This window comes from Melospiza melodia, chromosome 3 (genome assembly GCF_035770615.1).
Source record: "Melospiza melodia melodia isolate bMelMel2 chromosome 3, bMelMel2.pri, whole genome shotgun sequence".
NCBI classification, from domain to species: domain Eukaryota; kingdom Metazoa; phylum Chordata; class Aves; order Passeriformes; family Passerellidae; genus Melospiza; species Melospiza melodia.
In genome coordinates this window covers 47,882,314-48,170,671 of record NC_086196.1, presented here as the reverse complement: position 1 = coordinate 48,170,671, position 288,358 = coordinate 47,882,314, and the positions used below count along the sequence as shown (strand labels likewise).

General features: G+C 39.8%; 3 protein-coding genes and 1 long non-coding RNA gene across 4 annotated transcripts; 3 read left to right on the top strand and 1 right to left on the bottom strand.

The window, feature by feature from the left end:
* Window positions 1-21,004: 21,004 nt before the first annotated feature.
* LOC134416739 (uncharacterized) lies at window positions 21,005-30,555 on the top strand. Its single transcript, XR_010027359.1, has 4 exons — window positions 21,005-21,213; window positions 23,347-23,491; window positions 25,385-25,579; window positions 29,317-30,555. It is a non-coding gene; the product is annotated as an uncharacterized LOC134416739 (long non-coding RNA).
* Window positions 30,556-52,486: 21,931 nt separating this feature from the next.
* On the top strand, window positions 52,487-66,178 carry NTPCR (nucleoside-triphosphatase, cancer-related). The gene is made up of 5 exons (XM_063151628.1): window positions 52,487-52,565; window positions 55,020-55,182; window positions 56,255-56,357; window positions 59,049-59,258; window positions 63,601-66,178. Exons 1-5 carry the CDS (start codon window positions 52,532-52,534, stop codon window positions 63,667-63,669), a joined length of 579 nt encoding a protein of 192 aa, XP_063007698.1. The 5' UTR covers window positions 52,487-52,531; the 3' UTR covers window positions 63,670-66,178.
* A 3,525-nt stretch (window positions 66,179-69,703) lies between these two features.
* PCNX2 (pecanex 2) lies at window positions 69,704-221,505 on the bottom strand. Its single transcript, XM_063151627.1, has 34 exons — window positions 221,353-221,505; window positions 215,138-215,343; window positions 212,527-212,641; window positions 210,227-210,263; window positions 208,093-209,379; window positions 199,264-199,411; window positions 198,954-199,099; window positions 197,686-197,779; window positions 186,438-186,573; window positions 183,249-183,391; window positions 181,946-182,099; window positions 181,815-181,847; window positions 174,951-175,122; window positions 169,874-169,984; window positions 169,206-169,297; window positions 158,601-158,710; window positions 156,339-156,435; window positions 149,851-149,943; window positions 149,199-149,349; window positions 144,933-145,074; window positions 141,311-141,488; window positions 129,124-129,232; window positions 124,517-124,646; window positions 110,560-110,618; window positions 107,948-108,163; window positions 96,799-97,052; window positions 92,346-92,579; window positions 90,353-90,456; window positions 82,839-82,983; window positions 81,607-81,837; window positions 80,982-81,256; window positions 79,798-79,985; window positions 73,802-74,250; window positions 69,704-71,308 (listed from the first exon to the last, which is right to left on the bottom strand). Exons 1-34 carry the CDS (start codon window positions 221,503-221,505, stop codon window positions 71,135-71,137), a joined length of 6,366 nt encoding a protein of 2,121 aa, XP_063007697.1. The 3' UTR covers window positions 69,704-71,134.
* A 5,354-nt stretch (window positions 221,506-226,859) lies between these two features.
* MAP3K21 (mitogen-activated protein kinase kinase kinase 21) lies at window positions 226,860-267,030 on the top strand. The gene is made up of 11 exons (XM_063151626.1): window positions 226,860-227,595; window positions 244,194-244,374; window positions 249,297-249,445; window positions 250,244-250,419; window positions 254,454-254,694; window positions 256,486-256,608; window positions 259,043-259,159; window positions 259,704-259,854; window positions 260,877-260,971; window positions 262,406-263,191; window positions 263,806-267,030. Exons 1-11 carry the CDS (start codon window positions 226,860-226,862, stop codon window positions 264,228-264,230), a joined length of 3,180 nt encoding a protein of 1,059 aa, XP_063007696.1. The 3' UTR covers window positions 264,231-267,030.
* Window positions 267,031-288,358: the final 21,328 nt, after the last annotated feature.

The window sequence follows — 288,358 nt, the reverse complement described above, 5'->3', positions numbered from 1 at the left end:
TACAGTGCAATTCTTGCACAGCTGTCCCAGAAGTAACATAAATACTTAAGGATACATGATCTCATTGACTCATTACATCTAAAAATTTCCTTGCTGCACACTTTTAAACAGGAAACTATATTTACTTCAAGTCTTATATTGTTGTAAACTTTAAACTTTACTACAGCGAAATTAAAAGGTGAGAAGTAATTATCTAAACTTATAGATCCTCACTAAACAAAGCCACCTCACTTCTTACTTTAGACTTGTTACTTTAACAAGATTGCTTTAAATCTGTATGATATTTTAGAAATAGCTTAGATGGGTGTTCAAAAACATCGTTTCATTGCTTAAGTTTAGGGTGGTTAAATCTGCCCAAATAAAATCAAATTTCATGTTTTACAACAAGACCCAAAACAAGAAATAAACACTTAGATCTACACATTAATTCAGATTTTATGACTTTTGCTGTAACTGTTTTTTAACAGTTATTTCAGCATACTATTTACTAAATCAAATCTAGATAGCCACTACTATGTAACTGATAATGTGATGGGAAGAGCAGAATACTAAATACTGATAGTTTCTGGCACTCTTCCCTTTCTATTGTAATATTTTCCTGCTTCTAGTACTTCTTACAAATCTTATTACTTGATGGCCAAGAACAGTGCTAAGAAATCCCAGCCAGGTAGGTTTCCTCCACTCCATTTTTTTTTATTCCTCAGCACTCTGATTAGATGACACAGTTTCTTCTCTGTGATTTCTATGATGACACTTCCTACCACCTATTTTAGTACTTGTAATCCCTTCATCATTCTGGAAATCCTTTTCCTCAGTTCTCTGAAATTCCATCCAGCCTTGGTAACAGTGCAATTGAACTTGAACTTGACTTGTTCTTACTACTTTCATTTTTCTAAGCCCCAGTATTTGTGATGCCTGGTATTGTAATAATTTTGTTTCTTTCTGTGCAAGTGCTGCTCAGTCATTATTTAGATGTTAGTCATTGTTTAGAAATCTTTATAACTTTGCTTCCTTTTTCTTAGCATTTGTCATCAGCATTTACTACTTGCTTGTCTTTGATTGTCTAAAAAGAAGTCAAATAATTGAATCTTGTATTTAGACCTTTAAAAGGTTTCATTTAAAGACTTCTACATGCAAGACCTTCATCAGTGGCTGTGTAACATCACTCATTCAGAGCTGTAGAATGTCCATTTAGGACTGTGAACATTTGCTCATAGTTATCATTTCCCATGGCAGACAGCAAGCTTCTCTGTCTCTACCAAACTCTGCCTTTTAAGCCTTTTTAAAGTTTTGATTTCCAAATTACATTTCTTTTAAGATGACTGAGGCCATCTCTGTGAGAACAGATGTTTGCTTTAATTTAGCATGCATTTAGAGCTAATGGCAATCACATCTGCTATAGCTAATGTTTGCTACCAGATAGCTGCTTGCATTTTCCATCCTCTCTTTCAGTCAGTATACTGCTGAATTTTAATTTCAGTTTTGTTCACATTGAGGTTCTTCCCTCATGTTTAATCCCTTGTAGGCATGCAGGTATGTTGAAGTCACCCAGACAAGCTGCAGCTTCACTGTCTTTTCCTTGTTTGGCATTGACATTCACCTGCATTAAACTGTTTTTGCTTTAGCTTGGCTTTTATGATTTAACTTGTCTGAATTTTATATGGCAATCATAATGTAAACGTCCCCTGACTTTACAGAATTGCTTGCATATTCCCAGAAGTGCATTCTATGTTCTCTATTGTTTTCTAGAGGATTAATTTGAGTGTCTCATGCTGAGGAAAGCAGTATTAATCTTCAGTTCTGCAGAGACTTCTGCAAATGATTCATTTACCAATTGTTTAAAATAACATGGCTTGGTAGAGGAAGTGATTAAATAACATCTGAGATACATATTACTCCTAACTAAATGAACATTTAAAGATTGATTCAGGTACAGAGAATAAAAAACCCCAAAGCCAAAAAAACCCACCTTTCCTCCTGAAACAACAAAAAACCTCTATAAAATTAAAATGTTAACTAAAACAATTTCAGATGTCTATTATATATTTTATTACAATTATAGACATTTTACAAACATTTTGGTTATTAGCCTGAAAATTTCATACCTTTATGTTCTCTATGTAGCTATTAGCAGAAGGTAGCAGGTTTTTAAAAGGAAGTAAAGGTATTTAAATTGTCAAATCCCCTGAAATTCCATGAGAATTAGTCACCTCAAAAATGGTTGTGGAATGGAAACCCATGCAGAGGACTAACTTTATTATCACTTGGAATGCAAAAATGTTTTTGAAAGAAGATAAGTCATGCTTCAACAAATATTTGCAGAGGCATTTGGAAAGTTTAGCGGTATTGAAAGAAATTCCCTTGGCGTCAAAGATATTCCAGCCCTTTTTCTTTTGTCTTCAACTGTTGGCAGATTCAGTATTTTTCCTGTCCCTTATGTTTATGTAGAGAGTACTTAACCTTTGACTCCTCCCTAAATTTCCATGCCAACACAATATCCAGAACCTCATTTCAGAGATATCTTTTTCTGCTCTCCCATCATATCTTTCATCTTGATGCCTAGCTTGTTCCAGTTTCTCATCACATATTTCATGCCATCTTTAGAATTCATCTTGCCCTACTTATCATTAAGAAAAACTCCTAACACTTCTCAGACACTTTCACTGATTTGTTCTCATCCTTGATATCAAACTAAAGTTCTGACCATTGTCTGCTGGACTCTGCATGGTTTATCCCCTTCCTTCCTCTATGAACTTGTTTCCTTCTCTGTATCCATTTCCATGTAACTCTACCTTCATTCAATAAAATAAAAAAAAAATATGGAAATTGCTGTACATCTGTGTTTCCTTCCTTCCTTCCTTCTCATCACCCCTGATCATCCTCTCTGTGGGTACCTGCATTGCCTAGAGTTCTTGTCCACAGGAACATGCCAGACATAAAAGTTTAGACAGAAGCCATCAGATCATGTCTGATCTTCTCTACATTGCAGTTCTTAACATTTTGTCTGCTTACTCCTGACAGCTGATGTCAATACTAGGATAAGACTAATGTAATGATCAAAATTTAATGGCATATGTAGGGAAGGAAACTCTTCAGGATGTATTGTCAAACCTTGCTAACATCAAACACAGTATGAGGGAATCTCTGATGTACCATGGCATGCAGTTTTGATTTTCTTATCCATAACTCTAATGAGACTCAGCAATAGAATTACTGTATGTATGAAAATCTGTTTGTTAACAGCCTTTTGATTGTTGAGGGTCTCTCATCTCCTGCTGCCTCTACGGTGTTACTCTACAGCCCTCCAAACATTGTGTGGCTTTATTTGTAAAGTGGAATCCATATATAGGGTTTCTTCAAAACAACCTTCAAAACAGCCTTCACAGGGCTCAATGAAAAGACAAGAACACAAATTCAAGGTACTTCAGTACATTTCCTACCTACCCATTTTTAATAACAAAATATTGGAGCACATTCATCATTATCAAAAGCTTTTATCAACAGGGGATTTGGTTCATTTTCAATGAGAGCAGCAGATTTGGTAACCTGATGTTTCCCTGGTATTCATCACTGTTAAAACACCACTTTTTAATTGCATCATTTTTTCAAATTTTTAGCTGTTGATTAAATTCTGTTAAATTAAACACATGCCATGTGAATTTAGTATGGCTTGATACAGTCAAGGTCTTTATCAAGGAAAGCACTAATTGCAACAAGAGTCCTAACTGAAATTTGCTTTTTGTTTATCTGATACCTTATAGCAGCACAGTAGTCAGCCAAAGAAGCATCCCTTTCCAGCTGCTGATTGTATTTTCATGTCCAGAATATATGTCCAGAACAGTGAGTCATTTACATGGCCAGAATATATGTCCAGAACAGTGAGTCCTGGCCAAACTTAGAGAAGCGTGTCAATTTGGGGGGTAAGTTCCAGATGTTCTTCTGAATTTTTCTTTGCTTCTTTTGAAGTCTTAACATGGAACTGAAATTTTGTTTCACCAGCATCTATGGGATTTCTAACAAACAAAAGGGAAGACAAAACTATTTTTCTAGGAAGTGTCCCTCTCTTCTTAAACTTTCCTAGACACAGGAAAGTTATTCAAGGAATGTTTACAGAAACCATTCAAGAAATAGTTCCAAGCACTTTCCCATTCCACTTAACATCCCAAATAATTTGAGAACAGTGTCCTTCACTGTACTTATTACTTCTACTTCTGATCTCAACAGGAAGAACTGTATAGATACACATTTTGTTTTGGTTTGAGTTTAGCAATAGTGTAGATCCCAGCAGATCTGCTTTTACTGGAGCCATTTCACACAGGCCTGCCAACAGTTCTGCAGCTGGAGTAAATACCAAAGTTATGGATCAATGTACACCAGAAAGCAGGCTAAAGCTGTACTGATGCAATAGTAACAAGAGTTTGGTCCCTGCACTCCAGGTCAAAGAAAGTACGTGTTTCTGGAACAGCTCCATAGGCCATTTCGACCCATGTGTTATTAAAATGAAGACAGACAATGAAAGGAAGGAGGAAGTAAGTTTTATAGGGATGAGTGCCTCTTGGATGGAGCCAGTTGCTTCTCCCTTGGCTAACTTAAACATCTCAACTGGTGTCTCAATCAGCTTCCTGATTGTACAAGGAAGAATTTGTCATTTAAGACAATCTGAATAAAAATTGCTAATATATCAAAAATGCTATTTTGACTGTTCCTGCGCAACACACCACAACTTGCTGATCTTTTTTTTTTTTTCTTTTCAGTCTGGAAGTTGTTCTGCATAACAATAAGCAGTACACACAGAAACACACATATCACCACATACCCTCTGATACCCTAATTTAAGACAAAAGGGCAAAGCAAAAACAACCAAAGAAGCAAAAAGGAAATCCCTGCCATTCAAAGTCTAGAAATTACTAGAAAGTCACCAGTGGTGACAGGGATTCCTTGTTCTTTCTTTTTTCATCATTTTTCTGACAGCATTGGGGAATATCAGCAAGAGTTTCAGGCACATTTAGAGGTTAAGTGCAAAAAATATCTCTTGAAGCAAATGTATCAGCTAGGAAACCTCCTGTCCCCACTCAAGGAAGTGGTCAGGAAATCCATCAATCACCACATCATCTATTATTGCACTCTATTTTTCAAAATCTGTCTTTGTGATTGTCCTCAGTTCATATGTCTAAGAGGGCAGCTGGTTCTGTCTTTCAGTATCACGCTTGTTGCTTGTGAAGTGACCAAAATAATTTTGTCCATTTCTGCATGACAGCTCCCTCTTGCCATTTACTCAGAGCAGCCCAGATGTCTGCTCTTACAAGAATCTTCTGCAACTGCTTTATCTTCTCCTCTTCCATTATTCCACATATGGTCACAGAACCAGCTACAAGAAAAAAGGCCAACCTACCACTTCATGTGCACAACCAGAAGGGAAAAGAGCTCCAAGAACACAGGAAGGCAGGGAAGCAGGGTCCAATCCATGCCTGCAACTTTACCAGTGATCATCCTCTCTTTCTGCCAAGGATAGGCCTGGAGCTCATGACACACACTTCTAAGCCCAGCACAGTGAGTGTATTTCTGGGCCCAGAAGGTCCTAAGCAGGAGTTCCAGAAGTATGAAGTGTATTGATGCACATCCTCTCATTGTGTGTCCTTTCTTACCTTCCATAAAACTGCTATACTCAGCAATTTCCTTCATTTTTTTCTTTGTCCTGTTAACATCTACTCTAACTTCCCAGTTGGGGTATCCTATCCCCTATTGTGGAAAGCAATTGCCTCAGGATAATTGTTACTTATATTACACATACTGATATGACGAGACAGTGTGACTTGAATTACCACCCTGATTGGATTATAGCTTTTACAATCTCTGTAATTCTGATTTTTAATACGTTTACTGAAGTTAAAAAGCTGTTTGGGTCTCATGGAAATTTATTATTTTACATGGATTAATACTAAAGTGGTTCTTTTCACATTATTTAAACACTAAGATATTTGTATTAAACATTTGCAAAGTACATATAGCAATTGTCTCAGCAACATTAGCACAAACATCATCTGCTGCAATCCAGCACAAAATATGTGGACATAACTATTAGGAACCATCTGGTGACCTGGCACTTGCTGGTACAGGAATGAAATTTTAATTAAGTTTTATTATCAGAAAGTGTAAGTGACAGCTCCCACTTGAAACCTCAGAGCCAGTAAACTGTCCACATAAAGAGAAGGATGTCACCCATTTAATGGGTTGGATCACACTGCTTGATGACATACTCTGTAAGTAATGTGCTCCTTCCCTATGTTCTTGGGCATAAATTGCTTGTGCAGTCAGAATTTTAAGAGGAACTGACCATATGGCAGGTAAATTGGGAATCACACTGCAATTTACTGAGAACAAGGCAATACAATAGATGAGTCACTCATTCCCCGGGTTTGGCATGCCAGGATTGCATCTTGTGCAAGATAAAAGCCCAAAGGAAAGACTGTATTGTAACAATAAGACTATTCCAGCTACCACTGCAGCTGCTATACCTGGGACTGTGAAACAAAGCTCAGAAGTGCAAGAAAACTTCTCTCCTGTCCCAGCACTCACTGTCAGACAGTGATTCATTCAGGTGTTGGTCTTCAGGGTCCCAGAATAGCAGCCCATCAGCACCAGATGAAAAAGCCCTAAATTTCCTGTCTTCTCTCAGCCTTTGGTAACTATTACTGCTATCTTTAACATTTAGTATATAACACTAAGGGTCTATAAAAAAATGTCACCTCATCCAAAAATGGTTCATTTTTTCTATATTACAGTTGAGTTATAATTCTAGTTTCACTAAAGGCATTGGCTCTGCAGGTACTGACCCATGAAAGTTATTAAAGATCTCAATTTTGTAGTCAATACACCAATTTGCGATTCAATCACAAGCACCTGGAGAAGGTCTGATCTGCTTCTACCGTCTCCAGTTGTATAAACCATAATCAGAATTTGCAAATAAGAAAATTAAATCCACATTGTGACCCTTTGCACTTTGGGCTAATCCAAGAAAATTCCAGAGATCCAGACTGCTGAAGAGTTAAAGTTTCAATCTTTGGAAAATTTCTCCAGTGCACTTCAACAAATATGCAGATACACTTGACTTTGCAACTTTAACCTTGAAGAGTCCATCAGTTCAACAACTAGAGGATTTCTCTACATTCATTTTTAAAGCTTCAGCAATTCTCTTTTAGCAAAAGTGACTGCACAGACAGAAATCACTGCCATCCTCTGCCCAACCAAACAATCACAGCCTTTAGATTAGGCTTCATTGCACAAATATAATGTTGGTTAGTGTTTATATTTATGCTTTTGGGGAATTTTATGTTAAATAATCTATTTTTCACTCATAAAATTATTTTTTTAGGCCCTATGTTTAGTAAGGCAGCAAGCTTTGTACAAACAGAAACTACTGTCAATGTTGAAAAACCCTAACATAAATTGACTCTACTCCTAAATTCAAGCAAACATCAGTAGCATAATCCTTTTCTCAGAGTAAGCTCTGCTTGGAAACTAAATAGCCAAAGTGCTCCCAAGGGCAGCAATTAGTATTTTAGCCAGTGGATTCATTTGAGGAGACTTGTAAATTTAATGAATTCCCCAGTAGTCAATCCATCATAGTCACTAATATGCTGGCAATCTTGCTACTGATAATGTTGCCAATACATTATAAGCCCTCATTTATTGCCTTAAATTTTAATTCAATGAATTCTGCATGTGAACTCTTCTCAGACAGTGATACTTTGTGCTAATGCAATCATAGATGGGCCATTTGGGAGCATAACAACACTGAACTCAGTACACTTGGCAGGACATTGCTGGAAAGGCAAGGCATTTCTCACCCGAGATTCTTTATCTCTTACCTCCCTAATACTTGTGCCTCTAAACTAAAACATAATTAGATCTACCCCTTCTGGGCTTCATTTTATGGATTAGAGGAAAGCACAGGGGAGAGGTCTGAGCGAAAACTCAGGCTCCCTATATACTCAGCCAGCTTTCAGACATGAATATGGAAGTGCTGAATTCAGCAGTGACATAGAACTATAGGCAATAGTGCTTGAAGAAATCAAGAATTCATCTAACCAATCCCCTTGCCCTAAGGCAAAAATCAGCTTGTAACTATATCAGTCCTGACAGATTTTTCTCTAGCTCCTTTTTAGAAAAAAAAAAAAAAAAAAAAGAAAAATCAGTAAGGGAGATTATGCATCTTCCCCAGGCAGCATGTTCCTGTGCTTAATTATCTTGAATGTTAAAAGGTTTTCCCAGGGTCAAACCTCAGTGTCCTCTGATAAAATTTAAGTCCACAAATAAAATTATTTTCTCTCTTATATGCCACAGACAAAGAGAGCAATTTTTTCCCTTCCTCTTTAAGAGAGCTTTCTGCATACTTGGGACTTGTCTCTCCTTTTATTTTTTCTCTGGACCCAGCAACCACAGCTCTTTCAGCGTTCCCTCACAGGCCACTGGTCGTTCTTGTTGCTTTCCAATAAGCACCATACACACATTCCTTGGGATACAGTATCCCAAGCTATACACTGACTCTCCAGTGGAAGTTTCTCTAGGACCTCATAGGACCTCGCACACCTTTCAGTCTCCCTGTTTAGTATTACCTGCAAGTGTAATACCCATACTCCCTCTTTTATCAATTAATTTCTAATTAAAAGATCGAGTATGCCCAGAGTCATAGTAGACCCTTGCAATGCCTCAGTACTGCTTACCACCATTTGATCAGTGACCCATGGAGAACTGTGCACTAAGAACACAAAACCTGCCATGTGAGAAATTTCATATCCACAGCATGTTTCCCCAGCTTAGCTGCAGGAATGTGAGAGCATTCTAATGTTAGGGCTTGTGACATCTATTGATTCTCCCCAACAAAACAGCCTGTCAATATGGTCATAGAAAAAAATAGATATAAAAAAAATAGAAAAAAATCTGATATAATTTCTTCTTGACAAATCCATGCTGACTATTATTCCTTTCCTTGTCAACTTCCAAGCATTACTACGACGTTTATGGGATTATTTGTTAAGGCATTTTCCCTCGTAGATTTCGAAAGGGAAACAGGCAACATGCAGGTAATTGGTAGTAAGGACATACTGTCCAGAAAAACAAATGATCAGTAAGGGAACAAAACATACATCAGAGGCTTATGTCTATAAGAAGCCAAAACTCTACTAGAAGTAAGTGCAGTTGAATGGGAAAAAAAGCCCAAAACCTTTAAGTGAGACTAAAGAAATAATTTATGCTTTTTACTCATCTTTAGTCATTGTCAAAGTAGACCCACCAGAACACACAAAAACTTAATAATGATAACATTAAACCATAGCAGTATGATCAGACCCCTTCAAATCCCTGAACAACTTTGCCTTGACACGATAACTTAACTGCTATCAAACTACACACTAAAAAGACACACCGTTCAAGAGGCTCTAAAGAGAAGTAAATAAAGTTGCATTTCCAGTAAATAGAAAATGCATTTCTATGTAGGCTGGAAATGATTTGCAGTACAGATTTCTTACCATCAATGTTTGGAAAGAAATTTCCTTCCAGGTGTAATCAGGAAGAGCATCAAGCACCAGCTCTTGCTGGGAACAGAGGAACTCAAACTAGAAAGGAATTCAAATGCTTATGGTGACATAGCACCTGAGATATGTCAAAAATAAGAAACTAATCAGGCCCAGAGCATAGACCTGTGCAGCTGTGCTGTTTAACAGCTTGCAGCTCACCAGCTGGGCCTTAATTGCACCCAGCAGCTCTATCCCACATCTGCAGGCTTGGGCTGGGGGACAGCATGGGCTGGGGCCAACTCCCAGGAAACAGACCACATAAGACTGTCCCTGTCTAGAAGAAAAAGAATGTGAAGATATTGAAATTATTGTGACTCTTTCACTTGACGATGGGCTGGAAGGTAAACACAGCCTGCTGTATTTACTATTAGATATGTAGCCTTGGAGACCAGACTGGAAACAAAAGATTTCCCAAAGTGATGTAAAGCATCCTACTGAGAATTTGGGACAAGCTCAAAGCATGTATCTCCCCAGTCCCTCAGTGCAATCTCAATGCTGCATTTTTGGTTCAGGCTGGAAGTAGCTTGCTCTCTGCTCACCACACCAAAAGGCCAGGCTAGGCACCCAATGGCTCATATAGAAAGGGCAGGGAAAAGGACCCAAATCCCTACAGGCCTTGCCCCATTTTCCTATTATGGCAGGTTCCAAGCCACAACCTAGGAGAGACTGGTATAAGCCTGTTTTCCCTACGGAAGGGCATAATCTCAAATTTACTTTTCTCCTCAAATGGCTGGCCCCCTCCAAATCCCAACTTTCATGATAGAGAGTCTTGAATGTAGCTGGAAGGGCAGACATTGCAGCTCTTCACATGAGCTTCAAAAGTAAAGTAGAAATTTTCATGCTTATGGATCCCACTGTCTCCACTCTTTACCTCTTTTTGGATCTGAGACCTCCAGAATTCCTCTTCATTCAATCCAATAGAACCAATTCACTTAATCATTGATTGAACCTCCCTCAACTATTTATTTTCACTTGTGTGTTCCTTGATTATCTTTTACCCTCTTACCAACATTTAAGCATTCTCTTTTCAAAACTGTACAAGTTCTTTCACAGCTGGACTCAGATTATATTTTCCCCAAATAAAAAAGCTCCAACATCCTTCTTTAATTTTTAAAACTGTTTTGATTCGAGACACCACTGTGTCCCACACTTCATGCAAAAGACAGATAGCTTTGCAGAACTTTTGAGTTTTCTATTCATTCATTTTGACCATTCAGTTGGCACTTTCATGCCTAGAAAATAATTCTTAAGGAGGACATTTTCAATTTATTGTTACCTGAAAACCAACTGTGTATTAAGCACCAGTATGAATAAAGCTGAATGACAGCTTGATCAAAGTCAAAAGCTAGGTTTTATGTCTCTGCAAACACTGGTGTAATCTATAAAACTAAAATAAGATTCTTTATAGGGCAATAAAAGAGTATTTCAAGATTTTTTTTAAATAAATGAACATTTAAATAATAATAATATTGTTAAGAAAAGCATATGGCAAACAACAGATGGACTGACATCTGCATTTCAGTAAAGAAAGAGAGCTTTAAAAGTTAGGAACTTTAAAGCCAGCAGCAGAATTTGCAAAGCTAAAACAAAGCTACAGCATGCCTTCCTTCATTGCTTATGCATGACTCCAGCTTTAGTGGGCTTAATAAATCATTCTGAGCCTTGTATTCATAGTGAATTTTTAAAAATATCTGTCAAATAGATACTTCTGTGTTAAGAATTAATTTTGCTTTAAGCATCCAAAATATATTCTTTAAACACACACTTAAACATGTAATGATTGGAATAGGAACTGCAATTTTTAACTTTAAATTTGCCCCACAACAATTGCAGCCCATTCCTACTTCACAGGGGAAAAAGACAGCACCACCTGTAAATGTATTTTGCATTTTGTGATTCAGTTTGAGTTCACTATTCATGGATAATCCTTAGATGTGATACAAGAGCTTCTTATGTTTTTCTTAATACTTTCCCTATAGATAGCTATTCCATAGTGACTGGGTTAGCATAGAATACATTTGTGTAATATGCTCTTTTTTCTATGGCACATCATAAGAAATTAACTTTTGACTCTAAACTTTGTTTCTGTTCTCAAAAGAAGTACAATGAGCCAAATCTGAAGCAGATTTGCTCAGATGGTTTGGGATTTCAATAACTATTGCTTTAAGCATGGATATAGAGCTTATAATACAGCTCCTATTGCATTATTCAGGCTTGAATCTACTATAGAAAAAATGAATTTTTAACTTGTAAACAAAAGATAAAAAAATTCTTTACTAAGTCAGATTTCTCCAGCTCTTGGACTGGAGGCTTATTGGCAACAACAAGAGCTTTGCCTTCTGTGTTACTCTCCCTTAGGCAAAAAGAGAAGGGTTGCCTGCTTTTACAGAATGGAGATACATTCATTTGATGTCAGCTCTTAGCTGGAACCTATCAGATTAAACAACAGAAGCAACTTGGAATTCCAGGAGCAAGTCCTTATTTAGTAAAAGCAAGGAGGTGGGGAGATACAGATTGGCAACAGGATGGAGAATCCATCAACTCACTAATGCATTTAATAGGCATATTTTTTGAGTCAGTTATTCTTAGATTAATTTCCTTTGGGTTCACCACATTTAAAGGTGTTAGCCCTCAGAGCATACAAGTTCAAGAGTAAGAAGCTGTAAATTATGGAACAGATTTCCCTTCAACAGAGGACAAACTGGAGAAGTTATCACAGAGCCAGAGCACAATTAAGCCTGTCTTTCAAAGATAAGCTGAAAAGACCTTTCCACTGGGAACTAACTTGGATAAATAATGATAAGCCAAGTTTTAGAAGCTGTTTCAGCTAGGACTTTATAAAGTAGGCTGTACTGGGTATAACTAAAGGTCCAGTAAAAACTCTAAGAAAAGGTCACATGTCCAACAGCCCTTCCTCAGTGTACTTGCAGCCCTTGCTGCATGCATTGGCCCAGTGACACAACCTTGACAGCACGTGGATGATCCCTGCAGTGCTAAAGGAATCATTTCAGCCAGCTGCACCCCAGACACCCTTGCTCCATCCTTTTATCCTGTGGGAAAGCACTCATGGGATTCTCTCAGATCCTTCTGACTTACTTTAAGGGTCTGTGGTGGAAACACAGCCCTTCTTGCAAGAGAGATGGCAAAAGCAAAGGATAATTAACAACACACACTTTAATTTTACTTTCGGAAAATAAATTAGATCAGGCTAACTACATTTGAAGCACTGGAGATATTTTCAGGCTGACCTGATGGTTGAGATATCCCAGATCAACTATGAAGGATTTTAAGTTTAAATTAGATTCCTCTAAATTACAATTCCCAGCAATTGACACAAACCATTAGTCAGTCTTTATTTCCAGCACTACTGTGGTGAACTTTGGGTCTTGAGATAAATGCTGGATTAACACAAAGATAGGTTGGGAGCTTGTGAGTAGCATCCTTTTCTGCTTTCTGGGCTGATCAAGAATGGTGCTCTGTCCATCTCTTGGGTGCCAAAAGCATTGGGCACTCAGTTAATGTTATTCTTCTGAATGACTGATTCTTTTTCTAAGTTCCTACACTGGCAATGGCAATGATCTGTAAGCCAAAGGAAAAGTTGCTCCTCCACAAGCTCAGTTGAAAATGCTCTCTTTAAAGCAAGAGGGGCTCATTTATATGGATGAGCCGAGCAAATGAAGAGATGGGGTTAGTGAGTGCAGAGTGCTGGAAGAGCTCTGGTTTTGGAATAGCTGCTGGCAACATGAAGGCTCAGTGATCAGGCACCTCCATCCCGACCTTCCCACAATGCCCTAACCTACCATTAAGTTGTGAAAGGCTATGAAACACTGCAAAACTACCTGAAAGGAAAAAGAGATCACTAGCCCTTTAAAAGCTTCTGTAGGTTAGCACTGGTTCTACAAATAGGCAGAACATATAGTTTCTGCCAGTCTTTTTTAGTCCCCTGAGAGCCCCTTTCTATAAAAAGACGTTTATTTTCTCTTAGATATCTCTGAGTTCAGAAACAATACAAGTTTTTCATCATTGTCAAGTTTTGAACTTCTTCCTCTTACCAATAGATTTTTGAATAATAAATATTCATTTTTTGACCTAGAAAATCTGACTTTTTGCAGGCTTTTTTACTCATGGCAACACACTCAAATACTGCATTTTCATCTGCATATTCTCCACCCTCAAATACCCATCGTCCTCTAAAAATACTATAGGTAACAACAGTAATAACACAAAAGTAGTCTCAAAAATAATTCAAACCCTTGAGTAACCACAACAAATCAAGGCTGAAGGGGTTTTGTAAGAAAGGCATTAGACCATGAGGGACCAAAACCAGGGTGATAAGATAAACCTCTTGGTCAACCCACATGGTTACTGTGTCACAAGGGTTTAATTCTTAATTCTTAACTTATATCTGGGGTGAAAAAGTTACCTAGATATGGAGAGAGTCCCTGTTAAGATCTATGTATTGTAAGATCTATGTGGGTCCTAGTTACTCCAAACGAGCTACAGCTGCGAAGTCCTTAGTATCTTACAATACACAGATCTTAACAGGGACTCTCTCCATACCTAGAGAATTTAGTCTTCAGGTAAGCAGAGCAGCAAAAACCAGAAACTAATAACTTTTTTCCAAACCCAAACCAGCCAAGTAGCTGTGAGAAATCAGCTCCAGTCTAATTCCCTTAATTCTCCTGTAGTTCTCTCCTGTAGTTCTGTAGACCTACAGAAACATCCACTGAATCTCCACTCCATCATTCTAAGTTCACTGAAAGCAGTGACTCCTTCCCTGGACACTGTCACCAAGGGACAAGCTGGGTCATGGGCCTACCTCAGCAGGGTCATGGAGGCCAGCACTGCTGCAACATGACCAGAGCAGGGACTGACAACCCCAGGGATTGAAAAGGGGCTCTGCATCATGGGCAGGGTGGTCCCAGGTAAGAATTATCAGGGCCATGAAGACCTGTGGGTGCCTCCAGGGCTATGCCACTCATCTTCCACCTTCCTTTATCCAGTACAACATAGATCTTCCCACTGAAGCAATAGCTGGTATAAAATTCAGAGCTACACTTTGGTGTACATTTCCTACTGCCTTTCAAAATGAGATTGTTTAAGTCTCAGGTGTTTAGCCCAATCCACACAACTCTTCCCAGTAAGAGATGCCCTCAATCATGCAATGGGAGCAGCTGTAGATACTTCTTCCCCATCCAAACCTACCTGTGGCTGCACTGACTCCTGGTCTTCCCTTGCCAGGAGACAAATCCCCCTTAATTCCTCCCCCACTGCCCAGAATAGAGGATGATGTGGCACATCAGCTACAGGTAAATGTAAATGTACAACAGGTCTGACCCTTGTAATAACCTCTCTGCAGATTAACACTCTGCTTCATCCCCACAGCATTTGGCATACTTTATCAGCTCTTCTTTTTTCCCATAGCTTCTCACAAACCCAAGCAAGGGAACAATAGTGACAGTAGCCATTTGCCATCTCATGGCACAGGGGGGTTTCCTGCAAATACAGTTTACCTAAATGCCATCTGCTCTCCCACACAGTCAGGAATGTTTTTCTTGGGTAAGGAGTTATCCTGGATCTAGTTTATGTAACCCTCTGAAGCATGTTAAGCCCAATGCCTAACTGTTTTCAAGATGAAGATATATTGTTTAGACAATCAGGATCTAAAATGATGTGTCCTAAAGTCTAGTTGTGGTTAATTATAAAAAGGAGTAAGAAAACAAAAAATCTCTTGTTTTCTTCTTTGCCTTCTGACTGAACTCCCCCAATTTGTTTGTGCTAGCTGTCTTGCTTATAGCAGCATGGATCTCACACTGAGCTGTCCTGAGATGCATTAATGCTTTCAAAGCACTCTTCCTCTGTGCATTCCTCACCCTTGCTACAAGAGTATTATTAATCACCTACAAGTCCCATATGTCCAAACGGAAGAGCCCATCAGTCCCTCCAGAAGCATGTTCCTAAAGTCTCACAGCCTGCCCATCCTCCCTGTGCTTTCCTCTGCTGACCCTTGAGCATGTACAAATTGTGCTGAGTTTTCAAAAGAAATGACTGCAGGTGCCTCATTCTTTGTTTATTCTGGAAAGGCTGAAAATAGCAACTGCTAACAAATATTTTGCCCTTCTCAAGGCTTCTCACAGAGATGCAGCTGTTATCTCATCTACTAAAAGTGCCAACCCTAAGGGTAAAACAGGCACTTAATTAGGTTAGGATAAGCATCAAAAAGGTGACTATCTAAAATTATACCCATAATGCTGTGTGGGCTCAGATTCTTACACCAAATTCTCACTTGTGTGGTAGGGAAAAATTATTTTAATAATTTTGTTTCCCATACTTGTGTCTCATGGATTGATGGCTCTGTTTAATCATCAAAAGCAGCAAGTAAGGTGGCTTTTTCCAGAGGTGGACAGATACCTGGCACAAAACATTAAGCTTTCAGAGAATACATCACCAAATATTTCTGAATTTAAAATTCTGCCAAGGCAAGATGCATTCAGGAGGAGTCCACTGCAGATTTTACAGTGAGACCATTGTGTTATGCAGAGTTCTGGGACTTCTGTCTGCATCCTGTGAAAATCCACACAACAAATGGTGGGACCTGGGACACCTTTTCTCCAGTAAACATTAGCACCCTAAAACAAGGAACTTCCTGTAATTAGGGACACACTGCCAAATTTGCAAGGAACTGTTTCATCTCTGATTCAATTATTAATATACATTTCAAAATATATGGGCTTTGGACAAATAGTCCCCAAAGTGAGAAAAGCAGCTTTATTTTCTGAGCCTCTACCATCCATACTAAAAGGAAAAGTTGTTCAAGCACATTGCCATTTTTATGAAATAATAATTAAAATAATTCTAATAGAGAACACAATTTGTTTTGCAAATTGAGTCCTATATGAGAGCCTTGCCAAGGAACTTCTGTCTCAGAGTTCTTCTGTAACAGAGTCTTCAGGAAAAGTTCTAAGAGAGACTAAGCAAAAGGTCAAATCAGAACATTTATAATGGCTTCGTTTGAAGCATCACAAAGCTTTGGGTACAAACCTTAAATCCATTTTTGCAACATCCCATCGTCCTTTTTTATATATACTCAAGAAGAAAGTCATGTGCCTTCTGACTTCTTTTTTCCATTATGCCTGCTCTGAAGGTTTGAAAGCTTGCCTCAAAAGTTTAGGACAACCACAGCAGCCTGTCAAGATTGTTTCCCTACTCAGGTATATGAAACTGTTTTTTAAATGATGGGGTACTATGGTCTGGTTAAGAGGCAAAAGGGATTAAGCCTAATTTAAAACACTTGAGGTTAAACTGTGTTTAATATTTAAACAGAAAATGCCTTTCTGGGATTTCATACAGGCTATGTCAGTTACATCTGTAGTTTCATGCAAACACATGACACATACACAAAATAACTTACTGCAATTAAAAATAAATACACTGAATCCTTGCATCAGTCCTTAGAAAAGCAGATGTAAAGAGGACTTCAACCTGGAGTTCTGAGTTGCTAAGATTATTTTTTAATGGTTTTGACTATTATTGCATAGATAGAGAAAAGATTAGAAAACCAAGCACTTGTATCAAATCAGAAAAGACACCTCAATGCTCATCTCTGACTTTTGACTGTCATCCTGCTTTTCTTCAAGTTTGCAGACTTTTGTGCCCCTCTGTTGCTCAGGAAAATGCTTATTGTAATAAGGATGGAAACATTCCCCTGCAACTGCCCCATGCAGAGTAAGGAAATAAAAGAAATCGCCTTCTTTTCTCTGGATAGATTCCAGCCTCCATATGTTTTTATAGTTAAAACAACAAAAAATATTCAGGTCTCTCAATAAAATGAATCATTAAAATCCCACAGTTTCTTCTCTCTCACCAGGGGAAGAAAATCAGTCTGAAAATAGGCATTATTATGGAAGATCGCTGGGTAAGTATAGTAGCTTCTCACCCAGATCATTTTTTGTCAATGGCCAGGGCCATGGTTCTGCATTTTCCACAAAAAGCATGCAGTAGAAAATGTTTGGACAAGCAGCCAGGATCTAGGGCTGTGTATTACAGAAGAAAAATGTGCATCCCAACTATCCTTTTTGTATCAGTCATCATCAGGGAGGGCTGGAAGAAGCTGTGGCTCAGAGTTCCCTCAGACCAAAAGCAACACCCATGGGTTGCTCTGGACTTAGCCTATACTGGATGATAGCTCATGGACAGGAGCTGTCTAACCCAGTTTCCACGCTGTTACAGACAGCAACCCACACGCGTTCCAGTTGCTCCAGCTTATTCTCTCTACTTTGTTTCACAAATGTTTGTTTCACAAATCATGCTGTGATTCATGACTGGATGGTATCCAGAGTTCCCTCTTGTAAGGGAGCCCAAAATAATGAGCAAGAGCTGTTTCAGGGGTTCCTGACTGAATTGGCTGGGCTCACTCAAACAGTTCTGTTTCAGGGCTCCAAGCAGGTCTGTGAGCTGAGCACACAAGGAAAGATAACTCAATTGCTTCACGAAACTCCCACAGCTGCAAAGGCTTCTGCACCCCAGGACAGAAAAGACCTGATGTAACCTTTCAGAGTGCTGGCAGAACACATCTGTTTCACTTTACAAGGACATACCCTGAAGAAATCACTGTGTCATAGAATTTGAGAATTTCAATATCAAATAACTCAAAACCACCTATATTTACTTCTGTCAAAGTTTGGGGAGCTAGAAAATAAGTAAAGAGAGCCTTTAAATGTTATTCATTACAGTAATCACTGCTAAATCTTGTCTGTAAAATATACATTGCTGAGGTCAACTGACAGCTTTGGTCACAAACCTTACTGAGACTTTTCCCAAAATCATATAAAATTTCAGACTTCTCAGTGAGAATGAGTGAATTTTGCCTGATACTTAGCTTTTGGCACATCTATTTAAGACCTATTTAGAAGAGCTCTTTATTTAGATGCAAACAATCATTCTTTCAATACAAAAGGTAACAAGTATAATCATTCCTGTTGCTAAAGTACAGAAGGGGCTGGAGTTACACTGGGGAGCAGTCTGACCTGCCATCTTCCAGCTTTAAATTAATTACATGAGGAAATTTGCCATTTTCATATTTTATTTTTACAGGCCATTAAATACCAGTGTAATTGTTGCTCTGTTTCCTTTCTAGAACATGAATTCTAATTAATAGTATTGTAGTAAGTTAATGTAATATGGTAATGACTTGAGAATAGCTTAACTGCTGTCATTATAGAGTACCTGCAGATGTTCAGCCAATTGGCTCATTCATTATCTGGCCATTCTCATGCATCCATACATTGAGAAAACTTTGCCTGCAGGAAGGGTAATGAAGTTATTTCCAGCATTACTACTGGAAAAAGCTTGGATTTTTCTAAAGGTAGAATGTTTAAGGGAAAAGGAGGAGGTTGTGGCTACATAGTAGAATTTCTTTTTTTTTTTACATCACTGACATTTTAGGAAGTTGAGCTATGTCTCAATGTCTGTAACCAGAACATCCTGTCCTGTGGTACCTTTCACCTATGGCTATTGTAATTGTTTAAATTCAGCCTGACATTGCAAATGCCCACAAGCTCTGTATAAGTTAAGACTGGACCAATTCTACATCATTTCAAGCAATTTGCATGTGGACATGTTTGAGAAAAACCAGATGCACTATTTTTCCTCCACTTAATGGTGCTTATCGAGATCTAAACAGAATTGTTTCTGGAGACCTAAAAGGGGGAAAATTGACAAATATACTTTAAAATTTCAATCCTTATCATCAAGAAGCCTCTCTTTTTTTAAGATGTTACAGCAGTGGCAGGGTATTTGAATTATCAGCCTGCCATTTTTTTCAGTATTTGCCTTCCTAGAGATTAGCATTTTTTTCATGGTTTGTGTATCTTCAAGCATAGCCTAGAGCAAAAAAGTCAATATAAATGAAAGAAACAAGCTTCAGGTAAGTAAAATACTATTTCCAATATGGAGGTAAGGAAGCAGAGGGAAGTGTGAAGTGACTTTCCACAGTCACTTCAGTTAGAAATAACATAAATAGCAACCTAGAATCAAATAAAAAATTGAGGCATGGAGCTTGTCTCATGAAGCAGTCCCCTCCCTGCAGGGAGACCTTCAAAGGGATAGCATGTTGCTCAGATGCTTGTCCAGCCAAGCAAGGTTAACTAGTCTCCAAGGATGGAGACCCCTCACCTTCCCTAGACAATGCATCCCCATGCTGCATCCCCCCAGCTGTGATACTTTTGTCCCTGTATCAAGACAGCGTTTCTCTTTGGAGTGTGTGAGTGATGCCACTGCATGCCTGCCACTGTGCACCTCTGGGAAGAGCCTGGCTCCATCTCCTCACCCCTTCTAGCTGCAAGCAGATGTCCCTGAGTTTCCCCCAGGCTTAATGAAGTCCCTTCATCTCACCATGCGCTGAAAATGTTTCCATTCAGAAGCGAGTGTGCTTTTATTCTTGGCTAGAGATTTACAGATTTGCCTGTACTTGTTTCCACATCAGGGTTGGTAGCTTTTCAGGACTGGCATGCAAGACTGTACTCTGCTTTCCTAAATTAGAGACTCTGCGTGCTGGTTGGAAGCCAGCAGGAGATGCTTCCTTTTTGGCAGGTGACAGTGCCAATCAACCTACAAGGAGTACCAGGCATCTGTGTGAATGTGTGGCTCCTGGCAAGTGTAGGTCCTGGGGCTCCTTCATTCCCAAATGCTGTCTTTCCCAAAATGCTGCAGGCCCCAACTCTTTTCTCTGCTTGGAAACCTGCCTGTAGTTAGTGCTGCCTGAGCTGCCTCGGTCACAAGGACTGAAATAGATGTAACCTTGTTTCCAAAGCATGCTGCAGTTACGTAAAGCATAAAAGGACTGTTCATCTCTTTGTGAAAGGCAATGGGAGTTCTTTACAATTTATTCAGGTTCTCGCTCTGCAAGTTAAAACTTACAATGTTAATAGAGGCTCTACCCTGACAGCCTTTAAATGAGAAGGAGGACAGACGACCTTTGTGGCATCTGCTCTGGGTTTCTGTAGCACAAGAAACATTACAGTACCATTTTTGGGAGAGAAGAGACGAATTTCTGGCAAAGGAGCACAACTGAGTGAAACAAGCTGCTGGCTTGCAACATCCTCTCCTCAGTAGCAGAGATCTGATTTTGCTCTTAGATTTATTAAAACACAGTAAAGTTACAGCTGAATTTCACAAAGAATGGACCCTTAATTCACAGTAAGATAAATGTGCCCTTTATTCTGCTTCAATATAGATCATTCTTATCTATATATTTGACATCCAGGTTCACTAAGTCCAGGGACCATTGTGCAGCAGAACTATAAAAGAACATTCATTCTGATTTAGTTTTGTAATCAATCTGAGGCTGTTGGATCTAATTCAAGGCCATCTCAGTGTCTTAGTTTTTAGAAGAGTTGTTCTTATTTTATATCAGCATGTGTTAAAGAAAATATTGGCCTCTTTTCCTGGAGCTGGACTTGTGCAATGCTTACATGTAAAAATAATCCCACTGAGACCCCCCTAGCTGCTTTGATTGCAAAAAGCCAAATGTTCCTACCTACTCTACAGCAAGAAAAGGAGCAGAGGGCTCTACAAACTGGAAGAAAGAACAAGACAAAAGCACAGATGAGATAGGAAAGAGCTTTGCCCCATATTCCTGGTAAGTTTGCAGAATTTCTTCCATATTTATACTGCAATTTGAAATCTCTTCAGAGAAGCCAGCCAGCAGCCAGCCAGCCCTGGAAAAAGAATTACCTTTAACAACCAGCATGTTTTTTAGTCAAAGTTAAAACTTCTTGCAGCAATGCCAGCAGCATGTAGTTGTAGCTGCAATTGCCCACTGCAGCCCAGAGCAGTGGCAAAGCAGCTCTGGCAGGCAGGACTTTTAAGAGCTGGGCTACCACTCCGTGGAACAGCGAGCAAGAGCAAAGCAGTGCCCCTGCCATGATGGACTGTGACAGCCTGCTGGCTGGAACAGGGCCCTGGAGCCCTTGTGTGAGGCTCCAGGGCTGTGGGGAGGGGAAGGTGAAGTCAGCTGAGCAGCTGCAATACACTCTGCATGCCCTGGCCTTTCCTTTTTTGCTCCTGGGAAGTCTCAGGTTCGCAGCATGCACAGGCTCCATAACACTCATGCTATCACAAACCTCTTCTCACTCCAGGAAAGTGCTTTGGGTTTATGTCAGTATGCAGAGCTTTTGAGAACGCTTCTCCTTTCTACAAAAGTAGAAAGGTAGGAGGAATTTCACCAAGATGAGCAGGAACTAGCACAGAAGCAGAGAAATGACTCCTCACAGTTTCATGGGTGCTAAAGTCTGACTAGCTTTTGGCTGACAGCTAGAGAAAAAATGAGAGAGGTTTGCTTTCTTTGCCCCCTTTTGCTCTCAGGAAAGATCTTGAAAGAGATAGTTCCAGTAAGAGTAGAAAATGGAAGAAAAGAGACAAGGGAGGTAGAATAGAGATGACCCCAAACTGACTGTTCACTCTCTCCTCTGTGATTCACTCCAACTCACCCACTTGACCTGCAGACAACTCCTTCCAGCAAGGAGTGTGGGGGGGAAAATCTCCTTTAGGGATGTCAGCATGGTGCTAATAATGCCAAGATTGTGGGTGCAATTCCTGTATGGGCTGTCCACTTAAGAGGGGGACTCAAAGATCCTTGTGGGTCTCTCCCAGCTACAAATATCCTGTGCTACTGTGATTTTTCTCTGAATAGAGAATGCTCAGTCATCTACAGTTTCCTCCCTCACTGTGAGAGAGATTACAGTCCAGAATGGAAACAGGAGACCTGTCATAGCAGTGATGGTGAAATAGGGGAAGTTATTTCAGGCTACGGAAACAAATGTTGTAAAAAAAAAAAAAAAAAAAAAAACACAAAACCACACCAAAATATAAAAAAAAAAAAAAAGAACAACAAAAAAGAGAGAATCTGCCAGATCAGACAAACATGAGAGTCATTACTTCTCTGAGAAAAATTACCTGTGCTCTATCTGCTAGCTCAGTATCTCAGTGATGTGTGAACTTTCTCAAAAGCAAAGGAGTGATAGAATGCAAACAAGAAAAGAAGTAAGAACAAAACAATGAAATTTTGTGTGACAGAAATTGGGGACTTTTGTGCTAACACAAAGTACTGATAGTCCTTTGCAATTTCCCTGCTTGGCATCAGCCCCTTGGTGTGGTCTCTCCTGTGTCACCAGCTGGCCATGAAGGGTTTCAGGCTGACAGCCAGCCAGAAGACCTCCACTGTAGTGGCCTTTGCAGAACTGGCTGGAGCTGGAATGCATGAAAGTGGAACTACTTTTCCTTTTTCATTTAAAAAATAGCCCTTTCGCTTTTCTGAATCTGGGAAGAGACAAAGGTAAAATAAAATCTGGATCGTAAGGATTACAAATTGTCAGCTCCAGTGAATTATCAATATCATGAATGTCATTATTTTTACTTAATGATGCATCTTAAAGAAACTACTAAATGTGCCCATTACTTTCTGTTAGAGCACATTACTGCATGGTAGAAGGTAGGATAATCTAACCAGTCTTCCTTAAATTTAGAATTCTTATATTTGGAAAACATTGCAATACTCTGAACTTCTATATGCAAGTTGTAACATTTATTGTACCTTACTATATTTTGCTCCATCTTAATACAGTTCTGCAGCAGTCAGCAAAGAGTCTATTCTGAGTTCCTCCCAGTTACAAGTTTTCCAAAGGAAATTCATTTTCCAGGGTCATTTTAAAAATATATTCCAAGCTGTTAGCGGATACTTTTCTTTGAACTGGTTTCAATCTTTGTTCTACAGCAGCCAACCCACTTGCAAAGAGTATTTCCAAGGCTTGTTATTCACATGCAAGATCCCAGCAACAGTACAGAACTCACTGAAGATGTGTGATATGGAATCACTTCCCCAGCAGACTGATCCTGCCCCCAGAAACTTGCCATTAAAGGTAATTACCTACATCCCCCATCTAGAAGTCTGCACGTAGAGGGAACACTAACTTTGAAGGCTCTCCATTTTATTCTCTGGGAATATTTGAGCAATTCCTATTTGCAGCAGCACTAAAGTGCTGCTATAGAAAGATGCATACACAGTTTAAGTAATTGATCAAGAGCTAAGACTACTTTTTTTCATTCTCCAGTCAGTTCTCAGACATCTCTAGGTGATGAAAATACAGTTAACCCATGGGATTTACAATTGGACCACATGCCTCAGATTCAGTTAAAAATGTTTTAGCTACTGGACCACAATGTCATATTAAGCACATGCCAATTCCCTGAGCCACTGCCAACCCTCAGATAGGCCATTTCTCTTTCTAACCATGATAACTGACTGTGGATAGTGAGTGATTCAAGAGGGGAGCAGCAAGCACTGCATCCTGGCAGTGAGAAAAGCTAAACCTGTTCATTCCATGGCTAAATTTGTCCCTTTCTGCTATCAGCCAAGGGTGACAGATGAAACATTGTGTTAACCTGATGTAATTAAAAGATAGACCTAGCAGGAGACAGTACAAGTGACAGCTGTCAAAACATAGCTCAGGCACAACATTTAAGCGTCTCTTATCAGTGTTTATTCATTCATAGGTCGGACTAATAGAGAAGAGCTTGTGTTACAGCTGCAAGTGCATGTCTGTACTGGGGAAGACAAGTGGTCTTTGCAGGTTTCTCATGGAGCTGTGCAACACTGGTGCTGATTGTTAACACACCAGCTCAGTACTTTGTATCTAAGACTGGCTCTAGACAGTGTTTTATATTTAGAGTGTTATGCATGACAGAAGTGGATCCCTATGATTCTTTGCTCGGCAGTCCTGTTTCTCCATCTCAGTGATAACCAATGGACTTCACTCAGCACAAACTGACCCTTTGGATATCTTTGGCTTAGACCATTTCTAGCTGTATAGAGCTGCCTTTGTAGTTAAATACAAGTACTACAAATGAGGAGTGTTTGGCTAGATTTTACTCTTTGTAGCAGGGATGGTCAGGAAAACCACTCTCCTGTCTTACAGTAGTAGCTTGAGTGACTACTTGGCTGTCTTCAATTGGCAGCAGCATTCATCCCAGTTCTTCAAGCTCAGTTCCTTAAGGAGAACTGTAGGATTCATTCCAAATTGAAAATGAGTCTCCCACACTTCAGTCTGAGGAACAAATTCCAGTGTCTAAGCCATTTCTCTGGCTCCAGTCACAAGGAATGCTTCCAAGTACCCTACACAGCCCAATACATGCTCCCCTTGCAGACCACACGTGACTCAGCAACACAGGCTTGCCATTCCTGTTACAGTTCCACTCTGACACAAAGGCGGCAAAGGTTACCCTTAGATGGATGAAGCCAAATGTCATACTAAACTATAGAAATATATTCAATGAAATTTCTAAAACTTCTACTTCCTGAAATGCTATTAAGGCAAGGTCTGAATTTCTGCATCCATTTTTGGTAGCCCTCTTCAAGGAAGAGATCTAGAGAATAGCAGGTTATGATCAAAGGAATGGGGGAGATTTAATCTGGAAAAGAGAAGGCAGAGGGAAAACTATAAGCTTTATGCACATAAAATGCTACTGTAAAGCAGGGAACTCTTCCCAATGCCTGTTGCAATAGAACAGAATTAATGGCTTTGATTGCACAAGGGAGATGCAAATTTAACATAATGAAAGCTTTCTAGTGGGAAAGTTTAGCACTCAAAGACTGTATGTGGGAAATGTGGACCCTCCATTAGAGCAGGTTTTTAAGAAGAGATTAGACAATTATTTGGTCAGAACAGTTAAGGGAAGTGGATTCAAGAAGCTCTCACAGTATCTATTGATCCTATATTTACAGTCCTAGAAAAGATTTTTTTGTGTTGTTTCAGTGGCAACTGTCTGGTTCAGACTCCTGCTGACAGGGATGACATTCAAGAAAAGTGATGGGTAAAACACCTTAAAATGGATGTTTCTACATTTGCTTGCATACTACTGGGATGACGAACTCTGCAAACTTCAGCGTGTGAACCCACCAAAACAGGGCTTTTTTGTTTCAAAATGTGTGAGGCTGTAAGTGGAAGAAGGTATGGATGTTAGGCATCATGAAACCTCAATCCTGGAAGCTTCTGACTGGTTTCCCTTTTGATTTTATGATCACAATAAGGTTTAGATAAACACACACAAATATGAAATAGAAAGAAAAAATTATATGCTTTTAAAATACAAAAACTTAATTTGAGCACACAGGATGCACTTATAATGATCTCAGATATCCAAAAGCCTCACTCATGCAGGTAATCCCCTGAAACCTGAAGGTACAGAACCCACAAAGAAACAGCACAGCTCATCAACACGGGAGTCAGGACTGTGAGATTTGCAAGGCCAAGGCACCAGTGCATAACAGTAAGCTACTATTCTTGCATTACATCCTGGTAACTACTGGCTGCTGGAAAAAGGAAGATGCTATCTGGAATGAAAATCAGAGATTAGGCAAAATTTATTTTGCTGCTGCCAATGAAATCAGCAACACAGGAGGCCAGATGTTAAAAAAAGAACATATGGGGATATGCAGGTGTTATCTTTTAGCTCTGAGTGTTCCCCACTGCTCTATGTAATTTAAAGATCTGCTGCCATCAATAACTTATCCATCCAGTCTTGTGCTATTGTTACATATTACTGTTCTTATTTTCAAGGACAGTTTCACATTTTGAGATGTATTTTTGTAAGGGAAATCCCTGCCATACTTTTCCTTTAGTGCTTTATTTTCTTTATTTCTTTATTTCCTGTAGTGCTTTATTTTCCTCTGAACTTTTGACCTCACTATAAATGGATTTTTGGTTACAGTATTCAATGCATGTATCAAGACAAGGTCTCATCTGAAACTTCCTCATCATTCCTTTCCCACACCTCCTCCCCTAGGCTTCAAACTAGATTTCAGGATTTAATTTTTTTTTTACCTGACAGTACCAAGTGAGTCACTCTTTGGAAACTCTTCTTGCAGAGGAAAAGGAGTTTTAGTGGTAGTCTGACATGCCTTCACAAAGCACAGACCAAAAGCATCCCTGTTTTATGACTCCCATTTGCCCATGCAGCACACATCACATGCTCAGCAAGGGATCTTCTGGTGTCAAAGTATAATTCCCACTGTGGGCATTAAATGAGATTAGCAGGTGGCAAGAAGTTCAAAGCAAATGAGAGACTGTTGATTATACAATAGGTGGTTAAGCTGCAAAACATATCAGCAGAAATAAGTGTAAAAGTGTGTATATGGTCAAAATTGGAAAATTCACAATGAAAATCTATCGAGGATTCCTGAACACAAAGTTACCACCATTGCATTTAGGGAATACCTGAACCATAAATCCCTGGATTTTGGGGGAATATTCTGTGGAGGGATCACTACAGGCTTGCTGTGCTCTTATATTCCTCTCCAGGCTTCCCCAGCTGGCTATCACCAGTAACAGGATGGTGATTAGGTGAACCTTTCTTTTGTCTTTGGGTGGCTCTTTGCATTTCTTACACAGAACTCCTTACAGGTGACAGAAGGTGGACTCTGCCCCATTTGTTCCTGTTTCACGCAAGCAGATTAGTCTCAGCTACAAAGTGGACAATACAATGCAGGCCCCAGCCAATCTCAGGTATGGAGGACAGGGCCTGCTCCTTGCTGCGAGTGCAGCCTCTCCCGTGCTTGCAGCAGAGACACACCTGGCTCAGAGTGCCCCACGGCGCATCCAGCCAGCCTCGAGGGCAATGGCTGTGCTGAGTGCCTCCATCTGGCACAGAATCATAGAACCTTCGCTTTGGGGTTGGGTTGGAATGGACCTTAAAGTTTAGCTGGTTCCAACCCTCCTGTCCTCACTTTGGGGTTGGAATTGTGCAATACTGGGCATGGGGACACCCTGGAGCATTGCAGTGTGGGAAGTATCTTGGCACGGGACACTGCTCAGGAAAGGCATACAGCAGCCAAAGGCATGCTCCCAGCTGCAGCCTAGCACGTGTCCCCACCTCTTCAGATCAGCAGTGTGACTGTTCAGAAACCCCTTAGGTCCATAACCTGTGCCTCAGTTTCTCCTGAAAGTAATGTAGGCACAAATAATTCATGATATCACATCTTGAGCTTGACATACTTTCAAAACTACTCAAAACCAAATAAAAACCCCCTTGCCATAGCAACTACCCTATTGTTAAGCCAAAGCTGAGGCTTTTAAAATCTGTGGTCCTGGGTGTTTAGATGAACTGTCATTCCTACTGATACCAGCCACATCCCTTAATTCAAAGTCATGCACAGCCCATACATGGTGGGTAGGAAGAACCAAGAGAAGAAGGTCTCCACTAAGGAAACCACCAAACCATTCCTTCATGAGCTGCAATGGGCCTGCCTCACACAGCCTAACTGTAGACAGAGAGACAGCTCTCTCCAGACCTGTTTAAAACACAGTGCAGAGATTAAACAACTGCCTACCCTTTTTTTTTTTTTCTTTTTTTGGCTCTCCTGCCTTCTCTTCTCTCTTATACAATGAACACCATGGAACAAAGAGTGTAGCCAAAACAAACATCACTTAGACCAAGAACTTGATGTCAGAGAGTTGAAAGTGAAGCTCCCAAATTCAGAAGAAAACACCTACTAGAGTTCTCTTCAAGAGCACTATTGGGATGATGACTTTTGCTTCAGCCTACAACAAAGGAACAACCACACACCATCAGTTACAAACCCAGTCTTGAGATGAGGAACCTGGTCCCTGTCAGGAGGTCTATGCTGCATCACGTCCTCAGGAGATCAGCAGTGAGAGCAGCACCCACCCCACGAGCATCTGATGGCTCTTGTTAGAAAATACATGAGCCCCAAATTACTAACTTGAGAGATGGAAATCAGTGGAAACAGTTTATGCAAGCCTCTGTTATCTAAGTTGCCATTATTGCATTAGGAGAATTTATTAGCCATATCATTCTGGGGATGCTGTGCCAGGTTGTGTTCAGCCTCAGAGCTCTGAGCCCTCATCAAAATATGCTATTTGGAAAAGCCAATTTCAAACCATTTCCTAAAGAACAAACCCTTATTTGTGCATATTTACCCAAACAGACTTAAAATGAATTCCCAAGTCTTTGCAGACTTCACACAATTCATCAATTTCTCATGATCAGTCTGGGGAGGTGCAGAGGAGGCTCATGGTACTTTCATGTTTTCTCATTAAAAAACACCCATTGGTACATTAATAAGACAAGAGCATCTCAGCAGGACATGTAGCTATGTGACATTTCAAGCCTTTTGAAGAAAATGCACAGAAAGGAAATGAACCCCAGCAGTTACAGCCAGCAAGACAACAAGTAAATGAGCTTTTCGTGTGGAGAACAAAGAGAAAGGGTGTCAGGAATGGATGAAGTGAAGATATGACAGAAGAGGGGAGATCATTCTGCCAGAGAGCCTCATTAGTATCAACAGACTGGAAAGAATGAAAGACTTCAGAGGTCAAGCTGTCCTGATGTGTCCATCTCACTTAGGCTAGGATAAAAGCCACCAAAAAACCACTGTTTCATTCTTTCCTGTGTATCACACCCACTACTGAGCCCCATTCCGAAAGAGCTAAACAAACTGTTTACATTTTTTGAGTGTATGTATTACACTGTGTTTATTTTAAAAGTTTTAGTTTCAGAGTAGCCCTGCAGGGTAGGAAAAAGGTGGAGTAAACCCTGCCTCATGGAGTAAGGGTTTAAACAAGTATTCCTTAAATTTGTGGTGGAGTAAACCCTGCCTCATGGAGTAAACTCTAAAACAAGTATTCCTTAAATTTGTTACATATCTCAATTTTTTTTTTTTTTGCAGAGATGCCTCTTTATTTGGGTGTACCATCTACGTGTGATTATCTTTCCCTTCTTTCAAACAAACTTCATCTGAAATCACACAAGCTATGCCTACACAGCTACCAGCACTTAATACCCCCTTTGATGCCACTGCCATATTGACCAGCACTTCTCTACTGGGAGCAACTATTAAGCTCCACCAGACTGTGAGAGTGAAAAGCATCTGCAAATATTGGCTACAAGTCTAAATCCTGACCCACCTGCTCTAGAGCATGAGCAGCTGCTGGCAGTAAAAGCAAATAAATGCATGCTTTCCAGAAATATGTCGTAATAGTGAAAAATTGTCTTTAAAACATGGATTCAGCTCTTCAAGGCTGCCTTTCTATATAAGCCCCTGAGTTTGAGAAATACAGGTTTAGTGTGTACCTGGGTGAGTGCATTCCCCACCTTGCTGAACCTCCTTCACCTTTATTCAAAAGGGTTTCTCCCTCTGGCAAAAGGAGAGCAGAAGTCTTTCATGTATTCACTTCAATAGTTCCCATTTATTCCCGTGTGCTTGGCAGCCATCCTTCCAAGTAGCCTCCATAGTTTGTTAACATACTGCATTTATTCATCCCATTTTACAGTTTGTTGAACTTTCCCTTAAACTCTTCTCTTCAACCAAGAAATTCAACTTTTACAGTCAAAGGTAGAGAAACATCTTAATGCCATATATTTTCCACCACCTGCCCCCAGGCCTTTTAGATATATTTGCGTACTTTTTGCATAAAACTTTTTTGGGTAGTGCCCATAAAACACATCATATTCTTGTGGGTTTTTTTAAACTTTGGGTTCTTTCCATGTAGGAATAAAATACTCTCACAGAATGCCACATAGCATAACCAAACCTTCCAATTTATTGTGCTGTTTGGGAAATTTCTACTCAACAAACTGGGCAGTACCTTTTTTAGGAGTCATAGAAATGCTGAAGTACAACAGCACAACACACATTTCCAAAGTATTTTTATCACAATCTTAAAACATCCACATTTCATTTCTATCAAGAGAAAGGGTATTTTACTTGCATGACTTGTCAAATTGCCTTCAGATTTTTTTTTAAAAGTTTAAAAATGCTTCAGTTAATGTTAAAAAGGATCAGTACTATAATCTTTTAAAACATATCTCCAAAAACAAATTTCAATCTATATGGATACATGTTTTTTCAAACAAAGGAAACCAGAAACTGGAACTTGCCATAAAAACAAAATCAACCCTAAAACAAGCAAACAGAAACCAACCACCCAACAGAAACCAACAATAACAACAAAAAAAACAAACAAAAAAACAAAACAAAAAAAACCCAAACAAACAAAAAAAAAAAAACAACAAAAAAAAAAACCACCAAAAAAAAAACCCAAAAAACCCAAACCCCCAAAAAAAAAAAAAAAAAAAAAAAAAAACAAAAAACCCCCCAAAAAACCCCCCACAAAACCAACCTGCATTGTAAAAGGTAAAAATTCAGAAATTTTCATTAAAAGATCTGGTTTTCATCTCAAAAAAGTTTCCTACATAGTTTTGGGACTTGTGACTTTTTATGGTTGTTTGCTTTCCATAAAAATCAAGCATTTTCATGGGGAAAAAGCAGTTCCCTGACCAGTTCTTTGGAGTACCTTGTATTATCTGTCCATATTTGTCACACATAAGACAAGAATAAAGATATCCCATAGGTGGCTTCTTACATACTGACTATAATATTAGGAAGCAGGGGCAAATAACTAATTTATGAGCTGATATTTATTATCTTTTCAAAGTGATTAGGAATGTGTTTGTGAAGTAATGGAACTCACTAGCGTTAAGGAACCTTTTAGCACACCCAGCCCAAAGCACAGAATTCACATCCAGAAAACCCAAAGACAACTAACAGAAAAAAGTACGTGGATGGGAGACATTTGGAAACAGTATTCCTATATCAAAGCTAAGTTGGAAGAAAATAAATACTTGGCTTTTATTTTGGTCTGACATTAAGAAACAAATGGGATTTTTAACAAAGTACTTCAAGTTGACCCTTTGGTATTAAACTGCAAGTAAACTTTCAGTAAGAACTCCCACAGATCCAATATTATATCTGCACTAGTGCTGACAGTCACCAGAACAGCAGTTTATAGTACGTTGGGCTGGCATACAAGAGCTACAGATAATAAAGGAAATGTATTTCCAAAAACCTATAACCTGCAAAAAGAATTGTTTAAGTCATATCTAAGCTTATTTTCCTTAGATGCAGAATCAGAAAATACTATTTCCTGTGTCAACTCCTAGAGAAGAAGTATTCACATTTTTCTTCCTCAGTTATATTAATGAGGTAATAAGTATGTTAATAATAATGTTCTTCTTACAAAATTCTGATTTGCTGCATTGTCACCAAAAATTCTCTAGAGATACCAAATATGCTGTTGGTTTTGATGCGTAATCAAACTAAAAAGTCCACTGAATTATTTAACTTCCATTAAAAAATAAACTACTTTTGGGGTAGTTTAAGGAAGGTGACAGTTCATTACTACTCTAAGGTGCAATTTGAGCAGCCTCCACACCTCTGGTTAAGGGCAACAAGTGCTTCTACTCCTAAGCAGAGAGACTGAATGAAGAAATTGCCTACTAGGGTGCCAGGCTGTGGAGGAACTTCTGGTATATCTGACATTTAAACTAACACTTCCAAATTGTTTCCCATCTAGAACTGAATGGCACTATTTGGATACTAAATTGGAATCCAAACCACACCTATTGTTCTTCCAGTAGTCTGAACTGTTTATAATAACCCCCTTCAGATCCTGAAAGCAGACATCACTTCCTATGAAGGCACAAACACACATTTTTCAAATACCCGCGAATTATCCTTGTAGCAATTGGAAATGGCTGCAGGAACAAGTCCAGAGAAGAGATATAATGAAGCTGGTTAAAAACAAGGAAGACAAACACTGCACAGCAGCACACAACCTGCTCTAGAGAGCAGCACCTCTGGGAGGAGCTCTATCGTGCTGAACCTACAAGCTGAAATTGTAGTATGGTGCTGTCCCAGAGAGTTAACACATCAAACAGCAAGAAGAAAAACATGGCACCAAATTATACTGGTCTCATCTGCTGTATGCTGAGAGTACTACCTCCCTCTAAACCACACTCTTCTGAAGAAATGTTTTATGACTATTTTCCTACTTTTCACTCTTTATTCTTTAATTGTTGATATATGGGAAGTTTGAACTATCCACTGCCAGTTTCAAGAGGCATCTAGTTTACATTTGAGTCAGGCTATGTGTATCCTACATATGTCCTCTACATACCTTTACAAAATCTTGGACAATTTAAATAAATTTAAATTTTTAAATAATGATGCCAGATGCCACTGGGTAAGTGAAGAAGACCTTCAAGATATGGCATTATACAGTTTTTCTCCTAAGTGTACTCCTGTTGTCTAAAATGGCACAAGTCTGTCCCACAGTTTTATTTTTCTTGGGGAGACACTAATAAGGGGTGTCTCTCCATCCTCCTTGGCTTCTTCCTCAAGCCTGTATGATTATTATGCCCCTGAGATCAGTGCCCTCCTGCCAATCTGCCTAAAAGTATTGGTCCACTTCAAAAGTTGTTCACAGAGCAAGCAGACATGATCCCAAAAACCTGCTTGACTTAGGAAACAATGCTGTAAGAAGACAAGAGAGCTGTGTAGAGGTAAAAGATACTCTAGTATCCCTTCACACTGCACTGAGAGAGATGTTAAAAAAATCCAGTGCCAGAAACACTTTCAAAATCCAGTCTGAGAAAGCAGCATGACACAGCACTTTTGTCCCCAGATAAAGAACCTCCTGAAGATTTTTCTACAGCCACACCCTCCACAGGATTTGTGGCTGCTGTGATATCTGGCAAGGAGCCAGAACCAGCAAACCCCCTCACAGAGTCACCCCCAACCTAAACCAAATAGACTTTTACAGCAGGACTGAATAGTTATTTCTCAATTAGGAACAGGACTTACAATTTCTATAATTTGTCTGCCTATTCCTTGCTATGTACAGGCATTCATCTTTGCTTTTACTTAAATAGTATCTTCCCTGAATGAAGGGGCAGGAAATATTTCTTAACAATCTACATCACACTGTTCTTCAAAGCTTGCAATAAAATGGCAATAAAACTGGACCCTAAATGGTCAGTATTAAATGAATTCACAGGAGGTCTCTAAAGCCCAATACAATAAATCCGTATGTACTGTGTGACAGAGACCACACAATTGTGGAAAGCTCAGAAAGTATTGCTGGAACTTTCTGACAGCTGCTTGCATATGCAAGAACTTTTTGTCTACAGAGCCAGAAAAGCAAGATAAAATTTCACTTCCTTCACAGACTTAAGACAGTGAGAACTAAACGTAAATCCTCTGTACCAGAATAGAGAAGAAAAGTTGTTGGGTTTTTTTCATATCCTCACACCACAAGAAAAAGCATGGACTATTTTAACTAGATTTGTAGGCCTCTGTGGATAACACATACTGGTTTGAGGACAGTCAGTCCCTGTTAATGGGAGGGAACTCCCAGCCAAGCAGAGCTGGCTGTGTGTAGTGCTCTGTAGTGTTGGCCTTTGAGGAACACTGATGAAAGGCTGGGGACAAACAATTTAGCCATGGATGCTTAAAAGAACAGGGGACGGAGAGTTCTGAAGAGCTGCTGTTTTCCTTTACAAGCCCTGACAGGTCATAAGCAATACTGTTGCTTTAACTTGTGGTTTCTGTAACAAAATCAGACTGCTCAAGGTAGTCAGACCATTTGTCCACAACACACACTGGGAGCCAAGGACAAGCCCCACATGCAGTGCAAGTAAGGTCAGCACTGCAAGATACCTTTCTGTAACTTGGAGCCTTGTTGCAATACAAAGACTGTGCTGTTTCTCTCTTCTGGAACTGCAATTTGCACATTAAACACAAACCTAGAGCAGATAATACCAAGTCAGGTCATTTATAGCTTTGGCATCTCTATTGCAACTGTAGAGATGCATTCCCTGTGAACTGCTCAGCTCTCAGACTGAACAGTGGGGAGAGAAGAGCAGCACTATCAAGCACAGGAGACACCATCCTTCGACTGCAGCTAGGACCATGGGAAACACAAGTAACTTAGAAACTACAACATAAGCCACTACATCCATGAAGCTGAATGGATGATTTTCTCCTCTTCTGCATCACAGAATACTCTGAGTTGGAAGGGACCCAAAAGGAACATCAACCCCTGCAAACCTGGCATTATTAGCACCATGCTCTAATCATCTGAGCTGATCTCAGGGTCTGCATGATCACCTTAGCCTTGAAACATGACTAACATGTGAACTGAACACAACACTGAACAGGACTGTATTAAAAAGAAGGACAAGAGTCTCTTGGAGACTTTCTCAGAGCCCACTCATTCAAAATGTTCAAAGGGAAAATGGCTTTTACTGCACCACTCTTGTATGATTCTGGGCAGCCTGGGGAAGCTACTCACACAGCTTTGAGAATTAATACATTTTCCCACATTGAGGACTTTACTACAGAAACCATTTCATCCAAACCAAACTGATTGAAAAAACACTGGTTTTACAACCCAAACAAACAAAAACCTTGCTGTGATGAGCCATCAGCAAGTTAGTCCAGAAAAAATATTAAAAGATTTATGCTACGATAGTGACTCATAAAAGTAGGAGAGATTACTCTGACAGGGAATAAAGTGTTTAGCTAAAATTACAGATAATAAAATAATTCCCTTCAGAGTTATTTTTCTATGAGCTAGAACAGATGCAACTAAAGCTGCTACAATAATGGATGATTTGGTATCTTCAGATTATTGTTTCAGCTAGGTCAGGCTCAAGCTGCTTCTGGATCCTACCAGAACTTTTTCTGTGCCCAGTGCATTGATGAGAGGTTTTCTTGTGGATGGCATCTCTTCAGCACAGCAGGCAGAAATAAAGCAGAGAGTATAAGTCAGAACAAAGCAGTGGGGAGAGAAGGGAGAAGACAAGGAAGGAGAAGTGGGGAAGAAAGCAGTAGCCCCTATGAGACACATTCCATCTTGCAAAATTAAACATGATTTTTATTCTCCTGGAGCTCCCCCTTGCATTGTTGAGAACTCAGTATAACAGAATATTCTGAGTTAGAAGGGACCCACAAGAATCACTGAGTCCAACTCCTGGTCCTGCACAGGACAGCCCCAAGAGCAACACTATGTGACCATGTGTACTGTCCAAACACTTCCTGAACTTTGTCAGGCTTGGGGCTGTGACCCCTTCCTTGGGGAGCCTGTTACAGTGCCCAAGCACCCTCTCAGTAAAGAACCTTTTTCTAATATCCAAAACTTGGATGGCTTCAGGCCATTCCCTTGTGTCCTGTCACTGGTCACCACAGAGAAGAGATCAGTGCTTGCCTTTCCACTTTCCCTTACAAGGAAGTTGTAGACTGCAGTGAGGTCTCCCCTCCAGGCTGAACAGACCAAGTGACCTCAGCTGCCCCTCAAATGCCTTCCCCTCAAGGCCCTTCACCATCTTCATTGCCCTCCTTTGGGCACTCCCTAACAGTTCAATTTCTTTCTCATATTATGGCAGCCAGATCTGCCCCCAGCACTCGAGGTGAGGGTGCCCCAGTGCAGAGCAGAGCAGGACAATCCCTCTCATGCCTGGCTGGTGATGCTGAGCCTGATGCCCCCAGAACAGGGTTGGCCCTCCTGGCTGCCAGGGCACTGCTGGCTCTTGTTCAACTTGTCATCAACCAGGGTCCCCAGGGGCCTTTCTGTGGTGCTGCTTTCCAGCATCTCTCATTCCCCAGTCTGTTCATACTTCTGGGGCTGCCCTGTTCCAGGTGCAGAGTCCAGCACTGTCCCGGGTTGAACTTCATATGGCTGATGATTGCCTGGCCCTCTGCAGGGCCTCCCAGCCTTCAAGGGAGTCAGCAGCTCCTCCCAGCTTCGCATTGTTTGCGAACTTGCTCGGTATCCCTTCCAGTCCAGCATCCAGGTCATTTATGAAGATGTTGAAGAGCACACGGCTGAGGATGGAGCCCTGTGGACTCCCACCAGTGACAGGTCACCAGTCTGATGTCACCTCATTCACTGTAACCCTTTGTGCTTGACCCTTTGCACCAGCTCACCCATCTCATTATGTGTTTCTCCAGCTGTGTGCTGGACATTTTGTCCAGAAGGATCCTGTGAGAGAATCAAAATCTTTACTGAAATCAAAAAAGATTACATCTATTGGCTTCCCTTGATCAATTTGGTGGGTTACCCTGTCATACAAGGAAATTAGGTTTGACAAGCAGGACTTCCCTCTCTCAGGAAACCACAGTGGCTGTGAGACATGTCACTCTTATCAAATACAAGCCTATCTGTGGGAAGAACACCAGAGAATATATTGTCCCCTTACACCAGTAGAACCCCATGTAAGTAATAAAGTCATCATAGAGCAGAATGTGTCCCACAGACATCCATCTCTTTGGGGAGAAGAGGGGTTACTTCCCCTCATCACCGCAAGTTACATTGCTGAAGCAACTGCAGCCCTTGCTTTCAGTTTGTTATTGCCAGATTTGAAAGTAATATACTCTTACACTGAACAAAATCAGCTTGAAAACTACAGCTACAGAAGATCTGAAGAATGAGAAGAATCATAACAACCTCTGAGTAGTCCAGAAATGCTGAACAACCTTTCCCAAATTAGCAGTATCAAATTCTTTCACAGACTTTGTACACACAGTTTAAGAGGTTTGGATTTCATCTCCAATCTGTTACATTACAAGTAACATGTCAGCATTCACTGGAATTTGCAGGACTCTCCACAAGGGCTAAGAAACAGTCCAGGGAATCACTCAAGTGTTGCTGAAAAACAGTAGCAAGAACTTGGTGATCTGCCAGGTCTCACTGGAGATCCAGTGAGGACACAGGTGATCAGGATGAGCAGAGACCAATCTAAAAAAAGTAATACTGCTTTGAGAGATGAACCACAGTGAGGGAGAATGTTTCTATTCCTTCCAACACAGTGGAAGTATTCCAGGGATCTGCACTTTTAAAAGTAGTTTTTTACTTTCAGTAAAATTGAACCTTGGAATTTTCTGTAGATTAGGAATGCACATCAACTACAAGTAAGTTTAAAACAGAAAACACTCTTCTAGTCCGAGCAGACACTCTCACACAACAATTCCCAAGTCACTTTAATAAGCTGCAGTCAAAACTAATTGTATGGAGAAGTGCACAATCAGATTTAAGGTCTTGGAAGTGATGGAAAATCCATCATGACTGCTACGACCCAGGAGCTAATTACCATCCCATTAGAAAACCTAGCACTCTATTTCTAGTATGAGTTGGTCCAATTCCCCTATTACAGCTCATTAAAACTGCCATACTACAAATCTTCCTGTGTGTATTAAGATTGATATGTCACCTCAAGTCACCTCAATGGGTAAATTTGAGAGCTTACCTTTTATTTTGGGGGACGTAATGAGTTTTCTGTACCACTTTTCTCTCGTCTCTTCCTTCCTAAGCATATTAACACCAGCACAGACAACCCAGTAACAGGCAGAATAATAATGTGCTTTTCTATCCCTGCTCTGGATTCCTTATGCTACACAGCCTACAAGGACTGTGATAGCTACTCAGTCTCTAGGAGTATGTGTTCAACCAACTACCCCTCAACCCCTGGCCCTTCCCTGCTATTTCTGAAGCTTGCTTTCTCAAGATGCAGCCGCCCACTGGGCAAGTGGGATCCACATCTTTGTGCTTCTGAAACACACAGGCTTTTATTTTTCATGTGCAAATGCTCTTAGTTTATAATGCAATACCTTCTTCATTTGTTTTATCCTACCAATTTTATTGTCTCCAAACTTCCATGCAATGCCTTATATTTTCTTCATGCTACAGAGGGGAACTAATTCTATAGATGAGAGAATTACTTAATCTTCCTTAATCTTAAAAAACTGTAAGCAAGACTGGTAGATTTTCTGTACAAAAGATGGCCAGCAGCATAAAGGACACCAGTGCTATTGACGAACGTGCCTCAGTTCCACCAAGATATCAGACACAGGCAAAAGGCTATTCCTCCATTCCCTCCTCATAGCTCATTTTGATTTATTTTGTTTTAAAAAACAACTCAAGCCTCACAGTTCTTCTTTAACTGAAAATCTACTAATAGTGATATTTGGTGGCTACAATGTGCGATAAGCATATAAAATTCATAGCTAATGCTAATTATAAAGAGCTTAATTCGGGAGCTATGTATGCTCTGGACCATAGGATATCTAGGAAAGAAGTAAGGAGAAAAATTACTATCACCTTTATTATGAACTATGCCCCCAAACAGCTTTTTTTATACAGACTTTTCAAAACCACATGAGCTTTTACAAAAAGAGGAAAGTTACTATTTCTGATGAGCTTTTGTTGTGGTTGGGTTTTGCTTGTTTCCTTTAATGCCGTTTAGCAAATCCTTTTGACAGAAAGTTCCTCAGGAAAGTCAGAATTGGTCTTCTACCACATCTGTATTTTTATGATAGGAAAATACAAAGAAATGTATAAAATTTATTGTCTGTCTGCCACTATTTTAAGTGTATCTTGCCACCAGTTCTTTCTTTCAAATTATGTTCTGCAACACATGAAGAATACTGGAGGAGTAGAATGAAAGAAACGGATTACCCTGAACAAAAAGTTTCACTGATTTGCATTTCCCTCAATTTGAATGTTTCAAGCTGATTATTTTTCTAAAGTCTGCTTTTCTCCAGATAATTATTTTCCTCATATGCCTCTTAAATAATTCTTTTCCATACTCAAGGACAACACTCTTTAGACATTTTATTAGCAACTCATCCAGTCTGTCATCAGGATCCCCCAAAACTGGACCAATACTGTAGTTCCTGGTGACTCACTGCTTTCCAGTTTTCCTGGGCACTCCAGTGTATGTTCATATTCAACACATTCCTACACTGGTGCAGCTTCAGTGCAGAGCAAGAGAGAGCACAACAGCTGGGATGATCCCTACTGTATGAGCTTAAGTGCCCAATGTGTCAGACTGGCAAAGGCAAAGAGAGACAGAAGTTGGGATACAATCTTGGAGGTCCTCTGTTAGCCTAAATCCGCCCCTCCATCACACAGGACACAATATTCAGAAGAGATGTTCTTACAATCCTACATGAATTAAAGGCAGGGAATAGAAGATGATTTTCTGTCATCACACAGCCAAACTTCCTGCTCAGAGGCCACATTCTGTCTCTTATTTTGGTTTTAGTGATGCTGTAAAATGCATAGTCTATTACCAGGCAAAGGAGAAGGAAGCAATTTTAAAACTGATTCTGTGTGAAAAGAAGAACAAAGAGAAAGCAAAGAAACCAACTTTTCACACAGTATAATTATTCCAGAATTCCACATACATCTAGTGCACCATAAACTGTAATTGTGGGATAAACTATAATTCATGGTTTTTTAAATTTCTAAGCACAGGAAATTCTCTCTCCTTGTACCCTATTCTCTCCTTGCCTTGCTTCTACTCTTGGCAGGGAGAAGCAATTCAACATAAGAAGCATCAAAGGAATAAGAAGTCAGAGTTCAGTGGTTTCTACAAGATAATCAGTGCCTCACACTTGCTAGAAACTAAGATGAGAGGATTAAAAAAAACCCCAAATCCATAGTTTTGAAGCAGTAAGTAGTTCATAAAAAGTTGCTTTGTGGAGACAGAAAATCATTTGGAAAAACTTCTTCCCATGGGTTTTATTGCATCTTAATGAGAAGCCTCTATGACGAGCAAGTCAATACCTACAACAAAGAGGAAGATAGATCTAAAACTTCAGGTACAAAACTAGATTGCACTTTTCAGTAAGAATAATATAGCAATCCAGCAAGTTTTAACAGTGCAAGTGGGGAAAGACTGCTTACATTAAGTGGCATTGCGCTTGTGCACTACTTATAAACTCTGTAACTGTTTAAGTATGTGCAATACTTAGGGATTATTCTGGCAAAACAGAAAAAGCCTCAGTAACACCTACAGACTCCTTTTTAATTCCTCTTGGTGTCCATAAAAGTAAATTGAATAACGAGCAGTGTTTGCCACACTATGATCTCTGCTGGATTTAGTCCTATTTATATGCCATTGTGAATTACTGACACACTGTAGCAGTATTTTTCTGTGTATGATAAAGATAAAACACAACATGTAATTTGTTGACTCATCCTCCAAAATCAATTAATCTTCCTTAAATGCTGTTTGCTTTGGAGAAAAAGTAACAAGGAAAAAGAATAACATCATGATGAAGTTATTCAAGTATTAAGGTCACCATTATGGAAAAAAAAATGATCCAAATATATTGCATAATGCTCATATCTCCATGAAAGTGTACTTAGAGCTATGAAACTTGACAGGCTAGAGACACTGTTACAAGGTTAAAAAATTTTATACATTCAAGGAAATAATTTAAAATCTGCACTCATGGCTCCATCCTGACCTGCAAACCTCTGACTCTGTACACTGAATATCTCAGCTGAAAAAATAAAACTCCTCATTAGAAGATGAGCTTTCCTAATACTGACCTGACTAGCCAAGAAAGGTTTTAAATAACTTGTCATCCCAGGGAAAATAAAGAACTGACTTTAATAGGACTTGAGTGAGGAGAGACAAATGGAAGAGTGGCCTATGGATGTTGTGTGCAGTTTGTTCATTGTTTTGAGTGTTGGTGTTACATTGCTTACATTGGGATGATAGGAAGTGAGGTAGATCCAAGATGACCCAAGGTACACATGATGAGAACTGCTAGGAATATGACATATGGAGTGGAGAGCACTGAAGTTGTTTCCATTTTATTTCACTTGATTATACGATACAGCTATCTGTATTTCCCTTAAATGTTCCTTTTCCACTCCAAGGAATACCCTCCAGAATTTTGAACTGTAATACTCTATGCAGATAAATATATTCAGCATATTAGGAAAGTCTTCTTCTACTGACAAGATAATCTTCATCAAATCAAACTGTTTTTATGAATTCCACAAGCCAAATCTGATGTCACCCTGAAGTCAGACTTCTTAAGGGGAACAAAAAACATTTCAATCAACCATTATTTTCATCATGCCTCACCATAGAAAAGCAACTTGAGCCACATGCTGCAAACAAGAGTTAAATTAATCTGGGGATTTATTTAGACTGGTAAAGAATATTTTTTAAACTGCCAACAGACATCTGTTTTGATACTGACAACCATTCATTAGCCTTGGTGTTTGCCAGCAGAGTGCAGCAGCTGTTATTTTCTTGTTATATATTTTCATAAAATGCGGTCATTGTTTAAGCCACGTTCTAACAAGGACTCAGAATTAAACTGAACTAGGTAAATTAAATTTGAATGTTATTCTCCAATGTGAATTAATTACAATGACACATTGAAGTGAGAAGAAATAATTAATGTTCTGCAAACAGTTGCAAAATGGTTGCAATGTTAACCTTTGGCTGATGGTTATGCACAAGTGGAAATAAGAATATACTGAAAATGCTTGTTATTGTGTCTCTGAGCATTCTTTATAACATAGATGGGTGGATAAATAATGTATATATGACAGAAGCACACACATCTCTACACATATAAACACAGTCAGGTATTCAAATTTTGGGTTTTTATCCAAGCCAACATATTTAGTGGGAAAGAACAAAAAAATCCAAATAAACGGGAAATCTCTGTCTTTTCTCTGTCTCTCTAAACTGACATGCAGTCAAGATTCAGACAGCTTCCTACTTCTCTTCTGATACAACAAATGGTGAGATGTAACTAAGAAATGTATCCTTATGTTATTTCATTGTAACAGCACAGAATGTTAAACCTATCTAAGAACTCTCTAGATTTGACTGGTTCATCTGATAATCTGAAGTGCTAGATGCTCATTTAGACTGAATTTTAAATCCCTAAATGTTCACCTATCACCAGCTTACAGACTGCAGAGAGAAGACTATTTACTTTTTATTTTGTTTTTCTTATATTTCTTTTTTCCCCTTGAATTTTCTACTTGTGAAACGTCCAAAGTTACTGTAACTTCGCTTACTATTGATCATGATAACTTGAGACATCAGTGACTAGTGTTCTTAGAGAACATTTAGTATCACTGCTCACTAGGCATGATGCTTAAATGTCCTTCCATCCCTTGAGGAATTATATGCCAAACTTAAGATGTAAATTACTTTAAATAGTGATATATTCTTTGTATGCTGCTTTGATTGATACAGTTATAATAACAACTAATAGCACCTCCTGTAAAAGGTGCTGGGACCAGTTTGTGCTGACAAATGGTTAGTTGTGGGAGCCAGGATTCCCAGTTTATTCACTTTAAATAAAACTCCAGAACATTAGGATTAAAGAGCAGGAAAAGCACAGAATAATGAGCACCACCAGCAAGGAAAGAGTGTCAGAAGTATATTTAAGACTCTCCAAGCAGCATTCAGGTTTTTATAGCAGTCGTGATAATGATCTTACACTTAGGGAGAATCTTTCATCCAGAAGGATTCATTTATGGGCTTTGTGCCTACCATGGGAATAAGTGTCCTTTCTTCTGCCAACTTACACTGGGAAAAGCTGTTTACACTTCTGGAGGAAAATGTTGTGCTATGAGAATTGCTACATCCCAAACAAAATGGATTAGGACAGGCAATGCCAAGTGCTACCACAGTTAAGTATAAAACATAGTGGGAAACTTGAAGAAACAGAACATAAATAATCAAAGCCATGTTCTAGTCAGGATGCTCAGACTAACAGAGTATCTTCCAACATGTATCGTGGTATCAGTCATCCAATTTGTTTTTAAATCTCCATTTGAGCTTTTGGCTCTCCCTTAGTTTTTCTCAATGTATACTCATACAGGCTGCTCTCTAAAACATTAGCAACCATTAAGCTGAACTTGACAGTGGTATTTCCATGTAAGTTACATTGAAAAGTTGGTAACTGCTAGATTTTTAATGCCACCCAATGTAAAACAAGAAGGATTTAAAATCAAATAACATGAACAAAAAGCATTTTTAGAATAACATTTGTATTTTAAATGCATTTGGATAATTCTCACTAGGTTCAGCTACCCTCTTTAATTCAGTTTGTGTCTTGTCCCATCATCTTTACTTATATAAGCTGGTTTTTCCCATAAAGGTGGAAAAGAACAGGACTGTCTATAGAGATAACAGGAGCAAAGTCAGGACTTCTACTGAGTCCTGAAAATGAGGAAGAAAAAAAGAAAGGTATTATGAAAATTATGCACAACACCAACCAACCTATAAATGTGGTGCCCTTCAGTTCAGGTTGGAAACTCAGGAAAAGAGCACAGAAAAAATAGTTCTTGCACATTCAGCACAACACTAGTCTGATGTTTTCATTTGTTGATAAAGAGACTTATGACTGAGGGAAAAAAGAGTATCTTAATGAGCCTTAACTGTTTCCCTCACTTCCATGTTTTCTTCCTGTCATGGTCTCTCTAATTAAGAAAGGTACTTTGTCACAATCTCCCATTAACTCAAGTCAGAGCAGCCAGCTCTCCTTTCCTAAAGATTGCTGAGGCAATCTTTAGATGCTACTTTCCAAAATTTAATTTCCAACAATTAGACTTAATTCAAGGTTAACACTGATTTCCCCCACAATGGAATAGGAAAAATAATAAATGGGGAGAAGTTTCCTAGCACAAAAGTAGGTATTTTCAAATTAAATAAAAGGAAGGAGGCTTCCACCACCCCTAGGAACAAACCATGACATCACTGGTTCATGAACACGTAACACTGGCAAGGCTGAATACAAACCTAAGTGCTTGCAGGATAATGGCCAACCTCTGACACAAGGTCATGAGGCAGAGATCCACCCTTTATTACATTTTAAATGCTAAATGCATTGCCTTGCTAAACCTACCCACTTGGTGTTGATCCACGTGCTTCACTCATGGAAGATTTTTACTTGAAAAACACCTAAGCTACAAATGGACTCCAAATATCATGCAGGCAGGCAAAGTACATATTATGAACAAGTAAATAACAAGCTTTTCTTCTGGGAAGAAAACAAATAATCAGTTCCTGGCAAGGAGGAAAATCACTGTTTCCAGCAACCAAGACTTCAGAACAACAATCTAAACTGATGAATCAGAATTTGTAATGACACAAACAGAATTATACACAGCCCTCTACAAGGGTTTATAGAAGAAATTAAACTTAACTTCATTACCAGTAACATGACAAATGCAGCTACCCTAAAAAACACATGATAAAAAAACGGTAGCTAAAAAAATGCTAACCATGAAGACGGTTTTATAATTTAAAAAATGAATTTCATCCATCTGATCGCTCAAATTACATTTTTTTTCCAGTAATATTGAGCTGAATTGACTATTCAGCAATGTCAATAGCATTAACTGCTCATGCTGAAATAGGGTTTTGTTTTTTACATCAAGCAATACATGACTGACTGCCATGCCAGAGATTGTATAGATTTTAGCACAGGAGAGACTGTTTGTTTACTCTCTGTGACTTTCCTCTTTGTGGCAGGGCAAAAACATAGGTGGCACTAGGAGGAATTTATTCAGCAGGCAAATTTCTTTCCCTTGTTCTTTTCTTGGTAGAAAGAGAAGAAATAGAAAAATAACTACTTGAGACCTAATTTTTTGGGAAAATGTTATAACAAGTGCAGAGGTACAGGATGTCCCTTTAACATCACATGTGAGGAAGAGGATGCAACAAAAGAAATGTACAAGCATTTTTTTGATAGTGACACAAATGTACGTACACATAGTACCAGATTAGTAGAACAGTGTCCAGTTTCTACAACAAAGACAACAAGATTCACTGGCTGAAATCCAAAGCTAGAAAAATCTGACAAGAAAGAGAAATGCAAATTTTAAATGAAGGTCATGAACTACTGTGCTATTTTATTGAAATGTGTTGGTAGATTCCTCAGCATCCCCCTGGATCCTGAAATGACCACAATGCCTTAGACTTCACACAGAATAAATGGGCACTATCTCCTGGCATCTGATATAACACAGATATGAGTACATATGCATAATGGTCTCTGTTGCCCCTGAATGATCAAAAGCTTTAATCCAAACTGAATATACAAAAGAACAAGAGAACTATTTATGGCAGGTTTTTTTAATGTAGCTTTCTGACAGCTTCATTTATGCTGATTAGTATTTTACTACATAATAAAATCTAACTTGAAGCAATTTCAAGGTATCACTTGTGTGAATAAGGCTGGAAAAATTGGAACCTTCCTGTTTTAGGGAAATTAGATTTTGTAGCTATGCTGTCTCTCCATTCCCTCAGACTTAATAACTTTTGAAAGTAATAACTAATTTAAAAAACAAATGGGATACTAAGTGTCTAAGAAATTACATTCTTGAAGCTGATATAACCAGGCATATAACTTACTTTTCCTCAGTGTCTGCAAGAATTAATCTATTGACATATCCATGTCTGGAGACTCACTGCAAGAATGTGGTGTCTGATCCTGGCAAGAAACCAGTCATGTTTCACAGATCTCCTAGATTTTATTAGAGCATATGGAAATAGATAATCTGAATGAAAAAGTTCATTTGGGTTTCCACCAGGCCTTTGAAAGGCCACTCACCTAAGGCCTTTGAAGAACCAGACTGCCATGGAATAATCTTACTATGGATAAATAACTACATAAAATACAAGAAAGAAAATGTAGGGGCAAATGGACATTTTTCATAATGATGTTCATACCCAGATGTCCATCTGCATCCACACTAAGGGCTATTTTATTCAACTTCATCACAAATTACATAAAGAGTAGACAGCAAAGTGACAAAGATTGCAACTGCTGCTAAATTATTCAGAATAGTAGAAAAGCTGAATAGCAAATTTCAGATTCATAGAATTGCTAAGGTTGCAAAAGGCCTTTAAGATCAAGCCCAATCACCAACTAAGCACTTAGAACTTTAATGTTCACCATTAAAACATGTCCTCAAATGCCATAACCACAGTTTTTGAACGTGATGACTCCACCACTTCCCTGGGTAGTCTGTTCCAATGCCTGACAACTCATGTTCATGTTGCATGAAACTGATTTAAATGAATCCATATTGCATGTATATATATGTGTGTGTATAAATATATACATATATATTTTGCTAGGTTTGGGTAGCACATGGTTAAATTTTGCAGTAGCCAGGAGGTATGTGGCTGAGGGGGCATGGCCAGGACCCTGATGTTATTCTGTACCCCTCATCTCATTGCCAGCCACAGAAAGGGAACTCTTGCCCTTCTGGGGAAATGGGGATCCTTCCTGTTGAAAAAATGTGGCAGGGAAGCTCTCCCATATTGTTCATTGTCCCAGGGCCTCTGGTAAACATTCCTGAATGGGAATCATTCTCTCTTTCTGTATATTTTTGCTATTGTTGCTGTTTTCTTATCTCACTGCTGTTTCCAGTCAAGTATTCTTACCTCAAGCCATGACCTTTCCCTTTTGCACTCCAATTCTCACCTTCATCCTGCTGCAGCAAGAAGGTGGGGGGAACATGGGAAGTGAGAAAGAGCAGCAGTGTGGTTTGGAGAGCCTCAGTGGGTGCACTGAAGTGGGGACAACCATTCCTAAGCCATGACAATACACATACAGGTATGCACATTTTCTGTTAAAAGGCTTTCACGCTGATCAGCCAGGGAGGGAACGGGGTGAATCCATTGCTATTGTTTATGCTGTGTTTTCTGTTGTGCTGATCTGCACTGCCAATCACTCATGTATGCAACAGGTACACTGGGAACATGTGCTCAGTCTCACTACTGGCTGGATGAGGAAGCATGGAGCTAGAGCAGACTTCCCTCTCACAAGCCACCAGACTCAGCAACTACTAACAGCCTACATGATCACTCCATATCTACCCTCTTCCATGTAGGTGCTAAAGACATGAAGGCCTTCCTGAAACATCCTTACACTTGTCTATCAATGTGCTGCATGGCTCACCACTGCATCCTTTAGTTATAAAAGCTGCTACCCAAAAAAGGAACATCTCTAAGGAGAGGAAATCTGCAAATTATATTCTTCTAAATACATTTATATCTTGTCAAACTGGCTTAGCTTTCCCTTGTATTCTCTCAGCTCCAATAGGAGATTATTTGCTTCACTTTCTTGTGATATTTGAATTCACTTCATCCTGTGGTTTCTCTGAACTGTCTTGAAGGAACTACTGCCTAATGCACTACTTAGTAAAGCAGTTTGTACTCTGCCAACTGTCACTCAAAGTAGTATAGAAATTCACTTATGTTCCTGCCTATTTAAATCAACAACCACAAGAATGACATTTGCTTGACAAAACTGTTACACCTTAAAAAGCAGCAATGAAAAATTTAGCAATACAATTAAATTTATTGTCTTTTGCAATGTTCCTCCTCAACTACAGAGTATTCCATTGACATCTGACAAAATTCAGCTGAAATCTGAAATTTTCAGGTCACTGTCCCCATCAAAATAACAGATTATCACAGTAAATCTGGTTTTATCATCCCATAACAAACTAAGCTGCATTTTTTTTTCCAAGTGAATGCATCTTGCTATTTCTAGTAAAACTGTAAGGATACCGTACAAAATGCAATGCAGTTTTAGGGAGACTCTTTATCTTTTTCAAGAAGAAGGAGGTGGTAGCCTAGAAGAGCAAACCAGCAAGGTATTTCATTGAGAATGGAAACAATGAAACTGGCTTCCTATGGACCTGTGCTATGGATTAAGCTCTATTGGCATTATATTGCAAAGGTTCCATATTGCTAGAGTTTTGTACCTCCTTGATGTTTCTCATAGACAGCTCCTCTAGGCACTGCCTCTTCCATCTTCTCACAGCAACCAACTGACCTCAGCTCCCCTCAGCCAACCAATCCACTCTTTCATAACATTCTTCCATTTGCTACAGCTGTGGCCTGTTAAAATCAGGCCTGCTCCTAATCTTTAATAATTAACGCAGCTGCAACTCTTTAGGGGATAAGATTACTTTCTATACTGCCTTTATTTACTTATATTCTATCCCCCTACAGAGCTCTATGTGACTTCTCTCCTGCCTAATAAGGATTCTGTTTATGCTGCATAACTCATTAAAAGGGTCTTCCTCTTACATTCAGACATGTACATTTTAAAAAGTACAGCAGCTTATTGGATTTTTTTTTTTTTACTTTTTCCCCACTGTCTGTAATTGCCCAGAAGGTTCAACATGCTGTACTGGGAGAGACAGAGGACTACATTCTTTGAATGTTGGTTGCTCTCTGTTGCTTACAATAGTAAATTCAATTTCACAAATACTCACCAACTATTATATATTTATTTATAACATTTGATATATTTATTTCTATTATTATCTCTATTTTCAGGAAATACTTTCAGGATTTTTTTCTGTTTGGGGGGACACAACCACTGATGGAACAAACATAAAGGATTTCTACTGCATGACCCACACAAAAAGCTCTATAGGTAAATCTCTGATAGAAAGAGAACCATAGTTTTCATCTAGAGGAAGCTCTGCATGTAGCTAACGGCTTATCTCTCTGGGAAGTTTAACATTAAAGATGGTCAGGCTGTAGATGCTCAACGCTTTCTCTCAGACACCTGCTGATGCCATGATTGCTCCACAGGCCAAAAGGAAGTCAACTCTGAAATACAATCACTAATATGATTAGATGGCCAGTGGTATACAGCCAGACCCGCTATCTGCGAGCAGGAGAACTCTCTGCAGGGGAGAACAAGGACAAAATATGGAACTCTCTAATACAAAGTGTTATTTTTTTTAAAAGCATACCTCCCTATCCTGATGCAAGCAAAATGCTGTACAGACTTGAGGTACTGTGAATTAAGAAGCAAGTTCTATTGGAGACAAAGAAAAGAGTTCCAACTTGACCATTCTGTCTTCCATCGGGAGAAGAACTCCAAAACCTAACAGGATAAACCAAGGGCTGAAACTGTAACGAGGTACTGTGCCTACCTCAAGGCAGAGTGCTGAAATGTAAACTCCTGCCTACTGAGGCAGGTCAGAGATGGTAGATTACACTCTCATTCCTTCCAGCTTCTACTCTAGGGAATACCATAAATATCATAAATGGCCTCTTTTCTTAGTCACTGGTCTGGAAATTTGCAGTTTATTAATTTTACCCCATTCAACATAAAGGTCTAGGACTCTATCCAATTTTTTTTAGTCAACATCCAGCAATAAATGCAGGCTTCCCCAGGCTTAGCTAACAGTTCATAAAAATGATTGACAGCTCCTTCCAAGGTCTCCACAGATCACCCAGAATCACAGCCTGCCCCTGGAGCGGCCAAGGGGGTCTTTTTGTAAATACTTCTTTCATGGCCTTGACCAATCACACAATTCAATTCATCATGAATTGAATTTTACTCACCCTCACCTAGCAAAAAGAAAGTATAGGTACTTGGTCAGGAAAATATTCTGAACTGGAAACTTTTTAGGAATAAATTACTACTAATTAAGCGACCCATACTGGAAGAGGAAAAGCTGTGTTCTTCACTCCTCATCCTGGAAGGAATAAAACCCATTTACCTATTTTCTTTTAGAGTTATTTACACTGATAGGGTATGTGCTCTTTCTACTTATTTTAGCTAAACATCTCCATCCAAGAATGCAAATATCCCAGGATCAGGAAAGCACACAGGCTGACTCCAAACACTACTGGTTCCAGCATACAGCTACAGAGAAGACAACTTTGCCCTGCAACTCGTACTTCTTGAACAACCTGCATCTTCTATGCAGTCACTGATTACAGAATAAATATATCAAAGGGAACAAACTTAAATAGTAAATATTTGACAAAATATGCATAACTATTCCAGTTAATATAGCAAACATAAGGTCCTCTTAACATCAAAACTCCACAAAAGCACAACTGATGTAACTACTTCTTGGCTTTCATGCTTTTAAATTACTTCATCCTAGACAGAGTTGAAGTTGAGAGACAGAAAGACATTTTATAGTAGAAATTACAATGGAAACCAAATTGAAATGCTAACTAATTTAAACCCTGGTGCTGCAACTACTTTGCTTACACATCTGTTTGCAAGAGAAAGGTCTTAACCACACAGTGAAATAACTCTGAGATTCCTGTTTTGGAAAATGGGATGAAAGAGTTCTTAGAATACCAGAAAACAAGGGCTCTGTCAAACAGTAGTGATAGCCTTAAAATTCTCCACATGCACTTCTGAAAAAGAAAGGGTTGATTTGTAAAACCTAGTAAAACTCAACATCGAACAAAACAACATTGTCTGGGTCTCTTTATGTGGCCTGCCTGGGAGAGCAGCCAACAGACTGATTTAGTTTAATATTATACAGAAAACCTACCTGTAAAATCAATCATGGTAAGCTCTGTGCAGGAAGTTCAGGGCAAGGGTGAAGTAGCCAGTTGTCAAGTGTTGTTCTTGTGTTAATAGTCCTTTCAAATATGCAGTTCTTCTCGGTAGTTCTCTCTTTAGATTGAAGATGCCTGACAAACAAGAAGCTGTAAGTTAACATCATAATTTCACTGATCCTAAAAAGCCACCAGAACAAAGCACTGGAATGTAAACTATGAAAATGCAGTTTTCATTGAAGATGACAAGGGAAGCTCTCTTTGTTACTTTTCGACCCTCCGACCTCCCAAGAGTCATGCCAGAGTTGTCACGTTTTTCTAATTAAGTATTTAAGCATGAAACATGTTCCACATGCAGTCATTCCTTCTAAGAATATGAAAGAATACAAGGAAGTGGCCAAAAATATTTTGTGCAATTTATGGAAGTACCCATCTACTGTGAGGTGCACTCTACCTGCTGATGCGCACATTTCATCTGGCTGACAAGGATACTCATTATCTTTGTGAAAATGATGAATAACCTTTAACTCCTTGAGAAATTACTGCAAATGAAAGCCGGACAATGATGAGCTGAACCTGAAGTGATCCATTCTAGTGAGGTGAACAGAAATTGGAATGTATCCCTTCCATAGCACAATATTTTTGGGTAACCACTTTGGTGCTTATGGCCAGGCAGGAATCTGTATTTCTTGGTGTCCAGGCATTACCTCACCCAGACAGAAGCCTGTGCACCACAGTCCTCCACACAAAAATCCTTTTCCCTGCTCCCTTTAGGCTTCCCATCAGGAAAGCCTAAACAAATATGGAGGCCATATACATATGGCATTTGGGGAAGCAGATGTCTATCAGCATCTTTGTTAAACCTGCCAGACCTTCTTAATTTGCTTAGCTTTGTAACAATCCCCTGGTTGTATATCAACCCCCCCAGTTACATTTGCTGTCTGCGTTGAGGTATCAGACAAAACTGTACATCTTTTAATTTGCAGGTTTGCTACACACTGGAGCAAAGTGTTTACTTGAAACAGGTAAAAAGCTCTAGGGGGTGTTTATTATTATAATATCTCTGCATTTGGGAGACCCTATCTGGAGGGGTCTCCACTGGTGCAGTTCTGGTGTCCCCACCATAAGAAGAACATAGAAGTAGTGGAGCAAGTCCAGAGGAGGCCACAAAGTTGGTAAAATGACTGGAGCACCTTCCCTACCAAGGCAGGCTGAAAAAATTGTGTCTGTTCAGCTTGGAAAAGGTTGTGTGGAGACCTACAGCAACCTTCCAGTGTCTGAAGGGGCAAACAGTGATGCCAGAGATAGACTCTTTGGCAGGAACGTAGATAGGACAAGGAGTAATGGGTAAAAACTGAAGGAGGGAAAATTTAGGTTAGATATTAAAAAGGTTTTTTTCACTGTGAGGGTGGTGAGGCATTAGAACAGGTTGCCCAGGGTGGCTGTGGATGCCCCAACCCTGGCAGTGTCCAAGGCTGGCCTGGATGAGGCCTTGAGCAACCTAGTGTAGAGGGAGGTGTCCCTACCCATGGCAGGGAGAACTGCGACCGATCTTTAAGGTCTATTCCCACACCTTAACATTCTGTTATTGTACTAAAATACTCAGATATGTGACAGCTTAAGCTAACTGGAAAAAGAAAACCCTGGCCCTCAACTAGGAAACTAACTGCCTTTTTCCGCCTCTTCCGCAACCTTAAGTCGCAACCATCCTGTGGTAAACACCACAGCGGCAGCCTCTGCCTGGCTCCGCCTCCGAGCCGGCCTCAGGCCGAGCAGGGCCCGTCGTGCCCGCGGCCTCGGGAGGCACCGCCCGCCCGGGGCGGAGCGGACAGGGGGCGAGCGGGGCTGGGGGCGGAGCGGGGCCGGGCTGAGGCGGGCTGGGGGCGGAGCGGAGCACCGGGCGGGGGTGAGGGCGGAGTGGGGACCGAGTTATGTCCAAGCACGTGTTTCTCACGGGACCCCCAGGTAATGGGGGCGGGAGGAGCCCGGGGAGCCGGGCAGGGGCGGTGGCGCGGCCGAGGGGATGGCCTGGGATACGGCCTGGCCCGGCCTTGACTGGCTTGGCTCGGCCCGGCCCGGCCCTCCGCGGCACCGGCGGGGCTGTGAGGCGCTTAGAGCCGGGGGAAGGCAGCTGCTGCCGGTTCCGGGCTCCGAGGATGCCCCGGGAGCGCCTCCAGCTGCAGCTGGGCCCGGCACCGCCCGAGGTTCCGCGGCTGCGGGCCCGGAACTCCCCGCCCCGCTCCCCCCACCCCCCCTTCCATGTGTTGATGTCAGAGCTGTTGCACTAGTTAGTTTGTTCGTAATAAAATGCCACTTTACCTCCATCCAGTCCCCCAAGGCATGCGCTTTTCCAGGTGCTGCTGCTGCTTTGTCCCTGGCTTCTGCCCTGGAGTTAAGTGTTGGGGGAAAAAAAAGAAACACCTCCTGGACAAGTAATCCTGCTTCAGTATAAACTGCAGTGATTTATAATTTTGGAGAGCTCATCTTTCCTGTAATTTAACTGTAGTGATTTAGCACTTCCAGCCTCAGTGAAGTGCAGGTGTTGGTAATAACTGGTGTCCCGGATGGGCAGGCCTTGATTGAAGCAGTGAAGTAGTTTGTCACGGTAAGGGAATCTGATTATTGTGGAGACTGAGTGGGACATTGTATGAGGGTCAAACTTTACGGTTGATAAAGAAATTAGCCAGTTATTATGATTGCAGAACTTTGCTTTGTGCTGTGAGAGTAAAGCAGTGGGCCTAATTCTCCTTTTTGTGAACATCTTCGAGATGCCTGTCTATTTTAAATGCTGCTGTTGGGCTGAGATAGGAATACATTCCACCCACTACACATGGGCTTTCCAACCACTTGAATAAAGACAGTCTTTCAGGAGATGCAGAGGTTAGGGCTGCATAGGTCTTGTCTCTTTTCATTTACCTGAAATTGGATGTAGTGTTTTGATTAGCCAAATGCCTAACTTCAAGCTTCCTTAAACTTAGTTTGAATGACTCTAGCTTGTTTGGCAGTTTACTGAATGAATGTTAAAAAATTTGGGCTAGCAAATTCACTTAGCAAATTTAGTATAAATTCACTTACAAGAGGCAAGGCCTTGAAAAGATGTAAGATAACTGAGGATGCCGCATTTGTCATTATTTTGTTGTTCAACTGCCAGGAAGCCCTTTTCAAATTTGAAAAGTTTGCTTAGGCATTTGACTACGTGGCTTTGAAGCCACAGAATATTTTGTCATTGGTGTTGACTGTTAGGAAAGCAGTTCCTAAATCTGCTTAAAGTCTAAATTAGAAATTTGGTGTGTGCATGTTGAAATGATTTCTGTTGTCATCTTTAGGCATCTCATGTTTGGTCTGTGTTCCTTATCTCCGGGAATTTGAAGGTTTATTCTGCAGGATTATTTTCTATCATCTGAACTTTTTAAAGCAGTGGTTAAAAATGAAGTGATAGCACTAAATTTTGTGAGAGGCAATAAAGATGAGTTTAAAAGGAGATCACTGAGGGATGTACTTGTACTATGGCAGAGGAGAAAAACTGAAAGGATGTCTGGAACATGGCCAGTGTTCACATTGTAAAAGGTGCATCAGACTGTGCAAGGAGATATCAGGTGGCAAGAGTTTTAAGGACCTGTCTTAGGGTAAGAAAATTAAATTATAGGGTCAGAAGATAATGTCAAAAGAGACTTGAGGAAGTTTAAAGGAGTATCAGCTATCAGGCCTGGCCAGGTTGCTTTAGGTTTTATCCAGTCATGTCTTGAAAACATTAAAGTATGTGAAGATTGCACCGCCTCTCTGGGCAGCCTCATTCATGGCTTTATTGGCCTCACTATAAACAAGCTTTTCTCTCTATCCAGTCAAAATGTCTCTTGATTCTGTTACCAGAAGGAAAAGTTTTCTGTTGTTGGGACTTTGTAAGGATTTGGTATCTCAGGGACATTGAGTGCTTCTGATTTCTAGGACATCAGTGGAAGAAGCGTGTCCTTTGTGCCAGTTAGGCATCTGGTAATAGCAGTCAGCTTTGACCTTCTGATCTAAAAAGGGGGTGAACTTAGCTCTGATCTTAAAAGTAGTGAATATCAGTGGTAGAAAGGGAGATTCATCAGTCAGTCTTCCAGCAAGCTTGGCTATCAGTTTTGTGCCACCTACCTCGTGGTAAGTTTGTGGCCTGCTCATGCATCATCTAAGCTAACAAATTCGTTGTTAGCCTGGGATATTTGTACCATTCTGTGGTGAGACTTTACAGCGTCAGTACAGCGTGAATGTTAAAAGATACTTCTGTTTTTTCCTACCATGTAGAAAAAGTAATTTGCAACCTTCAAAAGTAATCAATGTTCCTGCTGAACTGAATCATTACTGTGGCATTTAAAAAAATGGGCTTTTAGTGTAGAAGAAGATTAATGCTGTGTGCTTTTTTCCATTCATTATTTTTAGGGGTTGGAAAGACTACTTTGATCCAGAAAGTCACTCAAGCTCTAAAATCCTCAGGCGTTCCTATTGATGGATTTTACACACAGGAAGTTAGAGAAGGTGGCAGGAGAACAGGATTTGATGTTGTCACTCTGTCTGGAAACCGAGGACCTTTATCAAGAGTCAGGTATTGAAGTTTTAATAACTGTAAGCAGCTTATTGTTTTATGTGTCTGCTCCAATCCAAAAGACTGGAGCACGTTAAATGCTCCTCCAGAAGGTGATTTCCAGCACACACATGGCTTTCAGGGTCAAGTTCTTTGCTTGGTTTTTGTGTCCTGGCTGATGCCTATATTGTATATATAGGCAGTGTCTGTTGCACAGTGAAATATTGAAAATGTGCTGGGCAGGGGTGTCCTCCCTTACTGGCTATTTTGCATCAGATAGAGGAAACACTGCTGAGGCCAGGTCCCTTTGGGATGCAGTGAAGTAGCTTATTGTGGGCAGGGAGAAAGATTTTTGTGTTTCCACTAGCTGATTTATGGAAACAGAAGTGGAAAATGAAAAGGGAAATTGCATATAGCATTGTTTTAAAGAACATTTGACTGGTCCACGAAAGTCGTCTGAATTTTAAGAAAAAAAGGATTTCAGAGCCCCAGGGGGGGCCTCTGAAGTGCAGAGTGCCTCCAACTCTCTCCTGATTCACTAGACTTAGATTTTCATACTTAGTGCAAAACTTGGTCTATGTCCAGTGTGACCTTAGCATCTCATTCACACAGAGTTGATGTGAAAATAATTTGCACTCTGCTAATAATGGAGGTGCACCTAGCACAGTGTGGTACAGCACATGCAAAGTGAGTATTTTTCCAAGATTAAGGGTTTTTCAGCCCATACTGAGATGATGCTGCTGTGATGCTGTCTGTAATGTCACATAACAAAATTCAAAGATCTGAACTGCAGACATGAGTTTTGATTTCAGTGTAAATGTACCTGCTGACTTCTAAATGCCATTGTCCTTCTATACACTGTTGAAATTTGAGCTTGCATAGTTGTGAAGGATGCATGTGGTGTATTTATTTTCTGACAGCAAGCTATCTGCAGTGACTTACTGCATGGCTTAGAATTTCTTTCCCTTTCTTCTTAGGAAGAATTAAGGGGATTTGATTTATTTGGATAACTTCCTATAAATTCACTTGAAGTGAGTTTAGTGAATTCTGGCTAAACTCAGTACTTTGAAGGAATTGTATATCTCTTTTTCAGTCCCAGTTCTGATTCTTCTGCTTCAAGACGCGAGTACCGGGTTGGACAATATGTTGTAGACCTTGTTTCATTTGAGCAGCTGGTTCTACCTATGCTGAGAAATGTGAGTATTCTATGAAAGCTGCTGATAAATGTATGCTTTATGATAGTCAGTGTTACTGGAAGGCCCTTTTACACCGCTAATTTTTGATACTAATTAATGGCCTGTTTCTTGGGTACATCTAGTTCTGATGTAAGTCAGGGTCAGGAAGCTGGAGGGACAAATCTGGCTGGTTCTCTTGTCATTGTTGTGGTGTTGGAGAGATTGCAGTCCTGTGAACAGGACCTCCTTGACCTGAAGAGGCAGCAGGTAGGAAATTTCTTCCTATGTCACTGTCCCATACTGGAAAGCAAACAAAATTCACAAGTGGCTTACCACAGAGAACTGGATGGAATCAGTGGGTCTAAGAAAAAGGCTTTTACTGCTGCTCTTCTTGACGGACTTTTTTTCCCCCTCTTCCTGATTCCTGTCTTCCAAGAGTAGAAGCATTTGTTTCTTGAATCCAGTGAGTATTTTTGATTACCATTGTATCAATACCTGCAGACTGGTAATACCAGCTAGATTATTTGTGATTTAGCCTGCTGCACAAGGAGTGCTCTGGCTGTGACAAGACTTCCCACACAATCTTTTTGCTATCCTTTTGCTAATATTGTGTTACTTCTTTTTTCTTCTCCTTCCTCTCTCTCAGTCCAACCATTCCCCTCTCCAAAATTAAACAAGAACAGATTTGATTTCGGCAATAACATACCACAAACAGTGTGCAGCAGCTGCTGAACTGTACTCCTAAAAAAATCCTGTTGTGATTTTTCTACACTGCCAAAGCTCAAGGGGACAAGGAAGAAGGGATTTTTTGGTGGACTTAAAACAAAAAGCCCAAAATGGTGCAAGGAGCAAAAATGAGATTGAGGATCTGATTCTTGTTTTCGTCAAAGAACATTGAAGTCTGAAAGTAGGAATGCAAGGATGTTGGGGTAAGGGAGAAGGGAGGTAATAAAAAAATGGGACAACTTTTATATGTTAAATTTCACTGTAACCATATTTATTATGTGAGTAAAGAGAAGGATAGTTTATTTAAAAATACTTCATTAGGCCAGTGCTGTACTTGGAATCCTTTTACCACTGAAATCCAGGAGAGACCTTCCTAGAAAAGTGTTAGCAGTGTTGAATTTTTGCATTACTTATATGGTTTTCTGTAAGTACAAGAAAGTGAAGAGAAGAACTGGGGCCAGCACAGTCACACAGTGCATGTGCCCATCCTCATAGAAAGTGCTGCTCATCAGTTTTGTGGGAATGTGGTCACACATGAAGATGGCCCAAAATGAAAGAGGAGAGTGAGGAAGGTGATAGAACTGAAACAGGGAGAGACAAATGAGGAATGAGGGTAGCAGCATCATAGGTATGTTCTGGTTTGATGAGAGAGTAGCACAGAATGGACACATGCCTATTTAGGCTTGAGGATAAATTCAACTCTGAAGGCTTTTTTCATTTCTGTGAGAATAGGCTAGATCCTACAATGGAAGATCTCTCTAGTTCTGCAAACTTTATCAGGCAGGACAGATAGTTTTTTCAGGTTTTTTTTTCAAAGCAAAATACTCTCTCCCTCAATGTGTGACCTAGTGACTAGTATTGGCTTTTTGGCTCACTGATCTATGAAAGGATTTTTAGATAAAACAGCTACTCAGGAGGGACTTGGCTTGAAATGATTTTAGGATGCATGTTATACAGTTCTTTCACTTTCCCAGAAGCAAATACTTTGCCTTCACAAGGGGATATGTTTCGATCTTTTTTTTTTTTTTTAGTTTCTGTACTATATGGCTTATATTGGTACATATTCATGGATCTATAATGGTTTGAATTGAGTTGATTTTCTCCTCGCTTCTACAAATAATGGAGTGCAGTTCTCAGTCACTTTTACCAAAATAGGGTAGGCAGTGCAGTTGAAGAGTTCCTCTGCTTTGTGAGCTGCCTTTTCCTCAGTAGCAATCACCCTTGTTTTCTCCTGGGCTTCCCTGCTGCTCCAGCTGCCTGCAGCACGGCACTGCTTGGCACAGCATTCACCTCATGGCAAAAACAAGCCTCTAATTTGGTTAAAACTGTGTCTCTCCTGCTATCCAGTGGCTAGGACTACAGAATAAGGTGTAACTCAATATGTGTCTGCTCTAGTGTGAGAGAGGCTTGCAAATGACTTGGTTATTATCCAGACAGCTTTGAAGATAGCCAGGAGCTCAGAGTGAAATGCTCCATCATCCCAACTACAAGAGGAGAAACTTCCAAATCTAGATTTAATGGAAGTCTTCTTTTTAGATACCTGTTTTGTGTGACTACTGATCATATAATTAAATGTAATCCCTACATGCATAATTTAGTGGGAAGAGTAAAGTTTTTAAAAATTGCTGACCCTTCGAATGATTGAGAGCTGCTGTAGGCAAAGTGCAGTTCTTAGTTGTCAAGTAGCTCATATGTGACCATTGTGAGATTCTGCTTTACAGAAAATCTGATGTTAAGGATATTTCCTATTGTAGTTGGTATTTATACTGTATGGTTGTTTCCATCCTTCCAAAAATCTGTCCTAAAAAAGAAATTACTGATTTATAAGTCTGTCATTTACCAGCAGTAGCTTTGACTTCCTGCTTTCCCCTGTATTACAGTTGAATTTGTTTCTTTTGGAGGTATTTGCTTTTTCAGCATAGAGAGTATGTCTGTTGCTTGTTCTAAGTTTTGCTGTTTACAGTCTCTTGGTGCACTTTTCCACAGGTAAACCATGGTGGTGACACAGAGAAAAGAATTTGTGTCATAGATGAGATTGGTAAAATGGAGCTCTTCAGCCAGGCTTTTATTCAAGCTGTTCGTCAAACGCTGGCTGGCTCGGGGACTGTGGTGCTTGGAACTATTCCAATACCTAAGGGAAAGCCACTGGATCTTGTTGAAGAAATAAGAAGTAGGAAAGATGTTAAAGTGTTCAATGTGAGTAATATTTAATATCCTTAAAGAGCTTTCTGCTCTAGGTTACTGGTTTATATTTGGCTCTGTTTAAAAACTGTTACTGCCAGTTGATAGCTGTGGGTAGCTTGCATGAAATAAGTTTTTTAGTTTCCATTTTATTCTTAATGGGCAGGTGTTCACCTTATTAAAAAAAATCCCATTTGGCACTCACTGTAGCTGTCTCACACAGCTGGCTTTGCTTGTGTGGGGCTGCAGAAGTAATGCTACAGTTGTTTTAAAAGGTTTCTTTGCTGTAGTATTATTGCTGTATAGGTATTCATTATTCCTAAGAGTTAAATCTTCTAAAGTACAGTCAGATTTTTAAGCTTTTTTTGTTTTTTTCCATTCTGGCTTGCAGAAATATTACCAGTAGTCATATTCAAGGAAAAAAATAAAGGAAAAAAGCAGCAGTGGAGTTTCCAGGAATGATTTATAGAAGAAAGACAGTTGTAAATGGAGTGTATTTTCTCTGGAGTCAGTGAACCAATTTTGGAATTCATTATGTTACTTTTACAGGCATAATTTTCAGAATATTACGGCCTCAGAGTACATTTCTGATCAATTACAGGGCAGTTCTGAAAAACTTACCACAGCAAAACTTAGCCTGTTCTTAGGAGTGCATGTGTGAGGTTTCCTTAACATCAGTAAGTGTCCTTGATGCTTCACAAAAACAGAGGTACCTCTCACTCCTTTGATTTATGTTGTTTCCTATTGAAAGCTGGCTTAAAAAACCTGCAGTGCTCAAAGTTCCTTGGCTTTACTTTAATTGAGGGTCCCATCATCATCTTCAGTTTCTGTTTGTATATTAAATGCTGATGTAATTAAATGCTAAAGCTACAGTAGGAGCAAAGATGAGAGATTATTCCTTTCCTTGCATAAGCATTCAACTCCCTTCATTCCTTTCAGAGATAAACCCCCCAGTTTTTTTTTTCCACTACTGAGCTGATGTGTGTTTGTAGTCAGACTGTTGAACAGAAATAGACATAAATGTGAATTTTGTATGAGTGGCTTTGCAGGGGTAGGACTGGGGAAGAGGGGATGGAGAAGCCTTGCTGAAAGTACCAGTCATTCCGTGCTGGCGCTGCAGTCATGGCAGGACATGGTGCATGCATTTGGTCCTCTTGTGAGAGGAAACGGGGCTGGAAGACAGCATTTGGCTTTTCAAGGAAGCTTTTGAGGCTTCTACTGTCTTGTTTTATCAGGTGATATTCAGAGGGCAGGGGCTACTCAGCCCTTGGTTTTCAGCTGTTGTCAGTCTGCTGATAAATCTTTCTCTCAAGTACTGACTCCAGCCAGCAAAAGTCTTAGTGTAAATTTCAATGGAGTGGTCTCTTCTCTAGCTAAAAGATCCTCACTAAAACAATGACCCATCCTGTTCATGCTGCTGAGATTAGGACATGCATGTTTCTTTAGTGAAACAGACATCTCTGGTGAATCCATTAACCAAAAGCATGGCTGTGAAATGTGTGACAGACTGCAGCCATTCCCAGGTGTCACAGACCTGCTGAGCTGAAGTCTCGTGCAGGAGAGCATCTGTCTCTCCTGCTCCAGTGACACACTGCATGCTCTTTCCCAGCTGGTTCCAGTGTGTGCATGAGCGGGAGCAGAACCTGCCCGGGGGAGTCAGAGGTGTCAGCAGCTGAAGGGGATACTGGGTCACCAGCTGCTTTCTTCAGCATGGCATGGGGAAACCTGGAGTGCCCAAATTGCTCACAATCAGTAATTTCCTACTAACTTGGATGGTGCCTGCAAGTGTACAGAAGTAGGTGGCTAACTTCCAAAAACATTCTGCCTGCTTTGTCACTCAATATGGACTTAAGCTGCATTCAAATAGCTCATCTCAGTTTTTCATCCTGCTCCTAATGTCACCAGGACAGTTCTGAGGAGAGAACAGCTGTTTGGTGTTTTACAGTCCCTTCTGTCTTGAAAGCATATTTTGTTGGTGTAAGTGGGCCCAGATGCCCTAAAAGCAATTCAGCATTTGGTCCCAAATGTTTAATTTATTATGTTTAGGGCACTTAATGATAGGAGCTCTGATATTTAACACATTTGTTTCTATTCTTACCCAGTTCCATTTTGCTGAGAACTAAACTTTGCAGTGAAACTACAGAGGCTCTTTTTGCACTGCCTGTGTCTGTGTAGATTTGCAGACATGGTGGCATGAATAGGATCAGGTTATCCTTAGCAGCTGGCAGACACTAATTTTCTCCCATTTTCTCATCTATTAATTTTGCTTGCTTGAAACCCATTAGTGAAGTATGGTTGCATATGCCTATTAAGAAAGAAAATAGTTAAATGGATAGGGAGAAGAAAAGGTTCCATTTGAACAGATTGTACATGAGTGGTTTCCTTGACTGTATTTTTAACAGTTAGAGGAAGAAAGCTTTTGTCCTCTATAGTTGCCTGCTTGGAGTCTAGGTGGCAATTTCCTCCAAATTACATAAATGCTTAATATAAGCAGCATCTACAGTTATTTTCAACTCCTTTCTAAAAACATACCCATCTGTTTGTACATTCAGTACAGATAGTGGGAGGTTTGTTCTCTCTGGGAAAGCTGCCTGCACAGAATGTCTCCAGATCTTAAGAGGGGACTTATATCTATCAAACAGCCTTTGTAAAACAGTTGTGAAAATTTCCTAGCACTTGGTGCTTTCTCTCTGCTGCTCTCGCTGGACTTCTGGCAAATAGGTATGGAAAAAGGACAGATAAAATGTAGTATTGTTTCTGTTGGCTGTGAGGGAGTGGGAAAAGCTATTAAATTGTACAGAAGGTCCTTTGAAAGTCAGGATATCAGTACACTTGCTGTGAGATTTAGTTTGGCTCATCAGTGCTGTGTATTGTTTACCTCAGGGTCCCAATAGCCTTACTGAAGAGCATTCTTTGTTGTCTTGCTCTCTTTGTGGGGTTTTTTGTTTATCTTATAAAGCTTGGACTGATTCTCAGTAAAAACAGTGACATTTTCAGACAGATCTTCCTTTTCATTACTCTTCTCTCCTGCCCTTTTTTTTTCAGTGTCACTTTTTCATTAGTCCCATGTTGATCTGCTGTCTTGAATTCAGTGGTAGGTGAGACCACTGTCTGTAGATTTTACAGTGTTGGTTTACAGCACTTGGCTAGGATGTGGGTGACTGCAAATAGTGGTAGCTCCTTGGGCCATTTTACTCAGCTAGAACTGTCACCTATTTAACAACAACAGTAATAATAATAGTAAAACTTTGTCTTGTCATTATTGACTGTAGTACTGGAAGGGATACAAACTCTTGTGCTCACATCCTAAATGCAGATACAGGGAGTGCAGTGGAGCCTTGCTGGTAGAGAGTTTTATGCTGTGCATGGTGTTTTGTCTCTTTCCTCATCAAACAGCTTTTTTACAACTTTGTATGAGGCCTTACTTATTTTTTCGGCTCATGTGTCTTTGTCTGATTTCTTCCTGCCCTCTCTGCAGGGATCTGAACAATGGGGAAAATTTCTTAGACTTTTTAAAACGAAGCTTTTGCTGATGCTTCACAGTTGCTTGTTACCCCTTTGCAACTGCAGTCACCTCCCCAGTTTTGTTTGAGTGAGTAATGCATGGCACAGTGGGTCACAGGGCTCTGGATCAGGACCCAGTCTGTCAGGAAGGGATAATTTACACACACACAGCCCCCAGCTCTGTGTCCCTGGGAGCTGAGCTGACTAGCAAGCACCAGCACAGTTGGCAGTTTACACTCATCTGTATTCACATCTGCTGGACTTGAAGCCCAGCATTCCCATGGATGGTCAGCCAAAGGCATATCTCAGTGTGCTGCAGAACACTCCAGCTTGCTCAAATAGTTTCATTTATTTTCCAAGGTGTTTCTTTCCTGTAGCAATAAGGTTCCTCAGAGTACAGAGTTATGCTGCTAAGACTGTTTTAATTTTTTTCTTTACAGATGTTTTTGACTAGATCTGTCATCTTAATAAATACAACCCTTTGAAGTAATGAAGGGATAAGAGCTCCACTTTCTATTAGGAAAGTTAAATTTGGTAGTTGAAAAGGATTTCTAGTAATGACAAAAGTACATGCTGGTTCTTTGAGTGATTCTTGTTAGTTACTCAAGTCCTGAATAATACTGCAAAATACCACAGGCAATTAAATCAAAAGATCACTAAATATTCAATTGCAGCTTTGGTGGGTTTAGCATACTGTGTTCGCAGTAGCAGAAGAAGGCAGGTGTTTGACACTCAACATTCCTGCACTGAAAAAGAAATGCATTGGAATTTCTGCTTTGATTTGTTTTTGAAGTAAACATTTGTATAGAAGCTATTCATGAAATGACATCAGTTTTAATTTCTCTTTCTCTAGGTTAGTAAGGAAAACAGAAACAGCATTTTGCAAGACATCTTGGCAGCTGTGGAATCCTGCAGAAAATGAAGACCTTTTCTGTCCTGTAAACACTAAAGCTTTCATTTCAACAAAACATTACAACATTTAGTGGATGGTTGAGAGTCTGTCCTTCCTGGTTTTGCCCCCTTGAGGCTTCACTGGAGCCTTCAGGGTAAGCAGAGTAAAGCTGGTAATACTCTAAAATGGGATGGCAGGATTGTAATGTATTCAGTTCACTGAATTGAAGAAAAATTGAACAGATGTGTAGCTAACATCCAGTTTTAATCTGGGTGTTTGGAAGTTAGATGGTCAGCTCTGATCCAAGTTACATGTGAGAACAACTAACTGTAAAATCTGTTTAAGATCTGAGTGTGTTCAGATCGCTTCAATATCTGCAACATAGCCCTGGTGCAACAGAACAGAACCCTTTCCAAATGTAGATGAGTCCTGCCTGGTTTATGTAGGAGTGTAGCTCTTGGTGACCCAGCTTGGGTGTATTCAGGTGTGTTTTAGCATGGGTGCTGACAAATCAGCAGGTAGAGGGAATAAGCAGATGTGCTCTCTCCTCCTACCCCTAGGCACCCCTGTCTGCAGTTGCAGTATAAGGAGGGTTATCCAGAGTTTCAAGGAAACGTCCTGTAGTCATGAGTAACATTTACAGAATTCCATTTTGGGAGGAAAAATAGCCAAGTCTACCCTCTCTTACATGGCCCAGACACTAACTGATACGAGGTCTGCATTTTGAATTAATTTTCAGTTTTCTGGTGGCAGTCCTGTCCTACACCCCCTTACAAATAATGTATATAAAAATCTTCAAGTCCATGAAGTTAATGAAATCTTGTGTTTTTCAAGTTGAGTTTAAGTTATGATTGACTTAATACTGTATTTGTCTGTATTAATTTTACAATCTGTTATGTTTATTGATACTTATGTTTGTTTGGGCTTTTTTGCCTCATTCAATTCTGTACATGCTTAATGGTGAAATAAGAAGTGTTTGAGAGTATTTGACAATGTGTTTCCCTGTGAGGACTGCAAATGTGTTCAGCAAAAGTGCTGCCAGTTAATCAGTTTTGCATGTTTGAAAACAGAATTCCCTCCTAGGTTCACACTATTCATTGTAAAATTTATGGTCATCTCTGGCTGAAGAAAGTTGTTAAAAATTTAGTTGTTTCTTAACTCTTTCTGTTCAGTTCAATGACTGTTAATTTGAGCAAACTATTTAAAGGCATCTTCAAGTACCATTTTATTGATTTATTTCTGTAAAACTGACACCCAGAGTTGTATAGGGCTGGATGGGGACAGGTATTTTTACAGATGCCCTGCAGACACCTCCTAGGAGCATAGAGGGAATGTCCTTTTTCTTTCCTGTATGCAGAACAAGGGTCTGGTACAAGCATTGCACCTCCACAGGTGGTAGGAAGTGCATGCCATGTTAAATGATGCCATGGGCTCATTGCCTCACTGCCTTGTTAGGACTGCCTGTCTGCCCAAATCCATGTAGATGGTAGTACTTACTGTCTTCATCATGCTTGGGGAAAAGGAAAACTCCTGTTAGGGTCTCCACTTGGCAATGTACAGCTTGTGGCTGCTGTTTGCAAAATAAGGTTGTGCTCTAAAGGCACACTAATCCCTTAATTACTTCAGGCATTCTACTCAGCCAAAACACCTTTTTAGATGTGGAGGACTTGGGACCAAAGTAAACTCTGTCAGGGCTGTGTGCCATAGGTTTTTGAACAGGAACCTCTCTGCACCTAAGTGTTGGATGCCCTCCTGTTTCAATGTTAAGTCTCTTAAGCTGTAAGATATGCTGCAAAAGAATAGTTCTTTCAATGATTAAAGAGTTATCCAAAATCTAGCACAGTTTTAGTGGGACTGCTGTTGAGTCTTAAATGAGGAGTGACCTTTAAAGCTAATTTAAAAATGGAGAGATTTGACATTGCTCTGGTAGAGGCCGAAGAGGGGAGTTCTGTTAGGAGTCAGTTTTCTGAATTCTGGTTCAGCCAGTATTGCTGAGAAATCACTTAGAGTGGTTTTTATTCCCCATAAATTAGATATATTGCCCTGCATGTAGTGCCATGATGCCTGCTGTAGTCCCATCCTTTAGTACAGTGGGAAGAAAAAAAACACCAAACAATTACAACAAGAAGTTTGGGGAACTTTTGCTCAGTGCCTATAGTACTTTTAATCCATTGTCTCATGGTTTTGTACTGAGGCTAGACAGTCACTAGAAAATGCAGGTGGATTTTTCTTTCTCTGGAACTCTGAGTGAAATATCAGCCCTTTTAAACTAATGCATATTTTTGCTACTGACATCAGTGTATCTTGTTTTCTGCTACCTATCTCAAGATTGGTGAGTGTCATTACTTTGTTGTCCTTTTTTTAAGCCTGTTTTCTCTCTGAGTTAGAGTGCTTTTCAAGAGAAATAAAGAGAGGTTCTGTGATCTGTGTTCAGCAGAAGGATGCAGATGACCTTAACAGTCAGGTCTGGCCTTTAAATCTCAGATGGTCCTGAAGATACAATTTGCCTGTTTCAAATAAACATAGAGTGAGTGAAAAAGTTGTATTTCCAACTGCATGTAAGTTTTTATGACAACCTGTGCTTACTTTAAAGGTAAAATTTTATTGTCTGGTCTTGGCACTAGTAAAATACTTTGAAGGCCTTGAGAGCACTGTAACAGCAAATGGAGCATTCACAATTCCCCTGATGGGCTGATTTTATTAATAGCACACATTTGGTGAAAAGCACCTCTGATGTACCAGCTAGATTCCAGATGACAACATTAGTGCACCTGCAGGCTTTAATTGGTGCAAAAAAGGGGTGAATGTGAGGTACCAATTACTGTCTCAGAGCCTGAGAATCAAGGACGTTTTTGGCACAAGTCTTGTAATTCCAGCATAAAATTGCACACAGCATGGGATAAACAGGGCCTGCATTATTTATCATGCATTAGGCAATTTTTGACTTGTAAAACTGAGAGAGAGAGGTGAATCTTTGATACTGGACCTACTGCAAAGTTAATTATAAGTAATATGTCTGTGTTGCAGATTTAAGGATGTACAAGCACTAGTGAAACATGGTAATTAAGTACCAGCTCCTAATCCAGGGAGTAATCTAAATATGGCAATAATTGGGTATTTTGAAAAATGCATTGAAGAGAAGATGATTATCACATGCTGGAGAATCTCACTGGTATTTCTAATCTTCTATAATGAGCTGCACAAAATTCAGCTAATCTTTAACTTAAATTTTCTAGTAAGAGAAGAGCCATCAGTTGGTGGGCTGGAGGCAAATACTGGTGACATTTCTTGCCTTATTCTAATAAACAGTTTCTTAAAAAAGCTGTGAATGACATCACAGTGTCCTAAGAACTTAATAGTGTCAGAAAGTCATTCATAGATATTATCTAGTCATCATGTCAAGGGAAAAAGATTCACACTGGTAAGTATTTTTCATTGAGATTTGTTTTCAGTGAAGTGAGTACCAGGATTTGGGAGTGGGGTGAGACTTTGCAGCAAGAACTTCAATTCCTCAGGGAGAAGTAGCATGACACTTCAAAATGGAGGGAACAGCCAGCACCTCTGGTTTTCATTTTTGGATGAACAGAAATGTACTTTGCAGACTATATCCATCACAGGTTCCTATTTGCTTGCTGTGGTGGGAAACAGCTGAAGGTCAGGCTGGGGCTTGCCAGTGTTCCTGGTGGATGTGAGCAGTTCAGCACCCTGTGCTTGGCTTTAGTGAAAAGTTACTGAAAGTCTTTTTGCCAGATCTTCAGGCCATCTTTCACCATTACAAGTGTAGCAACTGGCTCTTCCTATATGATGTAAACAAGAGTCTATTTGGGAAAGGAAATTTTAGGAAAACAAAATGTGACGAAGGTGAGTATCCGTGCTTAGTGGGAAGGCTGAAGTACAGTGTTTATGTTTGTTTTACCATATACTCATTATCCTCCCTCCTGCAACCTATTGTGTTGTTCATGTTTCTCTCTGGTTGCTGAGGCAGTGTGAATAAAATCACGCTTAGTGTTTCTTTCCAGCAGTGATGTTATCTGCGGGTAAGCTGGGGGGAGGCAGAAAAAGCCTCCATCTCTTCATCCCTTCTGACTTATCTATGAAAAAAATTGCATGTACAGATGGTCTTGTGGATTGAGCGCTAGATTTCCTCAAAGGATGCATTCAGCTTGCTAACAAGATAGGAACATCACTATTTTCATGTTGTAGAAACAAAAACATTCTGGACTAGCTGAGTGAGGTAAGTGGCCTCCACAGCTCTGGAAAAATCAAGCATAGCACCTGATGCAAAAAAACCCTGATGGAACTCTTGGTAAATGGTCCTTACATGGTGGTAGCAGCATCCTTCCTGCATCACAGCTGTAGCAAGAGATCAGACATGTAGACAAACTGTTAAGCCTGAGCAACTTTAGGGCCAAGTTTTAACAATATTCAGATCACAGATGACATAAAAGCAATGAAAATTGTATTTGCTTTTCATTTAAAGGCCAAAACCTGCTCCAAAAATGGTGTATTTCCATCTTGCAACTCTGAGGCACCTTGTGTGTGAGGTTAAGTATTGAGCTGTTTTTCAGGAGTAAAGGTGTCACTCAAAGCCTTCATGTGTATATGCCTTTTGGTGTTATGCAGAGCTGTTTGGAGCAGCTTATTGTTCAAATTAGGCTTTGTGTAAAGGTTAGGTTGCTGTTTATTAGCTTGGTGTCCATCAGAGCCCTTAAATGCACTTTCTGTCCCAAGCAGAGTTCACTGGGTGTATCTCTACCTTAAACCCTAGTTTAAGATGTGTTTAATTAATACAACCTCATGCCTAGTTGCAGGTTTCATTTCTAGCCATTATGTCAGTTTATTCTGTAGGACTGTCTCATATTTAAAACTGATGCATATAGCAGTAGTCTTATTACTATAAAAGCAGACTGTCTCCAAAAATGTGGAGAAAAGTAACATGGGAGAGTTTGTGTTCATTTTGATTCTTTTTTCCTATGTTACGCTTGCTGGTTAGTGGTCACTCTTGGGTTTTCTCAACCTGCTAGCTACAATAGCAACTTTAAGGCAAAATAAAAACTGTGTAAGACATGGCTACAAAAAAGGAACTGATTTTTGAATCTTACCTTGACTCCTGTTTTGCCATGCTTGCTTGCTGACTCCATAAAGTGTTAGAACCTGCCCTTTCTGGCAGCCACCCTGTGCAGGAGGAGTCTGCACTTCATGGCATAACTGCTGTTCCCAGGGAGTTGTGCTCCAGGGGACAGTGGAAGTCAGGAACTGTGAGGCAGCTGCATTAGTTTAGGATGCAGTACCAGAGGCTGTGGGGATGGTGGAGCCTTGCAGAAGATGTGGTGCTGGGGGAAGGTGCTGTCACTGGGCCTCGATCCATGCTAAGCAAGTACAGTGGTTGCTGCGGAAGGAATTTGTGCAGTCATTCCCCAGTCTGGTTTATTACACTTGAGTTGGATACACAGAATAATTTAGGTTGATTTGGACTACTAGAATTACTTATTTTTGATGGAAATTGATTCAAACTTAAAGATGTGAAAATTGGAGGCCTAAGTGATGCTAGGTGAATATGGGAAAGTTCTTGGTGCTTTCCAGAGCCACCTGTTTGCCCTGCTTCCATGCAGGAAGACAAAGCAGTGATGTTTTATCCTGTGGACTGCCATGCAAAAGCCCCCAAAGCAGAAATGGGACTGGTGGCTGTTAGTAGGAGTCTACCTCTATAACCTCCATCCTTCATTTGTAATGAAGCACTTAATGAACGGTGTGGTGGAACAAGAGTCATCATCAGCCATAATTGGTCAGAAGGGAGCAGCTGAATTCAATTTCCTCTTCCACATCTCACCTGGATGTTAGTGGAGACATTAGTAGGGCCTAACTGCACTGATGACCATGTGTCTAGAGGGCTGTATATGAATACTCTGCTTTAGTGTTTGTGAACATGAGCAGAATTTTCCTAGATTGTGCTAAGCTTTATTAATCAACTCATCAAGATCTGAAGTAAAAAAGAATGGGTTTCTTAATCTTGTAAGGCAGAAAGCAAGTGAGAACAATTGCAAACAGAAGACCCAGAAACAGCTGCCGCACAAAACATACTTGGATCATTTTATTTTCACTCAGTCTTACTTAGTTCTACTGCTCAGATCTGAAGTGTGGCACAGTAGGAAGCTCAGAATGCAACTGAGTATTGCCTAACAGTAATGAGACTTAGCTACAGCATCTCTTGTTAAATCTTGTTAATTGGGACAAGACAGCCTGGCTGCACATCATTGTGTTGAGATTTAGAAACACTCTATGGTAGTTACAGTAAAGAGGAACAGCAAGACACTGATAGCTGCAATTTTTTTTAATTGGAAAAAACACACGTGTGTTTGTTTAGACTCTGTAGTAGAGGAAGGATTTGTTGTAGCCTTTTGGGTTTCAAAGTAGTCATGCATTCCTGTAAATTGGTGTTTCTCAAACCATGTGAAGGCATGGCCTCCCTTTTTGTATCATCTGTCTTTATTGGCAGCAGCTCAGTTTTCTCTGGGGGAGGGAAATCAGAAGGCTTTGTAATTACTGGCTACAAGTGTTTATGGACAGTGAGCTGTGTCCAGCAATTAAGAGTATTTAGCTGTTCCCTTCCCAACACAAACACTTCCAGACAGTAATTACAGCCTGCTTTGCACTTTTCCGTCCTTGAGGAGGATTCCCCATGGCCCTTTTGCGACTCCTAAGGGTGCTGTTGCTTAGAATTTGAGAAACACTGCTGTAAACCAAACAGGAGCACGAGATAATACCTAATTTATGCAAAGCTGCTTTGCAAATAAGGTGCACCATATGCTCTGAAGACTTTCCATGCATTGGATACTTTCTCTTCTTACACTTTTGTTAATTGGTGTAGCGTGGCTCGTTCACACAGTATTTCAGTATGGCTGCATGCAGTATATCAGTCTGAGATGCTGTGTTGCTATTCAGCATTAGCACCTGCATAACACGTCAAAGAAAAATGAGACTTGCTGTTCGAAAAAAAAAATCAGATTTAGCTCTAATGTTACAGGACACTGTACTGTCCTTTTATGTATTCATTGCTTCTGCTCTTAGTTGCCTCTTGCTATATGTTATATACCAAATTTCAATTAGTTTGCATGCAATCAGCTGTTTAGTTATGGCAGGAAAGAGATGTCTTTTGTGTGCTTTTCACTGAGTTGTATTATTTCCTACTGTATTCGTTTGTGATTCTAACCATTCCAGGGGAAGGAAAGTTAAACAGGTTGTATTCATTGTTCTAGGATTTACAAGAACCTGAGATGAAGTGGCACTGTGTGTTTTTTAGGATATTTTCCAACCCTACCCATGCCAAGGCCATTAGCTGAAGAACATCTGCCCTGTAATATTCTTGTGTGGAAGTTAGAAAAATAAACATTTGAAGGTTGCTATTACATCGGAAAGAACCTAAGCCCATGTGCAGTTCCTGACCTAACTGTATTTAATGCTAAGAAGCGCGTGGCCCCTGTGCCAGGAAGGCTCCTCACTGCTCCTCAGACAGGCTCTGCTGGGAAGCCGTGTCTTCCAGGGCCATATCTTCTTGGCTGGCCCTCCTGCACTCCACGTTCCGACTCAGGAACAGCGCATGGGCCGGACCCGCCTCCCGCTGGGCTCTGGGCTCTGTGGTATCTGCTGCTTCACAGGTCTCAGTGGCTTGCTGGAAAGTAAGAAGGAAAAAGTCAACTAGTTTAGGAAATTTCTAAGTAACACTTCAGCTATTTTTTGAAGTGATGGGTGAAAAAAGTTTAAAAATTGACGTAGGGATGTCATTCTGTGAAACTCCATGGGATTCTTAACATGCATTATTCACAAGGGAGTTCTGAAGAGGTACTTGTCACACTTTGTGTAACGCATAAATTTGGAAGGAAAAGCAGACCAGGAGCTGGAGGTTTAGTACCACAGATGTACATGTATAGAGAACTGTAAAAGAATTTGGATTGAAAAGGACTTCTGGAGGTCATCCAGTCCAAACTGCTGCTTCAAGCAGGGCTGACTTCTAAGTTGTTAAATCGGGTTGCTCTGGAGCTTGCTTTATACACCGAATTTTAAATCCAACTTACAAAGAAACCTTTTCATCAAAACTGGAATGCAATTATCAGTCTGCAAATGTTAAGCACAGTCCCGCCCCACTGTAAGGAGTCCATTAGGATAAAAGCATTCCAGAACTTTGCTGTGTGAACGTTGAAATGAAACGCTTCCTCTTTACTGCTTTCAATCAAACGGGCACCTGGACTCTGAGCACTTTGGCCAGGATTCACCTCATCTAAATTTCACCATGTGGTCTTGCTGTGTCATTTATGCTACCAGAGGTTGGCAGAGAGATACAAGGCTCCCAGGGGAGATTTTCCTCCTAATAGCTCCAAGGATGAAGGGGATGGAGGCCTCTTCACTGAAAACAACAACAACCTCAACAACAACCTACTGAGACATCATGCCCAAATTTTAGATAGCCAAAAGCTTGACAAGGTGAATCCTACCATTACTACTCACTATCACAGACTGGCTGAGTTCTTGCAAATTAGGCCATAAACTCCTAAGAGCTGGAATTGTGCCTTCTCATTGGATATATTCAGCTGTATGTGTAGAAATATTAATACTTATTACTGTAATGAAGCAGGATTGGACCCAGGTGAGTAACATTCAGCTGACTCCTGCTGAAGTTCATGCGAAACTCTAGGGAACCATACCACACATGGTATTTTTGGGTTGAGAGCAAAATACACTCAGGCCAAGGGGCTTTTCACACTTGTGGTTTGGAGAACTCTTTGGAAATTAGGCAAGTTATACACAGTTCAGGAGCATGGTAACAGAACAGTGCTTGGGACTAATATCTGCAGACACCTCCTGTCACCAGTCTGGTTTCCATTTCGATAGGCCAAATGCAAAACTCTGCCTAATTATGTTGCCTAATTGCAGTCACCCTTTATTTCTAGTCCATCTTCTCATGTTTCTGCTTTCTGGTGCTGAGGTCAATTTTCAAAATTCAGGGCAGCAATGGATAGCAACCGAAGTTAAATAAATACATTTAAATAAACAATATAGCAGTAACTACTATGTGAATTGAATTTTTCATGGAAGATAGGAATAAAGCTGTGAGTATATTGGGAAGAAGGCTGGAAGTTTTTTGTGTGTAGTGTTTTGCTCTTTGAAAATGCTTAATCACAGGGCATACTAGTTTCCTTTGGTAAATATTTCATACAGGATTCCTTTGACTAACTTTCAGCAACAAGGTTTCAGGTCTTAGATTGAATTTCTGGTCAGATGGAGGGACAGAACAAGTGCACTATTCAGGGGAAACCATTCCTTTTCCGACAGATAAAATAATTTTAAGTCCTGCTGATGCCTCAAGTTTTAGCTTTCCTGTTTTTGAGATTCTGTGCTGCCTACAAGTGTAGCTCTGAGCTTCATATTAAGTGCTAGTAAGTTCTCTTCGCAGAGTAGGCAGAAAAAACAATCCTTTTCCAGCTTGAGACCAGGGACAACTCTTACAAGCCTCAGGCCCAAAAAGTGGGGAACTGAAGAGAGCAGACAGGAGGATGGGGCTTCATAACCCGAGGCTGTAACTGGACAATTATCCCAATACTCAAATGGATCAAAAACTTATAAAAGTGTGAAACTTGTGACCAGTCATCCATTTTGGTCCATCTTGGTGTAGCCCTGGCCAGGCTCTTGTACTGGCCAAGGTGTATCCTTTAAGGCCTTTTAATAAATACCTACTTTATTGTTTTAGCTCTGTCTAGTCTCTCTTCCAGGTCAGCATCTCAAGGCATCACTGTATAACACTTAAAGCAGGCAAGGAAGGAGCTATTTAGTCTGCTGTGATGGTACTCATCACCTTGGCTGCAGAAACTGGGGATGTAAGTCCCTGTTTTGAGTGAAAGGAAAAGCAACTTTGCCCCAGTTTGCAATTTCAGGCGTATGTGTAACAGCCCCCCCCATCAGTTACTCACAAACAATCTCACAGACACACTAATACTATACAGTCTCATTGTGATGCAGCAAAATCCCCCAGAAATACCAAAATCCCAGCACTGGTTTGAAAAAACCTGTTCTCTGACCACTGAGAAGGAAGAAAGAGGACAGTTAAGAAGCAGACAGGTGAGCAGAGCAGGACTCCCACTCAGTAGTGCTGTTTCAGCTTCAGCCTTACCCGAGCTGCCTGGCTCGCTGCTCTGGCAGATGGCCCCATGGCAATGTTCATGCTGCTGGAGGACTGCGTGTCGCTCGTGTTGCCTCCGTCCGCAGCCGAGAGCCCAGAAATCACCAAAGCACTCGAAAAACTTCTCTTGCCAAACAGCAGGCTCAGAGTTGAGCTGGTGGAGGAGGCCAGGCTGGACCTGAGCATTGCTGCAGCTCGGTCCTGCACAGTCAGCTGGCCAGCAACAGGAACAGCAGGGGACTGAGAAAACACAGATGTTGCAGAGTTGTGGAATGATAGCTGACTACTAGAAAGCCTTTGGGCAATTTCGTGGGCAGATGTAGACGTCTGGATGAAAGGCTGCCGGCTTTCTGCAATTGGTCCAGAGTGACTTGAAGCAGGGGGCCTTTGGTTTAAAGCAGTGTGTGCCTGGACAGACTGACTCCTGGGTTTTCTCCTGCCTTCAAAAGAAAGGTTAATATATTTAAGTAAGTGGCATTCTGATGAACTCCATGGCATTGACAGTGTCCCATGTGTACATATTACTGTTGGCATACTACCACTGGTTTTATTAGCATAAGAGCTCCAAGAACAGCAAAAGTAACAAACGCCTATACCTATGAATCTTTCTGTTTTCCACTACAGGTGTTCTAAGTTTTGGTCAAAATAGCTCTAGAGGTTGTGTACTGAGTCAAAAGACAGGGAAATGAGAAGAGACCCCAAGCAAAGCACTCTAATCACAGGCTCACAGCTGTTCTGCTACGTACAGTTTAATCAGCCTAGTGAATGACTGAGCATAGTGTTGCTGTAACTCTGCTCCCCTTTGACAACCACACTAATGAAATGTTGAATATCCACCTTATATTGGCTTGGTGTAATTAAATGCAACAATAAAACAAAAATCCTCTATGTTAAAACAATGGCACATTTAAAAGAATTATTCCTGCATATGGGGAGAGAGAATGTGAAAATTCAGCCAAGTGGAAGAATACAGCATTCAAGTCACAAGACAGTTTTTAAGACTTACAGTAAACTCTGAGTTTCAAGAGAGACATTTACAATACACCACAGACCTGAAAAGATGTGAATGCTTTTAGGTAGGATACACTATTAGAGGTCTGAATGTGACCCACATAAGACTCTTGTCACTTTCTGGGAAGCATCTCTATGCAGCCACCACTGGATGCAGGAAGTAGATTAGATAAGCTATTCTGACATGCCTGGACAAATCCTTCCTGTACAAATACATCCCCATATTTAACATTTATACCAACACCTTCTGTCATTCAAGCAAACAATTTCTGTATTTCTTATGCTTGTCTATTTGAATAGCCATAGAATGAAAAATCAAATATAAAATCTGGTGGCCAGTGAACCCACCAGAGGCCAGCTTGTACTCCTCAGGCATTCTGCCATGGGTTGGTGTGTGCCACAGGCCCCAGCAGAGTTCACTGTTTCTGTAGACAGGCTCTAACCCAGGCACACACAGCAAACACCCAGTCACAAAAGTACCTGCTTGTTTTTTTTTGCTCTCCAGGAAACTCCAAACATTAACACAAGCTGGCATTTTGGTTTCCTAGCTGTAGCTGTAGGGTGAGGAGTTGATGCCAGGAAATCTGTTGAGAACCATCAACACAGAAACAAGTTTTTCTGGCAGGCATTCCCAGGCTGTTGGTAATTTTTTTTTCTTTTTGCTTTGGTTTTCCCCAATACCTGATCTCCTCCAAATACTGAAATTTTGCTGGCATAAAGGAATATAAATCTCACACTATCGTCTAAAAACATGACTGCTGAATTCATGCAGCTTCCAGCAATGCAGAATTTCATATCCAAGCCATTTACATCATATGGCTGAAACATGACGTTTTACATCCACAGACGTGCTTTTCAGAGGCTGGCATCATTATCCCCATTTTTCAAATGCTGAAGCAAAGAGAATTTAGGTAACTTGGCACAGAGTCAGTTGAGCAGAGCTGGGCTACAACCTAACTGGAGCTCACTAAAAACCCAGTTGGTTTGGCAAGTGTTGGACACTTTCACACCTCATTTACAATGTATCTTTAGCTGTACTTTTATATTCCAAACAATAAAAAAAAATTTTCCTAAGTAATAAAAGCCCCAATATCTCTGCTGGAGAATGATGGGACAGAAATGGCTCTTGGAAGCTCCTGGACAACACTCTCAGGCACAGGATGTGATTCTTAGGGTGGTCCTTGCAGAGCTAGGAGTCATATTTCGATGGTCCTTGTAGAATATCCACAGAATATCCCCTCCACCTCAGGATATTCTGTGATTCCATGGCCCCTGCACTGCTCTGCCAGTGCCCTCTGTCCTTCACGCGCAGTGAGGGGCACCAGCCTGGCCGCCGTGTCCGCGGCTGCGCGTGCGTTTGGCCTCCGCAGGGATTCAGGCTCTTCAAACCCTGGGGTTTGCTCAAGTGCTTTGGTTTTTACACCTGATGGTTATTTCAAGAGGTTGCCTTTCTTAAATAAAAAGAAAGGACTGGATTTAAGAACAGAGGGGCTGCGGTGTGTTACTGTGCACCGTGGCTAACGTGGCCAAACATCTGTGATATAAATTGGGAAGCTGACCCCTGGCCAAAAGTATTCTATATTCATCCCAAATGCAGTGGTTGGAGCATTGGGCAGGAGACCACCCACATCTACACCTAGAAAACTCTGTCCCTGAAAATACTCAGAAAAACAAAGGCTGGTCTATAAACTGCATCATGAAATAAGGAAACTTTGGGGGAGAACCCCACGTTTCCAGTGCTCCTGATTTTGGCTGAACTTTTATATAGGGCTTTGCATTTTGCAATTTTGCAGACTCAATGATACCAGGCTGCAAAACACAGTATGAAATATAAAGAAGTTAAATGCACTTGATGCACAGATTATGAATTTAGAAGGCATTGCTATGATTATCTAGTCTGCTGACCTATATAGCATGGGCCATAGGATTTCCCAGAATTATTCCTGTGTGGTTTTATTAATTGTTACTGTCATTTTTAAAAATGCATCCTGCATCTCCAGTTATGGAGAATCCACATTAACCCTTAGTCTCTTGTTTCACTATTTATTCACTCTCTTAATATTAAAAATTTGTTCTTGATTTTAAATCTGAATTTGTTTAGTTTTGTTACATCCAAGTCTGCTGAGACCAATGGTCTTTGGTCACCTTTTGTTGCCCAGGTAAACACGTACAGACTACAATCAAGGCATCTCCTACAATACCAGTTGCTGGAAAGCATTTTATCTTTCAATACAGGACGTATTTCCCATAACTTTGGTCCTGTTTTGGCTCTTCTTTGAAGTGCTGCCAAACTAAAAATGTCCTTAAATTAGGGCACTGGGACTGTGCATGGCAGGACAACAATATTATGATTTTTAACAGGCATAGATAAGTTCTTTTCCAGTGCTGTGGTATTGCCTTGATGTCCCGATACTTACTGAAGATCGAACAGAGCTTGTTTTTTAACCAGGTCTCTTAAAATCTTTCTTGACTGAGTCATTTGACTTTGCTCAATTAAGCATATACCTTTGATAGCCACTCCTTCATGTTCTTTGTAGCTGTTAGGAGGGAAGGAACTGTTTCATGATCAGATCATAGAAATATATTATCTGTGTTTTTTCCCCAGATAAATCAGACATTTATTTTCTCATTTCTACATACTGCTTATTGGCAACTCTGCCTTTCTATACAGTGACAGATCAAGATCACTGCTAGGATTTCTGTTGCTTCTAAATACTCCTTAAAAATAAACAGCCACAAGCTCACTTTCCTCTTTTTGTCCCTAATGGTCCTAGGCAAATAATTCTTGTTTCATTCTCTACAGTATCTGAGGAGTGAATATGGATTTCCATTTGCTACCATTTCCTTGGATTTGTTGTGCATGTCTTAACAAAAGCCAGGTTGCTTTTCTTATCTAAGAGTAACTTTGTCTCTTGATTATGTTTTTCTGGGCATCCAATCAATATGTTCTTTTAAACAACTCACAATTAACTTACTTTATTGTATGGTATGCTCAGGATCATTATATCACAATTAAGCTTGCTACTCTGATTACTGTTGTGTCAAGTTATGAGTATGCACATGGGGATTCCTCTAACACAAGGCACAATTAAAAGCTGCAGTTATTTTATTCTTGCAACGTGATTTATATCCAGGGCAAAATTTATTCCAGTCCTGCCCATTATCTTTAATGATAGGTCAAAAGATCTATCAGGAAACAAACAAGTGTCAAACTCCTCAAGTTCTCTGCTTTAATTTATACAATAATGCTACAAACTTATTGAAATGTAGAGATGATTTGATTTACATTACAAGTCCTGATCCCACAGTGGTAGATCTCACAGTCACCCACTGGCAAACTTAGAATTCTAGAATGGTTTGGGTTGGGAGGGACCTTAGAGCTTGTCTCGTTCCAGCCTCCCTGCTGTGGACAAGGACACCTGTTACTAACTAGGTTGCTCAAAGCCCCATCTAACCCAGCCTTGCATACTTGCAGGAATGGGGCATCGACAATTTCTCTGGGCAACATGATCCAGTGCCTCACTGCCCTCACAGTACAGATTTTTTTCCTAATATCCAATTAAACACCTACACCTCTTTCAGTTTGAGGCCATTCCCCCTTGTTCACTCCATGTTCTTGTAAAAAGTCACTTCCCATCTTGTGAACTCCCTGCAGGTACTGGAAAGTTACAATTAGGTCACCCCAAGGTGGGGTGTACAAACCCAATTCTCTTTGCCTTTCCTCACACATAATCATCCTAGTGTTCCTTCTCTGGACCTGCTCCAATGAGTTTATGTCCTTCCTGTGCTGGGCACCCCAGAGCTGGATGCAGGGTTCCAGGTGGGCTCTCACCAGAGCAGAGGGGCAGAATTCCCTCCCTGGCCCTGCTGCCCACACTGCTTTGGATGCAGCCCAGGACACGTTTGGTTTCTGGGCTGGGTCCTGTCCAGCCTCTCACCCACCACCACCCCCAGGTCCTTCTCACAGGGCTGCTCTCCATCTTTTCATCCCCAGCCTGTGTTGATACCGGGGATTCCCCTGACCCAAGTGCAGCACCTTGCACTGTTAAACTGCATGAGATTCCCCTGGGCCCACTTCTTGAGCTTGTGCAGGTCCCTCTGGATGGCATCCCATCCTTCAGCTGTGTCAACTGCACCACTCAGCTCAATGTCATCTGCAAATTTGATGAGGGTGCACTGGATCCCTTTGTCTATGTCATTAATGAAGATATTAAATAACAGTGGTCCCAGCATGGACCCCCGAGGGACACCACTTGTCACTGATGTCCATCAGGACTCTAGACCATTGACCACTACCTTCTGTGACTGTCCAAAAAACTGCTTATCCTTATTACTTAACATACATTTCCAATGTAAAGGCCACTACTTCCACCTTGCGAATATGTCTGAAGCACTTTTGAATCCATAATTTGAGAAGGGCTCAGCTGTTAGTTGACAGAATGATTGGCAACATTTAATTTTCTCTTGGTAACTGCTATATAGACATAAGAAGCTATTTTCCATTTGTTTGTTCTCCACATACGCTGATGAGCAGCCAAACCAATTCCTCAAATAAATTGCCATGGTCCTTCCAAGCTAATTAAGATTTTTGCATGCTTTCTTTCTGCTGTTCCCAGACAACAATAAGCAGAGGTTTACTGTGGTACAGGCTCCCTGCATGGTGTGTGTACACTCCCTCCCATCTGCATTTCTCATTCTGGCATTCTTAGTGGCACCTGCTAGGCCAAAAATTACCCATAATGGACTTTGACAGTGGAACCTTTGGTGAATCACTTTTGTGTTACACTCTTCCAGTAAATACCTGGAACAATATCAGAAAGCCATCTCCTACATGTTCTTGGTCATTAGAAGAGACAAAATGCACTCTCTTTCTAAAATTACTTTTCCCCTGGATTTGAGGACTCCCCAAAGGCACCTGCCCACGTGACCCCCCCAGGAGAAGACTCCAGAGAAAGGCAAGTAAATTGTGCACATACCTGCCCGCTGGTGGACCTCTTGAGATGAAGTTTGCAGCTGAGGGGTTCCATCCCTGGTGGGCTGTGAGCTACTGCTCTGGCTTGAATTCCCTGTGGAATTGTTGCTAGATGAAGACCCCCCTGCACTATCCACCTCTTCAACATTGCCTCTCTCGTGGTGAGCTGCTGCATGGCAGTCCTTCCGCATTCTGTTCGCAGGAACACACACAGGGTCAGCCTCTTGTTGCACATGAAAATTTGTGTCACCACTGTTAGGCGCCCTCAAAGACTGTTCTCTCTCACACCACTGCAGGTCTTCTGACATTTTATGAGATGGCAAAGACAAGCCTTCTTGGAACAAAATTGTACATGACACAAGCCAATTGTCTGTGTTTATTGGCTTTGGAATACTGAAATACTGTAGGGATCTTTATCTAATGTTACAGTGGTCTTCCAAGATTAACTTCTGCATGAGGTAACCAAGTAGCAAAGAGGAATGTGCTGAAGAGAGCTCAGAGGGATGGGCTGCGTGGTGGGAAACTAGCACATTAAGCCTTTAGATAAAATATTGACATTTTAACGCAGGTCTTGCTATGCAAGCTGGCTCCCATCATGTCTCCATGGTGCCCTGCCTTTCCTCATCTACAGTAGCTACAGTGGCAACAGGGCAGGCAATGAGGCAAGGGAGCTGTTGTTGTGTGAAGAGTGCAAGTAGGAATGGGAGATGCAGTGTCAGGTACTGATCATGCACAGCCAGGGGAAGTCAGGCAGTTTTGGTGGATAGCAAGTACATTTTTAGGTGTGCTTTGGTCAAGAACAATAACTTAGGGGTGGATATCTAACTGCCAAAGCTTCGGAGCATAGCTCACCAAAATCCACCAGCAAATTTACTCACGCCAGAGTTACAGAAAAGATACCCTTATTTAGATGGCATAAACAGTAAAATTCCATGGAATGAGGGAAGTGTCTGTAGTGAAGTGTGATTTGAATTACTCTTGTTGAACATGTAGAAAGATTTGTCATGAATGAGTTAATGGATTTTCTTTCTGTTCTATTTGCAGCACTGTTTTGTTATATTCTGAGTTACTTCCAATTAATTTTTTTACTCATAGATAACAATACAGAATTACTCTCCTTTAACAGAAAATACAATGAAACCGAGACGGCAGGGTCTCTTATCAGCATAGCCAAAATTTAACACCTACCTTAACCACTTGGATTTGAACCACTTTTTAATGTTGTCCAAACTGACAGGTCCCCCCCAAATGTTCCTCAGTTGGCTGTGTGTCCCAAGGTACGAGGTGGTTAAGGGGGAGACGTACATTGGATATCCCAGTGGCTGATCACATGAAGAATTAATTAAGTTCCGCAACACCTGTTTATTGTTCTGGATGCTTCCTCTCTCCGGGTTACGATTGCGTAAGAAAATCAGTTCCTGCTGCTGGCCAGCCCAAAGCCCTCTGACACACTCCTTGTTGACCTGCAGGTGGGTTAAAACATGCAGATCATGCAAAAACATTTGCTGCTCAAATGCAGAACTACAGGATCCAAGTAGAACAGCAGTGGCTGAGTGTGCAAACACATCATGATGTCTTTGCACCAACAGCTTTTTATTAACTTCTGCAGCTACTCCCTGGTAAAGCCTGGAATGTTATTTCAGAGACGCAAACGTGGGTGGCAAAATGGAAGTCAACTGAAGAGAACTCTTCTGGCCTCCAGTCCCTACTTTAAAAAACACTATTAACTTCTCCTTTCAGCCACATTACCCAGAAATAGTGCTAGTTACCACAGCCCTAAATTACTGCAATATTAGAAAGATGGCACATGTACCTTGATCACCTTGAAGCTCAGGTAGCTTTTGTGGAGCATGATAACTTTATACTCATCTGCTCCTTCATCTACCACGTGTCTGAGAGTCAGCAGCTCCTCCCGGTTGGACAGGACTGCGCTGCGCCAGGCCGGGTCCCCTTCGTGACAAATCACAACCTTTTCTTCAAAGGATTGGATGGCTTCGTACAAAACTGCTGGGTCCTCATACTCATCTGGGCACGTGAACTGGTCCTGCTCGTACAGGAAAAAGTATTGAACAGGTCAGGTACATTCGTGAAAACACAGAAACTATTGACAGCAAACAAAATACTGGCCTCCAAACAGTTGCCAGCTGGCCCCCTCCAATTGACTTGACACTTGCTAAAGAGTGTCTTTTGGGAGCTTCATTTAACAGTGACAGAGAAAGGTACAATTTCAGTTTTATTGTAACCTGTTCTGATCCCATGACTACACTGGACAAAGGCACTTGGAGAATACCAGCTTATCCTTTTTTTTTTTTTTAATGGAGCGTGAAACTGGGAGGCTGAGCTTTTGGCTAAGCTGGAGAGAGATATCACCTAGGACAGCCCACAGTTCTTGTGGAAAATCTTATTTTTATTCACAAAACAACACCAACAATAGCACAGTCTGGGAATCCATCAGCAAATACCACAATACTGAAATTTCATCCAGCAGCACCACGGCCAGCGATAACATCATAAAGTTATTGTGTCAAAGAAGCAGATACAAATTCACAGCAGTTCAGTAAGTAATATCCAGAACAATTATAAATATCACTAATGATAAAAGCATATGATACTAAATCATAATGTGCCAGAACAGGAACAAAATCAACTCCAAGCTATACAGAGCCTGACCTGAAATTAGCAGTGAAATCAGCATAATCAATGGATTTCCCTTCAGTCTAGAAACCATCTTTGTAGTATCCACACAAGTAAAATATGACATTTTCTGCTTTCTTTTGATGAAAAATGCAGGCTCAAGCTCTGCAAAGTGGTTTCAAATGGGCAGCTAGGGGGGCTCAGAAAAGAACATCAAGTGAATGCAAAATAAATAAATGCCAAACTCTTCCATCTTGGTGAAAGACATTTCTTAGAATAAGGTGGCAAGTACTCCATTTTGCCTTTTTTTTTTTTTCTCCTTTTAGACAGTTGCTAAGGCATCCCGCATTTTCCTTAGAAAACAGACACAATAGTAAATGTTAAAAATGAATACATAAATAAATACCCTACCTGGTGCAGCTTCAGAGACATTCGGATTGCTGGGGCAACAACCTTATGCAGCAGATCCATGTCAGCAAAGACCCACTCATCTTTGGCTGCAATCCGGAAGTCTCCTTTAAACAGTGCATGGAGCCCATAAAGAAAAGAGTCCAGGCTGGAAGAGAAAGGCAGCAGTCACTCCCAGAAGCCATTCCCATCTCTCCAAGGCAGATCCTACAGTCACCAGGCTGGTGACCCTGTGGCCCAGGGTGAGTGCCTGCCCTGGATGTAAAGCAGGGGTCACATCACATTTCTCTGACACAAAAGCGTTCCTTGGGGGAGGCAGTTTCTCTCTGTGTGCTCTGTAAATGACTGGCCATGAGATGAATGGAATGAAGGATGTCCTCAGGATGGGTGACAGAGTCACAGAGTGCCTCAGGGCGCTGCTTCTCTGCAGCTGTGCCAAAGGGACCAGGTCAGAGTGCCAGCTGCACTCCCTGTGCAGCCAGCAGAAGCTGCTTCCTTATTTGAAAGTTTATTGATCAGTCCTGTTAGCACTACTCCTTGTAAGTGAAAAATAATAATAGAAAAAGTACTTGCAGGAAATTTAAGACCTTTCTCACGACATTCAAACCTAAATGTGAACATTAAAGCAGATGTACTGAGAATACTAAATTTCAGAACTGTTCAGCAAACCAGGTGAGAGCAGGAATCAACCAACAGGTGCTTCCTACTCAAACAATGAGCCCTAAAGCAAACACACAACGGGTTTCTTTTTTGTAACGTAGGAAACCAGATGTAGGCAGTTCTGCCTGGCCTTGCATGATGGCTTACCAGGAACTGAGATACAAGCACAAGGTAAAAGCTACAAAAACAAGGTAGTTGTTAGAAGATGGTTGTGCAAGGGCTTTGTGAAGGGAAACCATCAGCCTTCAGCTCTGATCTGCACCCTGAATTACAGGACTCCCATGCCACTGTCACTTGTATAATGCTTGTAGGTTACTGCTGTGCCAATGTTGCTCTGAAGAAGTGATCTAAAAATTGAGGAAAACAGAACCATCTATTAAAAACAGGCATATCTTGCAAACCCACAGGACATGGTTTCATCTACCTGCTAAGATTTCACTCACTTTTACAACAGTTGATCTTTTAGATTGTAAAGACTCTGGGGAGAAGCCATATTAAGATGTTAGTAGTTTTCATTACTGCTCAGCCTTTCTCTAGAGGACATATAATCTTTCCACATAATTGAGCTTTCTTAATTATTTTATAAAAAAGAAAAAAAATCTTTTCAATATATTCTCTTCTCAGAGAGAGGAAGAAGAGACTGGGAGAAGGCCTGGCCAGCTTCATCTGAAAGGCATTCTAATTTTGCTCTTGGTGGGTAGCATGTCTTAGAAATTAAAGTGAAAATACATATGTTGTTATCAGAGAAACAACTGGATACTGATTTTCTCCATGAAAGCATCATGTAATACAAATCAACTAAGCAGTGGGACCAAAACTAGCCAGAAAGGCAGGGCTGCTGTCACTGCTGGGAACATAAGGAGTACAGAGAAACTTTTATGAATTCTTAACTGATTTCCATTTATTAGCACTAAGTTGTGTATTAAAACATGTCTGTGTGAGACAGGCATACTCAGATCTTCAAAACATTCAAGCATTGATTTCAGTGGGAGTTATTATGTGTCCTCAAGGACTGTGTCCTGGTCCCCACTGACCTTCAATCCGTCATCCCCACAGTTCAGAGAATGATAATATACTCAAACCCTGCTTAATAGTTGGGAAAGCCCTATGATGAGCCAGCTGGGAGGGTGGGGGGAGAATGGTGAGTGCAGCCAGCATGGTGAAATGTGACTTTTGCCCCCTTTGAAAAGGCTACACATCAGGAAGGCTCCTTTCACTTGCCCACCCACCAGAAAACACCAGCATACACAGCTGAATCCTTGCCTGGAAAAAAAACCATTTCTGTAGCTAAATATTCTTCCTAGGATGAAATTTTAAAAGTTACCTTGAACTCTGCATCTAATGATGATCTGTAGTGGAGTTTCTCCCCACATTACACCCCCTGTATTTGCTCTGAAAAGTTGGCTGGGATGAAGGGAGGAGCAGGCAGGAGAGAGAACTGGTTTTTACATCTTGGGAGGCTCTCAGAGTCAAATCTGAACACCAGAGCAGACACAGAGCTTGCATCCACATTGATGTGCCTTAGAGGCATCAGCAGCAGCCAAACAGGCTGGTGTGCAGAGCAGGATGTGCTGAAGGCATGGCCAGGACTGGGACAGCCATGCAAACTGCAGCCCAGCATCAGCAGAGGGAGCAGGGGGAAGCTCGCACAGCTCTCCCTGGGCTGAGGGGAGGCTCATCCATTTGTCATCCCTCTGCATAATAAGTTCTCTAACTCAGGGGATTTTTAAGAACAAACATGACTGCTACAAGGAGCAAATCAGTGGTGGCAGTAGTTGTGAGAGGCTGAGAGTCAATTATTTTATGAATTGTATTTTCCACCAGAGCAGTCTGGAAGAGATTGCTGTATTCACAAAACCATGGGCATCTTTTATTCTCCTGACAATTGTAATGAGGCTTTTGGGTACATTCTGCCTATAATGTGACACTATCTCAAGCCATTACTTCTGTAACATGCAGCCTCCTTAATCCATATAAGATACAGCTCTCGTTATTCTTCCCATTGTTATGCTCTCTCCTGAAGACACTAATGAGATTATTAGGAAGCTGTAAAAGTCAACCACTTTGATCTCAGGCCTGACTCTCAACCACTTTGATCTCAGGCCTCACTCAAGGTTGTTGCTGTTTTCTTGGCCCACTTTTAACATACCTCAATTAGTAATCTGCTGTAGTTACAGGCTGGTTCAAAATATTTTGAAAACAAGTTAAAGTAAAATTACACGTCAAAGAAACAACGTTAATCTGTAAGAGACATAACTACAGTATCAGGCAACATTTCCAACCCTCTGAGCTAACAACCTGAAAAGCTGCTGTCACAACTGCAAGGTGTCTTAGAACAAGGCTGGTAGGTGCATGGGAACTGTCAGCTCCTTGGAGGTGCAGAAAAGAGAGGATTAAGTAGCACCACAAACACCAGAGGGAGGGCAACAGTGCCAAAGCAAATACTCCCTCCTACTGCACTCCTCCTGCTGCTCCAACAGCTGAAACTAAAAGCATTTAGTGCCAGCCTGAAAGCAGTATGGATACAGACTAATGAGCTGGTGAATATCTCTGTGTGGATTTTGCATCTGCAGACCTTCTCCAGTGTTAACTGTAGGTTTATTTAAGGAATAAAGGGACAGGCATGTCTGTGAGCTAGTAATGACCTGAATGTCATAGTTCACCTGAAATATCTTCAGTGGTAGCCCTTCTAATTGGATATTTTACATGGCAGTGGTTGTGAGCTAAGAGTCAAACTTTCCTGCCCTGCTCAGCTCTGGCAGACATCAAGCTGCAGTGTCTGCTTGAGCTCCCAGCAGCAGAGCAGCACCAGAGCAGCTGTGGTGCCATGGCTCTGTGTCTTCCCCTTCCCCCAGGTGCTGGGCAGTGCAGTGGGGTGGCCAGGTGGGAAGGGGCAAGTGGGGCCAACTGCTTCCCTGGGTTTCCAAGTGAGCAGCAGCTCCTCCAGGCAGAGGCGTTCCTTGGAATGACCCTTTGTCCAAACTGAGCTTGGGGAACCTGAGCAGCCAATCTTGGTAGTGTTGGAACTATCTGATGAGACATGCTTTATCGAAACACTTCTGTATTTTTCCAAATTTGAAATTTTTACTAAATATTTCTTTACTGGTAGCTTTAGTGGCTGAATAGAATTATTCTATAATTTTTAAACAAATACACAACTAAACATATCACCCATATTTGAATAAATTAATGATAATGTCATGTCATTCTTCAAATTGCATTTTGTGCAGGATGCCTCCTAATGACAGTTTAAAAGAGCAAGTGATTTGCATTGCAATGTTCTGCCTCCTTAATGAATGCACTTATTATGTAATCTAGTGTTAATGTTAGGTTTCTACTGACATTTACATGAACAGGTACAGTGAATAATTATTTACATACATTATATAAGAGCATTTAAAATCTTGGTTTACACAGTGACATTTGCTGATTAATAGATTAGACAAAATCATGTGTAAATGAGTGCAAATTGATAGTTTGCATACACAATGTAAACCTGACTCAACTCTGTAGCCCGCAGTTACATTACCTTTGCTCCACTGCACAGCAGTTGGATGACTGTCACTTCTCCAAGACACAGCAAGGACTAGATTTAGTCCAGAGAAAGTTTCCAACTACCTGCATAGTCACCTCTGAGAATGAAACATGAACTGCAGAGCACCCCAGATTCTTGGCTGGTTTGCATTTCCTGAACATCTGAAATGCTTCATACAGTGAGAGGAATGTGATGCCTACCTGGCCCTCACACCTCGAACTCATCCCCAAAGCTCTAGCAGTGCTGTACACAAGATGCTCCACAGAGAGAATTAACAGAAAGTCCTGAGATGATGCCCAAGGGAAATTCTTAGGGCTTACCACAGTAACCTAAATCTGTATTTTTGTATCCAGCATTTGAGCACGACAAAATGTGTTAGGAGCCCAGACCTCTGACAAAATGAGCCACACCCCAACACCCAGAGTCATGGAATGGCCTGGGTTAGAAGGGACCTTAAAGATCATCTAGTTCCAATCTCATACATGTGGTACCTCTCCCTCTCATTCACACATCTGGCTGTGGGACCGCCTGCTCTGACCAGTCCTAAGAAAACTAAAACCCTCTTCAGCACCAGTAGGCTCTGAAAGGTCCCCAAAATATCATGGCATCTTTTCAAAGAAAAGGATTGTGAAGCATCACTCAAGGAAATGTTCCTCTGGCTCCTGAGGACCTAAAGTACCTCTGGCCCTTGTTACTGACTGCAGACCTGCAGCAGTGAGAGGTGGGGGCAAGGACCAGCAGAACACTCAAGATCTCTCCTTGGTGAGAGCTGCTGTGCTCTGCCAAACACAGAGGGAGGAGTGCCTGAGGACAATTATCAGGAGCATGTCCTTCTGGCCTCATCAGCATTGCACACTTTGGACAAAGTCTCCTTCCCCTGGCATGCTTGCTGTATAACTGTATTCCTATTGGAGTCTCACTGACTGACTGACTGACTGCTAATTTGTGTTTAAACAAGTTGTGCAGACTTGTCTGAAGCAATAAATACCTTAAGTAGGGTGTCCTTCATGCTCAAGTGAATGTATTTGGGGGATTTCTGTTGATAAAGGTCTTGATGTCAGGGGGGTAGGGTATCCACCTCCCTACTCAGTTAATAATTTCTACTAAATTGGTTTAGTCACATAAGATACATACGTTCTGAAAGACAAGAAGAAATGTATTTTACACCAAGCTAAAGTCGTGTTTTGTAGCTGCAGCAATTTATAACTTCAACTGTGCTACTCAGATTCCTTTTCTATTTCTCCAGATCCTTCTGACAGTGGAAATGCATTAAAGGTAATTTAACCAGGTGGGGAAGTGACACAGTTTTTCCACAGTGAAACTTTTCCAGGGAAAGCTTTTGTGAAGTAGCATTGGAAAAGATACCGACAGAAGCTTCCACTTAGTCCCTTTCATGTCACAAAATACATTTTAAAAATACAATGATTTGATACTGCCCTGGAGCACTTGCTTAATAAAAAGAAAACCAGGGCTTAATTGAAGATTATATAGAACAGATTAAAAAAAGGGACAGAGCTGTGCACCTCAGATGACTACCCCAGTTTTTGCCTTTCTGCAGACCTTCTCTCTCTAAGAAAAGTATTTTTAAATATGGAGAGTCCGCTTATCAAAAGAGAGGAAGTAATCCAGTTCATTGGTATTTGTCAGATTTTGAAAAGACATGTTTTAGCTGACTCCTGAAAGTATTATTAAAATCTTTACAGAACACTATACAAATAATTATCCTCAATATTCATACTTTCCATGTTAAGCTTTGGAAAGTCTCTGATAATATTATTGCTCTGTATTAGCTACTAACCATGTAAGCCAGTACAAATAGGGGACATTGTTATTGTATCTGTACTAGAGCCAAAGCATTGTGATGAAGATTTTAAGATCCAGTGGAAAGTATGTGGAATGTCATGACAGTTTTAGGAACCTTTTGTGTTATTTTCAGATGAATTCCTAATATTGCTGTGACCTATCTGTTGCAGGCACAGATCAAAAATCACTTTAATCTTTTATCAAACAAATATCATAAATGCACATAAACTTTCCCATCATGTCCCCAGACTCTAAAATTTGGATCATCAAAAACCCAGGACAATTTAAAAAATACCAATGACTTACCTAACATCACACTAATTTGAGTGAATAGAAATGAAGGGAGAAGAAATGCAGCCCAGAGGAAAACTACTACAGGAAGGGAATGTACAAAGACTAGTAGAAAAGAGATGACAAAAGCCACTTTAGAAAGCAGAAATCAGCAGCACAACAAAAAATAAGCCACATGAGCCACAAACATTTTGCATGGAAGACATAAAGCAAAATGTTATAAATGTCTCAACAGATAACAAAGCTAGAATGAATATTTAAATAGACTGTTTTAACAAAATTCATTCAAAATCACACACGCTGTCTCTGTTTGCTTGTTAGTAAGAAAAATCCTCTCTAAGGAGCATGTTGATAGAGGTCTAGGTAGCTTTGCTCACCATTCTGTGCCAACACAGCAAGGTCACTTAGAAGCTGTATTTATTCAGCTTCTCCATTGTTACTAAACTCCTGTGCACACAGAGGGTTCAAATAAACCTAATAAACCCCTAAAATTATGTGGGAAGTTAAACTCCATTAAAATAATCATAATTTCATTAATAAAATGCCTCATGTATAGCACATTGTAAATTATACTGTATAAAACTCAAACAACTCATAAGTCCCAGTGAAAATGGAAGAATCCCTAATGAAAATATAAGATGAAGAGCATATTTAGAAACAATCTCAATTTAAGCATATTTTAATTAACCAGATTTCCTATGAAGAAGTGCTTAGAATGAATGAACAAATGAGCTAGGTAGACTGAGAACAGACAAAGCTGCAGCCTCAGGAGGTGAGAGGTTCTCCCTTCCTTAGTTGCCAGAATGAAGTGGCACAATGAACAGGAATACAACCCTGAGGAATACAGAGGAGAACTCTTATACATTTATTATTATTTAGCTAACTACAACTCAGATGACAGCAGTTTCTTTCCTTTCTGTAGATTTCTTCCTTCTACTGGGATGCCAGAGGAAGGACAGCATTCCAGTAGCCAGGCATGAGTGAAAACAAGCCATAACCATTGGTACCCATTCTTTCAATCGAAAATTCTGCTCTGCCCTCCAGAGTAAAGACTGGTATTAGTTATTTAGCCAACCACAAAGAAAAAGATGACTAGGAATGACAGAAAAGATTTTATGGAGGAATGAGATTTTACCTTGATCTAATCTTCTCTTGAGATCCCACATCATGTGAAAAAAGACAACAGGTCTTTGTTTTAACATGAGGAAAAAGGGATTCCTAAGATTACCTGATGGCCATGTTGTGAGATGCAGTTCCCAAAGCTCTCCGACCCAGTATACACAAGGCAAAGGAAAGTGTCACCAGAGGAGAATCCTCATCGCTGTCCAGGTGCTACAAAGTTTGAAATTAGCATGTTACTCTAAGTGCAAACATCACATTTAAAAGCACCACAAATAGTGACATTTGTAACATTTGCATGTAGCCAGACCTGCACACCAAAACATTCTTTGCAATTAAACAGACCAAGAAGGAAGACCACCCCCATCAGAGGATTTTTGCAAAATGCAAGCTTGTTTTGCCCGCTGGCTGGAAACAGAACTTTCCATTCTCAGGTAGTGAGATCCCAAGAGCTTTGGTGGTGGTGATGTTTTTAATTTCATTAAAGTCTTTTAATGAAATTTTCACAAAGAAAACTTTGCTACCAAGCAGGAGGAAAAAACTGGAACAACCCTTTATGCATGTAAATCTTCAGGAGGATACATATTATTATTTCAGTCCATGTAATCAGTGATTTCTTAGAGCTTTCTTTGACTCTAAAACTGAAGCCAATTATAATGGAGAATGTAGCTCCTTCTATAAAATATATTGATTTTCTGGATTATGTGTACAGTGAACTTGGGTTTTTTTATACCACCTCCTACATGAAGTCTGCTTCTCTACAGTCAGTGAATTAAAAAACAAAGGTAAAACATGTAACAAAAAGATAAATGTGTGTGTGTGTGTGTGTGTGTGTGTGTATGTGGCACCAGTGCAGGCATTAATTTGCCTTTTGAAGTCTAACTTACTTGTTTCAAGTCTATTGACATCTCTAAATCTATAACTGAATTTGAAAATCTAGGGCAGAGCACAAGTGGAAAGGCATCAATTAACAGTGGATTTCCCCACGCCATGCAATTCTTTGTGTGTCAGATCTTGGGAGCTGAGACATGGAGACGAGAAAGAAAAGAAGTGAAGTATTCCTAGTAGGAGGAGATGGTGTTTTGGAAATGTCTCAGAAGACAATTCAGTGAAAACATTATCAATATAATGATATACAGGGGAACTGGTGGAATGGTACTCAGCATCAGAGACATGAGAAGGAACCAAAGTGGAGCAGAAATATTTGGTGATATTTCAAGAAAGATTCAGTGATGTCACACCAGCCAAGGTCAGCAATGGGATGTGCATTCTGTGACCCTGAGTTGAAAAATGCACAAATACAGCACATTGTGGCCAGGAAAAAGACACTTCTCCACTTTTGCCACTATCAGCAATAATCAGAAAATTAGATGGAGACAATATGCTTGTTTGAAACTGTACTCTCCCTCTGGGCTATTCTGAGTATTCCATGGAAATACAGTAGTGCATTTCTGACAAACAACTGCTGACCATCAGTAATGTCAGTGGCTCAGAGCATGCAGATGCACAGCTGCACATCTGCCCTTGACCTTCTAGAGCTGCAGTGGCGGCACACACTTCTGTGGTGTGGCTCATGTTTGAGTCACGAGCTGTCAGAGGTGCCCTGTGCCAGCAGGGAGTGTGCCATGCACTCCCCTGCCATCCTGCAACTGTACACAAATATAGGCAAACTTCTGAAAGGGATACACAGATATCATAGAGATTTGGCAGACGTACCAATCACTGGCAACACTGAAGGAACTGCAATGCTCTGATGACATTCTATGAATGGAGCCTGCTCTAGCAGTACTTCTGTGAGCACTTGATACATCTGTGCTTTCTAGAGCTGACAAAATTAACATTATTGGAAATTTGCACAATAAAGAACTGGTTCTGTATTCAAAGACTGATGCTTCTTAAGACTCCTTAAGGTAGTTTCCAAAATACATTTTTTTCCATTCCACAAAACCTGTTTTCCTTTTACATTAAAACTAAAAGCTTATATGAAATAAATTTTATTCTACTAATCCTGAGCAAGTAGAAGAGTAGCCATGCACCATTTCACTCATATCCCAAGAACTAAAACTAATACTATAAAAAAAAAAAATGAAATTGACACATACCTCCACCCTTTTCCTGGCACAGAACTGAATCCAGTCCAGGTAAACACTGCAGAAGCTAGCTCTTGTTATTCCCTGGAGACACGGAACATAATCTTCATCTATGTTAACGTTAAACATTGCAAGGTCACGCTCAATATAATGCCACTTCGCATAAGGCTGCAGTATCTTCTGGATGGATTCATCTTTTATCCACTCCTGGATTTTGGGAGAACTTGCTGTAAAGTATATTATACTCTGTTGGCAAAATGTGCAAATGTTAGTCACTCGGAACTCTGATTAAAGCAGACATATTTTACACAGAAGAGAATAAGCCAACTAGAATTGTAATAGTATATCGATTTCTTACATTTTACTGCTTAGCATCATTATTGCTTCACAAAGTGTTCAAGTTAAAAATATGACAATAATCGATATTGATAGCAGACAACAGAAAAAACCCCAGTATTTTTAATATCCTTGTGCCTTCCATAAAAATCCATACAATGACAGGAATAGAGAGTTCCAGCAGTCAAATATGTCAGTATTAGTGGGATTCTAGAGTCTATCACTGAGCAGGTGATATCAATAATAGCTTAGGCATGTTTTGAAAAAACAGTAGTAAACACTCCCATCCTCAAAATAGGGCACGTGTCTTCCCTCAGCAGACTTATTGTTTTCTGGGGATGATGCTTTCCTAATTCTTGATTAGCCACAAGGTGAGACATGACCACAGTGAATGACACAAGTCTTTTATTTGTCAATGCAGCAGGTAAAGAATAATAGAATTTTTTTTGTTGGTTAAAAAGCTGATAAATGTAACTGAGTTTGCTTTTAAAGGACTGAAGGGGGAGGAGCATTCAGCAGGGGCTCTTTAACCAAATACATAAATGTTAGAAAGCAGCAACACCTATATCTCATTTTTGTGCCTGAGTTTCTAAGTTTTTCTAACCACTCTGTCTGGACACATTAAAATAATAATAAATAAAAAGCAATACAAAATTCCATATAAACACAACTTAGAGCATATTTTCAAAAGAATATGAAACTTAAGAAGTTCCAGTGTGTTCTATCAGCAGGAAAGTCCCATTATAATGTTCTATAATACTAATTTAGAGTTGGATACCAAAGCAAATGAGGAGCAAGTATACATGGCTGAAGATGATGTAGTCCTAGTTTACCCAGTCAATGGAAATAGTACTAAGCAAATAAATGTATAAAATTAATATATGATGGATTACAGAGGACAGAAGCACTACCAGCCCTTTGAAAAACCCCAGATGCTCTCCATAGTATATTTTTCAAATTGCACAAAAGTAAGAGGAGAATCAAGCTTCAGAGGAAAAAGACAAGTCAGACAGATATGGACAGGATGGACCCTTAATTTCTTGGCATGTGGAGAACAATACACTCCTTAAAAAAGATTCATGCAGAAACAATAGGAGCTGAAAACACAGCACTCAGCAAATACACAGACTTCTTGAATACTAAAAGATGTTTAAATAAGAATATATTGAGAAGAGATGGAAGAGGCACAAGGGAAAAATATCACAGTAGTTGGGCAGGAAATTATTTCAAAATATATGCAGAAGGGCTACAGAAGCTGACCCACTTTGTTTGTGGGGAATAAAAATCCTTCCATAAATAAGAAATGTATGCATATCCAGGCTGTCAATGAAACTGCAAATGAAATAAATATGATTTAGGAATAAGATTCTCAGTGCAACTCATTGTTTAAAAGACCAATACAGTAATTATTCTTGAAGGATAGAAGAACTAAAACAAAGCACACATTCTCTTTGTTGATTTTTGAGATAGAGTTTGCTTTTTTTATTATCCTCATCTGTGTTTACAAATAAGCTGATTCAGTTGGGAAAAAAATTAGACTTGCAATCAGACACAAAAACAACAAAATCTTCCGTCACCTAATTAAATTCTGCTCTTGGTAACTCTTACAAGGTATGTTTTATGCACAAGTACATCCTCGGCTATATGGCATTTCTGAAACAATATGGTAAATATTTACAACATTATAAGCTACAGAGAATAAACCAGAAACACTCCAAATGCTCAATGCAATGGAAGTGCAGTTCCTGCAGAAACTCCAGCCTAAGTGATTTTTTGAGTTTGTGTTTTATGTGACCTGAATACTGCCTTATCTATAGTTCTTCTTACAATTACTTTCACACTGTTAAAAAGAGAGCGTGAAGGACTTTTAGAATGTTCACAGTGAAATTGCACAGGGTCTTGATCTGCATTCCCCCAGAAGAAACAGCTGGGGAAGGAATGAATTCTCACCTCTGTGTCTGATACTGTTTATTTGGAGGCAAGCATTAAATAAACAGGAAAAAAGCTGATCTAATACATATTATAATCTTCTCACTTTCCAAGGCTGTATTAAAGATTTTACCAAATCTTTTTAAAGCCCCTGTTTAAAAATACAAGGAGAAAATATCCAGGTAACTTTCTTTTGGAAGTGACATTCTAGAGAAGGGATTTCCTGAGTGCACCCTCCCTTCACTGAAGGGAGCCCCAGCCCAGGCTAATACTGAAGGTGCCAACAGGTTATTATTATCTTCTGTTTGTCCTTCTCTAAAAAGAGAAGTAGATTAAAAAGACGGACAGCCTGAGAATGAAGACTGACCTTTCTGAGAATGAAGCTCTGTCAGTGCAATATAATAATACTGACTCAACTAAACCCAACAAGAAGAGATTTGATTTTCATGCTTTCAGAGCCATCAGGAGTGCACATGAACTCTGCCCAGAGCAGAGATGGAGCCACAGCACACCTCAAGTGATGTGGAGAGCATTTAACCCACTCCCTTCTACTCAAAACAGGATCAACTAACCACACCTCTATCCCATGGGATGGAAGTTTGTCTGAGCCATCTTACCTATGTCAGCTGCTTCTCAGGTGTGTCCAGAACCAGAAGCTCTAAATTACCTTCCAGTTAAGTTTTTACATCCCATGTGGGGAACTTCACACTTCCCATAAATCCTCCATATATTGGAGGATTTTAAGGCACAAAACCAGTTCCAGTATATAAAGCAAAATTATTCAGTGATTTAAACTAATAAGATGCTGATTTGATTGCAGCTTAGACTAGGATTTTTTCAATCTCATTCCCCATCAAAAGCTGAGTCATTTGCCAGCTTGCACCAGTTTATGTTTCAGTTATTCAGGTTACCTTTTAAAGTAAAGCAAACCAATTGTAGTAAAATACTCATTAAAGAAGAGTTGGTTTTTTGTTTTGTTTTGGTTTTCTTTTTTTTTTCGCTTAGTCACATTGCTTTAAAACAATTTATAGCCACAAACACCACTTCTAAAATGAAAAAATCATGCTCACATGCAGTTTTATTTCTAACTAGTTTATTAAACAAAGCAGGTTGGTTACCAGGCCGTACTGCCTACGAAATTATTTATGAAATCCCAGAAGTAATCAACTGCATGATCAAAGCAGCTTTGTAAGGCAATGAGCTTTTTTTTACTACATTGCTTCATTTGCAAAAAATGGTGATTAACTTATTTACAACAGGTCTCTCTCTGAAGCTGACAGAGTTTTACAGTTGTGGAGATGTAAGTAAAAAGGAGTTGTCAGGGGTGGTTTGGAGCTTTAGCAATTGGCTTCATGGCAGTTCCAGTGGCACAGCAAGCAGCACTTGGCTGCTGCTGTTTCAGTAGAAGACTATAAAGCACAACAAATTATTCATTTTCTGGATTGGGAATTGTTTTGGCAGAGGATGAAGATGTCTTGGTAGAATATAAGGTTCAATTATTTTGACAAATTAGCATCTGTGTGGTAATTGTGATCTTAATAACAATGCAATAATAGAAGTGGTGTAAATGAACTGATGTGTCAGCAATGTAATAAACCAATGTCAAATGTGTTGTGATATATGTGTAAAACAGAAGGTAAGTAGGGAGTTTGTACTACTGAAAAAGTACATTTGGGAAACCGCTCTTCAGAAGTTTCCCAAGAACTTTATGCTTGTTAACACCTTTCTTTTCTTTTCTGAAAAAAAAAAAAAAAGGAAACAGTGGAAAGGCCAAGGCAAGAAGAAATAACAAACTGTTCCTGAAGTGTTGTAAAAACTTAAGAACATAAGTAAGAACACTTTGCCTGATTTTATCTCTACAGGATGGTAACTCACCTTCTTGATTTCCACTGAAGCATGCCTGCCATTTTCTGTACTAACTGTAAGTATAAGTGATCAGAATTGAATTTAGCAAAGGGACACATGAATTAATTATCCCTATTCCAGTGGAAGGTGTCCCTGCCATAGGAGGAGGGCTGGAACCAGATGATCCTAAGATCAAACCAAATGATTCTATGGTTCTATGATCTAACATCAAGCCTGCAGAGCAGATGGATAAACATAAAACAAAAAACTTCAAATGCTCTTTCTTCCATAGACAAACAGCATTCTGTTTGACCAGCCTGCCCAGGAACAAAGAGCACTTGAGCAGAGAGTTTACCTTGATGTAGTATCTGATGAGGATCCTGCGCAGGTCGAACACCTGCAGCATGGTGGCGGCGTTGTTGTCGATGATGCTGTATCCCTCCAGGATGTACTGGCTCCGCGTGATCTCCCACGTCAGCCAGCGCAGGTTGAAGGCTGCATTGCACGACAGCAGGTGCGGCAAGTGCCCGGGCTTGCAACAGCAGCAGCCCTCGTTGTCTTCATCTCCTTCTGTTATAGCTTCCACCTCTCTCTGCTGGCAGTATGTCCCTTGGCACAGGGAAAGAGAGAGGGTGCTGCTACTTATTGGGGGAGGAGGAAACAAAGGAGGCCTTGCAAGCTCACATCCAAAGTATGTCTGAAGGTTGTATGCACTTACAAAGATCTGAGAGAACGAGCTATGGCAACAAACTCGATGTGAGCCATGTGCAGCAGCAAATAAAGGGCTGTACATTACTCACTCACTATAATCACCTTTAAGGCCAAAAGGGCCTGATCTAATGTTCTGGTTCTAATGGGTTCTGAGCTGAGCTAAACTACAGACCACAGTTTCTGCCTCCATAAAAACTCACCAAGAAGCAATTCTAAAGAGTCTTGCTCCATAAGGCACATTAAGCAGGTTGATCCAAGTCTGTCTGTAGCAGGCTCCAGGCCTGCTAGGGCCCCATGGAGGGAAGAGGCTTAAAGGCAGGAAATGCTATGTCATGGTGAAATAGCAAGAAGCCTCTCTCTTCCTGCTTTTGGACCCCAGCTTATCTCTCTGTAACCCCACAGGTCACTTTCCCTTAACCCCAGCTATTAGATAATTTTGGATCCCCCTATACCCTATATAAAGGGCTGTTTTAGCCCATTCTGGTAAGAAGAGCCATCGCTGGAACCCTTCACAGACCCTCAATAAAGCCATTGCTGTGGAATTCCAGAGCAGCCTTCTCCTCTCTGTGTCTGCTGGCCGGCCTGCAGCACCTTAGCAAGCAAAAGAGCTGAACCCAAAAGAGCTGATAATCACTAAAGAGCTGATATCCCTTAAGCTTGCTAAGGTAGCCAGTGGCTGGGAGCTGCTTGGGTTTTGGGCAGTCTGTCCCTGCAAGAAGACTGAGCTATCCGGCCCGCGCAGCCTGCTCAGGGGCAAACCTGCTCTCAGCAGGAGCCTGGGACATCAGTCTGGTTATTCAACTTACATACTGGACCCAAAGAAAGATTTTAGTGTGTCAGAGCACTTGTAAAATCTGGGGTTTAGCAAACTATCTTGGAAAGCATGTTCCAAAAATAACATCTACTGGGTTGTTCTCTCTCCCACTGGAGTAAAAGCTACTCTGGATCAAACACCTCTAATGAACAGCACTAGTGGCAGTACATCACAAGAACAGAACAGCTTTCTAATTAGTCTATTACACAGGCTTTAGATCAAAGTAGAGCAAATTTTTACTAAAAAGGATATGTTACCTCAAAAAGAAGTCATGAGCCAGATGTAGAAGCAATAATGCAGACTCTGCATTTCAGCCTGTGCTGTGCTCACTAGATGGTCAAGCTGAGCCCTTGTGGATTTGAACTCTATCAATGCAGTTTCCATACTATGTAGGGCACTACTAATAAAAACCAAGGCAGATGCCCATGTGCTCACCCCAGTACTCTCAAAATAGATGTTTTATGTTCTTGATGTATGCTTCTTTTTGAAATTTACTCTCCACAGGCTGCTGCAGAACTTAGTCCCCACTGAGTTTGCACATAAACCATCTTTCAAGGGCATCTCCTGTGATGCAAGTTACACATCTTGCACAGGCCTTCTGCCAGAGGTTCAGTATCCCCCCACAGATTGCTGACTCCATCAACTGCTAAACAGACTCAACAGGAGAGGAAGATGTGAGACTGCAGTGCAGTTCAACAGCCCCCTCCCCACCAGGACCAACAGACCTGGTGTGTCACTGTAAATAGGAGAAGAATTTGGCTGTGTTCATACCTGAACATTCAGCCAGGAAAGAACACAGTGCCAGCTTCAATTCCCTGCAGTCTGCCAGCACCCCAAAAGAGAGCCTGGAGCAGGGCAGCATCCCAAAGGCCTTTCTGTGGACCATGATGACAACTGCCCCCAAGTGTCTGCTCCAGTCCCATCACAACCCTCTGGTCAACAACCTGTGACCTTCAGTTTGTATCAACAGAAGCAGCATCTAGAATATTCCTTTCTCCTCACTAACAAAAACCTTTCAAAACACAACAAAATATGCTGAAGTATGGGTTATCACTTCTTTTTTTGCCCGTGCATCTGCTAAAATGTGTGCAGCAAGCAAAACACACAAGTAAAAAAGAACAGAAAAATCCAAAGGAAAAAAACCCAGAATCGTAGCCCTCAGAGATGGAGGGAAAAGATTCAGGATATTCCAGTGTTTTCTGTTCAGTTTGCCATGAATGAAAATTTGCACTGTGAACCCAGTGTTGCTCACACACTGATATGCATTCCTCCTTAGACTTCAGGGACAGAAAATATGAACAATTATTAAAAGTTTTCAAGTCATCCAGATATAAACATCTTGCCTTTCAATACTGCCAAGTACAAAACATGACCTATTAGATTGACATTTCCAGTTGGACTGGACATGAACTGGACTGCTTCTGCTTCAGATTTCACAGATTTCTACATGAATTAACACTTACTGCTCAACAACAAAAAACCAAGAACTGCCCTGGGTTAGCAGATGCTTCTGTGAAATCAAGTCAGAAGACATAGTACTCAAACTGAAGTAGGGAAAGCATTCCTTTGTACATTGCTTGAAAAGAGTAAAACAAATGCTCCATGCTGTTATGTTTATTTTTGAAAGTTTAAAGGTCTTTCAGTATTACATTGATTTTAGGAGAAGATCCATCTTCATCCCAGGTGCAAAATTAAGTGTTGCCAAATGTTTGCAAGTGATGGAGAATGAAAAACACAATAAACAATTGTCCCTGATCCCTCTACAACAATGGGATTTAAAGATGCCTTTTCCCAGTCTATGTAACTATTTGTATTTTTTTTTTTCTTTTGGTATGGAAATATCAAATTTTATTTCTATGGAAGGCTTTACTCTCTCTACTACCTCTTTCAACAAATGCTGAATATTATTACTGCAGTTTCTGTAATTACTAGTTTTATTAGGAGACATTGTGTAAAATACAGGGCCAAGGAGGCTGGCAAGGCAAAGAAAAGGTGAATTCAAGAGACCCTCAATGTTTAAAGGAAACTGTCATCACATGCATAGAAAATAGAAGATGATGCCAGAACATTATTTGCATTCTTAGCTAATTCTACAGGTTAAAATGCCTCCAAGTTGTCTTTGCTAGGTAATTTTAATCAGCCAGAGTTAAAATTATACTACAGGGGGTGCAATCAATGTTGATCTTGAGGAGCAAGAGTCATTCAAAGAGGAACTGTGTCATTACAAAAGCTATGGGAAACAACCAAAGGAGCTCATGTGGTGGTTTTATGGATTTATTCCAAAGAATGAAATCAGGGGTGTGCTCTTCAACATCTGGCAAACAAGCCCTTGATTAACAAAACCTGTTTGATGGACTTGGGCATTACCACCTTGGGGATTTGGTGTCCTCACTGCTTGTGGAGCATCTGGGGTGTCCCTCTTCACTTTAAAGGTGTAACCTGAGCCACGGCCAGTGCTCTGACAAAACACCAAATGCTCATTCCTGCTGATTAGTATTTCCAAACAACATCTAGAAAAAGAACTCAAGCCCACAAAGACAACATTCAGGCTTGATGCTCAAATACATGTTGGTTCCCTCCTAATTCCTGCAGTCAGTTCTGGAACAGCTGCCAGTAATTTCCTCTCATCTTTAATGGAGCCTTGCTTTAGTCCTCAATGCACTGGCTGGACTTCAATGCCAGATTGGCATTTTACTGTAAAATTTCATTTACCAGTGCATACATCAATCCTTTTTGGTTCATTACTCCAGACACTGGTACCACAGAGACTGAGAACACGTGCTCAGCTTTACAGCAGTTGAGCCAGAAGGGACAGGACACGGTCAATGAAGTCGAGCATTTGTGTCTGTCTTTTACAGAAGCCTAGCCCTGGACTTTTTTCTATGTGCTATAAGCTGATGATTTAAATGACAATTTTTATATTGCTCCTCAAAAAATTAGCAAGTTCAAGCAACTCTGAGAGAATTATTCATAAAACTAAAGAGCAGGGAACAGAACATGCACTTCACTTCTGCAATATAATTAAGTGTAGTACCATTAAATATTAAAATACAGGAAAATGTTTTCAGTAGTAATTAGTAATTTCAAAATCTGAGGGAAAACATTTTTTTACACTTCTTTCTGCAGTAGAAGGAAAATAATCTCATGTACTTCACTCAAGTTTAGTTATTCACTCTGTCCCTTGCTAGTATATATGTGACCAATTCATTTGTAAGATATCTAATGTTGGAGGGTTGCCACAAGTCCATCAATGTAAAAAAAATGTGCCAGCTGAACAAAGCAAGGTCAGCCTGTGTGAGCTCAGGAGAAAGCCAGGGTGAGAACTTGGAGCTCTTTGTATTTTCCTGACACATCAGGATTTGAGGACAGACTTGTGCTCTGCCAGAACGATTTGACCTAAATGGAAATGAGAAAACTGAAACTGAAGACTAATCTTGCTTCAAAAGGATAAAATACACCTAACTGAATGATCACCCAGCCTTCTAGAATTAAAGGCTGAAACCACAGTGTGCTTTTGAATTCAGTTTTGAAAACTCAGGGAATGAAAAGCATTTTCCAAGATCTGAGAGGCCAGAAAGAAAAATCCATTACACAGCCACATATTAGAAGTATCCTAGGATCAGTTTTAATTTCCATAAAACACTTCAGTTTTACAACATATCCAAAACAGGGACTAATTATTGTGGCTGAAGGTAGCAACAGCTTGAGCACTGAAGATTGCTGACAAATAAGCAAGCAAAGTGCAGATCTACACAGAAATGGCTCATGCCCCAGGTAACTCCTTTCCTAAGCCATGCAGAGGTCTCCTCACAGATGACTCCAGAAAAACACCTGGTTGCCCACCATTTGTTTGGCAAAACCAAGCACAAGAATGTCTTACCAATAAATGCATTACAGTGGAATTATCTGGCCCTGCTTCAACAAGCTTATGCTGCAAATCCGAATATTCCCAAATTCTGATGGATAAGGATCCTTCTCAACCAGCATTTCTTTTCTGCTCAGGATAGCAGCATAACAAGCAGTAAGTTATCACACAATAAAAGCAGAGTGAGCATAATTATGGCCATTGGAAGGTCATCCTCTACTGAAACACACATCAGATATGGCTCTAGAAACACAAAAAACCAAACACATCAAAGAGGAGTGAACTGAGCTCACAAATGGAAAATTATGAACCTCTGATTTAGACACATTCTGGAAACCTGCAACTTTTTGGCGCCTTCCTGCTCTTTTGCTTTTGGAAATGGGAAAAAGAACAGTAATTTCTAGGTTCTAATAGTCTCAGCTTGTTTCAAAGAAAAATTTCAGGAAAAAAAACCAGCATCAATTCCTCAAACATCAAAGCTGTTAGGTATAAAACTGTGGTTTGGCTTTCAGCTGCATCAGGTACTTGTATGTCTGAAAAACAATCTGGTTTTCAAACCAGGTCAGTTGCTACAATAACAGGCATCCCCTCTCCTCAGAAACCTTTCCTTTTCTTGGCCCACAGAGGCACACTAAGGAAGGCCACATGGAGGTAGAATTCTCCAAAGATGTTTGTTGTTAAACTTGCAGCTATGAAATACCACAAAAACCTCTCGTGTCACATCTTCTGCAGTGCAATGCAAGAGGCAATATTTTGGTTTTGGCAAAGACATTTTCTCAGTAAAAAGGCTGCACTGCATTTAACATTTTCCTTCTTTCCAGAAGTCTTCTCCCGTGCACCCATAAATACACATAAAATTGTGAAAGGAAGAAAAAGGAAAAAAGACATCAAATATTTATTCTAGTACATCCTACAGAAACTGTTCCAAGCCTATTTGAAATGTATAGACAGCTTCCATTGTTAGAGCATGACTGCACACCTAGAAAGGCTTATATATCACAGATTTTGTGCATTTAACATAAAGTATCCTCTTCCCTGTTTCATGCTATTCTTCCCAATTAAATCACCAAGATTAAAGAAACCCCTTTGCATTCTTTCTGTCTAGGTTTCTAGTATTTCCAAGAATTGTGTCCCTCAGTTTTTGTTCTTTCCCCACAAACACTGCACTTTTGGTTTTTAACCTTTTCTCCCAAGTGATGTGTCAAAAATGCTGTTTTTCTCTGAACTCTTTGTAATTTATCAATACATTTAATGTTCTGGTACATACATTGAACATGTCCTCAAGTGTGGTCTCAGGAAAAACATGAACATGAGCACTTTTATTTCCCAACAGTAGGAAGTGATTTGTAAAAACATAAAAGTTGCAACCACTCTTTAAATAAAGAATGATTCTTCCCAGTGCTACAGAGCCTTCAGAAACAAAAATCAAACACAAATAAATAGTCCTTACACTGGTAATGCACTTGCTACTGTAATAAAACTATGCACACATGCTGTAGAAATGAGGACCTGTCCTTATTAGACATCAGTACCATGCCTAGAGCACACAGCCTGCACTGGCTGCTCTCCTACACCATTTTGTGTGGGAAATAAGCACAGAGGGCCCCATGGGCAATCCCATCCTGCTGCCACAGCTGCCTGCCTCTGTGTACAACTACATCTGTGTCTGCTCTGTGCTTCTTGCCTTGATCCATCTAATGAAGCTCCAAGTGAAGCATGAATATTGCACGTGCTACATGCAGTAACAAAAAAATATCACAGCAGAGATTTAGAAGTTCATTAAATGACTGAAGAATACTGTGCAGGAGTTAGAAAACAGCTCTTGAAGACTTCAGCAACACCATCAGTAAGTGGTTTCTACACATGAAATGCTAGATGAATATTCCCCAAAAGACACTCTGTAGACACACAGACTAAACAGGAAAATATTTTAAACCTCCCTTGTTCTACAGGGAACTCGTGAGAGGGAGATATTCTGACATTGTTTCTGCTTGTTCCCTGACTGTGGGTTTTCCCATCTCTTCCTTTCAAATGAAATGATATGTTATGTATTTCTTCTGGCAGGCTGCTTTTAGCATTCTGCTGTGGTCTAACACACCCAGGAGAGTTAAGTTACTGAAGGGCTCAATTCCCCCACAGCACTGTGCAGCTCCTTGGAAGTGTTCCCCTAGTTTCAGCTCATTTCTACCTTCCCCTTGCTGTCCACAAGGGAGGAGCTGGGCATTTCCCATCAATGCCTGGAAGTCTCCAGCCTCCCCTCTCTGCTTCATGCTCAGGATGAATGACACCAAGGAGGCACACTCCCTCTCTGTCCACAGAATGGGAGAGTGAAAAGCTAATCCATCCAAGGTGTTTAATACAAACAGGACTAACAACAGATGAAAGGAATCCCAGATTTGCCGACTCTCCTCTTTCAGTCTGCTCTGTCTGTACCTTCTTAGGCTGCCTGCAGGCGTTTGGTTGGGTTTGTTTTCTCATTTAAAAGCTGAGACAAATGCTTCTATTACAAACAGTTAGAAAGGCATCTGGATCAGTCACTTACAATGCCAAGCCTCAATTAGGATGGACTGCAAACTGGGGGGGGCAGCAAGTACCTCCTCCTACATTTAAATTCAGAAGGTTCTGTGACCCCTTCTTAGGGCACTGCCATACTGCCAGCACAGCCTTTCAGCTACCTCAACGAGAAACACACATAGGAAAATCCAGAGCTCCACAATGCAAATATTGCTTTTAGTTTAGTCATAAACATAAAACAGGCACAGTGAACACTGTTGTGATTCACTCATTTCCAAAGCAAACACAGATTTCCTATTTAAGGAACAGCAGGTTTCTGGGGCCCTCAATTAAAATTACTTGTTTGAAATTGAAACGAAGCAGCCAAAGCTCAGAAATTACAGATTACAAGTTCCTCCTCTAGCCCTTTTCTCCCCCTTGTGGGAAACCATTCAGTACAATGAAAGGAATTAGGGTCCCCTGTAAAAAACAGTGCATGACCAGACAACTAAAAATAGGAATGCAGGGTGCCCAAAGCAGAGTCTGGTGCTAAATAGCTGCCACTTGACTTTGTAAACCATCAGCTTCTTCCAGGGCAGTTCCATACACTTTCTCACTTCTGCAGAAAAAAATCCTACTGTATTCAGTATTCAGGCTGTATTCATCAGCCCTTTGCAAGATTTGAAATGGGGAAGAACATGCCCAGTCCACACAGATGTCTCTTGGTGCTGCTTGATGGAAGCCTGCTCTACCTTCCTGCCCCTGCTGGCAGCAATCTGTTCAAGGGAAGGAGCAAAGAATGCCTTCCAAGGCAGAATTTCAGTCTCAGCTTTCACACAACTTCCTTTCAGCAGCTTTGGTTCATCCCCTTATGAACTTCTGCATTCAGGTCAGCCTCTCTGGCTCCTTTTACTCAGACTAGTGCCTGAGTGTCCAGGCATCACTGTGGCCTGCAGCCCCACCAGAGCAGCCCAGCTCCTTGCTGGCAGAAGGACCAAACCACGGACAGGAAGGGCACAGTTCTGCAGCACAGCTTATCTGAAGCACACCAGACCTCATGGGTTACCTGGAGACACAAACAACCCCTCTGGTGGCAGCACATCACCCTAGGAAGTCTCCACTGGGCACACAGCAGATTACCTGCTCATACTTTGGTGTCCATGAGGCTTTTGTTACAGTTTCCATCAGATCCAGGCATCCTTATCTGGCTTGTGCTTGGTTCCCCTCTGGGCTCCTTTGCTTCTCCCACTCCATTCTTAAGCAGGCTTGTAATTTGTGTGATTTCTCTGGCACTCATTCCCCACAGTCCAGTGGGGTTCAGCTCTCACAGGCACAACACATGCTACATGTTTGAGCAGGTTTTATCTCAGGTAAGTTCCTTTATTCAACCCTACACAGCTTCTCTGTTCCAGGCCAAACAACGGAATAGCAACACACACTCCTAGTTTCTGTTCCCATAATAACTCCTCTAACCACACACTCTGAAGACCAGAGAAAACTTCCTTACATACCATGTCCGTGAGGACACAAAATAACCACACATTTTGTCTTATTCTTGAAATAGGATTATCCAGTGGGTTCAGAGAAGAGGGAGAGTCCATTTTTCTCCTATTTCCTACTACTTCCTCTTGTAGTATTGACCAGTCTCTTCCCCTAGTGATACTTTGAGGGTAAGGAGGCACAGATTTGTACTGAGGATGAGATAATCTAGGTGAAACCATCATTTCCCCACCCCTCTCCACCCCCAGTAACTGGCATTACTTTCCAGCTCAGTTTGCTGGTGCTTTCTTTGTCCAGACCCATCCAAGACTCAGGTAAGTAAGAGGTGCTGCTTTGCAGGATGCCAGCTTCCCCCTGAGGAGTGCAAGGAAGACTGGGAAAAAGGATTTTCCTCTTGAGAACTCAGCTGGCTCTCAACAGCAGTCTGTGAAAGACATGAGAGGTTGTGGGGCTCAGCCCCAGCTGAATTTAAAGACCTGTTGCAGCTGGCAGACATGCTGGATCTATTCACAAAGTAAAACAGTATTAACTACAGTTAATTAATACTGAACAGCATTAGGCAATCTGCATGGAAAGGTCAATTTTCAGACACATTTAATTACTTAAACTGTGATTTTAGGGAATACAGAGATACCTCGACAGGTGGCACACTGCAATTTTTGAGTTCTGCTCTCAGAACCAAGTGCCAAATGGCACTTGCTGGCTGTGAATGATCCTGGCTCAACGTCAAAGAAAGTCTTCCCAAACCACTTTGCAACTATCCAGTTGTTCCCCACTCAACTTCCAGTTCATTATGCCTGTCTGCTAGGCCCTGATCTTTTTATCCAGCTAGCACATGGCTTGAGCATCCTCTCATATGCTTTCATCTGTTTCCAACATTGACGTTGCTTCTATTGCCTGGTGACGGTGATGATAGACAGGGACCCCCAGTAAGGGACAACTGCACAAGGAAAAAGAAAAACCACCTCACAAAACTCCTGCAATTTAACTGGGAAGGAGATTTCATTCTTCTGTTTGTTTCAAGTCTCACACTGAACTATTTTAACACAAAAGGATGATCAGCAAAGATAAATTCTGGAAGTTAGACTGCAAGTACTTATCCCTGACACAGCAGCACCACTGCTCACCTGGGGGACACCGAAGGAGAAGATGAATACAAGAATACTTGCACAGATCTCTTGGAAGTTGAAGTAAGCCTAAGAACCACATGTGCATGACCATGTATTCCTCAACAATCATCATAAACAACAAGAAATTATAAGGTGATAAACAAATGATCTTTCTTCCTTTGCAGTTGTTTTTCCTCACAATTTGCACTTGTTCTGAATAGGCATCTCATGAGGTACTACAATACCAAGCTGTTTCAGGCATTTACTGTTTTCTTTCCACATAACTTTGCTGAGGACACAAGAGTGTTAGCTTCATTCCCACTACACAGGAAGGAAAGTGAACATAAAGCATTCACCACAACCTGTTCAACATCCTACATGGAGTCTGTCACAGAGTCAAGACTTGAGCCCACACATGTTATTTCCTAGTCTAATCCTCCCACACTTAAGTGCATTCAAAGAGCCAGTCTGCCACTTATTTTCTCACACTTAACCTTGTTGAAAAGTCACCTTGATTATACTCTGCTCTTCTAGTGTGACAGAGATCATCCCAGCACTGGCTTCTTGCATAGTTTGACACAGGATATTTTCCATGGAAGGAGTCTTATTTTGGTTTTGGCTCTTTTGTTTGTTTCCCAAAGACAAGGTGTTTCAGGTTGAAAAATTTTAAGAACAACTCCAATTTTCATAGTTATGGAGGAAAATAAATAATCTGAGAAAGTAACTAAGCATTACTCAAAAGATCTGTGAACCAAGCAAACCACTCAACAAGCCTTCCTTCTGGAAGTCTTATGATGCTGCAGAACGTGGCTCCAAATTTCTTAACATCTACATTTCAAAACAATATTCATATAATGACACAAAGAAGTACCAAGCTTTCAGCTAGACAAGCATCTGTAGAAAGAGAAAGGTCCTCAAACTCTAGGTTCTACTGTAGAATTGTGATAGATTAAAAAGACAGACAGGATTTATTGCTGGTTTTGTTGCTATTTAAATCTTCACGGATCCTTACCTCGAAATTCGAGCCCTCTGAGCTGAAAGGTGACAAGGCCATTTCCAATTTCAATCAAATGCACAAAGGCATTTAAATAATCTGATGCCAGAATAAAACAGTCTCCTGTGTTGTAGTTTCCCCAGCGGCCCAGGATCAAATCTCCACAAAGAGACTCCTGCAGAGATCTTGTCAGATGCTCGTAAAAAATGGAGTTGAGATTATTGTCATCATTTCCTACAACCAGAGCAGCACACATTTGTAAAAAAAAAAATAAAATTATACAAAGCCATTCTGCATTGCATTTTATGTTCTTTTTCATTCCTACTTAAATCTGCTTCCTCTAGCTAGGTGATATCTTCCTCATATTTTACACAATCTACATTTCTTAGGTAGTCCTTCAAAAAATCAGGTTTAAATGAACAATATTGTAGATAGAAGATCAAATTAGTGATAACACATATTTCAGACTCAATCAAATAACCTCCATGATTTACAACAGTAAGAATTTCTTCGCTCCACTAAAAATCTCTGCAATGCTAAGTTAATGTCTATATACTATTCTTAATGTAAAGAAACAAAAAAATCATTATTACTTTACATCATTATAACTACTTTACATGTAGTTAAATTTGAATGTTTTTTCAGAGATTTTCAAATACTTTGGTCATATAGACACCAATAATTTTGTTGGGATTTTTTTCCTTCTGGTCCTCTGGGAATTTTTCAAGGCTTTGTCCAGGAATAATCTATTAGTACTCAAGATGAGGATACTCATTTTAAAAGATTTTACTGAGAATACTGAGTAAGCATCAAACATGCATCACCAGAATTGCTACCAATTTAAAAATAGTAGCTGTTCACTTACATATGGCTTGGACCAAATGCCCAGGTGAACAACACCCCGTCATCATCTAGAAGTGTAATCTCTTAAAGGTCTATGGCCTTTAACTGGATGAAAAGGAGCACTTTATGATGGTGATTTGTGAAAAGGACTGAACCCTTCACAAATGCTACCATGGTGCCACACAATCCAACATGGTATTGCCCTGTGCTTGTACTCTTTAATACAATACATGCTTGACAATAGAACTGCTTTTCTCTTCTGTAGTGCATCAGTGTCCCACCTTCAATACTCTTAAAATGCTGGTGCACAAATACATGTACAAACCAACATTTTGTAGGTGTATTTGTATGCATAGGAGTGTATGTGGATACTGACATACAGGTAGTCATGCATTTTTTTGTTTGCACAAATTTAGGAGATCTTACATGGAGAAGAAAAAACCCATAAGATGAGGCTTGCAGAGGCTATGGCTTCCCCTACAAATTGCTCCTTGACACCAGAGGAGGGGAGGGCCTGCAACTACACTGCTTTTTGAGCCCATAGCCATTACACACCCAGCCCTGGTATGGCTGTGTGTGCCCATGTCCATGCAGACACACTCGCCTGTGCACCTTCAGGAGTGTACTTGGTCAAAATTTAAGCAAGTCATAAAATGAGTCTTTTAAGCACATACACAAAAGAAATGTGTTTCTTGTGCTGCAGGGTTTAAAACATAATTCACTTATTAGCATATATAATAATGCTAAAGGTCAGTGCTAACAGATGACAAAACGGCCTTAGGAAAAATCTTAGCTCCCTGCATTAAATGAGGAATAATTAAAAACCACCATTTGTGCTTCAAACTATTAATACCCCTCTTGCCTTCTTGGACACCCTGGATTACATAAATTTCTGCTTGAAGACATGTATTTCTTCATGTTACTGATGTAATGGATAAAGACAAAAAGGATGGGGGGTAAACCAGCAGTAATTAATTAAAATGCAAATGTCCAACTTCACAATACAACCCCTGCCATCTCAGTGGCAAGATAAAATTGGCCACAGAACACATATATGGAACCTTGGAAGAACACAGATATGAAACCTTGGTCTGTCTCATTGGGATGGGATTTCAGCACAAGACACTGGGATCAGTTCCCCCCAAAAAGGGCTCTGTCCCACCAGGCACTGAAGAGTGCCAGCTGAGGTGCCACACGTTCTCTGTGTCCACTGATGTGCCAAAAACTGCTCTCACTTCCCAGTCTCACTGGCCTGGGAAGTTGCTTTGCATGGCCATGGATTGGAGCTCTTTTACTACACTGATACCCAGCAGAGCAGCCCACCATCTTTCCTACTTCTTCCTCTTGCAAGTTTTCCAACTTCTTTTCTCCCCCCTCTCAGAAAGGTTTCTCTCCAGGCAAGAGGAGATACCTGTTGGCCCAAACTGCTCAGTGGTAGGGCCACCACTAACTTGCTGCTTTTTTCCCAAAAAACAGCTGCCTGCCCACAGCTGACCTCTGAGTCTAGCTAGGGTGCCTGATGCATATTCCAGACAAACATCAATATTATAATTAACCAGGCAATTGGCAGCCCAGCAGCTCTCTGTCTGATCAGCTACACAAAACTGAGCAGTAAATTTACTCATCACATGACTCAAATTGGTGCTCTGCTACATTTAAAGTGCTCTGGTTTGTACACACAACATTCAAACCCTTTGCATCTCTTCAGCTTTCCCAGCAAAGACTCACCAGTGTAAATACATCACATTTTGCAGATCAAGCATGACACACAAACTCCCAAGCCATACCTGCATCCTTTTCGATCTGAATTGCCAGTCTGGTGTTGGAATGGTCTGATCTTTTGGTGCTGGAAATAAAGACATGCTTACAGCTAGTTCTTTTTTTAAAATAAACAAGTCTCACAATAAACACTTTTTTCCTTTAAAACATCTCTTCATTTTGTGTTGATATAATTAGGCAGTTCACAGTAATCCGTTCATCAGGCATATACAGTTAGGTCTGTTACAATACAATACATATACAGTTAGTACTGCTATTGATATTGTAGCTTATCAGCACACTCTTTCTGCCCATTTTCCTTCTTGTGGGGCACAGTCCATTCAGAATTTGGCATCTGACACAACACTATGTACTTCAATAATTGAACTGGCTCCAGAAATAGATCAGCCAGGTACCACCAAAACAGTGACTAGAGAGAATATTTAATCAGACTTTCTTTCCTTCTAAGCCTTAAGGTAAACAGCTGGACTCAAGAAGTTTTCTTTGGGTGAAAACATTTCTGTGGGTGTTCACCATCTATAGAAAAATAACAATATCAAAATACTTTACTTAGTTTCATATTTAGCTCAGCAGCAACAGGAGAGTCCCTGGTCATTCTTATTGCTTGAAAAAGGGTAAATTAGAGTGCCTTAGTTCATACAGGCACTAACCCTGTCGCCCTTATGAATGGCACATTCCCTATTCAGTATTTTCACTGCAGCAGTGGAATATAAACAACAGAGGAAAAATTATTACAAAAGAGAAAGCAACTAAAAAGGCAGATTGGATTGAGCTTTTACTACTAACTGTAACAAAAGACACCATTAAAGTCAGAAAATAAGGAATGAGTAAATCAATGTGGGCAGGCATGTGTTAAACAGAAGAGAATGATTGTTGTGGTGAATAGGGATATTCAACACCAAGTGCAAAGCATCTCCCAAGTACCCAGGGGTACTTGGGATAAAAGTGGAACTCTGGCTAATAAAAATGTCATAGTAAACATCAATTTCCCTGAAATACTGCTTTGACATGGGTATATAAGGATTTCAGGACACTTCATTGAAAATATTGCCTCAGAAGTTTTGCCCTCAATCACTAGCCTTAACAGAAGACCTATCTATCAAATATGATAAATGATCAAATATGTAAATATGATCTCTGATTCCTTGGAAAATGAGATTAGAGCAAAACCAGGAAAAGGCCCAAACAGCAGTCATCATTTAGTCACATGTGACAGTGGCAAGGGCCTCGTGTGCCAAAGCCTGCAAGCACAGGGGAGGAGAGCCACAGCACCACTTTCCCTGGCATGGGATCCAAGGGACACATCCAGGGGTGTCCCTCATGGTGTCCTTGGTGGAGCTGCAGTGAGATTGGCATGGCTGGGTGGCACTGGCTGGGGTCTGGCTCAGGTGTGGGGAGCACAGGGCCCAGAGGAGATTTTGAACAGGCAGGAGATTGGCCAGTCAGCCTCCACAGCCTGAATTTAACTACTCACTGTGGAAACTGCAAATGTGCACCAAGGAAGATGGCACCAAAGAGGGATCACTTCTAAGGGAGGTTTTCAAACAACTTAAATAACACTGGAAAAGGATGGTGTAAAGCTAACAGTGTCTTTGAAACACAGCAGAGACTCAGTAGTGGTTTCCAGGATTTTGTGTGTAAGTTCATGTTGAATCCAGCTGGGAGAAGGATGCCACTGTCATGTTACAAACGCTTTTCATCCTCTCCCCACAGCCTCCCCAAAACGTTGTGGAAAACTGACCAACAGAAAAATTACACACAAGTTTCCATGCAGGAGTCAGAAGAGGAGCAGATTTGCTTTATTTCTACTTCCTACCAAAAGCAAGTGGTTTTTTTTCTTAAAAAGGCACATTCTCTACTTTGCAAAAAGTATGATTGAGAAAATAAGAGTGTTAATTAAAATTATTTGTAATTAATATTAGTATATATCTACATAGATTAACATTTTATTTGAGGTATTATTTTTCTTCCTGTTTCTGGTGGGCCCAGCTCATTGCAACTGCAATTATCATTTCCTATTCAACAGAAAATGACACTGGGGGGAAGTGCCTTCTAAGCAGTTCAGAATATAAAGAATCATTTTGCTTTAAAAAGGTTGTCAAAATTCTTTCACCCTGATATATATCCACCTGCATATGCAAGAGTAAGCATAAACATTAGGTTGTGGAATTCAATCAATTTTCTATTCTCAGCAGAGAAGCACTGCTGATTTCCAAATGCATATGTTTTAAGATTATGAGATACTTTATTAACTTTCAGTGCCTCTGAAATCAGTGTGGTAGTGTAAGGTAAAAGTTAATACTCTTCTTTACCCCAGTTTCTTAGCATTTCTGGTGTGGGGGCTTTTTGAGACCCATAAAATCAACCAATACTTCAGAAAATTCTAATCTATAATAAACAGGAATCCTTTTGCCCAACATACAGCTCTACATCTACTTCTTTCCCCTCCCCCTCTTATTTTTTCTTTTGACATAAAGATGCATGAAACAATCAGGGAAAATCACAAGTGCTTTGGGACACAACAATTCAAATGATGCAGCCTGACTGGGAAAAAGGGAAGGAAATAGAACAGCTCTCACAAACAAAAAACCCAAACAAAACAAAATAAAACCAGGCCCCATTAAGGCTTTGTTTGAGCAGCTAAAATATGAGCCCTGGGACATGAGACAAGAATTTACCTTTTCAGACACAACTAGAACCCAAATCTTTATACAGCTATTATGAGGCATAATTTTATTTCATTTTTTTAAGACCAAAAGTAATATAGACAGTTTATAAAGCAAACTTCAGTGCTGAAATTCAGCTTAGTTGAATAAATGCTGTCCAGTAATCAATTCTGGGTTTTAAAAGTCTTCTACAATTATTAGTAACCAAAGCTGTGTTGGTATCTTCATGAAAGCAATGGGAATTCGCACTGGATCAAACTATAATCCACTACACCTAACAATCAAATCAGCAACACCTTTACTTCTCAACCAGGACCTCTCCCTGTGAACTTTTGGGATTAGTAGGTGATTTGGGCTTTCCTCCAGTGGCCTCTTACTTTATATTTGGTTGTTACCACTCATCCAATGTGATAATTATCTCAGTAATTGAATTTCTTCCTGAATTGCATTATTCTATGCAAATCAAGCAGAGTTCCTCCAGCAATTACCCTAGAGAAAAAGGGATTGTGTTGGACTGTCTTCAGCTGAGTCTTCAGCAATTTCAAAGTCAACATCCTTCTTAGTTCCTGAAATATCTATCTCATGCTCTTTTAATTCCACATTTACATGGACACTGAGATAACCCACTGGTTTGTGCAGCACTGCTCATGTCATTAAAACTATTGCTTCCTTTTGCAAAAAAATTAGGTCACTTCCTATACTCCCAAACATATTGCCCGGAAAGAATTTCTTCTCCCACTTAGTTTCCCTATTTCCTTAGAAAGATAGAAAAAAGGCTGAGGGGGATCAAGGAAGTCTGCATATGCAGAGTATATTGAGAATCAGGTAAATTGAGGAAAATAAATAAATCATTGCTGATTTGATGATGCTAAATAAATCATGATTTCTAGAAGATCAAAATGAAATTCCAGCTGTTCTATCTGCCCTGCTGCTGCTGAGTTTTCCCCCAAAACACAAATTCAAGATTTCCAGGATTCCTGTTGTGTAGAAGATCTCTACTTTGAAAGAGAATAAAACAAAGAAAAGCAGTTTCCCTCTGGGAGATGCAGAGATGCCTTTCTAGGGTTGATCCAAAGTTTTTCTTTGTTTGTGTCCAATGAATTTTAATCCACACTTCGATGACATCTAACAGGCAAATTTAAAAGAGAGAAACTACAAGCTGCAGCCCTATGATTATTCATGGGAATCTGGGAAAAAAACCTTCGGTATTTTCATGTGCATGCCTAATGCTGCTGGCTCTATAAACAAAGGCTTAGCATTAAAAACACAGTAGCAGTTGTCTACAATGTGAGGCAGGAGGAGAGTGGCATGGCAGAATAAGCAGGCACCCATCAGGATTTGAAGGACACCAGAGGTAAAAAGCAATAGTATTAATTGTAAGGGAAAGGATACTGAAGTAGTTTTAAATCAATTTCATCTAAAGGACAGAATGATTTCAGTGTGGTTTTAACAGCAAGGACTGACAGCCCCTTTGTGCGTGACCCTGCCCAAATTTTCTGGGCAGCTGCATGGAACATACACTTGGGTTTAACTCACATTAAGAAAGAGGGATCTCTTAAAAATGAAAGCAATTTTTCCTTCCTGATCACTCACTCTGATTTTTATTTTTATGCTTTCTTCCTTCTCTCCTTCCCTGACTGGGTCATTGTTTCATCTAACAACAATAAAAATAACAACAATAAAAAGTGGCTTTGATTGCACGCAAGAAAACCGGGGGAGGGCTAAGGTATGAATAGTCCCAGTTGTTAAAGGGAGCTCTGTTGAAGCATCCTTCTAAGACACAGAAAGGTCTTATTATCAATAACACTTCCTGTTCTTAGTTTCTTTACTTTCTTAAAAAGGTTTGTATAACTGATTTTGAGGCTTCTTGGGTTTGTTCGGGTTTTTTGTTTGTTTGTTTTAATTTTTTCTGATGTTTTGGTTTGGTTTTGTTGTTGTTTGTTTAAGAGGGTGTTAAAACCAGAGTCATCTGCTGAGATGACTCAGTTTATTTGGCATATTCCAACACCTGTCTGGAAGATTCTGTACTTCTACAGAAAGGGGGATGAAAAAGTGAGGTGTAAACTCGAGATCAAAAGCTGAGTGCCCAAACATAGGTTAAACAGCCCACCTTAGTGCTCTGACATTCAAAGGCTTAGCTGGGGAATTCACCTCTTATTTGTAAGCCAGGTGATTTAAGCATCTGTGTACTTTAAAATACTCACTAATGCTTTACTAAAATGTCATCAATATTCCTGCTTTTGTCTTATTTAATTTCATTCCCCTTGTCTAAGTGTGCTTTTTGTTTTAAAAAACATTCAATTACTGTCTTCAGATTATTTTTTACTATGCAATAGAAGAAGCTTTATAAGTGAAATGATAATGCAACTGTGCAGAGGCTTTTTGTGTGCACTCCTGAGGATGTAAAAAAGGTCAGGATCCTAACATTCCTCTAAGGATGGCGTTTAACCCAGGACTCTGCTTCACAGCCGGACCTGGCTGTCTGCAGCTGAAAGAAGTGCTTTTCATTCAAAAGCAAATGTGTTAATGACATTACACAAACACAGGTATCTGAAATTGTACATATGGGTGTCATTCTGTTGTTCCCATCGTGTGCCAGCACAAACTTTATAGGAAAGGCACTACACTGAGCCCAGCACTGGGCAAAGAGCTCCACAGCACTGATCCACTTGGGCTCTGCACTGATGGGCCCATGAGTGAAGCAGCAAAACCCTGAGAAACTACCAGGAGCTGGAGAGCAGAAAGGAGGTGATGAGAAATATCCTGGTGAAGTTTTCAACAGAGAGAGTGAGAACAGACAAGGGAAAAATTAAAAAACAAAACCAAAACAAATGTTGGGAGCTGCTTGAGCAAATGAGGCTGAGATGTTTTTCTCCTTTACTCCGCACAAAGAGAGGAACATTGTTTAAATATCATAAAAGGAAGAAAGGATAACAAGGCATTTCAGAATTCATTCTTGATATTTTTTTATTGCTGATAACCGTGTTTTCATGCTCTTTCAGTGTGCAATATTAAAATAGCATATATTTCAGATATTTTTCTCACTTTCAGACTCAATGTGAATGATTAATAATAAAATTAGAAAGAAGAGATGGCAAGAAAGTATGAGGAAATACAAGACTTAGACAAAGATTGGTCTTCCAAAGAAAGCCTGTATCAGAAATACTAGTTTAGTTCACTACAGGGTTTTCCATATCTGTATTTCTCACCAAAAGATGCAAGAAGGCAAAATAGAAGATAACCAAGCCATTCCAATGCTGCAAACATGCAAATGCAGCACCAGTGACACTATGCTGAAGAACAACAAAAGTCTTACTGCTACTGTGCAGTTGTACAATATCCAATCTAATAGAGGGATAACTTTCAATACCTATGGGTTTTTTTACTGCAAGAACTGTTGAGAATGTTAATAATTTACAGCATTCATCTTGGTATCCTTATCCTCTACATTACTCTTCAGGCTGAAAACATCTCTGATATTTTGAGAGCAAACACTGTTAGTCAAAGGACTTAAAAAGAAAAAAAAAATCCCACTAGCTTTCATCCAGTATTTACCTAGTCCCAACTAGCACAAAGTTTCAGAGGCAATTCTCAGTGGCAATGGTGACACAATTCTGCATTTTGCACTATCTCAGAAAGAAGATATGGTTTACATTTTGCTCTTACAAGCCCTAAGGCAATCTAGGTCCAGTGCATACCTTTGTGTATCAGGAGAGAACCAAGACCCAAGCATGCTGCAGCATGAACTGCTCCCTGCCACTGCCTGTGCACAACATTTCACCTCGGTTAGAATGGTTACACTTGCTGAACATCTCCTCCTGCATCTAAGCTTTACCAGCTTTCACATTTTGACAAAAGTGGCTTGAAAAAGTATTTCCTTGAACGTACAGCTTAGGTTTAGTACTCTGCACCTCAGCTTGCCCCTAAATGTTTGATTCAGTTAAATCCAACACAGGACATGATCTACATTATCCAAGTGAATGGATGAACACTTGCTGAGAACACTTATTCTTACAGAAATTCAGACAACCCATTTCAAGGGGTTTCCAATATTTGACATGACAGAAAATTCATGAGTGAACTTGATTTCATTAGATTTACATAATTTGGAAGCTAATGATTAGATGAACAGCATTATAAATCTTTAGTGCTACACACGCCTTTAAAACATTACATGGACCCTATTTCTGATGGGAGTCCATTATTGTCTATTACATCCTGTTGTTGCCTTCCTTTCTATATATATATTTAAAAATCCTTCTCTATCATGCTCATGATTTCTTCTCCTTTGTAGGTCTGAGTTCCTGCTTACCCATGTCTGTTGGATTACCCCCTCAGATTTTTCATTGCATGCCTTTTCCTTTCTGCCCATCCACCCTTCTCCCTTTTCATTTATGCCACTTACAGTTTTGATGTCTACTTGTGTTCCTCCTGATCTCAGCATGCATTCCCTTTCTGATGTCTCCCTTCTGTCTTTACTCTGTCCTCTTAGAAAGATTCAGTGAACTGGAGTTGTGGCTGCATCTTTAACTTGGCAGGGAACTACAGAGCACTGAATCAGAATACATTCCCAATTAATTATCACACATATGGCTCCTATTCAATTAGCCTCAATTTGTTTTATTGACTGCCAGGGGCAAAAATTTGAGAAAAAGAGATGTTACCAGTTAAAGAGAGACTGCCAAACAGTTAAACTACATCTCTGAATTTCGTATAGCCTCCCTTGAGTGTGAAACTCCAGGCAACTCAGAAAACACTTATTTTAATATCAAACCTACTTGATTAAAGGTGCCTAGCTTCTCTTGCCCATCCTTTCTCACATTTTCCCAGCTTGGTGTGACTCCACAGCTGGAGTCAAGTGATGAGGCGAGGGCTGGGCTGGAGAGGAGGTGTGCACAGCTCTGTGCCACAGCAGGCAGCCAAAGGGCACTCATGGCCACTTGCTCTAGGGGAGATCACAGCTCAAGACACTGAAGGGAAGGGAGTTTCTAGCAGGGCTTCTTTAAGCTTGAGGCTGTACCTGAAGCAACACCCTCCAAACCTGAATGCTGTGGTGACAAAGCTGTGGTCTTTGTCACTCTGCAAAGCTCTACACTGAAAGAAATGAAAGACTCCCAAACCTGCCAAGTGTTGCAGGAACGGGCCCATGGGCAATACTGGTGGCGTGCAAGACAGAGTGGTTACACACGACAGCAGGGAGCAGACAGGGAAGGGTCTTGAGAAGACAGTCAGATGAATAAGCCTAATGAGTAACATGTAATTTCAGAGAGCTCATGAAGAACTAAGGCTGAAGTACACACAAAGATGTTCTTTGTTCTTCAAACGTTTTGGTTTTCTCTGTTCTCTCCTCCAGTGCCAGAACCATGGCCACAAATGCCCGTGGAGAACAGGGCATAACTTCCCAAAGATCAGTTTATACTCATTGTTTAAAGAGAGGAGCATGTTTTTCCAAAAAAAAACCCAAAAAAAAACCAACCAATCACCTCTATTGGGAACTCTGCCAACCTTAAGAGAAGAGAAACGAAGAAACGAAGGAAGAATGGCAGCAGCTTGCTAATATTTCAGCTTTTTTTACCACTGCCAGCCAGGGACTGACATTTACAACTGCATCAATGCTATACTCAAGGATACCAAGGGAGGCCTAAGCAAACCTCAGTATAGGCTGTAGTATACCAGTACAGGCTGGGCTCTCACAGAACTAAGCACCTTTGAAATTTCCAGAAAGACTGGGAAGTTTACAAATTCACCAAATTCTATATGCTTTGTTAATAGGATTGATAAGCTCTTCTGATTTGGAGGCAACACCCAAAACTTAAGGCCAAACACAGCTCATTTATTGGTCCTATTTGTTTGGACTTGTAAGTCCCATGCACTAATAAGCACCCATTTCAGGTTTATCTGCATGCTGGTATTTATTTATACTATTTTGAAGAGTTCTAAATTAACTCAACTCTCAATAAAAGCCTGGAGGAGCCCTGAGGCCAACTCAGTGAAGACCTCTCGTAGAAGAACCACAGTCACCAAAGGGACCAGCATTCATCAGTGAGTAAAAGCTGTGAACAAAGGCACTGGAACATCAGTTCATTTTAGAGCAAACAGAAATACAGCGCTTCTTTCTGGTCAGTTCATAAAAACAGGATAGAAATAGAAGCAGTCAGAGAGAAACACAAAAATTTGCAGAGAAAGCAGTTTGGAGGAAACTAAAATAACTGCAATGAACAGTAACACTCAAGGCAACAACGTGCCTTTCAGACCAGGTAGCTGGAAATATTCAAGGAAGTTTGAACCCTAAGTAAGTTTGAACTCTAAGTAGGGCAGTGACAGTAGTTAGAACATAACACATGAGATGATATTTATGAAATAAGGCAAATATTATCTCCTGTCATTTAGGGGGGGAAAAGCTGAAGTTATCCTATTCACTATAAATTAAAATCCAGACCATTACTGAGTTACAAACATCTGCTGCAGTTGTTCCTCTGTAAACATCACTACTATGGAGGTCTAAAAACATGTGAAAATCAAACAAGACAGAAGGAAAAAGACTAAGAAAAAAAGAAATCCAGTCTTAAAAAGAACAGCTTGAAAGGTCTGAGTGTGCAGATCCCAAACAAGGCCCATGGACAGTTACGGGTGAATGACATTTTATGTTTGGAGCAGGGGTTTTAACAGCTGTAACACATGAGCAGGCTCACAGGGAAACCAGAGGCACCAGCATGTGTTAAAAATAAGCATTTGAAAGTGGAAGGCCTGTTATTTTATGGGGAAAAAGGGGGGGGAGCAGACAGGTACTTTTCACAGCTCCTTTTCCCACACATGTGCATAATGTGGGGTCAACCAGAATTATGTGTACACTGGGAAAACTCTTCCCATTCCACCTGTCTGTGATGGGCAGGTTAAGTGAGCTGGCAGGAAAAAAAGAAGAAAAAGCCATCTGCACTACATCTGAAGCAGGGCAGGTTTTCCTTGCCCTCCATTCCCAGCTGCGTTAACCCTACAGGTGGTTATTTTCCAGACCACAATGACTGGAACAATAACACAGTGATACACTTTTTAAAGAGATGGAGGAAAGAAATGCTTGCTCACATAGTCCCAAACACAGAGAGGCATCCTGTAATGCCAGTCTGAGATAACTGGCAATTTAATCACAGCCTCTTTAGAGACACCTAATTAATTCAGTTACACCGCACTGTAATTCATTCAAGGCGCTTCAAAGCAAATGCAAGCTGTGCCTTACCCAAAAATAGGCACTGAACCAGAAGAATAGGAACAGGAAGGTACAGGAGAGACAAGCAGCTTGTAAACAGCAAAATCTCCACATTCCTGGTGGCAGTTTGCTGTTTGTGGGGACAAGTCACAGCTGCAGCAGAGAACAAACAGGCTGCTCCATGTGATCCAGCTGTTAGACCCACTGGGGAATAAAAGTAAACTTCCTCCTCTGTTCTGTCATTGTCATATCCAAGATACAAAGGAAGATAAGAGGAAGGGAGGAGAAGGACAGAGTCAGGCCACAGTGTGACAAAGTATTGGAGAAAAAAAAGCAAAAGCAGAGGAATTGAACAATAGTGTTTGCACAAACGCTTCATGCTTTAGTGTCTATACATTAAACAAGATTTACTGCTATTTCCGTTTCTCTCTCTGACATCTACAGCCTAATCACTCCAACAGCTGTGAAAATAGGGACTAAAAGAGCAGTCTTCAAACTGGGAAGTGGGACCAAGGCCAATGGCTGGACAAAACCAGTGTCACAGCAAACCTTCCTTTGTCAAAACACAAACCCAAAAATAACAGAGAGAGAGAAGGAAAAATTCTCATAGTGAACTCCCACAAGGTAACGAGCTCATGAGCAGCAGCCCAGCTTCTCATTTTACACCCCTCTCTTTTCAACAACAAAGGCAGCAAAAGCTGCAAAACTATGATTGCAAGAGTTCTTCTTTCTCATTAACTTTCCTTATTTTTTCTTCTTCTTTCTCATCCTTCCCTTCCCCTCTGAAGGATCCCTGACCTCAGTGATGTATTGGTGTGGTAGACTCTGCCTGCAGTGAGTACCAAAGGGCACACTCAAAACAAACAGCATCTGCTGACTGCAGGGAAGAACACCCATGCTCTGTGCACACACCACAAGAGCCCAAACAGGCACAGCATGAGCCCTGAATTTTGAAGAGCCTGTTAGGAATCTCACAGTTTGCTTACTATCAAAATGAATCTCTTTTTCTTTTTTTACCCACTTGAGTCCTTCAGCTCCTTGAAAAAACAAACAACACCATTTTAATTCTCCAAGACTTCCAGCTCCAGCTTGAATCATCTAAAATAGAAGAAGCTCAGTCAGAGAAACCTGAGGATTCAAGCTCCTCTTTAGCCAGCAGCAAAAGTGGAGCTAAAAGACACCTAGAAACACAAAACACATTTATGTGCACTCAGAAAACACCAGGTAAGGACAACCAAACCAGCATTTTAAGGAACAGATGGATCAGTTGCTCAGCACTCACACTGCTGGCCTAGTAGCCCTGTTCTATTAATAAACATGGTACTCTGTACTTGCTAAAGTTCAACATTTCAACTTTGGGTTCACTCTACCAAAAATGAACTGGATCTTTTTTCCCTCATCTAATTTCAGGCTGTTGGCCCAAAAGAGTTGCAAAAAAATTTCTTCCTGAAGAGAAACAGCAGTGAAGTTTGCTTGACAACAGAAAAGTGTGCAAATACTGATTATAATCAGTACAGAAATGACAACCTAAGAAAGCAATCTAATTTATGACTTGAAAGAAAAACAATTTTGATACTTAGACTGCTTGCCAAAGTTGCTTTCAGTTATTTCAATTATTATTATGCCATTTTTTATTATATATTAAAAAAACAACCTTGGAACTGACAATACCTGACTGCATGTAAGTGTAAATGAATTATTTGTAGCTAATATGTGATAATTTAACATAGACATCAATACAGCAAAAAATTGTTTGAAAACCAGTATGTGAAGCAGGCTGTAAAAAAAAAACTATATAAAGTACATTGAAGGCAGCTTTCCCCTGGGCAAGGCTCCTGTCAACAAGCAGTGAGTATAGAAACAGCCAAAAAAATCTCCAAGAGCTCCTGCTTTGTATGCATACAGAGAACACTGCAGAGAACCTGTGACTTTCCACAAATACCCTGAGCTGAACTTGGAGAAAGCATCAATGCACTCCAAAAAAGAAATCTGTACAGCAACATCTGTTTGTTCTGTTTTGTCTTATACAACCTTAAAATTTAGTGCACATCTGGCTGTAAGAACTGCAGCCCAAAGACAGGCAGATGTGCAGGAGCCAGAACAACTTTCCATTCTAGCTCAAGCTCCTGATCCTTTCTAACTCCACAGCTCAAAAAGAAAGCAATGATGCTACCCCTTGAAATTTTTACATATTGAAAGGGCAAAATTTTAAGCAATAAGGCAAGGCCCATTCAGTTCATTCAACTATTTGAAGTATTTAATAGAAAATTTCCTTATTCCTAATATAAAATTGCTCCCCTTTGTTGCCTTTTTCTGTCTTTTCACAGTGTATTTTTAATAAACCAGGAGTTTTTCAGTCCAACTCTCACTCATTCTGGTTAGTTCCTCATGTGAAATGGAAGTAAGGAAAAGGAGAATTAGAAGTACTGGAGACAAAATGAATACAATTTTAGGAGGAGTCATTCCATGTACATATTCTGAGATGCCATGGGTTCAGGCAAAGACTTACTTTACTTCGATGACAAACCTGAACCTTCTACAAGGCTGTTTTCTACTTCTGAAAGGCTTTCAAGAGGCAAGGTTGTGTTATTTGTTTTAAGTGAGTTCACAGAAGGTACATCAGAATTTCTAACAAGCACCAAAACACAATTTTTTACAAAGAATAATGTAAGCCTTCTGGTTGAAGACAAAGTTGTAGTTGCTGCTTATTTTGAAAGGACAAGCAGTGGTGAATTAAAGTATTAAAAGGGTTTAGTTTTCTGTACTTGAGGTTTTACAGTTTATGGATAAAATAATTACCTTGCTTTGCAAAACTATTAGCATTAAGTTCTTTGCTTCCCTTAGTGGGAATCACAGATGGTCACTACTGATGAAAACAAGTCACACACACCTCCTTTATAAAGTATTGAGTATCAACCATTTTTAGTTACTTCCTGTGAATATCTCCTGTTCATTTTGTATGAAAAGATTAGGCAAACCAAAAGCAAATATAAATGACCCCCCCTTTTTCCCTTGACAATAACCTAAAGACTTGACACACCCTAACTACATGGCAGTGATGTGCCTTCAAGAGAGGTTGGTTCTCTTAAAGAGTTGAAAGAAAGAGCTCTAGAGTTGCAAGAAGAGCTGAAAGAGTCCCTAGAAAGGGAACTGCATGCCTTCAAAATGCTCTGGTTGAAGTAAAATGCAGCAGATGGTAAAATCCTAACTTCCTACTTAGTATTGTTCAAAGTTTCTGTCCAGAAATGTATAGCTGTCTGTGGGATTAGTGGTAGCTTCCTGCCTTTCCATAACTGCCCTCCACTTCACTCTCTTGAAAGAATTAAACTGCTGACCCAGTAAAAAAGATGTGAGAGAGAATTCTGTTAAGATCTAGTCCCAGTGTACAAAACTCAGTTCCCCTCGAAAGGTTTCCACAAATCTCATCACATTCAGAAACGAATACAAAGCCTCCTTATATAACTTGGCTTTGTCTGACTAATTTCTTTATAGATGAGTACATATTCATGCACTGACACAAGTCAAAATGCAACAAAAGAAAACCCTTCAAACTAAGATACACCAAGACAAGAGGTGTGGTTAGTGTGTGGCCCTTCTCACTGGCGAGGCCAAGCCCAGACTCAGCCAATGCAATTTTCCCTTTCTATCACAGTTGTGCAGCTGCAGAGTTACCTGCTGCATCCCAGAGGGTAGCATTTAATCAGCCTAGTTAGTACAAAATGTATTTATGCAGTCTGACTGCTAGTGCCAAAGGCTTCACAGATTTATTTGCTAGCACTAGATAGCAAGACAAAAAAGGCTGACAACTGGGAGTTTTACTGCTTTTTTCTTTTTCACAGCTTCGTTACTGTGTGTCTGTACAACAAATGCAACATGACGCCTCATCTGTAACACACTGATAATTGCTTAAATACATTTTCAGAAATAGCCAAATAACCATGGGAAAGTAAAACACCAGAAACAAGATTCAAAGATTAACCTCTCATGCTCTAATTTAAGGATTATCTTTGGAAACAAAAAATACCACCAGAAATGAAACTAATGAGAGCAAAACCTTTACAAATAACAAAGGTAGACATTTGTGAATAATCTTACTTGTAGTTTTTTTCCCAGAACTTGACTGGTCGTGCGTACGATGCGATGAAGATGACGCTGCCCAGAAATGGACTGAGTGGTGTAGAAAAGACTGAAGCGGCCAGAGTTTGAAAAAAAAGCATAGCAGAGTCTGAAAACTGCAAGTTAAGGTAACATGGAAAGGGAGGAAGGCAGGCAGTGCCAAATCAGCCATTACCAGCATGTAGTAAGTGGCTCTTCAATGCTACAGTTTCATTATGGGGGTGACCCTGCCTAATCCCTGCCCGAGGACAGATGCTAGGCATAGGCAGTGCAGCAAACACCCTTTTCCAGCTACCTAAGCTACCTTCTGTAACATAAAAGTGCCTTTCCAGAGTCTGACACAGAGTTTAAAACACACACACACACATGAGGAAAAAACCAATCTCTTGAAAATTATTTGTTCTCCACACCAGAGTCTTGCTTTCACTGTGTCCAGTGTTCCATTCTGTGGGCTTCTGCTTGTTTTGGAACGACCCTGTATGTGGAGAAACTATTCCTCTTTGATCCAACCTGCTGGTTCAAAGTCATGTTTTCACATTGATTCTTACTAAGAATTTACTATTCCAAAGCTAAAAAATGTTCAGCATTTCAGACTTTTTGAAATATATAAGAAATGAGAAGATGAGGACAGGGGAGTAGTAAGTATCACACATAAACATCATAATGAATGCCTGAATCCATAGTTTACTTCAAATGTAAAGTCATATTTCAGGTTGCTGGAAAGCAAGTTAGGAGATGGATAAGGATACTGAAAAAGATGCAAGTTAAAAGGAACATAAATAAATGCAACCAAATAAAATGTTAGGCTTAAATTCTTCATTAATTCATACCACATCCATGAAATTTTAGGAAAAATACTTTCAAACTGGCATAAGAGACCAGCTGTCCTTCCTTACATCTCTCTTGGGAGGAAGGTGCAAAGTAAAGAAGCCATGAACTAAAGGAATCACTATCAATGGACAGTGATCAAGCACATCTCAATCTAAATTTCAGGTAAAATCACCCAATAACCAGAATTTTTTTAGCTTACTCTCTTATAGCAAAATACTGTACATGCGTCCCACAATCCCTGAGACTTCACAAAAAGCCCACTTAAACAAAAGTAGCATCATTCTTGGTACAGCATTTCCATAAAACTGCTAGTTAGCCAGGCTTTAAAAGCCATTTGCAAAATCTAGAAACAAATATTTGCCAAAAAATACCTTTCAAATCTCTCAAACTTACTAAAAGACAGTGATCTGGAACAGTGTCTTTGTGCTTTCAAAGAGACTGAAAAATGAGCTGCCCTGAGAGTATAAAGTTTAAAAAAGTGACACAGAGCACAGAGCAAAAAGCAAGTGCATCAGAAAAGTTGAACTGTCACATTACAGTGCAGTCATAACCAAGCACTGGCTGTGAAAGATGAACAAGTATTTACAAGTGTCAGATAAGGGAAGGAGGCATGGGAGCTGAAGAGAGGAAGAGAGAACAAAGAGGACAGATAAGGGCAGCAAACCAAGTTTTTTAAAGTTGGTACTAATGTAATGATTGATTTAAAAATTGCCACCATCATGAGCTGAGACATTTCACACACCACTGTGAACTGTTTGTGTCTTATACATAATCAGAAGCAACGGGGGTTTTTTATCAGAAGACATAATGCTCTACTAAATGGACAGTAGAAGACACTACCCATTGGATTTGTGAAAAGTGATTTTAACTGTTTCACATCTCTAAGCATGTCATGAGAGGAAGCGACAGCATCTGACTCTTACATATATGTAACGAGCGCAGTGGGCAATTATCTGTCACAGGGATATTTTTATTTGAGGACAGCCAATTTGTCTGTATTATGTCATTATTTATTTACTTTAAATACCAATGCTTTATTTATGTCTAAATAAAAAAGAAGTGTCAAAAACTTACAGGCATACTTTCTTACACTGACCTTTAACCTGACCCAAGCGAGGTTTCCTGTGTACCATCTTTGTTAGGCTACATTGTCTAGAAGCAGAACTCGTTTCTTTGTGAATAATGGATTTTCTTTCTAACATGGCCAAAATCAAATTTTGAGATCAAAAACCCCAAAGCTAAAAACTCTTCAGCATTAAATAAAATATTGCCTTTGAGGATTAATTCTTGCAATTTAAAACTCTGTTTAAATTCAAACCAGCTTCAAAACAAGTAAGTGAAAGACTGACATTTTGAAAATCTTCCATCCTCTTCTTTTAACACAAAACTATGTAGTAAGGCCAGCTCAAGTCCTCTGTTTCTCAAAATCCACATTTTTACCTGCAAGTCCCTTCCAGGCACACAACCACTTAGAGGATGGGAAAACTGACTGTCACAGGGCTCTGCTTTCTGATGTTAGAGCGTTAACCCTGAAACAACCAAAGCAGAAACTCTCCTAAACAGGATAATCTCAACTACAAACTCTTTTTCTTCCCCTCAAATTTCACTATTCCCTTTTTAGGTTAAATCTGCCTTTGAACCACAAACTACACTGACTTTCTCAGCATGCTGATATTTATAGATGCATAACCTCATCTTACCCACTTAAATGCTAGGAAGGGAAGTTGCAGATCTATCCTCAAGTCTGAAGCCCATTCCTGTTCCTGGTATTTTAGAATTAAGAGGGACTTTGAAGGGTCACCTATTCCATCTAGCAGCCACAAGCAGGATCAGCTAAACCTATATGACTCCTGATAGACATTCACTAAAAATCCTGAAGATTTCTAATGGTGGAGACTCTACAACCTCCACCAGGCAAAGCTCCACACGTGTTCCCTTCATGCTGCACTCCAAGGCATTAAAGTCTGCTGAACTACTCATATCACTGAGCTCTGCAGCAAAAGTTCACCCAGGCACTTCGAAATTTAAAAATTTACATCCTGTTTGCAGAACTGATTGAAGCAATTAAGAGTCACAAATAATTAACTCTGTAAAGAAATGGCAGGTTTAGTACCTCTGTAAACTGCAACATGCATTCATCATTACTGTTTGCAGGGTTATGATAACAACAAATAAAATTACCATGTAAAGAGGCAGAGTTATTGCTGTTGTGGGAATATTAACTTCAGCATTTAACCAGTATCTTAATTGCAGCACTGCCTTAGAAGACAGATTTGCATTTACAAAGCATACTATAAATACAAATAATAAAAAGCTAGCCTAGATCACTTTAGCAATAACTCTGTAAACAAACAAAACTCTGGTTTAACTACTTTCCAGTTTGCAAAATTTAATTGGTAATTTTATGAAGAGCAAAGTTACCACTGCAGAAAATATTTGTGACCAAAGGGAAACTTGTTATAATGCAATCTTAGTTCTTAAATGTTTTGCTAAATAAATTCATATACATTTCCCCAACAGAAATGAAAATATTTTTTTTATTGTGAAATTCTGGAAGGATTTGCTATGAATAAACTAAACCTCTTAGGACAGATCACTCTTTTATAATGCTTTCCTTCTATAAGACGACAATCTAAAACTTTCCCTCTGGGAGTTATTCTCTGTGCACTTCCCTCTCTCTGAGGCTTCCATTTATTCCTCCCATCTAGAAACATAAGCATTGTTACTCAACATTGCTTATGCTTCACAGCAAAGGGCAGACGGAAGAAATCGCTCAAGGGAAAAATCCCCAGCCCTGTGGGATGAAAGGGACAAAGACTTAAATGCATATATGTAACAAACAGTACAAAGGGAACTCATCAGTAGGTCTGAATTAGTACCACTTTTTCTACAACTTTGGTTAGCAGGGAAGTTAGAAATTAAAAGTTAGTATCTGGTAACGACTTAGATGCCAATATAGTTACATTTGTTCAGTTAAAATGTTTTTCAGTTTTTTTTTTTTCTGTATCCAATCAAGTTTCTAACTGAATTTGAATATAAATTGAGTAATTTTGGACTAAAAATTCAATATACAGTTTTTAACCGTACAGACAGGTCATTGAACTCCGTGTTTTACTCCCCATATCCATGAACCTGGAGATCACCCTGGAAGAGGCACTAAAACAGACTGCTTCTGAAGGACTGCCTTGATGCTGACAAACATATATAGTTATTCATAAAACAGAGTTGAAAGGTTAAAAAGGAGAATATTCCGCAGCATCCCAATGAAAAAAATTTACATTAAAATGTAAAAATCTAGCTGCATCCGAAATTGAAAAAAAATCAGGACATTTTTAGCAGAAATTGGCTCACTGAAATGAATTTATATCTGACATACCAACTAGAAACAAGTGAGAAAGAAACTAATATTTGAGATCTCAGTCAGCCATAAGCCCTGCAATATGTCTGTCACAACATTTCTTTCTGGATGCATCAAAACTCAGTGCTGAGGACTGGGGAAGTAAGTAATCTGCAGAATGTGGCTGGGTAGGAATAAACACACCAGGTTGAGTCAGAGTTCCAGTTTCCCAGTTTCAGATCCCGTGCAGCCAAAAAAAAAAAAAAAAAAAAAAGAAACTGTATTTCTCAGATGTTCTACGATTTTCAAATTTTCAACTAAATTACCTAAGAATTTCAAATCTCATTCAAACACTGTATATAAATTGCATACATGAAGAGAAACTTAAAATAAAGCAAAACAAATTTATAAAGGATATGAGGTATTGCAAAGAGCTGAGCGAAAACATGGAACGATGACCCCCAGGCAATCTGCCAGGGAGCAATGTATGTCATGATGAACTGCAACTTCTGCAGTAGGTCCCACAGCTGAAAAATAAAGGAAAAAAAGAAAAACATTGTCACTTTTTAGGCACTGAGATAATTTCAAAACTAGTATCTGAAAGAGACACTTAAAAACTGTGCCCTGGAATAAACATGAAATAAGTTATATTGTATTATTAGCTTTCATAGATATTAAGGTCTAAATTCAGTAAGGCATTAGAGTATATTCTTCATTCAAAATTTAAACTTGCAATGAGGTACATTTTTGACCACCATACTGAGGCAGCTCCCAGATTACCTTTCAGAAGTATGTCTGCTCTAATTAGAAAGTGGGAGAACAGGTTCTGATATTCACTGACTATATATGACCACAAGTCAGACGGATACAGGAGAGGAGACTCCGGGAGAAACTGGATACAGTGAAGAGAGAAAGTTCAATGTGTGACACGTGGCTGTGCTCATGGAAATCAGGCTTACTTCTCAAGAGCACAACATTCCCAGTTTTTGACTCAGTGGGAGAAGTTATCATGATGTAAGCATATGCACGGCATTAATCATGAATTGTAGCTGCAGTTTCAAGACCACTGTATCATGAAAAAAGTTGCATAAATATGAGCTTGTATTGTTGTGCAGTGCAAACTGCAAACCATAACGAATTTACTTTTGCTTCCAGTAAATTATGCTTGGTGCTTCAACAGTTCCTGATTCAAGAATGATGTGTACTTTTTCCCTGGAATACATTTCTCTCCCTCTGTCATTTCTCTTGGCATCAGGCCAAAGCAGATCTTGTGTCTCATCTATTGCAGAGTGGGTTCCTGACAAACTGTCAGGAAAGATTTGGCCATCAATAGACATTAGTGCTCAACACACAGGGAAGTTGACAGTAAAACAGGAGTATATGCAATATTTCATGCTCATATAGCAAATATATGCTGAATTTCTTAGAGTAATTTTTTTTTTTGAGTTAGTGAAAAACTAGACTTTGCCAACATCCTGAAAGACACTGAACTGTATCAACACTTGTACATTAAAATGCTTCCAGGGAATGTTCTCAAGCACTGATATTGTGCATATTTTTAAACTGCTAGAAAGGCATCTGGGAAGGTTCTGGTCTGACTCTTCCAAACAATCTCCAGGAATTCTTTTGAATGAAAACCCTCCATGGTTCATTTCTAGGTGGCAATTCCATACCTGCACCTTGCATACAGACTGAGAGAGTTCATCAGCACAGATATAAGCTCCTTAAGTCACCAGCCCCAAAGTCCCACTTGACCATCTGTATCCACAGTGGCAATGCACTTACAGGATGTTTCACTGAGCTTCCCCACAGACTGCAGTAAATAATTACATATCAAATGTGAGGGAAGCAAGAATCACTTGCAGCATTGACCTGCTTTGGTCTTCGTGCTACAAAACCATCAGAGAGCAGCTGCTGACTCGGTATAACCAGCATCACCCTAGCTCCAGCTACAACTAATAAACATTCCAGGTGAGATGCAAGCAGTGATTCACCCACTTTCTTTGTTTTGGCATGACTCAAATTAGGAGCAATACACAAAGTATAGATTACACTTACTTTGCACAGATATACTATTTAAAACCACCAAAGCCCTGATAAAAACAAGCTGTTCCAACCCTTCAGTGCACAGCCTGATTACCCCTACTTAGAGAAACTCATATCTTGCTAACTTTGTTTTCTGTCAAAAATACTGCATGGGACTTGCAGACTGCAGCATTAAAGTAAGCAAGTAAAACTGAACTGAAACTCAAATGGACATTTATGTATTTGAATGTTATTTAGCAGGTTGTGGGGTTGCTTTGTTTCACTTCAGTTTTATTTATCTGAAACATCACAATGAACAGCTGGGAGAAAACTTTTATCTGCAAAAAGATTTAAGTGAAGGGCTGGAAAAAGCTGATGACTTGCATTTGAAACTTCAAAAATTTAAAACTGCAGCACAGCCCAGCAAAGTTCTGCCAGTTACAGATTGACATCACAGAGTCATAAATCACCCTAGCTGTGCTCAAAGCACAGAATTCATCAAAAGGTTCTCAAATCTCAAATAAAACTCAGGTTTTCCATTTGCTAGGAAACCAAATCCAGGAGGACACTCTTCTGGCTCTTTGTTCCAATATATAATTTTCAGTTGTTCTTTAATATTTACACCCTGCAAAAGTTGGCCAATGGAGCCCAGGTTCCCTATTGTATCTAACAAGTCCTACTGCTTCTGCACTCCCCACTGCTTGAACTTGCTGCTGTTTCTTCCAACACTTTCCTCTCAGCTAACACTTCCACAAGACAGGCAAAGGAGCTCATTTCCATTCGAGAACATGAAGCAAGAATGCTTTAGTGAACCTCTCTTGGTTTTTGAAAGCCTTACAACACTGCACTTAAAAGCCTGGAAATGTGTGATTTTCAAGCTACTGCTTTCATTAAGAGTTGTCAAGTGCCTCTATTACCTCTTAAATCCCTGCTTCCAGGGCATGTTCTGCAAAATGCCTTCAGGGTAATATGCCATTAGCATTTTACATCTCTAACTATAATTGCTAAAGGTGATGTCATCCACCAACTACAACCCTGAGATTTAAAAAGGAGGACTTGGCTTACATTTTCTCTTTTTTATTTTACTAGAACGATCTAAGAAACTGTTTCTCCTTATCAGTTTCATCCAATTTGCAATATGCTTCCTCCTATATCTGATAGGGGAACTCACAGAGCTTTTCTCACAGAAAGAAACTGAAGCTGTTAAAAATCGCCTTTATAAATAGGGGAGACTGAGCTATTCTCTTATTTCAACTGCAACTAGCTGCATTTCAACCTTCAGTAATTTGAAGACATGAGCTAAAGAGAAAAACCTTCATCTCTTTTACATTGTCAGAAACAATACAGAATGAATTTGAAAGAGAGAGAAAAGGCAAAGCCGATCTGGGGCTGAATCTGTTGAGGAAAGTAAAAGGCCACAGAAAGAACTTTTACAGGTGTATTGACAGCAACACACAAACTGGAAAAAATCACATGGACCTGCTGAGGGATTGGGCATGGCACTTGGTGACAAAGAGCACAGGGAAGGGAGAAGTGCTCAATGCCTTCCTTGGCTTGGCTTTACTAGTGACCCTTCAAGCCAGAGGCCCCTGAGAGCTGTGAGGAAGCATGGAGAAACTGAGACACACTGCATAGCAAAGGATTAGTTAAAGGCACATCAAACCAAACTAGAAAAAAACCACTTCCATGGAACCTGATGGGACACCTCAGCCCTTCCGTGGTTCTGTGAAACACACAAATTATCCCCAGTAGAGTTCTGTTTGAATAAGGGTTAGGTGAACAGTGCTAGATACAAAGAGGGAACCTTCTAAAGACAAGGTGAAAAAAAAAAAATAGTCTCTGGTGAATTTTAACCCTCTTTTATAACCACTTCCTTAAACATATATAAAAGATTAATTTTTATTTGAGACCTCTACATCCCAGTTTAGAATGATTGATAAAAGAATATTTTTATTAAGCCTTATTAGATCTTCAGTGTTTTCTACAGTTCAATAAGCAGAAACTATTATATGTTTATATACTATTTATAATATATAATTATATATTATGTAGGGGGCATAAAAGTTCTAATATTCCTAGATATATTTATGCATGTGACAGTTTTACACAGTAAACAGTTTTTCAAAGTCTTTGATAAAGACCTTAAATTATCAGCATGTCTGGTGAATTTAAACCAGCACTACCATCAAGTAAAATTGCAGAACATGCATCCATCTTTCATGTTTATTTTAGGTGGACACACATTTTACCTTAATCATCTTTAAGACTTCTATGAGTTCTGAAGCCTCTACAGATTTCTGGTGCACCAGTGAGTAATAAACAAAGCAAAGGCAAAGACTCATCTTCCCAGGATTTTCTTTAAATCTGGTTATTCTTACTTAAACAAATTTTATGGAAATTAGATAACATACATAAAAAATTAAAGATTTGTGGAGTCTGAAACACCACTAAAATTGTGCATTCTTTTCTCAGTTTGGTAGATTTTAATAAACTAGGCAGAGGTTAACACCTGAATTTAAATGACTCAGTGTGAGATGGAGACTATGCAATGCTCTCAGCTTCTGGCGGCCCTTCTATGTGTTTGGCATCTGCTGGGATTTTGTGTGGGCAGGCTTCTTGGCAACTCTGGGACTAAATAATGCATAAACATTAACATTTCCTGCTAAGTTTAAATTTTTCTAGGTTTTAAAAAACTGTGTATATATATACACATAGGTTTTAAACCAAAATAATGGTCATATATATAAATATATATAGCTACATGCTCTACATGCAACACAAATTGAGATTAAAAAAGTTAAGTGCAGAAAGAAATTATTTCGTTTGAACAGGTATTCTTTATATTCCTCTTTAGATTCTGTGACCTTGAGATGATTTGAATTAAGACTCTGAGAGGAGTATTTACTTCTTCATGTTAAGCTAATTCTGATCAAGTGGAAACTCCAGCTTTCAGAATTAAATTCTAATAACTACTGGTATATTTTTATTTTCTTTTTGGTATGTCAATAAAAATGAATATACATCAAGAGTGAAAAGCTGTAAGTACGCATGTGTTTAAGGACAGAAAATTAAACTTGGTAGAATAATTTTACTCTTGTTCATTGCTTTGCTTTGCAAATCATTGACTTTTGGGTTTTTATTTAACATCATTCAAAATAAACTTCACCTTTGAAATCCTGCAAAACAAGATTTACTGGAAATACTAAAGGTTTTTACTGCTTATGTCTTAAGTCATTGTGATATTCTATGGTGTATTTGGACAGCTGTGTTTGAGCCTACAACAAATACTTTCCAGGATGTCTTTACCTGCACATGCTTACAGACACTTGAAGCCTTTACATTGTGGGCTTCAAAATCGTTGTCTAATGCAATACATACAAGAAAGAGAATCAAAATATAATCAGTCCAAGTCTCTGATATCAAACCTTGGAGGAAAGAATATATTCCTCAAGCACAACATTCAGCACTTAAGAGTGACACTGCACAAAACAGGCATGTGTTAAGCAGTTTGAGCAGCAAGCCTTGAAAGCCTTACAATTAATGTTAAATGTTAGCCAGATGTAATTATGGTAAGGATTATGACAATAAGATGACAATAAAGCCTAACAGAGCCCTGGATCTGCTCATGGCAGATCCTGCTTCTTCCTTCATTGTCAGCTGATAGCAAGAGCCCAGGGAAGGAACCTGTGGCATTGTAAAAAGAAACAGACTCACATATTTGCCCAAGGTGGGCAAAAGGTGATCAGAGCATGCCAGCTCAATATGAAGAGGGCCAGACAGGCAAAATAAATCAATGCAGCTGGGAGTGCACTCATCAGCTGCACTGATTCAGGCATTTTCAGCAAAGCCTTCACAGGCATGGATTCTGCCAACACTGTATCTTCCCAGAAATTTCCTTTTTGAAAGGACTGGGCACAGGCAAGCCTCATGTAGCTGAACAAAGGCAAGTGAAAGGTCCTGCATCTGGGCTGGGCAAACCCAGGCACAAACACAGGCTGCTCAGAATGGATAAAATGGCAGCCCTGTGAGAAGGACTTGGGGATGGGGGTGGATGAGAGGCTAGACGTGACCCAGCCATGAAACCAAACGTGTCCTGGGCTGCATCCAAAGCAACGTGGGCAGCAGGGCCAGGGAGGGGATTCTGCCCCTCTGCTCTGCTCTGATGAGACCCCACCTGGAACCCTGCATCCAGCTCTGGGGTGCCCAGCCCAAGAAAGACCTGAACCCATTAGAGTAGGTCCAGAGGATGGTCAGAGGAATGGAATGCCTCTCCTATGAAGAAAAGGCTGAGAGAGCTGGGGCTGTTCTGCCTGGTGAAGAGAAGGCTCCAGGGAGATTTTAAAGCAGCTTTCCAGTACCGAAAGGAGACCTACAAGAGAGCTGGAAAGAGGGGCTTCTTATAGGGGCCTGGAGTGATAGGAGAAGGGGGAATGGTTTTTAACTAAAGGAGATTTAGATAAAGTATTAGGAAGAAATTCTTCACTAGGAGGGTGGTGAGGCACTGGAACAATGCCCAGAGAAGCTGTGGATGGAAGCTGATCCATGGAAGTGTTCAAGGCCAGGCTTGATGGGGCTTTGAGCAACCTGATCCAGTAGAATGTGTCCCTGCCCATAGCAGGGGAGTTGGAACTTGATGATATTTGAAGTCCCTTCCAACCCAAGCCATTCTAACATTCTGTGGTAAAGGTGGACATAAGAAAAAATACCAAGTTTGCACTGAAGTACTCCAGATTTCTCTTTCAGTGCCTGCATCAGAACAGGCCTCTATCAGCATGAATGCACACGGACATAGACCTCAGTGCACACTGAGCCATACTGACCCAGGGAGTGGGTGTACATCTCCCTGAAGCCCCAAATGCACTTGCCCCATTCTAGAGAAAATTAAAAAAAAAAAAAAAAAAACCACAAAAAAAGAGAAAGAAAATGTAAACTGTAATGTGTAATGAATGAAGTCTGACAAAGAGGTCAGTGACAGAAGGCTGAATGAAAAATCAATTAAACCATTCTTCCAATATTAAGAGGAAACATGAACTGTACAGTGCCCAAGAGAGTTAAGGAGTCTATGGAAAATACCACTGGGATTATCCTGACAAATATCAGATGTAGCCTTCGGTATTTTACTCAGCAGAAAGTGTCTTAAAAGGTTTTATATGCCAGATATCAAAAATTGAGGGAACAGCTGTGAGCCAAGAGGCTAGAGATGATTAAGACATTGGATTTCAGTATGCACAAATGGCAAGGAATGGATTAAAATATGAATTAACGACTTAGACCCAGAAGCTTTGAAGTGAAACATCAGATTTAGAAAAGGGTGAAAAATCAGAAAAGGAAAGGAAAAAGAGTGAGGCTTTTGAATTATAAGTCTCACCTAAATCAATGAGACATGCCAACTAACCAAGAGTTTTATTGCCTTTGTGGCAATAAAAAGATCCAATAGGTTAATTACTTGACTTCAACAAAGCACCAAGAAGGTCAATGCACTTGGCAGCACTTTCTCATAAAATGAAGGAAAACAAGATGACACACAATTTCTTTCCTGTCCAAAGGATTGTGTTGCAGATGTTGAAAGTTAAGCCTGATCAGCAAAGATCTGCAAGGTTGCTACAAACTGGCTGCATTAGCTGGATCTACTTTGACAAAGATCATCTTTCATAAACATGTGGTCTTGGATACTATATGAGAAAGAAGTATACAGAAAGAGAAAAGATTCTTATAAAAATGTGGATTCCTTTTTAGCTGGAAAATGTATTCTGGGAAAGAGGAAAAAATATCAAACAGGGAAATTGTATATTTAAGTGAGCTCAGCAGGAATAAGAGTACTTAGGCAAATAAATTCAGTGTTAATGAAGGCAAATTTAACAAGCTCTGCTTCTTTGATTGTTTTTCCTTATGCATGAAGACAAATTCAGAACCCTCAGAAGACTTGATGATAAGAAAATATAAGGTGATTTCATATTTTTGTGTTGCTAATTAGTTCATACACACACACAAATTAGGAGGCCATTAAAGTACCTGACAGTAACATATAAGACAGTGAAAGAGCTAAGTTATACTCCTATACATTTGAAGGTTAATGGCACTTGGGCTTATAATTCCCATTCAGATCTGTGTGGTAGATGAGTGTGTAGGCTAGGGGTGGCTCACTCTTTAAGGCTTAAAGGAAGCTGCACAGATTTGTGAAAAATCCATATTCCAAAGTACAAGTATAATTTCCTAGTTGCGCTGTAGAGATGAAAAACTTGCTGGTAAGAGCCAGTTTAGCAGCATGCTCCCAGGAGTGAAGGGACTGGCAAGAACCTCCTGCTAGGCTTTTGTAGTAGCCAAGAGCACACTACAGCCAGGAGCATCCACAGCACAGGACAGAGGTTTTTGTTGTCTTTGCTCCTTCAGCTCAACATCAGTTCTGCTTGAGGTTCCAAAAACAGTTCAGGGAGATACTATGACTCCTTTCGACCAGCAAAATTTAGAGGATGCCTGTGGCACTGGATGAAATGGAAAACCACATTTTTAACAGAGCACAGAAAAATAGCTGGGGACAAGTCCTGCCCTGAGCATCCTTGTTAACATTCAGCCAGTTCCAAACTGATATCCCTGCTGTTTGAGTGATTTGCATTCACTTCTACTTCATGCTTAAATACTGGTTTATTCTTGAGCAGCTAGTCCAGACACCCTTCAAAGCATCTCACACATCTGCCACAGAAGGCAGTGCTGGGTACATTACTGTTTTACTTTTTGTTTGCTTGTTTTTATCACACTGAAGAAAAATGGACTGGATGAGCTATAATATCACCTAACCATCCATATGCTCCTCCTCTGATAGCTTTTGTATATGTTAGAGCTTTTCCTCAGGTAAAGATTATGTCAATAGACAGCAAAAGAATTGAAGAAATGTCCATCTTTTCATCAGTTCCAAATAAACTATTCAAACCATTTAATATTTCCACTTTTTTGGGGTATTTTTTCTTTTTTTTTTCTTACTCTATTACAGGAAAGAGTCTCAGAATTTTTCCTAGTGTTAAAAGTCTAGGAAGAAATCTCCTAAATCCTACTATATATTCCATCTTTGCTATGCCTACAAAGAATATATTCTCCATTTTTTGTGAGTTTCCATTTTCACTTAATATGAACATTCTTATTAATCTTTGCACTGACATTATCTCCTAAAACAGCCAGGGAGAACAACTGGCTCATTTGAAAAGTTTACATGGAGTCATGTAGACCAAGACTGTCTTGATATTCTGGTTTGACTTCCTGCAGAATATACATCAGAGCATTACACCCACACATGCTGAATGAGCAACCACAAACTTTTAAAAGGCCATTCAGCTCTGATTTAAAGATTATAGACAAGAGGAGTTTTGGAGAGAAGATCCCCTGGTTGTAGTCAAGGACACAACCTGATCGTGCTACATGGAAAGTCTCAATTTAAGAAAGATGGAGAAGTCCTGTTTCGGTTGAATTAAAAGCTGCAATCATTCTCAAAAACAAGTAAGAAAATATTTCCTAAATGTTTATCTTGCTGCCTTCCCAAGGCAATTTGAAATCAAAATAGCACACTCTGCATATGCCTAAATCAACATTTAGTGTTTCCACATTGTGTGAATTGTCAAAATGTAAACAGCTAATCCTTTTTTTTAAATAATTGAATTAACTGTGTCACATTAGTAAGTCTTATAAAGTTAAAAAGACAAAAAAAAATCACAGGAATAGAAGTGAGTAGACTCTCTTGTTCTCTGTGTTACCTCAGTGTGGGTGTTTTGGCTAAGAGAGATAAAAATCTGTGAGCAGCAATTCGGACTTCCGTGTCCCAGCTTGCTCAGGGAGCAGTATGCTCATTTGGAGTTTCTGATTTGACTAAATTACATTAAATTAACAGCACAATTGGGAAAACAAGGGAAGCACAATCAGTGATCTATTTAGAAATACTCTACTAAGCATTATTAGTAAAGTTTTATTCCATATAACCTGCATCAAGAGTGACTAGTGCAGTTGTGAATGTCTGTTGAATTTAGATTCTTTCTTCCCCAGTGCCTAGTAGAAAAAAAAATATTATCACCATGTTTTGAAAGCATGCAAAGCTTTTTGTGGGGTAAACTTGCTTAAAAACTGCCATCACTATGACTAAGACAGTGCTTCTAGTGTTCCCTAATTAAGAGAGTGGCAAACTGACATTTTCAACGTGCAAACAGAAATCAGTGATGGCTGTGTAATAAACGCTGCATAGCTAAAGGTGACAGTAATAGACAGTATTTCAGATTTTGTCTGTATTTTAAAAAATAAGTGCAAACATAAAAATGACTGAAATACAGACAGAATCTATGAAGACCCATAAAGCTTTTAGGAACAAAGGTGGATGCAGCTTGCTTAGAGGCTATAGTATGAAATAAACACACATCATCTTTATCCTCAAGTGATCATATCCTTTACTGAAGTTCCACAATGCTGAGCTAATTAAAGTTCAAATCTTAATTAGGGTAAAGAAAAGTTATGCCCTTTATGATTTGAAATTAAAAGGAATTTAATTGCTATCATCTGCAATGCTATTTTTCATATTGGATCTAATGATCATTGTGAAACTGTGCATGTGCTTTTATAATATAAATAATTCAACCATTTGACTTAGAACTTCTAAATGGAACAAGGACAATTCCACTTGCTGAACTAATGACCTGCAAAATTTCAAATATTGTTAGAGATGAAGATGGAAGATTAATGCTAAAATCACATTTTCAAAACATGTCTGCAGTACAGCCTTCAGTCTAGTAGAGCAGTAGTTATTCTAGCAAACATCTCTACTTAATTTAATAAGCATCCTTTGTTATCTCATTCTCACTGCTAACACTAGTCTTTCTACTATAAACAGTAGGTTCAATCTACCCAAGTAATTCTGCAAAAATTGTACTGAAAAGACTTTATTTCTCTTTCTTTCAAAAGCATGTAATAATTCACAGCAGTATTTTGTGATATGCTCATGAGGTCATTTTCAAAAGACTTAATAGTGGAACTTTCAATTCTGGGATGATAATTTTTTGATCCTGTAAAGAGGTTTTTAGACAATGAGCTTTAGGACTAAGAAAGTCATCATTCAGTCATGGGACTTAGCAGTGATAAACTCCTCTGGAGACAAAAATTAACCCCTTTCTCTAGGGAACATGGTAAATGGTATAATGGGAGCAATCTCTGCATCGCCTTCGCTGGTTATCTTTCACTCTAAGCTTAGAAGCTTAAAAAATTACTCTAGTCTTGTTTTAGGATCAGAGTGTGGTGGAGGGGGATCTTGTTAAAGCAGAGTTTTGTCTGATCTCTTCTACTCCTCTTCTGCCCTTTCTCCCCAGCCCTTGCTCTCACCCCAGCAGAGAGAAAGCAGAACAGCAGTTCTGAGGGTGAAGGCTTGGAGCAGGTGAAGCTTCTGCTGGAGTGTGAGCCAAGAATTCAGCAAGAAATGTGAGCTCAAGTTAACTCACCAAGCTGTGACACCTTCTTTCTCATCCTCCCTTACAGCAGCACAAACATAAACCAGGAAAAGCATGTAATTTCTCCTTCACTCTTTTCCCTAAATGACTAGGAACTCCCAACGTAACACCAATTAACTGGAGGTTTTCATAAGAAGCCTGAAATTTCCAGGTGGGCACAGCCAGCAGTATGAGCTGGTGCTACTAGCGAAGAAGGGCTAAATATCTCCACAGCACATGCAGCAATCAATATGGAACCATGTCTCTCTTCTGTCACCAACTAAGGGATGCTAGCTGGGTCATACTCACACATATAAGTAGGAATATTTTAGAAACAGAAACCAAGCAAAGAAGTCTGAGAAAAAAACCCATTAAAACAAAGAACAACAAAACCAAACACCTCACTAGAATTACCCCTGGACGAATACTTTCAAACCTTCAGTACTTTGTCATGTTTTCTCAAGGTATCAGTTAAGCCTAATTCTTTCAGTGAAACAGCTTAGATTCCAAATAAAGACAGGGTATGACTGATGCAGAAAGGGTTTGGTGGTTTTTAAATGAACTCAACTGGAGCACACTTCAAGAGTTAACAATGTAATAGAGAGGAAGGGGCACTGAGGTTAAGGTTAAGGGCAGCATCACAAGGATAAGAGACTGAAAATAGGAAAAGAAAAATGTTAAGGCTGACATTAGGAAAACATTTATTATCATGAGGGTGATTAGATAATGGAATAATTTCCCAAAGGAAGTTGTTGACTCAACCACTAGAGGCATTCAAAGGAAACCGAGATAAAAACACCAGGCGATTGATCTGGAGGGCAGTCCTGCACTAATGACCCAAGAGGCTCTTTCAAACTCATTGAGGATTCTCCTCTTGAAAACAACAATTCTCAACTTTATACAGCAGCATGTGAACAAAAAGTAGATGAAAAACATTGCACAAAGCCAGAAAAAAGAACTTGATCAAAGCCTTTTTTTCAATTTAACAGATTTTTTCCTCTATAATACCAATAATTTGAGTCTATGTATGCATTCATTATTTCTAAAAAGTCCTAACGCATATTGATCAGCCAGGTGAAATTGAAAATATTTTTTTTCCAACAAAATTATAGGAGCTCTAAAACTTGCCTTATGAAACACGATGGACATCATGAAGAAATCCAGCAAGAAATTTTCCGAAATGTCTCTGTAGTCAAATCGGAAGAAGATCACAGTAAAGCTCAAAGTAACAAACTGATTAATAGGATTACAGAATGAGGAGCGGAGGAGTTTCATCCCAGCAACTGTTATCAGGATAATGTCACAGCTGTAAGAAAAGCAGAGAGAAAAACCTAATCAAGTCATAAGGCATTAAATTAAGAAGCTCCTAAATACAAATATCTGTACCAGATGTATTTTAGATTGCTAAATCTACAAATCTTCTTTACTAAAAGTATACAGAAGTAATATCAGAAATCATCACATTTATTTTACTTATGTGAATTTTGTATTTTTCCCTTATCATTATGACACATTTAAGTTGTAAAAAAGAACAAACTCTGTACTAAAATGAGTAGTAATGACTACTAAAATCCAAAAATCTAGACCAGACATTTTTATATCCCTCATAAAGTAAAACTTTAGTCCAGGAAATACCTTGGCACTTTCATTAATACATTACTGTAATTTGAAAAAAGAAACCAAAACCCTTGAACTATTTCTTTTTTTATTACAAGAAATTTCATGTGATTACAGAATTTATAATTTTACTTGTAATTTCATTATGTGCTGCCAAAATTCTGGATAGAATTACACATAGATGTGAAGTGTTTGAAATTCCTACCACAGTTCTTGATCAGAAAGTTCACTATTCTACATAGTAGTTCATTAGATCAAAAGAACTTGTGTTGCACCTATGTCTTCCAAAATGTGGGGATTTCAATGTATAATGAGTGAGAAAGTAGGCCAGGTATTTGCAAAATGCATGGAAGGTTCTCCTTCATCCTGCTGCTAACCAGAAGAATACCTGCTGCCATGACTGACATTTGGCAGGCTAGAAAGCTCTCAACAGTTTTCACCATCCTAGCAAGATTACTATTTTCCAGGTTGATTTTATTTCATGTGGCATTTATTCATTTTTGTGTACCTCCCATAATGCAGATGCAACTTTATTTTGAGTGCTGGTCCTTCTAAAGGATCAGCAGGGCATTACTGTTGGAATGAAACACCAAGCTGACCTTATTTTCCACCTTGTCAAGGCTGTTCTTTTCAATTTGCCTCACTCTTCTGAATTATGGAAAACCTAATGACTAAGCTAAATAGATTCTGAAGCCAACAGAAGCTGTCCCATTGTATCCTATTTGAACCAGGTGTGTATTTCGTTTATCAGAAAGAAGAAAATTCTTGCATCATGGAGAAATTTTCACATGGAAACTTATAGATTATAGAGCAAAAGGAAGACTTTTTAGTCAATGTGCCTGGTATCACGATGAAACTTCCACCAAAAAATGACACTTTACAAAATAACCCATTCAGAGGTAACAGAAAATAATTTGCTCATTATTCCCTCTTCTTTAAAAATACTGCCACACCAGGTGCTTTTCCTGGGGCCTTAACTCCTGGGAAAAGATGTAAGGGAACGTGAGTAGGGGGGTGATTTCCAGTGCCTCTTTGGCAGGAACAGAGGCAGGCACTGTCAGCATGGGTCCTATTAATAACCAGCACACCAGGGTCTGGAAAGCTCAAGCAAACTCCTGACTATAAAGGAGCTGCTCTGCCTCCTCAAGAAACAAACTGCTGCAGTCCTTTAAATCACAAAGCAAGGTAAAGCTTCTTTAAAAGACAAATTCAATTTCAGGAAAACTTTGACATCAAACCACACAAAATGTACCACCTCAGACACTTTCAGACACAGAGTGGGAGGGTGTCTTCTCTTCCCTACAGCATCATGCAGTCTGATCCTTAGGTGGTCAATAACTAAGGAATGTTCCAGCAACAGAAAACAGGTATTTATGCATTAAAACCCTCATTAACACTGTATCTGGAAGTAGCAAAGAGAATCCAGGATGCCTCATGGGTTTACAGAGTTCAGAAAGAGGTGGGATCTGAAGCTGAATGCTTTATGTGTGGCATTTGGATGGCAGCTGTAGGGAGAATGTATTAAAGAGGATAGCCAGAGGAAAAGGCATACTGGGAGTTTCATGGATAGAGCAGAGTTACAAGGAAAAGGAGAGAGCAGGTTTCACACAGGTGATCACACAGACACAAGGGGGATGGGGAAGGAAAGGACTGCTCTGGTATTCCCCCACAGGCCAAACAATCAGAGGCAGACAAATGTAATTACTTTCTTTAATCTCAAGACTTCTGGGGGTCTGACTCATTTCTTCTGAACACTTGAGGGAGGTGATACTTTAAAGTGCAATCTAGCTTGGAGGAATGACTATGTAAAAATAGCACCTTCCTAACCCTACATATTTGCTCCGTGCATGTATTCAGTCACGTCTGCTAGCTAGTAACAAATAGCATTCTGACTGCTTTTAATTCTCCCAGCCTTGCAGAACTAAACAGAGGGATAACTGTGGATTCAGTGTCACCTTAGACAATACACCTGAACTCCTGAAGCACCTTGGCTGTAGCACCTTCCAAGTGCCTGGGGGAAAAAAGGTCAGTGGGAACTACAGGGGTTATCAATGAGTGACTGGTGAGAGTCTCTCTGCAAAGGAAGTTGTCTGGGAGAAATATGCAGAAAATTTGACTAATGCCCTAGTCCAAATTTCAAACTAAAGGGGCTGCCTAAAAGCAGGGGCTGCCTTTTCCTTATAATTGTGTAGTTCCTAATGCTGTGTTGCTCCTCAAGAGAGAGAAATAATTAAATCAACATGCAATTTTTACATCAAAGTTCTTTTATCTAATATTTGAAATTAAGAATCTGCTTTATTATGGATATTGAGGAACTCTCCCCCACCTCCCAGCTGTTTTTCTTGCTACTGGAACATTCCAAGGCTGTGTCTTTGTTTTATCATCTGCATCACTGTCATTCTGATAAAAAGACTGCAGAAACTCTGCTCACTGGGGATACTGCAGTCACCAAGCCTGCTGAATAACTGCAGTAGGCAAGTCACTGACTAAAATACTTACCATAAAAGGCTGTCTGCAAGGATCATACTGTGAGACCATGGATCAGCACCACCAGTTCTGCTTAATACCTAAGCCATCAGACTTTGTTAAAACCTGTACCCCCACCTTTTTCAAACCACTCTTAATGCAGGACTACCCACCTTTCTACACTGTTTAATATTTCATTCAGCCTTAAAAGACTTCTGTGGTGAAGCTTCTGATAACTCCTTTGGGAGACCACGGCATAGTGTTAAAAATCCTCAGTTAGGAAATGTTTCCTGATATCCAGCCTAGATTTCTCATTTTCATCTGATTAATTCTAGTTACCCCACTGAGTTTATGCCCATCAAACACCTGCAGCCTGATATGGTGTGTCTTGCTTTTAATTGACATTTAGACCTTCCATATATATCTATATATAGCTCTTTAATCTTTTAATTTCACTCTCTCTCACTGGAGACACATTTTAGTGTGCTTAGGTAGTTTTGCATTTTTCTTGCAGCAAAGCCAATGATTATTGTATTTTGAACTAAAATGCGTAAAAGCAAACTGTGACAAGATTACAGGATTATTTAAAAACAAATTCCATTTCTCAGTCTTCAGTCTAAAACCAAATATTCTACTAATCACGTGCCTTGAGTTATAATCTACTTACTGTGTACCAAGCTTCTTGTATTTACTAATTGAGAAAGCATCAATGGTGAGTGCATTCAGTATTATGGCTGGATATAAAATGTATTTCTCAAAGCACTGTAGCCACACATAAAGCCTTTCAAACCACATCAAATGAGCAGCATCTGAAATGGAAATTCAGATAACAGATTGTGTCATCAAATAATCAGCATTTTTTGCACTGGAGTACCATAGAAGACACGAGTTAGCTCACATTAATAAATATAGTCAATCAATTAATTTGTGAAACAATAGAATTCATAATTCTTTGGCAACAGAGAAATAATTTTGTTCTCTGAGTTTAGAAAGTATCTGTTTTGCTGCTTATAATTGCACTCCTGAGACATATTCAGAAACAATAAAAGATAGTACATGCTAGATGGTAGTTTTTACATCATCCTATTATTTAGTCAGTATATTAAATAGTACTCTCAGTGGATGTAATGACCCCAGAGAGGTCCTCTCCAGCTCTGGCACTGACCTGCTGAATCACCTAGGAAACCTCATTTGAACTCCGTGCCTCTGCTTCCCCATCTTACAGTAGAAAAACACTGTTCCTTAAAATGTAAATCATCGTTGACCTCACTGATAAATGAAACACCCCTTGAGATCTAAATACTGAAGAAATATCAGGAGGTAGAAATTGTCACAGATGTTTCCCAAAACACTTAAACAGACACTCTAAGAAGCATCTGCCAGGATCACATCTCACATCATTCCTCTCTAAGGAATAGCTTTTTTCTTTTTGCAGTAGACTTTTCTAACAATACCACAGTGCTTAATATGAGTATTAAACAAGAAATGAATGCTCCATGCAATTCAGCTGCTATGAGAGCTTAGGTGAACTGAGTGCAGAATCCTTGTGCACAGACAAAAACAATGCCTTTCTCCTCAAAGCTCAGCTAGACAAGGTTATTGGAAAAACAGTGAACACAAAAAGGCAGAACTTGTTATTAACTCAGAAATAAAAATGCCAGCTACTGAATCTCCAATAATCATCCCTGCAAAATTAAAACAATTCTATGTAGAGACCTCCCTTCTCCATACACACCTTTTCAATGACAGACACAGAAGTCATGCTAAATCAATGGATTTCTACATTCTACAGGCACAGTTGTATATTGCATAGACTAAGAGAAAGATCTAAACCCAATTCTTCTAATTTAGGTTGAAGTCATGCTTTGCCAGTACCTTAAGCTAAGACAATGTTCTTGCAAAAAAAAATCCCCCTTCAGAAAATATAAACAACTTCTGTTTCTCGCTATAACAAAAAATATTTTCTCTTCACTACCTAAGGGCCACCTCCTAAAAGTTCATACACACAGCAAAATGTCCATTTTGGAACCGAGCTGATCTTCCCTATTCCCCTCTCCTCCTCCTGAGCTCAAGCACTTCAGCCAAGTCCAAACCTGAGGTCTGTATAAGAACTCAGGCTTCACTAGAGATAAGCATATCACACAAACCAAACAGAAGGTGGGTGCAGGAGCACAGAGAGGTCTGTTCAGACAATGGAGACAGAAAAAAGAGCTCACATTCAGAAGGGGCCCCAGGGAAAGACATGGATTTGAAAATGGCTTACATAAACCTGCGGGGTATAAAAGCAGTAGTGGGGAGGAAGTAGAAGACAAAATAGCCTAGTATACCAGGGCTTCTTTCTCATTTATTCCTGCATATCACTAATTTCTACACATCTATATACCATAAGCTCATACATCTTGACCTAATCTTTTCATCCTGCAGCCAGCCAAGACAATGACAAGCAATAACTGAGTTATCTCACAGGGGCAGCACAAGAATTGGTCTGATAATTGCTATTCCATAGAACACCTTAAAGGCTGAGAAGCTCATCCAAAGTCTGTGCAACAAAGCCCACAATAAACTTGTGGAATTTCACTGCCAGTTGTTTGTCTAATTGCAAGCAGTCATTTGTCTTTCAATAGCACTCCTCTTGTAAAAAAAAAAAAAAAAAAAAAAAAAAAGAAAAAGAAAATTAGAATTAAAATCTATGTAGTAAAAACTCCTCACAGACATCTTATTTTCTGTACTTGTCTTTTCATTGTCTGCATCTGACAACTATGGGGTACTACTGTCCTTCTGTCCTTTTTACAAGTTTCTCTTTCTATACAAAGAGGGAACATTTTAAAGTTTAGTTCCTACATTTTATTACAGGTCAAAAGAAAGAAGACAGCCCGTCAGACATATCTATCAAAGGGATTACCTTTTCCACAGTCTGTCTCATCTCAGACATGATAAAAAACCTCTGCAGCAGCCTAAGGGACTAAAATAATTTTATTCTTTTTTTTAACTCTTGTTTTCCAACACACAACACCAGCTACATTGCAATAATACTTAGACCCCAAAGCACAGGAATGTTCCATATATAAATGAGGACTGCAAAATAAGCAAAAAAAAGCCTGTTTCCCACAGTAGGCAGCATGAGAAATGCAGCTGGATCTCAAAACAGAAGGAAACCCATCTGTAGAAATCAATGCAGCAGGTCTCTACCTTCAACCTTTTCAAATGCTGAGTCACTGCATTTAGGAAAACAATGGTTTTTGACAAATGAAGACAGACTTAATCAGAACAAGGCAAAGAAATCCTACAGTTTTATGATTAAGTGGTGAAACAAAGAGTGCAAGTTGGGTATTTATCAGAATTACTGGTTATCAGGGACAGGAAGTCTTGGACAGTCTTTTCAGCTGGGCATGGCTGTTAATAATATTTATATTTCTATTATACCTTCCTTGGCATATTGCAGAAAAAGTTAAAAGGCAACCTTCAATAAAGTCTCTTGGGTACTTTTTTCATACCCAACCCTTGTTTGGAAAGTAATTGTTTTGAAACACATCACGTTTTTTTTTTAATAAAAAAGATTTAAATCCTTAATGAATGGTTTTCCAGAGAGTGATCTGAACTTTTTTGCAGTCTAGTTGAAGACAGACTGAAGTCCCTCAACAGACTGTTCTGCAAATGCTGTCTTCAAACACTTCAGAAACATATACTGAGAATTATTAAGGCGTGGGATCCATCAAGAAATGACAAGCAAGCTTTTGGCTGGTAGCAAAGGCAAAAAGAGATCTGGGGTGGAGGGAGGAAGTTTTACCTCTCAAAGCACACTGCCTGCTTCAGAAATAACTCTATCAGAGCAGGAAATCAGATCTGCACATACTAAAATATTGACTGATAGTCACATGCATCAAGGCACCACTGCTGAAGCCAGCAGACATCAGCAAGAAGAGATCTTACAGAAAATTTAAGTTCTTTTCAATTGTAATGTTTCTCTAAAAGTGTCACAATTGAAATTACAACACTTAAACTGCACTATATTTGCTGATATGTCAGAAAGTAGAAAAAATTCTGCCTCAATTTCATCAATCTTTTAAGTTTTTAAATTATGTAGAATGCCAATGTATTAGGCATGAAATATACCACATCAAGCAACACAAAAGTAACAGTGCTGTAATGTAAAACAAAAGGCAGATCAGACAGTGGCTCATGAAAGATCACACAGAGGCTGTGAAATTATTAAGGAATGGGAACATTCAACATATGAGGAGAAACAGAGAGCTGGGATTGCTTAACTTTGAGAAGAAAAAGCCTTGGGGGGCATCTTATGAATGCCAGATTGGCAGCATTTTTGGGGTATTAATACGTGATGGGGGAGAGTAGAGTTGATGGAGCCACTCTGTTCTCAGTAGTGGCCAGAGACAGGACAAAAGAAATGGGCACAAACTGAAAATCTATTTTCAGAAAAAAGTAGTACCAAAACAAATAAACCACCAAAAACCACAAAACCAAAAAAAAAGCAGAAAAAAGGGGAAAAAAACCCCACTAAAATCCACTCAAATACCACAGTTTGAAGCAACCTTTCTTACTGTAAGGATGACTGAATGCTATATCCAGAATGTTTTAAGAGTCTCGATGCTTGAAAATATTAAAACATGGACACAGCCCTGAGTAGCCTCTTCTAGCTGACCCTGCTCTGAGCAGGGCCATCAGACTAGACAATCTCCAGACTGGCCTCAGCCCATCTGGGCAGTGGCCTGAGAAGACAATTCCTACAGGTTCACAGATTTGCTGGTGGTACAATGGAAAAACTAAGATGATCAGATATGTCTGCTACTCAAAAGTAAAAGGATAATTTATTCTCCCATCTCTGTTACTTCTGGATTTTTTTATTTTTTTGTTCTTCAAACCAAGGCAAGCTGGAAGTCATTGCATCCACTGTTTAGAAAAGACTCTTACAAACCTCTCACTTCCCGCTGCTGGTGCTCTTTGCTTTTGAGTATGGGGTGGGAGATCCACAGCCAGGGGTGATGCTTGCGGAGCTGAGGAAGGATGTAATGTGTCACAAATCCCACTGTCCACGCTAAAGCAAACAGCACAATGCTGAGAAATGGCTGGGCCAAAGTAGAAAAAAGGAAACATAGTTATAATTTACATACAACACTGTTTTAGACATATATATATTTATATATTTACACATTTTTTTAACAATTTCTGTTATTGCATCTTTCTGCAACTGATTTTTATTCCTATGTTCAAATTCTTGATGCTAGGTGAATATGGACTTTGACATATGTGTTTTGCACACACAATCAGCCAATTTTTTCCTCCATGATTGGAGGAAAAAAGGCAAAATGTCAGACTTATTCATTCTGTCCTCTGGGTTCCACATCATAAGAGCTGTTTAAGAAAAAAGATATCAAATAAGTAATACTGAAATTAGTACAAATATCCAGAAACTAAGTGCTTTGCAGATAGAACAGTGTTATCATGACCAGTAAATGCATTTTCACTGACTTCTCTTCCCACAGCATCTATTCTTTCCAGTTAAAGCTCCCTGTGGTTTTGCATAAGAGACATAATACCTTAGGGGGAGGAAAAAAAGAGATACACACCCTTAGTGACAGAAACACAGTACTGGCACTGACAGCAAATGACAGAACAGCAGCTGCTGTGCAGACAATGAGATCCGATTTCAAGATTTCTTTCTGTGAAAATAATTATTTTATACACAATTAGTAAGGCAGCACTATTTTAACCAAAGTAATTACCCTGTTCTCAATTACTTACACTCTGCATTGCAATAAGGATAATCGGCATTCCCTAATACAAAAGTATTTTCTCCACTCTGCTTTGGGAAATTATTTCTCCACACTCCAGGTCTGTTGAAGTAATCACATTTAAATTCTTCATGCCTAATTTTGAATTATATTTTTAAATAACAAAGTTATAATATTGGAGAAATGAAAGCAATACATTTTAATACTGAATCTGATTCTGCTTGCGTAATAGAACTCTTTTCCATTATGACCTTCTTATTTTTGGGAATGAAAATTCTGGTTCTATTTCCTATTTTCAAGAACTAACATTTCTTATTCCCTTTCTCTTGCATTAATGAAAAAAGCCACGCTTTTCCATAATGTCTTCTAAGACACAACATTAATACATTTATTATCTTCTAAAGTGACATGTCCCATTCCCTGATTTTCTTTATTGGAAGTCAAATTGCAGCAAGATTTTGTGGATTTTAGACAAGGCTTTTTTCCAGTATCATTGAATGATAATGAAATGACATGTCTGCCTTTATGTAAAGATCTGTAACCATGGTAGGAGTAACTTGTTTCTAAAGATTGGAAATATCACTGTCTTTACAGCACATTTTTCTTGCGATTAAAATGTCATTCTCAGTAAACAAATAAACAAGATAGTTTGTGATCTGTGAGGTCTTCTGAATTGTACTTCAGAGGTCACCCAAATGCTTTTGTGAGTAAATGAAAATCTTGTCTTAGATTTATGAGAAGGGCATTTAGGTTCAGCACTCAATTCTGCTGCTAAGTTACCAAATGAGAAACTATTTGTAGTTCTTGGTTTAGAAGCTGACTTATGCTTTAATTCAAAGATACCTAGAAACAACACATGAAAAGCAACACTTTTGATAGAACCAGAGATTCATCTGACTTTCTGGTGATGGTATCTAGGTAATCTTAATGAATCTCATCAGAGAAAAAAGAAAGAAAACTAAAATGATGATGGTAGGGCAAACCTAGGAATAAAGGAGATAAAAAAGAAAGCAAGCAGAACAAGCGAAGAACAGAAGGGTTGCGAATTACCAGGGAAGCTGGTAGCAACCTCTATATTTAGGCTGCCTATCACTCCCTGTTATGAAAGATGCTTCTCAGGAAAAGGTCACCTGCATCAGCACTTCCACTTACTGCAGCAGCCCTTTGAAATGCAGCAGGACTAAAAAGCCTTCAGGCTCTGAAAGTACTTTTGCTTTGTCCCAGGAAACTCCAAGACAGCTTAGCTGAAATCTCAATAACCAGCACGGTCTTTGCCCTTCCTGGGATGCTCAGGAGTATGTGCACATCTCCAGAAGAGTGGTGCTCCCTCCTCTCTGAGAGCCATCCTTCTCTGGAGAGCCCTGCACTCTGCATGGGCTACATGTACTGGGAAGGTGGGAGCAGAGTCAGGTCTTTGGAACTCCTCCTGACCATCTTTTCAAAGCACAGCCCTCCTGGCCTTGCTCCTTGGCTGTCACATTCAGCAAGAGAACCACAACATGAGGGAGCTCACAGGAAAAGCCTTCTCTTCCCTGACTAAACCTTGGCTCCCTGCCTTTCCCACAGCTCTTCCCTGTTCAGTTCTCTCACAGCTTCCTCTCACTAGCAAGCAGCAGTACTGAAAAAACACAGTCTAATAAAAATGAATAACTGAGTTATTACCAATCTATGCAATGGAAATGATTTTTTTAAGCTTTCCAGATATTTTTAAAGATGCTGCATACAAAATCTATGTAAAACAGCAGTATCTGAGAAAATTAAGCAGTGTCAAATTTATATAGCACTATTTCAGTCCCTTTGTGAATGCACAGCATGAAAAGTCTTGATCAAGTATCATTTTCTGCACAGCTGAATTCAACTACTCAGTAATCTAAAACAAGCTTCTAAGAACAACAAACACACTCCAATCACACTCACAAGCTCTTCTGTACAACCCAAAAAGCTTACTATTAAAATGGCTGATTTCTCTCACAATCAGATGGCTGAAAGAGCTGACACTTTAAAAACCATGTGAAATATTAAAAATTTAGCCGCAAAATCAGCAGAAGTTATAAGAATGCATATTTTTGGGGAAAGGTGGCATCCTAACTTTCCACTCCAGGCCAGATCACCAAAGAGAATCTTTTCAAACATTACATTCAGAAGAGAACATATTACACAAATTATTTTGCACAGGACTTCTATTTCCCATCTTTCCTTTTGCAACTGTCCTTTTAAGAGTGCTCTAATAACTTTTGACAATCCTATACAAAAAAGGCCTATTTTTTAAGGAAATTATTATTATTCAGATATTTAACCCCAAATTTGACAATTGCTTTCCATTTCTGGCAATACTGAGTGTGTTTAAAGTATCATATATGCCCAGGCTTGTCCTTCTATCCTTGCACTGAACTGTTTCAAAATGTAAAAATACTGCACAGCTGTGTGGCACAATGGTCCACACAGCAGCTCCCTCTTGATGTGGCCAATGCTTTCAGTCTTCTCACAAAATTCAGGCTTTTTTCTGTCTAAAACAAAGATGAGCAGTGCTTGGGACCCCCAGGAAATGGCAGTGATCTCTCTGGCTGAGAGGGAGTCACAGCTGCCCTCCAGGAGAAAACCTTAGGCATCTACCTGCTGGGGGTGGATCTGTGGCTCCTGGCCTTCCTGTGGAAGGCAGCTAGCTCCTGGAAACCATGTGCCCACTTTAGACCCAACTAAAGCAAGATTTTGGATATCATTCCTAAGACAAGGAACTTCTGAGCTGAGTACTGAATAACTCTATGGCATAATGCTTGAGCCCTTCACTGCAATTGGTCCAAAAATGTAAAAGCTCTTCACAGCTCAAATCTCTCCAGTGAGAGACCCTCACTATAGTGGGTTTGGGCTGAAAGCCATTCTACACTCTCCATTTTACACTCAAGGGGGAAAAAAAAAGTAACCCCAAACCAACATTGCCACCTTTGATGCCTTGGGGACTTCACAAGCAGAATATATTAGAGGGGCACTTTTTTGTTTTAATTACTATCACAGAATCATAGAATTGTTTATGTGGAAAAGATCTTTAAAATTATCAAGTCCAACCATTATTTTCAATTAAAGTTTTGGAGCTTTGTACAAATCCTTTTATTAGCTATCTAAATGTTTGTACTAAAGACCAGGAAGGAACCTTGAGTTTGAATGTAACACATTATCACCCTCAGGCCACTGCTTAATCTAGTAATCAGCCATGTGGATGCCCACAGAAATTAATTATAATGGTAGGAAGCTCCATTCTCAAAGTTGAATGGTCAATTATCAATCACAGCTGCTTCATAATTCAGGCTTCCATAGCTGGCAATTCTTACACAGCTATTCAAGGAAAGGAAAAGGGTAGAAAATCATGTAATCAAACATTAGAGATGCTGTATTTATTACCCCTAACATCAATGCAAAGCCATCCAGAAAAAAACACATTAATTTTCAATATTAACCTTGTTTGCTTTCAGCTGCTTGAGAAGGTGATTTGGTTCTGTATGCCTCTGGCTTTCTGATTAAAATGGGTCTTATTTAAATGGTGTTTTGTAGACCACATGTCACCAAGGCAAGGCTGGCTCGGGCTGCATCCTGCCATCTCTTGCCACTGACAGGGGTTAGGAATACTCTCCTCACAGGGAAGCACTTCAAGAAAAAATGAGCTGCCATCATGAAACCTCTTCTGAATACTGATATATTGTTTCACCCGGCTACTGAACAGTTTGAAGATCCCCTTACAAAACTTCTGAAAATTATTTTAAATTGGCTTTGAAGAGTCAGCCGAGTCCTACATCCTGAACATGACTGCTATTGCTGGAGCAAGTCAGCAGAGACTATGGCTTGATTGTGCTCCTTGGATTTGATGCACGTGCATTTTCTCCTGCCTCAGTTCTTCCCTACCTGCTCTATTAGCACTACACTGGTGCGATAGCAGTGGGAGTCTCCTTGGTGTTTAACTGAGACAGAGGTACCAGGTAATGCAGGGGTTAGACAAAGAGCCCACATTCATCAGAAATTGCTCTCTCTCTCTTCAGCTAATTTCTTCCAAATTAGCACTGCTAATCATAAGCAAACACTTTGGCTTACAATTTTTATACAGATTGAAGGAAGCCCAGATAGAGGGAAAAAATGAAGGCAAAGAACTAGCAAGCTCCAGCAACACTGAAGGAAAGCAGCCTCTGCCTCGCAGCAGCATGGAGTATCAAATGTACAGAGCAGAAAAGTGCCAAATCTCAAATCCAGGTATTTCCTGGAGAGCAAAGGTGCCAGGAAGCCCACTTAATTAATCCTAAAAGTGTCACAAAATGAAAAAGTGCAACAGGAATGAAACATTGTGAAGAGAAGAACTGAAGTCCCGTGTCTGGCAAATCCCAGTGCAGTTATCCCCATATTTCTGCACCTTCCACCCCATTGGCTCAAGGGCCCAAGTGCAGCTGTGCAGTGTTAGTGTACGACAGCAGATCCCTGTCCATGTCACTGATATAAAAATTGTCAGAGTCTGCAGAATTACTTCATTTTGAAAATACAGCCAGGATCTTAGATGCAGATTTTTTCCACTATTTTTGGGGTTTATTTTCAATATTTTAAAGCCTTGCTCAAGGTTTCCCTCTGCAATGTGAAATAAAACCAGTTAAGTGGACAGCTGCAGTAACTGCTTCAGTCCCTGGGCTGGGCTCCATCTGCAGAACAGATTACATCAGACTCTGTATTCCTCCAAGAAAGGCACTATCAGCAAAAGACAGAACTACAGGAGCATGAGAAGCTTTCCATTACATCTGCCATACAGTCCCTGTGTACAAGAACAGAATGTCAATGAACCACAGCAATAACATACACACCACAAATACCACAGAATACAGCAAAATTCTAACAAAAATACTTCATGTTTTTTTACTCTGTTTCTAGATGCACACTCATAGTCCAGTATCAATTGTTGCAAACAGTTTAGTTTGCAAGAAACTGTAGCTCAATACAAGCAACAAGAAATCTCTAATAGGGCCTACATAAGAAATTAATCTTATGTAGGCTCTATTAGAGGAAGCAGTTTAAAATAAGATTATACATGGCAAAAATGACAATCTAAGCAGCAGCTTAGAAAAGTGGAAAACATTGGTAGTGTAGGATCAATGCACATGCTGAATGTAGGCTGTGCAACACCTTATAAAATGCCTAAGAAATGATTCAAGACTCACGAGAGATGCATCCCTTTGAAGGGACATCTGGAGGCCAGTAGGAACTACGGACTCCCAGGTCATGCCTAAGGGTCAAAAAACTCACTCTGTCTTCCAGAGACTCTTTGATTGCTGCTGGATTTCAGAGAGCACTCAGAAGTTTAGGAATAGCTGCCTAGGTTGCAAATGCTCAGATGTGCAGGCACTGGGGATGTGGTCAGGAGGAAGAGCTGTCTGACAGCCAGGAAGCAGGACAGCTCACATGACTAATAAATGTCAAACACCCCTTAGCATTTCTGGAAACCTGATGATCTTCCCACATGAATGCCTTAGCAGATCAACCTCCCCTGGGTAACAGCAAACATTTTTTAATATAAAAAGACACAAAAAGGAAGATGGGTCACTTCACGATGTTTATGCTGAAGTGAGAAATAAGCTGACACAAACTTACAGCTTCCTGCCAGACAGTAGTAAATAAACAGCCTGCCAAGCAAAGAAGAGATGATGAGATGGCAATGCTTGGCACCAGGCATGTACCTCCCTCTCCCATACTATCCCAGTTTCATGTGCTTCTTCCACCTCTAGGTGCCAAGTCTGACAGTGCGCTCCACTTGGCTCAGCTGGGGTGGACGGCACACAGTCAAGAGTATATCCTGGCACAGAAAAGGCATTCCTGAAAAACTGGTAGCCCTACCCATAGAAAAATAAAGAATAAGGGCTGTTTTAAACACATGTAATTTTGTGGACCAAATCCTGCTCCTCTGCAGCACACACAGAGAGTCTGGCAAGACTGCTCACCTTTCTGAGTTGAACAATCCGGCCTACCTTGGACACACCAGATTGCCAGACTTCAACTCAGTGCACAGAACCTGCAGTAGTTCTCTGTGTACTAGGATGAGAGACACACCAGTTCCCAAGCTCTAGGAGTACACTTCCCATGGACTATATTAAAGAATCAATGTGGCAGAGACCTTCAAAGGAGCCCTTCAGAAAATAAAATGGCATGTACCCCCTTCTCACTGCTGGCCACACTGTAAAGATGATCTATGTGTGCTTTTAGTTATTTAAATTACTAGATTACAATATTTGCAAGGTTCCCCAGTGGGCAAAATGAATGAGAGAGCTTTAAACAGAAATTAATGAAAGAAAAAGCCTTACCACTGATTCTCTCATTTTTTCTGGGAGTGGATCTTCTGATGAATCTTCAAATCGCTGGCGTAGATAGTGAGGTACGTATTTACACTGAATAAGGGACCTGTTTAAAAAAAAAAATCCTAGTTAGGATACTTTGGAACATGCGAGGCAGATGTAAATATTCCTGAAGGATAGAAGAAGAACAACAGCCTCAGATTTCCTTTTTCATATATACATTGACATTCTTATCTCTGTTCAGCTGGAGATTGACACAAACCAGCTCTACCTGTGATCAGGGTAGAAATTCCTCATCAGAATCCTGAGGAGTCTCAGCAGCCCAATCAACGCTGACATTTAGAGGAATGTGCAGAGGGTACTGTTGAATTTATGACTCTTAGTTCTGTTTCAGCTAAGCTGAAACCAATACAAGAGCTCTTTAGACCCATGTTAAAATGGCTAAGGAGGCCAGTTTTGTAGAAACTGTATATTAATTCTCTCTTTGAGATTTATGTGCTACCTCCTCATCCATCTTGAATTTTATGCCATAGGCCATACCTTAAATACTTTTTCCAATCTCCTTAACTTATTTAAAAGAGGTTCAGAGCTGTTGAGAGAAAAAAATCTTAAATCTCTTTTTTTAAGGATGATGCATTTTTACAATTGCACAATAAACATTTGAAGTTGTTGAACATGTATTCTTAATTTTAGATTTTTAGGAACCATTTCAGTTCCTGAAGATTTCATTGCAAATGTTATGAAATTGCTAGCTAGATGTAAAAGTTAAAATGCATTTAATAGTTTAAGATTACTTCCTTAAAACAAAAGTTTGAAAGAAGAAAAGTTTCTGTTTTATTAAAGAGGTTCATGAACTGGTGTGTCCTTTCTGGAAAGTGGGAGAAAAGGATACATTGAAATTACTTCAAAATTGAAAGAACTCACAATTTCATGCTGATTTGTAATTTACCTGTGTACATTTTACTCCAAGGCTAAGAACTGTCCCTAATACACATCTTTACTTCCTTCCATACATAATTTCCATACTGTAATGACCTAAAAACTACATACCATCCACACAAAGCTTGATCCAGGTCTGCCTGACACCCATGTCTCACTCAGTAGGCTGTGGGTAAAGTTCATGGCAAGTCATGCAAGCAGTTCTTGCTGCTTTGCCACATCAGCACCTAGTAACGTATAAATGTCAGATTCCCTGAATTTTTGGATGGTAAAGTATTTCTTGACTCTTCAGTAAGATTTACTGGGATGACAATTTCCTACTAGTGCTTTATATCTTTTCCTTCCTCATCCAGGTTGTTCTGCTTTTTCCAAGTTTCTCTGCTAAACCAGAATCCTGAGTGGCCTAAAAAGCTCTCCACTTCCCCCTTCTCTCTTCTGCATTGCAGAATTGTGCATAATGAGCCTTGAGCCTCACCTCATGAATCAAAGGAGAGAACTCTCTGTGAGAGAACTTCCCACAGGTCCTCTGCACTCTCCTAGGACAAAACTGAGCTGCCTGTGAAGAAGAATTCCAAATGGCATGGTGATACTGGTGGCACAAAACCCACTTGCTTGCTTAGCCCCACAGCCATAGATGTAATAGCCCAGCTGCCTGCTGACCCCCACAGCCCCTATAACACCCATATATCACAGTTTCCTCACTGGGAAATTCACATTTGCTGCCCCTGAGCTAAGGATCTATTGGGTCTCTCTCTCACACACCACCTCAACATGCAGATCACAATGTTGGGACTTCTCCTCTTAATCTCCCTTGTTTGCAGCGTCAGCTCTTAGCATACACTTCCTCTCCTCAGTTACCTCTAGCAGACTGTGTCAGGGAACAAAAGGAAGGATGGAACCTCAAACTGAGAGGCATAGCCTACTGAAGTAATCCTCAGCAAGAGCTGGAATTCAGCCATCTTTCCAGCACATTAAATGTTCCTTCTACTGGTCCCAGTGCTAACCAATGCACATTCTGCAACTCCAGTTGCCTGAACCTCCCTCAACTAAATCACTGTCCTCCAACCTGGCAAGCATACAACCTCCTAGAGGGGAAAAATCTGCTTCAGAGATTTTGGATAGCGCTGCTTAAAGAACACCAGCGCTGCTGGTGATCTGACTGCAGCACTTCATTCATATACAGGACTGATACCAACCATGCAGACATGGTGAGGAATTTCACCTCACCACAGTACTTTCAGGAAGCAAGCCCTGTGGTTCTGAAACTCAGGCATCACTCTGGCTGTGTGCTGTAAGGAGTAATCAGCAAAAAAACATTTAGAGGCAACTTACATCAGCACAGATGGGTCGCTGCTTTGTCTGCTGAGGTGATAAGAAAGTGCAACTAGCAGACCACAGAAAGCAGAGAACAGTGCTGGAATGTGCTGTGCATCCCAGGGTTCCTGAGAGGATGACAGAAAGCAAAGTTAGGAATGCAGAACTTAAAAAGCCAAAATAAGTAGGTTAAGCCATACATCATACACACAATGTTACAGGCACAACATCTACATTTGTAGACCATCTACCACAGACTGAAAACCTCTTTCATATCAAAGATTATTACTGTGAAAAACACCTTGCAATTAAAGGCATGTTTTATGGTCCTATTGTGCAACTCTCCTATAATCAGCAATTAGCTAGGAAACCACATGAAAGGCAGGTTTTCTTTCCTCTTCAATGAAACATTAGAGGAAAATTCTCATTAAAACGAGATCCGAGTGAAATCAACTGCAGTGCATTTATCTATACACTAAATTGATACACTGATACTTGACCTGTAGCCAGACTGCACCTAACAAATGACAATATCATGCAGATCAGGCAGTGGGGTTTCTTTCAGACATCTTTCTGCTGCCTTGTGCATTTCAGCCAGGCCCTGCCTGGATCTCACACAGCAGAGAGGGAGAGCACTGGCCCCCATGTGTGACATCCCCAGGAGACAATTGGCACACCCGCCAGCACACCCTGGATATAACCGAGATGAGAAAATCTCTCCAGGTGACTCTAACAGCTAAAACTGGCTAGAAGAGAAAGAATATGAAGCTTAAGGAACACTTATAAAGATTATCTGTGACATCCTCAGGTACAAATGAGGGATCCTAAGACATACTTTTTGTGAAGAAAAGAAATTTCATCTGTGAAGGACAAAGAAACGTGGAACAAATCCATTTCACTTACTAATCGCATTCCTTGCCTCCACAGAAATTCTGCCTGATCAACCAAATGTGAACTCACGAGATCCTGCACCAGAGCACTTTCACAACAGGTTTTGAGAAGAAATGCTTTCAGGATCTGTGAAATTTCAGGCTAGTGTGAACAAGACTTCTGCACGGTTATCGCTTGCTTTGGAAACTTTAAAGTCAGTACAGCACCAATATTTTGAGAGGATGAAGTAGGTTTATTAGTCTTATTTTGCCCAGTTTTATGCATGCTTTCTCAGCATGTTAGGAAGCACTCTATTTCTTTCAGGTGCAATGAATATCTAAGAAAAACTAATTTTAAATGTCACACATCTAACTCATTGCAGGATGGAATTCTGCAATTTAACTCTGAAATTCCTTGTTACCCTAAGAGTAGTACCAAAAAAATTGAAATTTTAATTCCAAGAGTCATCTTCCCCTCATCATACTACTGAAAATCACAAAGATAAAAGACAGAAGAGCCTGATTCTATCAAACAATCCTACCCAAAATAGTAAATACAAACAAAAGAGAGATTCACATGCTTTTACTGAAAGAATCCAGCACCATTTATTTGACAATTTAAACTTTACCATACAATCCTACTCTTCATTTCACTGTTTCCAGTTTTGGTGCCAAATACATTTTCAGTTAGCTTTTCCCATGCTTAGTCTCCTGTCACGATCAATTCATATTCTTTAAAACACTGAAGAAAATGGCTGAATCACAGCCTATCCAAACATCCTCTGCATTTTTAGGGCAACACAACTTTGTACAGATCCCCCAGCAGCTTCTAGTATATGACTGGCCCTTTGCTCTGCAACGTCTTTTGAAAGCAAAATACTATCAAGAATTATTCCTGATACTGAAATTTATCAGAAGCCAGTTTGAAAAATTATTCCACCCTTTTTCTCCTATAAAGCTGTACACAGCTGAATCCCCACATTAATGTCTCAGGAATTCTATTTCCATATTTTCTGCATATTACACATAGCTTCTGCATTTGTCTGGTCTGTGCTCCATTTACAAACTGTCATTGTCCCCTCAAAACTCAGACATCAGGGAGCCAGGAAAGCAGGTAGGACAGGCATCAATATTCACTATGTGCCCTAAAGAACAGGATTTTCTAGAAAGATGCTACACAATGTTGTGGAAAAGATGAGAATGAACAAAGGTGTCATTTCTCCAGTATCAGTGTGACGTACCCTCTTCCATTTTGTCATTTTCCTCCCCCACAAATGATGCCTGATAGCTTTAAATTTAAAAAATGAAAACCAAATAATATAGTTGATAATTGAACAATGATTCTTCTCAGTGGGAAAACAGGGCTGACAGGTTTTACTCTTGGAAGCTGGTATTATCTGTCATATGAGACAGGGACTTTCACTTCCTAGGCTACCTCATTGGGTTGAGGTGACACGTAGTCCTTTCATACAGGGTTTTGGCTCCAATGCAGACACTCACACAGTCATTTTTAAAACAAGTGAAACAGACTTACAGGGTTAAGGATGAAAGCCATGAGTTACAACAGACCAGTGGTGGGAGTGGGGTGTTCCATTCCAACCACAGAATTGCCTAATCCCAAAACAATCCCCTAGAAGGGGAGATAAAGGTGTCTTTGAACTTATGAGCCTTTTGGCACTGCTAGAGGTGGGTAGGCAAATGTATTTTTAAAAAGTAGCGCTAGTAGTTTTCTGTCCTACATTATTTATCCTTTCTACTTCTTTCTTCTCCTAAAAAACCCGCATGAAACACACTTATCTTTCAAAGATATGCTCAAATAAATCATATGTTCTACTCCAGAGACAAAAAGTGCTCTGAGCAGAGAACCAAGTAGAAATTCTTGTTACTTTTTCAGTTTTTTTTTTTTTTTAATTTCAGGGTATTCCTCTCAGCTCAACAGTGACTTTGCAGATTGCTGGAGTGACAGCATCACTGAAGGTGAAGGCATTGGCATAGTGGCTGGGGTTTTAAACATGGAGACAAACTCCAGTTGGTCTTCACACACCTGGTTTTCCACTCTCATGATTTCATCACTATTTACAGAGTCAGAGAATAGCTTGGGTTGGAATGGACCTTTAAAAGTCACGTATCCCCTTGTGCAATTCAATCAAACTTTCTTGGCTCTTTCTCCTTACCCCCACACTTCTGCCTCATCACAGATCTGTGCCATTGCTCACACATCAAGGAATAAGCAGGAAGGGCTGATGGCCAACCATTCCAGATGTGTGATGGTAGAGATGGAAATAAATACTATCACCCTATTTCTGAAGATCTAAACCACTGATTTTCTGAAAGAGATCGTTAAAGGGAGCCCCCTTCACCCCCCAAAATATGGGAAAATAGTTAGGACTTTTTCTCTACAAGGCTTAACACCATATTACCATGGATACTCCTTTTCAGTAAACATAAATATAACAACCAAAATATGTGAATTACTGAGCTTCGTGTTATACAGAACTAAGGCAAGTTCTAGGAAGAGATGCCCACCAACCTTATCTTCCTATCATCCATGGAAAACAAAGCATTACTTTCCCATATGATCTCCAAAAACACAACATGTGATAAGTTATCAGAATACAGGTATCACTGCCCACTCCAAGTAACATTGGCCCTCTTCCTCTAAAATTGCTGCTATCTTGGACTGTATTTTCATTGCTGAAGTTTAAAATCCATAAAGACTGGACTGGTGTGCAGGGGTGTCCATGTGTGTCCACACACAGCACCTGACAACAGATCCCAGTCTGTGACTGGAATGCCTTGGCTAAAAAGCAAGATGAGCAGCAGCTTCAGGAAGCACGGATACTCATGTTTCACATAATGTTGAGTTTACCCTAAAGAAACAGTGCAGATTTCTACATTCCTGTACAGTGACTGACAGTGAGAGCTACCCTGGGCCATGTTAGATTCTACAGGCATAATTCCTTTTTTCTGGAAAATAAGTTATTATACACAGAAACCTAAGACCATAACTATTGAAGTTATGTCTACAGTGCAAGACTTGACTATGGCTGCAAACTTCACTTACTGAAAGGCATGGTATCTAGGAATACTCTCCAAAATTAACACCCCTAACAGCTCTTGCTTGAACCTAAGGAGTTTCTAAATCAGAAAAAAAAAAACCAAAAAAACCTCCAAAAGGACTGAGAGTATTCTTTGCAGCTGAAATAAAGCTGTCCAATAATATACTTCTATTTTTGGTCACTTACCTATACAGGAATTCTGTCTATACACATAAGCCCATTCACTGCTATCTAGAAATTTATTTGGGCAATCTTAGCAGATTGAAGGGGATGTATTCTTGCAACTCTTTCCCACCATAAACCCCTAAGACAAATATTTCAAAATTATTAGTACACAGATGAAGACTACGTCACTGAAGATGGGAAGCAAGGAGCACTGTTATTCTGATTAATGAGTTTCAAACTCATTTAACAAATCAAACTACATCAATGTGAGCTGAGAACAGTTTAAAATCCACACAGGATTTTTAGTAACTGTCCATTGAAGCAATAAACAAGCCACCAGAAAGTTTCTTCAGGTAAGAGGTAATGGAAAGTATCTAACTTTTATTTCAAAAATATACATTTACACAGAGCTGGAAAAAGCTGGTTTGCCATATATGAATACATTCACATCAGTTCAATTTTTCTGATCCAAGTCCAAAAATCTGCTTTTTTTTTTCAGACTGATTAAGACAAATTGCAAGTTCCATACAAAAGAAAGAAAAAAAAAGAAAAAAAAAGAAATTATCCGGATGACAAGTACTTAACTGGTTCTGGATACATTTCAAATCCAAACTAACTGATATGAACATAAGGCAGAAGACAAGGACTGACTGATTCCAGAAACATTCAGGGATGTGCTCTTCTGCCCCATGGCAAAACCCTGGAACACTGGAATGCTAAAGACTGATATCAGGATGGCTGAATTCCAGACCAAATATTTGTAAAAAAAGTCAAGGGCATACCTGACTTTTTTTTAAAACATCTCTTAAATATTTGGGCACAGACCACCAAACAGATGGAGCAGGAGACAAAAATCAGTACATCACGAAATTCTAGTCAAGTGAAAAAGATGGCACAGAAATTCCCATGTCTCCAATCTGATGGATGCAAAATCTGAAAAGTAAAAACACCTCCTCCTAGAAAAAGAGAAAACCCTTTCGTATATCAAAGCTAAGGTAGCTATTAGAGCTGCCAATTTCTGTTCAAGATTACAGGATTGAAGATGAGATCAAAAATAAAGCCTGGCTGAAGTGAACTCAGGTTATGTTAAACTAAGCTAAGTTACCCAAGAGCTTGAAAAAATAGTGAGCTGAAAAATTGCTGCTACTGGATGCAAGAATCCAAGGAATGAACAAAAGAGCTGATAAAACCATGCTTAGGATTTAGAGCTTTGTATTACACAAAAGTAAATGAAAGTTCATAGAGGACCTGGAAAGAACTGGATAAGAAGTGATGATATCATTAAACAGAGGTCTAGGAGATAAAGAAATTTCTAAGCAAGCAGGAGAAACTCAGGTTTTTGCATGTCGGAATCTAAGGCATTTACCTACATCCTTGCCTGAAACCAGGTTTACAGTATTGTTATATGCAAGGCTGGATAAGCAGCTGCTGTCCTATCGCTCATGATACAAATGTGTCGTGGCTAAGGTTTATGAAGAGATGCTCTGCAGCACCTCAAAGCTGTAACCAAATCACCTTGGCATCACTGGGATAGCACTACAGAAATCTATCCATGTGACTTCACCACCATCATCACCACCACAGGGAACAACTTCTGCACCAGCCAGGGCAGACAGACTTGTAAACCTGCTCCACTCACAACACGCTGCTTTCACTGACAGCAGTGACAAATAGTGCCCTGCCCATCAGTCCTCAAGGCCTCAAATACACAGACAGAGACCTGCTATTTTGTGCTCATGGTTTTTATGGAGAAATTATCTGTTCTAATTTCAGATGCATTACTCTGTACTTCTTACTGTGAACAATTTTGGGTTTCTTTTTTATGTGACAGCTTTACAGAAAATGAAAACTGATCATCCCAGCAGTAGCAGCATGAGAGGAGGTCCTGACAAGCTGCAGACCCACAGCTCCTCCACACCAATATCAAGCAAGGGCAAAGCTGCTCAGGAGCACTATGAGGAAGGGAGCCATTGCCTGGCCACAGCAGCTGGGACCCATTTGTTTCCCAGTCACCTCTGAGGAACACATTCCTTTTTCGTCTCCAAGTGTCCAAGTCACACAGCACACACAGGTATCATCGTCTTGCAAAGAGTTTGTGCCTGCCCTGGTGACAGTCTGTCATTTATTTTAGTTGTGTGAAAGTGCACATTTGGCCACGTAAAAAACACCCCAGGTTGCCAGGTGAGCAGTGTGCAGCCACTCCCCAGAACATGTCATGTGCTTCTGAGCAAGGTCTGTGACGGGACATCACAGCAGCCTGACACCTGACCCAACCCACACCCTCACTGTTCACACAGGACTACAGATGTGTCCATCCTCTTTTTGGTGCTATGTGCATTTTAGCCAGGAGAGAGAAATATTTCTGGTCATGTGATGGCAAAGGCACTGCAATATCACTCAGAAAGAGTGACAGGGCCAGATGAACCTGTTGGACATGCCAGACATTGTCTGCAGGTCACAGGATGAACTCTCAACTGAGAATACTGTATAATAATTTTCCTCTGGCAACTTACCTGAATAAAAACCCATGAGAATTATTAAGTTAAACTGGAAAGTTAAACTTATGTTAAATAATGCATTTATACCACAGCTGCTTTTCCATACAGGGTCTCAGTTGGTCTTGTACAACATAATTCAACAAAATCAGCAAAAATCAGTCTGGACAAGGCACAGGCTTCAGCACAGGCCTGTTAGTCTCAGTTTTCAGAGCTTATATTCACAGGCTGAAAGGTACCATGAGTACTTACACTGTTCTGTGAACATACCACAAAACAATTCCTACTTCCTATTTTTCTAAAACTGAAGTTCTAGAGCAAACAATTAATCACTATGAATTTGCTATTCAAAATGAATTTCAAAATCTGAGTACAACTAAATCAAACTATTGTATGTATATATAGCTTATGGTCAAAAAAAGAACAAGAAAAACTCACTTAAGAACACAGGTTAATTATAAAATAAAAATTGGTTTTATTTTAATAAAAAAGGACACTAATAGGGTAAATTAATTATTCTTCCAATTAACTTCTTCAGGAGTAATATATTTCCTTTCAGAATAATTAATGTACAGAGAGAAAGTGGGTTAGACTATTTCACCCTGCAAGAATATAACTGGAACACAAGAACCACTTAGGGAAGGAGAGAATCAAGCCGGATACCACTGGAATGTTCTTCAGGCTGGGCATTTGATGTGAGCAATTGTTCACCAGTAAATAGCACAAAATCACTTAGAGATCCATTCTCCTCTGCAATATATTTCAGGAAATAGAACTCTTGGTAGTTACACCTGCTGAGCTATAAGATGTTCTGCCAATAAATAGAGTTGACATTTGAGGATGCTACATTTCAGCCAAAACAACATGCTTTGCAACCCAGAAGTCCTCTGCCAAATAGAATCTATCATGTTTCCCTGCCCTGAAAAATTTTGATTATGGTGATTTTTATTTTTTTTTTGACCTCCATAAATATTGAAAATTTTTCACTGTTGGTTTTGGCAAACTGATCAAAATGAATAGAGTAAAATAAGAATAAAAAAAAAGAGCTATGAAGTGCAAGTATGGAAGAGATATTCCTTCTAGCTTAAAGAAAAACATGTTACCAACTGTTGTGCAAACACCTCAGTGAAACATACTACAACATTTGCTCAGTTTTGAGTTAAACTTTACAATTTCTAGCACACCAAAAGTTAAAATCTTCACATTGATTAAGACCATAAATTGCTGCTCACTACTTATCAAAAACAGCTTGAGTTATTTACAGGGGTATTAGACCACCTTTCACAGTGTGCCCTATTCAGGATCAGATTAAGCCCATTCCTACTCTTCCTCCATCAATCAAATAATCATTCTCTTGCAACATTAAAGAAATCAGCTCAAAATAGAAATCTCTGGACCTGACTGAAGAACAAGGAGGTTCAACACAAGTGTTTATTTCATAACTTCTAGAAGAAAAAATGTATGAAATTTCAAGCACCCCAGTAGACTGAGATTATGAGCTGAAGCAAGAGGAATCATCTTTACATGCTTTAAATTAACCTTCTCAGAAGTGCCTTTACTGGAACAGTGCCATTAAAATTCAATTAACTCTAACTTCTGTGTGAACAGAAACTCTGAACTTAATATTAGTAATTTACAACAGATATCTTGTAAATCTTTCACAGCACTCAACTTCAGGGTAGCATTAAAAGCATATTTCTAAGCAGTTTGAAGCCTAATCCACAAGGAGATTGCTTATCTACAAAGCCACCTGCATGCTGTAATTTAAAGAATTATGCTGAGAAAAGAGTATGTAGACTATTTTAAGTGGCTTTTTTCCCCTACTGTTTACAAAAACCATTTTTGAAGTATCCATAACACAACTTCCCTACCCTCAACTAGTGAATTGCCATCTGCTAATCTTAGGAAGAAAAAAGAAAAAAAAAAAAAAAAGGAAAAAACAACAAAAAAAATTTAATTCCCCAGGTATTAGCCTATATAACAGTAATTTAACTCCTGCCTTCCATGCAGCTCTTTTCATTTTTATCATCGTTTCTCATCCCCATTATCCATTTTCTCCTTCTGTCCATCCTTAAGAAATGTCTCCTTCTCCAGCTGCCAGTTTCTGAATTGTTAATACAGCCAGAAAACAGCAGTATGGGGACTGGCTACTTTTGCAGGAAACTGCACAAGCAGCAGTTAAACTTCTAGCATCAATCACACAGCTGGGTCAGCTCTGACCAACACAACTGATAAAGTGGGTGAGCCAGGTGACAGGAGATTCCTTGGGAGAACACCACAGGTTCAAAGACATTTAATTTCAAGTGTCTTAACACAGCAGCTGAGTTGCTGTAATTTATTTTGTAAGGACTCAAGCTGCCAAATGTGTTTAACACATTTTACCTTACTGTTGGGAGTGGTCAAGAACACACAGCCAGCTCTGATCATCTGCAGGAAATCATTAAGGCATTATAATTGTCCTTTGATTTAAGGCTTCTATTGAAAATTTCAAGTAAAAATTATTGAAAGCCAGTATAGAAATGGTGATGTTCCTAAAAGAATTCCCTTAAAGGAACACCTGACTGCCCCTCTCATCTGTGTAAATTGCCAGCCTGGGTGCTGGCATGATACAGCCTTGGCAGCTGCAGAAGCTCATATTGGGTTCTCTGTGTGTGCTGTGCATGTGCCACCACAAAGCTTCCTCTGACACGTGCACACAAGATGTCAAGGGCAGCCTGTTAGCCACAGCACATCCTGCTGCACCCCTGCATGGACACTGACAGCATCCCGCTCTCCATGAAACACTGCCAAAAGGCTGGCCCCTTACAGGATAAATTTTCTTACAAGTCTAACATGAAATACTGGTCTTGTTGTGTTCACCGGGAATTTTACAGCTGACTTGAAGGCAGAAAAAATTTCACTGCCATTTTTAAATGTCCCATGCAGAGGACATAGGCACTACACATTAAAATAAAAAATAACAATAATTCTAAAAATGCTTTAGATTGAATATTGCCCAAAACTGGGCACCACTGGCAAGGGACCCAGTTCTATGCCAGCACAGAAAGTTGTGGCACACCTGCATCCTGAGCACCATACACAACTGACTCTCCACATGTGAAGTTAACAGCAGAGCAAGGGAAGGCACAGAGCAGGGTGAGTAACTTGGCTGCCTCTGAGAAAGCAGCTGCTTTACAGGGAGACACAAGAAAGGCTGGGACTCTTCAGTTTAAAGACACGGCTGAGGGGCATATATCTGATGCCTGCAAAACTATAATGGCAGCAGATGAAAAGAATGCAGACCAGGTTTTCCACAAATCCTACAATACAAGGCATCAGAAAGACGTGGTGAAATTAGCATATCAGCTTAAAACCAATGAAGGACAGCATTGCTTGGCACAGAGTCTAGAATTTCACAGTGAACATCTAGAATTTGCTGGCACAAAGCTGTGGACTCAGAGAGGACCAACACATTCAGGAAGGGACTTGACAAATTCACAGACACCAAATTATTAGCACACTCTCCAGCATCCCTAGTGTAACAATTGTGGGATATTAGGGAAAAAAGTGGCAAAATCAGTGATCTGGCTAGAATTAAATTCCTAAATTGCATTTCCCTGTAGATGCAGACACATTACTTAGATGGTCCACTGGTTGCTCAACATTTAAGTTCTTAGGCATATTGTTATGAAGCAACAGCAAAAACCTTACCGGGAATTATGAGCAAATTTGGTCTGGCTATGCAGGTCAACAGAGACTGCAGCTTTCTAAGTCAAGGCTGCTGTTTATGTTCGCAGAGAAAATTCAGTAGATCATTTCACACTGATACATATAAGAGGCAAATAATGACAGGTACTAGATACAAATTTACTTAAGAATTTCTGCTACAGTTTTGGTCTATTTCAGTGTAACTAACATGCAGAAATTGAAGCATGGCTTGCAAAGCTTCTTTTGGTAAGTAACGACAATGTAGGACCAAACAATACTAGTCTCCCTAGATTACATCAATTTCCAGCTTGAAATTTGAATTGTTCCAGTGCTGTTTTTCTGGCTTACCTTCACTGCACTGAAGCAGAAGGCATAGAGGACAATCAGAACAACAAAGCTCCGGGAAATGCTGTACAATGCAGACACAAACCCAGCAGCAGCTGAAATAGAGACATGTGGTAAGTGGGAAGAAAGAGGAACTTTATTTGTGACCCAAACTAAGATGACAGTGTAGATGCATCTCAGTCTTCCCAGCTACGTAAGCTATAATGAAAAACAAACAAAAAAAAAACCACTACCACCAAAAAATCTCGATGCTTCATCTCTCAAGGGCCTTCTTTAATCTGACTGAAATAATACAAAAAATGTATCACACATCAAGATTCTTGTCAATATGCCTTTCTGTGGAAAATGCAAACTTTTTTTCTAGATGTTAACAGAAAAAAAAAGTTAAATATTTTCTTTTTTAATAAATATAGTAAAGATTCACATCACATATGGCAGGGAAGAGCTCTTTGATATCAACCATAATGTGCAACCTATAGTTTTAAAAACTTGTATACAACTTTTCAAAAGCAAAAAGAAATCTAATCGAGTGGGCCTTATAAGTGTTCACCTCACTGTGAGATGAATTGTATTAGCTGTTTGAACTTTAAAATGCACTGTGCTATGTAACATGCAATAATATATTCTAGTTTTAGGTTGTAAGCCCAGAAAGATGGCAGATGGCTACTTACCAGAACCACCAAAAAGCAACATATCTATTTGTTCCAAAAGATATATGCAGAAGGTATTGATTTGAGGGAAAAGTCCAAGAAGAGAAATTGCAGGAAAGCAATATAAAAACACTAAGGAAAAAAAGAAAAAGTATTTTAGAACACAGCCATACATCCAATGTATGGAAAATAAAGAAATATGCATGACAGCAGAATAAGAAATTGCTGCAATAAATTCTGAGGATTATTCAAGTGAGCATACCTTAACCTTACCAGCAATGATTACACTTTCCTCCTCATGTATTCAAAATAAATAATGCCATTTTACACGTAAGAAACTAAAACTCAGAGTTAGCCTTAAGATTGATTTTGGATAAAAATAGTGGCAGAAAAAAGAGCCTTGCATAGCCTCCTTACTGTTTCTCAAACACTTTCAAGCTTAATATTTGTTCCTTTCAAAGTAGAGAAATTTTAATTTGCAGACTTTGGAACTTCTTCCTTGAATCTGAGATAGCTCAAGAACAGCTACAACAATTAAATAAAAACAAACAAAAAAATAAATTAATGGCTAAGATCTGAAATGTCTTGGCTATCACAGTATTCTTCCTCTCCCAGCAATCAAGAGCAGACACTTATAGCAGCCCCTAAAAATGAGAGAAACCTATAGTGAAGCTTCCCCCAGTATTCCACCTGCTTCCAGCAGAATGGACTTTAACTTCACAGTAGTGAAAGAACATTAAAAACAGGAAAGAAACTCAGGGGTAAGATCCAGTCTTATAGCTTTATATACTCTCTTTCTGAACAGAAATGCTAATTTTAATGCTACTTTTAATGGCAAGGAAAAGCAAGAGTCATAATTCAGGTAATCATGCTGCTAGTCTTAAGTCCTGCTTACTTCCAGCAGTCCTCCTCCCCATTAATTCACTCTCAGTTCCACCACAGAAAATGCTAAGCAAGGCTGCCTAGCAATGCATCTAAACAGATACGTGACCCCAGTGTAAATGTTCAAGAATACACACACATAATCACATTAATCAACGTTTCTCATATTGTTAATCATATTCTTACTGCTTCATTGTACTAGTACCACAATGCTCTGCATGGCAGAGGGTGTGTCAGCCACTCTTCCTTGTAAACAAGTCTGTCTTTGTTACTTTAGATCCTAGGAAGACTGCAGTTTCCTCCTATGCATTCTCATAAAAAAGCAAATTAAACAAAGCACTGGTATTATTAGATTTATTCCCCATTCCTCCAGTCAGATTTTTGAGAAGGGAACAAAAGGATTTGTGTTCTTTGCTGAATGCTAATTTCACATCTGCCAGCTCATCTTACTAAGGCATCTTGCACTAAAAGGAAACAACACACCAAGTTTGATCTGACAGCTTTTATCTTCACCATATTATACACTGCTGCTACCTAATACTGTAAATCTTGCTGAGAAAGCCCAACACAGGAGAGAAAAAGACATGTTCAAGTGCTAAACACAGACAGCACTCACTTAAGTATACTTGGATTCACAATGCACCTTCAGCACTACTTCCCACTACTGGCACACATCATCCATCAGTAAGAAAATGAGGAAATGCTGTTTTCTCAGTGTTTTACATAAAACCGCCAATATTAAATTATTCCTCTTCTATTACTCTGCACATTTTTAGATATTCTACCAAGTCATGCAAAGCCAAGGAAGGACCACTCTTGAAGACAGGCAGTGGTACAAAAGAAAACTGTTCAGCAGGCCATGTGGACCCAAAACCACACTGCTGAAAATGTTTTAACTATCCCCAAAACACACTGCTGAAACTCGCACGAGATATTGTTTCTTGGGCAAAGGACCTGCAAAACTGCCAGAACTCATCTTATACTACAGACTTACAGCCCAAATGACTGCCTCTGCTGTAGCAACCTCAGAAAAAGTGGAATAAGAGCAATGGAAGGAAGGATGAGATTAAAGAGTTGACAGTACACCAAGATATTCAGAGACAAACGTAAACAAGGAGGGAAAAGTTAGTTGACTATAAAACTGTCCTCGCCTCACCCACTCTCTATTAATACCTTGAACAACTCTAGCAACTTCTTTAGCTAAGGCAGCTTAGTTTATCTCATCTTGCACCAAGGAGCATACAGGACAGAAAAATAAACAGTTGTCACCTACAAAAAGATTGCACTTAGAAGCAGCAGATTCCCTTTTGGGAAGCAATAAAAGTAACTGATTAATCCTTTGGAATTGCATTATGAATTCCAGAAAGAATTTCTTTAAGCATCACACATTTTCATAGAGACTCACAACCCCTTTAAAAGCTGGACCACTAAGAGATCATTGTGCAAGCTGCTGCTTTTAACACTGCAGTTTTCCTCTAAACAAGCACATATCACATAATGAGAATGAGGGAAATAATGAGTGAGAGGGAAGCACAAATTATGACTTTGGAAAAATTGTGTCTTTGGAGCAATGCAGAACAGCAACATCACATTGCAAACATTTTAGACATTTAGAAAAAAAATTATTAAAAAAAAAAGTATATATCTGAGTAGTAAAACATGGGTTTTTTCACAAGGAAAAATAAAAGGCATTATTTCAGTGAGAAATAGTCTTTCTTTTCTCCCCCTCTTGAACATGGGAGAGCATAACATCCACAGGCTTTCTTCCCTTGACAGAAGCTCAGTCACTGTTAAAAGGAGCAGGCAGAGGACTCACTATCAAAAAATTACGTCACCTTCTGATTCTTAAGTCTTCTGAGATATCTGTGAAATAGTTTCATTTACCTGTGGAATGTTTAAATAATTTCATCACAAGAACTATCATATGTAAAATGCATAACTACTTTTGTCACTAACCACACCTGTAGGTCCCAGTGACTGAGGTTGGTTGTCTGTGCCCTTACTTGCACTTCATATGTTAAGCTAGCAAAAATGTTAACTGAAATAAGGAATTCATGATGAAAACCACAGTCAGAATTAAAGTAATGAGCCTCCAACTAATAGAAATTTAAATCAATAGCAGAATCATCACCAATTTAAAATAAAACAGAAGCAGATCATAAGCAGACTGAAAATAAATGAACGTGTTAAAAACCATGTTTCATAAGTAATTAGGTTACACATCTAACAAATCTGCAATTATTTCTTTTATGACCTTGCTTCAAGACTTTTATCAGAATATGATATGCAGCATCACACTAGCTCTTTGGTACATTCTATGATTTACATGGCTTTTGCTTTCTACCATAATAAGCACCTGAAAGGCTTTTCCTCTCCTTGGTACTTAAAACACAGAGTCAAAAGTTCTTTGATTTCCAAACATATCAACTCCAAATACCATAATAAATTCTGATTAAAATATAAACTAAAGAGTCACCTTATGATGATAGAACAATAAAAAGATATAAAAAATACCTAGCAAATAGGCAGAACTACAAGAGAGCAGTAAGACTTTATTGGTATTCGGAGTCACCAACTTCCCTCATTATTTTATAGCCCAAACAAAATACTTCTATACCTTCATTACCTACGAGAATCTACACTAAAAGTGCAGCAAGATGCCATAGGATGCCAGACTGCCGTGGCTTACAGAGGTCACTGCACTGTGAACAAGAGCAAGGATTCACAGCAGCCAGAAGTTAGGGCTCCCATAGAGAAAAAGCAAGGAATAGCCAAAGCACATCACCAAGACACCATGGCAAAACAAGAACAGGGACAAGCAAAGGGAAAGGGTTTCTTCTCTCTTTCTCATTTAACACATGCCAGCTGGGGAGATGAGCCTGTATTTCCTCTCTCCCCCACCCCCTCCTGCTTCAAGAACATGCTCTGCCATCTCTTTTGAGACCAGCCAAAATTAACACATTTATAACCACACTTTGTTTTCTTATGCTGGTTGCTATAGTTTTTCATTTATCTCTATCCCAAGTGTCATCTAGAATTCTTGTTGAATTATTTATCAGCATTTTTACTGCTCACCTTTGACAGACAGAGAAAATAAGATGTAAGGAGAAACTTAAATGAGACCAAAGGAAAGTAATGAAAGAAGCTAATTAAAATAAGTGAGATGCATGCAGCTCTTCACATTCCCCTGTTTCTGGTGAGAAGAATTGGGAGCCATAGTACCCTTGTTAAGGACCAGGAAGCTTTCCTAAAAATAGTATACCTTTCAGGCAGTAAGTCTGACCTGGGTATGGCAAAAAGCAAGTACAACAAGCAAGTCACAGGTGAACAAAGACCTCAAAGGTTACACACTATACCACAAAAATGGTTTTTTTCTGCTACACTATGGTCTCCTGGTTCTAAATTCACAAACCACCAGACCATCTTTGGTACACTACAACACAGCTTTCTGGGACATTTTCACAACTTTTATAATAAACCTCACATTCCCTATTTTGTCCCTTAACAGTGTTGCACTATACATGGGAGTGCAGTCCAGCACTTGTATCCGTGGCTCAGCTGGTGGAACATCACATTTATAGATTTTAAGTGTGGTGTGCAACAGGAAGAAGTGTCCTGACAGAATAGGGTAATGTCAGCTGTGGCCACTCCAAATCAATGCCAAGGGATCACCACACCTGTCTTGGGGCAATATCTGAATGCCCTCAGCAACCTCAGAACATGATTCTAGAAGGAAACAGGTTGAAAGAGCTACTGCAGAGTGGCTGCTCCACACTAACTGGTCATACGGACAGTATGATTAAACTAAACCAAGATAAAGCACTTCCTTGGTGATCAGAAGATTAATGTCCATCTGAGGAATTGGCATGGATTAGCTTCCAGGCATTAAATTTAAATCTCAAGTTATTCTGCAGTAACTGCTCCACACAGACAAGCCATTACACAGATGAACAGCATTTCACAGATGATTTTTGCTAATAACATCAGCGACTTTTAGTTTTCTATGGAGACATTTCTATGAGCCTCATTTCATTAAGAACTCCTTTTACAGGAGGGAAGGTTGCCAGCTGCCCCTGCCTCATCTTAAGTCATTCCAAATGTTTCTATCAATTTGATTTCAGGTTGTGCCTCATAACTTGCATTAGATTGTCAGCATGGGAAAACAAAGACTCACACTTAATTCCTTTTTGCAGTCCTAGGAAAAACATTGACTCACCTATTACATGGTCTCTGGCTGACTGGAGAGACCTGGGTGAGAAGAGCTTCAGGCCATACATTGTATAAACAGGAGGATTTGTGTCTTTAGATCCAGCATCTAGCAGCAAAATAAGGCCACACAATATACAAAAATATACAGGTCTGCTGTAGATTATGATTTTATTGTGTCCCTGGAAGAAAAACCAAAAAGTTAGACTTTCATATTCATTCTTCTACTGCATGCACTGCATTAACTTGGAGAGAGGGTCAGGAGTCAGACAAAATATTTCAATTACTTATACATAATAATTAGTAATAAAAATGTGACAAAGTATTTAATCTTCTTCCAGAGGAGACTTTCAAAAGACACAATGAGCAGTTAAGATTGACTCCAGCAACCATTTATGCTTTTGAAAAACTTACCCTTCTGGACCTTTTAAAACTTACTAATTCCAGGAGTTGCCATTTTTTGTGGAGAAAGAAACCTCAATCTGTGTGCATCTTTCTTCTCAGTAGAAAAATATTTTTTTTCTGTATTTCTTTTACTTCAATGAACATCTGCTTCAGGTGTTTTTTTTTTGTTTTTTTTTTTTTTTTTACTTTATGAAATTTAAAATTAATTTAATTTTTAATTGACTCCTGGGAATAAAAACTATAATAGAGCATATGCCTGGTACAGTGTGAGGCATGGGGATGGATTTTTCTTCATGAATTTAATTTTTTTGTTTCTTTGAACCACTTAACAGCAAATCAGCATGCCTTCTGAAAGAGGTGACACTCATCAGCAGTTTCTGGTCTGCTTCTTATGAAGCACTTTGAAATTATGATCCAAAGGAAATAGGATGTGGAAGGAACCTCGTCTGATGCCTTTCATACAAATCTCTCACACAATTGATTCCCACTAATCCTACAAAACACTTTTGTGGGGCTGCAGGCCAGGGAACCCAACAGACACTTAAGAAGAACCTTAATAGCTCTCCTGGTAGCAAGCTTAAGGGTAACTAAGACATTTTAAACACTCATGAGTCAAAAGTTTCCTAGAGTGTGAAAAGCCAGAATCAAAGTGACAAGAATCCAAGTTTGACTCGCTTAAAGCTGCCATGCAACTGTTCTTATTTGAAAAACGTAATTTAAGTGAGTATAATAAAAGATCATGTCTTTTTTTGAGTCTACTTACTGACTTGAAACTGTGGCTGAGTTTGTTTGGCTGCCAGCCAAGCTTGCATGTTAGATTGCTATTAACTGATCTGTACTCTCTTTTGGGATCAATCAGTTAACAAGGTGGCAGATTACAGGGAACTGGTGGGCTTACATCGTGCCTCACATCCATGGAATATGAATCAAGTCAGGGACATAAATCCTTGCTCTTTAATCAATTTCAATTTTACTACTTCTTTTTTTTTATTTTTTAATTGGACACATGTCCACAAAAGAATCCGTGGAGAATTACAAAGATAATGATACGACTTTAAAAAATAAAAATAATTTAAGCTATTATTTTCTGGCCTTTTTTAAACTTCAGTTCATTTATGTAAAATATGAGCTGTGCCTTAGGAAAAGAGACCAATAAATATGCACCTAAACAATTGCTTTATGTTTTATATGCTGACATTCACTCTAGGCTGTTTTATGGTGATTACACTCTGTTACATTCTTGTCTTACGTCTTGACCTATGGAAGCCAGTTTTATCTTTGCACAGTGATTATTTGAAGGCAGCTGGGTAAGACAGAGTTGATGACTACAAGCCCAGAGGTTTAACTCCACACACCTTGCAGTCACATGCAGAACACTGACATACTCAATTAGGATTACAGTGCATATTTAACTCTTACTTCTAAAGAAGTCTATGGTGTGCTGGGGGAAGAGCTGGCTGAAGGGTGGGCACAGCTCAAAGAGCTGCACTGAAAGAGGCCACATCTGGCAGGACCCATCAGCAGTGAAGTTCTTCAGGACTGAGTTCTTGCACCATTTAGCAAGTTTGCAAAGATACCAACCCCAGAGGTGCTGCTGACTCTGTTGAGGGTCAGGCAGCTTTGTAGAGGAAACTAGAGAGACTGGAATGCTGGGCAGTGATTAATGAGATGCAATGCTAGGTCCTGCTCCTAGGATGAAGGAATGCTGGGCCCAAGTGTAAATTGTGAGATGAGTGGCTGGAAAGCAGCCCTGCAGAAAGGGGCCAAGGGGTGCTGCTCACCAGCAGGTTCAATGTGAGTCTGCTGTGAGTGCCACCAGCCAGGAGGGAAAAGTGTATCTGGAGTGCATCAAACACAGCCACATGAGCTGGTCAAGAGATGATTATCCTGCTGTACACAGCACTGGTACAGCCCCGCCTTGAGTGCTGTGTGTTTTGGGCCTCACCATTTAAAAAGGATTTGAAGGCATCCACAGGAGAGCAACAAAGCTGGTGAAATTGTTGGAAGGAATGTCCTATAAGGAGCAGTTAAGGATTTTGGGCTTGGGTAGTTTGGAAAGGACAAGGCTGAGGAGCAACTTCATTGCTCCCTACAGGTTCCTGAGGAGAGGAAGTGGAGAAGGTGCTGCTGCCTCCTGTCCCATCCAGTGACAGGATATGTGGGAATGGCTCTAAGCTGCATCAGGCAGGAGTATTCCTTTTGAAAAGGTGTCAAACACAGGAACAGGCTTCCTAGAGAGGTGGTTGATGCCCCAAGCCTGTCAGTGTTTAGAGGAAGCATTTGGACAATGCTCTTAACAACTTGTTCTGACTTTTGGTCAGCCCTGAAGTGGTCAGGCAGTGGCACTGGATGATCATTGTAGGTCACTTCTATCTTAGTTAGAATAGAACAGACTAATACAATCACTCTTACCATGCTAACTATAGTAATGACACTTATGATTAAGGAAGCAGATTCCAGAGGCTTTCTGAAAGCTGAAAAATGTGAACAAATACTACCTTCCCTGTTTTTCAGGTGGTGCTGGTGGATAATGAGACAGAACTTGAAATCTTTCTAGAACCTTATCAACAGAAGCAAAGCAATGAAGCAGCAATGCACTCAGAAGGGCAGGGCCTGCACAGCTCCTGCACTACTTGGGCTGTGCTCAAGCTGAATGAGCTTCCTAGAGCACAGCAAATACTCCAGTCCCCACATCTGGGGAACATGCAACACAACACAAGAAAGAGGAACTGCTGCCAGTGTTAATGTGGTATTTCACTGTCATTTACATGCTCCATGTGAGGGGCATTATTTGGGACAGGACTGGTTTGAGGGGCAACAGTTGACACCTTCTGGGAAAGAGAAGATCACTTCCCAAAAGTCACTGCCAGGGTATAGACATGAAACTTAATTTTTTAAGGTTTTAGAAAGAAACAAACAGAAAAATAGGAGCAAAGCTCTCCTGTACCTGCCACTGACAGACAAAGCTAAGCAGCCCTTCACCAAAATGGGCAGCACAACTTGTTTAACAAGCTCTTTTAGATATTAAGGGTTCATTTTGTTTTACTAAGCAAGCTCACCAGATTTTGACACGCAAAACTGATTTAGTCTTGGTGAAATGACTCCACTCTGCATTCTTGTTTAGAAAAATTTAAATAATGAAGCAGAATTCATTTTATATTTTACATCTCATTTGTTAAACAATCTTGTTTTTTCTTCACTGATAAAAATGTCAGTGAAAGCTTTTCCCTTCCCACAGTCTGCTAAAAAAGTCACTTTTTTCATGTCCATGTTTCTCATTAATATGTTTCAGATACACATTCACATCTTACCAACTTAGCAGTGATGCATTTCATATTTCTAAAACAATGTTAAGACTTTCAACAAGGAGTATTTTCACAAACACTTCAATTTACTACAACAGTAGTTTTGACTGCAAAGCAGTTTGATAGAAAAGTTTTAGAAATATCGAATGGATTTTTTTTGTTTGTGGGTGCACATATGTAAAAGGAGAAAGACAGAAGGCTTTTTTATATAAAGAAGTGTGCATGTGCTCAGTTCTACAGAAAAGCTTACAGGGACAAATTACAAATACTTTATAAGTGCCTTATGGGATTTAGGAAACTGCCTGTGGTAGCTACACAACTGAGTTAGCTATCTGCTTTGGGACATAACAGGACTGAGACAATGAATATATGTAAGAGATTCCCTAAATCTTGTTAAGAGCATGACTGCAATCTTTCAAGCTCAAATACCTTTGTAAGCCTGAGCTAGATGCTGAGCTTTGCAGGTGTCTTATGAGGTGCTTAGAGACAAGCTCTCCTGATCCTTCTATAGAGCCATTTACTAAATGTAAAACCTTGCTTAAGGTTTTTCTAAAATCTTTGAGTGCACATGACAAGGATCTCTTGGATCTCTGAATTTTAATACCCTGTAGTCACCAGCAGGTTGCTTGTATCAGGTCACTAACAAAATATAACACACTTTGGAATGGACTTGATTTTCTTCTCTCCACCACTCCAGTGAGGAGGCTGCTCCCAAATTTCACCATCCCAGAACCACATACCCCTGTGTAAACAGCACTTAAAGGCCCCCAGCTCCCAGTGGACCAGAACTGGAAAGGCTAAAACTCCAGCTGATAGGAAAATTGGACTCCCATCTTATAGCAGACACCAGTACTAAACCTGCAGCAACAATAAAAGCTCTTTCCTCAACAGCAGCAAGTGAACACATTGACACGCAGAGGGAGTTTGGAACAAAAGCTTATGGCATCTCTAGGCACTGTGTTTTCTGAACTCAGTGGATGCTATTTTAAAGCAGTCTTTCAAAATGCTACAGGCTAGAGATGAAAAAGTCACATTAAACAGAAACAAACTCTGCACATGATAGAGGGAAGAAGTTTGGAACCTCCTTGGCAGCCGTGGATAACATAAGGCATAGTGGCTACTCATGGATCCATGAACAGAACTTAATGCACTGTGCAGATCTGAGGCTCATAATGGTTTGTTTCAAACTCAAAAAAATCTCATCTGCATTTTCATTCATGGGTGTGATACTGATCATTCTTCAATCACTCTGCTGTTCTGCATCCTTACATTAACATCAAGAGACATTATTGTCTTCAAATTTAATGTAGTCACATGAATTATGAAGCAGTACATGGTATTTCTTCTTGCCTACTCATTCTCCTGTTTCTGAGGTGCTTAGTAGCTCAAGCAAGCCTTTACAAATACCTGTTGTGTTAAAAAGTTATAATGTAGAAATTGCTAATCTTCTATTTTAGCATGACAACATCTCTACCTTTAAAACCCTTAGTGGAAAAGCTTTCTAAATTTTATTTCTATTGTAGTTTGTATGGTGAACAATAAGTTTGCAAGAGGGTATCCCTAATAAAGTTTTAGGAAAGAAAAGGAATATGGGAATACACCTATTGTTACTTTGTTCCATTGCTGCATGACTTACAGAATACAATACAGCAAATAACACTTGTAATAGTACTGTGAGAACCTGAAATTCAGACCTGGATTCTGCACCAAAAAAAAAGTTCTGTTTAAACCCTACCTTATGTTTAACATTACAAAACATATGGGCTGGATAGGTTCATAATGAAGTTTTGACTAAACTGTTTGCCGCCCACTTTAAACAAACGTACACACACAATGTCTGATTAAGTGCAAACTACTTGATTACAGTTCACATTATTATATCTAGACAGATGCCATTTGGGCTGACAAATTATATTATTTTACTCACAACATCTCCCAGCTTTTCACTATGATTGGACTATTTCTCTAATGTATTGAAAATATTACCCTACATTGGGTAAGTTGCTGTTTATTACCTTTCTCTACTTTTTATGCAGACAGGTATTTCCTATGAATGCATTATAACCAAAACCACCATAACTTCACCCCTAAATAGTTGCCATGAAAGAGAAACTGAGAGTCTTCTGAAATCCAGTTAGTGAAGTGTACAGTATACATATATAAAAAACATCAATTTCAAGTTCAGCCTGTACTTCTAGCCTCTAAACTGACAAAAATAATTGCACCCTGCCAAAGGGAGCTGATCTAACAGACCTGAAGTTTTCAACATGTCATTTTTGAAATTTGAGGGAAGAGAGGGCAACCTCAAAAATATTCAAAGAGCTAAATAAGAAACATAAGCAACTAGCACCCAATGTAAAAGAAAGGAAAAGGCATTATGGCCATGGAAATGTCTTCCAAGATCCACAAATCAAAAATGCTGAGATACCATGATAGGTTGAGTGATAAGATTGAAGTTGTAGGATGATGCCTCTAGAGGAGTCCTATAAGGACAGACTTGTGTAAAGAACTGGTTCTCTGCAAGGTGGTTGACACCATCAGAGTTCAATTTCTTAGACATATCCAATAAGAAAATCCATAGCAATCAGCAAGGATCCTTACATCCTGCATTCACCCAAAGATTCACCAATTTCTTCAGGATCCAAGCACAGAAACTCTGACCATATTGTAAAAAAGGGAAAACACCTGTGCCATTCAATGAGCTAATAATACTTTTAATAAATAATTTTTCAGTAGCAGATTTAAAAAATAAAAAGATCAATCCCCAGTCTCAAAGAAAAAAAAAATACAAAAGAATCCCAACTGAGCAACGACTGAGCTGCTAGTCTGGAAGTTCTGCTCTTTTCTGCCTGTTTCTAAAGGAAAGCAAAGAAAAGGTTTGTGTGATGTCACAGGATCAAACATCAGTAAGATAGTCCAGATGAATATTCACTACACATATTAACTTAAAGAAAAAGCACTTTTTTAATAGCAGTGATGAATTCAAATAGCTTAAAAATAATTAAACCTAGTACAAAGTCTTGAAATCACAGATGTATTTTTCTTTTTCATAAATCAGCTAGAACAGCAAACAGCTAATACCTGTATTTCACTGAACAGCCAGCTGTTTCACAGTACACAAGAGATAACGAGGAGAAAGACTTGTTTTACTGACTGAGACTTACATGTATGGGTGAAGCAGGATCAGGCTGAACACTCTAAAAACAAAACAGAAAAAAACATGTTTGCTTACAGGATGTTTTCTTTGTAGAAGTTAGAAGAGAATTCAGCAATTGGCTATGAACTTGAGTCCTACCTTGAGGAGAGAATACTGGCAGCTGGCCATTACAAGACAGAACAACAGAACCCAAATGTCTTTACAGAAGCCTTGGTTCAGAGTCAGGAATCCAAGAAGTGAAACAAGAACTACTAGAAGGACAGCAAACACATTTTCCTTTATATCTTCTGTCCTATGTGAATAAAAGTGTTGGAGAAGTACAAATATTTGTAGATTCATTAGAGCAAGGCAGGTGCATTTGTAGCTGGTATGAGCAGTGAGTGCTACAACCATCAGAGTTCATTGGATCCCATAACTACATTTCCACGTTCAACAGTATTTGATCCCCATGCCAAAAACCTTTCCCAAAATGATAGCTAAAACGTTACAGGAAAAAAAAGCCATATGCACTGAAGTCTAACATCCCTTCCCATCTCACTTTCCAATTAGAATCCCACAATGGAGATGATTTTAGTGTAGAAAAGTGTATGCTTATAAAAGCAAAAACAAACAAAACAAAAAAACCCCAACACATGAACAACTACAAATAACATCAAATACCCAAACACTTTTAAATGAGGAAATAAGGCATTCCATTAATGAAAAATATACATCTGACAGCAAAGAACTGGATGAAAGACCAAATTTGTCATCTGATGCTTTATTTGTTTTATCTATTCTGTTAGAACACTGAAGCTGAGATAAAAAACAGTGTCAATATTCAGGCTGCAACAAAAGAGCTTATCAGCAGAAAAGATTTCCATGCAATTGAAACATAGAGATAAAACACTACAGATAAATAAATATCTGCTCTGGACTTGAAACTCCCTGACATGTAGCCTGATTTCTGCATCAGGTAAAACTGCCATCTGAAATTCCTGCTGTGGAGTCCATGCTAACCCATATGGCACAGCACCACCAACAGAAGCAGAGACAAATAAACTAGAACTGGAACAGATGCAGCAGCTCAAAAAAAAAAAAAAGTCTTCACCTGAATACCATTCTATAAATCATTTTCTTTTTTTAAACATTGGAGTACTTGGTTTACAATACCCTGGGACCCTTCTACTACTGATTTTCTCATCAAAAATCATTGGATCTGTAAGTCAAATTACAGACTAGTCTACAAGCCTGGCACTCACATGAATCAAAGTCTCTACCTGAAGACAAAGGGTAGCAAGAATCACTGAAACCAATCCTGAACTTCAACTTAAAGCAAAAACACATCTATCTACTCAACATCTATCTGTTCAACCTGAATTTTCTTTCTCTAGTGATCAGCACTGCTCTCTGGACAGTAGGATTAACACTACCTAGATCAGTTTAAAAAAAACAAGCTTACCTGTCCAACAGTGCCAACAAGGTGAGACGGTCATACCAGACTTTAATCCACCTGCCAGGGAATATAACAAATCTGTAAAACTGCCTGTTCAGCTTCCTTTGTGCTGAAGAGCATGAAGAATCCTCAGGGTCCTGGCTGGGCTGCTATAAAAACAAACAAGAAATACACAAAACTCTCTCACACAGCTGCCAGCAAAACAGGAGTCCAAAAGGCCAAATTTACATGAAGTATCAGATTATTATTTTTTTTTTTTTTACTAAAAGCAGTAGTGGGAGCATATTGGCATATTTATTTTCTTAATTTTAAATTGGAAACAAAAATATCACATCAGCTTAATTGTTGCAGATGAAACAGAAGATAGATTAATTATGGAGCTCAATAGTGACAATATGCTTTAAAAAGTAATACTAAATATTAATTTAAAAAGTAATCATTGTCTAGTCCAGATCCAGTACATGTCTAAAGTTTCTTTTAGAAGATTTTCCCATGTATCAGGCTAATTACAGCACAACACAAAAACATGACAGGACAAATCTTTCTTTTTAAATTAAAAAAAAAATGAAGCCCTAAAGTCTAGAGGTGTGACTTATCAAGTTTTCTTCCAGACCACAGCTTTGTTTATCTTTCCAGAGATGCTTTGAATACCACATCAGGTGTGCCTCCTCAAGAACAGCAAGAGGAGGAAAAAAAATTGCAAACAAGCACAAATAGCATAAACAGCACTAATTTAAGTGTCTCTAATCATACCATCATAATCATAAATCCACCCTTTTGAATATTGCTTTTGCCAGATTCTAAGGCTTTTTCCAACTCTTCTCTACAACTCCCCTCCAACTATCTGCAGACCATCAGCCAAGCCTGCAAAGCTAGACAACAGATGAAAAAAATCTCTGCAAAGCGGTGATTGTTTTTTACAAAGTATATTATTACTGATATTATGGAGGGGAAATAATCAATAATTTTTCTTCCAAGAAGAAGAAATTGAGGTTTCAAATTACTGTGAATTCCAGTGGTTTTCTATCTCCTCCTGGGCAACCTTTTACCCACCCCTCCTTAAAGATAATTAATCAACAAATATACTTATTATGGAACTCTAGGCAATGTCTACATTAGAGTTATCTATGTTAGATTAACATTCCTAGTCAGGGAAGGGGATTTCTGTGTGAAGGAATTCATTTTAGAATCATAACTGTTAGCAAAGCAAAGTTTTTTAAACAACCTGTCCACCTGCAAAAAGGAATTCTTACGTTTTTTTTCTCAGAATATTGGAAAAATTTCTAATCTTCCCTTTCCAGGAAAAGGAGTTTTACATAGAGTTTACACATGACAATGTATTACTGTGCATCAGCTGGGAAACAGCTCAGATACCCTCAATCTGCTGGCAAACATGAGGTGAAACAGGCTAGCATAAGCCTTGAGAAAGAAATTCAAGTTGAGGCATTTTATCTCATGCCTCCAACTGACTAAAAGTGTACAGCCATGCAGAGCCAGGGAGTTCAATTGCTAGTAGTGCAGGACAATCCCTTATGCTTCTGAGCATTGAGATGTGCAAGGGGTTGCTGGGCTTTTTGGCATTCTTTCCTTTATTAACAATTCTGAGTGAATAAAAAGCCATGAGACCAACTGCAATCCTTTCACTATGCTGACTTTAAAATCCAGAAGTTTATGTAGTCCAAATTTTAATATTTTTATTACTACTTTAAAAAGTAACTTAAACATGGGGTCAGGCTATTTTTAAAGAAAAAAACCACGTTTTAAAATATTACAGTTGCTAATACTGGCACAGTTTTGTTTCTCTTGGGTCCTGTTACCCAACAGAAAGTAAAGCAAAACTCAGACTGCTGCAGTCATTAACATCACACATCTAATGTAGATTGCTCACCATAACTAGATAAAAAAAATCAAAACAGTGGCAGAGAGTTCATTAAAAACACTCGAGGATTTGATCATTGAGTCCCCAGTACAGCCTAACGTGCCTTCAGCTGAGTGCATAACTGAACATTTTGGCTCCTGAGGAACTGCAACGTTTGGATGAAATCCTCTGTGTGAGCATTGCACTGCTTAGGTGGGAGTCAGATTTTTGAGCTGGATTTAGGAAACTGTCTGACTAGCCCTGAGCAAGTCACTCAAGTCTAACTGTTACTCCTCTCAAAAAGGAGTAAATAAAAATTCACTTCATAAATTTATATGGTGTCAGCGACAGCCTGAAGCCCTAGCTTCACTGAAATCAATGACAATGCTTTTCCTGACTTATGTAGGCTCAGAATTTCATGTTTAAGAAAAAAAATTCAGAAACCAGGACATTCTGAAATTACTGCCTGGCCTGGCTACAAATTTGCTAATGCGACCTTGAGGAGCAGTCTCCCTAAAAGAGAAAGAAGAAATGACAATTGTTCTCTAATTTACAAGACTATAAATATCTGGAAAACATCAGAGCCTTTAGATGGAAGACACTGTCCATGTATGAAATACACTATTTGGGACCACTTACTGATTTTTAGTTTAAAATAGTTCCTTTATACAAGTTGCTACTGGCTTAACGTTCCACTGTGAACTCTGAGATGAAAGGCAATTAACTGTCATTTTACTGTTATTCATAAATACCAAAGTACAATTTGCCATGGCAGAGAGAAAGTCAAAGGTATTATAAAAGGAATTGTAAAAACAGATTATATAAGTCACAGACCCAAACACTGTTAAGTTCATGTCCACATAAGACCATGCAAACTGAAGTCTGAGGGCCTTTTTCTTTTACTAGCTGCACTGAGGAGGTGGCTTCAACATTCCACAAGCCAACAGTCAGAGGTCTGGTTGCCCAATTCAGAAAAGTGAAACCAGACATGAGGTTTTATGGCAGTAATGAATCTGGAATAAACACTTCATACTATTAAAATCTGGTGGTGTGCCTAAAATCCTAACAGCTGTGCCCTTTTCCAAATGAAATATGGTTGAAGATAGAAGATGAACTTTTTCAATGACTGAGTCTTTAAACAGTCCCCTAGGACACTACTCAGTGTCAGCAGAAAACAGCTGAGTTGCATCTATCAACATAAAACACATCTTCTCCCACATGAGCAATACCAGGAAAAGCAGTATAGCAAAAACAACAAAATTGTCTCAGGAACAAGCCTGCAGCATTTGTTTATTGAGCAGTTGATCAAGATGCTAGAAACTCAGATCGCAGTGTACCCGTGGGTTTTCTGAAAGGGTCCTTCTGGCCACCATCAGCAGGAGCTGCTGCTGAAGCGCGCTGGCTGCTTGATCCCCAGAAGATGGCTCTTGGCTCTCTGATGTGGTAGTACTGGAGGAGCTGAACTGTATTTCACTGTGCACAGAGGACAGGAAAGAAAGACATTGTTTTAAGCAGCAATATTTTCTTAACAATTCTGAGATATCACAGGACAAAGTCTGTAATTACACTACTGGTTGTCTCACAGGATTTGGGAATCTTCCACTTTCATATCTGAAATCTAGTACAGATCCACAAAGCAGTCAACACCCAAATTCAGATACACTTGATTTACTACATCCACCACAGAGAACAGATACTTCTGTATCACAGCTTTTCTCATTTTGAGATGAACACCCTCAAGGAATCACACTTCACAAGTGCCTTTTTCTGTCCATTGACAATTTAAGTTTAGAGATGCACATCTACAGAGCAAAACTGCAAAGTAAATACTGCAAAGATCCCACAATATCTTCCAATGAGCTCACTTAGGTACCAAGCTGGTCTGGTTTCACCTGCACTGAATTCACTGAGTACTGATTTACCCTGCTGAGAATTCAGGCTATGAAAACTTCCCTCTGCCCTACCAGGATAATAATACATGAGCTAATTCACATAAGGCTAATTCAGGATATCCCTCATGTAATGAGTGTAAACTCACCCTGGGAGGGCCCTGAGCAAGATACTATTTATTGTTTTTCCTCACATTTCCTGTTTTGTGTTGTAGTACACCACCTAAACACTTGTGAAAATCTGCACTTAGAGCAGCAGTGCCTGTTGGGTTGCAGAAATCGTGTTACCATGACATGACTGACTGGGTTACAGAGACAACTTTATTGAAACGAAATAATTGTTACTTGGGAAAGAGATCTATTTTGAATACATCTTTCTAATTCTCTTCCAAATGGGATTTGCACATCAAGCACTCTGGTCCAAGCTCATTGTCCCACTGCCCCTGGATACCTGCCTTGGGCTCTTACTTATGTATGTATCTTATGTAGATACTTTTGTATCTACATGAGGTGAAAGCACCTAAGTGCTCATGTAAGGTAGTCAATATCTGTTGTTCTCATTTTGCATAAAGACAAGCAGGAAGAAACGAGAGCAATCTGCCTACAGTCAGCCAGGAAGCCTTTGGCAGTCCAAAGATTAAAACCCTCCTCTTGCATACCCTACATTTGCCCCAAAGGCACCTTATTAATTTTAGTTAACTTAACTTACCTTGCCTTTGGTTGCCAGTTCCCAAAGGCTCCTACATAACCCTTGTTAAAGCATTAAAACTGTAATTGTCCTGCACATGACTGGCTGTTAACTTCAGCTGCAGTGGTTAGCCTTGTTCTGGAACACAGCTCAGTGTCTGGATTACTTAAAAGAAGGGCTGAAGTGTCACACCAACAGGTTGAAATGCACACACTCTGTCCTCCCCTCCAGGATTTGATAGCTCTGCCTGGACCAACAGGAAAACGATCAGCCTTGGGATGTCAGCAGAGGAGACATCCTGCCTTGGGTTTCTCAGCCAGGTAGTTTATGTTTTCAAAGCCTTGATTGCTATCAGGCTTGAATTCCAGATCTGATATTCACCATGTGCCACTCCAGCAGAACTCTCAGCTGAGCAGAACTGAGAGCACCCATGCTCCTGACCCTCATGGCCTCCTCTGCACACCACACTCCTCCTGCTACAGACAGCAGCACGATCCACTCCCCAGAGTCAGGAAGGCTGTCATGTTCCCTTTAGACAGCACTAGCAATGAGAACATGTCCACCACAACCCCCTTGATATCCCAGCCACAAGGCATCCCTCTGTAAGAATCATCTCCTTTGTCAGCAGTTATTAACAAAACAGTGCGGAAGGGGTGGCACTCATCCAAGATCCTGGATCACAACCAGAAGATTTAAGCAGGAGGAAAATGGAGGAAGCCTTGAGGAATGTCTCCCAGGAGTAAGATTCCCACAGATAGGGACTACAGAGCAACCTTGCCCAGTCAGAAGGAAGGCAAGGGATTGTTTGTTTGTTTCCTCAGGATGAGCTGTCCCATTCCTTATCATCATGGGTGCAACCCTGAGTCTCCCTGTTCACAGCAGGAAGAAGGCAAATTTAGCCCAGTCGATGCAGGAACACTAGCCTGGGAATTCCTGCCCAAAAGGTGACTCAACAAAAGAGCAGGGGAATAAAACAATGGTTGTTCATTCCTTCCTAAATGAAGAGTCAATCTTCACTAAATTGTTGCATCTTTAGCTGTCATTCTACAAAAGCCAAAAGTATGTTGAGATTGGACCACATCTTTAATCCCACATTCACCAAAAATGGAAATGGCGAAAGGACAGATGGATGGAACAGAATACCAGAGGAGTCTACCAGCTCTCAGAAATCAAAAATCTTTTATTAATAAGCTTTCTTCCAAGAATAAACCTAGAAGATCAAATCATCTTCCACCAGACTTGAAGCTACCCAAAAAGCCAAGAGTGCCCATAGTCTGGTTTGGATTCGCATCAAAAATCCATAGCTCCGACTCACAGCAAGTGGCAGAGGAGACCACAAGCAGCCAGGACAGTGACTGTGGGGAACAGTCAGAAACTTTATAAGCCTGAAAAAGCAATTAGGACAGAGGAGTTGGGAAGGCAGAGCTAGTAAAGCAATAGTTTCAAAATCAAAATCTGTCATCTGGCAGTCATCAGCCTCATTTCTCTGTATCTTCTTATTCTCTCCTCATCTTCCATTTCCTTCAGCTCCTGTCTGCTGCTTTTGTCTTCCTTATCCCTATTTTCCATACAACCTCCTTCTGACATTCACTTGCTACCCCCAAAGATGAATTGCTTGCACAGCTACTTAGAAACTGTACATCTCATCTGATGACATTGCTATCACACTGACAGCAAACACCAGTAAGAAATGCAATGATGGTGTTTGTGTTTTTGTAAGCCTATAAACTAGATTCTATAAATTTATTACCATATATAAATAGGAGCAAACACTCTCTAATCATAAAATCATTATAACGGAGCTGATCGCAGTATAACACGGAATCTTGCTAAATAGAAAATCTGTTCATTTGCAGAATTAAATTAATATTATCAAGATCTATCACAGTAAACTGCACTGCTAATGTAAGCAAAGGTATAATTGAACTAAATTTTGAGTAATAAATTATTAACTAAAAATATCTTTGATAAACATATAACCTACGCAGATCAAATTCAAAAGCAACATAGCACCCTCTACTGATAATTGGGTATAAAACCAGGATTCTTTTTCTGGCTCATAATCCCATTTTGTAAGAACACTCAGTAAGCACAAGATAGTGGAGCAATCATATTAACACATAGAATGTTTCAGTATAACCACTCAGTGCTGGAAAAATAAAAATCTTCCTTCTCCCCCTCTGTTTAGCCTGTTGCCTTATACCATCAACAACTTGGCCTGAGCCATTCAAACATAATCCAGCCTAAGTCTTTCCCTTTGTTAGGATTAGCTTGCCTTGGGTCTGACCCCTCCATGAGTTCATTATACAGGCAGACCACAAAGAATTCCTTGTTAACAAAGCTGTTTTGCAGGTCTTGTTTAAATTTCATTTTAACCTGCATATTGGAAAAAAAGACAGGTCTGCACATGCTAAAAACCAGAAAGATCTCACTGGACTGCCTAAGACAGCTGTCTGGGTCACTACAGAGTTACAGTGTATAATAAATATCATAGTGATAATAAATAATACAGCTGAAAGCTGTGTGTAATACTCCCTAAAATACTGCCCTTAGGTGATGGTAAGCAACTATGGGTGGGAAGAGCCAGAAGGACGCTCAGAGTTGGAAATGTCTCCTCCTGCACATCTAACAAGCAACTGCTTCTGGAGTACTGGTCTGAGGGGCACCCAAAAGCACTGAACTGAGACCTGAGGGACGTGGTTCTACAAAACCCAGCCAGTGCTGACAACACAGCAAGAACTCAGCACACCCATACCCTTGTGCACTTTCAAAACAGTCTGTGGCTCAAATGCAGCTGTCTGAACTGATGCTGCTCATTAGGCCTCCATTAGAGAGCTGCCAGCACCAATCTGACCAGAGTACTGCACACTTCAAGACTGACACTAAAAGCCACTAAAGTTGTGGATGTTGCTTCTTTTAAGAAAATGATGGCTTACAGTTCTCAACTAACAAGACTCACACTAAAAAGCAACTCAGCATGTAAGAAGACTGAAATATGCCAGTGATAGCTGCATTAGCAGTGGATAATTATGTGACAAATCCAATCACAGGAAAAAGAAAAAACAGAGGAAGCACACTTCACTTTTTTTTTTAAGACTTAGCAGCTTCATAAAGTGTAAAATTAATTCAGAATGTGCACATTAACTTTCTTCAGTGCTTACATCTAATGACAGCTCAGGCTAAAGATTAAATTTCTCTTAAATGTTATTCATATTTTGCTAGTTGTACAAATGTGTATTTAAACACATTTTACTACAGGATTTGGGGATAATTTTTGGCATTTGTTTTAACTAGCAAAAATAACACCTTTAATAACAATAAGGCAGAGTATCTGAGTTTACAGAATGTGAAAGCTAGATGTAGTGATATATTGAAACAATAGGCAGAAAATATATCAGATCACTGTTGCCGTGTTGCAATAGACTGCAAAACAAGCAGTGGTACATATTAAGTCAACTATTGCAGATGGACAGAAAGGCCTTGTAAAGCATGTTCCCAAAGACACTGTTGACAGTATGAAGGCAGGAAGTGATGAATGCCTTCTTACTCAAATGTTAAGAATGGGGTCCATTCAGTCTTATGTTAAGAATGGGGTCCATATACTCTTATTTTCCAGTATTCAGATACTTTTATGTTGTTAATAAGCATGTAAAATGATAATTTGCAAGCCTATTACATTTCAAAGCAAAGACAAATGTACTAAAAACTTTAAAAACAAACAGTATGTGTTAGCTAATAAATTAGAGAATGCATTTTGAGAAGATGCAGCCTTATTGGCATTAGTGTATTAATAGCTTCCACAGTTGTGTTATCTCCAATACTTTAAAACATTCCTTTTTGCTCTCGTTATGGGAGGGCAGGGTATGGGAGAGAAACCAGTCCCAACACATGAAGCACTCCATAAACTCCTAGTACTGAGCAGGATTTTGCTGCCATCATGTGGCAGCACGGTCCCCTCTCACCTCTGAGTCTCATCCTGTTGAAAACACTCATGTCCCTGCCCAGTGTTCAATGAAAGCAGGTCTAAAATCCCTACACAAATAAAGGAAAGGATTTTAACTGGCCAAGCTTAACAAAAGGGTTTCCTCCTGCCCCTTGCAAGCCATCAGGAAAATGCTACTGAGTTTGTAAAGAGTACCTTTCAGAAAAATCCATGGCTTCTTTACAACACAAACATTACCATTTTCAGTGCACACCCCTGCTTATTTCTGTGTTCAAGCAGCTCTATGCCCAGGGGAGCAGCTCATCTGAAACCACTGAATCCCAAAGAGGACTCTGTAATATTTGTCACATCCATTTCAAAACATGCTCAGCTGCAAAACTGCACAACCTGACAAGCAGCATTAAGAAATCTTTAAGATTCAGCAGCTTATTACAAGAGCAGTGGGGGATTGTTTTATTTGAGTCACCTTGCTGAGAAATACAAAGATGCTTTAATGATACACTTTTTGGTCACATTCTAAAACATTTTGAAACACCAAAAAAAAACCAAAAAACTACTCTCTCCTATGAGAAATAATCTCAAAGGTTTAGGGAATTTTCCAGCAGTGAACATACTAATATTAGTAGATTTATGAAGGAGATGTACAGTACCATTAAGGCATTCAGACAGACTTTCATATAGTATAAAACACTCAAACAGCTTATTCTGGGGTGAGAACATAAATCAAATAAGTTAGCTCACTGATCTGACATTCTCTTTTGCCCAGGGCCAGAAACACCAGCACTCTGCAGCTGTACTGACAGGTACCTTAAATTATTTTTTTAGTACTTGTTAACCACTAGTTTGCTGCAAATACTTTTTTAAACTTTTGGCCCCAATGATACAAAAAATACAATTATTCTCAAAACAAGCAAAAAAAATCTAAGCAATTGTTTTAAATGGAGGTGTCTATCTGTATTGCAAAACATTTTAGCTATAATACAGCTTTTTAGAAGCCTGGTTTCAGTGTCAGAGCCTCATCTGAAAAAGGTGAGGAGTTCAGAGGATCAACTGCTCAGAAAATGTCTGGAAAGTGCAATGTGAATACATGATTGTACTGGTGGGGTTAAGCCATGTGTAGTAATGAAACACACATGAATATAATTTTATCTGACAAAAAGTGGTATTTTAATACTCTTACAGGTAAATTAAAAGATACATGACCAAGAAAGTAGGATAAGGCTCAAACTGGAATAGTTTTTTTGAAGGTATAGAGCAAGTTGGATTTTATATATCATCTATTCCTAATGAAAGCTGAAGTGTCACACAGCAAGGACAATTTCCACCTAAGATAAAGGTGCTTTTTGCTAAGAGCTGGGTAATCCTTCTTTCTGTTTGTACTGGTTTTGGTTGGAGTAGAGTTATTTTTCCCATAGTAGCTGGTATGGAGCTATGTTTTGGATTTGTGTTGGAAATGGTGTTGATAACACAGGTGTGTTTTAGCTATCACCCATCAGTGGGGAGGCTGGGGGTGCAGAAGCAGCTGAGAGGAGACAAAGCCAGGACAGCTGACCCCAATTGACCAGAGGGACATTCCTTACAATATGGCACTCAGCATATAAATCTAGGTGAAGGAGGAGGAAGGGAGAATGTTTGGAGTGATGGCTTTGTCTCCCCATGTCACCAAGACTCAGGGCAAGCAGGTGTCCTGTTCAGCCACGAGCCAGGAAAGCCAGGCTCCACCACATGTTTTGGTGACTCACTTCAGAATAGATTCAAATGGTCTTTTTGTTTTAATTTCTAGCATAATCTATGAGCTGGGAATAGAGTTTATACTTTTGTCAAAGCCTGTCACAAAGCAATTTATGGCTAGAGGTGAATTTGGCAGAGCAATGGGAGCATCAAATTTAGATGTAATTAGCTCAGCAGGGAACCCATTCCATTGGGACTGCTGGCAAGAGGTGTTGCTGGCAAGCCAACAAACAAAAGTGGGGTCAGGGTAATTACACTGACAGTAACTGGGGACTTGATTAGTCCTGCCAATGTTTAAATAATTTACCAAACTCAGTGACAAGAATCACCCACCAAAGTGGGAATTATGATGGAAAAGGAATTACCTACTTTTGGTGATAATTACAACATAAAAACCTCCTCAAGATTTAACTTGGCTACATCTTCAAATATTTTAAAAGCTGCACTGTTAGACAAGTGAGAGACAATTTGGCAAGAACCAAGCACAAAAACAATCTGAAAAAATTCTAATTTTCAGTAACCTTTAACAGAATTAAGGAATATTTTTGGGAATTATTAATAAGAAAGTATTTATACTACATTTAAGTGTGGAAGGATAGAATGTAAGAAAATAAAGATAGTGCAGAAGGTAGTCTCACACCTGAGGAGTTGCAACTGTACTAATCAGCAAAGATTAGGAGCAGGCCTGCCCTTAATAGGCCACAGCTGTGTCCAATAAGAAGAGGAGTGCTACAAAAGAGTGGGTTAGCTGGGTGAGGAGAGAGTTGGAGTTTGTTGGGTGTGCTGTGAAGAGGGATGGAATTTGTTCGCTGTACAATGAAGGAGTCAGAGCTGTGAGGAGATGACCATGAGAAATCACCAAGAAGGTATGGCAGCTTTGCAATAAGATGACAACATTTAAGAAGCTCAGTAAATTTCCCAGGACAAGGACTGCAGGTACCGGTAATATCAGGAACAACTACTACAGTTGAAAAAGTCAACAATTAAGCTAAAGAACCAAAACCACACAAAGACAAAAAGTAGAAACTGATGGAATATATAGTAATACTGATAAACTGCAGAATACTTCAAAGATCATCTCACAGCACTGCAGAACCAGAAAGACGTAACAAGACCAAGTCTATTCCCTTTAACAGCATTGCCTGAAATGTCAAGGAGTGTCTGAAGGAAGAAATCACAGACTCCTTCAGATCTGGACATCTGCTTTCTCTGGCACATTGCAATCCATTGTTGTTGATCCACCCCTTCCTAAGCAAATGAAAAGCAGGAAGCACACAAAAACAAAGAAGAAAAATAAAACCATAACACATCCTCATGTCTGTGACAGTGAATTTTTGTGAGAAAAATAATTTCAGGTGTTATGACAAGAAGATAAAATGGGCCATAGTGATACTACTTTAATTTCAGTTCCTAATAATCTGATGTGAAATGCTTAAGCCTACAAACGGAGAAGACAATATTAAGACTCAATAGACAAATAGAAAGTTAGAATTTGAATTGAAGATCATAAAACGTTAATTTCTTTGCCTCAAGGCTTTCTTTAAGAACTCTTCTTGAGTAATATTTAAGCATCTTTGTCAGTTTTGCATAACATTGTTAAAAAATAGTTACCTATGGCCAACTCATAAGGCAATTACTTTACTCTTGACAAACCAGCCACTGTTTACACCTTCTCCAGTCAAAATTCCTTCCCCTTTCACAGCTGCAGCATCCCAGAAGCATCATAGCTCCTGGACACCAGCAACAAGTCTGCTGCCTCTCCCAACAACACCCACAGGCCAAGAGGCCTCTTGTCATCCTCTGTCCTGAGTCAATTTTCCTCATAAAGAAGCACATCAGGACACAGTCCATTCAAATCCACGTGGTTATTCCACTTGCTCAACTCAGTTTGACATTTTCCCCTTAAGAGCTGCTTAGTCTTAACAGTATAAAGCAAGCATGATTGGTGATAAGTGTTTTAAGAGCTCATACACATGTACTGCAAACCTTTGTATTGCTCTCCCTGCTTATTCTAAATTCTGAAATCTGGGCTCCATGAGACCAAAAACCCACCCTCTCCCATGAAAGGAGGATGACACCTTTTTTGGCTTGGCATTAATTTTCTCCTACATCTCTTGACTCATGAAATCTAATTTGGATGTCTTTTTACTGAATTCAGAAAACAGGCCTAAAGCTATTGGTTGTTTATGCACCATGAAGCTCATGAAGCTGTACTGTCAATATAATTGTCTTCTCCTTAGTTAACTTTTTAATGGGCTGGTAGATAAGTCATGTTCATCTCAGAGGTACTTTTCATGTCTCTTTTCTAATATCCTTCCATAACAGCAGCATGTTCTGTTGGTATGGACTACTCTTATGATGAACATCTCCACCAGAGAGGGCACATCCTCAAGGGAAGAGTTTTTGTCAAGGACCCTCTCCAGACAGACACACAGAAGAGATTAAGTGAAGCGCTCATTGATTACACCTCGTGCTTCATTTTATCCTATTTGCCTTTTTCTTCACTAATAACCTTTCCTTCACTGATCATTTGGTTTATCTTTAGCAAAAGAAAGTAACCTGACACAACTGATGAGCAAGCCTGCAGGTGGGGACAAGGGAAGATGCATCATTCCTGCATTGTCCCTCAAAGCAGGTTTGCTCTTTCATTTTCTATATGCTGCAAGTGCTCCATATTGTCTAAATACAAAACTACTTGATGTTGAACACCTGAAGAAAAAACAAAAACCCCTTCCTTCCTGTGCTACCCTTCAAGCTACTCACAGATGGTAGAAACTTCCCACTGAACAAACAGCTCTCACTAATCTCTCTGGCCTAGACATTACAAACTGCCCCTGCAAAAACCAGCTCAAGCATACTGCAAGCTTCCTTGTCCCCTTTGCTCATTTTTCATATTAACTACTGCTTTGAACTTTCCTTCATGCTGCTTTCTTCTTGGAAAAGCTCATGTTCTGGCTTCCCACTGACTCCCACAAAGAAAGTCCTGGGAAGCCACTCCTCTTTTCTGATCTGTTCCATTCCCTGAACTATCACTTTACTCTGAAACTTCCAGCAAAGGTGCTCATCTTAAGAAATTACATGCATGTAAATGCCTGTAAAGAATATCTGAACTTGCTTTTGTTAACATGGTTGAGTGGACTCCTTAAAAACAAACCTCATCCCTTAAGGCCTGCAAACCAAGACAGAGGTGTCACATAAGCATCTGGCAAAGGCAGATTCAGCATGACTTCTTACATGAGAAGGAAGATGGTCCTTCCTTTGATTAAAAAAAAAGTCAAGGGACAGAAAATTATTTCTGAATTTAGGACAGATTCAAATTCACAGTTAGAGGAAGGGGGAGCAGAAGAGTGCTCTCTGCAAGGTGAAACAGAGTTGCATGAAATAAAGAGAACCCAAGTAAAATGTTTGATTTTTAAGGTCAAAACTGAACTCCACCAGGATGGGGGAAAGGGGCTATTTTGCTAAAGACAGACAGAACATTTCTACTAGTCAATTTTTTCCTATTTTTTTTACTCTTTGCCCACTGACAAATGAAAGCATTATTCTCATCTCATACTAGCATTCTATCTAAAATGCTAATGCTGTTTTTAACATGGTCCCAAGTTTTTCAAAAGCCTCCACTAAAGCCAAACACTTGAAGAACAATTTTTGCTATTTAAAAAAAGACCATTCTCACTCCCTCACTCAACTTCTCTAAATGCTGTAAAACAGTATGGAAACCAAAATTATTTCATTAAAATACTTATGAATAGCTACAACAATTCTTTTTACAGATATGCAAACAACAGATCACATGGAAGAGTGTGGAAGCCACAGTAATAAATACAGGATTTATATGGATCACTCCAAAAAGAACTATCAAAAAAAGAAAATTGTTTCGAACAGCAAATTATCATTAGAGATTTAATGCAAGGAGAAAGGCCCTACTGCCAGAATCCACAGGTCAATTACCGATACAGACACAGCACTAAAAATCTGTAAAGAATGCAACAGGTAAATGAAGCAAACAAGACAAGGTTGATAGAATGGTCCCACTTACTTTGTTTACAATTTCATTTATAATAGCTACATTTGACTTTGGCTATTCCCAGAAAATAAATAAAGCCAAGTGCGTAGTTCCAATTTTCACTTTCACTTTTTCTTTTCTATATTCTTATAAAGCTGTCAGTGTTTTAGCAGAAAGCAAAAAAAAAATTTCCTGCTTTGACTTCTCTAGAAAAGGTTAGCACATTTACTCACTACTACTCCCCTTCATATGCATCTTTCACAGGTACAGTTTCATAGTTTCCAGCAATGAAAACTTTCAATGTTTCTAAAAATAAGGGCTTACTTACTGAGCATTTGACATACAATCACAATTTGATAGCTGATGTCTAAAATTTCCTTCCTTCTGACAGCCAGCTTTTAAATAGCAGGATCTGATTTCCCCTTTAGAAAATACAGAGGGAAAAAAGTCAGTTCAGTGATACAATTATTTGTGTACACAAAAATTTATAAAATACACATTCTGTGTCAAGGACATTTATAAATATATATTTTTCAGTCTATGCATTAGGCTCATTTTAGATTTCAGAAAGCAAATTAACATTTGAACAACTGAAAACCTTGGAAAATTGAACCACAGAAGTCACAGTGAATATTTAAAGGGCATGTAAATTAAACACAAAGCACATCGACTAATGTAAGTTCACCACAAAATGTGAAATCAGATTTCCCTCTTTCCATTCACAAAGGTGAGGTCAGGAGATACAAAGCAGCAAAATGTTCTGCTAGAAGTGCAGCCACAGCTCCTCTCTGTTTGCAGAGGAGCACAAAGCCAAGGGTGGGTGCTGGCTGACCCAGAGGCTGCATCACCTGCCCCACTGGCAGCTGCTGCCCTTCTGGCCACAGCAGAGCCAGGAGGAACAGGAGAAAACCAAAGTATCCCCAGGGTCACAGACCCAGTACCATGAGCACTCACTCCATGCTGATTTTGAAGGTAACTTTAAAGGAAACAGGGCTTTTGAGACAGCTGTCTTTCAGAGGTATGAGCCAGTACCTCACAGGGCACTAAACAGGGCTCAAACCCATCCTGCAGCTTCAGACTCCAAGAACAGCTTCAGAGCAGCGGCATCCCCACTATATGCATGGGGCAAGACTAGGTCACTCATTAATTTTCTTTAAAGGAGTAGCAGATCACAACTCCAAATACAAGCAGCACCACCACACCAAGAGGTCAGTCTGAGCCAGCTGAAGAACAAAACTGTAAAAAGGAGACATATTTTGCCCAGTCAGGTCAGTGCAAAACTTCTAGTCAAGCAGACAATGCCAGGGGTTCTTCTGACAAGACAGAAGCTGTCTTCTGGCCTAGCCAGCATCTTTTGAGGATGATGTTTGGAAGATAAACTTCAAGCACTGTGTAAGGCTCAGGTCTGTGATGGTCACTGGTGGATTTGGAAAACTCTATTTATTGCTCATCTGACTTTAAAATACCAAGCCGTTTTTTTTCCACACACACAAAAACATGCAACCAGTACCAGACAAGAGAAATATCCTTCCAGGATATCTGAAGTGTTCAGAAATTTCCTCATGCATTGCAGTTATCCCAACTAGATAAACTCACCATTTTCATCTATGAACACGTGCATGGCATCCACGGAGAGCTCATCTTGCACAGACGCCTCAGGTCCACTTATTACTTGCAAGACAGAACTGTCTTGCTGAGAAGTTACCCGGTAGATTATCTGCCTTTGCCTGCTGCCCTGGTAACTTGACACAAAAATGTTTCAAAACTACTATGAGGAACTTTTTTCTTGTTCTCAATAAAAGAAAAAGAAAGGTTAATTAAAAGTTTATGTCATTTCTACTCAGTGAAACAAAACAGCTTACATCATATCTTTGAAGTACAAAATTGTAAAGTAAACTGGCCTTACAGTGCTGCAAATTTGGCAGACTCTGGTAGCACCGGACTAGTACTAGCACGATCTTGGCTTTGTACATCTGATCTTTCCTGTTTAGGAAGTTGCTCACAGTGCTTTTCTGTTCCCACCATTTCTTCTTTTCTCTCCGTCATCTGGCTATCTGGAAAACAGGGCAGTGAAGTGGAGCCACTCTCCACAGATGACTTTCAAGAGTTTCGTTCATTAACTACTGAACAAGAGCATCTAAAAATGGAAATCTAAAACACTGCAGTATTTGCTAGTTTTATGGAAAGCACTACCATTACTTAAAACAATACAACCACAAATCTGGATGAGAAGGTACTCTGACCCTTATGCTTGGGCTGTTTCAAGAAGACACTGTGTGAAGTAGAGGACAAACAAGAGAGAATTTCTGCTTTGCTTCTCCTGTTGTTTCAGAGGGAAGCAATCTGTTCCTAATCTAGAATGGTAAGAGGCTGCTTCCCTGGGGGCTGTAATTGTTTCCCAAACTGTGTATGCTGGCAGTGGAAAAGCAGAAGCACTGGCCCATTCCCCTTTCACAGAAGGGAAAGCAGCACCTTCAAAGGAAACAGAGCTCTTGGACAGGAAAGCAGATAGCTGCCTAATCTCTCTTCCTCACTGGCCACACACCTGGTGCAGGACAAAAGGCAAACTGGCAAAACAATTTCAGAACAGATTATCCTATGCTTGGAAAATACAGAACTATAGGTTTAAAAATACACATGAAGTACTTGTCCAATTTCTACTACTTTGAGTACCAATTATATTTATATTGCCTCTCTACACATGCATGTCATTTTTTCATATATGTATATGTGTACAACATATTCATGGTGAGTAGTGAAACATTTTTCAACTGTGCTTTGTTTATAAAACAAAACAATTACCTGTTAGGGTTCTGAAGTGCAACTAAGACAGTGATTTCATCACCACCCTGTGCAGTTGTGCAATTAAATGCTTTAAATGGAAAAAAGGGGTGATTGTTGGAGATGCTTCAGTAAATCCTGTAGCCTCCTGCCCCAAGCAAAGTGTACTGAAACTTACTTACCCAGACTTATTGCAATACCTGCTGTTTAAACACCTCAGATCAAGGAAAAAAACAAGGAAAAAAAATTTCAGCCCACTGAAAATTCCGTATCTTAAGCCATATTTCTCATATGTATAATTAGCCATAATTTCTCATATGTATAATAAACCATATTTCTCTCAGTATAATTACCATCCTAACCTATAAGAATCACCAGTCAAGAAACAGTGGTGTCATATCTAAGTTGGTCTAAGGATTAAAAAGAAAGAAGGCTTATAAAAAGATGTTTTACCTTTCATAAGGTCAGCTGATAAAACTGAAAAAAGTAAACAAGCTTTTGCATATGCAGACCTTTCAGATCATCTGTCTTGTTTTCCTCACACTGTATCAGCTGATCTACCAATACATTATTTCTATAAACAAACCTACCTTCATGAGCTAAAACATCTCTACAGCTGTTTCAATTCATAGGACAAAGGCCCCTCACACCCTAAAGCCTGTGCTATAAAAACTATAAATACAATGAAAGAAGCACAAGTTTGGTACAGAAAATACTTTGTTGTGCATGGAGGCAAAATTCAATAAGTCTTCCAGGTCTATTTTATTCTCTCTTGGGAAAAAAAAGAAAAAAAGCAGTTAGGGGAAGAGATAACATTTTTTCCTCTCCTAGTTAAAGATTTAAACTCCAGTTTCTGCTTAAACTGTGTCATTACTGAAGCACCCCCTTAATGATGTAACCATACCTGTGGGCGGTGATGGAGCCACAGATACCTAATCAAAATGACCTTCCTAAAGGCTTGGGCTGTTCAAACTGCAAGAATAATTGATAGAGATCAGAAACTGTGGTTTAAATAACCTAATTGGTCCCAGAGTGCCCCAAACCAGCTTTAGGGCTGGAACAATTAAAAAGATTTTTTAAAATCTGATTATCTAGTGGTTTTGGAATATGCTTCTCCCTTTTCCATTCCAAACCACAAGCCTTGCAGACTTCTTTTTCCTGCTGTGGTAAAGAGTCATAATAACAAAAACCTAAACATACTGCTTCTTACAGGCTTTATATGCCAATCAGACAATCCCATGGTGATGAGGACTTCCAGCACTGGAAGAGTGGGCCATGATGGCTTTGTGACTGTTTTCAAGATTATTACTCTTCCTCTTCCAGGTGACTTACACCTTCAGTATTTAAATGAAGATGGAGGTGTCTAGACTAGGAGTGCCCTGTCAGAGTACGCAATCAGCTCTACGTCACCAAACGCTCCCTGCACAGAAATTGTGCTGGCAAAGCTCAAACACCAGGAAAAACCTTTCCCAAGTGCAAGAGCAGACTAAAGAGGACAACATGGCAGTGTACTTGCACTTTTCCCTGTGCCATTTACCCTTATCCACTGCTCCACACGTCTCCAGCTCATGCACAGCTGGGCTCACAGTAGTATCAAGATCAGACCTAGGCTCTGCAATAACCACTTAATTTATCTGGAAATTATATGCCACATGACTCAGACATGTGAGGTGTAGCTATCAGGACTTATGGCCAAATCAGTCTTCTGGCAAGGTGATTCAGAAGAGTCCTGCATAAACAGCCAAGTTTTGGTCTGTACACCATTTTCATATTTTGACAGAACACAAGACACAAGCTTAAGTTACTGTGGTAAAGTACTTATGAAAAGGAACAATTCTTACAGGTCTCATACGTAAGATACTTTCAGTAAACATTTCTTCTGCACTAACAAGTATGCCATCCCAGTGCTGACAAATGAACTCCTAATCTAAAAGAGGTTACAGCACCATACTTTCTTTTGCTATGTAAGTTTTTCACTGGTGGAACAGATTTTAAATATCCTAGAGACAAACCCTTGTTCTACTCAAGAAGGAGGCTGTGAACAATTTTACAGCTGAAACGAAACAGCCTTTGTACATATGTTAATACAGTGAGTCCAGAGGAGGGCCATCAAGATGATCAGAGGGATGGAACCTCTCTCCTGCAAGGAAAGGGTGGGAGAATTGGCTGAGATTTCAGCCTAGAGAAAGCTACAGGCAGACCTAATTGCAGCCTTTCAGTACCTGAAGAGAGACTACAAGAAATCTGAAGAGGAACTTTTTACAAGAATGGGTAATGATAGAACAAGGAGGAATGTCTTTCAACTGCTAGAGGGCTGGTTTAGACTGGATATTTGAAAGGAATTCTTCACTGTGAGGGTGGTGAGGAACTGGTACAGCTTGCCCTGAGAAGCTACAGACACCTCATTCCTGGAAGTGTTCAAGGCCAGGTTGGATGGGGCTCTGAGCAACCTGGTTTAGTGAAAGGCATCCCTGACCAAGGAGAAGGGTGGGGGGTGCTGGAACTAGATGGTATTTATTAAGGCCCCTTCCAACCTAAAACATTCTTTAATTCTGTGACACAGTAATCACAACAACCAACTATCAGTGTATCTCAACCTTAAAGTTGCCTTAGTATTAGGTAATTAGAATTAAATTTTATTACTCTGTAACTTTACTCCAAAACATTTTTACTATTTGTAGCCCCTTACTGGAGTCTTCCAAACCTTCTTCCTCATTTTTTACTTACATATCCCTATCCCAACCTTCATAGCTCACTCCTGTAAAACAAAATGCACTGCTGTCATAATTTCAAACACCATCTGGTTTGAAACTTGGGCAAGCAGAATTAAGCTAATTAAGCCTGTCTCTCTTCTGTTCATTAATTGCTTTGCTACAGAATCCACTTCCTTCAACAACATTATGCTCTGAAAGAAAAATTTTCACTTTCAAATACATTTGCTGCCTGTTCAGCCACAAATAAATAATTTCAAATCGCTCTATGCTTTTGTTAGTACCAGCATGAAACCAAAGTTCGACAAGCTGTGAACTTTGCCATTCGTATATGTGGATTAGAAATCCTAAGAACATCCTTAATCCTTTCTTCACCAACTAGCAGTTTCTTCTCAACTCAAATTTGCCTATTATGCCACAAATACATTAAAAGGAAAAACTGCCATTTAAGCTGGTCATCCACCAAACAATGGGAGTGCCCAGGGAATACCACACCGTCCAATAATTGCTACAAGAGTCCAGCATGGACACTGAAGCAGCACATGGCATTAGCCATTAATGAAGATTGCCACATTAATCCTGAAGCAGCAGGAAAAACTAGCAATAGGCATTGTACCTACTACAGGAAGTGACTTGTTTGAAACAATCTCCTGTGTCAGCAGCAGAGCTAGGAATTAGTAGCCTAATCACAACACCTACCAATTACATCAGAACACAGATCTCTGAAATAATCTTTTTTTTTTATTATTTTTTTTCAGATGTCGGACTGGCATCATACACACTACTACTTCTTCAACTTAAAGACTGAAATTTTAAAATTTTAACCTGCCAAGCCTTACACATTGAGCATCAGACTCAGAGCTCTGCATACCAGTTCTTCCACATCCAAAGATGTGCATCAGAAGCCATGTGGCCCCTCTCTGGAACAAGAGTCAGGGGTGATACACAACTACCCCAATAGATGAGCTAGCACCAGGCAGGGCTTTATTTCCTAGGTGCCACCCACCTGCCAGCAAAATCACCTGCTGTCACTTCCCACCTCAACTGTCAACTGCACCAGTGACTCAATGCACAAGATCCCTATTTCTCCTAACTACATGGCATATGACAGTCCTCATTCCCACATGCAAAGAGAAAAAGAAAAAAAAAAAAGTCTAAAAATACCCAGGAGTATGGTTTAGTTTTTTATAGGAGAATGGTAATTGCTTGGGATCCAGAACAACTCACTCGAGGTTGTGGTTTGTGCACTGCCCAGAATGAGTACCTTTTCTAAAAAGAGCCTGCAAAACATCTAAATTCAGGCCATGCAGCCCTGGTTTAGTTTCTCCTGTGCCAGTCCCCACCACTCCCACAGCAGGCTTTGCTCCCTGGGTGATAATACTGCCTGTCCTAGATTACAAGCCAGCTGTGCCAAAGGGGACCTACAGGAGGTTTTGCCCTAAGTTTGATGCACAACTGCTCTTACTTGGTTCAGAACGCATCAGAGGGACCCAAAGCAGCCAATAAACCCAGGTTTTCTTACACCTCTCAAAGACTGAAAAAATTCTGCAGTTGCCCTACAACAAACTTTCATCATGGGGGTGGTATAAGTGTGATTCAAAACTGAAAGGACTCTGGTCTGAAAGTCAGTTTTAGCAACAGTGTCAGTGGTATTTTCTCACAATCTAGAAGAGGTGGAGTGACTATAGAACAGCTCTGAGAGCTTTTATATCCTGTATTTTAACAGGTTAAATCTGGCACCCTTAGAAGTGTAAAGAAAGGCTTTCATTTTCTCATACTGCACTTTACCAAGCTGTCTGCTGGCAAAGGCTTACGTGGTTGGGATGGTAGCTCTTCTATTTCCACAGAACACCCAAGTTCTGTGAGGGACCACCCATAACAAAGACCCATCCATGACATTCAATCACTTGCCAGACAGTTCTGATGAGCACATTTCCCCATCTTCCACAAATTATGCAAAATATCAGCTTTCTTTCGCACAGCTCTGAATATCCAGCTTTCCAGGTATTTGCCAAGTTTTTCACACTGCCTATTAAAAATCTTTCTGGGGTGCATTTCATGCTCATTTGGACCAGACATCTATTGCTAACTTTTGCCAATTAGACAGTATGCAAGGTTAAAAGAACAAAAACCAAACAGAACCAACCTCCTCCCTCAAAACAACTGGTGCATAGCTTGACTGTGTATTCCTACACACACACACTTCTCTTAATAACCCCTCTAATGTGGGAATAATGTTTATTCAGATCTGTTCCAAGATACCATATTATTAAAGCATATTTGCAATTGCAAGGCTGTAAACAAATTAAAGGCTTTCTCATTCCTAAAATTCAGTCTTGCAAAGGGGAAGCTCCCAGTAATGACAGTAATTTATTTTAACAAACAGCACGTTCTGACTAGGCTGGAAAACAAAGCCTACTTGCTCTTAAATATAACTGCCTTTGAACTACCTCTCCCAAGCTCATGGAGTTCAGATTGAATCTCCTTTTTCCCACAGCACCAGTTCAAGGTGCAGAATCCACAGCTGCCATCCCTGCTCATGCAGGGCACCCCCTTTCCAGTCCCTCTTCTGTTTCTGGATGACACTTGCTGAGCCCACACTGCAAACAGACAATTACACAGGTATGCAGCTCAACTTCACTATCTCACAGAAGTACAGACTTCAGAAAATAGAAATAGGAAGATTTAGAATAGATTTTAGGAAGAAATTTTTTACTGTGAGGGTGGTGAGGCACCAAAAGAGGTTGCCCAGACCAGCTGTGGACGTCCCTAGAAGTGTTCAAGGCCAAACTGCACAGGGCTTAGAGCATCCTGGCCTAGTGGAAGGTGTCCTTGTCCATGGCAAGGGTTTGGAACTAGAAGATGTTTAAGGTTTCTTCCAAACAAAAACATTCTGTGATTCTTTGAGATTCAGTTCAAGTTGCTAAATGAGAACTTGGTATGAGGGAAGAACAGAATTCTTCTGTTCCCTCATTATCTTGTATAGGAATCTTGTTCACCAGATCTAAAGCACAACAACTACACACAGATGCATAAGTTTTGGGGTTGGGGTTTGGGTTTTGTTTTTACTGTGGAATCTGAGTCTGACTTATCCTGATCATCCATTACTTTCTTTCATGCAGCAACCTTACCTGTTCATATTATCTGAAAGGCCTTTTTAGGCAGTTTCTCTTTTTGAATTTTCATTTAAATTCACCTCTAAAATTCTCTTTACAAGTCACATCAGTCAGAAGTACAATTATTGGGTAAACACTCCTTGTTATGGCTGAGGATCAGAGAAAAAAAAAATCCCAATCTGCTTGCTGCACCCCTCATGTTGCTGTGTGCATTGTGCAGGCAGGTGACTCTGCACCCCAGGAATCCAGCAGGGCTCAGCAGGCTCAGGTGACAAGCAGGGCTTGCTCAGCACTTGTCTTGGGCAACCAGAGCACAGACTGGAGCCAGCAGGGCAGGCTGATAAACTTGATAGAGAAGGACAGAAACTGCAGTGAAGAATAAACAGCCTGAGAAGGCGGGAGAGATGGGTAAGATACAGCAGAAGAGAGGCAGCAAGTCTAAGAAAAGCAAAATTCCTTTCTCCTGCACTTACCCTTCTCTCAATTCCTCAGAATTCATCAGAAGGAATTGAGAGGAGGGTAAGTGCAGGAGAAGTGAATGCAAGTTGTGGGGAGGCAACAGCTTTAGGTGGGCTCAACAGAATGGAAAAGCCTAAACCAGCAACAGGGTGATTGCTAGGAAGAATAGAAAGAAAAGAAAAGGAAGAGAAATAAGGAGGTGGCACAGAAGAGTAGTGCCTAAAATGAGAAGGGATGATTGAGGGAGGAAAGGCACAGAACTAGAGAAAGTGAAAGAAAAAATGGACCCAGGTGAAAGATGGAATGAGATGAAGGTGTAATACATTGGATAGGGCAGACTTAGAGAAAGAGTGAAAGGTAAATGGAATCTAAAAGAAAATGACACATTGAGAAGATAAATCTATGTATTTTTTTAACAAGATAAAAGCAGACATTTCACAATAGTTTTAAAGACCTTTTAAGTCAGTTGGGCATTTTTCATGCAATGGAAGGTTCTTCCAGGAGCAAGCTGGTAGAATACGAGGGAGCAGACAAATAGCAGGGCCAAGCTGTTCTTGTAGGGTACCATGAAGTTTCTTACCTCCCATGCAAACTAAGTATTGGGACTGAATCCTCTTAGGCTTTCTTAAAACAGCTTGTTATAGGATCTAGGGTAAACCAAACATTTTGGAGAAGGGAAAGATACAGGTTGCCTTATTACATTTTGACTCAGATCTTCTAAACTGATCATGCTGATCACTTGGGGAAGTACCCCGAGATTGCATCTGCCTGCACTGCACTGTATCTATCTCACATCCTCATTACATGGCCCTACTAACAGTCCTTCCCAACAGAAAAGGGTCACAGAGTCCAGTGACAGCAATGACAATGCTGATTAAAATCAGACATTTCTATACAAGATCTATAAATTATACTGCATATAGGTTTTTAAATTAGCTGATTGATTTTGTTATAAACAAATGTGCTCTTGATTAAATGGAAATTTGCATGGCAATATACTATTTTTAATTAAAACACTGAGGGCTTTCACTGAAAACAGCCACCAAACTTTCATCCTTAAAATGCAAATATTTTAACTTTAAGCAACTGAAAATCAAAACTCTTCCCCAATGAGAACTCTTACCTTTTTTTTTTTTTTAATTATAATCCAACCCACAACCATTCAGGAAATTTAGAAATATAGGTATGTGTGCACACATGTGTTAGCTAAAAGTTGAACCACCTCCAGTGACAATTCCAGCTTTCATACTTAGAGGCACACAGACAACTCCTCAACATGCACCTGGTAAGATGTGCAAGGGCAGGTGTAATGCTATAGTTATACACATTTTTGCATACTTCTGGTATTCCAACAATCCAGGCACACTATTTTAGTAAAGAATACTAAATAAATAATGGATACCTACTAAGCTTATCACTAGTTTCCTAGAGGAAGAAAAACAGTTTTCTTCAAGAAAATAAAAATATTTTAAAACTGCAGCGGACACCATCACACACTTTCACTAAACCACTTTGTCCCACCAAGTCCAGCCCTACCCTGGCCCTATTAGCAAAACCAGTCTCCCTCTGGGAATTTGCCTTACTGCAGATATCCAGCTAAGCTGCTCTAAGTAATCAAACTCTTCACAACATCTTCATTCCAAAAGAATTGTAATCCGTGCATAATACCTCCAAGCCCATTTTCCTTTGTTGTCTCCGTTTTGACAGTGGATTGATTACATGTCTTCATCTTTGAGGTGTTAATGGATTCCAAGAGGGAGACAAACTCTAGAAAGTTAGATTCGTTGGGCATCTGACCTTCTTTAGCTTCTAGATCTGATTTAGAGGTTGGTAAGGTCTTTTCTTTGTCAGATACCTCCACAAAATTCTTACTTAAAAGCACATCTGTCCCACTGTCTACACTCAACACCCGCATGTGCCTCTTTTCATGAGCAGTTCTGCAGGACTGCGGGTCTAGGTTATGCAAGTCTTCCTTAGAACTTAAATCCACAGTCTGGACATTTTCCAAAGCATTCTCCTGATTTGGATCTGAACAAGTGTTAGTTTCTAGAGGTGTATTTGCTGGGTTGCTGAGCTCCTTTACTGCATCACCCGATTCATAGCCAGAGCATTGGTTGGATGACAGCTCTGCCCTCAACATTTCTGGAGTTCTGTCACTTTCACTAACTTCTGAGCAAGGCTTAGCTTTACTGTCATCAGACAGGTCAAACGTGATAACAGGGATTCTGAGCTGTTCATTAGTTTGCTGACTTGACCAGCCTGCTCTAACTACACCAGAGTCAAGGGCTGAGCTTGTTCTCTCACTTTCCAGGGCCTGCAAGTGGACAGAGCCCGGTAGGTCACTAAGGGTGGTGTTTGGTGTAGTACTCATCGTGATGACAATTTTAATGGGCTCACACAGCTGGTCTCCAGGAACAGAATTGTCCACAAGTGCAATGGCAGTCTCACTGTCTGAGCAATCAAGGTCCTCATGGCTATTACCAGCATTGCAAGAGCTTTCCATCTGCTCGTGCTCTTTGGTTGCAATAGCATTGCACTGTGGGCAGTTATTGGTAAAGTCTGTCTGTGGTGATCCATCTGGCAATATCTCTCTTTTGTAGCTTTTAGGATTACTTAAATGGTCTGAAATAACTGAATTTTCACTGTCCCATGGCTCTGAAGAAACTCCAGTCCTTAAAATATCACCTTGTGATGAAGAAATATTGGAAAAGTTTTTAGCTACATCTCTGTCCACAGGAATATCTTGGGATCCATGGTGGCCACAAGGCTGTCCATTCAATCCTTTTGCATTTATTCCATCACCAGGAAATGTTTCCATGGCAGCTGGTTTTGTTGCTATTGCTGATGTGGTGGCACCTGAACCGGAGGTTGTAGAAACAGGTAATACATCTGCTTTGATACAGGGTGAGGTAGATGAAACTGGTGGTGTAGCCTGATCTTCTAGTACCATAACACCTAAGAAAAAACATTTGGGCATTAGGTCTCACATGAACACTAAGCATTATTAAAGTATGATCTTTAACCAATAAAACCCGAACCAGAGCAGAGCAAAGGAAGCACAGATGATGCAGCTGATTAAAACAGCTCTAAAGCAACGAGGGCTTTTTTTTGGTAGCTACATATGAAATACTACAAAAGCAAGATAGACTCCATCCAAGTCAGGACAAACACAGCAGCATAGTCAAAAAGCTGAAGAAACAGCTAGTTTCAAAATCAAAATGTTTTAGAGAACTATCCCCACTTAGGGAGAGGTGAAAGAAAGAATAAGCCAATGCTGCAGGTTTGCTACATCACTTTCTGCAATTCCTAAATGGTCACATAGGATATGGTGATCAGCCTTAACAAAAACAAAACAAGATTTAAAATATTAAGACATCTCAAGTGAGATGGAAGTGTAGACAAAGTAAGGTGTGCTGGAATATACAACACAGCTAAAGGTTGACAATCACAACAGAAGTTTACAGCACATGTTCAAGGATGCAATACAAGTGTTAACTTCCTAGTTTGATGCTTTACAGAGCTCAGAGCTTCCTAAGAATGTGAGGCAAGGCTCTTTCACCTCCCTGTATCAAAATGGGGAGGGATATTTGCACACCCCTTGAAGGGTTGCATCCCAAACAGCTTGGCTGACGTTTGAGAAAGCTTAGTCTGTTAGAATATCCTTGAAATTTAGTTCTAGCTCCTCAACTCAATCCTAACAGGAGGCACAACAGAACCTGCCATGGAGCCCTCTGTGCCATTACTTCTTGTGCCAAGCAATGATTAAACAACAGCTTAAGGACTTATAAAGCCTTTAAAATACCTCTAAGATCTTCAATCGTTTCCCGTGTTGGCAGGTCCTAAAAAATGAAAATAAACACACAAGAGTAACATGGTCATTTATTAAATTCTGTTGAAGGAAAAGAAATCTATCAATGTAGCTATCAGTAGCTATCTAATCAAAGGTTAATTACTGCATTGGTAAGGTGCTTAAAATCACTGAAATTTGAACATGTACCTTGCACAAAATGCAAGGGGTGGGTGAGGGAGATGGTTATAGAACAGTCATGCTCCAAATTGCATCACTGAAATTGTGTGTGATGTTTGGGGAGGGAAAAGAAAAGCAAAATGTTCTTTAAAAAAATTTTTGCAGTGCCTAATCCAAAACACTTTTTAAATCATTAAGGAATAGAATGTGTTCATCTGTTCCATTTATCCAGCTGTGTGTTTCCAAAGAACTAGAATGAAAAGTTTGGCCTCTAGCATTGGTAAGTATTTCTCAATGGAAAACTAGAGGACAGAGACATTAAATTAATATAGAATCATTTAGATTCCAAGAAAGCTTTGAAGGTCATTTAGCCCAAATCCCCTCTGCCATACACACACACTTGAAGGAGATACAGTTTGAGCAGGTTGCTCAGGGTCATCTCCAACAGAGCTTTGAAAATCTCCAAAGAAGGAGATTTCACAACTTCTCTGGAAAACCTCTTCCAGTATTTGACCACTCACATGGTAGGGGAAAAAGAAACAACACACAAATTACCAAAAACCAAAACAACTCCACAAAAAAGACATTAAATGTAATTATTTGATCTAACTGTAGGTTTCCATGGCTGCAACTGTTTCTTATCCTGCCACTGGGCACCTCTCTCAACCTGCTGTGTAACTTACTACTGGAAAACTGAAGTCAGCAGTAAGCTCTACTTGTATGGTTACAAAAGAGCTTAGCCTTACAAAGGCTGAAACATCCCATCTGCCTGTCCTCACACATCATGTTCCTCAATCACCTTGTTTGTCTCTGCTGGATTCTCATCAGAAGGTCAATGTGCATGGGAACTAACGGGGGAGCTCAAAACTAAACACAACACTCCATAAGGAATACTTCAGGAGTTAAAGTCAACAGACTAAGTGCATAATTAGAAACAAGACATTGAAAAAAATGACTGTGGCTCTCTTCTGACTGACAGGCACCAAAACTAAGAGGAAATTATTATTATTTTCTAAAATTTCATGGTGGTAGCCTGGCAGCAAGAACAGGAGACTTGCTTTGACAAGATCCAACCTACATGTTTGGAAGTGGGAGACTAGGATGAGATCCCAGGAAAGCATAGGTTTGCAGAATGGACAAATACCAGAATATTGGAGAGTAAGACAGAAACAAGGTGAAAAATATTTTACCTCATAAAAAAAAAAAAAAACCTCAACAAAAAGAACTATTAATGTCTCTGAATCACATAGATGCTACAAAAAGGTAAAAACACTCCAGGAAATGAAGAAATAGTTCTGATTCAGATCAGGATTTAAATAATTTATAGTAAATAGGGATAAAGGGTGGGTGTGGAGGAATATGAAGACAGAATGAAGTATCAAATAGCCACTTATTCAGAAATCACTAACCATCCTCTGCACTGACTGAGGCAGGAGTCCTGTAGAAAAAAATAGCACGGTATCACATAATTAAAGATGTTATCACAGTATGCAAGGGGAGTAGCTTAAGATTACACAGTGTTATTCTGTTTCTTAATTTTTTGAAAATTTCTTCAACTTATCATGAGTGTTTCCTATTTTTTTCTTTAATAATATTTACACACATCATTTTCATCACTTCATATGTTTGATTTATTAAGCACAGCCATTGGCGTTGAGTGCACATATAGGTACTTTTAACCTCCTCTAGATATCTCCTAGATTTAAAGGAATTTAAATACTGAAGAGATGTTTTTGGTTCGTTTTATAAGCATAAGTCTAGTTACACAAAACCAAATTATTAATGGTCGAGGAGCAGATCCTTTCAGAGGCAACAAAATAATGCTGACTGCATTAGCCTCTCCCTCCTCTCAAAGCAGCCCCAAAAAGCTAGTTGCTCTTGGCAAGATTTACAAAGGCCACTTGCTATCTGTAGAGCAGAGAGAGCCCTCCTAAGAAGTGCAGCATTATGTATGACAGTTTCAGCTCTGCAAAGGCAAACCTTTAGGACAAGGCTGACTGGCATACCCAGTAGATGCACCCCAAGGGAATGACCCTTCCTGCTTGGAGCAGGCCTGTGTTACAAGCAATGAGCACCTGGCAACACAAAAGCGTGTGTGGCGAGCTGTGGGCTGCTGGAGGAGTGCACATACTGACCGTGGCTCCAGGGGAGTCCTGCGAGGGCGGGGCCTGCACTCTGGAACTGTCAGGAATTGTCTGGGTGGAGCCGTTTGGGCTGCTCTCACCGGCGGCGCCATCCCCCGAGTTATTGCTGAAGGGGAAGCACACAAAAGATAAAGCAACACTTATCACCACAGGGCATCACTGCGAGCTCTGGGAAGCAGCTCACGAATCAGAACACAATGGGAACAAGTAGCACAGCACAATGAAGTAAGGGCACTTCTCTCCCCTCCAATGATAAAAGTACAGGGCTGTAAAAAAACGTAACACCTTTCTGCACTTCCTCCCTCACCAAGACAACTTGATAAAACTTAAAGAATAAAAACTCCTCAATGTAAAATGATTATGGTGTCTTCAGAAGCGGAGCTATGAGAAATAAAATAACATCTCTTCAACCTCCCTATGCCGATATAATGCCATTCAGCCCGCCTGACACACAAACAGATTTATTGGCACAAAAAGCAATCTGGGGCTTTTCCTTACACATATGACAATCAAGAGCTACTCCTTTCACAATTTTTGCTTTTTAAGTCCTGGAGTATGTAAGCCTTATCTAACTGCCTGTTTTCTGCAAACCTCACATAGGCTACTCGAAATGCAACACAGAGAGCACTAATATAATCATTAGACCAGAATATAAAGTTTTTGCTCTGGTCTAGGCAAAGTGAATTTACAGCTATTACTAATTTCACGTATTCTAAGGCAATTTATAGATCAGTTCCTTTGTGGATACACTGAACTATGCACTAACTCCTTTTACACAAATGTTCTACTAGCTTTACCATGGATATAAGCAGGCATTTTCAGACAAGGTTTACTATCAATAACCTAAAAATATTCTCTTTCTCAGGTATAACAAACAGAAATTCAGTTTAACAAAAAAACACCAAAAAAAACAAAAAAAAAAAAAAAACCCAGAAAAACACCACAGTGAAATGTTGAAAAGCATGAGGTTGGGCTTTTCTATTTGTACATGGGGCTGTTTTTTTCACCAAAAATTTATTTTTAAAATTCTTAAGTTGTATATAAGCAATAACATTATTTATCTGGGTGGTCTCTTTCCGCCATATTTTTTTGTTAACTGGCTTCAAAAACTGCTCAACCAACCTTGTCAACTATGAAGGTCTGTTTAAAAAAGTCTGTCATCCATCCAGTCAAAATAATATTAAGATCTTTATTTTCTGACCAAGTACCAATTAATGGATTGTTGTGCATACACAAATCAACCTGGGAGAAACAGTCACATGATTTAGCAAGCAACTTTTAAGTTATTCTACCTTTACTTCTCAACCAAAACAGCCTGAAAGGCATAACTCCATCTAAAATAAAAATGTTGTATGGGTAGTGACACACAGAGGCATTTCTCAGAAGAGTCTCAATGCAGGCAGACCTTGACTGTCCCAGAAACATCACTGCCAGGAGTGTAGCACAGATGTACATGTGTAAAGACACAGAAGAGCAGAAGCACAGAGGAACACAAACGATCTTGATACTACTTAGCTGGCACAAAGCTAGCAGTACCAACTGCAAATGCATCCAAAAAATACCCTAAGTTCTTTTATACACTGCTCTCTGTTGAAGCCTGACTGGTAGTTTTAACAAAGCTACTCAATTTAAGCTTGCTTTGGACATTTCTATGCTTCTGTCTCTTTTAAATATACCTTATTTCAGCATTTTTCACATCTGTCATAACACTTGCTATCACTGAAAGCCACTTGCCAGCTTCATTTGTTTGTATGACTCAAGCTTGAAAAACCAGCAGGAAGGGTTTATTTATTTATTCTGAAGAGTGTATAGCAGAACATTCTACCAATACACAAATCTGGAAAATGTCAGTAGTAGTCTTCATCCCACTACTGTTTTACCTTCAATACCAGCACAGCCCAGAAGCAGCCCTATTAATTCTATGCAAAGACTAATAGTACTTAGTCTTTGGATTGTTGTGCATTGCTGTGCATGTTGTGCCAAGTAATAGTACTTGGCTTCTCAGTAGAGAAGCTACAACTGAACTGCCTACCCAATGCCCCTGAGAAATATAAGCAGTACTAGCATTCCTCATGAACAGGACCACAGAAGCATCATAATTATCACAATAAAACATAAGGGGGAAAAGCAACTTATGCACCTAGGTGTGATCTGAGAGGGAACTTACTAAAAGCACACAAAGGCAACATGAGGTCGCCTTGTCTTCCAAAGTCATGATATTAGAGCATTTTCTTTACCAACAGGTGCCTGGCACTTCCTTGCCACTTCCCAGTGGGTAGGAGCAAGCATTTTAAGGCTTCCCCAGAAAACTTCTTGCAGGTTTTCTTCAGGATCTCTTAGCACATCCAGTACCTATCTCCTCTACCACTTTCATGGTGCCCAGCTACTGCCCAACCTGTGAATCAGGTGCAGCTCTGCCTGCTGCACCACAAGAACACTTCAGCTACCCATCTGAAAAGTACTAAGCAAGTTTTTGAAAGTGTCATTCTTTATACACTTGTAAGGAGCTTTCTTGCTTTCAACAGACATTTCTGCTGTGCAGGACCATGGTGCAAACTCACCCATTTTACATAATGTGCCAACCATGCAAAGAAAACCTTACCTACAATTTGAGGACTCAACTGCTTCTCCTTTTTGAACCTCTGTATCTTTACATTGCCTTCCATTTTTTCTTGAGAGCTTCTGTTGAATAACTTCGCCTTTATCAAACATAAGGTGTAAACGGTAGCTGATCACCTTTATTACCGTGAAGAAAACTGTCACCGAGCTGCAGTACACAAAAACTGTCACTGCATTTGCTGGAAAAGCCTACAGAAAGAAATAATGAGGACACAGTGATAACAGTTTCCTTTGAGAAAATGCTGTTAAAACTTGTAAATACAATATATGCATTGAGTTCTGCTCCCAGAAAAGGTTTAAGGGTTTCTTCAAGTTTCAAACCATTTCACAAGATCTATTCTTTTTGTTAGCTGTGGATATTATTTATTATCAAAATCAGCAGAATCTCACAATTGACAAACACTATAAAGCTTTTAAAAATACTGCAATCTCATGTTAATGCAGCTGCAGCCTTTCCTAAACTATGAATTCATAAAAACACAGACACAAAATGAAACATTAGTTACCTACAAACACAAAACCTTTAGAAAATTCTGTCATCTTACTCTATATATCAGTTATGACTCAATAGCAAAACACTGTCATTTGATGTCTGTTTTCTAATGCCTCACAACATGTTCCCAAATACCTTAACCACTGAGGAATTTTAAATAATTAGTCAGGACTAGTCAAAACAAATGAATAAAAACACAGTTAGAGAAGCATCCTGTCCCCACTGACATTCAAGAAGTGAGTGATTGGCTATGTGGTGCTTAGTTGCCAGCTGGGGTTAAACTATGACACAACTTCTTTGAATTCTTTTTCTAAAGTACATAATTGTTAATTTGCAGCTGTCTGTGATCTGTTTGATGATCTGTGATGAGCACCACAGCTCTTCGTCATTAAAATTAATTACAGTTCAACTATAATCTGTAAAGTTCTTTCACAGACATGACAGACTAACAACTTTTTTATATATAAATACTTCCTTAAAGTAAAGGGCAAATCATAGCAATGGACAGTTGCAGTTATAATTGAAGTACCAAAGTCTTTACCATTATAGTCATGGAACATGTTTATGTATTGTTACTACAAAGCTGCAGTCTCACAGTGAATTTAATCTCTCAAAGTTTCAGGGATTTTATTTAAATAGAGATTTACTACATTCTCACACAAGAACAACAACAAAAAAACCCAAGCAACACACAAAAACAAAAAAGGTTTTCAATACTCAGGACTTGCTAAAAGTCTGCTGAAGGTAATTTTTAAGAATGGTCTTTACTTTGGTACTAAACCAATCATTTTTTCAAATTCATAAATAAATCACACCAACCACACAGATAAAGGGAAGGGAACAAGGCATGCTTATTTCATCTTTAGAACAAGTCACCACATTTATCTTGATGTTGAAATTAATATGTTGAATCATTTCTGTGTTGTGACAAGCAAGTGGGATGCAATTCTGATGCTGCTTTTGGCTCATTGGGACTTCATACCATCAAGATGCACACATGAAAATTTTCAGGCGAATCCTTTTTAATGACTATTCTGATTCAGATACAAAGAATCTGTTGCACAATAGTGGAGGAGCTATTTAGGACATACGTACTACCAATGATCCCTAATAGACAGACATGACTTTCTACAAGTTGAGGCTTAAGTCTGGTAAGAGTACATCATGGTACTGTGTAAATACCAACTCCCAGCACACCCTTCAGTTATTTAGAACTCAGGCCAGGAGAAGATCCATTTGCAAGGTCATGTTCTCAGGGTATAAGGCTTAGTAGATGAGGTTGAAGAACTTGAGGTTAAAGAATTTGTGGTTTATGACTAATGTTTTTACAAAACGAGTAAGAAATTGTTTGGTTTCACAAAGAGCGGCAGCCAATTATCTCTAATGACTGCTTAAGAGAGATTTGTTCACCTTCCAAGGAATCTCTTCAACTATACACTAAAAGGCACAGATCAACCACTCATTATTAAATAACAACTCAGAATGGCCCACTAAGAAAAGAAGTGCTTTATAGGTGACATTCATAAAGCTTAATAAATATTATATGAATAATGTCAAGAGGACACAACAAAAATAGATTTCCAGTAGCGCAGCCTGTGCGTGCAGAGAGCACGCCACAAGAGAGACTCAAAGGAAGCTCCTAGATTTTTGAGTGGAAAACAGGGCCAGTTATAGCAAATGCTGAGTGCAGCATGTGCTCATCCCTGCCTTGTGACCAGACCTACCGGAGCTGTGCCCCGAGCCAGCCCGTGCTCCCTGTGCCCATCTGTCTGGGACACGCTGTGTTTCAGAGTGCTCACCACACCAGACACCAATGGCATCTTGTGCATCTTTAGAACTCTCAATCTTGGGGCAGGCTGAGTATACAAGCCAGCAGATTGCTCTCTGTGCCCATGAGGAATGAGGAGACAGATGATAATGGAAAGCCCTCCATTCTCTGAATCAGGCCTCTTGCATAAGGTACCAGTGTCATATGACTGCAGCTGGTGTTCCCAGGGACAGACAGGTGAAAGCTATCAAATCCATGCTAAGGAGGAACTAAGTTACAGACCACTGAGGAATTAGATGATAGAGTCACTTTTGATGCACTATAGTTATAATTAGCCTGGTTTTCTATGAAAATGAGGTTTTATAATCACACCATGTGTCTGTGTATTCATCATCTCCCTCCATCCCCTCAGATGAAAGGTAGCCAAAGAATTAAAAAGTTATTCAGCAAACTTTAAGAGAATACACCCCACTGGGCAAGGTCACAGCAGCACACCTCCTCCATTAATGAGAGGAGCCCACACAGTTCTCTGACCTTTTGATGCCACCCCAGTGACAGGAAAAGCTTCAATTGAGTTGACATCTTATTAGAAGCTATGAAAAAAAAATCCACAAATACAAATTCATTAGAAAGCGGGCTTCATGACTTCCCACAGGTTTCTATGGAAGCTGTAGCCCTAGTTTTCTTCATTCTTTCATGCCATTAAAAACTCTACCATAATGTACTTTTTGTTCTCCAGTAGCTTCTGTTGTTGTACCCTGCACCAGAATAGCGTGGGGTCACAGCCAGAAATGCAGGCTGGTGTGCCCCAGATGTGGCCCAACTTACTGCTGCAAAGGCAACAGGGTTGACATCACCACCTAAGGAGCACCTTTGCTTGGGGCTTCTGCCTGCCCAGAGATTGCTCTCAGAAGAACAGCCACACGCTCCTTCACGTGTCTACTGGCATTATTTGAGTAGCACAAAGGTGGAGATGACTGAGATAGGCACATAAAGGTATGTAACCTTTGAACAAAATACCACACCTTGCCAATTGGGCTGAATGATAAAGGGTGCTTAGACCCTGATGCATCCCAGCCACTGCTTGAGCCCCTGAGGCATCTAGAGCAAGGCAGTGCTGCACCTGGGCCTTGCTGTCTGGGTGTGCTACAGAACACAAATGAGGGAACAACCAAACAAATGTTCAGTCAGCCACTACCATCAGAGATATGCTTGGCAGATACGACACTGGGGCCAAAGATCCATGTTTATCTGTAAATTAAGGCAAATCAATTCCAAGAGATGTCCATCACACAATATAAAATATGGGAAAGCAGGTAGCAAATAAAATTCCAGGGGTGTACATTGAGTTCTCAGTGTGTCCTCCCACACAGTAAATACAGTACGTAACAGGGTAGCCTATCTCTCTGCTGCAGAGATATTCGTATCCTTAACTTTTACAGAGATAGAGTGGGGTAAAAGGCAGCCAAGTGGGACTGGCAGCAGCTGACACACTGCTAGTTTTATCACAGTTTACCTCTGAGTAATTTATGTGCCCACACCCTTATACTGCCATGTTGTACTTCTCCTACCACAGCATGATCTGAAGATCTAGTGCACGAGAAGTAGCAACCCTGTCAGTTCAAGGGTTCCCTGTCCAACAAAAGGCAGGAGAAACATTGAGCAGGTTGTTCTGGGGAGTCACCCCAACACAATGCACCTTCTCTTGTAGCTTGTAAAATAAGCTATAGTACAGTATTTCCCAAAGTTGCATCTCTAGGTCACTGGTGTTTTACTGTGGCTGAATACTAAAGAGTTATCACTATTTTCATGTGCAAAACACCTAGGGATCCTCAACTGTTTGGTGGAAAAAGATAACTTTAATTCCTAATATATTATGAAAGCTGATGTGGCACAGAAGAGATCTCATAATTTTGAAAGTTGATTTGAACAGCAATGATACTTGAAATATCCAATGTACATTTTTAATGTTTAAATGATAAAGAAAATAACGTAATGGAAACACAGAGCTGCATTTTCAGGGGCAGAGAAAGCTAATAAAGGAATCCTTAGTACCAAAATAAGCTATGCTGAATAAGCTAGAGAAAGAAATTCTCCATCCACACAACAGAAACAACTTGATACTTTAAGCTTCTCAATGCTACCGTCAGCACGCCTCTGCTGAGCCACTGTGAAAAAACCAAAAACAGATGGATGAGTTTTGCCATTTGATTCAAATCACACTGCTTCAGAGAGACTTCCTGACTTCAACAAAAGACTATCCCAAGCAAAGGAAAAATTTAAAAAGCAGTACTTTGATCTGTTTTCATTTTGCCACTTCAAGAAACATCACTGACTGCTTTAGCTGAATCCAAAATATTGGTGTCAAGTGTGTAACATATCACCCCAAACATTACTGAATATTATAACAAAATTTCTTATAAACCAGAAAAAAACCTTTCCCTAAAAAGCAAGTTCAAGTTTCTAAGTGGCAAGAATAGATGTCTTGAATAAAGTTTACAAAGCCTTAGAAACAAGCCACTTGAAAACAAGAAAATGTGTAAGAACATAATTACTGTCAGGCAGCCATCATAATAAACCCTTTATTCTTATCAAGGACAAAGGATTCCCACAGCAATGTGTTAGCTCAAGAACACAAGTCCTGCATTTAACCAGATGATTCATCAGAAAGTCAGTCTGCAGAAAAAGCAAGTCCATCTAGGTAAGCAAAGATGATGCCCAAGAGATTTCACTAGATAAGTTACATTTCTCCCCTTTAAAAAATGACTTCTAGCTTAGCTCTGACCTAGAGTCCAGTGTTCTTTTGTGCAACCCCCACACTTTCTTCAGTTCAGAAGTTTCCCACAAGGAATCCTTCCAGATACATACTTTTTTCAACTAAAAAAAGTTAGCCTTCAATTCTTTTTCCTTTTTAATCACACTTATGACTTGGACAGCAAATCCTACTATGCAAGACAATCCTACAACTTGCTAGTTTGCATAGGAAATATGCAATCAATCAGAAGAAAGCACATTGTTATTCTGGTTCATTAACTCCATGAGCCATTCTTACAGGAATTCACTGCAATCCATGCCACAAAATCCAATACCAATTCACGTTTAAAAATACAAGATTTGCTTTCCACTGGGATTGCAGGGGAATTCATAAATGCTCTTTGCTTTTGATAATCAGGCCCATATCTGACCATGTAGGGTGAAGAAATCCATTTAGAAGTTGAGAATTTAGTTGAGTCACTCCAGGAACCAAATGGATGGAAAGGGCTTCTAACGGAAGCAATATTACCCTATAATCACTGAAGGACACACCAAAATAGATTCGACGATCCAGCACACTTTAAGCTTTTCTCACACAGTAGGAAAGCACACAAAAACAAGAGCAAAAGTTTCAAGCTTTTCAGGAAAATAAATCTTAAAGTCCAGCAAACAAACTCTAGTCATTATTCACTTGCAAAGTTTAAATTTCAGCACAAAGGGAGCTGCATGTCACAAAAATCCATGTGATTCACCAGTGACATTCAGCAAAGCGTATTAATTACATGGTATCTGGATTTTTCCATTTATTTAACCTTCTCAGCATGTAAGACTGGATCAAACTTTAAAAAAACAAAACCAAAACACCTGTCTCCAAAAGGGAATTTTGAACAAACGTCCCCACGGTCATTCACCCCTCGCAGAGACCAGCACTGCACCCCTGCCCAACTCCTTCGGCAGGGCTAAGTAAGGGCCGGCCCCTGCCTAGCGCAGCCGGCCGCCTCACCCCGTTAACCTTTAGACACAAACCCCCAGGTAAAGCCCAGAACCCCAATATTTAAGCCCCCAAGGGTAGTTTACAGCCGGCTGAGCGCACACGCCCTCGCCGCTACCGCTTGTGGGCCGGGGCCCGCGGTTCCCGTCCCGGCCCGGTGCCTCCCGCCCGCCCTCAGGCAGCCCCTCTCACCAGGTGCAGGGCCATGGGCAGCGTCAGCAGGAACAGCCACAGATAGAGGTGGCAGCTGTTGGTGAAGGCGCCCTGCTCCGGGTCGTGGTACCAGCCCCCGGTCAGCGCCGCCCACACGCCCTGCCCCACCAGCCGCGCCGCCGGCGACACCATGGCCGCCCCCCGCCGCCGCCACCGCCGCCCCTCAGCCGCCCGCCGCCGCCGCCGCCATGCCGGGCGCCCGCGGATTCTCCCATGGTGCCCCGCGACGCCGAGCATCCCGCCCGCCCCACCCCGGCCGCCGCCGCCGCCGCCGCCGGGAGGGCGCCGTCACGGGCCGCCCCCCGCCGGGCACCGCGCCCGCTCTGCCCCGCCGCGGGGCCGCGGCCGCCGCCACTCCGGGGTCCGCGCCCGGCTGCCGGGAGCGGCGGCAGCGCTCGGAGGCCGCGGGGCGGAGCGGGGCCGGGCCGAGCCGCGGCGGAGGGGGGGCGGTTCTGGCGCGGGGGTGTCCGTCACGGCCGCGTCCCGCCCCGGGCACCGCGAGGTGCGCTCGCAGGTGCAGGAAAAGCGCGGCTCGGGGGCAGCCCCGGCGGCCGCCAGCTGGGCTGCGCGCCTCGGCGGCCACTCCCCCACCGCCGGGTTCTCAGTGATCCTGCCCGATACATCACGAGTTTCCGATCTGAGAGCTCTGCCCAACTTCGGTGTCACCCGTTCTGCGTAGACTTGAGATGTGTTTTGGGCGGGATGGGGGGAAATTCCTCAAAAAAAAAAAAAAATCGGATTTTTTCAATAATGGGTTTAGGGAAAAACTCAATCTGCCTTCGTAAAGCGTTTCATGCAGCTGACCCCAAACCAGCGGAGTGAGGAGGTAGGGGCGGGCTGGAGGAAGCTCAGGCGAAGTGCGGCACATGGGGGCTGAAAAGGAGATAGAGCTGAGTGGAAGCCTTAGGCAGGAGAGACTAAAGTCGAAGAAGAATGAGACATAAGGATATCAGGTATATTCTTATGGGACGCCCCCAAAGGAAGGGGGTGTGGAAAATGCATGTATTTTATGATTGGCTTTTCGCAAATATTAAAATGAATATTATATGTGTTGTTTTAGAAAGTAATGGTGTATTAATTCTCTTAAGTACTGTGTTAAATATAGTTTTAGGTTATAAAAATTGTTAAAATAGAAACGATGCTATGTAAGATGCTTTGTTTAAAAGAAAGGACTCGCAGCGAGAGAGCAGCCACAGGACACCTAAATCTTTCCGAGAAAAAGAATTTATTGCGCTGTTATCAGAAGAAACAAACTTCTTCCCGCCTCAAAGGCGCTGTTAGGATTCGGAGGAAGAAGTTGACGATGACCAGACAGAATCCTGTGTTTGAATGGAATTTATGCGTCATGTATGAAGTGTATGACTATGCAACAGGCTTTTGTTTTTAATCCTTTGTTAACAGGTGTCCTTTTTCGGGCTCGTGCTGCCCAGAAAAAGGTACCCAGACGTCCGTAACTCTTTGTATTTGTTGTCTCATATTTGTCCTAATTCAAATTGTCCAAATTATTATTACTCTAATTGTATTACTGTTTTTATATAACAATTTTATTACTAATAAACTTTTAAATTTTTAAAAACAAGTGATTGGCGTTTTTCACAGGGGTGTAAGGTGGGTTGTGAACACCAGGGCTGAACTCACACGATGCTCACCACCTCCCACCCCCGACCATCAGAAAATAGCGGTGAAATTCAATTTTAAGGGTCTCACCAGCCCCTTCGAGGGACTGTTCCACATGTATAGACCTTTATTACAGTCAATTTTGTGAAGGATGCATGTATGAAATGGATACATCATCTTGCACATCACAAAATTTACTCTACTTCATTTTTTCCTGACTGTGGCTACAGTTTCACCGACCAAACGCCATTTTGCTGTGCTTTGTGTGGATTTCTTTTTTTTTTTTGACAAAGGTAAGAGACCGCAGGTGCTATTATAGCTCATGACACATATGAGCTTTCTTCCTGATGTCTCAGGTGATGTGGCCGTGCTAGTTTTGGCCTGATGGGAGGGATGATACAGCACTCTGAACAAGTGGTTGGGAGCAGGGGAGGAATGGCATCGTTTCCCTCAGCAGCACTGCCACCATTAGATGCCTAAGGACCTACAGCCTTGGGGCTTGAGTACTTCTTCAGTGTGACCTTGGGATGTTTCCTGAACTGTATGAAGGAGGCACAGTCCTGGCCGTGCCTCATGTGCTATTCCTGTAAACACATCTTGCCCAAACTTCCAATTCTAATGATTGAATCAAGTGCAATATGCAGCTATGAATGTTTTTGGTGTATGATAACTAAAAGTGTTAAGTTTCAGAAAATGCTGAAGTCATTTTCCCACAGGCAGGCCAGCAAATAATTTTGTTTACATACACAGCTCCAATACAGAAAGGTGGGTAAACTAGGGTGCAAAGAGAAAGCTTCTTCAAAACCTCCTCTCTTCTGTTTTTTGAGACCTCTAACTCATGTAGGTTAAAAAGTGGAAGGCCTAGATAATGCAGACTGCAATTGATATTATTTTGACTTGTTGTCCTGGTTTTGACTGCGATAGAGTCGATTTCATTCTCAGTAGGGGGTACAGTGCCGTGTTTTGGATTCCATATGAAAATACTGTTAGTAACACAATGGTTGCTGCTACGTCACATTTGTCTTAAATCTTTTTGTGTCTCATGTCCTGCCAGTGAGGTGGCACAAAAAAGAAGAACTGGGAGGAAGCATAGACAGGACAGGTGACTGAAACTGCCCAAAGGGATATTCTAGACCATCATGCTCAGTATATAAAGTGGTGGGGAAAAATAGGAAGAGGGGGACATTTGGAGTATCTTAGTTACTTTTCTTCTCAAGTAACTATTACATGTGATGGGACCCTGATCTCCTGGAGGTGGCTGAACACCTGCCTGCCCATGGAAAGTGGTGAATTAATTCCTTGTTGCTTTGCTTGTGAGTGTGGCTTCCCTTTCCCTATTAAACTGTCTTATCTCAACCCACAAGTTTTCTCATTTTTATTCTTCTGATTCTCTCCTCGATCCTGCTGGTGGGGGAGTGAGTGAGTGCCTGCGTGAGGCATGGCTGCTAACTGGGGTTAAACCATGTCCACACATCACTCAAATCTTTCAACTCTTCCTCATCTTTGGATAATGCTTTCACCAAGTTGGGTTTTTTTTGGGGGGGTAAGGATACTTGCAGTTATGATAGGTTCCTGTAATTTCCAGGTCAGGATATGTGTCCTGGACACAAGGCAGATGCACAGTATTGTAGCTACACAGTTGCAGGAGTGCCAAAGATGAAAAAAGGGACCTCTTTTCTCAACAAAGAGGCCAGTGAGGGTCTGAGCCATCTGTACGCCGCTCTTTTAGCCGCTAACTCCACTAGGTGGTGCCGTCAGGAAAGTTAAGGGCACTTCACGCTGTTTTGGGTCACAATATTTCCATTATTTGAACTAGGAACAGCAACTATACAGCAAGATCCTGGAGCACTGGGTGCTGAAGAAACACTGAACAAAGTCTAACCTGAGTGCAGCGATTGCTAGTGGATAGTGGCACCTCACAAAGCAAATTTTGGAATAATAGCTCTAGATAAATATTTAAACATTTCACTGTACTGCAACCAATACCTTGTCTGACCCAAAACATTCCACACTTAATTAGTTCCTGCAGATTCTTTTAGATAACAAAGTACAAGGTGGAATTTGTGTGGCAGAACGCTTGTATTACAACATACTTTATGGCTTTTATAATAAGGCAAATATGCAGATAAGGGAAAGGCTTGTAATTACCTCTCTGAATAGCTGCAAGGCAATGTTATATTAAAGGAAATGGGAGAAGACTTGATAGACATGCTAGTTCTGCATTCTTTCTTTTTGGTTAATGTGGTTCAGTAAGTCACTTTAGCATAATTGTATTTTTGCATTGTGTATAACTATAAATACAGTGAGGTAAACAAGAATTTATGATTTTTGAGTACTGTAATTTTAATTTTTTTTTTTACTGTAACACAATTTTTTATGTTCAAACCTTAGTTCTGTGGTATCCAGCTGCAAATTTTGCATTTATGTAGAGATGTACAGTGCTCTGAATGTAAGTTTTTGTGCAAAACACTGAGTGTTCATCACACCAGGTTATTCAACCCAGCACTGCTTTTTTTTTGCACCTTTCCCAAGCCTTTACTGTCCTCCTCAGGGCCTCTGCTGGCAGCAGCCACATCCATAACCACAGGTCCCACAGCACAGTGATTGGCTCCTGGCATGAAAACTCATTTCCTTCCACTTTGAACCACTGCTTCCCACCACGCTGGCGAGACAAGAGGGCGTCCCCAGCCCACACACTTCCCTCCAACTTCCAAGGAAACGACAACTCTAGTTTAGAAAGTGATACGATTTTTCCACTTAAAACCAGGAGAATCTTTACCCAGAAATAGCACATACACAGCATTTGCTATTTTCAGGCAGCCTCTTAATTGAAAGGATTGTGTGATCACACCACACAGGGCTGGGACTCTCTCAGCCCCTGCATGGACAGGGTGGTGAGCAGGGGAGAGTTGGAGTGGGTCCACAGGAGGGCAACAAAGGTAATTACGGGCCTGGAACATCTCTCACAAGGACAGGCTGTGGGAGCTGGGCCTGTTCAGCCTCGAGCAGAGATGACTGAGAAGGGACCTCATCCATGCCTATCAGTATCTAAAGGGAGGGTGCCAAGAGCCAGGCTCTTCTCAGTGGGGCTGAGCAATAGGACAAGGGCAGAAATGGATGCACAGGAAATTCCAACTGAATATGAGGAAGAAATGTGAGGCTGACTGGACACTGGAACAGATCGTCCAGAGTTCTCCCTCAATGGAGATGTTCAAGAACTACTTGGCCTCAATCCTGTGCAATATGCTCTAGGATGACACTGCTTGAGCTTGGAACAGATGTACCACTGCGGTCCCTTCCAACCCGACCCACGGGTTCTGTGAGAGCCCACGAGCGGCGGAGGCATGTGGCGGAGCAAGCACGAACCGAGGAAGCTCGGTTTCTTCAGAACCCGCTTGGGGTTCGCTCCAAAGGAGGCCCAAAGCCGCACAAGGAAGGAGAGGGCAAGCTGCGGCGGAGGCACAGGCCCCCGGCCCGGTCTGCAGCCCCCGAGGGACAAAAGGGGGCTCACGGCCCCCTCAACCCCAGCCCCGTCCCTGTCCCCCGGACGGCACCGGCCCCTCCGCGCCCCGCGCCACGTGACTGCGGGCGGCCAATGGGCGGGCGCGGGCGGGCGGGCGCGGGGCACCGGCGCTGCCCTCCCCGCCTTTCCCGCGCGCGCCTGCGCTCTCCCCGCTGGAGCCCCGCGGCGGCGGCGGCGGCGACCGGGCCGGGCGGCCCCGCCCCTGCCCACGCCCCGCCCTCCCCTCCCGCGGCTCCCGCTCGGCGGCGGCGGCGGCGGCGGCAGCGGCAGGTGAGGATGCGGCCGGGCGGGCGCTCCCGCGTCGGCGGCGCTGCTGCTGGTGGCCGCCGGCGCTGAGGTCGCTGCCATGGCTCTGCCGGGCGCCGGGGCGGCGGCGTCCGCCGGTGGCAGCGGCGCTCCGTGCCCGCTGTGGACGGCGCTGTACGACTACGAGGCGAGCGGCGAGGACGAGCTGAGCCTGCGGCGAGGGGACGTGGTGGAGGTGCTGTCGCAGGACGCGGCGGTGTCCGGCGACGACGGCTGGTGGGCGGGGAAGATCCGCCACCGCCTCGGCATCTTCCCGGCCAACTACGTGACCCGCCAGCCCCGCGGTGGAGCGGCGACGGGGAGCGGCGGGCTGGGGGACCCCGCGGGGAGCCTAACGGAGATCGACTTCCAGCACCTGGAGCTGCAGGAGATCATCGGCGTGGGGGGCTTCGGGAAGGTGTACCGGGCCACCTGGCGGGGCCGCGAGGTGGCCGTGAAGGCGGCACGGCAGGACCCCGACGAGGACATCACGGCCACGGCGGAGAGCGTGCGGCAGGAGGCCAAGCTCTTCTCCATGCTACGGCACCCCAACATCATCGCCCTGCACGGGGTCTGCCTGCGGGAGCCCAACCTCTGCCTCGTCATGGAGTTCGCCCGCGGCGGATCCCTCAACAGGGCCCTGGCCGCCGCCCCCGGGGCCGCGGCCGCCCGCGGGGGCCGCCGCATCCCCCCGCACATCTTGGTGAACTGGGCGGTGCAGATCGCCCGCGGCATGCTCTACCTGCACGACGAGGCCATCGTCCCCATCCTGCACCGGGACCTCAAGTCGAGCAACAGTGAGTCCCGGGCGGGGCGCGGGGGAGGTGACGAGGGACCTTCGGACGGTGGCGGGATGTCCCCGCCTTAGGCCGCGGGGCCCGGGGGTCCCGGACTGGCGGCGCTGGCCGCGGTGCGGGGGCGGTGGCCGGGCCCGGACAGGCTCCGTCCGAGAGCCCTGTTCCACCGGGGGATGGGTGTCGCAACTCGGGCACCCGCTGCCAGAAGCTTGGGCAAGCGGCAGGTTGGTTTGCCGGGCTGAGAGCTGGCTGCGAACTCGTGGAAAGGTCGGGAGGAACCGGGGATACCTGCGGCGCACGCAAAGTCCGGCCCCCTCGGAGGGAAGCTCACTGAGAGCGGGATAAAATTCTGTGCGCAGCCACCACAATGGCAAATCTACAAGGCTGTATTTACTCTGATGTTGTGTGGTCCTGGCTTTTAAAACTAACCCAAGGAACCAAGCGCCTTGTAAAGAAAAGATTTAATAAGTGTATCACTTCTGTTTCACTGCCGTACAATCGTATGTGTTTCTGGTTTTCACTGCATGCATTTAACATTGATAAAATTTGTCCACTTAGCCAACATTGAGATGGAAAAGACAAGTATCTTAAAACCAGTATAAGCATTGTTGTTCAGATGCCAGATTCACTTTCATCCCTTGGCATGGGCAAATGCACCTGCAGGAATGGGGGAGTTGCTCAATTCGTGCTTAATGGCTCCTTGGTCCATCTGACAATGCAGAAGCATCTAAGATTTTTGCCACTGTGCGTTTGGAAAGCTGGATTACTAGAATAGAGTGTTTATGGCTTGCGGTTGTAGTTGTGTTTAGAAATGATGACCTGAAAGTGGAAATCTGTGCGTTTCCACAAATATCTGAAACTATCTCAGCTCTTTACCATTTGTTCTGAATGTTCCAAAAGTGCAGCAATGTGTTAGTCTTTTTTTTCCAGTTAGGAGACCTTCAGTAGTCCAGCAGAAACAAAAAAGCTTCATTCAAGTTTGAAGCACTTTGTTTAAGAGGCTGTGTGTCTTGAAGGTCACCATGCATGGCCTGTTAAGACAAGGCTCAGTCATGGGACTGACTGTTCTGAGAATACTTTCACTATTTGTTTGATAAAGAAAGAACCTAGCTCAGCTGTGTTTGTGGCTCTGTTTGTAGCATGGGTGGTGAACTCTTGGACGTTTAGCGTCATGGCCAACACCTTTATTTCTAGCAAGTGGTCTGTAGCCAGCTTGTGCCCTTTTAGTTTGCTGCTGTGTAAGGAATGAGCTGCTTCACCTGGAGTGCTTAGTGGCTCTCCTTAGAGTGGGCTGCTGCGTGCTAGCAGCATGTTAAATGACAGTGACAAAGTTCGTGTCTGAAATAAATTCGTAGCCCTGTGGTTTAGCATAACGCTGGGAGCTGAGTACTGCTGAGAACTGATTACCATTGTCACCTTATAGGGGTAATGGCAGAGCATTTAAAAAATATCATTCTGATTATAACCTCAGCTTAGGTGCCTATTCACTGCTTCCATTACTAACTCCTGTTGCAGATGAACTTAACTTGAGCTAGTTTGATCTCTCACCTGTATTTCTTAATCTTAGCAAGATACTTCAAACAAACTTCTTAGTTTGAAGAAGTATTGAATATGCTAAATAGAATTATGTCTCTTGATCATCCACCTAAATTATAGTGTAGGAAGACAGTGGTGCACTGCTGGTACCATATACTGTTCAACAACATGAATTTAAAATGACTGCAAGTCATGGCAGTATCCCATTCTGGTAACTCATCCATTCATCAAAGATTTCCCTTCATCCTGTTTCTGTAGTCTTTTGCAGTCTTGCACAGTGGGAGTGGAATGCTGCCAGGGTTGAGTGAGCTTGACATGGGCAGGAGCAGCTCTGCAGTGGCTGCAGCCCCAGATGGGTCTGGCAGCGCCCACTCCTCTCCTGCTCCTCGCTGCTTTCCAGGCACAGCTGCTGATGGTGCTTCAGTGCTTGCCCTTAAGCAGCTCTAGGTAGCGTATGAGTGAATCAGTTTTGTGCTAACCTTGTTATTTTTGTTAAGAAGGATGGTTTTTCTTCCTCAGACAATAAATTGGGAAAATTACTGTCCTTGTTATGGTGTGGTAAGGAATGCTTCCCAAACTATTTCCCCAGCAAGTAGGCGGGAACTAATTTTTCCAGCTGGGAAAGGGAGCCCCTTCTACCAGTGTATTTGATCCAGAAAAGGTATGTGTCTGGGCTTGTGGTTGGCAGGCAATAGCAAGCATCTCAAAGGCAAGCATGTTACTTCTCTCTGTGCAGTTTTATGGAGCTGGGATCTCTGTAGCATATCTGTTGTGGCTTCGCTGATGCCAGATTGACAGGACTGGAGAAGAAGTGCCACAAACAGAAGAGCCGTGACAGCAGCCAGCTTTTATTAACAGCAGTGACTGTCTGGGTTTGAATGCTCTTGCTTCATGGGCTCTTTCTGGGAGGTGGGAAAAGGTTTGTGTTTCTGCCAGAGTAAGGGAAATTAATAAGTAAACAAAGGTTTTTCATATCAGAAAGGAAAACTAACAAACTTGGTTTTGAGGGCTGAACAGGGAAGTGAAGTGTAACTCATGAGTTTTATTAACAGCAGAGAGAGTTTCTTCAGTTCTGGAGTCCACGTAAAATAAATTTTCAAAAGCAGACAAAACAAAAGTGTTAAGAACACTTAGCTTTAGATATGTGTGCTTAAATGAAACATAGTAACCATGATGTCTAATGTTGCCCTACCAGTCCTGGGTGCTTTATAAAACTTTGTATGACTGAAGTGGTGAGAGGTTTCACTGACAAATATCATGGCCTGTTTTGAGGATAACTTCTCATAAGCAGTTCTTACATTCCTCAATATACTTTATAGATTAAAGTATAGATAAAGTATAATCTAAAATAAAAGATTAACAGGTGAACTTTACCTAATCTAAAATATGAATAAAAATCATGGAAGAAAATTCTATTTTGTTGAAGCCATCATTGTTACTAAAGGAATTCTGAATTAATTGATGCTTTAACTGAAAAGGAGATGTCTTAAAAACTGTGAAAATACTTGAATATTCCTAACTCTGTCTTCTGGGTAGGAGGTTATTCTTGATTTAGCATGCCTGCTGATTATGAAAAAAAAATTAGGTTTTACTGGAAATAGAAGATAGGAATTCACCTACAAGACCAGACACTATAAGTTATATGTGTATTTTTACCACATCTCAGCTTTTTTTCTGACTCTTTGGAAGGGCAGCTTTTTTCTCTGAGGGGATGAAATTTCTTGCTTCTGAGCAAGGACACTTTATTAGTTATAAGACCTGTGGTTGTGTAAGGGCTCAGCACAGCCTTCCCTGATTATTCTGTCCTGAAAAAAGCTAGTGGTGTGTTCAGCTAGAGTATGCCACATTTTCACTTTCTGAAGTCAAGGCTAGAGAAAACAGAGGTTTGTGATTCTGGGGTTGATTTCAGACTGTGCACTGCTTCTGCCTTTAAAAAATGCACTTTATCTCTAGTGCAGCAGCCTTATGTACTTGTAGGAACCATTGCAGTAAGTTCAGAATATCTTGCTTATGGTGTAGACATATCCATGATTACAGAGCTGGTTATGTGTAGATTAAGTGTACTAACACAGTACTGATAAAGGGCTCTGTACTCACTTGTCATAGATGGATATGCCAGAAGGGTTTGGTTTGCTGTGGCTTTCACCAGCTCCTCCAGCAGTCCAGGGTCCTTTGCAGCCCTCAGCTCTGTGAAGGGCATTGAGTTTATATTGCTGTTTGAAATTGTTGAGGTCAGCTTGAATTTCAAGGATTGTTGAATAAGGCCATGGAAGTGACAGTGCTAATGAGAACTACTGGAATCTGAAGGAATCAAACATAGGAGAGGGCAACTCACTGTAATGTCATGTTCTTCAATCTAGTATAATGAGTAGCAGTTAGAGAATAGAAACCATTTGATTTTAAAAACCTTTAAAGGAAGTGTGATGTGTTTTGACAGAACTGTTGAATCAGTTGCTTTTGATGAGGCAGGGTGTCCTGGAGTTTGAGAAAAGCAAGAAAAAATTCTCATAATTTGCAGCAGAATTGCTCAAGTTATGCACCTTTTATTATTTTTTATTAAACACCTTTTAAAATAAGATGGAGATGTTTTCCAGAATTTGTAAAAGCTGCTTTCTCTCAAATGTGTCTGTATAGCAGCTTTAGGCCAGCTGTTCAGGGAGAATGGTGGGCCAGAATAGAATATCAGTCAGGTAGAATAGTGGGCCAGAAGTTACTTAGCATTTTAAAATCTGTATGCTGTATTTTTCCATGCTGTCTTCATATAGGAAGTCATGGTACTTAAATGTTCTACATTGTTCTAAATTATTTAAAAATCACATAAAGTTAGAAATTATGCCAGGTGTACCAGATTTCTATCCCATGTCTGAGAGGCAGTAGCCCTGCCTTGTGCTTTGCTGTAAAAGTAATACTGCTGCATTGCAGCATTAAGAACATACATCCTGAAGCATCTGGAAGTGGATACGCAGGAAGGAGCACTGATTTTTATAACCTTATTAGTTAAGTATTCTTTAAAAAAAAACACAGAAAACCAAAATAAAACCACCTTCATGCAAATATCAGTAGGATTGCAAAATTTCATTTATTTGGGAAACACTACCTGTTTTGAAGGTTGTGATCTTCTTAAACTTAGCGTGCCATTGACTTCCAGTAAGTTTTTCTTTTGAATATCCTTATGTCACATGAAAGAGTTCTAAGTCTCATGAAACATTGCTCCCAGTATTTTTTTTTCATTATTTCATGTGTGCTCAGACTATGTAAATAGGGATTCTGTTTTTTGAAAGGCCCTGAAGGTTAGCTGGATTCTGTGTGAGTATCAAATGCTTAGCAGCCTTGAGCTAGTAGTATCTTTTTCCAGTTCATCAAAGGCAATGCTATGTTTTGCACCTGTTTTAATATTCACTTGATATATATGCTTGTTGCATATAAATATGTTGTGTAGTTTGTGTCCAGGAAGATGCTGGAATTCAAGAAAGAACAGTTTTGAGTAGCTGGTTGCTGTGATTGTCTCATTCCACCATAGAAATAACTATAGTGTTAAAATGTTGTAGAGGCCTAATTTCCAGTTGAAGGATGTGTTTCAGCATTTAAAAATAATATTCAGAAACATTATGATTTTAACACCATATCCATGAAATGAAATTTTGTGAACTGTTCCTCTGTAACACTATATTTGTCCTGTGTAAGCTTTCAGAGGAGGAATAATATCCAGCAGTTATTTTATTTGGAGATGAAGACTTAACTGCAGTAGCCATTTATTTCACCTCAGTTACCATCTTCTAAATTTGCTTCTGTTTGATGTTTTTCTATGTCTCAAGTCTGGACATTAACAGGTGGAAAAAATTCCTCATTAATTTAGAACAAAGTCCCTCAAACTTAACATGGCTGAAGTAAATTTACATGTAGTGCTTAATGCTGAAAACAAGACTCTAGGCTGAAACCCTAGCTATATGTAATTTGATTAATTAAAAGCTCATGAACTTTAATACCCCTATTTATAATTCATTTTTAATTCAGATTTTCGTTTTAATGTTTTCCCAACTATGTCCATCTGACAGCTGTAGAGAGTTGTTTCTTATTTGGTGTTGAGACTGCATCTCTAACAGGTCAGATTATTTAGTCCAGAATAATATTGCTTTGATCTTTCTCTGGATCTAACTTGGTTTTTCATGTCTTTCTTCTCTGTCTTTGTTCTGTCATTGTCTAACACCAAGTGATCTGGTTTACAACTTTTGGAAGATCATTTTTTGTCTTTTTTTTTTTTTTTTCCTGCTTTGTGTTATGCTCATGCCTAGCAGGTTTCTTCAGAACTTTCATTTGCACCAGGGTTTCTGGTGACCTCTTCATGGACAATGTGGGAGTCACATTCTAGTCTGTATGTTGTGTTTGCTCACTGTTTTTGATGGTAAAGAGTTCTGTTTTGGGGCAGCATTATAAATTGAAGTGTAGGGCTTTGGATTATAGTGTTTTTAGTATTTGTGTATTAAAGAAGACTTCAAGCATTATTTGGCTCATTTTTTTTTTTAAAGCTGGTACCCTAAAATAGGCTCATTTACTTTTTTGCGTCTGAAATTTGTACTGAGCAAGCAACCTATTTCCACCCAGGTTAATAGAAAAACAGACAGCTAAATGCCTCTCATTAGTTGTTAAAATACTTATACAATTTTGTTCATTCCTCTAAACAGCGAAAAATAATTTTAACTGCTGACCATAACACTTCATAAATGAGGTATTGTACTTAAATAAGCAAACTGCAAAGTGTGGTTGAAATTTAGACATTGTTGGTGTTATCCAGGCATGAGAAGAAATTGAGCTATAACTGAGTTTTCAGTTACAGATTATTCTCCCATCCCCATGAGAGCTACAGGGACAGGGCATGTCTTTGGACCCTCTTAGCAAATATTAAAAGTTCCACAAAAATGTTCTGCAACCTCAAAAGAATAGAGAAGTAACACATCACTGAACTGTATTTGGATGTTGAATGCTGTTTTGTGGTTTTTTTTGACCTTAGAAGAGAATGGCTTTTTGTTTGCAATCTGTAAGTTTTCTTACCACTGAGTATGAGTTTTCTTCTAAAGTTGCTTCAGTGTTGCAAGTTCTGAAACAGAATGACCTTGTATGATAAACATTTGCAAGGAGTGGGTGCAGCATAGGGTAATTTCTGACCTTGAAATTTATTTCTGATTATTTGTTAAAATTTAAGGCATTAAAATTTGTTTCAATAACTTTCAGTAACAATGCTTCTAAAAATGCAGATATTTTTTTTTTTTTTTTTTTTTTTTTTTTTGAGCTTTGGGGTTGTTTTGTTTATTAGAAGCAAAATTAGGACATTGAAGTAAACATAAATACACATGATACATAGATAAAAACAGATAAATACCAAATTACTTGGCTGTCTATATTCATGAGCAGTACAAAAATAACAACTGATGTAACTTACATTCCTGAATTGACAGCTTTAAACTACATTTTTTCATCACCTTTACCTTGCTTGACCATGTTACTAAGAGCCTACCTCAATCCAGTCACTGAAAATAAATGCATGTTTAAATTTTAACCCTCTTACTGCATGTTAAATTCATGGATTAAATATGGTAAATTGGGAAAATTCCATATATATATATAATGTCACCACAGAAGTATTCTTCCTCCTTGGAGCTTCCTGCCAGCTTTAACCTTTTTTGTGTGGGGTGGGGGTCATAGCTCCAGTTAAATCAGTCCTAGACATGCCAGTGTTGGCTACATAATCATTCTTTGTTCTCTTCACAGTGACTAAAATCTGTGTTTTGGCAGGTGTACTATTAACTCGGAGCTGATAAGTCGGCCCTCCCTCTCAAAAATGTAGGAGTAAATGCTTCATTGCTGTGGTTCATTATGGGACAAGTTAACCCTTGGAACTGGTTATATTTTAGTTCTCAATGTTCAGGCAGTTTTGTGATTTTCTCACCTATTAGGATTAGATGCCACTGTTCTTCCTGAAGTTAATTGCTTTTATTTCCTCCTGTATTATGTAGAAAGGAAAAATATTGTACTTTTAAACTCATTGCTTAATGTTACACTATTGAGACAATCAGCTTTCCCTTTCGTTTTCTCTTCTGAAGAGAAGGACAGCACTGTCAAATTTGCAGAGTTCTCATTTCAAAATAAGTTTTTTTACTTTGCTGTTCTTGAAAATGCATTTAAATGTATTTTTTAAAAAGTGAATTTAAAAATTGTCTAGTTTTTTCTGCTTTGTTTGCTAGGTAACAGGTTGTTTGGCTTTTTTTTTTTTTTTTTGTTAAAACAGCAAGACTCTTTCAAATATTCTTTAAAAAATAAACAACCTAAAAATTCTTTATAAAGTGTAATCTATTAAGATTCCTCATACAAATTGTTGTACAGGGTTTCATGTTAACTGATGAGATTCTAACTCAATGACTAAACCTAACCAAGTATCTATGACCAGAATTTGGATTCGTAGCAGTTGGCATCTTCAAAGAGGATCCAGGAGTTTTTTCTGGTTTTGGTTTATTCAATGGGTTCTTTCCAATAGTAGATTTCGTCAAAGGTGATTTTATAATGGAAAAAACATAGCAAAGCTGGATTCTATCTTTAAATCTCTGACTAAAACTGGATGTAAAAGGGTTGACCTGTTTGTGTTGCTTGACTTCGCACTTGTTGCAACAGGTGCCACAGGGATTCCTGGGGCAGCTGTAGCTGCATGAGGAGGCTTCCCCACCCACCTCCCACCCGTCAGCCAAATCTACACATCTCAGTCTCTGCCTGTGTGGTCAGTAGGTCAGGTTAAAATGTTGTAGAGATTCAGCAGGAAACTACTCTAAGCTGGTTTATTTGCAGGCTTTATTTCCTGCCGGGCTATCTGGCTGGTTGAGTCTCCCAAGACTACCCAGCTGCTAGACTCAGCCTTGGGGGGAAAAGCTGTAGATGGTGAGGGGCTGTCAATGAAGAGGAGGTTACGGTATTTCAGTGGCAGCAGGTTCCTTCTGTCTTGGTTGTGACATCAGACTACACTTCTTTACTTCAGCTTTGCTAGTAATTCACCTTTAAAAGTAGAATGTCTTTTTAATTTTTTAGGTATGTATTTATCTATTTCTATTAAACTTTATTTTATTTTTATGTGACTCTTTTTTTGTATTAAATATTCTAATTTCAACACATCAAATGCGCCTTGAGATAAGTCACAAGAAATAAAGCAACAAGGAAGTTCATAATTGCGGAGTGTAATGTGTTATGATCAGGAAAAGTATGCCAACTATGTAAATACTTCCGTGTACTCAGAAGCTGTGTATTCTTCTGATTAGCTTGAAATATCAAACTGCATCCAGTCATGCTCTATTGACTTCAAAAAAATAACTATAAATCCGAGCCAAATTTGAATGAAATATTCATAGCTTCAAAACAAAATATTGAAAAGATGGTTTGACTGATGATAGATAACTTAAATTGTTAGTTCTAAAGGAAGGTAACATGTGTCAGCTCTTGCCCCTGGATGTCATTTGTGAGATTAAAAACCTCATCTGCCTTGCCTGTTAAATTCTGTATGTTGTGTGACGTATATTGATTTAGGGAATGGCCAGGTCTTAAATTTGAGTTAGGCAGGAAATTAATGTTTTCTCCGAGTTTCTCTTGGTGGAAGCTGTACCTGATGTATTATATATTGACAAAGACTTTTTATGCAGTTTAAACGTAATAGCTTTAGTTTGCCTTGTATTTTGTGGTTTTTTTAAGACTAGGATGAAGTTCCTTAAAAAATAAATCACTTCCATAAAAAAGATTGTGTACTTTTAGGAATGGATTCAGAGCCACTTTATTCTGCTGAGTTTGAAACTAGAACATTATCTAACTCAGGAATTCACAACCTAGCTGTTGTCCTTCTCATCTGCCTCCATTTTGGTCACTTTTTTTTGTTTCTATTTTTGGGGGTTTTTTGCTTCAGAGTTGCCTTTTAAAAACAGCAAGCGAAGAAAGTAATTGCTGTTTCAAATAACTGAGGAAGTTCCTGGTAGATAGAACACAACTGAGTGTTTTGAGTTTTAAAGCTAAGTTTCAGTATTGACTGATTTCCATGCAATTGTAAAATTATGGAGAAATTGCTTTAATGAGGTTGTTTTTTCTTAAATTTAGTTTTTAAATAGAGTTAAGTGTAACATTTTATTAAAGACAACTTGAGAATGTTTGGTGTCCAGTCTGCTTTTGAGTTTTTGCTGATGTAGTATCCAAATCCTACATTTTTCAGAATTTACTGCTGATCTAGTGTTTAAATTATGACTATTTGAATGTCTAATTATAAATGCTTGTTACCTCTAGTACTTCCTCTTACAGCACAGTAGAAAATTCTGTTTTGCATTACAGACATATCTGAAGAGCAAGTGAAGCACAAATGGCATGCAGTAAACTAACTTGCAGCATCTGTAGTCTGTGCCAATAACTTGTTAAAACTGCTTCTTTCTCTCAAGTTTCCATTTGCCTAAAGTTGCTTTAATAATAGTTATTAAAGAAGTAAAGGGGAAGCAAAAAATGGTGATGCAAGGTGCGTTGGAGCTGTTGAAATCTCTTGTCCGTTTTCCTCTCTTTCCTTTTATTTCCCTCCATTTTCTTCAGAAAGGCAGGTGAGGCAGGTGACTCCTAGTCATTCTCATCCTTTGGTGCTTTTCTTTTGCCATATATCCTACTGTGGGCTGGGCTTTTCTTATGAGGTTCATGTGTATTTGTCAGTTCATGATGTCAAGGACTTTTTCTGTCAAGTTGTGTCTTGTTTTGGCTTTCCAATGGGGAACACTTTGTTCAGGATATTTTTTTTTTTATTTTTTTTTTTTTTAGTATCTGTTGGCTCCTTTGAGGTACATTTTTTGGGTTGTTGGTTTTGGTTTTTTTTAAGCTGGGTATTTTTAGAGAAATGCATTTAAGAACAAACTGCTCCTTTCAGTTGTGTGAAAATTAAGAACTGGTTATATGCCTGCTGTAAAGGGACATAGATAATAGAGGAGCACCGTATCCATAGAATAAAAAAGTCTCCTGCATATGTAATCACTGTTCAAAGGATAAAATTCCCTTGCTGATGGTGACCTCTGAACTTAATCCAGTGAGACAATCACAATCTGACAGATATTAGCTGCAGAGATAGCAGAATCCATCCTGAGAGCCCACAGGAGAAAAGGAAGGTATTTAGGAGTAGTGTTTCATGGGCAAAAGTATCAACTTTTTTATGGACAGAAGAGTTTCTGATCAGTTAATGTTTTCACTGACATATTTAAGTTGTGGTTTGCACACCTAATTTTTTTACTATGGTGATTAATCTGCAGTTTAAAACCTAGATATGGCTTCTACAAGCAATGTTGAAATTTTAATATCCAGTTACGTTTGGAGCCAAATAACAATTCCAAATCATGGAGGTGGGTCTCTTAATATGGACAAGGTATTGTGTTTCATTAATTGAATATGCAACATTTAATAAGGTTTTTTTCTGCCTGTTAGTCCCCAGATAAAGATGCGAGGTCACCCTGCTGGTTTTGTTGCATGTTGATTTAGTGAACCAACAGGAACCAGATTTGCTTGCAAACAGCTGGAGAGGGAACTGACTGGGTGCAGGGGGAACAGAGACAGTAGCAGCATTGTCTGGACAATCTCTATTTGCAAGTAGAGTTGTACAGCATAACAACTTTCTTTCCTTTATGGTATTCTCTAAGAATGACTTTATCATGGGTGGTAAACGTAGTGGATATGTAGGCATTTGTACCTATAATCATAGTAACTTAAATTGCTGTAGTATTAAATAGCTTAGATTTGCAAAGCCCATGATAGTCACCTGTTTAGCAAACTGCAGATAAAGTAGCAAGAAATGGTTGGTAGCAATTGACTAACTTGGGAAAATAAGGTTGCTTAATGTTTTATTTTTAGTACTAACAAAATAGGTAATATAAAGGGGGTGTAATAGAAAGTACAAAGATGATAGGAGGGATAGAATGGACTTCAGGGTGTTTCTTTTTTAAGTTCAAGTATTAGAAGGTAGTTTGAATTCAGTACATTTAAACTACTGAAAAGGTGTTCCATCCTTTGCCTTGGCTTCTCTCAGAATACCTTTTTCACTTATTTCATATGTATGGTAACTGAGAAAAGTCACCTGAAAACACTGGAATGCATTGTTCATGCAATGAAACTGACGTTAACTGTATGAAGTCTTAGGATTTAAAAAAAAAAATTCAACTGAAGTGTTGTCTTAAATGGGAACTTTGGCTAGATTAGTTGGAGAAATACAATCTATATGTACTTAGAAACAAAAAGAAAACACCACAGGAAATAACCTGCATTAAAAGAGTAGCATTGAAGAGCTTAGTTCTTGGTATAAGTTTCCTAGATGTCTTGTCTTAAATGTCTGTCCAGGCCTCCCTCATGCTTACTGTAAATACTGCTTCTTAAACTATATTAACAAATAAAAAAAGAGAGAAGCTGAGGCAGGAATGTAAGCCTTTTATTCAGAATTATGCTTTAAACAAAGTTGGTGCAATTTCAGTTAGTACTTCTGGTTCTTCTCTAGGCTTTCAGCTTAGTCTTGAAAGTAGCACTGCAGATGTCATTCTGTACCTGAGTTTGGCAGATGTGCACCCCCACGAATCTGGTTTGTCTAAATGTGCTCTGTTCTGCTGACTTATCGGTCTATATGTAGGCTCTCGCTTATTTTTTCCTTTTCCCCAATAAAATTTCAACCCAAGCTCAAACAAACAGAGAATGCAGTTGCTGTTCAACTCTGGCTAGACATGGTTTGCTACTTTATGTATATCTCACCTTTTGCTCACCTCAAAAAGGGCTTTACTGCCTGTGTGGAGAGTTTGGAGATGGGACTGATGGAATGGGAATGGCATAGGAAAAGGAGTGGCAAATGGGAGCATTTGAGGGGCATTTTCCTGGGACCTGTGTGTCCTTTTCAAGCTTTAATTCTGTGCCTTTCTTGATAAGATCACCTTGTATGGAAGCAGTAGTGGTGTGGCAAAGAATTGTTGCTGGGTCTGTTTTAATTAGAGGAGCACTGACTTGGGAAGTACTGGCTGGCTCCATGGCAAAGTGTTAGATTTTGGTTTCTAAGAGTGTGAAAAACATCTTGTCTGCATACTGTTACACCACGAAATATTTGCATTGTGCCATAAGATCGGTAGAAAAATATTCCAGCTATAACAATGATAGTGCAGAAAGCAAGAAAGATTAATGGCAGTACTGCTTCAGGGACCATTAGGTTTAACAGGAATGTGTGTTTGATCTTGCTTCTTTTTTGAGGAGTGAACTCTGCTTTACACTGCAGAGGTCCGAAATGGGGATAGGAGAAAATAGGCAATAAAATTCCTTACCCCGATAGCTCCAGATCTAGAACTGAGTTTAATCAGAAGTGTACCTGTAAGATGGACCAGCCAGAGCACCTAGGGAAATATTTTGTTGTTAAGAGCACCAGTGCTGTAGGTCTGCATTCTGTTGTTAGGTACAGGTAACTTCTGTTCTCATAACTTCTCTAAACCTTTGTTTAGCGTAGCAAAAAGGACAAGCTCTTCTGATTTTATCTATATGAAAGACATTTACTAGATCCTAACTATTCTATTTTCTATGTCTGCTTCAGTTCCTGGTATTGGACATGCATGTGCAGGTTTAGTCATTCAATATTTCATATGAGGTGTTACACTTTGTAAAATTCTATTGATTGCTCCCTGTTTCTACTGAACTAAGCCTTCTTCAGTGATTTTTAGAATTGAACTACTTGCACAGCTTCATATAGCTTGCTAGTTTTCCATTAGCCAGAACAGCCAGGCATTTCTTCTTCCTTCATCTCTTTCTTATAGCTATAGATTTTATGATCTTATGCAAACTTGCAAATATTTTAGTATGATGGTCAGTTCTTTCTTAGAGTGGGCACTACCTTCTGACTGTACTGCCCAGGGAGGTGGTGGAGTCACCATCTCTGCAGATGTTCTAGAAATGAGTGGATGTACTTAGTGCTGTGGTTTAGTTGACATGGTGCTGTTTGGTCAAAGGTTGGACTTGATGATCTTGAAGTTTTTTTCCAACCTTAATAATTCTAAGTATCTTATCTACCACTTTTTATCTACCACAGTTTACTGCACAGCACTTCATTTTTCTCTCTGACTTGCCTGGCTTTTATCTTTAACTCGTTAATTTATATTTCAGGAATTATTGAAAATAACATCTCTTTGTTGCCCTGCTGTAAATATTTCTGGGCATGCAGTGTCTCATATATTCAAGGAGTGCCTGTTATATGTCACCCAAGACTTTGCTCTATGGTGTTAATAAATTTGCTTTCCCTTTGATCTCATTGCTGAAAGGTAGAGTCACAAAGAGAGATGTAGTAACTCAGAATTTAGTTGAAAATGGTGTTGCTGGCAGAAATCATATGCAGCCTTAGATTACTTGGTCATTTTTTAATTTCTGGCTGAAATGTTTGGGATTAGGATCTGGGTAGAGGATTTGGCCCAAACTTTATCTCCTTCGATTTTGAAGCATTCAGAAACATAGTATCTGGTTTTGCTTATGTAAAAATGAACAGGGTGTTAGATAAATATCCTTATCCTATGTCCTACTTACATGTAAATAAGTGAGCACATAAGATTTTCCTGCATTTCTGCATACCTGATCTAATCTGTGGGTGTTGGTGGGTTTTGTTTTCAAATAGTCTTTGCACATTTAAATATTTTGGGCTGTGCTTGCCAGGAGCAAAGCTAGAATGTAAGTGTGAACTTCATTCTTCGTGGAAAATAAAAAGTCTGAAAAACATTGAAGTAAACCCAAAAGTGTTAAACTAGCTCTTGCCCAACTTAACATTGGAGCAAGAAAAGACAATTTAAAGGTTTGGAAAAGGAAGCAAGGAAGATGCTGAGTTAACAGGGCAAACTGGTGATCACAAAATAGTTTCTCCCAGTTTAGCAACCAGCAAGGGCCAGGAAGCTCTGGAAGAGGCAGAAGGATGCTATAGTGAAGGTTGCTAGGCTACTCCAAGGTAAGCTCTTACAGAGTGCTACTCAGCTATGCTGAGCATTTTTACTGCCCAGCTGCTAAGCAATGTGTGTGTGGTATTGTTTGCCTGGCTACCAGCCGGAAAGGGAAGTTTGAACTGCTAAGAAATGTTGTCCCTTTGTAGGATGAAACTTGGTCACGTGCCAGTTATTACCTTTTGCAAGACTGACTGTTTTTGGTTTCGGTCACATTGACTGACAAGGAATGTCAGGAATTCTGCTGAACATGTTTGAAATAGAACAGCAAACAATAGGTCTTTGATTCAAGTATAAAAGTATAAAAACTTGCATGAATTTAACCTGTTCTGGTGGTTCTCATTGGTGAGTTCTTGGTTTGTCTGTACCATTTTGGCCTTCGTTTTTCTTGCTCTGTTAAGAAGCTTATTGAAAAAGGAATGTGGGTTCTTTTCCTTTTATCTGGATTTGATGTAATTTTTGAAATATTTGTAAGAGTTAACCTCTACCAGTAAGAATTATTTCTTTCAATTGCAAGTGCGAGGTCATCAGTTTTTCTTCTGTAAGGGAGGGTAAGTCTTTGTCTGCTTTTTTGTTAATGGGTTTCCTGTACTGTGTTTTGCTCTACATACAGGTAGAAACCACACATTTATGCTTCTCACATATGGTTTAATTTTTGGTCTTTGTCCCAGGAGATCATTTTAACAGAAAGTTAAAACTGACAGTTGCTCTCTCTCTCAAACAGTGACACAGGAACTGAATATGGAATTTAAATTATGGTGTGTTAAAATTTTGATTCCTTTCCATCAGTTATCTCTCTGCTTGTGAGCTCCAACACAATTACCTACTTCTGTTCTTGTAACACTGTTTCCTGAAGAGGTGCTACAACTCTGCCAATAATGTTGCCTCAAGAACAAGTCAGGCACTGTAGGATGCAACAGCAAAAACAGGATAACTTACTCCTTAACATTCATGAAGGTGCAGTGTGTATAATGTAAAAGGGACTGGATCCAAGTCCAGTGGCCTGTTGCCAGCAGGGAACTCCTAAGGCAAACTAATTTCCCTGGCATAGTTTCCCAACTTTGTTCTGATTTGTGGCCCAGGGATTTCATGAAACTAAACGAACTTTTTTTGATATAAATTCCCTATATCAAGTTGACTTGTGTGAATTTGTGGAGATGCTTTTTAAATCTATGATAAATAATAATATTCACATACCATGCCAAGAATTCCAAAGTTCAAAATCTTGTTGCAAAGTTCACCTGTGTGTTGTGTGAATGACTGACACGTGTTTGATTCTCATCTGCCAGTTTTACCCAGTGGTGTCCATTTCATGTAGTGAGAAACTTTGAACAGTTATTATGTCTAGTTTTCTTCATTAACAAGGCATTGTTATATAGATTTTTGTTTGTAAATGTTTCTTTTCCTAGGGGATGGCTAGGAAAAGGCTTCTTGTCTGTTAACCATTCCTTGTAGCTGTGGTTCTGTTGTTTTGAGTACCCTGCTCGTGTCCATCCCCTTCAGTTGTTACAGGCTTTCAGAGATGAGTAGGGGTCAGGATGGAGTGCACTATTAAGGATGGATTTTATACTGTGACATAATACTGCTTTGTTTTATCATTCTTTTATAAGAATTCTTAACATTTGGTTTTTGTTTAGTACTGCTTCTGGTTTTATTATTCCAGAATCTTGTTGCAACGTGGATAATTTTCTGACAGTCTGTCATCATCTGGGATTATTAGGATTCTGGGTTTACTTAAATTATCTGATTTACCTTCCATCTCCAGTGTATTGTTGTGCTAATTTAATATATATGCTCAAATATAAAAATAATGATTTATTTTAATATATATTTTTAGCATAATAATATATGCTCCTGCATAAAAAGCTCATGACACTGTAGATGTTTCTTGCTTCTGTAGCTTGGAATAGCTTAAAATTATCAAAAAACATTTTCATGCTAATAAAAATTGCAATAATATTTTCCCAACACTAAAAGTAGACAATTATCTGTGCAATACAAGTTGTATGTGAAATTAATAACAGAAATGTATTTTTTTTATTGCCATTGCATTAATTTGCAAACTCAATCTTTTTGCAGTTTTATTGCTGGAGAAGATGGAGCATGATGACATTTGTAATAAAACTCTGAAGATTACAGACTTTGGTCTGGCTAGAGAGTGGCACAGAACAACCAAAATGAGTGCAGCAGGAACTTATGCATGGATGGCTCCAGAAGTTATCAAGTCCTCCATGTTTTCTAAAGGAAGTGATATTTGGAGGTAAGAAGTTTTTCTGCTGAAGACTATGTTCAATGGAACGGTGTTGAGGGTTTTGACAGAATTTTTTTCTGATGGTTTGCTAGGTTAGTGCCTCAACATATGGCTAGTATAGCTCTTCTAATAAACAAACACATTTTAAAGTATCTATTTCAGTTGTTATACCTTTTATTATCCATTATTTACAAACAGGGGGCAGAAGAGGGAAAACAAAGAATTTTTTTTTTTTAAAGCAAGTTCTTAAAATATTTGTTAGTTAATATACCCAAGTGTTTCTCTGGAGTCTTAATATAAATAACTGTATGCTCTTGATACATTATTGTATGATTGATCTCATTTTGTAGGTTTATTTTAGATTAGATGTGAAAACTCTCAATCTGCTTAAAAATGGGACCAACCAATTATTGCCTTATATGACTGATTAATCAGGTTCAAACCAGAACTTTGCCAAGTGTTAATTTGAATTAATGCTGGTTTTAGGAATCTGGAATGTGGTTGTGTGTAAAAGTTAATACTAGGTTGAAGCTTCTATGTTTACAGAGATTTTGCTTCCAGTAGCTGGATTAAGGAAAGTATATTCAGCACAAATTTGTTTTAACTTGCTCTCTAATTTTAAAGGTGGGAAATGCCCTGTGTTAAATTTGTGAATTTCTCATTTAAGATGTTATTGTGGATAATATAAATAATATGGCTCTCACTAGTGATTCTGTTTTTGAGTGGTGTAGTGTGGGGTACATGTAGTGTAGAAAGGTAATTTAAGCTTTAATTTAGTTCTGGTTTGTGAGTGCAGAAAAGCAGTGATTGCACAATAGGCTCTAAAAGCTGCTGTGCCCCACCTTGAAAAATCTGCATTTCCTTTCTTTTTGCTATCTTTGCTCTGAAGGGTCCAAGATAGCTGTTTGGGGAAGGAAAGGAGGACTTTAATCTGTTTGCTCCTGCTGCTTTATGCATGTTCTGGATTGTATGATTCTTTAATAGGGTCCTGTTTTGCTTAAATGCATGATATTATACAGCATGAAGTAATACTTTTGGTATTCTTGTGATGATTCTGTATCTGCACTGCTGTTTTGTGACACTCATTTGTCTTGTCTCTAAACCAATTCTGTTTGCATTAGTCTCAGTTGATGCCCAGTTGGGAAACATCTTTGGCCTCATTCTTTTTTTGGTTTTTTCCATTCTTTCTTACTTTTTTTCTTTTTTTTTTCTTTTGCGGGATGGAGGTTGGGTGTAGGCGTTTCCCTAATCAGCTGTATTCCATGCTTAATTACAGGTCCTGTCCAGTCTTGTTGCTGTGATTTTAGGTATCTGAGGGGGTATGCTTTGGTGCAATTATTTTATATTCTGCTGCAACATTAGTTTACATTTTTGGAACCTACAGTATTTCTCTTCTTCGCCTTCTCTTCTGCACGCCTCTCTTGTAAAAATGTAAGTATTTAGTTCAATGATGGAAGTCTAACAGGAGAGGTTTTTAAGTAGAAAGGCTGTGTTTTGCAGTATAGTTTAGACCTTCTTAGCTTCTAAACATTTTCTGCTCACTGCACCTTGATCTGTTCTGTTGCTTATCTTTACTCTTTCTTTAAAAGAAAAGCAAATAAAGAATATCATGGTTACAGGAGTGGTTTTTGTTTTAAAAAGCCTTCAGGTTACCAATTTAAGTATATGGGTCTCTTTAAGACAGGAACACAAAATGTTTTAGCAAATTTCTAAATCTCAGTTACAGATACTGAGTGCTGAGGCTCTGAATGAAATCTGCAGACCTCCTATTAGGAAAAAAGAGAGCAATTGAGGCTGTTCAAGTTGAGGCAACTTACACTTCCAGTTAGTCTTCCAGAATCTGCCAGTGCTTGGAAATGTTGTGGGAGTATTTTCATGCAGAGCCTTCCAGGCTGTATGTTCTCAGGTGTCATCCTAGATAGCAGAACTAGTGCTTTCCAGGCCCTGCACGTGTACCCTTTTGCTTTCCAGACCAGAGCTTCAGCTACTCTATTTATTTTACTCTGGCACATGCTTCCAAATTCCCAAACAAGAATTCTGCTCTTCCAACCCTACCCTTCCATGAATCATCACACATTTCTGAGTGGTGTGTCAGTATTGGTTTTGTGTGGAGCCTGAAAGTGCAAATATGCCCACGGATTTCCAAGTGCTGATGGTGTGCTTCAGCAATGGTGTTTAGAGTAATGTGTGTCCTGGTAGCACAAGCCCTTGGCAAAGCCAGGAAGCACCTACTGTAAAGCACTATTAGCAGTTGCTTTTGCCTGGAACATTTGTATAAATGTGAAGTGATTAATGTAGCAGTGCTTAGTGCTTAGTAACCTCTGCTCTAGAGGATGGATTGTAGAGTAAAATAAACTTTGAGAACCTTACCTTTAGATTTTCAGCTCCTAAAGTGTGTAAAATCAGTAAGTTTTCACTGAAGTGAGATATAGTAAGGCTTAAATAACATTTGATTGAAGGAACAATTATTTTAATAATGAAAATACTTAACATAGTTTTGGAGGTGTATTCATTTCTGTGGTTTGAAAATATGTATTTCAATTACACGGTTGTGGCTTTGCCTTTTGCTGATTATGGAGAGGGACATGGCTTTTGCTCTTTAAAAAACAGCTGTTTCTTAGAAGCTCAGGCTGTATGTGTAAGACAATTGTATGTGAGCTGGTGAAATTTAATACACTAAGTAGCTACTTGTGTAGCTGACAGACTTAAAAAGTAGTTGTTTTCCTAGATAATGGCAGATTAGTACCTCCCTAGTAGTAGTTAAAAGCTACTATGCTGAAGTAGTTAAAAACTCCAGTGTATCAAGACCGTAATGTCTTTAGGCTTCCTCCTTGCAATTTTTCCCCCATAATGCTGGCTCTTGGTACTTGACTGCTTTCATTAAAAGGCTGTTAATGTGTTGGTCTGTTTAAAACTTTGCAACCACCTTCTTGGCACTGTTGAGAGCTCTTTAAAGTTAAAGGCTTGAATTGTAAATACAACTAAAGCTAATAGTGTGACAACTTTTTTATAACTTCTTTTTAGTTAATGTTTTGCTTATCTTCAGAGTTCATGCTAAAATATCTATGGAATAGTCTGAACAAGGAAATTAATTTAGAACAGTCTGTACTTGCTGAGAGATTTTTTTTAATGCTTTCTCCAAAGACACAGATGAGCTGTAGTTCAACAAAATTACTCCATCAGGCATAAAATGTGTATGTACCACAGGAAGTGTTGTATTCATTATGGTCAGAATACTACTGTTTTAAAGCAAATTGGAATTCAATATTTTAGCTTTCTTTGAGTATACAAGCAAATGCAGAAATTAGACTAGAAAAATCAAGAACAAATTGTTCAGAGGCCTACGAATTTTTAAATTCCTTTTCTTCTGGCTGCAGGTGCAGACTGTTTTCTTCAGCTTTTGATGAAGTGTTAGCCCTATAAATTTGTTAGTTTTTAAGATTTTACGAGATGCAAAAGTTCTCAGACAAACAGACCATAGATAACAAAGGACTGCTGATATTTGTGCTGCTATTGTGTAGTTTGCTGTTTTATTATTTATTAAAGTGATGTTGTAAGGTGTTGTATAATAGACTGACTAACTTCTCATTAAGCAGACAGTGATAGAAAACCTTGACTGGTGTGTGTTCTTCTCTGTTTCATCTGACACCTCCCCTTGAGGTGTCATTTCTGAGTGCATAGCCCTCACTGCCTTAGTGCAAAATGCTTTTGTTCTCATGTTGGAGAGTTCAGTCTAGTCCTGCAAAACTTGCAGGTGGTTTGTTTGCGCACTTGGAGAGAAAGGCAAGAGCAATAGTTTGTATTCTGTTTTTTCCTTTGCCTGCTCACTTTACTATTCAAAAGCAGCAATAGGTTGTCTTGTTCTACTGGTAGTGGTTCCCTGGCAGGAAGAGAAGTGGAGGGGGCATGGGGGGTGAAGAAAGGAACAAAAACCAAATCCAGTCATAAAGTCCACTTTGGGCTAACATGCTGAAAGGAGTAATTCCCACTTCCACAAAAATGACTGAAAGCTGTCATTTCAGTGGTGGTAGAATAGGAGCTCCAGAGCCACAGCAACCAGGGTGCTGTCCCTGCCCTTTGTAGGGGCTTGAATAATTTGAATAAGCCAAGCACTGGGCATACAAACCCAAAGAAGGTAAAAGCAACACCCAGCTCTTCTTTGAATGGAAAGCATTGCAGAAGTTCTAATGGTTGTTGTCGCTGTAATAGGAATTCCCGTGATTCTTGATTTCTGTACCTGACACTGAGAAAAGATCTCTTCATGCCACCACCTTTTGCTGAAAACAATGTTGTTTTGCTTGGATTTTGTGGGTGGAATTTTTTCTAGTATGGAGAAATTCCATGTGTGTGCATGAAATAATTTCTCAGTCTTGTTGTATCTTCAGTGGGACGTGACAAGTTCACTGGCCTTCATATATACATAATGGGATTAGAAATTCAAACTTCCAGATAAAGATGGGAGTTTTCTATAATTTTTACTACCACTTTTTAAAAAAGAAAAAAATATGGCCCTCTAGGTAAATTACTGTGAAATATTTGGAAGGGGGAATGGCCTGAATGCTCTGCTGAGGATTTCTTTTTATTGTTTTTTGGTTTTTTTTTGTGGGGAGAAGGTTGCTTGTGTTCCTGTCGTTCAGACTTCCTATTGTAAGTCAGATTTATGTGAAACTAGCATTTCTACAGAAGTGGCTTCAGGCTTCTATTTTGAATAAGAGTGTGAGCCAGTCTTAAAGTTGCACCCAATTTGCTTAATCACTATAACTGGAAAGGTGCACAATGACAAAAGTAGAGCTGACTTAAAGGCATTCACCTTTGACTGGGAAATCCTCATGAATTTGAGTACCTGGTTGGACAGATACTTGTTTGTGTTTTCATGTGTTCTTGTTGTTTCTTTCTCAGAAAATAACTGTTTAAAAAATTACCTTTTGTAGCTATGGAGTGTTGCTGTGGGAACTGCTTACAGGAGAGGTTCCTTACCGTGGCATTGATGGCCTCGCTGTGGCTTATGGAGTAGCTGTCAATAAGCTCACTTTGCCCATCCCATCCACCTGCCCTGAACCATTTGCAAAACTAATGAAAGGTATCCACATTGTTTCTTCTTATGTTTTTAAATAGTTATGTTTTGGGGGTATAAAATAATCATGGGTTGCCAAATATGTACCTCCTTTGATAGTGTGCTGTGTACCAGGTATTTTGTTTTTCTTTACACAGCAATCTGGTGTCACAGGGAGTTGGTGTGTTTCTGAGGGAGGCATACAGTGTTAATGTTGCATATAAGTTTTTCAATAGCAACAGTATGGTTTGTGCTCTGATTTCACAGATTTTTCTCTACTCTGAAATTGCATTAAATTTCATAAATTATGGGATACTACTATGGATTAATACAAGATAGATTAAAACCCCAAGAGGAACAATTGCAAATACCTGGGTTTTTTTTCATTGTTTCTTCATGACTGTCTAAAACATTTTGGAAAAATTTTAGAGAGAAATAAACATTGCTTGCTAATGGCTGTTTCCTTGTGTTTAGTGAATTTTTCTACCTTTTTATTTATTTTTTCCATTCAATATTGCTAGTTTTGCTAATTCATTTAATTATTGGCATTCATTAGCAATTAAGCTGTTGAATAATTGTTCATTCATTAGCAAATTAGCAAATTGCTAAAAATAGACCAAAAAATTACTATTAATACAAAACCAGTCCTCTGAATACAGGTAGGCGGATGTCACCTCTGTAAATTGAGACAGAACTGGGGATGTCTTGCAGGTAAAGAGAACACATTAGAATTTGAAATGCAGTTGCAAGTAACTTGAAATTCACGTAGCTCTTCAAAAAGTTCTATGTGCTCTTACAAACTGACGGGATTTTGATAAATTCTAGAATGCTGGGAGCAGGACCCTCATATCCGACCATCGTTTGCCTTAATTCTTGAACAGCTTACTGCCATTGAGGGGGCAGTTATGACTGAAATGCCTCAAGAGTCCTTCCACTCTATGCAAGATGACTGGAAATTGGAAATTCAGCAGATATTTAATGAACTGAGGACCAAGGAAAAAGTAAGTTGGTTTTTCCAATTGCATGGAAGTAAAGAAGGGTGGAAGGGTGCATGGAAGGAAAGAAGGGTATGTCTGTATTTATGTTTATGTGATACAGCAGTTTTGAACTTTTGAATTGTTGCTTACCAATGTACTCATGCAAATATACACACAATTGAAAAAAAAAAGATATCCACACCTTTCTCCCCAAAGGAAAGAGGTTGTAGATCTGTAAATGTCACATTCTAGGCTCTTTTTTAAAATGTGTTATTTTTTTCTTGTATCACTTAAATTGGATTTATCCCTTAAGCTAATCTTTATGACTGCAAATGTTCGGCTGCTGTTGAACATTCTCCTCAGCTGTAAGAATGGAAAGCTTTTCATCCTGTTATGTGACTGTACCCCATGACTTCTTTTCCAAAAATGGAATTGTGCTTTTATCTCTCTTCTTGCTGAACAGACTGATCATATGGATGCCTTTCAATGTTGCAGTTTGGGACATATTCTTGCCCAAGATATTAGGAAGGTCAAACTCACACGTGTGAATCAGCAAATCTAGTTTCTTTTGTTTATTACTCAGATTTCTGTCACTGATCTTCTTTCCATACTCTCACATCACAATATGTTTGTACTAAATGAGTACTCATTGTCAATTCTCTTTGTTTTCTCTTCTACTCACTTCAACTTGGTTTTGACCACCCTGAGTTTTATGTTTTCCTTTAGACAACTTGATGAAGGTAACGGGTGGAATAGGCCAGATGTGCTCAAACCCCTGTTAGAAATGATTATGGAAGAATCAAATCCCTTCTTTGCAGGCATTTCTTGCAGTATAATCCCAGTATATATTTGCTGTTATTTTTCATGAAGTGATTGTAGACAAGGAAGATAGTAAATTGAGGTGCAGTGACTCGTGATGAAACTTTATAGAAGATATAGTTGCCAAGTTTGACAAAAGCAAAAACTAAACTCTTGTCTCTCAAGTCACTGTTTGTAGCCTTTGTCCTTCACTTGTTCTCATCAAATGTCACAAATGGCAGTGTGTGGACTTCTAGCTAGTGTTGGGTGTGGCATTATGTTCTGTACTATCAGCATAGTGGTATTAGGATTTACTGATCACCCATAAGATTGCAGTATCATTATTTATTTCCTATGTACCGTTTCTTCTACCCTCCGCATTTCCCTCTTCTTTTTGGTTCACAGAGGTAGGTAAGTATGTGGTGTGCTCTGCTCTGCCTGCAGTAGGCATAGAGAGTGCCAGAGCTGAGTTGTGTGCCTCAGGAGCTGTCAGGTCTCTTCCTTTGCAGTTGAGTTATAGTCCCTCTACAGAGAGTAGAGGCTTCCTTTTTTTACTTGCCGTGGGGTCACCAGCTACTGTGTTCGCTTGCCTCAACCTGCCATAGAACATAACTCTGTTTTTGGCCCCTCCAGCAACTGCTTAACCAACCATTTTCCTCCTTTTACTCTGAGAGCAATTGTAACAGGCCTTCCTGTTCAGGTTTTTGTTTATTCTTTGTTTTTCTGGAGGCATAAGTCTAGAATGAGATTTCCTATCCAAGAAAAATCTGACTAAATTAAGTCTAGAATTAAATAAGTAGGTGAAAAAGCTTTCAAGAAGAGTCAAATTTTGGGTGTAAAAGTAAGTTAAGCTCAGTTAGGTAGGGAAAATAATAAAATGAAATTTACTTTTAACATGCTAAAGTAAGTGCATCTCCAGAGGCATCTACTCTAATGAGGTGCACTTCTCTAAGGTTGAAAACATGTAACTTTGACTTAGACAAGATTTTCATATATATGCAGGGTTTTTAAATTTGTCATAGTATCAATTTTGCTATGAGCTACTAGAGTGAAAGTCATGTCTATAAAGTATTTATATAATAATAATAATAATACTACAAAAATCCTCTGCATGGTCCTATTCCTCCTGTAAAAGAGGAACTTCTGTAGCTAGAGGAATTTCCTCAAGGGCTTTCTGCAAATGAGTGATGGTGACGCCTACTCGAAAAGAAGATCACAATCTCATTTTGACAAATGTTCTTGAGCAACTGAAATACAGAATTCTTTCCAAGCTTCCTTACAATGGGTGTTTTAATTGTAGAGTGATGTGGAAACATTGCCTAACTAATTGCAGTAAGTCTGGTTTTAATTAGTTTATTTGGAAAAGAGTAAATACTTAATCTCTCATTGAGGAAGCACTTTTACTTCCTCTAGACTGACTGTGTACTGAAATGTACTCTGTACATTTCAGTACAGGCCCTCAGTTTCTGCCTGGGTGCTGAGCTTTATTATGGAATGTGGATTTAAGGGCTGTGAAAAGTGGAAAATGAACAGTGTCTCCTAATGTACCTTTATTACTGTACTAATGCAGTAATAAAGATCTTCTCTCTTTAAACTTTTAAGTATCTCTTTTCTAAATCTGAATTAATGTAGTTTCTGTTTCAACCCTTGTTTTAGGTTATCCTGTTTTGAGTGGACAGAGGAGGAGGAAAGTGAGGATTTTCAGGAGTCACTAAATTACTTAATATCTTTTTTAAAAATTTGGTTTCTAGTATTAGGTTGAAACAAGCTCACTCAAAATTAGTATACCATATGAAATTTTTCAGTCATATCACTTAAATTTTAAACCCATGATAAGCAGAGTGTGTGTGCTATAGCTGTAAAAAACCCCAGAAAGTGTCTCAAGAACAGACACTTCTCATTGAACCAGTTTGCTTCAGTGCCAGCCTGTCTTTTGACATCTATAGTCTTTTTGGAAAGAATATTTGAACATTTTCATTTGAAAACACTGAAATAATACAGTTCATGGAGTAATTTTTTGCTTTAATGATATGAAATAAGGAATTCTTCTGGCATACAACTTTGCTGGATACCAATGAGCAGAATTAGACAGTTCTGAAATAAAAACTAAACGAAGACAAAACTAAGCAACACCCCAATTGTAAAATCATTTAGTGTAAAAATTAATTAATTTTAAATAGAAATAAATTTCTTAGATATCCTGAACTTTTAGCATAGTTTTGTTTCAAAGGATAGTTTTCTGAGTTGAATTAAGTGGAATTTACACAATCATGTAAAAAAAAGTCATGAGAAACATATAGAGTATCAGTCACATCTAGTTCTACTTTTCCTATACTTTCAGTACAGTGTTATTAGCAATATAGACTGTAAGTGTTCTAAGTCTGTTTCCTGTGTAATATGCCCCATGCTATGAAGGAAAGTCTGAAATTAGGGAGGTCTTAAGTTTCAGATGTATTTTAACAGACTTTGGAAACTGAAGATCAAGATAATTTTAAGATGCTAGGTTTACAGCTATTTAGCCTTGGCTATTCATTTACCCTGAAAAATTACCTAGCTTCCTTATGAAGGCTTTTCCTTTTGCAAAATTAAAAAATAATAAATGTAGAGCCACTCTTCTTAGAATGGTGGCTTGGGAGTCTGTGTGCTGTAATTCAGTGGTTAGTAGCTGTTTGATGTTACAGATACTTGCTGGATTTAATTAAGAAACAGCTGTCTTATGACTTAGTTTATCCTATTGCACTAATCCCCATTCAGTGTAATACTGATTGCTTTTCTAGATAGAAAAATGCTACTTAATACGTGGCTGAAAAACAGGAAAGGTTAGAGAATTTAAGATAAAGGCAATAATTTGTGTATTCGTCAGGTCATTGGCCCTATGTTAAAGTGTAGGAGCTGTCCAATAGCAGCGCTCATGCTGTGCAAGAGCTTCTCATCATGTGAAATACTTGAAGTGCATTTTCTGCTGGGCTGTTAGCTGATAATCTTTGATTGCATGTGTTGTCTCCATTGCTACTGCTTACCTGATTTAAGTGCAGTGACTCAAGTTAATTGGTTTAAAGGAAATCTGTGTAATGCTTGATTCTGAATACAGAATTTTTGTTTGTTCAGAATGGAGGACTTGCTGAAGATTGGGCATGTTGCATGTATATAGTGTATCATAAAAATAAATCAGGAAATACAACCTATTGTACACTTCATATGTCCTTTAATACTGTCTTCACATTATTGCTAAGTTTTATTTTTGTGAATCTTGTCTTCAGGAGCTTCGATCCCGAGAAGAGGAGTTGACGAGAGCAGCTCTTCAGCAAAAGTCTCAAGAGGAATTACTGAAGCGCCGTGAGCAGCAGTTAGCGGAACGCGAGATAGATGTCCTGGAGCGCGAGCTGAACATCATGATATTCCAGTTAAACCAAGAGAAACCCAATGTCAAGAAGAGGAAGGGCAAGTTTAAAAGAAGCCGGTTAAAACTCAAAGATGGACACAGAATTAGTTTGCCTTCAGGTTTGCAATTTTTTTTTAAGTTCACTGTATAGGTAATGATTAAATACGCAAGCTTCTTTAGTTCCATGGTTCATGTTTTCAGTAGTAGCTCCTATTTTATTTCGTTGTCAGGTTCTTCTACTGTAATGCACAGAAGGGTTTGGTAAGAATTGTATAGCTCCTTTCCCTCAAGGAAAATCTTTCACATACCATGTTCTCATGAAGTCGTCCTCATTTCATCTGGAAGAATGATTCAGCTAGAAGTCCATCCCATTTGGAGGGAAAGGTCACTAGCATGAGAGCCACATGATTTAATACTGGTTCAAAGTTCAGATTTTTGTTATCATTGTTTCTGTACAGACAGGAAGGTGCTTTTTACTACATGCCAGAACTTTCTAACATGATCAAATATTAATGCTGTTTGCCCTAAAATTGCAAATACCGAGCAGAAAAACAGTGCTGAGAGAGGGCTGAGGATGTACAGGTGCAGTAGGTCCAAACTGCACACTTACTGCAGTTGCAAGTACAACACAGCAGTTGCAATCTTCAGTGCCTTATTTCTTGCAAGAAAACACATTAACAGCAGCAGCAGATGATTTCAGAATACAAATATGGTATAATTTGAATGTTAGAGCATTTCATTCCACGTATGAATGCATTAAAATGTCCCAATTACAAAGGAGGCATGTTTGTAGGCAGTGAGGGTCTTTAGTTCTGAGGGGCTGGTTTAGAGGTGCCTTTTTAATGTTACCACCAGATAGCACTTCACAAACTCATGGTCTCACCAATGGTTGGAAAGCCTTCATCCTGGGGTTGGTGGGCTTCCTTTCAGTAGCTTCCAGGTCAAGACTGACAATTTATTACAAATGCATTAAGAACTTGATGTTGTGTTAACACAAGTCTGACCAAATTGTAGCTATCTGGCAGCTGGAAAGACACCAAGAGGGCAGTAATATTTAGAGTACTATTTCAGCACTAGTGAAATATTTTTCCTTACTTTAAAAATAAGAGCAAATAAGATAAAAGCCACCCTACAGCCTCCCAGACAAACATGGTACATTTATGGGTTTTAGTGATATTTTTGCTGGATTGCAAGCTTCAATTGAATATTTGATCCTTTGTTTCCAGTTCTGCTTGTATTTAAATTGAAGCAGTGATAAAATAAATATTTTCATTCAGAATAGCAGTTAGGTCCTTGTTACCAAGAGCATCCAGATGAACTTGTCCTTGAGACAATTGTATTCTATGAATAGTGTACAATATAATTGCATTGATGATGGATATTAGAGTGGCATGTTAAGGTTAATTTCATAAATTTTTTCCTTCTCAATATTTGTTGTTCTTTTTTTACTGCTTTGCTATAAATATTTGTAATTCTGTAGTTTACTGTCATGATTTTCTGTGACTTTTTGTTACGCTTTATGATGTATATGAATTACACGCTGAAAAAATAAGGCAAATCTCATTGGAATGAGTATTGATTAATTTGTGATTAAATACTGATGGGCATTTTTTGCCCCTCTTGTGAGAACCTAAAAGATTGAATAACTTGGACCTACTTGGTGTGGTTCATGTTCTTGCAAGACTCTCACATGAAGGTGTGAAGTGTTGCCTGTTTGACTCAAAATCTAAATTGTTACATTTAGAGTTTTTCAATGTTTTTAATATGTATATCTCTTACCTGTATAAATAAATTACATATAATGAAGTCTAAATCATTATATAACTTTGCTTTAAGAAGTATAGCAGCATGGTCTTCTGAGAAGTGTTTTATTCAGAACATTAAAACTGATTTGTTTTGCTCTCTTACAGATTTCCAGCACAAAATAACAGTGCAGGCATCCCCCAATCTGGATAAGAGGAGGAGTTTAAACAGTAACAGCTCTAGTCCATCAAGTAGCCCCACAATAATTCCTCGTCTTCGAGCTATACAATGTAAGTCTCCACTAATTTGATCAACAGAGAGTGTTCCATATACATACTGAAATGCTGGAGTAGTATCAGATTCCTGGCAGATTTCTGTCTGATTTCCACATCCCTTGATTGGTTCTAACAGTTGCAACTTCTTTGAAAGGAGGGATAATCTTGCTAAAACGCTAAATAATTTTCAGTAATTCAAAATGATTGTGAATGCTTTAAATTGTATCTTTACTTAATTACTTTGGCAATCAATTTGTAAAGTGAGATAAAACAATGACAAATCAAAAATTATGACAAAAGGCAAAGCATTACATTTAGAACCCAAGTAAGATGGAAAACAAAAGATTCAGAGAGTAAAGGGAGTCTTGTAAGATGGAAAGATCAAAGAATGAGCCAATAACCCAACTTTCTTATGTCAAAAAGAGAATCAAGCTTTAAACAGGTATAATCCAGAAGAAATCTTGCTTTAGGTTTTCTGAAGATAGGAAAAAGACACAAAAAAAAAATTGTGGGTACATTTGTAGGTCTACATTATTGTGTATACTGATAACAGAAAGTAAGGTATGTTCATGCTCACATAGTGGAGGTACCAGAAATGTCATCATGTTTTTACAGGGAAGCATATTTGGGAGTGACATATACACAGATAAAACAGTTCCTACAGGATTCACTGATTGGATTTGTACTGTCTGATCTATTGTGCAAAGTAGATTGTCTAAATATCCATATTCAGAGAGGAATGCCTTGAGCTTCTCTCTCTATGAAATCAGTGGAACCTGTTCCAGCTGATTGTTTATGGATGTTGGCTATCTTCTTTGGCAAGCATGGTCACCTGTGAGGGAGATTACTTCAGAATCTGCTTTGAGGAGAAGGGGAAATCAGAATGCATGAGGATTTTTTCCATATGTTCTGTAGCTACTCTGTAAACATTGATTGAATTTTAGACCAGCTTGACACTTTGTTTTAAGTTTGGATAGAAATCAGATCTCTCATCTGCTTTGCAACACCTCTGCCTTACGACATCCCTTAATGTCTAAAGGGGACCAGATGTCTTCTCGGGCACTTCAGTATTTGTTTGAGCTGCAGTGGATACAGTTGGCAACACTGTGGATAAAGGAGAGAGATGGACAAACCCTGTCTTGCTTTTTATAATGAAAATCTGAGATGGAGGGAAAATCAACTGGAGTCTTTTTCTGATATTAGCTGACAGAGTGTTGTCAATAGTTTCCTGTGCTCAAAATGTGGAGAGTTTTTCTGGTTGTTGGTTGGCTGGCTTTGGTTTTTGCCAAAAGGTAAAGAAAGTTTATATAAAATTATGACATTTTACTAAGAAAAGCCTATCTCATTTTATCTTTGATTCTTCTTGCTCTGTGAGGACATGCTTGGAAATGAAGCAAATGTCAGGTATTGGCATGGTTCTGAAAACCTGAGTTTTCTGTGTTTGTTTTCTTAATTGCATAGCCTTGTGTAAGCTATTGCAGTGCCACTCCTTGCATGTGTGCTAAGTACCACTGAGGGGTTTTTTTTCTTTTTTATTTGAGCAGGCATTTGTATTCATAGGGCTTGAACGCGCAGGACAACGTAAAGGCTCTCATTCAAAAGAAGTACCTGTATGCTTCTGGGTTTGGATCCTTAGGTTTTTATCTAAAAGCTTATCAGATATCTCAGGAGGATCTAGCTGAAAAAATTTAGCTTCCACACCCATCTGCACCTGTGCAAAATAAATTCCCTTTCCCACAATCATGTTTTATCTTGATTTAACTTCAAAGTGTCTTTGTTTCAAGATGACTTGCTCAAATACAGGTGATTTGAACAGGCATATGTAAGAACTGGTTACTTGACTGCTGTGCTTTGTCTTGAGCAAGTCTAGCTTTCAAATCTAAACATTGGGTTAAAAGAAGAATCCAGTTAATTTCTTATTAAAACAAATTCTGCTGATTTTGAAAGGTATTTTGGAGGGAGAAGGAAAACCACTAAGGTACATATTCCATAGGAACATGGTTGAAAGTGAGAATGTAAGGTAGGCAAGTGTAGTGCCACTCTACAGTGTGAGCTTTGCTGGCAAGGTGCATGGTGAGGAAGGAGCAGAATCTGTACAGTGAAGTAACAGCAGAACCATGGGCATGTAAATGCCCCCTCATTTATCATGCTGTTGTAACTGGCCATGTTGTTTTTCTCCTAGGTCTCTCCATCATATCTGTTAGCATGCCATCATGATTCCAAGCTAATGCTTCAGTTAGTCAGGGGCATGTGAAAATCTACCCTCCCAGGTGGGGACCTAGAAAGAGGATCCTTTAAACCCTACCATGAAAACCCATCATTGGAAGATGCTTAATGCCTTTATAGATCCAGGCTTTATGATCCAAAGATAAAAATATGAGGGAAACAGTTCTGTTGCTGAAATCAATTTGACTAAGATCTCTACTACATTCTCTTAATTTTTCCTCAGTGATTCCAAAAACAGATACACACACAGCTAATGGCCGAAGAAACAGTGTATATGTGTACCAGCAAGATGTAGATATCACAAGTGAATATGAACTTCCCTGTGGGGTTATGAAAAAAGGCAAGATTTTGTTATTTTCCAAGGTGCTGGTTACGTTTAATTTATCAGCTGAGACAGTGACAGACTAAGCATTTAATGGAGGTTAGACACTTTAAAGTATAATTTGTTTTGGTGTAGGGAGAAAGAAAATGTTAATCATAGTCACAACTGGAATATTTGTTTCTTTTGATACCAGTTGTCCACAGAATATATTTTATTCATTGAACTTAAGTGCTCAGTCTAATTCACTTGTCTGAATTACCTAAATATAAGGTTCTCAGTTAAGGGAAGCATGGAAAATGTGATTGCTTTGCTGCTTTATCTTTGATCTGGGTCTCTCATAAGCTCATATATTACTTTTCTTTCTTGCTCCTCTTTTTGGATCAGTGAAGTTTGTGTGGTGCTTTTAGTAACAAAAAAAAAAAATCACTTTTTTTTTCTACTTCTGTGTTACTGTGTCAAAATGGTTTTGCAGTGCAGAAGATACTTTGTTCTGTCAAAATATTTTGGGTTTAGAGATAGTATTTATGTGTGTGGGTTTTGTGTTTTTAAATCCAATCTCCAGTAACTTCAGATGAAAGCAACAGAACTTGGGGAAGGAGCACAACATATCACCAAGAAGAGTTTGAAGATGTGAAGAGAAATTTTAAAAAGAAAGGTTGTACATGGGGACCAAGTTCAGTTCAAACAAAGGATCGTGCAGATTGTAAGGACAAGTATGTCTACTACATTTTGGTATTTTGATAATACTAAAGCCTTCTTGGTGGCATAGGTAGTGAGTGGAAAAAAGTTCTGCTGTGTCTAGTTACAGCAAGAATTCTTGCCTTTTATATAATTCAGAAATTACATTACTGATGAGTAGCTCCCCCACATAACCTTGAGAATAAAGCACCTACTTATGTTAAAGTTTTATTGATTCTTGTCTATTACCCTTTATCTCTGTTTTTTTGAGATTTTGAACATACTGGGATGCTGAGCTACCAGTGCATACCAGACATTCATGGCCTGTCTTTTTTGCCCTTCCTCACATTATTTTGAGGAATTGCAAGCATGGCCCCCACTGGGTACTTCCAGCATGATTAAGTAAGACTGACTGATTTGGCATATGTGAGGCACAGTTCACACCAGCAACATCCTTTGTGCTGACAAGCAGAGGGTGAAAAGGTTATGAAAATCAGCTGGACAGCTTTACTAACAGATTATGTTTTACAATGGCTCAAAACCAGAGATAATAAGAATACTTTTCTTTATTTCTCTAGTATAGTGCCATTATTTATAGTTCCATTCTTTATTTTTCTTGGTAGGGATATCCAGTCAGTTACCCGTGTCAGGAGTTGGTTCCAGATGGTCAGTTGGAACTGGCTTTATATTATTTTTGTTTGTTTAAAAGTTACTATAGTTTATTAAACTTCCAATATTCACATCATTTCTTTGAGACAATGAAACTATTGTTTCACACAGGTTTTCACAAATCCCTGTTGTTCAATAGGTAAAAAAGTCCCATTTTTCATTTGCTTTCTTTTTAGAAATGAATTTTTTATCATTGAAAGAATGCCTGACATTAGGACGTGTTTACATTTATAATCATATGATTCAGTGCTACTCCGTCTTCTTTTTACCATTGGAAAGGTTTTCCAGTTATGTACTGCAGGTTTATAATTTGAATAGAAAGTAATTTTCTCACAAAGTTTATGTGAGCATGGTATCTGTAATCTCAAAGTGACTATTGTTATTGCAGAGTAAGACCCCTTTCAGATGGCAGCAACCCTTGGTCAACTGTTTTAATGAAAAATCAGAAGGGTGTGCCCTTAGCTTCACTATTTGTGGACCAAGGTAAGAGCTGTTTTTGAAAAAGTGAAAGTAGCCATATAATACTATTAAGATCACATTCAATGTTATAAATTGTATTGTTTGAATTCCTTAAAGGATTATGCAGAATATTTCAGGAAAAAATCATGCTGCCAACCATTTTCCTCTGCAAAGAAACCCTGTATTTACATCAATAGCAACTAAGAAATACACATAGTCTGTGAACAGAACCATACAGAGATTTTTTCCATGTTTTTGAGTTGCAGGCTACTCTGTATATGAGGTCTGCAGTCACCACTTTTTTGTTTCTTTTGAAAAGAACCTAAATCAGTAATTGTCTTGACATTTAAATAATCATTGATGACATTGTTGTTGCAAAAATGCATCATTTTTTAAAAACCTATAAGCCCTGATATATTCCCACATATTAGTTCCCTGGTTTTTTAAATGAGATCTGTTACCTAAATTTTCAAGACAGAAATGTAGATTTTAAATCTTAAAGTGTTTTAAACAACATGATGCTACTTACAGGTAAAATCACAAGGAAAAATATACTTGATCCCTTTAGGATCAGGAGCATAATAGCTGCATGTTGCTTTTTATGACCATTGCTATAATGGGCCATGATGAAAAATATTCATAATAATTTTAACGTTTGCACACCCTTTTTCCATACTATGGATTCTCTTATCTGAGAAAATTAAGTTACCAGTATCAGCAAAAAAGCCTGTGATATAACTTGGTGTCCATACCAGTAGCTGGATTCATGCCATCTGCAAGAGGAAATAGTAAGCTGCTTGGACACTGCTGGAAAAAGGCACTTTAGTCTTCATGTATAGTGGTAGGGGTATAAATCAAGGCTTCACAAATAGTAATTTTATAGATTTATTAGCTTACCACTGTAACCCTGCACACAAAGTTACCATACTTGAATTTCAAATACTTCTGTGTTTATTCTCTAGCATTCAGTTGTTTATAGTAGAATAACACATGCGAGTCAAATGACACCTCCTTTTTATATGTCATTAGGTGTAAGATGTCAAATTTACTTTTTACTCCAGACCGCCATCACCTAATGAATTAATTGGAAAAATTTCTAATAACTGACTGGATTTTAAAACTCAGCTGAGTTGAAATAATTGTACAGAATATGTTCCATATCTTATCTGCCAGTTTGTGTATAGTAAATTACTTCTCTGTAATCCATACACCCAAATATTTTCTGTGTTGTTTAAAAAGCATTATCAAAGTGTTGCAAACACCAAGAGGTACAGGCGTAGGATGTGTTTTTGAAACTCAAAAGGTGAGTCTGAGCTTCTGACAACATCTAAATGGATTGTAGAGTATCCTTCAAAGTTAATATTGTGCATTTTAAAGGAAATAATGATGTACATATGCAGGCACACAATAGCTAAACAGTTGAATTGCAGTCTTAAAGAATACTGTGGTGTTTTCCAGGTTCCTGTACTGATAAGAAACTTACCCCTGAAGGTTTGGACAGTAAAAGACCAAAGCCAATTAAGTTGCCCAATCAGGCATATATTAATCTACCTCTTTGGAAAGATGATCAGGGAGAGAACACAGTAGAACACGAGAGCTTTGAAGAAGGAACCTCAGCTAGTTCTACCAACAGTACTCCTCAAATGACACCTACCAACAGTCTGAGCAGGACACTGCACAAAAAGAAGACTGATTCAGTGCTGTATGGGTGCGCTGTCCTCCTTGCATCCGTTGCTCTGGGCTTAGATATCAGAGAGCTGAACAAATCACAGGGTCCAGATGAACTCTTGCCTAAAGATGAGAGGAAGAAGCGTGATGGAATATTTCAGCGTGCTTCAAAATTCCGCAGGAGTGCCAGCCCTACGCGACTGCAGTACAAGAAAGAGGAAACAAGTGTTCCATCCCTAAATCCAGCCTCAGATACTGTGAATCTTCTCTCTATGCCCTCCATTTCTACGAAATGCCTGCTTCAACCTGATAGTGAAGATGCTTTTGTAAGCACTGTGCTTGGTGATTGTGGTCAATGTAGTTCCATGGACAACTTTTCATCCGAAACTTCTGAAAGTAAGAGAGAACAAAGGATACAGCTGGCTCCTAACACAGTTTCAACACAATTGAAAAATCAGCCTTTTAGTCTTGGTCTGAAACAAGAGTCTCAAATTGCGCCAAAAGATTCCTCCACAAAGTTAAGTATGTTTGGTCACAGACGAACCTTATCAGATGGGAGCCATTTTCAGACCACAGGTAGGTAATTAAGAACTTTCAAGAATCTTTAAGTTGAGCTGATGATGAAAATTTAAGCATAAAATAATATCTTTAAATCTGGTTTACATTGAAATGGATCAGCTCATGATCAATGAGTTTTTGAAAGGAAGTTTTACATTTCAATACTGATATTCTGGAGTAGCTTAAATGTTATTCTTCATGATAATATATCAATAAATAAAGAATATCAATATTGAAGAATATCAATAAATGAATAAAAGAATATCGATAAATGATATTCTTCATGATATTCTGTGCATGTGTATTTTTTTTCAGAATAACTGGAGAAGTTCATGAGACTTTATTCCAGTATGAATATTCATCCAGTTATTGGGGATTTAGTGCTTTTTGTCTACATCTCTTTTGTAGCAATAAAAAATAAATTTGATTGCCGGTTGCAGTGAGTCTAGATGCAAACACATTACTTGAGCACCACTGGTCTTGTCTTAGGAGATTCTCTACAAAGTAGAAACCTCACTAGCGGAAGAAAAGCCACTAGTGTTTATGGCAACCCAGTTTTACAAATGGCAAGGAATTCAAGAAGTCACGTTGTTTAAATGTGCATTTCTTTGTTTGGGCTTTCTTTCCCCTAGCTAATGGAGTTGCTTCAACCAATGATGTCTCCAGACTCCCTGTCCTGTCAGTTCCTGGAACTCTGCCCTCCCCGTCTTTTCAACAAAGAAGCAATCACTGTGGTGTTTCAAATGAAAAGCAAAGTGCTGTCAGTACTATCTCAAGGCCTAGACCTTCTTCTCTAAGAAGTAAAATCGATGCATGGCAGATTATTCCACGTATTATTAAACCAAACTCTAAAGACTCTGAATGTTCAGAGGGCAATGTACATCCAGATGTTAACTTCTTGCCAAATACTGAGGAAAGAACTAACTGCCACATGCCCTCATTACTTGATATTGATGTGGAAGGTCAAAACAGAGACTGCACTGTGCCTTTATGCAGAATGAAGAGCAAAACTTGTCGACCATCTATATATGAACTGGAGAGAGAGTTTCTGTCCTGAGTGCCTTTCATTTTAAAAATGTTTTCTTCATAAAGGGGAACAAATGAAATGAAAAATTAAATTCTTGTCTGTCTAACACTTTGTGCTGCTGTTTTCTGATGTACTGTGACAAATAGTACCAAAATTATTAAAATGGGCAGCTAATTAAGTGTAGTAGGTGCCTTTTTCAAATGTTGTTAGGAATCCAAGCTAGTAACTCTAAAAGCACAATGCTGCAAAATCATGTTTTAGGTGAACTTCATAAGTATATTTTCAATGATTAAAATAAAATGCCCATCTCCCTCTGCCGTGTCACGGAAGTTTTCTTTAGGTTTGAGAGGTTTTGCTAGAAATTTAACTTTCACACATTAAAAGAACGAATGACACACAGAGCAAGGTTGTGTTCTGTCAAGAAGAGTTTCACCTAAGAAGTGGTGGTCTGCAGCTTGCCTCTGTGGCTTGTATGTACAGGGAGAGGGACAAGGGGTTTGAGTTTATAGGTATTGGAGGTTCTGTTCACTCCTCATTAAGGAAGTGGTTGCTTGCAGGCATTTGATACTGAAATTGGTTAAGAACCAGGAGCTGAATTTGCAGTTTTTACCCTTGGTTTTTGTGAGAACTTTCTTAGTTTCTCCAGAAAGTTACACTGCTTGTATAAACATTTCAGTTTCAGCCACCATATCGATTTGAGAGGGTAAACTTCAATATTGCTATTGGAGTAAAGATATTTGACATACTTTGTAATGTGAAACAACATTCCTTGTAGGTAAGGATACACTGGAACGTAAATATTTGTACTCTTAACCTTTTGAAGACTACAGTGTTTGCACTGAAAGCAATATTCTTGAGTTTGAATTTTTTGTTTGTGGTGAAGGGGTTTGTCCCCCTTGTTGTTTTTTAAACTGCTGCACCTTGTATTGAAGAAAGTTGGTGGGTTTTAAGGATAATTGGTTTTAAGTGAGCCAATGGTGCATTTTATTGCACTTAATTTTAAAACTCCTATATTTTAATATGAAATTTTTCAGTATAATCTCTGTAGCTTTTCTTCCTAAGGTACTACTGAGTGCCTGCTTACTGGAATCAAAGGACAGAAACAGATGTGCTTGACTGGTTTTCAATGATAGAAAGTTTCCAGAAAATTGCCAGTAGTTAATTGTGGGGGGAGGAACATTTAGCTTTGATAACACTGGTAGTTTAATTTTTTACAGTATCACTTAATGAATGATTAAATAAAACCAAATATGCGGTATACTTTCTCTGAGGAAAGCATTTTTTAGAATTAAAGGAACATCCCTCATTTTCCAGTATTTGAAGTCTTAATTTTTACAGCTCATTTGACATTTAAATAGTTTTCATAAATAAAATTAGATAATGTTAGACTGAGTATACTGTGTTCCCATCTGAATGCTGTTTGTTAAGATTTGTGTTTAAATCTTTTCTTCTCCTTTACTCTGGGTTCTGGGAGTTTAGATAGAAGACACAGTTGCTTAAAGTTTCAAATCCAAGGGATTAAAAAAGAAAGTTTCTGTTCTAAGACTGTATGCACTGCAGTGTCCACCTTGAAGATGACATACAATTATACAAAGAAAATCATGAAGGCATTATCACATGGAGCAGAACCCAGAAAATGTAATTTCCCACCTCTCAAAATGAAAACAGAAAATAATTTCCTTAAAGTGTTAGTTTACCAGAAGTAATAAAGGCAGAACCACTAGTTGTCTGTAAATCTAAATGTTTGCAAAGCAGATTGTTACTGCATTTTCTTCAAACCTGTTTTGTCACTGTATTCCTAGTTTTCTGTCAACATGATTCAAGTCACATACTGTTCTGTCTTCTGTTTCAACTTTAATTTCATCAGAACACCTTAATAGATTGTCTATTCCAGTTTTAATACAAAATGTTTTTGTAAAATAAATTCAATAATCAAATAGTAACTATAGATTAACAGCACGTTTACCTTCAAGGCTTAATTAGAATTTTTGAGCATTATGTATATTTCAACTCTTCCTTGATCAATTATTCCTGTGTGTAATACTGAGAGAAAAGGAGCTGATTGTATTACATGTTTCTGAAGAAAGTATCTCTATTTGGCTTTCTACAGGAAAATCTCAGGTGCTGAAGTATTTTGACTTGTAAACTTCTGTTAAGTTCTGTATTTTTAAGGTTTATATAATTTCAAGTGTTGAATTTTGCACCCTGTGTTTTTTAATCAATAGTATCAGCATAAAGAGCTCTTTGACCTATATTGTTTTCATTTATTATTGACTCATCTCTCTTGTAATCAAACAGATTTCTATTCCTGTTCAATGAACAATTTCCCGTAAGATTGGGACATGTGATATGGCCAGCCCAGTGCATTCTAAGTAATTTAGGAATTTGTATTCCATCTCTTATTCTTAGACAGTTTAGGCAAGCCATCTCAAACATTTCTCTGATGCGATGCAGTTTTTTTAAGCTATCGTCTGTAGTGCTTTATAATTGTCTTTATAGTTTAAAATTATAGGGCAGTCTTCAGTGTAATTAAAAAGAAAAAACAATTCTTTCAATCATGGTTTCAGTCTGTAATTCACGTGTCACTAGAGAAATTTTCTGTAAAGGTACAGAAATCTGGTATGCATTAAGTGACCTGTCTTGGTAAAAGGATATTTATTTCAATGTAGGTTGATAGCCTGACCAAATAATAATTTATGTTGATTGTTTTAGCATAAAACTGAAGGTGCTTACACTACAAAGATTGAGATAAACACTTGATATACTGTTTTACAAAACCTGATGATTTAAATGTTTTTATTTAAAAAATAAATGTTTTGTAGCTACTGTATTGCAAAGTGACCTGAATTTTGTTGAAAAATACATTTTAATGTTTTTTTAACATGTACAGACTTCTCTGGTGAGTAACCAGGAGCTATAGACTATGGCCAGCCTGTTCTTGGAAGATTGTAAGGTAATTGTTACTCTTAAGATTAAGAATCCAGTACAGTAACATGAGCATTCCTGTAATATCTTGCACTTGATGTGGGCAGAAACATTTAGCATAAGTTTGTATTTTCCTTTGATGTGACCATAATATTCTTTTGATGCTTTTTACAATGTTGGCTGAGTGTCTTAGAGGAGATAAAGTAATGGATATAAATAAACTCAGCATCAAGAATACAGGTAAGTAATAACATCCTTCTGTTGTGGGGTTTTTGTTGGGAGAGGCCATTAGTTCTTTGGGGGGTTTGGTACTTTGAGGTTTTTTGTTAGGTTTGTGGGGAAGGGGGGTTTCAGGCAAATGAAGCCAGTATTTTCCTTATAATATTTTAACACCTTTTCTGAACTTCACTCTTCCTTGATCATGTCATGGATGCATTAGGCCATTTTTCAGTCAGGAAAAGGAAGTATCTATTTGCACAGTGACAACAGGCAAGATACAGTGAAATTCAAATAGAGATATGTTGAATTGTATATTGAATTTGTTAGGTTGCAAGCCAAATCTTATAAAGACGTGCCTGCACTCAGCTTGTAGTGAGACTGGCTGCCTAACAAATATTTATGTGGCCTGTGAGTGTCAGTATGGAGCTCAGATTGTAAGCCAAGCTGCAGAGGCAGTTTATTTTATACACAGAGTTACAATGGTAATACAAAGATTTGTATACAAGTGTGAGGTAATGGAAAAGTGTAACCAGCCACTTTCTTTTTTAATGTAACTATTCACATCACTATGGTGTATGCACTGTGAGGAGCTAAAGAGAGACTAATACATTTTTTATGCAGTTGGTGGTGCTTAAGATTGCAGTATTAGGTATTCTAAATAAGGTCCCGAGTCCTTGCCAGGATGTAGTGGCATTCTTCCTGAACAAACCAAATATGAGTCATTTATCCCAATGCTAACATAGGGATAAATCCAACATGCTTGATATAGATAGTCTGATAACATAGTTTCTTTAACCAAAAGAAGTGCTTTTTCATCTAGTAAGTTGGAGAATGGAATACAGAGCTATGCAGGTAGGATGTTTTTACTTTTTATTTCACAGAATCACAGGGTCATTTAGGTTGGAAAAGAGCTCTGGAGATTAAAGAGTCTAAGTCCCTCTGATAGAGCAGGCTGTCCAAGACCATGTCCATTGAAGGTCTGGGTATCTCCATGGATGGAGACTCCACAGCTTCTCTGGGCAATCTCTTCCAGTGTTTGACCATCCTTACAGTAAAAACATTTGCTCATATTCAGATTGAATTTCCTGTTAATTGAGATTTTTAGGTTGTTTTGGTTTTTTTCCTTGTTCATTGATTGCTTTTGGTTTTGCTTCTTTGCTTTTTGTTTTGTTTTTTTTTGTTTGTGCCCATTGCCTCTCATCCTGTTGCTGGACACTGCTGAGAAGGGCCATCATCTCTCTTTGCCCCACTATCAGGTATTTATAAACAGTGATAATAAGATCCTCCTGGACTCTTCTCCAGACCCAGCTCTCTCAGCCTTTCCACAGATGCAAATCCTTTGCCAGTCTTTGTCGTGCTGCACTGGATTTGTTTTACTAAGTCTGTATCTTTCTTGTCCTGGGGAGCCCAGAACTGGACCCAGCATTCCAGGTGTGGCCTCACCAGTGCTGGGTAGTCTGACCTCCATCAGTCTGCTGGCACCATAACTAATGCAGAGAGCTGTTGGCTGCCTGCTGTGAAGACACACTGCTGGCTTCTGCTCAGCTTCTTGTCCATCAGGATTCTCAGGTCATTTTCTGCAAAGCCAGTTCCCCGCTGGTCCCCAGTGTGTACTGCTGTGTGGGCTTGTTCCTCCCCAAATGCATTTCGGCTTCATGAGATTTCTCTGAGCACAGTTTTCCAGCCTGTCCAGGTCTCTCTGAATGGCAGCACAACTATCTGGTGCATCAGCCACTCCTGCTGTTTTAAATTGTCTGTGTATTGCTAAGAAAACACTCTGTCCCAACAACAGGGTTGGTAATGGAGGTGTTAAACCTTATCAGCTCTTGTATCAACCCCTGGGGTATTCCACCACTGACATTTAAGCAAGTTATAATTAAAACCATCTTATATTTTATTCATACAATCTAAAATATTTTTCCTAAGTGATTTTGGTAATTGCAATTATTCAAATACTTTTTTTTTCTTTCCTTTTCAAAAGTAAAGACGTAATGGCCATTCTCAACTCTAGGCCTTATAGAATTGCTTCAGTAGTTGAGATTTGGCATCAAGATGGCTCGAGTTCAATGCTGCTTGATGTAACAGCTCAAATCTGTTCAAAATATTTGCAATTTGCTTTAGAAGCAAAGTTACCAATTCACCCCAGGTGACCAAACTAGTCAAATTTCAGTCAGGTGTCACATTTGGTGTTACATCTTTGAGCCGTCATTAATATGAAGTCTCATTCTCTGTACCACTGCTAAGTGTACTTTTAAAAACATTTGTGTTACATTTGAGAACATCAGTCTTCCCTCCCACCACACAAAGTGTGCAGTTACAGGATCTGACAACTTCAATCTCTTACAGCTGCTGAAGACATTGATGAGTACTCTGGTCTCTGAAGGGGAGGCATAGAGGCCACAGATGAGAACTCCTCAGAAGCAGAACACTGCTAGTGCTTCTCCAAAGAAAGGTGCCCAGGGCAGCCATTCCTACTGTAGGTGCTGAGTTCTTCCCATTCCAGAAAATTTGCACACGTGCTGTTGGGTTCCTGCCAGCTTCAGATACACCTAGATAAGATCTTTGGTGTAACACTAGTCACCATGAACGGACTAGTCATCTGAGGGCTTGCCAGTCCTTATGAACGCAGGTGGAAGTCTGCAAATTTGGGCTAAAGGAGAAGATAAACAATAGGACTGTTCATTCTGCTCACTGTTTTGCAAATCCCTTGCATAATTCAAAAGTTTCTAAACTCGCTTTTACGGCAGAGGGAATTAGGCAATAATATTTTACAAAGCCTTTATACTCTCTGCTGCCTTCCAGACCAAATGTAACATTTGTGCCTTGTGCTAGATGCCATTTATTCTGCCTGGTAAATGCTGTCAGTGGTTGGGAGGATTTTATTTCCAAGCCCAATAGAGGTAGTTGTGCTAAGAAGCAAGCGAATCAAACATCAGGTGTATCTGCCAGCAGTCTAGGTAAGGGAAAGACACATACTAGACACATATTGTCCAGTCACTTAAGTTGTATTGAGCTCCTGGGAGTGCTGGAGAGCTTGCAGGCTATTTCCAGGGACAGGGTATTCACCCAGAGGGAATCCACTGCTGTTCCAGAAGTGGCCTTCACATGGTTGTATGCCTTTTTGACTCTGACATTAGGGATATGAGTGTGTCTGCTTCAGTGCATGTGCCACATGAAATAGTTAAGACAGAAGTAACAGTGATTCTATCATTCCTTTATCACACTTTGATCAAAATATTCATTTTTCTCACTGTAGAACCCCAGAAATTATTGGCATTGATGGCTCCACTCTTGATAGTCAAAATTCTCACCACCAAGGCCCTGATTCCTTCTTATTTGTGATGCAGCTGCTTGATGGCTGGCTTCTGGGCTAAGATACCAGCATCTGAGCTTACCCACCAGAAATACTTGTTGGACAGATACTTGTGAGCAAGGGTACCCTTGTCTCACTTATTGTACCTCAAATTTAACCCACCAAAAGCATATCTTCTAGGTGCCTTTTCAGGTTTGGGTGGTTTTTACTGTGCTGGTTCTCTGGTTAAGGAAATTCTATTGGTGTATTATGAAGAAAACCTGTACTGTCACCATCTGCAGCTAGAAGGTGCAAAGAACAGATACTATCTAAAGCATATTAAGAGTGTCATAGTATGGAGTCATCAAGCTTTATCACTTTACCAAGTTAGGGAAACTCTACAGAACCAATATGTATATTCTTCAGGCCTGCAGAGCTACCATGAGGTTCTCTTTCCACAGCTGTGCAGTATATTTAGAAGAAAGTGTGCCTATCACCAATTTGTATTTTTTAAACAGAGTTCTGAATCCCTTAGAGAAGGTCAGGGGCACTCATAGTGTTTGCATATTGTGTGCTTGTAGATACTGGAAGCAAAGAGAGATACTCTTAGAGCTGCAAATATGCTCCTAGAGCAGTTTTTCTCCCTTTACTTTAAAACCTTTTAACACTTTGAGGGTTTGCAAGGAAGAAGAATGGCAATGCTGTGTGTCAGGCAAGTCGAGGGGGTCTGGCTTATGTGTGCTCCAACAGATATACTGGAGGTAATTCTATGGTGAAAGTTTAGTATGAATATACATACAGCAAGTACTTTTCAAAAAGAGAAAATTACCCCAGCTTTTGTGTACAAGGATTGTAGTACTTTTTTTGAAAAATGTTAATTTTTGTGGTACCTAATGAATTTTTTTGAATACCTGTGGAAGTCAGGAAAGAATGACGCTGGGTTACAGTTGAAAAGAAGCTCAAGTATAGAAGTTTCATCTTTATTTCATCCTTTTCCATATAGTCCTATTTAAGTTTATCTTGCTGTTAACACTGAAAAAAATCCCAGAGATCCTGTAGTCTACAAAAGCCTTCATGTGAAATAAAGTACTTAAAAATAGCAGTTCAGGCCTGACCATGTGAAGCAGTGAGATGCAGGTACTACAAGCATCTAATTCTTGTAATTCAAGCCATTTAGCTTTTTCTCACTGGAAAGGAAGTCAGAGGATCAAAAGTGAAGAGTGTTGGTTCAGCATGGTGTAAGAAAAGGCAACAAGTTTGGTGTTAGTGTTGATGATGGGAGGGAAGGAAGACTGTGGAGGGATCTGGACAGGGCCAAGGACAATTGTACGAAGTTCCTCAACACCAGGTGCTGTGTCCTGCCCTTGAAGCACATTTCTCTCACACTGGATTTGTTTGAAGTCATACTTTGGGTCCAAAGTTTCTAATTTATTTTTCCCATTTATTTCTCAGCCTATATTCAAGTCCTTCAGGCACTGAAATCTAGTTTTCTCAGTTTGGGGAAGGGAGATTGAGGAGTGTCCCCATTTCAGATAAGTTCACACATTTTGTTCAAAACCTGTAGTTCTTGTATTTTGGACTACTGAGCAAGCACATGAATCTCTGATAAGAAAAGCAACATTTCCATCAGTTTCCCATATTTAATAAGTCTTGGCCTTTATGATTTGTATCCTGATCATGATACTTCTCATATAATATAATAATTTACTTACAGTCTTCTTCAGTGTATTAAGACTTTTTGTTCTTCCTCATCTTTACTGTGGTTTTATACAAACACGTAAAACTAGTCTAATCCACTTCTCACTCATTGCTTTGTTGTTACCATATTTATAAATACATCTGTCCTCATTTAAGGCCAATGTCCAGGTTGCCTTATTATTTTCCTGTGTGCCTTTCTCAACTGCCCCATTCAATCCTTATATAAAATCATCCTCATTAGGGTAAGAAATCCATTTGCTACATTGAATCTTTGTCCAATAGCTTGTCTAGGTTGGTTTGTCCTCAGAGGTGTCCAATATCAAAGAGTTAAAACCACTATATCTAAGTGTTATCAGTTCAGTGACCTTTCCCATGCCACTTTCAACAATAATTAACAGTGGTTTTTCAAGGAAGATTTTTAAAAGTTTGCCCATGTAATTGCATTGAATCGATGCAGCCAGTTTAGCTCATGTTTGAGGTTGTAAAAGTCAAGTACTTTAGAAGTTCTACAAATTGTTTAAGTCCAGTTAGATCTAAGCTTCTGAAAACTTTTGCTTACCTTTGAATGAAGTAAATACTATCTTATTACTTTGGGATGTTTTAGTACTTCATCTTGAAAATGCAACACTGAACAGCATCTTCTAAAATGGCTTTACTTTTCTGCAGTTTTCAGTGCAATGAGTTCAGCAGGAAGATTTTAGCTGCAGGCAGTACAAACTGGAGATCACACCCTGGTTCCAGGGCAAGTTTGGCTTTTGATCTTGGACAAGTCACTGAATTTCTCTTTGCTTACACTGTGGCACTGGTCTGTAAGATGAGCACAAGGACTTCATCCTTTTTTGTAAAGCACTTTCAGAGCTGTGATCAAAGGCACCACGTTTCAGCAGTAAACAACAGCTGCAGCGGTAAATGCCTTGACTTCACACACAAAGGGGAGCTCTAACTCAGCTTGGGAACTGAATACACCACAGCTGTACATACTTTTCTTTCACAGCACAGGTTTCTCACAAGTTAAAGTTTAACTTTGGCAAGGAAAAATTCCAGTCACAACTGGTTGCGATGATTTAGCCAGTAACTGCCACATTAGGGAAATAATTACACAAAGTTTAGTGTTTGTTTTTGGTTGGGTTGGTTGGGGGTTTTTTTAAGATTCTCATGATTGGTCAAAGCTATTACAGCTTAGGATTGATTTCCTGGTTCATGCAACAAATTTTGTCTCATTGTTCTCTCCCACCCTGAATTCATTAGGATACTAGGTATTTTCCTTTGTCTGGATGAAAGGATCCTATTTCAACCACTTTTGATTAATACTACTCTTACAAAACTGCATTAATTGGTTGCTCCCCATTTATGGGAGTGGGCAGCAAATGTGCAAATGATGTTACAGTTTATTAATGTCAGGATAAGTTCACCTTTTTCACTGAAACATTATCTCTTGGAACAGCTCCATCTTTACCCTGGAGAAGGGATTTAATAAATTAATGTGAAGCATAAGGATGAGGGAGGAGAAGTGTTACTTCATCATCTAGATTTAGGTTATGCAGAAATAAGTACCTGCTGTGAACTGGAAGAGCAAGGTCTGAATGGATCTCTGGAGGCTCAGGCAATGGTACAGAAAGCCTTGGCTCACAACTGAGCTGCGGAAGTCGAGTGCCTGGAGCTGCACCGTAAACCTCATCTCCCAAAAGCACAGATCCTGCAGCAGCACACTGCAGAGGGAGAGAGTCTGTTACTGCCAGCATTCACCACCACAGTATCTCTGTGCTTTAAGGGTATAAATATGAGATAAGTCAATAAGCTTGAAAGAATGCATGGTTTGAAGCCTCCAGCTTCAAATTCCAGAGGTAAGCAGTTGGTGGAAGAACAGCGCGGTAGCACCGTGCCGTGCCAAGTTTCGGCTCGTTAAGCAAGCAGAAATGCAATTCTCTGCCCTTAAAGCTAACCACCTATAGGAGCTGACTTTTCTACAAAGTCTCTACTGATTAATAGTCAGCCTTTTGTTTACCTTTACTTTTTTGATCATGCAGCCTATTGTGTTGCTGTGGCTGTAACCTGCTGCTGTGTTTGTACACAAATGGTGGGGCAGTCACAGCCAGTCCCTTTTGTGTCACTGATACATTGTTTGCATTTAGAAGGGACTAAATTGCTGGTCCACAATACTTTTTTGACAAAAGAAAAGCAAAACTGCCAAAGCCCAAATTGTTGTCAAAGTATGTGTTTGATAGCCAGTTTATCCTTGGTTCATCTCTGACATCCCAACAATTTCCTATCACTGAGAAATTATAAGCCTATTTATATAGGAAGGGGAGTCTTAAAAGTACACCTTGTGTTTACCTGAGTTTCATGTATCTTCTTGGAGTTTTTACATTTAAAGTGATTTTCCTGTTTTTGGAGTATTTTGAAGTTATAGATGCAAAAACTCTGAGTCTTTTTACCTGGGATGGTGTAATTCCAAAGAGGAATCCACTTCAAGAGAACATATTTAGGGTAGAATGCTGAAAAACAATTTCTTAACCTCACCCTTTTCTTAAGGCTGGAAGCAAGCACTCAAATCATGGCCAGACTTCAACATATTTTTAGCTCTGTAGTGGTTACAGAAAAAGACACTTCTTGTTTCTCTGAATTACTTCAGAGAGTTGATAGCTGAGCCATTGTACACATTGCAGTGTACAACCAATTACATTTCAGCAATAACTGCTGTTGTTCCTCGGTGCCCTCTCCCTTGTGTTTGTCGTAGGATTTTAAACATTGTCATAAATGCCTTTGGAGGGAGTTCTGGAAGCCTAAGATTTTCTGTATTTAATGATGTTTCAGTTGATTATTCCTTGGTATGCTAGATATGCTCATTTTGGTGGATGAGGATGCTGGTTTTCTTAGGACCTACTGTAAGGAACTTTCATATGTAATTTGAATCATGTGGTTGAGAAATAATAAGTGAAAAGCGATATCTTACAAAGCCATGAACTTAAAATTGACTACTAACAGATACAACATTTGCCCACTGGTACTTCGTGCAATAGATTAACTTGCTGGGAGATTTAAAGAGAAATCAAGATGAATCTGCTCTACTTGGTGAACCTTGGAGACTGTCCAAATTATGACAACTGCAGTTGCTGGGATGTGGAAGTGCTAGGGGTTTGCTGTGGGGAAGAAAGGCAGCAGTCATCTTTTGGTACCCAAGGCAACAAATAGAAGCAATTTCTGCCTCCTCCCCCCGCCCCATACCAATAGTGAGTATAGCAACAGAATTTGCTTTTTATTCAAATATAAATATTCAAGACCTGTTTGCCCCTGCTAAATAGAGGCAAAATTGAACTTTAACCCATTCAATTCTCAGAGCCAGTTAAACTGCTTATTCCTTCAGTAATCCTGGCATGTGCCCAATGCCAAATTCCTCTGCTGCTTACAGTGATGCAATTGGGAACAGCAACATCAGCTGAGAAAAAAGTTGTCTTTGCACCTGGAAAAGTAAGGATTGTAGAAAGCTGAACCTTATGCTCCAGTTAATTACTGGAGCATTGGACTGTCAGGTAGAAATCCTGACAGGAAAGTAATCTATTTAGAATTGCGTGCAATGATGTAGCAAAACCAAAAGCAGATAAAGAAAATCAGTGTTCCTTCACCGAGCATGATTAATAGGCATGATGATGTGTATGCAGCAATCCAGCAGAATTATTAATTAACTCACATTTGCAAGTGGCATAATTAAGGAGGATAAAATTCCATTACAAACATAGGAGAACTCATTGGAGTTCTCCTTTGAGAAAAAAATGGGTTTTTTTCATTTGTCATTTAAAACACATAATGGTATCTACCTGCTTCTTCAGTATGGTATGATAGGATTACCTGGGGGGCTCTATATTTGAGTGTCCTTCACTGCAATCACAGCTGACTGAACTAGTAAGCTTGTGGTTTGGGGGGGGGAGTTGAAGGATGACCAAAGCCCTGGAATTATACAGGGTGTGGAGGTTGCAAACAAATTGGCTGGGCAAGAATTGCCAAGAATTGAATGGATGGAGATCCCACATGAGGGGGTGAGACCCTACCAATCCAGAGCAGAAGCTGGAAGGCCCCATGCTCACCGTACAGAAGGGGATGGCTCATGGGGTGGTGCTGCCCCAAGGGACCTGGGAGTCTGTCTCTGGAGCAGAGGCAAAAAGGGGTCACACGTGAGCCTGGGTCAAGGGTCCAGCTTCTTTCCCTGGATCATGACTAAGGGAACTGTGCTGTGTCAGCATGGTGGATGTATATTACTACTAACCTTGTTTTTCAGCTATATGTCTAAGGCTCCAGGAAGAAGGAGAGGCCAGATTTTCCTGTTGTGCTGCTTTAATTCCCTTTTTAAGCTTTGTCAAAGTATAAATAATTTTCTTGAGAAGTTCACTAAAGTGTAAGATACCAGACCCTAAATGCATGTTGCATAAATGTTTCTGGGGATGAATTGGTGTGGAAGCTCTTATTTAGAATATCTTTAAACTCCATCTTAAGGAAGAGATGGAGTCTCTGTTTTAGATTGTTTTTTTAATAAAAAAAATTAATAAAAACTAGAATTGCTACAAATGTAGCCTTGCAGCTCTAAAAAAAGGGCCTTTTAGTGGCTTTTGTAGCTGCATAAAAATCTCTAGTTTCCTTGAAGCTCCAGTGCTGTGCTTGAGCTTTTGAGGGGAAATGAGACAAATAATTAAGGTGAAAAGCTTGGCAGTTTTGCTGGAGCTGTGTAGATATAAAAAAAGTTGGGACTTGAATCCTGAGAAATTATTATAAACCATTTACCAAACCTCCATGTCTCTTGTCAAAGCTAATGAGACACTTTTCCTTGCAGCATCTGGCTGTTTTGTTTTAGTCTGCCAGTTTGGTTGCGGGGGCCGGAGGTCTCTCTTCTCTGAAAGAAAGCAAGTGGGGAAAGACTGGAAGATAAAGGATTTCGGAGCAAGTAAACTGTGTAGATTCCTTCCTCAGATGTTGTCGAAATATATGAAAGAAAAAGAAAAAAAAAACCAAACCAAACCAAAACACCCCTGGGACCCATTCAAATGATGAGGTAAGTAGCTTGCACTTACTATTTCTCATCAGAAGAGGCTTGGCTCACTTAAATCTGTTCTTATAGGCAAAAGCTGGAAGTACCTACAAGTAGCATGGTTTCATGCCGAAAAAAAAATGCTTTTTGACAATGTTGCAGACTATTTTCCCTATTTTAAGAATACCTGTGATACAGTCAATTGCTTGTACTTTTCTAAGATTGTCAGCAGCAAGTCCTGGTACGGAAAAAGAGAGAAAGCAAGGAATTGCAGTGTGTTGCTGGACAAGCTTAACACTGCGAGATGTGAGGTTTGGGCTCGAATTTGCGGTGTTTGCGGCAGAAGTTACGCTCAATAGAATGACGGCAAATTCTTTTCGAACGGGAGGTCAGACGGCGCCCTCAGGAGCCCCGCGGCCCGCATGTGCCACCACATGTGCCACCAGATGTCACCAGCGCCCGCCGGCCCGGCGACACCGGGGCACTCGGCCTGGCTGGGAAATGTGGAGGGAAAACGTGTGGGCCGGGGATGGGGCTTGGTGTTTATCTACATGTTATAAATAAAGTTGGATTTCGTAGGCGGAGTTATGAATTGTTAACGATGTAATTTTATTCTGAATTGTTAATAATGTTATTTTATTCTGAATTGTTAATTAATGTACTAGATTGTTATGCCTAATTTATGTAATAAATTATGGCGTTCAATGTACTGTGAGTGTGTGCCCACTGGGGGGGGGGGGGGGCAGTGAAGTCTGAGTGAGGGAATTTTCTAGAAAGTTACCTCATGAGATGATAACATTAATATAGACTGGGATTGAAAGACTTGCCAGCCAATGGGGCCTCAGAATTCCAGAATGATTGGCCAGGAATTGTCACAGACATGTTTTATGAAAAATTCTTTCCTTAGGATTTTTTCTCCTGAGAAGCTGAGAGGCCTCAGGAACAAAATGTAAACAATGGTTATCTGCTGCTGTGGAATGCAACAGGTGGATCTGTGATTGGTCTCATGTGCTTGTTTCCAATTAATGGCCAATCACAGCCCAGCTGGCTTGGACTGTCTTGGTCAGTCACAAGCTTTTGTTATCATTCTTTTTCTATTCTTAGCTAACCTTCTGATGAAATCCTTTCTTCTATTCTTTTAGTATAGTTTAATATCATATATATCATAAAATAATAAATCAAGCCTTCTGAAACCTGGAGTCAACATTCTCGTCTCTTCCCTCATCGTGGGATCCCTGTGAACACCACCACAAGGAATCCCCCATCTTATGGATCAGCCAGCAACCAGAAAAGGGACCAGTCAACAAGTGGATTGAAAATGCCTCAATCCTGCACCTTTAAGAGACTTTAAAACCCCCGGTGCCAAGTACCTGACATCTTTCTATGGTACTTTGTGCCTGGAGAAACATCTTGTTGCACAGAACTGTCAGTGTTACCTCTGTCTTGGTGCATAGGCCTTAAGCTTTGCTTGGGGCCTTGTCCTCTGTTGTTCTTGGTTTTAATAAACAGGCACTTTTTCAAAATCGTCAGCCTCCTTTAATTTGTTTTTGCCTGTTTACTACACACAAGTAGGCAGGTAATGGATAAAAACCATGGCATTGCATGGAGTGAAAGCAACACACTTGTTTTGAGCTTTGCTCTGCGGTCAGACTCTGCCACGTGATTTGTCAGCTCTTATGTTTCTTCGCTAAATCTTCCTCAGGACAGTCACAAATTAAAAGTGGGATTGCCTGCATGCTTCTTGTGGGGATCCCAGTCGTTGGTTTTTCTGGGTCTGAATTGAAGGCTCTTGAGATGGTATTTCATGTTCAGACTCAAGTGTTTATTTCTTATCAGTAAAACAGTCTCACTACTGTGAGTTCAGCAGCTTTTCATTAGAGAGCATAAAATGGCTAAAAATCTCTTGTTATAGGGTCTTTTAAGACTAAACTATCCAATTAAGAACTGACACCTAGATTATTTTCCTTTTTAACCCAATAACTGATCCCAAAGAGCCTGCAATGGAGACTCTTCTGCCCAATTACAAAATGCCACCTAAACCCAAGAAGAAGAAGGAAGAAAAAGCATGAAGAAGAAACCCAGGACAACACCCTGTGCCCTCCATCTTGCTTCCATCCACAACATACTAAAAATCCCAAAACCTAAATTTCTCACAAAGTGATACACCTACACTACTGTCTATAATCTATTTCACACTTTTGTCGATTCTAGTCTATCTTGAAGTCTAGGAAACTTTCTCCATGAATGAGGGTCAAAGTCAGTGCTCCCCTGGGGGCCAGGACACCCCAGAGCAGACAGAGAAATATTCCCAATGCTCTGGATTTCCACAGTTCTCATCATCCTTAATTGCACAGGTTCAAAAAACATTCACCCACTTTGCTGCTGCTGGTTTTTACTGCTGCTGTACTGCTGGCACTGATGGTGACACAGCAAGGGCAGGGAGCAAGAGTCAAAGCTCAGCAGAGAAGGGGAGGTCTCCTAAACAAGTTCCTTTAGCCTTAGGTCCACATATTAACAGTGACTTGAGGAGATGCCATGAGATGTAATGATCTCGGTTTTTCAATTAGCTTCCCTTTGATTTAAAGAGAAGCAGTCTTAGGCTTAAGGGTAGTAAAGGGAGTTTAAATATGGACAGGAATATTAAATAAAAAAAAATTTTTTTGGAGTACCAAAAAGAGAGATGAAAATGGTAGGATTATTCTCTTTCAAAAATTTCATCATTTTCCTAAATTTCTTTTGTGAAAGTTTTTCTCTTCAGTCAAGGAGAAAGGTGTCATTTTGCTGAAGCCCCCTTTTGGAACACAAGAGATATGCATTTATTTCAACTTCTTTTATGTGACTTTGTGAGCAAGGATCAAGGAGGAGACTTAAATAGAGTATACAGGAGAGAAGAAACTTAACAACGGTCTGTTGGAAGACAGTGCTGAGACCCCTTTCCCCCTTTTTTTATGCCTTCATCTCCCAGCATAACTGGTTTGGATCACTGGTTTGTCTTCTAATATTTAGCTTCTCTTGAAGCAACAGGTGCTATTCTTTACTTCTTTTCCACTCTACCCACAGAAAATTATCCAAAACTATCCAATGTTACTATTGTGTTGCAAAACCCAGCTATGAGAGCTGCTTATCAGCACTTGTTACACCTTGCAGGTACCCTGTATGCCCTGGCTGTTCTCAAAGGGACATTCTTTCCTCTCTTTTGACTGTTGCTGATTTTCAGTCCTTTTCTAAGACTTGCACATTTGTTTCATTTTGTGGAGGTGTTAGAAAAAAATATTCTTCTTCTGCATCCTAATTTCTAGAAGGAATACAACACAGGTACTTCATGTAGATCATGACCCTAGCCTCGCTTTTTTTTTCCAGTGCTGAAGTTTCCCATGGGTTGACAGAGAAAACAGAGTGGCCAGTGCAGTAGATGACATGATTTTTCCTTTGTTTTTGCCTACCACTGTGACCTTCTTGTGTTTTTAGAAGCAGGTCAGCCTGTAGTGCCTCTGGCAGCACTTTTCTCTCACCCTTAAATTCACGCCAGCAATTACAGAAAGCCATGGTGATATATTTGATAATATAGCCAAAATTCCACAGCCACCCAATAAAATAAGTTTTAACTACTTTCTGCAACCATTTCATCTTTTATTATTGCTTCTGTAAATACATTCTATGTCATTTCTCACAAGTTAATTCTCATACACAGACATTGCATGCCTTATGTTGTTTTTCCTGTGGTTCTTGAGGGCTTGAGATTGATCAGGTGCTCTTAGGAGCACGTCTGCCATCAGCAGCTAATGTTGCAGTTTGCACAGAGCAGACAAACCACACAGCTAAAGCTGAAAAAGACCAGTTTTATCAAGGTGTAATCCTTCTCTATGCAGCAGAATTGTCCCTGTCAGTTTTTGCCAGAGCTGGTCTCCACTGAATGTGCCTGTGTGCAGTAACACTCGATTTCAGCAAGAATTCTGAGGGCATATGTTGCTCACACCCAAAGTTCATCATTTTCTTGCACACATACTGTGCCTTATGTTGCCTTCTGAGGTGTTTGTAGAAAACTTGCTCTGTCTTTTGGTGTAAATGTATGATGCAAGGATGAAAGCTTCATTTTTAGGCTTTTAAAGCAGGAAAATCCCTTCTTTGGATGACATTCCAGCTCCTTCTCTCTGTATAAGGACATGGAGATGAGCAGAGGATGACAATTACAGAGTGGATGTTCCTCCAGAGTTCACTGTGCCTGGATGCCTCTGTGTTTGTTGTATTGTTTTCAGTCCTTCTCCTAGCAATTTCATTTAGGTGACCTTCAAGTTATCTCTTTAATTTCAGCCCTGTTTGTTGAGCTCCTTTGTGGAATCCTTTCTGTAGCCTTTCATTCTGATCTGCTCTTGTGCTCCCAGGATGCTGTCAAAAGATGCTTTGCCCTGTATTCCTTTAGCAAGCTGTTTTAGGAAGCTGTGGTACCATGTTCTAGGGGGGAAAAAATGTACCAGGAAGAAATTTTAAGTCACAGAGTATATTCTGTAGCAGTATTTGTTCCCACGAGGCATATTGGAAGTGCATACTGAACTCTCCCTATTTAAGGAAATAGGCCAGAACCATTAAAAATTATTTTAAAATACTGAGCTTAACCATAATGATAAGAATGTCCTGCTAGTGGGATGCAATTGTATTACCAAATATTTAAATATTTACATCAATTGCTTGCTACACTTCTCCCTGCTACAGCTGGTAAATTCAGTTTGTTTTTTAATTCAGTCAGTAGACTACTTCATAAAAACATTTGTACAGTTATTAACAATGGGTATTTGTGGTAGCTGGGCAGTGGAACATTAAAAATCTGCCTGTCCCATTAAAGATATCTGAGAATTAATTTTATGTATAGATTTTTTTATTCCTTTATTGTATGCAATCTCTAAATCAAATCCAGAACCAAGCACCCTTAAAAAATTAGATAAGATCTAATCTTATCTAATTTCTTAATTTCCAGATTTTACAGACTCTTAGCTGTGTTTTGTTTTCTCAGTTCAAAATCAAATCTTTCCCATAAAAGAAAGTGGGATCCTTCATATCCAGTCTCATTTTTTTCTGATTTTGCCTCTAAATTCTATTTTTTTTAGAACAGGGTCATGTTTGGATGTAATTTGCTTCTTGTGAAATAGTTTGGATGTTTCAGCTCTTGCAGACAAGGTCCTCTCATAGAAGTCTGCCCTGCTACCTGTGCTGCCTCCTGCTGTACAGACTTACAGCATTTGCTGGATGGTCCTCACTGCAGGTGGTTCCAAAATGTAAAAAGTTTTTAATTTCTTTCCATTATTTTCCAAATGCTGGACACAGGCACTCTCCCATGTCTTCCATGCATTTTTATGTCCCAATTCGAAGCAATTTGCTTTGTGAGGTATCTTCTGAAGTTCTTTGCTGTGTCGTAGCTCTGTTTTTCAGTTTCCTTTATCACAGGTGCTCCTCATTGAGTGTTTTCATTCTCTGCTGAAGGAGCCAACAGCCTGACAACCTTTCCCAAAAGAAAGCTTATCCCTTCAGCCACCTGCTCCCACTGTGAATCTGTGATACCCAGCTAAGGACTCTGTCACATCTGACTGAACGTAGACACAAACACACTCCAGTGAAACATCCAGAGAGCTTTTCCATCACTGCACTTGCAGCAATTCCTTTTCTTTTGGAAGGGAGTATTTCCGAGCTTGTTTCTGCAGGAGCCATGGTGCTGCTGGCACCGGCCCGCTGGGTGGGCAGGGATGCTCCTGGTGCTGGGATGCTCCTGTTGCAGGGATGTGCCCGTGCAGGGATGTGCCTGTTACAGGGATGCTCCTGTTGCAGAGATGTGCCCGTTGCAGGGATGCTCCTGTTGCAGGGATGGGTTGCTCCACGCTCCTTGAGCCCTGCTCCTCCCGTAGCTCCCCTGGCCCAGGTGTCCCCTCCCTGCCGCCCCCTGCCCACAGCCCCACCCTTCAGGTCACTTCGGGCTATCCCTACCGCTATGGGAAGAGAAGTGAGAAATCAGACGTGGCCTTTTCATGATCTCAGTGTGCAGAAGCTGTTTACCTTCCCAATTCTGATGAGTGTAAAAATAATTATTGTACCGTTTAGTTAAAAGCTGGTGGTGTGCAGAATAGTTGTATGAGTGCAGTGTGTGTGCAGCAGAGGAAAATGCTTTAATAGCTTACAGAGCTGTACAATGAGCAGAATGAGTTCAGCAGCATTTAATTAACTGCATAAGTTGCAGCCTATAAAAAGAAATACAGCTGGTCTACAAAGCTTCTTTGTAAGTTACAGCACTTTATGTGTTGTAATAGGGAAGTCTTTTAGAAAGCTAATTAAAAATTAATCTTCAACAGCATTTTTTGGAAGGGCTTGGAAATGTTTGAGTGCAATGATTATTGAAGATGTACTGGAAGAAGAAAATAATTTTAAGGAAGTGATTTCTTTTGGGCACTCCTCGGGGACTGCTCTGTTGAAATGTTGAAGCCCTGTACTGTGGTTTTCCTGAGCTCAGTGTAATAGATTTACATGGAATCACAGCACAGTCTTAATCTGAGAAATAAATATGCACAATTAAAAAAGTGAAAAATATTTATTGTGTAAGTCTTACATGGTTTTGTTGATGAAACACTTTGTATTTTTTTCTCTGAGGACTTTTTTCTTCCTACTTTCACCACTACTGATATTCTCTGTGAATACAGTGAGATACACATAGCTGGAGCTGTCGGAGGCACACAGAGGAAGAGCAGCATGTTATTTTCCCTGTTTGCAGAGAAATGCACAGTCTCTGATAAGAACTCTCTGCTGGAGTAAGATAATTAGCTGCAGCAAAGGTGAAGGTTTGATGGAGCACTTGCTGGGGATTTGCAGAATAGTCTGTCTCTCCTTGTCCCTGATAAAAGACAAAACATTTCTCAAGGAGAGCAAACTGAGGGAAAAGGTTAGTGGATTTTTTTTCAGTCAAAACCTTGCCAGTCTCTTCTCTGAGCCCAGCTGTTCTTTTGGTCTCCACAATATTCTGGAAATTTTAGGTTATATAAACATGTATCCCTATCTAATAAGTGAAGACCTGAAGTCTGATACCATGTTTTGCCAGTGAGGAGGGTCAGAGACACAGACCCATACACCAGCCTAAGGAATAGCATAATTTACTATAATGTAAAATTGCAAAGAATCACAAAAGGATAAGCTAAGCAATGCACCTAATCATTGCTACAAAAGAATGCCTACAATGATTAAGAAAGGTGCATCGCCAGTTGCCCTGATACTTTAGCATCATCCAAATCTGCACATCAGCTGTGGGGGGGAAGCTGTCACAGCAAAGGACTGAAGAACCACACCCAGGAACTGGGAAATCCACCTGGCAGAACACAGGTCTCCCCCATTTGCTGTGACAGTAGCTCAACTTTTATACTGTAAAACAAGCTGACGTAATTTCTAATTTCCTTCTTCTGTTGGCATTCTTGCAAACCCTGGCCAGGGCTCAAGGAGGAGCCAAGGGACTTGTCTTTGATTCTATACTCTCCTAAAACCAGCCTTATCTGGTTTCTAGATATGGAGTGGTAAATACATGTTTTGCCAATAAATGAATGCATATAACAATACTTTGTTCATGAGTGAATGTAGGTATACAACATGTGGTTGGAAAGTTCACCTAGAGATCAGCTTTTCCTCAGGGCCTGTTGTTCAGACCTTAGTACTTCATACCATCACTAGGTTTTCCATAATTTGGTACTCTGATTATAACAAAGCAGTCCTTCCTTGCTTTTATGACCATCAGGAAGTTCAGGCCACTCTACAGTCCACCTCCACCGTGCATTTTCAAAATGAAGAGCTGCAATGCTGCAGAGGCTGAAAGATGATGCAGAGTCAAATGCAGCTGGATAAGAGCAACAGCACAACTTTTTTTATATTTGTTAAGCTATGTGGCCATAAAACCAGCCAGAAAAATGAACTAGCCACCTCTGCCTTCCAGCACTGGGCTGTAGGAGCCACAGTGGGGACGGCCCATGCCATGCAGCAGCTGCACAGCTGTCTTGTCCTGCATCTATGTCAGGTACAGAGGGATGGAGACCTGGAAATACCATGAAACTCCAGCTGTGGCCATTCAGTGGGCAGTGCAGGGCTGGAGTCCTTAATGTGGGCCTTTGGAGGGCAGCAGGCAGCTAACATGGGAGGATGTGGAAGGATGGGCTGTCACCACAGGTATGACAGGGGGAAAAAACTGACATGAAGGAGGAATGCTCATTACCTGAGAAATGCTGTTGGCTTGTCAAATGAGCAAAATCAATACTGTAGGGGTTTCATTAAGTTTGTTTTTGACAACAATCTTTGTTCAGATGAAACTTGTATTCCTACTGGCTGCTTCACAATAATATTCATGACTGCTTCAAAGGCCTGTGTCTGGAGATGCATGGAATCAAAATATTAGTGGTGCATTTTCAAACTGGCAAATCATTAGATTTTAATGGAATTAATTTGTTTATGGACTACTAGGGCTGGCAGCTGTCACTGTGATCAGCATTTGATTGTCATCTCTGGGGAAAACACAGTTAATTCATCTCAGAGCAAGGGAGAAAATTATAGAATTGAATTTTCTTCAGGTGCAAATAAATAAAGAGATCAAATTAAACTCCATGGCTGACAGGAACATTAAAGAGTCTTGCAGCACCTTCTTCTGCCTCCCTTTATCTCTGTGGCTGTCAACATGATGGGAAACATTATTTAAATGAACATGGGATTTGGATTATCATTGCAGTGAGCCTACAGTATGTTTATTGCTGGCTTCTAAAATGTTTCCTATAGAATGATTTCAGACATGGTGCTTTTTTACTGACTACTTAACAGCTTTAAAGAATCACCATTTTTTACAAAGAGGCTTAAAGGTGAAGATTCCCAAAACAAGTTAGTCTAGATGTCCTCACCAGACATCTCTTCTGTTCCCTTGATAAAAGACCTGGCACTAAACAAACCAAGAACAGTTCTTGCCAAGCCTCCTCTGCCAGAGGCCAGCTGGAGCTCCACAGGGAGAGAGTGAGTGTTGTTAAATGGAACAGGCTGACCAGCTAATGCAAATGTGGTGACTCATGTATTGATGGTTTTATTTTGTTAAAATGGGTATGTCATGTCTAATGATACAAAGTGTGCCTTCTTCCACCCAAAGCTAATTTAAATGAGGCCAAGAAGCAAAATCAAGATTTTCCCTGCTCAAAGTAAAACTCTACCTTTAAAAAGGGTTCGAAGAAGCAGCAGATATTTCATTGATTTCTGTGGTGCATGATGAAAGTTGTGGGTGTTCTTCTATTGGAAAAAACCCAACTAAATCTGGGTACATTTTATTTTCTAAATTATTTTGTTGTCTACACAACTTGCTAGTAATATTTTAGCACAAAGAATCAGAAGAGTGTTAAAGGCACCCCTTTATTTTAAGGAAAGTGATTTTAAGGACTCAGGCAGAGGTGAGAGGTGTTGTTAGAAATGCTGCAGTCAAGCTGGAGGGGGAGAGATTGACTTCATTATTTTTTCAAGTCTCTGGATGAAACAAACTTCTGGACTCATGGGTTTATGCCACATCAAGCCTGCAGGAGCCTGTGTTGCTCTGGCTGCCAGCACTGACCACTGTGCTGAGCTTGCAATTGATAGAGCAGTGGGTGGGGAAATTGGAAATGGGGCTGACAACGGGGTTGTCATTCCAGGTACCAAGTGGGGAGCTGAGAGCAGCCCAGCTCCTCCTGACTTGTCTGTGGTAGTTAGCAGACAAGGGAGAAGAGATTTTGGGGCTCAGATGTCTGGATGCCTGCCCCCTTCACCCGTTGCAAACCCACCCAAACTCTTAGATCACCAAACCTGTTGCAGAGCCAGGGTGGGCTCAGGTCTGTGCCGATGGAGAACAATTTTGCCTTTTTGACACCAGAGACGGCCCATGGCTTGCAAAACCACTGCTGCCACTGCTCACAGCCCGTCTCAGTTAATTGAGTTTTCCAAGGCTCAGATTTCATCACTAGCTGAAGCTTGAAAGGTCTTGCTGAATATGGCAGGAACTAATACAAATGTTAAATGCAGAGGAAGGTTGTGGTCCCTGAAACAGGCTGGTGTTTTTATCCTGTGATTCTAGCTGGGCCAAATGGTACAAGAGCACACCTATATAATGCTGTGCAGCTCTTCAGCTGCCAGAAGGGTGATTTTTCATTTGTTGTACTGTTGCTATTCTGTGTAAATGCTTTCTATCTGGTTTCTTCACAGCGCAAAATTTCCTTCTAGCATGTATGAATTAATATGGCAACAGTGGAGTCTGGCTAAGAGGAAAGTGCTGCAAAGTAGTAGGTAATTAGTCCAATTGAAACAAGGTGGGGCTTAATGGCATGCAGATCTGCTAATGGTGTGCAGAGTTGACACAGCTGATGATTGACTTGAGAGTCAAGGTGTGCCAGACTTGCTGGCCTCTGTATTGGGGTGCTTGTCTCTGCTACCCTGCAAGTCCTTGGGAGTGAATATTGAGATGTCTCTGGGTTTCCTGTGCTTTACTGAAGATGGTGGGATTTACTGAGAGGTAGCACTTTTGGTCCATCCAGGACCATCCCATGCATTCCAGGAGAAGGTATGAGGGTATTTAGGCAACTCCTCCATTGTTCCCTGAGAATTTTTGTGACTGGTCTCTTCTCTTTGTTTTATGCTGTCAAAACTTAAACTTGATTCTTTGGGTATAAGGAGGGTATCAAGGGGATATTTGTGTGCACACAGAGGTATCTATTTATGCATGCACACAAAACTGTGTGTCAGTATGTGTAAATACACAGAATTTCCACAGATTTTTGATCACCTGAAGTTCTGAAAGGTCTTCTGGCACAACAGCGCAATGAATGAAAAATCCTGGTTTGCCTGTGAGCTACCTAACTCACTTACAAGCACAGGGGTAGGTGGTGTGCTTGGCCAAAAGGATTGTGCTTGTGTTCTCTTGAGAGGGCTTTGGGAATGTGCCTGGATCAATGTGTGCTCCATAATGAACTATATTCACTTCAGCTGCAGAGT

Coding starts and splice junctions, on each gene's coding strand:
- MAP3K21 (XM_063151626.1), top strand. CDS start 226,860: ATGGCTCTGCCGGGCGCCGGGGCGGCGGCGTCCGCCGGTGGCAGCGGC. Junction 250,420..254,453: donor AACTGAGGACCAAGGAAAAA/GTAAGTTGGTTT, acceptor TCTTGTCTTCAG/GAGCTTCGATCCCGAGAAGA. Junction 259,855..260,876: donor CGTGCAGATTGTAAGGACAA/GTATGTCTACTA, acceptor TTGTTATTGCAG/AGTAAGACCCCTTTCAGATG.
- PCNX2 (XM_063151627.1), bottom strand. CDS start 221,505: ATGGTGTCGCCGGCGGCGCGGCTGGTGGGGCAGGGCGTGTGGGCGGCG. Junction 149,944..156,338: donor AAAAAATGAGAGAATCAGTG/GTAAGGCTTTTT, acceptor TTATTTTCACAG/AAAGAAATCTTGAAATCGGA. Junction 81,838..82,838: donor TGTCTCTGAAGCTGCACCAG/GTAGGGTATTTA, acceptor CTGTACGAGCAG/GACCAGTTCACGTGCCCAGA.
- NTPCR (XM_063151628.1), top strand. CDS start 52,532: ATGTCCAAGCACGTGTTTCTCACGGGACCCCCAG. Junction 52,566..55,019: donor GTTTCTCACGGGACCCCCAG/GTAATGGGGGCG, acceptor CATTATTTTTAG/GGGTTGGAAAGACTACTTTG. Junction 56,358..59,048: donor TTCTACCTATGCTGAGAAAT/GTGAGTATTCTA, acceptor ACTTTTCCACAG/GTAAACCATGGTGGTGACAC.